We start from the raw sequence: 288358 nt of genomic DNA on the forward strand, positions 1-288358 counted from the left end.
AAACTAAAGAAATCATAAAAATAACAAGCTTAAGGGCTGCCTAATGTGACCCGACTTAGGCTGGGGACCAACGAAACTGAGGTGCCTCTGGCTTGGGGTATAGGGAGAGTGGACCCAGTGCATCCTGGGAGCTGAAAGCTTTAACTGCTTGGTGCCTGGATTTAGTTCCATAACCTACACCCAAAGGTCTCCCAGTGGAGGCTATGGACCATGAAGAAGAAAGAACATCTATTCTAGTTAAGCCTCTCCTTAGGGGGACATTTTCTAAAATGTGTTATTTATTCCTCCTTCTCAATACTTTCAGAGAGCCTGCTGAGGAGAAAAGTAGAAGAAATTTTCATTGCATCATTTCTGGAACATAAAACCTTTGTACAGTGTTTCTGGATGGACTGTATTCTTCAGCCCAAGGCTCAGCATCCTGAATAATATTCCTAGAAAACCAATACAGGCCATTAAAGGATATATATGCTATGTAAGGGCTGATGAGGGTAACATCACAGACAAGTTTAGATCAGTATATGCGGCCTGATCATTCTGAATGGTGGGTCCTTTGGTTCTCTGTGATGCTGAATGGTCAGCTGGCTGAGAGTCAGGAGAATTTAGACAATGGCCCTCATTCAGAGCCGTACGCTCTGAGCAGAGCGCACGCTCTGAATGAGGGCCGGCCTCCATGAAAATGGAGCGTCCTTCTGGACGCTCGTATAGCTGTGGGTCACCACCCACAGGCTATACGAGCGTGCATTTTGATGGCCGCGATGGTCTCGACCATCGCGACCATCGAAATTGCGAGCCGGAGCCTGCGGTTGAGGTTTTCAACCGCAAGCTCCGGAGTGATTTTGGCTCTAACAGAGCCAAAATCACTCCCACTGACATCACTAGTGATGTCAGTGGGCCGGCTTCTGACGGGAGGCGTTCCCGTGGGAACGCACCCGTCAGGGAGGCACGCCTACCAAAGGGGGCATGCTGTCAATCAACATCGACAGCACGCCCCCTTTGATCAGACACAACGAGCGAAGGACTTTCCTTCGCTCGTCGCGTCTGGCGCATGCGCACGACGGAGCTCCCTCCGTCGTGCGCATGCTCAGTCCAGAACATCGACCCACTTGCGAGCGGACAGCCGCTCGCGAGTGGGTCTGAATCAGGCCCAATATCCCTTATGCTTTAACCATGACAATGTGGGTGTCCACCTCAAGCATATAAATAAAGCAATTGGACTGATGAAACACACCAACTCCTTCCTCTCTCCAAGATTCACTTCGGAAATCAGTGCAATAACTAAAATAAAAAAATAATAGCCCATGTCTGCTTAAAATTATTGACATCATGGGGGCGATTCAATAATCTAATCGGGTGCCTTAACTATGGGCGCCAGATGGAGCAATTCAATTGTTGCTCCGTTCGGGTGCCCATGCAGTGAGTGCATGCACGACAGCAGATTTTGCACCGCAAGGAGGCTAATCCAGTCTATAATACGGCTTTGGGAGCACAAACTCCCATTTGGGTGGCCAAAGTGCTAACTTTACACAAACTGCAGCGGCATAAAAGCATTTTTATGATCTTTGGTGATATAAAAGTTATAAATTGATTCATATCGCCATATTTTGATCGTTTTTATGTTTTGTTTTTTTTGAGCGTTTAATAAATTGTGGTACTATTTTATATATGGCATATCGGAATTATTAGGAATTTAGTACAATACCACTAAAACAATCTATTCAAGTTTTATTGAAATAAGTACTTTCTCCTGTTCCTGCTGCCCACAGAGGCACTGGCTTCTATTCAATACTTTCTGGTAGAAACACCACTTTTTCCCCACAACATTCTTAAATTGTAGCTGTTCAATCAATTTGTTCATGCAATGCATTTCTACATGTAGTAACGAGTTTGTGAAATCAATTCTTAGCGTTCCCGCTAAGCTGTTTTAACGGGGCGCTGCGCCCTGCCCTCCTTCTGGAGGGCAAAAAGCACCCTGCCCTCCAGAAGGAGGGCAAAAAGCGCCCTGCCCTCACAGGCCGCAGGTGGAAAATTGTGCGGTGACCCGGTCACCGCCGGAGAATAGACGCCGGGTGCATGCGCCCGGCATCTATTCTCACTGTCTGCAACGTTTGGGGGCTTGCCGGCGTGTCCGTAAGTGCCAGGCACGCCCCCAAGTATGACGAAAAGGGGAGGCGTCTTATAGACACGCCCCTTTTTTTATGGACACGCCGGAGCTAGAGTGAACACTAAATTCTTCATACAATAGACTTCCTTATGGTGATCGCAAATACGCGCTATAGCACGTATTTTACCCGGTATTGCAGACCAGGGACTCACAGGGACACACTGTGCTGTGGACAATCCCTGACAGGCTGTTGGGAATTGGCTGCGGCACAGCTCATCCCCGAAGACCCGGCACAGCCGCCTTGTAGGGAAACAAAACAAAAAAAAAAACAACCAGCGCTGTCAATCAAATAAGCACCGGTCATGAGCCAATCAGGGCTCCCGGACCGGCAAGCCAATCAGCAGCGTCTGCCAGTCCGCGAGATCAGATTGGCTCGCGCTCGGCATAAGCTTTGAATGATGGCGGTAGTATCTTGAAGTGGTACGAGGCTATCCCCGGCTTCCATGTACATCAGCGGCAAGAGGAATTCTCCTGGCTCCAGGTGCCCCTTACCATCGGCCAATGCCAGATTAAGGGGGAGGGGAAAAAGTACCCCCAGGGCCCCCTATCTAGTGGGACCCCCGGCCAAAGCTATTCCGCTCCAGTCAGTAAAGCCCACCGCATTGTCTCATCCACGGCTCCCCTTCACCTCAGTTCTCTCTTCTGTCACATGATGTGCCCAGGATTCCGCTATTGGTACTTGCTGGGCGGGTGGCGCTGGAGGTGTGGGAATGAGACGTTATGATGTCTAAACATCATGACGTCTCATCCCAAAAAGATGAACTGCAGGGGAGCAGGCAGCAATAAAAAACAAAAGAGCCCAGCAACCACCCTGGCTCAGCCCCAGTAAGGTATTGTAAGTAAAAAGTGATTAGGGGGAGATGACAATTTCATATAAAATATATAAGGGAAGGGGTTGGGGGGACAAAATGATCAAACATATAAGGGAAGGGTTTGTAGCGCATTACCTAATGTGTGTGTGTATAATTGTATATATTACACGCACAGGCATTCTAGGGGTATGTGTGGTAGCATGCAGGAATCGCAAAACACGCGCTATAGTGCATTTTTACACGTTACAGGAACTTCGGAGTCCAGTTTTTTTAAACTGTGCGGGTCCTGTAGGACATGCTGTTTGTCCTGTGTAATGCTGCAGCATCCAATCACCGCCGGCGGCTTCTCAACCAATCGCCACCGGCACATTCTCCTCACTACAGCTCCCCGAATCCCTGTTGTTTGCGGCTCCTCATCCCTCAGAGTCCGCATTCTGCAGCATGCTGTGCCGCTCGCTCCTCTCAGAGTCTCAGTTAGACAGCTTGTCACTCTTCCTCCTATCCCCCCCGTGCTCCCAGCCACACTCCGGTCCCTCTCCCACACACCGCCGCCACTCTACTTTCACTATGCCTCAGTGGGGACCTCGGACCCGAGGAAGGGGGAGGGGTGTCTGTGGGGATGTCGGACCCAAGCGGGGAAATTGTTGGCTGCAGGCGGGAGAGGTATCGGCAGTGGTGCAGAACACTTCAGACCTGTTGGTGAAGCAGAAACAAGTGAATACGGTGCTTGTGAGAGGAGCAACCTGAATAGGTGAGGACCCCTGTCCCAGTGTTACTTACTCACTGGCCGGCTGTGTAGCCCTTCCCCTAGTATTATTACTGGACGGCTGTGAGCCCCCCTCCCCACCCCCACTAATCCTGACTATGTAACTATGCACGCCTTCACTATCCCCAACTGTGTAGCTGTATTTCCCATTTATCCTGACTGCTACTTCTTGATGCCACCCGGATGGAAAAAATTTCTGGGGAGAACACTGTATATATTTTGAAAATGTAAATAGTGTGGTCACGTACCAAAGGCACCGCAGATGCTTGAGTGCCGTGGATTGAAGCCAATAGCTTTTATAAATATTTTGTGGTCACTCTTTCTATTGCACCCCAATTTTCCATATGGAAGTCAAATTGTCAACTTATTCCCCAGGTGCTCATTAACTGATATGCTTGGGTATGGTTCTGTCTCTTTAAGCCAGTACCTGAATCTGAATATAATAACTGGAGCCAAACGAGGCAGAGCAATGTTCATATTTTTGAGTGTCAGTGTAGGGACTAACCAGAAGGGAAGACCGTGACATGGTTGGACAGCTTGACAAATTGTTGCAATATTTTGGAACTAACATTCCCTGACTTTAAATAGATTACAGTATGGTATATAAGCAGGTGAGTGTCAAGTTTTTTTATTTTTATTTAGATATCTATCTTTCTATCTAGAGATCATTTTCGCAGAAATATCCAACTATAGATTAAGCACTAATTAGGCAGCTTATCTTGACTCATGAAGTTGCAATATACTGTACATGTCAATCCAGTAGATGGTGCACCAAGACAAATACTACATATCAGAGTCGCTGTTCATGTTACTTGCAACCTTTCAGTGTTAATGTAGGTTAAGTAGCAACAGATTTGTGATCTACAAGATAAGATTTGTTTTACACGGGCAGCTTTACGTGGCTTGCTCACGAGTTAGTAGCCCCAAGCATTTTTTTGTGTTGCTGCTGGCAAATGCTAGCATACTACACAATGAACTGCCCTTATCTACTAGCTCACAATACAGATTCAATATTTATTTAGATCACATATTAATAAGCATGGATGTTCTATACTGTGCTTGCTAGTATTAGGCAGTGTTGGCATACTGTGGTTAAATTGTTGTTTGGCATGCTGACAATTTTGTGCAAATTTTCACCATTCATAAAGAAATTAAAGTTCACATATAACTGAAATAATAAAAATGTGTACTTCTGTAGCTCAATGAAGCTGGGGTCTCCACCTATACAGTGGTCCACAAAACAGTACATCTTTACTCTGCAGATTGTCTCCAATAAGGCATAAGGGGCCCGATTCTGAGGTGGGAGTAAGAAAAAAAAAAAATGTTGCACATGCAAAAAAAAAAAAAAAAAGTGTTTGTACCCATTGCTTGCAACATGGTTTGTCCAAGTAGACAGTTACTTCTTTTTTTGCTTTACTCCCACCTCAGAATAAGCACAAGAAGTTTCCAAAGGTTGTACTTTTTATAGTGATGTTTTCACATCATAGAGTTTAAAAAAACTGCACAGCTTAGGTGGAAAAAAGTAAGAATGAAGAAGAGCAGTGTGTGTTACATAGAGGGTCACATCTCCCTTGCCCCGTAAGGGGGCCACATGACCGCCGGGAACCAAGAAGCCACTGCCGTGTGGTGAGGTCAATGGCTGGGGAGGCACACATCGAGATGGGCTGAGTGATGGAGCCTGTCTCATACCCCCATTTCACTAAGCTTTAGTGTCCATTGATTCTCCTACCTGCATCACTGTGTCTTCTCTTGCTTCTGCTGACTGAGCTCCAATCTCTAAACACTGCAGTGCACTTCCTGGTCACACGACACATCCAAGGTGTCCATCAGTGCTCAAGGCACGCCCCCCCATACTCAGAGGCATGCCTCTATTAGCTCTCTTTCTGTGCAGCTTACTGCCCGTGGTGTGGCCCCGCCCCAGCTCTTAAAGCAGTGTCTGTCTATACAGAAGTGAGGCTAAACTGTTGCTGCCTCATCTTTGGTCCACAAAGCTGGTGAGTGTGAACTATAAAAATTACTACAATAAACAAAGATGATGTTTATAAGTTATAAATAACTTCTTTGTATTATTCTAATAATTTTTATATAAAATCTAAGGAGTAGGACAGGGGAGGCTCTGCCACCCCTGCCTGCACATCGCTGACATATACCACACCCTAGCAGATTACAGAATAGATTCCGGGCTTGACAGCTTATCAAATGGAAGAGGGTAAAAGCTGGAAATCATAGTAAATGCATTGAAAAAGCCGGAAATCCATATTAAGTGTATTAGAAAAGCTGGAAATCATATTACATGTATTAGAAAAGCCGGAAATCCATAGTGAGTGTAATAGAAAAGCCGGAAATCATAGTAAATGTATTAGAAAAGCTGGAAATCCATAGTAAGTGTATTAGAATAGCCGGAAATCCATACATTTACTATGTTTCCAGCTTTTTCAATAAACTTAATATGGATTTCCGGCTTTTTCAATACATTTACTATGATTTCCGGCTTTTCCAATACACTTTAAATTTTTTCCGGATTTTTCAATACAGTTACTATGTTTCCGGCTTTTACCCACACCCATCAGAAATCACTGTAGGAAGTCATGGTCTTGCCAACTTGAAACACTTGTTCAGATACACAAAGCTATCTTTGAATGACCTCCAAATAAGTTATACATCTGGACGAGATCACTTTTCCCTCATCCAGCGAAACGTTGTTTTAACAGTTGGATATGCACAGTATCAGGGCACTCTCATTGTCCCTGCTAATGTGGAGAGAAAAGGAAAGACAAAGTGAGGGTAAAACCATGTGTCTGGTAATGGTGGACATAATGCTGACTAACAGATGTACAGAGTAGTCATGGACCTAGTAGGCATACAGATGTGCATTATAATTGTTGCTACTTAGTATCAAGATGTGAACAGGAGGTAAGAGCATATAAAATGTACAGTGACATACTCCCACATGTATAACACAATAAAACCAGGTGTACAGAATCGACAGGCATGGGGTGGAGGGCAGATATTAGGACTGGGAAGATTATGTATATATATTTGGCAGGTAACTGTTCATTAGTTTGCAGGGATGTCCAGCAAAACATGGGCACAGGTCATCTTAATAGAGTATAAGACACTCTTGCAGAAAGCAGTACAGGGCTCACGGACCAATCAGAACCTCAAACAAGTGAAAATTAGCAATATAGTTACAATAATGTACTATTTCATTATAATATACTTTTTTTTCAGTTTTAAATAGTACCCTCCAGTAAATATTATCCACGTATGTCATAAAACTAAATAGTAAAAACCGCATCTCACATGCATAGAAATAGGCATTTTATGCTGTAACTGGTCCATCACCAGAAACAGGCACATCTCCATGACACACCCTTTGAAACCTGGGGCTGTAATAAAAACAAATATATCATAAAATACTTACTGTACACTACGGTCACACCCGCAACCAGGAAACCTAATTACTGCAGCAGATCACTGCACGGCCTCCCGGGTGATACTACGTGTCGGTATCACTGAGGTGAAAGTTGCAGCAGGGCCGCCGCGCACCTCGTTCTCTGCCTCGGCACCTGGCACGTCACACGCAGCCGCCCGCGCGGTGACGTCATGGATGCAGCAAGGCTGTTGCTGGGACTGAGTCGAAGACGGAGTATCTAGTAGTAACACATAGGGAAGGCCATAGGACAGGTGGTCTTGCCATTGATGGTTATCATCGATGGCTATTTAGCAAGTGGTCACCGATGGTGCCCATCTATGCAGTGGATGGCCATCGATGGTTTCACCAACCGATGGTCATCCCTATTTAACTGACTGGCCCATGGACCAATCAGAACCTGAAAAGCGGGGCTTCATGGGTGCCAGGGCTGGAGCTATGCTCCGTGTCTCAGCACATTCACTGCAAATAAAAAAAAAAAAACATTTGGATTTGCTTTACCAGCAGGGGCATTTTAAGAGAGGAGGGGGCCGTGTGCAGCCTCCGTTTGAGCCCCCTCCTCTCTGTCAGGGCACTGAGTGCAGTAGATTCTGGCTTCATGCCAGAATCTACTGTGCATGTGCAGGTCTCTAGAAAAATTGCGCCGGCGCCTTTTTCCAGGGGACATCTTTTCTGCGCAGATCGGGAAAATAACCGCCGCCATTTCCCTAGTTATTGTTTGCTGCTTGGCAGCGCCGGTTCAGTGCTGCTGAGCAGCACACCGGAATCAGCGGAAAGGTGAGTATTATTAACTAGCGAGCGACCCAGCATTTCCATAATTGCCTACTCTCGCGATTTTTCGGGTAACCCTCCGCACCCCCGAAAGAGTAGGCAAATCTCCCACATCCTGGGGGTGTCTTGTAAAGGGGGTGGAGCCTAATGTGGAGGTATAAATGATGTGAGACAGGTATGTGGAGGTGTAAATGATGTGGGACAGGTATGTGCAGGTGTAAATGATGTGAGACAGGTATGTGGAGGTGTAAATGATATAGGACAGGTATGTGGAGGTGTAAATGATGTGGGACAGGTATGTGCAGGTATAAATTATGTGGGACAGGTATGTGGAGGTGTAAATGATGTGGGAAAGGTATGAGGAGGTGTATATGATGTGGGACAGGGATGTGGAGGTGTATATGATGCGGGACAGAGATGTGGAGGTGTAAATGATGCGAGACAGGTATGTGGAGGTGTAAATGATGCGAGACAGGTATGTGGAGGTGTAAATGATGCGGGACAGGTATGTGGAGGTGTAAATGATGCGGGACAGGTATGTGGAGGTGTAAATGATGCGGTACAGGTATGTGGAGGTGTAAATGATGCGGGACAGGTATGTGGAGGTGTAAATGATGCGGGACAGGTATGTGGAGGTGTAAATGATGTTAGACAGGTATGTGGAGTTGTAAATTATGTGGGACAGTTATGTGGAGGTGTAAATGATTCGGGACAGGTATGTGGAGGTGTAAATGATGTAGGACAGGTATGGGGAGGTGTAAATGATGCAGGACAGGTATGTGGAGGTGTTGTGTTGATAGTAGAGAACACAAATCAGCCATTTGATACCTTTTAAAAGCCTCCAGTACCTTCCTTATGGCCACTATGAGCCTTCTATATGGTCTTGCTATCTACATTTTTTGGGGTACAGGAAGGTTTCCCCACTTATTCATGCACTTCTCCCAGATTGCGTTTTGTAGAAAAATTACATACCCTTGCCGTGAGTACCACAAATTGGCACTTCTAATTGGATCTCGGATTTCTCTGGTGCGCATTCGTGCGATGTCTGCGAGTTTCATTAAACAAACTCGCATTTGCAAACTAGCATAGGATTGAGCCCACTGTGTTTGCTCTATGGCTGATTGGGAATGGGATTAAAATGCCGGTTCAAACCCCGACAGCAGCTGACCGAAAGGAGGAAATCCCGACAGCGGCACGTAAGTAACCTAACCCTACCCTCTCCCCCCCCGTAACCCTAACCCTCCCTTAGGGGTGCCTAAACCTAACCCTCCCACGGGGGTGCCTAACCCTAACCTCCCCCCAAGGGCGCCTAACCCCCCCTTTCCCCTAGCCTAACCCTAAGTCCCCCCGGGGTACCCTAAACCTAACCCTCCCCCCCTCGCGGCTAAGAGGACTGGCGCCCCAGACTTACCTCATTCGGGCTCGCGTCATCCTGGATTCTGGTGCTGGGATTATGATAGGCGTCGGTATCTCGACACCTATCATGAATCCCTATCCGGCATTCTGCTGTCCATACCACTGATTGTGTGACGCTGATTGCTGCAGAGAGGGGAGTGTGGGGGGTATATAGGTGTAAGACTCTGGTCATGGACTGCACTGTGCACTGTAATATGGCCTGCCCATGCTGCAGTATTACCAAGCACGTCTGCACTTTACTGGGGTTTAAATTAGGGGTGGGGAGCGGTTATTTAATTTGTATGGAAAAATAATTTTTGCAGAGACAAGTTGAAGTGGAGGGGCCCACAAAATAGAATCTCGCCTAGGGCCTCATGCGGTCTTAATCCAGCTCTAATGCAGGGATAGACATAACACACATGTTTTATTATTAGACTGCCTTTCATTGATTTGTCCAGTTTAATAAAGTTAGGAAAGCAGCCGACTTCGCGTTGCATGATGGTCTCTGTAGTCCTAGAGCGAAGCTCAGTACACAGTAGCAATAAGCTCCTAAACCTACGCCAAACTACAACTCCCGCCAGCACGCTGGCAACAATCTCCTCTCCCAGCGCTGGTTGGGTAACTTGTCTGTACAGGGATGTACTATTGGATGGATGTGTTCCTGAAGCAGCATGGTAGCACTGTGCCAGTGTTGTGTCTGTGGGTGAGGAGACTGGGAGAGAGCAGCGATGTCCGCATACAGAGGCCAAAATCAGGAAAGGAAGGAGTCCTGTGGGCTATTGATCTCTGTCATCAGGTAGATGGTGTATTTATATTTTGACCCCCCAACCTAGAAATGTTTGGGCGTGCCTGACTGCAATCATCATAAATGACAGTAGGTGGGAAGTCCAGGAGCAGAGCATTTTGTACCTGACGGAAGGGGTCATGTTAGAGGCTCTGTTACAAATAGCTGGGGAATTGCATCAAGGGCAGCGGGAGACAAGAGTAGCCCAAGAGTGGGGTTGAACCAGGGGTCACCTCTGAGTACATGTTTTCCATATAGTTTTACTGGAGGAAACATTTTAAAGGATCGTTTTTATCTGATTTGTGATTCTATTGGAGAAAACATGCACTGTTAGGGTTGGATTAGAGCACAGGTTCTCAAACTCGGTCCTCAGGACCCCAAACAGTGCATGTGTTGCAGGTCTCCTCACATAATTACTAGTGAAATAGTTAGCTGCACCTGTAGATCTTTTAAAATGTGTCAGTGAGTAATGAATACACCTGTGCACCTGCTGGGTGACCTGCAAAAAGTGAACTGTGTGGGGTCCTGAGGACCGAGTTTGAGAACCACTGGATTAGAGAAACACTGCACTGGAGACAGTGCATCAGGAAGGACCGCCCCTACTGCACTGACAGTTACAGTACAACCTACCTCAGCTTTGTGAATGACGAGATCGGGACCCACAAGCGTTGAAGGTGCATGCGCCCGAAAAGGGGGCATGGCCTCGCTGCGAAGGGGGCTTGACTTCACGGCACCTCTCCCTTTTTATCACTCCGGGGGCAAGCCCATCATCCTCGGAGATGCTGGGCTGCCCCCAGGCTCTCCCCGCACGGTGAAGAGATGCCATACATTGATTTCTCCTGCGGGTGGGACGGCGGGACAGTACTTGAATAGCACGACTGCCTAGCCAGAAGCGGGACAGTTGGGAGGCATGCATCAGGCACATGCAGCCATGTCATTCTACAATTAACCCTATAGGCACTTGAGATCAGATATCAGTAGGCCAAAATTCATGCCATGTCTGCCTATGGGGGAACTCAGTTAGTCGCAGGGTGTACACCACAGCTATTTGATCTCGCTGCCCGATGCAGATTCGTCATTTTAATGTGCGGGGAAACCCATTGATTCCGCATATTACATGGAATCAATGGGTTAGTGCCCATTAACCCTGGCTAGTTAATTGAATAGTAATTTTGCTGCAGGTATATCCCACTGCTAAATGAATTACCCCCTTGATGGCAGTCCAAAATTCAAATAGGGGAGCCACTCCAACATCCCCTCCAAATACTGCCAAACATCGCAGGACGGAACTCACTGGCAGTTGGTGTGATATCTGGAGCTGCCACTGGTTGGGAGGTATGGCATAACCCCGTCTTGCTGTCTGGTAATAATGGTGTTACCTGACAATTCCAGCACTGTATTGATCAGGGCTGGCACAATACAGTCCACGTGGCCTGCATTGCAGGGGGGTGCAAGGCTGGAGAGGAGCCCTCCCCGCTGATTGCTTTCTGAGCACCTTTGTACAGTGGTGAACCCTTTAGAATGTTCTATATTTCTGCTGAAATTTGGCCTGAAACTACATCAGATTTTCACACAAGTCCCAGCCGCAAAAAGTTTCACTACAGTCTTCAGGTATAGGTGTCAGTCCTTTCCTCCACTAGGCCAACGCTGTATTGGAACTTTTTGTGGTTGGGAAAGTTTACTGGTGACTTTTCCTTTATTCCATCTGCCCTGGACCTAAGCTCCTATGGTAGGGTCCCCCTTTTTTGCCATTATTGTTTAATTTTGATTACAATGGGCCTGATTCACTATGGAATGCAACTGCGAATGCAATAGCGATTACCAGCGCCGTAGCTAGATGGCAGTGCGCCCTGTGCAGCACTGCTGCCCCTCTCACTACCTCTCCTCACCCCTCCACCCCCCCTTGAGCGCTTACCCTTACTTTCGAAGGTAGGAGGGAGGGCGGGATCCTGCACCGACATTCACTGTACGGCGCGCATCACAGCCGGAGGTCTCTTCCTGCAGACCTCCGGCGCAGAGAAGTGTGTGGCCGGTGCCGCTGGAGGATTCCGCCCTGTGCGGAGGCACCGGCCACACCACCCTCCCTAAGGCCCTGGCGATTACACACGCAGATCAACTGTGATAGCATGCTAATCCATTGCGATCGTTATGCCTTTACAGCACTACATAAGCACTTTACCTTACACATATCTGTAATGTTTAGCAAGACTGCGAACCATTGGTACAATCGAGTACCATCGCAGCCTCACACACACTTGCACAAGCCCTGACCTTACTCGGAAATTGGTAATAACCACGCACGCTATGAGGCATCAGGCTGCGTAGGCCATCGCAGTGGATAATTTATGCACGTCCCTGCAACGGCGTTGAAACGCACTTGCACGCCTGCATTCACCCGACCACCCTCCGTCACCACTCACAAATGGCACTTCCTGTCAATCACTCTGCAATGGGACTGCGTAGTCGTTGCGATCGCATTCCCGATCACAATGGCTAGTTAGCGCACGCGCACTGCGATGCATATGCATGCGCAGTACGCAACAATAGGCTGATTTTGTGCGTAATCGCAGTTGCGTACGACAGTGAATCAGGCCCAATGACCATTATTTGATCCTAAAATTGGAATTATTTTAATTGGTTGTAGTAAAAAGCTATTTTCCTGTCTATATAGAAATTATTTGATTACAGTATTTTAAACAACCTCATAGCCTTCAGAGGTAATTAATAGCTGTTTTTTATTGAACATGTGGAAGTGAAATCCAATGTTACCAAAGGGAAGTCTATGGCCCTCATTCAGACCCGGACGCAAGTGGCCGTTCGTACGTTCGGCGTACGTAAAAAAATATGTAATTTCAAGCACTCGCTCGTATTTTCGAACGCAGCCAAACATCCTCCCCAAACTCAACCGACCCCTCCTCTAACTAACGAGCGTGCCAAATAGCGAGCGTACATCCCCGAAATGGCTTGAAGGGAACGTACGCACAAGTACAAACCGGAAGTGTGACTGTCAGATTTCAATTAACTGCTCGTTTATTCTGCCTACCTCCCTCAATCGTATCATGCCAATCAATATATCAATTAGCTTAATTGTTTTTTTTTTTTTTTTTTTTCACAATGCAATAAACTTTAATCTTGTCCGTGTTTGTGTTTACCCGCAGAATACGTACGGCTTAAACATTCGCTTTTATTTGTCAAAATACATGTTAGACCCAATTAAACAATTGTTTTATTTGTTTTTATCCCCGCATATTTCCCGGGGTTCATTTCTTTATTTAAATTTGCTTACGCATGTCACTGCATCAAGCATACCATAACTCTCAAGAGATTTCTGGCCCTGTCGAACACATGACTCATACACTAACCAATAGAATTGGTCCTGTTAATTACCCAAATACATTAGCCAATCAAAATTATTTTCAGGTCTTTATTAAAAATGATTTTTAACAAATACACCATTGCCATCATGAGAGCCTCGGCATTCACCAGGCGCGAGCTGCTGGTGTTAACCGAGGTGATGGATAGGCGGATCACCAGCCAGCCTCCACCCATCACAAATCGCGAGAAGCGTTCCGCATATGCGGAGGTACGTGGCCGCCTGCATTCCTTCGGCTCACGCCGCCAGATCGGCCAGCTGGAGCGCAGGTGGTCGGACCTGCAATGGCGGACGCCCCGCTTGCTGGCATGCTTTCGCATGCAGATCGCTGAAAGTAAGTTTTTGGGACTGTGGTTTTCATGTTTCTCTTTGTGGCCCTAACTGCGTGTGCATGTTTTCATGTCTGTCCTATTTATTCATTGTACTCATCTGCATGGCCATGTTTTCATGTCTGTCCTATTTATTCATTGTACTCATATCTGCATGGCCATGTTTTCATGTCTGTCCTATTTATTCATTGTACTCATATCTGCATGGCCATGTTTTCATGTCTGTCCTATTCATTGTACTCATATCTGCATGGCCATGTTTTCATGTCTGTCCTATTTATTCATTGTACTCATATCTGCATGGCCATGTTTTCAGATTTTTGTTGTCATCAATTAGTGTTTTACTTGGTTTTGGTTGAAACTAACCACAATTTTTTTCTCATCTTTTAGGGGCACAGCGAAGACTACGGCGCTCTCGCCCACTCTCCCCAACCCGAAGCCAACCCTCCACAAACCCAAATTCCCCTATTTCCCCCTCCTCCCCAGCCTGCCCAGACCCTGTGGAGGATATTTCGGGGCTCCTTCCCCTCCATCCCAATTCCCCCTCTCCTCCAACCACCCCTCTTCTAACTACCCCCTCCCCGGAATCCCAAATCACCCCGTCAAGATCTTTGGGGAATGGAGGCACCTCTGAGGAGGACGAGGGAGTGGCTTCAGGAGCGGCCGTTATTTTGAACGGTATGTTTTTTTTTTCTGCAAAAACTGTTTGGATGTAATTATGTGTCGTTCCCTTTTTTTGTGTTTTTTTTACGACTTTTGGGGAGTTTTCAGGTTGTCTTTACCTGTTACTGCTGATTTCCCCATACACATATCACACCTGTCTGAATCTGATTTTTGGACTTGTAATTTTGGGGTAGACCATTTTGGGGGGCTTGGTTTTTTCGGGGTAATTCTGCTTTGGGCCACAATATTTTCATTTTTGGTTAGCTTGGTTTGGCTTGTTTTTTAATGTGGTTTCATTATTGATGTATTAATCCCCACACTTTTCTAACCCACAGAGGAACAGAGGCGTATGGCTGAATTAGCCGGCTGAGTGGGCCGTATGCGGGAACACGTCATCGGGCTGCTGGTGGTCCTTGACCATATGTCGGTCCTCCTTAGGAACCAGTTTTAGTTTTTTTTTCGTCAAAATATAAATAAATTAAAATTTTAAACTTAACGTTCTGTCTCATTCCTTGTTTCAAAATCAGAGATTGTTTACACTGACATAAGTAGACTCTTCCAGCAAGGATTTGCAATTATTGTCACTAAGATTGTGTGTTGTATTTTTTAGGAAAACAGGCACAAGAAACACCTAACAGTAACAAACTGATTTCCCTTTTTTGGTGTTGGCCAAATTATATATTACTACATTTTACATGTTATTATTTGGGGGGGCAAGCTGCTTAGGCCGATATTACGAAGCCAACTGATTGTACAGGATTCCTTTGGGTGTTGGTTTGGACCCAGAAAACATCTTACATTTTAGCTCAACTTGCGTCATTACAGGATTACCCCTTAGGCAAATGTAACGTGTGTGAACCTGGTTACACTTGCTTGTAATGGGCAAAAAAAGGGACAAAATTACACTCTCAAGACATTTATTCTCCACATAACTAAAGTAAAAAAAGTGGTCACTCACAAACAAAACACACAGTGATAATCATAAATACAACACATACAAAAAACTTAAAAAAATCACACAAAAAATCAAGAACTGGTGGACGAAGGACAAAGCCAACATGATTCCACAAATGTGGCGTTGCAATATGGGTTCCATAATATATTCCCAAAGTTTCAACATGAAGGTTTTTTAAGGGTAGCAGGAAGTAGTCATCGTTGGAGTCCCAAAGATTATGAAAACAAACAGAAGATGGAGAAAAAAAAACAAAATAATTAGATGTTCTCAAAAAAAAGGTAACACATTGGGTCTAAACACTGTTGTTTTGACAATAATTACCTAAAATATCTGGCCACCACATCATCGCATATGGCCCCCCCACATACTGACCTCCGACCAACCTCGGGGGGGCCATCCTCAGGTAAGGCATCCTCTGGCTGCATTGGGACACCACTCCTTATGGCGATGTTGTGAAATATCCCACACAGGACCACAATTTTCGAAACCATATCCGGCAAATACATGAGCTCGCCACCAGAGCGGTGGAGGCATCTGAATCGGCCTTTTAAAAGGCCGATACAGCGCTCCACCACTTGCCTGGTGGCTGTAAGTGCGGCATTAAAATTACTTTGTGGCCCTGGTGTGGGAGCCAAATAAGGAGTGAGCAGCCAGGGCGTGCAAGGGTAGCCACTGTCTCCTGTGAAAAAGAAGTGACAACATCAGGATCACTGTGTATCAAGCTTAACATTGTTATGTACTAAAGGTCTCCACTTACCCAGAAGCCACGCATCACCAGCTTGTAGGTTGGTTAATTTGTGCCATATCCCTGATTGCCGGATGACGAATGATTCGTGCACTTCCTGGTAATTTTGCATTCAGGGACAGGATCTGGAGGGAGGCATCACATACCACCATTACATTCAGGGAGTGATAGTGTTTCCGGTTGCGAAATATGGCCTCCAGCCGTGCTGGAGGCTGAAGTGGTATGTGAGTACCATCCACAACCCCTATGATGTGTGGGAAGCCAGTTATTTGGTAAAAATTGGCCTTGGCCACACTAAGGGCACCCATATCCAAAGGCATTTGAATAAAATGATGGAGGTGCTTGAAAAGTGCCTCCATCACTGCCCTCAGGATCCGGGAAAAGGAGGATTGTGAGATGCCCGCCACTATTGCCACCGTTGTTTGAAAGGATCCTGAGGCACAGAAATGTAACACCGCCATAAATTGCGTAAGTGGTGGTATTGCTGTAGGACTGTCAATTTGCCGCTCAAGATCACTCTCTATTAATGAGAGAGTGTCTATGATGATTTTGGGAGGAAGACGGTAGCGTCTTAAAACCTCATCATAGGGCATTCCAAAAAGGGTGACACATGTTCGAAATATCTGGGGCCTTGCACGCCTACGATGCCTACGCCTGGGACGAGATTGAGGTTGGTCGGCTTCCGGGAGCATGGCCAGAACAATCCGACTCAGATCAACCTGAAATGGCAAGATTTGAATGTAAGGCTTTTTAACTGCCCAAATAAATAGATTTATACTTAGCTTGATGATACCATCCATTGATGCTTACATGCCGGGGTATTGTCATGATACGTGCAAACTGTAAAGAATCACAATATAAAAATACAACAATTTATGCTGGGCATTTCTGTTTCAAAATTGGGTGCAAGACAAAACATAAAAGGGGAGAAACACACATTTGGCCAAAGAGCAAAACGACATTGCGCAGACTACCTCAAATTGGGGCCAAATGTAATCAACAAATGCTAAAGGGAAAACACGAACAATTTAACGGGTCTGAATAAGCAGTTTAAAATGCGCTAATTAGTTCGCAAATACCAGTCACAATAGAAACAGATAAAAATGCGCTAATTAGTTCGCAAATACCAGTCACAATAGAAACAGATAAAAATGCGCTAATTAGTTCGCAAATACCAGTCACAATAGAAACAGATAAAAATGCGCTAATTAGTTCGCAAATACCAGTCACAATAGAAACAGATAAAAACGCGCTAATTAGTTCGCAAATACCAGTCACAATAGAAACAGATAAAAATGCGCTAATTAGTTCGCAAATACAAGTTCAAAAATACGCAGCTAGAAAAACACAACATTTTAGAAACATTTCTGACTAAGAAAAACAAAGGTTACAAGTGTAAGGTCCAACAAAGTTGCGTAAATACAAACATGAACATTTACTAACCAAGTGAAAAAATTAACTTACCAATAGATAATATATAAGTTTCCGGATCAAAAGGTCTTTGGGGCAGAGCCAAGAAAAAACCTAACAAAGATGAAATTAGGAAAAAATAACGTTAAAAAATTCAGGAAAAGAAGGAGACACAAATTGAACAAAAGTTAGACTGCCAAAAACTTACCAAATAAAGAAACGCCAAAAACAAAACCACCAGAAAAAATGCGAACGGAAAAAAAAAATATATATTTAGCAAACAAAAACAACTCCCACCAACGCCAACTCCAAAACCCGCCAACAATCAACTCCGACCAACGTAACCTCCAACAATCAACAAACGCCACCTCGACTCGAGACGACCCAAGCCATAAATAGTGTTTAGTTTCCCGCACAAATTAAGGAGGGATCATAGGAACGCACAATCAATGATGCGGCCTAAAAATAAGGACGCATGTATAAATACGTCATGAGCCAAACCAAAAATTCTGGTGTATTTCTTGTTTTGAGCTAAGACATGGCTACAGACCAGGGAAACAATGGGCAACAGTCTGGCGGTAAGTATTTCATGCATTTGGAAACAATGATTAATTTGAAACATAATATAGTGCAAGTTGTGAAGTTTACAATTCTCAACATTTAAACCAATAGGTGAGGAGGATGACATGGAAGAGGCTGCTGGGCCCAGTATTCCGGCCAAAGCTGGCAAAAAGAAAAGGCAGCCACAATTCACAAGAAAGGAGATGGAGGTTTTGGTTCAGAAGTGTGTGGACATCCTGCCACAGGCAGACTGGATTATGAGTGCAAGCCAGAAGTGGAGAATGTGGGAGGAGGTAGCCGTTGCTGTCAATAGGGTGGGTGATTATGTCCGTCTAGCCCGGGATGTCAAACGGCGGTAAGTAAACACTTGACCCCCCCTAAAACCAAACCCCATTTAAAACAAAAGGATAATGGTTCCAATTTCACCCACAGATGGGCCGACTTCAAATATCGCCTGAAGCAAAAACTGGCGGACAGGGCTAGGCATGCAAGGGGGACAGGTGGGGGTCCCACCCCTGTGTCATTGTAGTTGAATGATTTAGAAGAGCTGGCACAGGGGTGTGTGCAGGCTGTGGAAGTGTTTGGCGTGTCCAACATGGATACGGACATGCCAGACTTTGCGGCTCCTCATGTTGTCCAAGGTAAATATTGTGATGTCACCAACTCTGAAATGTTATTGTGCCAATATGTAGATTCTAATGTGACTCTTTTCTCATTTTTCCAACAGAGACAAAGGCGGATGAGTCTGCTCCAGAGGGGAGCCTTGGCCGCAGAATTTCTGCAGGGGAGGAACCAGTACATCCGGCTGAGGACCCTGCAGAAGCCAGTCCAGGGCAATCCCCCTCGCAGGCAGTGTCCCTCCTCACAGAACTCAATTTTAAATCAGATTTCCATACGGAGATTCTGCAGAGGATGGACGCCAGTCTGGTACGGGTGGCTGAGGCCCTGGAGCAAAATGCTGCGGCCAACGTGACCATTGGTCAGGCCCTGGCGGAAAATACCAGGGCCAACATCCGCATCGCCAATGCCCTGGAGCAGCTCGTTCACCAGCACATGGTGGAGCTGACCTCCCTTCCTGCCGGAACATCAGGATCCTCCACCTCTGGCACAACATCAGCCAATCCTCCAAATGTGCCTAGCCCTGTGCCTAGTCCAGAGGCCACAACATCTGCCTCTGGACAGGCCAGCCCGATGACATCCCGGACCCGGTCTGGCGCCCTCCCTCCCCCAGCCAAACGGGGGAAAAAACGTTGACAGCACTGGCTACTTTTCCCACACTCCTTCTGTGCTTGCCCCATATTCCTTTCTGGCCAAAACTTCCCTCTTCTTTCTTGTGAATTGTTTTTAATTTTTAGCTTTACGTTTCCAAACACTTTTATGTTTGCACAATTATTAAATTTTTTGGAATGAACACTGCAAAAAATGTTTGTGTAAAATATGTGCATGAAATAGTTTTTTTATAGCAATAAATTTGCCAAAAATGTACGACTTTGTATTCTGACATTATTGTAAAAATGGTTTACATTTAATCCTGGCCCACAAGGCAAAAACGTGCAACACCAACATTTAACATGAGAAAAAAAAAGGGCTCTTTAAGGAACGTTTTAAAATTTACATAAGGATGCAAAATCACCAGGCAAAAGCAAAATGGCCAAAAAAACACAAACATGATGACATTATTGTTACAATAGGCCAAAAACCAAAAATTAACCCCAAAATAAACCCCCACAAATGTACGCAAATTGATTGTGTAATCCAGACATTAGCAGCTATGATTTCCACCTGCGTACGGTTTTGTGCTAACCCAAAAAACTGATTTCAAAACACATACCAAGCCGGTTTTCAATCCAACACTAATTGATTTTCTGACAAGCCGTGATTAATCTATGCTACATCGTGGAGTGCCGGGATGGAGGAGAAGGCCATCGCCAATGTGGTCGAGTAATCCAGACCCTAAGCTGTGCGAGCATTTTGAAGGGAAAGAGGATCATCCAGTGACGTATGAGTTGGTACGAACACATTTGACGTTCGCATCTGATAATGTATGTACGCCCCAAAAACGCCTCGCCACGCCTGCGTTTTTCCATCTCCACCCCCGTCGACGCCCAAAAACGCCCTGTTCTGTCAATCACATTTGACATGTCACTTCCTGTACGCTATTTGACGAACGAGACAAAAAAAGCTTGCAATCTGCCGTACGCACATGCGCAGTGTTACACCGACGCATGCGCGGTTAGTCAACATCGGAACGCAACGAGCGTACTGCTGTTAACGAACGGCTCTGAATCAGGGCCTATGTCTTTTATATATTGTTTATTAATTTATGTTTAAATAGCGGCAGGTGCTCGCAAAATAGCGAATGCCTGCTAATTTGAGTGACAGAATGAGGCATTTGTGGGTGGTAACAGGGGAAGGTGCTTGAAAACGGGGAGTGGAGATCCGAACGCAGGCGTGCCAAACGGTCAAAACGGGCGTTTAATGGGAGTGCATAATTAACAAAGCAGCGTCATTGACCACGTCACTTGGTTGTTTCTTAGCCTGAACTGTTCGCATGATTGCGGTAGGAAAATCCAACCACAAGCATTGCGAGCAGTTCAGACGCCTTTCGATGTACTCGATTAATCAAATAAATAGCGGAGATGACGTAGGATGCGAGCGGCCAGGGGGCGTTTTTACCAAAATAGTGAGCGCATGTTTCGTTCGTTCGTTCAGACATAGAGGCTTCAACAGACCGCAAAGAGCAAGCGCTTAATTTAAATAGCCAGCCCCTTTTTATGAACGAGCGTCCGCAAATAGCGTCCGGCTCTGAATCAGGTCCACTGCTCCCATTATAGATACTGTACTCCACTGGGTAGCGCTATATCTTTTAAGACACTCATTTTACAATGGTTTTCATCCTAAATAAACCCCTTAGTTAAAATGGTATGCAGTCGGGAAGCCGGCGGACCTAATCCCGACAGCCGGCTTCCCGACTGCTTAATCCTGGCGAGGGTTAAATGACAGGTGTCTACATCTAGACGCCTGTCATTTTAACCGACGCCGGGACACCAGTGCTCGGCTTCCCGATCGCAGTGATGCCAGGCGCCGAGCGTGGACAGCCGAGGGGGGGGTGTTAGGTGTAGGGCTCCCGGGGGGACTTAGGGTTAGGCACCCCCCCTGGGAGGTTAGTGTTAGGCTAGTGGGAGGGTTAGGGTTAGGCACCCCCGGGGGGGACTTAGGGTTACGCAACCCCCCGGGGGAGTTAGGAACAGGCAGCGGGGAGGGGGGGGGGTTAGGTTTAGGCACTTAGAGGGGGGGGATTAAGCACTGGGGGGGAAGGTTAGGGTTAAGCACCCCTAAGGGAGGGTTAGGGGGTAGAATTAGGTTAGTGAATACTTACCTAGAGACGATCGGGATTTTCATCCTTGTTGGGCTACCGCTGTCGGGATTTGAAACGCCGGCCAGGGTCCAGCGGTAAATCATACCGATTCCATTTAAATTCCATCTGAACAAGTTCCATTGCTGTATAAAAAATACTGTTCCCATCTGCAAAACTGACAACATCCCCTAAATGCATCTCTTTCATCTCTGCCTGTTATTTTAAGTATCTCTATCTTTCCAAACCTAGGTACATTCCCATATCCATTCCACCTCAACCCATCAGCTAAAACAAACCATTAAAAATCTGCTGCTGCCATTTTGAGCCGCACAATCCGTTTTGATATCCATAAAATCAGCAAACACGCTGAAGAGTAGCCACATGATGTCACAAAAGAGCGTTTGCGCTACGGACATACACGGACGTAAATGAGCTCTAATGACTAAAATGATAATCAAGCACTTTTTTAAATGTATTTTTAAATAATTTAAAATGGAACATTTAAGAGTTTGAAATATATATATATATATATATATATATATATATATATATATATATATATATTTATTTAAACTCTACTCTTTCCAGGGAAGAGGGGGCAAGTGTTCAATTTCACTGGAATTTCTTACCAAGCACTCCCCCAACATGTTCTTCCCACATAGAAAAACATTTTCACTGCTGGTGCTAATAAGTACTGGGAGTACTGGGCAAGATCAGCAGAATAATAGTGATGACTCCACAATCACCAGCATCTGCAGACTAAAGTATATGTCACTAATATGTGATTGTAATTCAGCACTATCAGAGAAGAATCTAGCATTATTATTATTATGTAGATATGTCTATTTATTTAAATCACTGATGTGTAACTAGTACTTCTTTTTGTCTGACTGGTAATTATCCAGGAGATATAAGGGTAATGAATAATTGTACTTTTATGAACTATTCCACACTGTTTACTAACAAAATTCTAAGGTTGGCCATACACGGTAAGATTTTTTTATACGATGTGTACGATTTCGATTGATAGTACCGATCGATCGTAAACATCGTATGTTGCTTTGGTGTCCATACGATGGCGATGCGCTTCTCTGCAGTCGTATAATTGGATCGACTCTTGTACTGGAAAACCGTACGAGGGTGACTTATCTTACCACGATGTGACACACAATGTATCACTTTTGGCAGGTAATCCGATTCGATGTCTGATTACTAGGTGTATAAAAATCCCTAGCCACTCCCGTCCTCCATTTTGTCATGAGAGACGGCGTTCTGAACAGCAGCATCGCAGCGTGTGTGTGTGTTGAAGTGAGTAAACATCATGGCACTCAGTTCATTTGTCCCCCTCAGACCCTGCCATTGTTTATATACCACTATGCCACCAATGCATATGCCCCCTAGCCCTGCCATTGTATATATACCACTATGCCACCAATGCATATGTCCCCTGGCCCTACCATCGTTTATATACTGTAATTGTGAAACGAAGCATCGGATCATATGATCGTATGAAAAATCGTACACCTTTTGAACACATCGTATGTCAAATTTCAAAGGAAAATCTCAAGGGAAATCTTATAAGACCTATTGTATGTCTTTTTATCGTACCGTGTATGGCCTGCTTAAGAATTTAATAATATAGTATATGTTCGTTTCAATAGTTGTACTTAAATAAGCAATTAACTTCATACCATAATTCTACAGGAAATCATACACCCGTTGGTGACTTAGAAACTAATACTAGCGTTATTGGTCTTGATTTGGATTTGTATGCAAACCCTATGGTTTACGTATAAACCATATGCAAACAACAGAGGCACAGCACCAGAGAAAACAGCTTATGTAGACACCAAATATAATAATACTAATAAAAATAATGTAACTGTACTGTAGACATTGTCATCTAGTCAGAATGTTGACATGGGCAGAAGGTTGACAAGAAAAATGTTGACATTCACAAAGGTTAACATGGAAATGTCAGCATTTAACATGTTAACAACAGAATTTATTCTCACATACAAAGTACAGGTTGAGTCTCCCATATCCAAATATTCCGAAATACGGAATATTCCGAATTACGGAATAATTTTGGCATGACTGAGATAATAAAACCTTTGATTTTTACATGGTTCAATGTACACAAACTTTGTCTAAGGCACAAATTATTAAAAATATGGTATAAAATTAACTTCAGGCTGTGTGTATAGGGTGTAAATGAAACATAAATTTATTTCATGTATGTACACAAACTTTGCTTGAGCCACAAAATTATTGAAAATATTGTATAAAATGAGCTGCAGGCTATGTGTATAAGGTGCATATAACACATATATGCATTCTGTGTGTATATTGGGGTCCCATTCTCAAGATATTTCATTATGATATGCAATTATTCCAAAATACGGAATATTCCGTTATCCAAAATACCCCTGGTCCCAAGCATTTTGGATATGGGAGACTCAACCTGTATTCCTTTTTCTTCCCGCTGAAGTGCCAGCAATCAGGCCTATTATTTTAGATGGACATAGGGCCTGATTCAGAGCCGGACGCAATTAGCGCTCGCTCGTCCTGAAAATAGGGGTGGCTATTCAAATGAACCGTTCGCTGTTTGCGGTCTGTTCACGCCTCTAGGTCTGAACGAACGAACAAAACTTGCGGTCGTTTTTTGGGAAACTACGCCCCCTGGCTGCTCACTTCCTACGTCATGTCCGCTATTTATTAGATTAATCGAGTACATCGACCAGGGTATGAGCTGCTCGCTATTCTTGTGGTTGGTTTTTGCTACCACAATTTTGCGAGCAGTTCAGGCTATAAAATAACCCAGTGACGTGGTCAATGACGCTGCTGTTTTAATTATGCACACCCATAAAACGCCCGTTTTGACCTTTAAGCACGCCTGCGATTGGATCTCCACTCCCCGTTTTCAAGCACCTTCCCCTGTTACCACCCACATACGCCTCATCCTGTCACTCAAATTAGCAGGCATTCGCTATTTTGCGAGCACATGAATTTCGGCCGCACTGACTGGTTCGCGCATGCGTATAACGATCCGTACGCATGCGCAGTTGGGCAAACATCGCTCGGAGCGAACGAGCTGCCGCTTACGAGTGGCTCTGAATCAGGCCCATAGTTTGTTTCTTCAAGGTACATTTTACATAGGAATACTCCTTTGTAATATAGCACCTAATAATATTATTTAAACATTAAAATGTATCTGATACGGTTTTGCCCCAATGCTACAGACCTTTACTCCTTCTTTAATCAGGGGCGGCTCTTGGGGCGTTCAACCAGTGCAGTCGAACAGGGGCGCCACCTATAGAGTGCGCAGTCCTCACAACCATCCCAATTTCAGCGGGACAGTCCTGTGTTTCGGGCACTGTCCCGCTGTTCCACCCGTGGGCCGAAGTGTCCCGCGAGCGGTAGGGAGGTTGGGGTCACTCAGGCACCACCGCAGCGCTGCAGGTGAAGCTGAATAGATGCCGCACACATGCGCAAAACGTCCATTCAGTGCAGGGAGACGGCTGGGGGCAGCCCAGCTGCCGACGGAGTGATGGACTTGCCCCCAGCCTGATGTTAAATGTGAGGCGTGCGATACGGCCACGCCCCCCAAATATCGACATATAGGGGCGTGGTCTATGGAAATTAGGCCACGTCCCCTTTATTGGGCGCAGGGGATAAGGGTCACAGAGCAGATGGTGCCACAGGGCGCTACGCCACCTGGAGCCAGCCCTTCTTTACTGACTAGCCAGTGGTTTTGTTTCACTGTTACTTTACTTTCGCTGGATATACAAATGAGTGAGGAGAACTGGCTGATCTTCACAGTTCTCCAGTAGAGCTCTGAACTTCAGTCAGACCAGCAGGAGTTATACAGTAACTCCTTAAAAGTCAGCCCAGGCAACTCATTCTTCAAGATAACTGAGTTTGAGAGACAGAGACCTGGTTTCAAAGCAGAAACTGTTATCCAGCCTCCGGGAAGGGGTTGTATGTTCTAACTTCCCAATTGGAAGCTCTTATCTACCAGTAAAGGATCCTAAACCCCACTAGTTCTCTCACTGGTAGCTCATATCTCCTGGGGTGAGTCAGCTTCCCCTTTCCCGTGGCACGCCTTGCCAGCAACGGTTCTACAGTTCTGGTGTCAACAATACAGGCTAGTGGTGGCAGTGTAAAAGCATGAATGTATTCTCTAAGTAGACATAGGGTTCCTTGATGCAAATCTATATAATAATTTGCTAACATCTGTCCCGTCTCCAACACGCATGTGCAGTGGGAGCTGGGGTGCGTTTCTCCCCTCCAACAGCTCCCACTGCAGCGAGTGTCTGCATAGACCTGGATTTAGTATCACTATGCACCGCAAAAGAGTAAGTATATACAGCGGGGAGGGGGAGGGACAGAGCAGGGGTCTGCAACAGCAGGCAGACCAAGGTGACCGGCTTATGCCGGGTGCAATATTTGAATGCAGCCTTATATGTAAGCATTAATGCTGAACACTTGCATCTCTTTCATGGTGGTAGCACATCTATGTCACGTCTGAAACTGGAGAAGAGGACGTGGTGGGCCTAAGTTGAGGAAAGAAGTGGAGACGAGGGGCCTGGATGTACGTTCTCCTCATCCACAGGTCTTGAGTGTTGGCGAGACCTGGGCAAAGGTGCGGAGTCTAACCCCTAGGATGGTGTTCGCCAGTGACCCCCCCAATTGGGATATGGGCTTAGCTGCACCCAGTGAGCAGGTCGCGGTCCTTTGACCAGGTACCCAAGCCCTGCAGGGATAGAGACACTACACCCGTGGCCCAGCGAGGATATGCCTGTTTAGGCACAAAACAGTCCCTTAAAATACTGTATAGAAAACACCTTGACACGAGGATCAAAACGTCAATAAGGATTTCAAGTGGGAAGCGACTCACGGTTACTTGAGACGTCACCAGAGATAGAAGGCACACGGGTAGAGGCGGTATACGTTGTAGCACAGATGTTCACTGGAGACGTGAGGCACACAGGTGGGGATGGTAACACTGCTGCACGGGTATTCACCAGAGACGTATAGGCACACAGGTAAAGGTGGGTACACTGCTGCACGGGTATTCACCAGAGACGTAAAGGCACACAGGTAAAGGTGGTAACACTGCTGCACGGGTATTCACCAGAGATGTTTAGGCACACAGATAAAGGTGGTAACACTGCTGCTGTACGGATGAATAGGAACCTGGAGTGGGAACACACTAAGGCACGCTAGGAGACAACCATTGTTCAGGCAATTTCCCATAACCTGTGGAACAGTTTTACACCCAGGGGAACCCTTAGACAGGTGCACAGCATCAGCTGGAAACGAGCCTATCAGGGAGAAGGATCCAGTCACATGGGCCGACTGTCATGGCGGCGCCCATGTCCGGATTTGCGATGCCGGACACCAGCCCTCCAGGAAGCCACAGCAAGCGGGGAGAATACTCAGCTTCTCCCCCGCTGTCGCGCAGGCCGACCGACCACCCAGGATGAAAGGGGAAGCCGGCGGTAAGCGGGCGCCGATCCCCGGCTGAGCCCTGACAGTACCCCCTCCTTTAAGGGTGGGCACTGAACACCCAACAGGCTTATCTGGAAATCGCCTATGAAAACTCTGGATTAGTCGCGGAGCGTGTACATCAGAGGCTCTGATCCAGGCCCTTTCCTCGGGGCCATAGCCCTTCCAATCGATGAGATATTGAAGGGTGTGGAATCTGTGCCGGGAATCCAAGATCTTTTCCACCTCAAATTCAGTGCTTTGTAATGTCTTGACTTGAGGCAATTTAGGGGAACACTTCTGAAAACGATTGAGCACCAGGGGCCGTAAGAGAGAAACGTGAAAAGTATTTGAAATCTTCATTTGAGGAGGAAGTTCCAATTAATAAGTTACTGGACTGATTATCTTAATGATACGATATGGACCAATAAAACGCGGAGCGAGTTTCATGGACGGGACTCTTAAGCGAATATTTTTGGAAGATAACCAGGCCCTGTCCCCGACTCTCAACAGAGGAACCGCCAAACGTTTCCTGTCCGCAAATTTCTTGTAATTCCTAGAAGATTGCTTTAGAGATAAGTGAATTTTATTCCATAAAACTGAAAAGGATTGAATCTCTTGATTCACAGCTGGAACATCTATAGATGGAAGCTTCTGGAAATCTGGAACTCGTGGATGTCTACCAAAAACCATAAAAAAGGAGTGGATTTAGCGGAAGAATGGAATTTAAAGTTATGAGAAAACTCTGCCCATGGCAGGAGGTCCACCCAATCATCCTGGGAAGATGACACAAAGAGCCTAATGAAGGTCTCTAGCTCTTGATTGACCCTTTCCGTTTGACCATTCGACTGTGGGTGGTAGGCTGAGGAAAAGTTCAGTTTGATTCCACAGGTACTACACAGGGCTCTTCAGAATTTGGCTGTAAACTGAACACCTCGATCAGAGACTATTTCCCTGGGGAGACCGTGTAATCTGAAGATGTCTCGAATAAAAATTTTTGCTAATTGAGGAGCAGAAGGAAGGCCAATGAGCGGGATAAAATGTGCCATTTTAGAAAAGCGATCCACGACCACCCATACCGTGTTATGTCCCTTGCACCGAGGTAATTCAGAAATAAAATCCATTGAGATGTGGGTCCATGGAGCAGTTGGGATAGACAAGGGATGAAGAGGACCAACCATCTGTCTACGCGGAGTTTTATGTTGGGCGCATTTGATACAGGAGCGGACAAACTCTGTGACATCCTTCTTCATGGTCGGCCACCAGTACGATCGAAGTAAGAACTGGTAGGTCTTGGTGATTCCAGTGTGACCTGCGAACAAGGATGCATGAGCCCAAACCAGCAATTTTTTACGTATATTAGGAGGTACAAAAATTTTCCCAGGTGGCAAGGACACTACTTGAGTAGAAGCAAATACAATTGGGTCAAAAATGGAACGAACTTGAGAACACTCCTCCACCTCCAAGTTAGTCATGAAGGAGCGAGATAATGCATCGGCCTTCTTGTTCAACACACCAGGACGAAACTGGAGTTTTAAATCAAACCTAGGAAAAAAAAGTGACCATCGTGCCTGCCTGGCATTCAACCGGTGTGCAGTTTGCAGATAGATCAGATTCTTATGGTCTGTAATAATCGTGACAGGAAATTTGGCCCCTTCCAGAAGATACCGCCATTCCTCTAAGGCTAGGCGCATGGCTAGAAGCTCTTGGTCGCCTATAATATAATTTCTCTCAGCAGGGGAAAATTTACGGGAGAAAAATCCACAAGGATGCATCTTCCCATCTTCAGCAGACTGAGATAATACAGCGCCTACTCCAACGGAGGATGCGTCCACCTCCACAATGAATGGTTTGTCTATTTGAGGCTGACAAAGAATGGGAGCTCGAGAAAAGGCACCTTTTAGGTTTTGAAAGGCTTGTACTGCTGGAACAGACCATTTAGAAGGATTGGCTCCTTTCCTTGTGAGGGAGGTAATGGGTGCTACCAGTGTAGAAAAGTGTGGAATAAACCTCCTGTAATAGTTTGCGAATCCTAGAAAACGCTGAGTACCTTTTAACGAAGTAGGCAGGGGCCATTCAGAGATTGCTTTTAGTTTATCAGGATCCATCTGGAGACTCCCCCCGGAGATAATATGGCCTAAAAAAGGTACTGAAGTTTGGTGAAACATACATTTGGAAAGTTTCCCAAAGAGGTGATGAGTGCGAAGGCGGAACAATACCTCCCGTACATGAAGACGATGGCTCTGTAAATCTCTGGAAAAGATTAAAATATCATCGAGATAAATCACAACAAATTTATGAAGAATATCCCGGAAGATCTCGTTGACGTAACCTTGAAAAATAGCTGGTGCATTACTAAGACCGAAGGGCATTACGAGGTACTCAAAGTGTCCGTCTCTGGTATTGAACGCGGTCTTCCACTCATCCCCGGTTTTAATTCGAATCAGATTATACGCACCACGTAGATCCAGCTTTGTGAAAACCTGAGCCCCTTGAACCTTGTCAAACAGTTCTGAAATTAAAGGTAGAGGGTACCGATTCTTTATGGTGATTTGATTTAATCCTCGATAATCTATACAGGGGCGGAGTCCACCATCCTTTTTCCCTACAAAAAAGAAACCTGCCCCTGCAGGAGAAGAAGAAGGCCGAATGAATCCTTTAGCAAGGTTTTCCGTCATGTATTCCTCCATGGCCGCGGTCTCAGGCACGGACAAAGGGTAAACACGGCCACGTGGAGGACTTTTCCCAGGAAGCAAATCGATGGCACAATCCCAAGGTTGATGCGGAGGAAGTTTATCTGTGGCTTGTTCACAAAATACGTCAGCAAAGTCTTGATAAGCCTCGGGCAAGCCCGGCTGGGGGGAATGTTTAGAAGACTCTGGTCGAAGGGACTTCTTAGTCGGGTTGGAAACCGTCGCTTGGTTACATACTGGAACGACCTTGGTCAAACAATCTTGGAAACACTGTGAACCCCAGGATAGGATTTGCATAGCATCCCAGTCGAAGACAGGATTGTGTTTTCTCAACCAGGGCAGCCCTAATACCAGCTCATAGGAGGATTCGGGTAACACAAAAAATTCCAGCATTTCATGATGTAGGCACCCAATTTGGACAGACACAGGATGAGAGAGTGAAGAAATGGGTAACCCCACCAGAGTTTTACCATCTAGACCAGACAGTAACAATTTATTAGGTAGGGAAACGACTGGAACACCCAAGGTGTGAATCAATCTCTCTGCAATAAAATTACCAGCGGCTCCAGAATCAATTAAAGCGTGAACCTTTCTTGTCCTGGATTTATGGGAAAGCGACACTACTAAAAGACTCTCGGATAATTGGGATGGCTTGAGAATAACCCCCAACTGAATGCTCCCTACTTCAGTCAGGGTTTCGCATTTCCCGCAAGTAAAGGACAATTCCTCAGAATGTGGTTAGGTGCAGCGCAATAGATACACAATTTATTTTGGAAGCGTCTATTGCGCTCTGCCGGGGTGAGTTTGGCTCTGTTGACCTGCATCGGTTCCTCTTCACTAGCTAGGGTGGGTATAGGCGGACTAACAGCAGAAGAGTGGACTGGTAGACGTTCACCTCTTCCCCTACTAGCCCATCTTTCCCGATGGCGAAGGTCAATTTTGATACAGAGAGAGATAACGTCAGCGAAGGATTCTGGCAAATCTCTGGAGGCAAGCTCATCCTTCATCCTCTCAGAGAGTCCATGAAGGAAGGACGCTTTAAGAGCTTCCTCGTTCCATTTTAATTCAGATGCCAGGGTCTGAAATTGGACTACATACTGCCCCACGGACCGTGTGCCCTGTCGCACTCGGGGGAGGTCAGAGGATGCAGATGCAGAACGGCCTGGCTCGTCAAAAATTCTCTTAAATGTGGAAACGAATTCCTCATAGGTAGATACGATGGGGTCGGCCTGTTCCCATAAAGGGGAGACCCAGTCTAACGCTGCTCCTGTTAATAATGAAATCACATATGCTACTTTGGCCCGAGACATGGGAAAGTTCTGGGGAAGACATTCGAATTGGATTTCACATTGGTTGATGAACCCGCGGCACCGCCTGGGGTCGCCATCAAACCTTTCTGGAGTGGCAAGCTGTAGTCGGGGTTTGGGAGTAGAAACCACTGGTGGAGGACCTGATGGAGAAGGTACAGGAACCGCAGGTGGGGGAACCGGGAGAATAGAAGCCAACGTGGTTTGGATCGAAACCAGTTGCCTCGAGAGCTCCTGTAAATACTGAGCCACTTGTTGTTGTTGCGCCTCCTGGTTGTCCATCCGAGAGGTCAACTCTTGCAGAGACCCAGTACCTTGGGATCCTGCAGCCTCCATTGGGCCTGAACAAACTGTCACGTCTGAAACTGGAGAAGAGGACGTGGTGGGCCTAAGTTGGGGAAAGAAGCGGAGACGAGGGGCCTGGATGTACGTTCTCCTCATCCACAGGTCTTGAGTGTTGGCGAGACTGGGCAAAGGTGCGGAGTCTAACCCACAGGATGGTGTTCCCCAGTGACCCCCCCAATTGGGATATGGGCTTAGCTGCACCCCGTGAGCAGGTCACGATCCTTTGACCAGGTACCCAAGCCCTGCAGGGATAGAGACACTACACCCGTGGCCCAGCGAGGATATGCCTGTTTAGGCACAAAACAGTCCCTTAAAATACTGTATAGAAAACACCTTGACACGAGGATCAAAACGTCAATAAGGATTTCAAGTGGGAAGCGACTCACGGTTACTTGAGACGTCACCAGAGATAGAAGGCACACGGGTAGAGGCGGTATACGTTGTAGCACGGATGTTCACTGGAGACGTGAGGCACAAAGGTGGGGATGGTAACACTGCTGCACGGGTATTCACCAGAGACGTATAGGCACACAGGTAAAGGTGGGTACACTGCTGCACGGGTATTCACCAGAGACGTAAAGGCACACAGGTAAAGGTGGTAACACTGCTGCACGGGTATTCACCAGAGATGTTTAGGCACACAGATAAAGGTGGTAACACTGCTGCTGTACGGATGAATAGGAACCTGGACCGGGAACTCACTAAGGCACGCTAGGAGACAACCGTTGTTCAGGCAATTTCCCATAACCTGTGGAACAGTTTTATACCCAGGGGAACCCTTAGACAGGTGCACAGCATCAGCTGGAAATGAGCCTATCAGGGAGAAGGATCCAGTCACATGGGCCGACTGTCATGGCGGCGCCCATGTCCGGATTTGCGATGCCAGACACCAGCCCTCCAGGAAGCCACAGCAAGCGGTGAGAATACTCAGCTTCTCCCCCGCCGTCGCGCAGGCCGACCAACCACCCAGGATGAAAGGGGAAGCCGGCGGTGCGGTAAGCGGGCGCCGATCCCCGGCTGAGCCCTGACAATCTAACTGTGAAAGGGCCTTTACATAACAACATAATGCTACATGTCTACAGTACTGTAATGGTTCCTGAAACTAGATGGAATGGACTACAGATCTATACTGTAATAAACTTACCTGTCCAGTATCTTTATATCAGCATCCATGTCTGTTTCCGGCTTATGGTATGTGGCAACCCGTGTGTTATAGTGGGAGTGTCTGCACATGCTGCAAAGTGTCAGAATATATATAATAAGTATAGGCCTGGCATACTTCTGGCCCCCATTATGTGCCTGATGCTGAGTGGGATGCAGTGGCGATGTCGGACGAACAGAGTCGAGTTGCGTTTGAAGCGCACGAGAGACACACGGTCTCAGAAATGTTTTGGGTGTTCCTGGGTGATGACAAGAAGGTGGCTTAGCGGATGTAATGAGATGGTCTTATAGGCGTGTTATGTGAGGGTTACAGGCGTGTCGCTGATAGTGGTTACATATAGAGACACAGAATCGCTCACATAGGCCATACTCAGATGGAGAACATGCACCTGCCATAGGGTTCTGGTGGTGTGACCAATGTTGCGTTTAAAGATGCACCAAGTGGCATTTCAGAGTCTACGGATTGCTGACAGAGGGCATCTCAGCTATTGCACATTTATACGCATGGCTGTACATCAGGGACGGGCTTTGTAGTGGCATTTGCATAAAGTCAGAGACGTATTTTCACTTTTGTACGTAAGCGTTGGATGTCAGATGCGGCCTCAGGAGGTGGGCGTCTCAGTGCACAAGATGGCGGCTGTATTTTCGGAAATCCACTGCGTACGGAATCAAAGTTGCGATGGCATTTGCATGCATCTCTGAATCAGATTTAAAGTTTGATTATTCTGTGTGCCTGACAATTATTCTTGCAAAAAATGTCAAAGTGAATCTTGCATCTAACCTAAAATGCAACCTGCTAGTGTTCACTCTATGTCCAGCACAGGGCAGGGCGCCGGATCTAGAAAGGGCACATATCACTCGCACCGAGGACGCACACACGTCTGAAAAGGGGCATGGCAATGAGAAAAGGGGACGTGTCTTCAAGACACACACCCTTTTCATTACTCTCATTACAGACATAACGGGCTGCGCCCAAGCTTTCCATTCTATGTGAATAAATACCGTGTGAACAGGGGCGTTTTAAGAGAGGAGGGGGGCACGTGCTTTTCTGGCAGTGGACCGAGCACAGTAGATTCTGGCTTTATGTGAGAATCTACTGCGCATGCACGGGTCTCCGGGAAAATGGCGTTTGCGCCTTATTCCCAGGGACATCTTTTCAGCGCATGCGCAAGTCATAGGGAAAATGGCTCGTTGCCATTTCCTCTGTGATTTTTGCTGCTACGCAGTGCCGGCACGGCACTGCAGAGCAGCACTCTGAAAACTGCAGAAAAGTAAGTATAAACTAAATATGGGTGTGGGCCCCCCTGGACTCAAGGGGCCCGTGTGCACCGCGCACCCATTATAAATACGCCCCTGCGTGCGCATGCGAACGGCATTCATTCTCTAGTGATGATTGCTGCACCGCTATTTTTCCCACCCTTCGGTTGGGGACGGCACCAACCATGTTGTTTTAGCGGGGCCTGCCAAAAGGAGGGGCACATTCTGCCTTTTTTAAATCAGACAGGATGCAGCTCCGTGCTAAAACAGCCTAACGGGAACGCTAACTGTTAGCTCATATTTACAATTCCAGGCAATGATTTAGATATAATCTATACCCTAACATAACATGTTAATTTACAAAAAAAAAGTGTGCACAGTAATGTAGCTCACTTCCAGTAAAAAGAAAGCTAATAATAATTAGTATTCACAAAGCAACATTCCAAGAACATATTTTGTCAAGACTGGAAGCCAGAAGGTATTTACACTCATTTAATTTAAAGCACATCACTGTCTCTCCTCCATGACAAGTCCCACCTGTTGGAGCCACATAAGTACACTGCTTGCTCTGCCCCCTCACTATTCATCACAACTATGACAGAAAAGAGATCTCGCAGCTCTTCCCGGGAGCCTCCTCAGAAACAGAGGGACTCCTCTGGTCAGGGGTCTAAGAGGGAAAAGAAAGGGAATCAAGGCTCTGGGAGATCCAGGAGCGGGAGGCTAAGGGAGCCCTGCAAGAACGATGTCAAAATCTCTGCTGTGGTTGATGTGGACGGTGTGGTGACTTCAGATGATGAGACAGAAATTATGGCACTTCTGGAGAATGAACAGAAGAACGAAGGTGAGGAGCTGACTACATTGTTATCTGGCTCCTTTTTCTGAACTCTATAGAGAACATCTGGTTTTTGCCTTTCTTTAATGGCTAAATCACAGAAAACTTACTGACTATTGCATTTGGGATGCTGATTTCTCCCCTAAGTGCACTAGAGGTTAAAACCAATCCATTGCAATTATCTGTGTGTTTCATACACTAGCTAAGGTACCAGGTATTCCTGGCATTATATCCCGGCAGTCGGGATGCCTGCTGTCAAAATGCTGACAGTGGCATCCCGATGCTCGGAATCCCGACAGAGGTCGGGTACGTATACTAACCACCCCATCTCTTCCTAACCTTCCCTTCTTGCACCCTAACCCTCCCCACCCCTCACCCTCCCCGTTAGTGCCTAACCCTCCTCCCTTGGTGCCTAAACCTAACTGTAACCCCTCAGGGGCCTAACCCTAATCCCACCCCAGTGGTGCCTAACCCCCCAAAGTCTAACCCTAACCCCCCGTGGTGCCTAATGCTAACCCTCCTCCCCCGCGGCTAAGGGCGCCCCACTTACCTTCAATCGGGATGCCGTTTGTCGGGATTCCGGTGTCAGTGTGTAGGCTGGCTTCGGGATTTAGCCGATTATGTTTAGTCCCAGGTCGGGATTCCGACAGGATTTCAAAATACGGCATCCCGGACGTCTGAATTTTAACTACATCCCATTCCAAAGTTGTGGTAATGGCTCATAGAGAATGCTGAGAGATGCAAAATACATTGTAAGAGGAACAGCAGACATCACTGTACTTAGGGCCTGATTCAGCTATGGATGCAAATCCCATTGTGAATGCGATTCTGTACGCAGCGGACTTGTGAAAATATACTTATGACTTAGCTGATGTCTTGTGCACTGAGACGCCCACCTCCGGCATCTCACACCTGCTGCTTATGTACAAAAGTGAAAAATATCAATCGCATATCGAACCTCTGAGTAAGTCTATGCTGTCTCAGACAGAGCGGCTCTCCTAAGATGCAGGTCCTCTCCAGCTGCGCATAAATTGGCAGAGGATCACTAGGGCATGGCCAGAAAACGGTCCTGACACTACTGCATTTTTCTAATCACCCCCATTACCTCCCCCAAACGCTGACTACCTGTCACTCACTTTTGCAAATATATGTTCTATGCAACCTGTGTACACAGTACAGCTTTGGCACATGCTTAGAGGCAAAAAATTGCTACACTGCCTCTTTAACTATGTAACAGAGCATGTATTGCATCAAAGCACTTTAAAAAATATATCTCCCTTGTGCAACAGTTATGCCTTTGTGTCATATCATATTTGTGTTCTCAGTTGTGAAGTCTGCAGGTCTCAGGGTGTGCGAGGTTCTGCTCATTTCCTGCTGTCTGCTGGTGGTCATCCTTACCTTCCCACTCTCCATCTGGTTCTGCATCAAGGTGACAATTTCTCTCTATTGGTTATTACATTAAGGGAGGCTTTTATAGATTAGTGGGACAAGGATAAGTATTACTGTAATGATCCCTATTCTCATTTGCAAGACATAATAGTAAACATGTATCATAAAATCATCTTTACAAATTATACTGTAAAGGCATCTTACATTCTTACAAATTTGGCCAGTGAACATTTGAGCTTTTCATAGCCTGAGCTGCATTTATTATTATTACTATTTTCATTATTCTGAGCATTTATTTATAAGTAACAAAATAACATATATACAGTACATAATTCCATGTGTAGGCATGGTTAGATTTCTAGTTATAGGTAACGTTTAGGGTAGCTTCAGGTTTATCCCAAAGGCTATTTCGCTAGTTTTTTAATTTGTACCCCCACTTTAAATTTTTTCGCCCATATTTTCAAAGTGCTTTTTTGGGGTGTCCTTTGTGTTTTTTATGCGTTTTTTGACGCAGTTTGCGTCAAGGGGGGTGTACAAAGGGTGCAGAGTGGTTTCCGCACTTCTGCACCCCAAAACCCCAATTCTGTACTTTTTTCCGCCGGGTATTCGTAGGCGAAACTTTTTTGCCTATTACATTGCATTGCGTTTTCGCACCGGCGAAAAAAATGCTACAATTGAATACAGGGATAAGTGAAATCGGCTATAATGACGTCACCAGCCAAGAGCAGCTTTTCGCTCCAAACTGAATACGGCCCTAAATGTCACACTCAGGTTTAGTTATGTGGTGGTTGACAGGGCTGTGCTTCTATTTGTCCTCATATTTTATGACTGGCAGCCATTAGGCCTGGTTTTGCCTATCACACTGACTAAAAATATTTTTTTGGGTACTGGACCACCAACCTGAGGCACCCCAGGGAACCACTGATATAAAGTATAATTAAATACAAACATTTGTTGTTTTCATCCTATGCTGCAGTATTAAAAAAGGAAATATCAGTAATGTGAATAGACTGCTGTGGCTTCATACAATATAAAGCAGCCACGTGAATGAATTAAGGGCCTGATTCAGAGACGGACGCTAATGTGATCGCAGGTGCGATTTCATACGCAATGCAGCAGCGGAGATATGCTAATGTTTGCAAAGATCACCTGAGCATAAAGATGCCCACTGCTGTCTTCTTACCTGCATGCGACAACACATACCTACGTAAATATCAGTAAGATCGGCGGCCATCTTGGTCATAGCCTTGGGAACTCTTTAGACACGCAGAGCTGTATACTTGTATACTGTGCACCCCACAACCATGCAGATTCAGGAGTGACCATAACATAATACAAAATGGTTTTAGGAAGATGCACTTTCATTGTTATTTCAAACTGTTTGTTTGACATTTCAGATTGTTCGCGAATATGAGCGCGCTGTTATATTTCGTCTGGGACGTCTTCTGCCAGGACGGGCCAGAGGACCTGGTAATAAAGACCGGTTATCTCTATGGTATAAAATAGAGCACTGATGTTTAACTTTCCTTAAGCTGGCCACACATCGAAAGATTATCTTTCCAACTTAAATCCACTCTTGTAATGTATATGAGCTAACAGAGCACTACAATGGGAGCTGGGAGGAAGGGGGGGGGGTGTAAGGGGACATGGACAATAAAAGGCATAGGGGTAGAAGACAATGTAAGACATAAGGGGGGCACAATAAAAGACATAGGGGGCAGGAGACAATACAAGATATGTGGGAGGAATCTAAAACTTAGGGGTGGGGGGAGGCACAATATAGAAATCAGAAAAGGGGGAGTGCTCACTACAGGACATACAGATTGGAGGGGGATGTAGTGCATAATATAGATCACATAGGTTGAACAGTACAATGTAGGACATATGGATAGGGGGAAGCACAATGCAGGATATACAGATGTGGGGGACAGTACAATACAACCATATGGGGCAAAGTAGTTATACTGTATAGTGGGGCATTTGACACAACACAGCAAAGAGGAAATATGTACCTGTCTATACAGTGAATATAAAATGGATTATCTTTAAGCCAGTGCTAGTGATATATAAAAATGAATGACACAAGAGCCCAAGGCACACAGACAGAATTTCAAATTGTTTAATCATATCATTGAATATACAGTATTATCTGCAACTGTGCATTAAGGGCTATCAGTTTAGTGAGTCGCGTGTAACCATTTTGCTGGTTAATGTCATATGTCAGACAGACATCGAGCAAAGTAATAAAAATAGTCACACACACACAATTTCCTCTGTAATGAACACCGTCTCTATGAGACATTGCCTATCAAGAGTAATATTTTGCCATAGATTTGGCCAAACTTCACTAATATTGAAGAAATAAGTCAAAGTTTATTTTATTAATAAGTGTCCAGCTAAAGGGTTAGGAGGCTAGTCTTTAATCTGACATTTACACACTCGGGGGCTGATTCTGAGGCTCACACAGGGGGAGTGTTTGCATACAGGGCATGCTCAGATGTGAATTTACGCATGTATGTGATAGACTAATGGATATATATATATATATATATATATCTGATAAAGTAATACCAAACTTACCCCACAGTATGGATGGTCATATCATTATCTGTTCCCAGGGCTCTTCTTTTACCTCCCCTGTTTGGATAAATGTCACAAAGTGGATTTCCGCATAAAGACATTTGAGGTTCCTTATCACCAGGTAAGTACACTTTTCACTGATATGTATCATACAAAGTGTAATGGGTGGCAACATTCTCATTAATGGTAATTTATACACGTGACATGATTAGTCATGATATCAGTCTATGCTGGATACAATGATTGGCCCAATGATATGTACTGTACGCCACGCATCCATGTAGCCTCACCTTTATCTGATGGACCATTACCTGTGTTATACCTCCTCTCCTTTCTTTTGCTAGATTGTGACCAAAGACCTGGTTACCCTGGAGGTTGATGCGGTTTGTTACTATCGCCTAGAAAATGCCTGTCTGTTTCTGACCAGCGTGAGCAATATAGCCAGTGCCCTGCAGCTGTTGGTCCAGAGTACAACAAAGCGCATTCTGGCCCACAGGGCGTTCTTAGACATATTGCTGGAGAGAAAGAGCATCGGGGAAGAAGTGAAGGTCAGGATTACAATAAGGAATGGCAGAGAACATTTATCATATTGTATATCACAGCCTTGGGTTTTAGATCAGTGTGTGTGAATTCCATCGAACAAGAGAGTATTTATGGTGACTATAAGGGGTGTGGCAGCTATGGGGGCCAGAGCAGAGGGGGCCTGGCAATGCTGGATCGTGTCTATCTCCGAGGACATTGATCTGCTCATTCTAAACTGATAAAGAGCAGGGCCGAGGCCTCTTCTGAGTATGCTCCAATCCGGCTGGGTAGTCTCAGGAGAGCCCCTATCTTTGACTTATGATAGCAAACAGGAGGGCCGTAGAGGTGAGAATATCATTAGGCCAAATCTAAATTTTGCCCTGGGGATCGGCCTGCCCCTGGTTATAGTTTTAGGCTTGGACTAGTACCTATGGCCTTTTATAGTAATAGAAGAACAAACATAAGTCATTTTTTAACATCTGGTGAACGTTGGTGATGAATGTACCTGTGATGCACCTTGTCGGTTACCTCCTCACAGGTGGCCCTAGATGCTGCGACTTGTCACTGGGGGATCAAAGTGGAAAGAACAGAAATGTAGGTATGAAAACCAAGTGACACTCCACAGGATGAAATAATCTCTTCTTTACATAGCTGAACTCTGACTGAATACTAAGTTGAATGTTCATGTTTAACTATTTTTTGATCCTGTTCCCACCATCTTTTCAGACATGTCCATTTGTTTATTGGAGGTAATTAAATAATCATGTCACTTGCAGTTACCCATGTCCCTGCTGACATTACCCACCAATCAGATTGCTGGGGACCCAGAGGCAGCTCTCATTATTGCTATTGGTTCTTGGTACCACAATCACTGCTGTATAGAGTCTACTAAAATGTTCTGCACTTGGATAAACCCTGACTGTCATGTCACCAGCATCTTCCTACAAAAGTGAGATAGACCTGTAGTTGGCTGTAATTAGTGTAACTCCCCGGCCTCCCCAATATTTTAAGGTGCCCAACCACTAGACGATTTTATTGAGTGATTGAACGATAACGTTATAGTTCATAAATCATTTGCAAAAATGTCTGAAACGACTGATCGTTTAGACATCTATCTTCGGGCAAACATGCTGGACAACCTGATGATAACGTCAGGTTCAGCATGTTTGCAGATGATTGATGTGCCTGCACAGTAAGAATGCTTTCAAAAACAGAAGTGTTAATAGTTTATTTTTATCAATTAACAAAATGCAAAGTGAATGAAGAGGGGAGACTGCTGCATTAAATCAAATCGATATTTGGTGTGACCACACTTTGCCTTCAAAACAGCATCAATTCTTCTAGGTACACTTGCACACAGTTTTTGAATTAACTCAGCAGGGAGGTTGTTCCAAATATCTTGAAGTATTAACCACAGATCTTCTCTGCATGTAAGCTTGCTCAAATCCTTCTGTCTCTACATGTAGTCCCAGACAGACTCGATGATGTTGAGATTAGCACTCTGTGGGGGCCATATCATAATTTCCAGGACTCCTTGTTTTTCTTAAAGCTGAAGATAGTTCTTAATGAATTGGCTGTATGTCTGGGGTCGTTGTCCTGCTGCAGAATACATTTGGAGCCACCATTTGGACACCTCCCTGATGGTATTGCATGATGGATAATTACCTGCCTGTATTTCTCAGCATTGAGGACACCATTAAATCTGAGCAAATACCAACTCAATATTATTATAAATAGAGCTAATTCCTAATATGAGTCCAGATGTCTGGTATAGTAGCTCTTATATCACACAGAATGTAATAAATCACTTGTACCATAAAATATGCATCAAGATGTGCAACAATGAAAATAAAGAACCTATTTATAATCAATAACAGTCCTGAGCAGAAATAAAGTCACTTGTATAGCCAATTGGGTTGTCCATATAATTGAGTGAGAAATCTAGCAGACGGAAATATAGATGAAAAAAGTCTTGTAACTCTGCTAGTAATTGTATCAAAGATAAATGTGGCTATATGTAGCTTGAAATACAGTATCCACATGGAGTTCACATACGCATATTCACCTCCTTGGATGGGGAGATCTACCAACACCGGACATGAAATAAAGTATCCCCCGGCAGCACAGTGGGATCGCCGTTCCTACCAGTTGGATTCTGGATTCAGTGGTGTAATCCATCCACTACTGAAGCAAGTAGCTATGCCGCACTTGTGGGAGCCGATCCCCAGCTGCCAGTGGTGAGCATGGAATGAAGATGAAATCCAGAGGCACAAGTGTCGCGGCCAGACACGCTGGACAAAGCATGTGCAGAGAGGAGAAGGGCGCCGAACATACGCAGTCTCCACAGGGCGGCGGGTAGTAGCTCCAGGGGTGTGTGTGTGCAGAGTGGAACGTCAAATGATTAAATGAGTGGTAATATTCCCAGGTGGTAAGCAGCAGCCTACACCACTTATATTTTACACCTGATTAGTGCATGTTTGGCGCCTGGTAATTTCATTTTCTATTGCTTGCTCCCACTGGTTTTTGCCAGTTCTGAGCTGATGGCACTGCTGGACATCTTCCAGTTTCGAAGGGAAGTAAGGATGATGTGTCTTTCATCTCATGCACTAAGTTTCCTTTGGCTGACCACTGCGTCCACGGTCCTCAACGTTGCAAGTTTTTTTGTGCTTCTTCAAAAGAGCTTGAACAACACATCTTGAACCCCCAGTTGGCTTTGAAATCTTTGCCTGGGAGAGACTTTGCTGATGCAGTATAACTACCTTGTGTCTTGTTGCTGTGCTCAGTCTTGCCATGGTGTATGACCTGTGACACGGACCCGTCTTCCACAACCTCATCTTTGGAGCAGCCTCCTACACAGCTGTTTTCTGTTTCAGTTAATAACTGTGTTTCAACCTGCATATGACAATGATGATTATTATCACTTGTTTGGTATGATTAGTTAATCATACGGAATCAGTATGTTTTACCGTCAGCGACCGCCGGCTTCCTGACTGCATCCCAATCATACACCTGACTATAATCCTACTAAATCCCTGACTTTGTGCAAGTGTACCTAGAAGAACTGCTGCTGTTTTAAAGGCAAAAGGTTGTCACACGAAATATTGATTTGCTTTAGATTTCTCCTCTGTTCATTCACTTTGCATATTGTGAATTGATAAAAATAAACTATTAATACTTCTATTTTTGAAAGTATTCTTACTTTGCTGCATTTTTTCCACACCTGCCTAAAACTTAATGATGTAGTTTGAATACTAAAATAACAAGTATCTTTGCTGTCACCTGCAGTAAGGATGTCAAACTTCCAGAGGACGTTACGCAGTCAATGGCTGTAGAGGCAGAAGCACAAAGACTTTGCAAAGTTAAGGTAAGGGCAATGAAAGGTAATGAAGAACCAGTGATGTGCGGTCAGGCAGGTTAGCAGAGCCTTTTCCGTCACACTTATGGTGCGTACAAACGGTACTATTAAACAGGATGATATGAACAATAACGATATCGATCATATCCTTATCGTTCATATCGTCCTGTTTTTGGGCCCTTCCAAATCCCATACGACGGCCGATGCACGGGAACGGATGGTCGATATCGAGCAGGTTAACCTGGTTACTATAGGGACCCGCGATCATTGGTCGCGGGTCGTTATAGTCGTTTGGGGGTGGGTGCATGCGCTGGATGTTTGATATCGAACATCCAGCACATACAGGACGATCAGACAACGATATCATTATCTATCTGATCGCTCCGTGTATTCGGAGCTTTCGGTATCATCCAAAGTTTTTACTATAAATATTTTAAGAAAAATTTAAAGAAAATATTATAAGTATCTTCTTTTTATTATTCTAATCATTTTTATAGTCAAAACTCTGGAGTAAAAAATGTATGGCAGGTGAGGCACTGCCTCCCCTGTTTACCTTTACCACACATCCCTGATCAAAACGCACCAAATTATATATTATATAACGCTGCACCTTTGTATAATGCCCACATGAACCCTTAGGTTCATGTATGTACCTGTAAATCTTGCTCTGATACTAGCCAGTGCCTCCCGAGCCATTTACCTCAACACAAGTCCCTATTAAGAACATTACTTACTTACTTTTTCTTAATAATCTAATATCTCTGATAACTTTTTGGGACAGATACTTGCAGCCGAATGTGAGAAAACTGTGTCAGAATCACTGAAACTGGCAGCCGAAACTTTATCCGGATCGCCCACTGCAGTCCAACTTCGTTATCTTCACACGTTGCAATGCATGACTTCTGAAAAACCAGCCACTTTCCTACTGCCTTTACCCTTTGACCTAATGAACCTTAATACTTTGCCAAAAGTGCAAGTCTCTAATGCAAACTCAGCTAAATCTGAACCTGGAACAGATCGAGACATTAAGAAGGATTCCCCAATGTTGTAAATCAAACGACTAATTGTACTGACAACACAGTTTTCATCAAACTTGTACTATATGTGGTTAATATCACAATGTTAGTTTTGCTCCAGGACTTTGAATAAAATCAATGACATTACATTCCCATTTTTATAAAACGATGTACTGTAGTTCTGATTCATTTTACCTTATTATATTAACAATATTTTTTCTAGCCTTGTGCAAAACGTAAGTCATGCAAATGTACATATTGTAGGTGCAGTTGCTGTACATTTAGAAGCTGTCTTTGTAGCGTACAGCTGCAGGGTTAATCAGGAAAGAGTGTGAGGCTAACTGGTAACCATAATACAGTAGCTGTGTATGGGAGTGATGATTATGACTCAGTCTATACAGTCACCAGGAGATAGGACACCTGTATACAAAACAAACCAGTCTCTCTTCTTTTTTGTACATACAGTGAATCTATGCGAGAAATTAAATAAACTCAATTCTGTTATGACTTTTATTTGTTACAAAAATATATTTTGAGCATACAGTACGTTGATTGTTTAATGTCATTGTTACAGTACGTTGGACTTGAGTCTGAGCAATTGTTAGCAGTCTTTCTCTCCTTTACACATAGGAGTTCCTAATTGTGAAGTTGATAAGGATAGAACAAAACCCTATCCCATAGGTTACCAATCTCTGTCCTCAAGGCACCCTAAGGGGTATATTTACTAAAGTGAGAGTTTTTAAAAGTGGATATGTTGCCCATAGCAACCAATCAGAATCTAGGGGCCAAATGTAATAGGGTGAGAGATTAGAACATGTAAGAGTTTAGCAGTAAACTCTCACATTGGTCAAGTTTTATCTTCAAAATGGGAAAACATCTGGATGAGAGTTTAAATCACAACAACAGCAAAGAAGAAAAAAGTATTCCTTACACGGTGCACTCACAGGATTTCATTAAATCCCTAATGATCATCTATTTACTAATCATGATCTGGTGAACATGAATAAAGGCATCTGCCCATAAAGTAAAATATAACTTTTATTTGATAGGTCTTAAAAATATAAGCAAGCGAACTATAGAACACACATTTAAAATTTGTGATTTAATTGTATAGCAAAGAGCTTATATACAATGTCCCCAATATGTTGTTTTATGTTGTCATCATACACATATTTGCCATATCTTATATCAACACAAATTGGGTGAAAAAAAAAGGAGGGAAAGTTCTATTCTTAAATGATTGTCCAATACTTAATGTGTTGATGATCTGATAGATGATCGAAGTACGATATAAAATGTGTAGCAATCTGCAATCTGATATGTCAGTCCGGGGTACATTGCAGCAGTATTTAGATATCTATGTAATACATGATTGTATCTATTCATACCACTGAACATAACTGCCGTAGCAGTAATATCAGACTGCTACATATTATATGAACATGTGATTCAGGGAATTACAATGTTGCTACTAGAACATGCATGACTATGACCCCATAGGGAGAAGTGTGAAATAACTAATTAGTATTTCTTGGATGTGAAGAGACGTGGCTAATTCCAATTATTACAGTAGCAACATATGATACACCAAGTGATAAGGAAATAATTTTTCTAATAGGTGTTATTAAATTAAGAATCATACATATCATTTATGACCCCATAGGGATAAGTGTGAAAGAACCTATTAGTATCTCTTGGATGTGAAGAGACGTAGATAATTCCAATTATTACAGTAGCAATATATGATACACCAAGTGATAACACCAATTTTTCTCATAGGTGTTATTGAATTAAGAATCATACATATCATTTAGCTACAACAGTTTAGTATGTGTAATATGGATATGCACTCATTAATATTGTCCTAATTTTATAATGGGATTTTGATATTTTTTATTATTCAAGATAACAGATATTTATATCGATATTTCTCTGTGGAGTAAAACTCTATATATCGTACTTCGATCATCTATCAGATCATCAACACTTTAAGTATTGGACTATCATATAAGAATATAACTTTCTCTCCTTTTTTTTCTACACCCAATTTATGTGGATATAAGAAATGGAAAAAATGTGTATGATGACAACATAAAACAACATATTGGGGACATTGTATATCAGCTCTTTACTATACAAGTTAAGACATATCAAATAAAAGTTATATTGTACTTTATGGGCAGATGCCTTTATTCGTGGTCACCCGATCATGATTAGTAAATAGATGATCATTAGGGATTTAATGAAATCGTGTGAGTGCACCATGTAAGGAATACTTTTTTCTTCTTTGCTGTTGTTGTGATTTAAACTAATTTCTGGGTGCACCCCCTCACCACAAGGAGGAGGAATAGAAAACCTAAAGAGGTATGAGGGAAGGATTTTCAATACATCCCTGAGTTACAGTATTATAGGTCTGTGCGGATATGTTGTTCTTTTTGACTGTGAGAGTTTAAATTGTCAGAGTTTTTTTAATCTAAAAACATGCGAGTTTGCATGTTCTCAGACTCTATTACAGTTTAAAAAGTGTCAGAGTTTACTGCTAAACTCTCACATTTTCTAAACTCGCACCCTATTACATTTGGCCCTAGCTATTATCTTCAAGAAGGTGTTAGTTCACTGTTAAGTAGAATCCGATTGGTTGCTATGAGCAACATCTCTATTTATAAAAACCCGCACTTTTACTCACAGCAGCACAAAGTATTCTAGGAGGTCTTATGGAGACAAGTCTACACCTGTGATTGTGTAAGTGATGGCTAGTGATGGTATTTTGATGTATGCGGACAAGCAAGCAGCCAGAAGATGAGTTAGATAAAGAAAGGAGCAGCACCATCAGAGCAGTGATGTGAGGTTCCTGTACAACCAATGCTGAATGACTGTGGTACAGTATCATACACTCATCCAGCTTGTATTATAATGTCAGAATCCAATTTCATGGCTTCAGGTTTGCACAAAGGGTCTGATTCAGAGCCGCTCGTAAGCGGCCGCTCGTTCGTTCCGAGCGATGTTCGCACATCTGCGCATGCGTATGGGTTTTAGTACGCATGCGCGAACCAGTCAGTGCGGTCAGAAATCGTGTGCTCGCAAAATAGCGAATGCCTGCTAATTTGAGTGACAGGATGAGGCGTTTGTGGGTGGTAACAGGGGAAGGTGCTTGAAAACAGGGAGTGGAGATCCGAACGCAGGCGTGCCGAACGGCCAAAACGGGCGTTTAAGGGTGTGCATAATTAACAAAACAGCGTCATCGACCACGTCACTTGGTTGTCTTTTAGCCTGAACTGCTCGCATGATTGCAGTAGGAAAATGCTACCACAAGAATAGCGAGCAGTTCATACGCCGTTCGATGTACTCGATTAATCTAATAAATAGCGGAGATGACGTATGATGCGAGCGGCCAGGGGGCGTTTTTTTCAAAGTATCGAGCGCATGTTTTGTTCGCTCGTTCAGACATAGAGGCGTCAACAGACCGCAAAGAGCGAGCGCTTAATTTAAATATCCAGCCCCTTTTTCAGAACGACCGTCCGCAAATAGCGTTCGGCTCTGAATCAGACCCAAAGTCTTTAGAAATAAGAAGTATCATCACAAGCGAATGTACAGTCCTAAATATATGTTGAGAATGTCATGAAATTTTAACAACATCAACATCATAACTGTTAGCATTATGGTGCTGAAATTGTCACTGTTGACCTTTTGACTACATGCCAAAAATATAACCATACAGATTTCGCACATCTATGGTTATGAAAATAACACAAAGTTATTATACAGTTGTATGCAGCAGTCTGGGCTTCCCCTTTAATGTTACAGTGATCTCTACGTAAAAAGAAATGAACACTAACTCTGCTGGGTGCAAAGTCATCATTACGGGCCTTATTCCGATTTGGTCGCAAGTCCAAAGTCAGACATATCTAAAGTTTCTCCTTTAGCAATTTGTGCAACTGCCGCAACATACATATTCATGCATACGCACTTTGACCAATGCTCAGTGCGCAGACAGTTCTCTGTTAGGAGGTGGGTATCTGGGTATCAACTGGGTGGATACTTTGCAAATGCATGCAAGAGATCTGTTATGTGCTCTAATGTCCCATGCACCGAGCATGGGGTAGGTGCTAATGTTGACGGTTGCAGACGGAAAAACAATGGACGTGGCTGACTTGTGTGCAATTCTGTAGGCAGGTCTAAATCTGCGTACACACGCGACGACTGGACAACGATCAGATAACGATCGTTATCTGTTCGTTCTGCATGTGTTGGATGATCGTTATCGAACATCCAACACATGCATTAACCTATAACGACCCGCAATTAACGATCGTGGGTCCCTATAGGAAACCGGCTAACATGGTCGATATCGACCATGTATGACAGTTTTTCCGGACGACAGTCGATGGTCGATAATGACCATTCGTGCACGCGCATAGACCATCGTTTGGTCATTGCAGTGAACGATTTGAACGATAATGATAAGATCCTTATCGTTAGCATTTAAATCGTTCACTTTATCTGAACGTGTGTACACAGCATTAGGCGAATATATGCAAATGCTGCATTCGCAATGCCGTCACATGGCTAACATACACACACCCTTTGCCTGCGCTCACATAACACCGCCCAAACCAAGCCAAACATCGGACACATCGATGGACATCGAACCCACACCCAGCATTGCGGCATGTCAGATCTTACTCACAAATTGCTAACTTTCCAGGTCACGTGGAAAGCACAGGCTAATTTATGCACGCCCATACAAATGCACAGGCACGCCTGCGTTTCCCCGACCACCCCCCCACCCCGTCACCACCCCCAAACACTCTCTGCCTGTCAATCAATCTGCCAATGCCCTGCGTGGAGTCTGTGCATTTACAATGGAGAGTTTGCGCATGCGCACTGCGATGCATACGCACGTGCAGTGCGCAACAATCGACCGACTGCTTACACATTAGCAACTGCGATCCAAGTTGAATCAGGCCCTCAGTCTGTTAAATTCGGCAAATAAATAGTTATTGTCCATTGCAATGTGAATAAGTAATGTTTACTTCGCACCCATTAACTTGTTACTTGTTACCAGCGTCTTGTACTTTATGTGAAAGAAAAAGCTTTTTTGAGCTCAAATTGTATCCTTGAGCACATAGTGATAAATGTTGTCGAGAATTAGTGACACAGAGATTTGTAGTCTTGTGTCACCATCTAGACTGTCAGTGACTCCAGTTCCGTCTCATTCTCTGCCCTGATCACTGGCATTCTCTCTGGATTGGCCATGACACAGTCACACTTGTTGGCGCTGTGACAACTGTGTTGTTACAGAAGAGGGAGACACATAATAAAATTAGTACATTTATTTGTTTTTATTTAGAGAGTATAGACAATGGTAATGGAGAGTCTTGTAACATACTAAGAAAACGGTCAGCCGGTCTACACACTGCAACGCACCTCTTGTTGTATGTATTCTCTGTAGAATGTGTCAAATATTTGATTACTGAATTGATCTTTCACCTGTGCTGGTAACCAGGGGCATAGCCACAACTTTGTGGGCCCCATAGCAATAGTTTAAAGGACTCCTAAACCCAATGCTTCTAGAGAGACACCTCTGAAACAGGTGCTCATTTTCTGCCTATATTCATGCCATAGTTAATTTTATGCCCCATAGTAGTGCCCTTCATATTATACCACATTTTAGTGCCTTCAATACACATTATTTCACAGTGTCCTCAGTTCACATTATCCCAATAACAATCCCACATGAGATGTAGTCGGCATCCCGATGTCCCCAATTCATATTATTCCACTTTACAGTGCCCCAGTTCATATTATGCCACACTATAGTGCTTCCAGTTCATACTGTGCCACATTATCATGCCCCAGGTCATATTATGTCACATTACAGTGCCCCCGGTATTTTTTTTCTGCTACACCTCACGGGATGCAGTTTATAGAGCGGCGGACTAAATGCCGCCGGTCTATATCCCGACAGGAAAAGTCCGACGGAGGACTTAAGTTAGGCATCGATATACCAACGCCTATCTCAACCCCGACGCCAGAATGGCGAAAGATGACAGCCCGAACAAGGTAAGTCCAGGGCATCCTTAGCGTTAGCCGCGAAGGGAGAGGGTTAGGTTTAGGGAGTGTAGCGGGGTTAGGGTTAGGTTTTTTTGGGGGGAGGTTAGGGTTAGGCACCATTAGGGAGGAGGGTTAGGGTTAGGCACCCCCAGGGGTAGGTTAGGAACCCCACCGGGAGGGTTAGGTTTAGGGTGCGGGAAGGGGGAGTTAGGTTTAGCACCATCCTGAACAGCCACCGATATTTCATACCGATCCCCACCCCACTTACAATTATAACATACACTATACTCACCACTCACTAAAAAGGGATGGATCATATCAAGAGATGCATCATATCAGTGTGGAGCTTTATGGAGAAGGAGAGACAGAAACTGCCACCTATAAGAGCAATAACTAGTCTCCCTTTTCAGGCCAGGCAATAGTCTGAACCCAATTACTTAGTGTGCAATCCAGGGAACTTGGTAGACAACTATGTGATCTAGATCCAGAGCCCTATAAGCCCCTGGGCCCCATAGCAACAACACCTGGTGCACACACTATAGCTACGCGGCCCATGACAGCAACAATTTATTTTCATGTACTTGCTTAAACTTGCTATCTGGGGGTAGGTATAGGGTTTGGGATTATGTGGGAGGGTTGGGTACAGGTTCCCGGCAGTCGGGATGCTGGCGGTCAGAATACAGACAGCAGCATCCCGACAGAATCCCGACACAGGTAGGTAAGTGTCCAAACCCTCTCCCTAATCCACCTCTCCTGCAGCATAACCCTCACCCTCCTTCCCTGCAGCCTAAGCCTAGTGCCTAACCCTAAACCTAACCCTCCCCCTGACCCTAATACTTACCGTCGGGATGTCAGCAGTCAGGATTCTGGAACCAGGATTCCAACTGCTGCCGGGATTCCTGCGCCGGTAATCTGATCAGCAGGATGCCGACTACATCCTGTGTGGGATTGTTATTGTCTCTATGCATACCTTATAACTAAACTTGATATATAAAAGAATAAAAAGAAAATTGACAGCCAGCATGAAGATTATTACAACACGTTGGATTCAAATTAAGTAACTGGATTAAATAGAAAAAAGTAAGCTAAATACTTAAAAACATGATGGGCAAACTTTACTAAGCGGCAGTTTGACGTCGGTTTCTATTCTATTCTAAACCCCGGCGGTTTGGTAGCGGTTTCTATTCTATTCTAAACCCCGGGGGTTTGGTGGCGGTTTTGCAGCGGTTTCTAAATGACAGCCCTGTTCTATTTAGGGATGAGCGGGTTCGGATTTACTCGGTTTTACTCAGTTCTCAGCATGGCATTTTATTGGCTATCGGCTATCACGTGTTTTGGATAGCCAATAAAATAAACCCGAACTAATCCGAACTTGCGGTAAAGTGGCGATAAGAACCGAGTGAATCCGATCCCGCTCACCCCTAGTTCTATTGTATTCTAAAATGTGTTTTGATGGCAGTTTTGCAGAGGTTTTGGAATTAGTAAATCTGCAGATAGCAAAACCGCCGCCAAACCACAGTCAAAACTCATTTTAGAATAGAATAGAACAGGGCTGTCATTTAGAAACCACTGCAAAACCGCCACCAAACCCCCGGGGTTTAGAATAGAATAGAAACCGCCACCAAACCGCCGGGGTTTAGAATAGAATACAAACCGCCGTCAAACCACCGCTTAGTAAATTTTGCCCGATATCTCATTATACAATATGATCTTTAGTATTATTATTATTATATATTTACACTCAATTACAGCTGTCCAATAAACTTTACATTTAAACTACTGCTCTTCTAGGATACCTGCACCCAGGGGCGTAGAGAGCCATGCCGGGCCCCGGTAAAGAGGGGGCATGGCGTAGTCGCGGGTGGCGTGGCCACGCCCCCTTTTAAAAAACAACAACATTGTTTTGCAGCGCCACGCGCCAGGGAGGGGGCGCTGTGAGCCCCTCAGCTCGGCGCAAAGCCAGAGGAGGGCACGATCAGTGTGATCGCTCCCCCTTCAGGCATAGGAGATTGCTGTGGCTGCTACTTAGCAGCCGCAAGCAATCTCCCACTGCAGCCCAGCACACGCTGTGTGCTGGGCTGCTGCAGAGGGAGGGAGGAAGTGAGGGAGGGGGCGGCGCCAGACCCGGGTACCCGCTGGACCCCTCTGGAAGCCCGGGGCTGGGTAAATTGTACCTGCTACCCCCCCTCTCTGCGCCCCTGCCTGCACCAGACACATGTAAAGATTATTATATAAATCAGTTATTACACACAAGGCACATATGAGATGAGTAATACTTGTACAGTATTATTTGGGCTGTTTGGGTTTACTTGACTTGGGTCTCTTCTTGGGTGGGACTGGCAGGCTGATTTCTTCATTTGTAGTTTCTATATGAATTGGAGTTTCTGGGGAGAAATGAGCATAAGTTTTAATCATAGCTGAGCTTATAAACAGCTTTTATAAAATAATAAAGAAAGCAAAGGCATCCCAAGTCCAACACAACCTATTGTTATAGCCCATGTGCAGTCCTATTTGATACATTTATTACATTAAATAAAGAGATTCAATAAAGGTCGAGCAAAAAAACTGCCCTTCATTCATTGTACAGCTTATTTCAGTATTTTCCAGTCATGTGACCTGTAATCAGGGCCACTGCCAGAGGATCATAGATTGTACTTAACTCGGTGGAGGTCCTGATTGACAGGTATGTTTAAACAGCTTAATTATTGACTAGTGCATCATATTTAAAATATTATTATTATTATTATTATTATTAAAGAAATACATCTATGATACATTTCCCACAGGTAACACCACCTTGCATTTCCAAACCACCATATTCCTCCCATTCCACTAGGGGCTCTAATCTATCCTACTGCTCCTTCCAGCTCTCTGGTGTACCAGTCACCTATATACAAAATGTTTAAATGTGGTCAAGACTTGTAATATATCATGAGAACATGGGAGTATTGTGATTCTGCAATAGCCTGGAGTGGGATCTTTAGGACATTTATCCTGGGAAGACATTACATTCAACAAAGTGTAGGTTGAGTTGATTGGTCATCTTTACCCTCCTCTTTCATTTTGCTTTCCTCTAATTGAGACTTTAGTTCCAGTTCCCGTATTTGTTGCAATGCTGCTTTCAGTTGCTCATCCAGATTCTCCGCTCTTTCTTCAGCTTTCTGAGCTCTCACCTCTGAATGTCTGCAGGGAAAAATGAGAGGGCTTGTCCAGCTATACTAATATAAAAAGAACGTTCCGTCTGTCTGTTTGTTTCAAGTTGGCGTAAAAATTCCTGAATAGATTTGCATACATCATTTTGTAGTGGAAACTCCTAGAAATAACCTGCACTTTATTTCATCTCAATCCGTCAAGTTGAAGCTGAGCAATAACAAAAAATCTTTTTATTGACATAGGTGTATACAATGTGTATACAAGAGATAGGTGTAGTACAGCATTTTTCAACCACTGTGCCGTGGCACACTAGTGTGCCACGAGCGGTTGTCGAGTGTGCCGCGGTGGTCAGTTCAGGGCACTTATACTGTAGTGTGTTTTATTCCTGAGGAGGCCAATGTAGTGTGTTTTATTACTGAGGAGGCCAATGTAGTGTGTTTTATTCCTGAGGAGGCCAATGTAGTGTGTTTTATTCCTGAGGAGGCCAATGTAGTGTGTTTTATTCCTGAGGAGGCCAATGTAGTGTGTTTTATTCCTGAGGAGGCCAATGTAGTGTGTTTTATTCCTGAGGAGGCCAATGTAGTGTGTTTTATTCCTGTGGAGAAATAAAGAATTCAAGTGCTGCGCGCAACCTATTCCCTATTTAGAGATATTACGTATCTATGATATTTGCACACGAATACCAATACATTTACTATACAGTTATGAGTGAAGAGAGTAACTGCTCTTCCAAATTTTAAATTTTATTATTATGCGGCGCAGATGGCACATATACGGTTATGGCTTCAAGATGACTCCCCTAATGCCCTGCACGTTTTGTTGGTTTCTCAGATTTTCCCTAACTTTACACCATTGCAGGCCTTGCTTGCGGGTAGAATTATACAGAAAGGCCCTCCCCTGTTGATGCAAGCTATTAAGATATGGAAATTGGTATCTAGTATTCTACAGTTTACGGGATTAGATCCAGACACTTCTCTATGTAGTTATCGTATATTACCTGAACTGGCCTCTTTACAGCTTGAGGTGACATGGGGTTCTAACGGTGTAACTACATTGGGTCATTTATATGACACTTCAATTCTTAAATCATTTGCACAACTCCAAGAAGCTCATCATCTCCCTCAATCATATTTCTATAGATATTTACAATTACGGCATGCTCTCTCGGCTCAATTTTCAGATGGCCCTCCTCTAATTCAAATATCCCCATTGAAGTCATCCCTTTTATCTTTAGGTCCCCGGAAGACGCTTTCTTACTTATACTCCTATATATTGTCTTCTTATCATAAGGATAGTTTACCACATCTTAGATCAAAGTGGGAGAGAGATATTGGCCTTATAAGTGATGCGGAATGGGATAATGCTCTAGAAGCTCCTCGTATTTCCACAACTTCTATAAGATTTCAACAGATTCAACTGTTTATTTTACACCGTACCTATTTAACTCCTGTTCGTTTGCTGAGATTTGGGGGGAGAGCATCTGACATATGCCCTAAGTGTAAAATTAGTAGCGGTACTTTCTGGCACCTTCTATGGGATTGTCCGGTGGTTAGCACTTTTTGGAATAAGGTTCTGAGAGTTTTGTCCAATACAGGTATTGCTCCCACTTTAGCTACGCCATTGACGTGCTGTTTAGGCTCTATGGACGATGAGGTAGTGGACAGATATCTTAAACAATACATTGTCAATATGTGTACACTAGCTAAGGTATGTGTGGCTCGGTCGTGGATGGCTCCTACAGGACCAGATTATAATGCTTGGCTGTCCTTGGTCCGTACCACTGTTGAACATGAAAAACATGTGTTTATTTGTCGCAAAGCTGAGAAGAAGTATGAACGTATCTGGAGCAGTTGGCTTAAATCCTGTTATGCCCGTGCATTGCTTAATGATTGACCGGTATAGTATTGTTAGGATAATTAGGTAGATTATTACTTTGTTGGAGGTAATGTGCTGTGTGATAAGTTGAGAATTTGTTGGGATCTAGTTGATTTTGCCAATTTTTCAAGTGTTATTTTTGACAATATTCCAATATTTGTATAGTGTGGTATATATATATTTTTTTTCAAAAATGTTTTTATTGAAGTCAACAAATACACTCTGGTACACAAGTAAATATGACAAGAAACAATGACATAATTACAATTTATAGCATACAGTTCACTTGTGGTTTGAGGTAATAGACTTGCCACAATTTTCTCTTTTTACCGATCAATTGAAAATTAAACAGTAATATATTATAATGACTTCAACCATAATAGAAGAAATGAAGGGGGAAGAAAGTAGATGGGTGATGGGGGGGTGGGGGGGTGGATAAGTATAAGAAGAGAGAGATGAAAAAAGAAAAAAAAAAAAGGGAGAAAATAAATAAATAAAAAAAAAAAAAAAAAAAAACAGAGAAGAAGAGGAAATAAAGTGGGATGGGGGTTATGAGCCATGCACTCCCAGGGTCAATCCCCTACTACTCTTCTTTTATTTATGTAGGTTTTTTTTTTTTTTTCTCTTAAGGGTAAGTTATTGGGGGGTCTTGTAGCAGTATTCTAGTTTCATACCATTGTGTTGATTTGAAACACTGTTGTATTTGTCTTTTAATCTCAGGATTTAAAGCCTCAATAAAGCTTTCCCAAATTAAGAAGAATTGTTCTGCTTTCTTTTCCTTGTTGATAGAAGAGTTGACCCAATCCATTTTGAAAATATAAAATAATTTCTCTTTGAACATGGTTAATGAAGGAGGGGTAGGAGCAATCCATTGTTGCAGGATACATTTTTTAGCTACAGCCGAAATAATTAATAATAATTTTTTACAACCCTTGGAAACTCTAGTTATTCCTGGAATATAACCCAATATTGCCCATTCTGGTGTTAATGGAAGATAATTGATTAGGTCAGCTAGCACATATTGTTTCACTTCCATCCAAAATTTTTTGATGACCCTACAGTCCCATAGGCAGTGGTATAAAGATGCCTCTAAATGGGCGCATTTTGGACACGCAGAGGAGGTTGCAATACCAATCAAGTGACAACGTTTGGGAGAAAGATAGCTCCTATAGAATAATCTGTAGAACATTTCTCTGTAAGTTGTAGCTGTCAATGTTTGGAGGGAATACTGTAGCGTGCGCAAAATATTAGTTTCTGTTAGATTTGGAAAGCAAGTCTGCCACTTAGTGATACCAGTGGAGAATGTTCCCGTAAAGTAAGGAATTCTTAGTAGGTGGTAAAACAGGGATATAGCCCTATATGGATAGCCAGCCGACAAGAAGGCAGTGTGGTATATTTTTTTTTTATTTTTTTTTTACATATATATGTTTTATGTGTATGTGTATATATATTTTGTTTGGTTATTTGTTAATGTATTTCTATAAACCAATAAAAATTTACTCAAATTAAAAAAAAAAAAAAAAAAAAAAAGAGAGTAACTGCTGACTTATGACATAGGATCAGTTATAGCATAAAGATGTAGTGTAGATTTTAGCAGTGCTTGTATGCTCCTGCTGGGACCAGATGTATAACGTGAACAATGAAAGGTAAAGGAAAGAAAAGGCTTTAATTATAATAGATATATATAACCAGAAGCTGCGCACAACCTTTATACTACTTGTACACAGTGTACTAATGATTAAGGAGTGTTGATAGACACAAAATATATGGATAAGAATATTTACTTATACTCTAGAAAAACATACATCAATATACATCAATAAAGGTATTTAAAATAATCATTATCAGCTGTATACCAGCACGTCCCCTTCACAAAAAGATACATTTTCTGGGGACAGTCCCAAAGATTGTGGAGTGGCCATGCATCTTCCGAGGAACTGTGAAGCGGTTCCCCGAGGCCCGCCGACAGGCTCCATTTGCCGGGTGCCCACTGAGATTTTGTTACCAGCGGGCACCCGGCCGGCTCTATCCCTGAGCCAGCGGCATCTGGAGGCTGGCGCTCACTCCTGAGGTCTGACTTTCGGCTCCCGCAGGTTGTAGTGCACTATGGGAGACATGTCATGGGAGCACTGCATAAGGGGCATTACCACTACTGGGGGCATTGCATAAGGGGCACCACTACTGGGGTTATTGCATAAGGGGCACCGCAACAGTGGGCATTGCATAAGGGGCACTATTGCTGTGGGCATTATGTGTAAAAGGCACTACTGCTGTGGGCATTGTATAAGGGGCACTACTGCTGTGGGCATTATGTGTATTAGGGGCACTACTAACTGGGCATTGTGTATAAGGGGCACAAATGTGTGCATTGTGTAAAAGGGGCACTGCTGTGTGTCATACATGAAAAAGGGACACTACTATGTGGTGTAATGTGAATCAGGTGAATCAAGATTGTGCTACTCAGGCTTCATTGAATTTTTTAATGTGGACCACACTGTCTTAAAGGTTGAAGACCCCTTGCTCTAGATGGACACCTTATTATCAACCACTATATATTTTATTATATTATTTTAGCTTAATTTGTGTTTAATTAATCATGAGAGTGAGAGGCTATACACTGAGACTATATTTACTATGTGTAACTTTTTGTACACTTGTGTACATTTGAAGATTTTTATTAAATTGCAACTAGAAGAGTTCTCCAATCATTCTGGTGCTATAACAGAACAAAAAATGCTCTCTCCCACACTGTAACTAAATGTATCCTCTCCAGCAGTTTATCTCACGTAAATAGTCTTGTCCTACAAAAAGTTGGTGTTTGCAGTTGTCACTGTTTCTAACCTACAGACAATTCAGAGCTATAGTTAAAATAAATCACTAAAAAAGTACATAAAAACATTGGCAAACATCCTACCCAGAGACAACTTTTGATGCCTGGAGAAGTTGTCTTTTAAAATCTATTCTTTGCAGAAACAGTCATTGCCTGAAGAGTCCTATATACAGTAGTTGATCCTCCACCTTTGCATGTTTTTGTTGCTAACCTGGTGCACCTAGGAGCCTAGAAAACTATTTATTTCAAACTGAAGCAGTAAACCTGAATGAGCAGGACTTATATTTGTTCTGGTAGGTAAAGAGTGCAAGAACGTCCTGATTATTCTCTTATTGTATTTTGTTTTGATTTTAGCAGCACGCCAGGATGATAATTTCTTCTTACTACTCTAGGGGGCACAGGGAGGGCGATGTGTATAGTCTTGAGAGGAGAGTCTGGGCACTAAACAGTTTATTTAATAACCCAGCAGCCCTGGGCTTCCTATCCCCATACCCCGCTCCCAGGCCACAGCCTGACAGTTTCCAGCTTGGTGCTGGGAGGAGCGGGCACCGTTTGCAGGCAGGACTGCTCGTAAGTGGTAGCACCAGCAACTGGGTTGGTTACTTCCGTCGTGGTCTCCAGAGATGATTGCAATCACCTTCCGCAGCTGCAGTTGGACACAAGGGGGCAGGTAAGTGCGGCTTCCTGCTTGCATACTCGCGGCTTTACACCGCCGCTGTGGAGACCACTGGCAGTGCTGGTAGTGTTAGTTCGGGGATCCCTGCTCTGTACACTAGGCCACCAGGGAATTTAGAATGGGAACACTGCTTTAGGCTGTGGCGGCCATTGCCCTGGAGTCCATACCAGAGGGGGAAGCAGGCTTCTATTAGCCCCTCCCTGACACCTGAGCACACTCCCACAGTGCAGACAGCCTTGCTCAGGTGTTCACTTTTCCTCTCTCCACCTCCAAATTAAAGCTAGGCGGACAGTTTAATTGCACTCCCTGCCTCAGCACATGCAGGGAGAGAAACTTGGGCTCCTGTCTCCACTTATACCTTGCTCTTAGTAGCCTGGTTATATTGTTAAGCTCCTTCCTGCTGTTGCTGGATTGTATTTGTCCACTATTGGCATTGAGTGATCCTGTGTGCTTGTGAGAGTGAAGTGCTTTGGGTTAGTGTATGCACTGCTGCTGCATACCGGTCACACTGAGACACCCCAAAGGTCATTCTCTTATTTGTGAAGCCCATTTATGTGTGTATATACAGTATATAATATATAGCTGCCCAAGGATAGTGAGGGCTCAAGAAGTGAGATAGTTGCCCTGGATTGCTTTCATTGTGGCTTCCGGAAAGAAAGTTCTCAAAGAGGTGGATGCTCCTGTACCATGCACTGGTTGGACCTGTGTTAACTTTCTCCCCAGGACCCAGATAAAGATGGCCTTTGTGTCCATTGCTTTGCAGATGATGGCAGGAAGACTCCTTCAGCCGTGGTGTCTAGTCAGGAACCGGCTTAGGCTTCAGTACAGGTAAGTCTCAATTAGTTGATAAGCTTGCTGCACCTGGGACACCTCCTCCTGTTAATCTAGCTACAGGTTAGACGACAGGGAATGTTCACCAAAGCGCAAGCCTTCTAGAAGGGGAGGTTCTCCGCCCTTATCTGAAGGTGATTCTGTGTTGTCCTCGGAGCATGAGGCTAGTATCTTAGTTGATTTTGAAGGGGAAACTTCCTCAGTGTCTGAGGAATCTGTGTCTAGAGTTGTTGTTGTGGCTTTGATCAAGGCAATTAGATTGGTACTCCAGGTGGAAGATTCTGAACTCCTAGGTCCAAAGCCCCAGTTTTGAAACATCTGAAGAAGGCGACCATTGAGTTCTCTTCTTTGTGGCAGTTGGAGGACCTCCTTACAGAAACATGGTCTCATCCTAAGAGGCGCTTCCAGTTGTCAAAGTGCATTACATCCTACCCGCTACCAGTTGCAGAGCAGGCTAGGTGGGAGTCGTTTCCAGTTGATACCCACATCGCTGGCCTTGTTTGAAATTCCATTCTTCCTACTCCTAATATGGCTTCCCTTAGGGATCCTACGGATAAAATGCTGGAGACTTTCCTTAAGACAGCCTATATCAATGTGGGGGCTATTGCACGCACCGCATTGGTTCAACTTGGGTGGCCAAGGCTTCTGTCAGCTGGGCAAAGGCATTGGAAGCTGGCCTCAGTTCCAATACCAGCATATAGAAATTATTGCCTCTTGTGAGGCACATCAAGTAGACATGTTCTTACCTGGGTGAGGCGGCATTGACATGGGGGTCATGACATCTAGGGTGTTGCTATCTACTGTTGCAGCCAGGAGAACCCTCTGGCTACATTCCTGGTGAGCTGATACTGATTCAAAAACAGTGTTAGAGGCGCTCCCATATTCTGGTGACATCTTCTTTGGTCATGAGTTGAACAGGACTGTTGCTACAGTGGCGGCGTTCAGGATGGAATTCCTGCTCTTGGTGGCACCTACAGGTGCCTGAACATCTACCTTTTGCTCCTTTCACCAACAGGGAACGGCCAGAGGTTAGGTGTCACATAGATTCAAGAGTTCCCCCTCCAAGGGATCTAAGCCACATTGTAGGCAGCCTTGGAACTGCAGGAATCCAGCTACCAGGCCTACTGATCAGCCTGCTGCATGGCGGGGTGCGCCTCCACCTGGGGGTCCCCAGTGTGGGAGGCTGGCTTTTTTTTTTTGCCGAAGTTTGGATGGGAACCACGACAGATGCTTGGGTCAGGGGTGTAGTCTCTCAGAGGTATGTACAGACTTTTCAGAAGTGTCCTCCGGTGCGGTTCTATTCCACAGGATTTCCAACAGATCCAGCAAAAGCAACAGCTCTCAGGGATTTAGTTCAAGCACTCATGTCTTCCAGGGTCATCATACCTGTTCCCCCATCTCAAAGAGGTACAGGTTTCTACACCAACCTCTTCCTGGTCCAGAAACCAGATGGATCATTTCAACCCTTCCTCAATTTGAAGGCCCTGAACAGGTATCTGCGGATTCCCAGGTTCAGCATGGAGTCTCTTCACTCCATCATTTTAGCTATGGAACCGGGGGATTTTCATGGCATCTTTTTACATCCAGGACACCATTTGCACATCCCTATCCGAGTTAGCCACCTTCAGGTGTGTGGTGCGACCAGTTTCAGGCATTATTATTTTGACTGTCCACAGCTCCTCGTGTATTCAGGAAGGTCATGGCAGACATGACAGCACATCTTTGTCGAAGGAGCATCAGAATCTTGCCTTATCTAGACGACCTTCTTCTCCTAGCCCAGTCACACTGGTGGATGATCAATTGGTGAAAGTCTACATGACACCTTCTCAGGAGATGCTGCATATGGGAGTTCGGCTGGAATCCAGGGTTCAGCATCTTTCTTCTGACAGACAAGATTCAGGCAATAACTGTTTGGTGCTGAGACTCTACTCTCCAGAACCATCATCCTCCCTGTGCCTCCTATGGTGTCGCAGAAAAGGATTTAACAAGGTAAGATCATAAATCCTCATATATTCTTATGTGGGGAACACACTTGAATGACAAATGCTTAGATCGGCCGACCGATGTAACGATTTGGCAAGGTTACGCACAAATGACCTTTTGCATGATTCCTCAGACATCATCGGGTGTCAATCTACTCCTGCATGCAGATGCTGGGTTCCTTGGTCTCCACATTCGACATGGTAAAGCATGTCCAGTTTCACTCCCGTCCTGGAAGGTTCTGGCCAGGTGGGACAAATGCCATCTACACCTCAGGGCACAGCTGACCATTCTGTCGCAGGAGGTTCATCACACCCTCCTGATCAGGGGCCACCCCTTTTGGATCCAGGACTGGGTCTTGCTCACCACAGACGCAAGTCTTTGGGGGTGGGGGTGGTGTATTGTCAGCAGATGTTTCAGGGACAGTGGAGAGTTATCCATACTATGCTTAATGCCTGGGAGCCTTCTCCAGCAAATATTTATCACCGCACTTGGCAGACCTACTTTGGGTGGTGTTGGTCAGAGATTTCAATCCTCTGTCCTTCCAACTCTCTAGAGTCCTCTCTTTTCTGCAGGCAGGTCTGGATTCTGGCCTCCAGCTCTCTATGAGAGTACATATCTCCACCCTGTCTGTACTGTGGCAGATTGAGCTCTTTATGAATGTACGGACATTTTTCAGGGCGTCTTCCATGTGTAGCCACCTTAATTTCCTCCAGTGGCTCAATTCTTCAGGCCCTCCAATTGGCACATTTAGAGCCGTTGGATATGGCGGACATTCGTTGGCTTACATGGAAGACTGCCTTCTTATTTGCCATTGCATTGGCACAGTGACAGTAAAACTTGAGCGCCTTGTCTTGTTGCTTACCCTTTCTAATCTACTATTCGGATTGGGCTGTCTTGGAAACTCGCTTGGGTTACGTACCCAAGATTGTATCTCCGTTCTATATTAACTAGGAGATTGTGGTACCAGCATTAAGTGTTCCAGTTGCTTCACTGGAGGAGGCCTCTCTGGATGTAGTGAGGACTCTCTGGTTTTAATTAGACAGAGCCAGAGTTCTCAACAGATCTGATTCTCTGTGGAGCTGGCCAGCTTCTTAACAGACTTTGACCATGTGGCTCCGCTTGATTATCCACCACACCTACTCTGGTGGACCTTCCTGTCCCTTCCGTGGTAACTGCTCATTCCACTAGGTCAGTGGCATCCTCATGGTGGTGCTTCTGCAGAGCAGCTTTTTAAGGCTGCCACTTGGTCCTGTCCATACTATAATTTGTTTCTATCCTTTTGATACCTTCGCCTCTGCAGATGTGACCTTTGGATAATGAGTTCTTAGCGCGGCTCAGGAGCGCCAACTCCCATTGGGGGACAGCTTTAGGATGTCCCAGCATCCTCCCTGTGCCCATTAGTGGAGGAAGAAGAAAAAAGGATTTATGGCTTACCTTGTTAAATATTTTTCTTCAACTCCATAGGGGGTACAGGGCGCCCACCTTGACGCACCTGGCTTGCGAGGATTAGTCTCTGTGATACCAGTTTTCTACGCACCTTGCTTATGTGTATGTTTCTGTGTGTGTGCTGGTCATTCTTCTGCCTCGCTCCTTGCCGTGGGCTTGCTAACTTAACTGGCTGGTCGTGGTATGGGGGCGAGGTATAGAGGGAAGAAAGCCCTAGGCTGCTGGGTAATTAAAATAGCTGTTTGGTGCCAAGACTCTACTCTCCAGACCCATCGTCTTCCCTGTGCCTTCTATGGAGTCGAAGAAAAGGATTTAACAAGGTAAGATCATAAATCCTCTTATATATTCTTATGTGGGGAACACACTTGAATGACAATTGCGTAGATCGGCCGACCAATGTAACAAATTGGCAGAGTTACGCACACATGACCTTTTGCATACATACTTACAAATTGGCAGCTCAATATAGCTGGCCAGGAGAAGCAGCAGCTGTGCTGTAATTATCGCTGGTTCCTGTGGTCAGCATATGGGTCAGTCTTTCTGTCTGTCATGAGCTTTAGGACAACTTACTGCAATGAACTTCAGGCTCCTGACTGTAAAATGACTTTCCTTATTAAAAACTAATTCCAAACTTCTCACTAACCACTTCAACCCCCAACAGATTACTAATTAATTAGCCCACCTCCTTTCAGCTTCCATTAACACACACTGACTAACCTTTGTCTTCGTGATCACTTATTAGTAAATGATCTCAGCTCTTCATGTCTTCTTACAAACTATTTCCTAGTGTGCTTGAGTCACTCTGTAATATTCCTTTTTCATGACCCCCACTACTACTGACTCTCAACATTACTTTGGCATCTCAAATGATGATGATGAGACCCTGGGCAGCTCATCCATTTCTACTCTGTGTCATGAAAATATACAGCTTCAAGAAATTGACTTACATGCATATTTTATCATTTCTAAATATAAAAAATATATAGATTTTCATATTATCCTATTTAGTGTATTGTACTAAGGAATATACTGGAGTATATTTAATTGTGTGCAGTATAATGTGTTTTTCATAAACTATACAGTATATACAAATTAGAGGGCAATTCAAATATCTGCGGTAATTTAACCCATGCTAATTGATCCCCTGAGGCTCTACAATTAGTCCTGAAGGCAGCTGGCAGGCTACACTTACCGGAGATTTTTTTTCGGGGTCTGAACAGACCCTAAAATAAATTCCAGATAACTAGCCAACAGGTGAAACGAGGCAGTTAACGCATAGATCTGTGAACTTATCACAGATGTAATTGCGGTTAACAAGCCACTCAAGTGAAAAAGGGACTCTAACTGAATAGCCCAAGACTATCACCCTTTTTCATCCCTGTTAACGTAATGGGGCTAAATGAAATCAGCCCTAAACTAATTTGACAAAAAAGTGCACATACTCATCACTTCGGTATTCTATATTTAGCAAGGTAGGTCAAATAAACATACTCCGTCTGTATAGATATTTAACAATAAACAGAAAGTGATCAGATATACTCACAGGAGGCGCTTCTCCAATTGTTGCAAAGATGTCAAGGACTCAAACGCTTGTATGGATCGCGGGGTATTGGGCCTGCTAGCTTTTAGAACACCCTGCAAAAATGATGATAAATACTAATAGACCATCATTCGTGGAGAAGTGACATACAATTGTATATAGAAGACCACCAAGATGCTCTAACCTCAGTAGAAATAAGAATTTCCTCTTCCTTCAAGGACTTATTACAAATGTTTCCATCATAGCCAATGATTCTCATTGCATCCTGTGTAGAAGCTGTTTTATTCTGAAGTTTATCTATCTTGGCTTGTGTGTTAACCTGGAATTAAGGAGTTTTAAACAAGTTGAATGTGTAAATTTAATTTTGTGCAGGGGTATGTTAGACATAACAGTGGGAAAATGTCATCTAGAGGCTGCAAAGGGCGGACTAAGCACTTTAAATCTCTGAAAAGTATCTGTGCTCCCTCCCATTAAAACTCCATGCCTTGCAGAAGCTGACTTACTGTACTGTACCACAACACAGATTTTAAGTAAAAAAGAAAAAAATAACCAAAAAATGTAATTAACTAAGAACCTCTCACGTCACTGGCAGCAGTGGATGAGTAGGAGCATTGGCTGGAGGTTCAATAGCCGTGCTCACGCAGAAGGGCACTGACTCCGCAGAACAGGGTCAATGCCGGGAAGGCAGTGATCAGCCTCTTGTCCAGCAGATTGCCGCTGCACCACTATCGTGCACTGAGGGGGTGGCTTGTCGGATAGGTAAAATCTCTCTCACGTACTAGGATTGGCCTGTTATCCTTACTTCTATGCGGGATGTAGTCAGGACGCATTTGGCACCGGCAGAATCCCGACACTGAAAGCCCGGCATGGGACTAAAGTTAGGCATCAAAATACAGACGCCTATCATTAGCCCCACTTCCAAATCCCCACGCCCGGCATACCGAACATAGGTTAGCCGGGTGTCACGACATGTTAGCCATGGGGGGGGGGGGGTGCACCACCGGGGGTTGGTTAGGGTTAGGCACCCCCCCGGGAGGGTTAGGTTTAGGGTGCGGGGAAGGGGAGTTAGGGTTAGGCATCACGGGGGAACTTAGGGTTAGGCACCACTCCCCAAGTCTTAGAGTTAGGCACCCCAAAGGGAGGGTTAGGGTAGGGGGGGAGAGGGGAGGGTTAAAGATACTTACGAGCCGGCTTCGGGATTTTCATCTGTCGGGCTTCTCTCATCGGGATTTGAACCGGCGGCTTGTAAGCCATCGCTATTTCATACCCAACCCTTCTATACATCTTTGTTTGTTTCTCTAAAGTAGTGTTTCCCAAACTCATTCCGCAGGGAGCACTAACCATGCATGTTTCCATTTTTCCTAGTTGGTGCACATGTGGAACTAATTATTTTATTTGTGACTCTGTGAGGAGGAGACCTGAAAAACATGCACTGTCAGTGCTCCCTGTTTTGGGAAACACTGCTCTAAAGAATCTTCTTAGTTACACATACTGGGCCTGACACACTTCTGCGGACGCATTACCATACGGCTGCGGCAGGCTACTCACTTCCTAATGCTAATGCGGGGAATCCGCCCATGCATACTAAAAATCTTTGTGTCTGCATGTGGAAGCCCATCCCGCTGTTTGTATGTCCGCAGCCACAACCGTAATCATTAATATCTGGACTTGCACCCACCAGGGCCAGATTAAGGGCCACATTAAAAATGATCAAGGGCCTATACTAAGGAACGGATGAGCTGTGACCAGTGCTGTGTGGGTCGGGTCAATGCCACGTGGGTGTGTACACCATCTAATCATCCCCAATAATGCCCTAAATAACTGAAAATAGAAAAATTGCATAAATTCATGATACACCTAGAAATATAATTTTAATACTTATGATTATGGGCCTATTTTTATCTGAGGCCTGGAGCTGGAGCTCCATCCACCCCATTGTTAATCTGGCCCTGACACCCACCCCATACTGGGTGTAAAAGATACTTCTGAAACAGGTGTCAAATTTCCATCGTCACTATATAATCAACCACAAAAGGCGGCATAATCCTCCCTGTTACAGAACAGGTCTGTGTATTCACATGTTCGTCACCCAGATACCGGCCAGAAATGCTCACTTTACGAATAGTGTTGTTCTTCGATGGGTGGATCAATCAGTACGCACTAGTAAACTCCATCCGTGTGTGTATACGCAGATGCGTATTTCTTTCTTTGGTGCATGTTCAGTAAGCTGAGATCCGCAAGATCTGTCCGTCTCAGAATCAGGCTTATTGTATAAATTACTTCCATGCAATATTTGTATAGTAAAATGCTTCATAACTACCTTGTTTCCACTGATGTGCGGATCCTGTGGTCTGATCTCAGATGGAACAGCATCATGTGTGACTTTTGAGAGAAGCAATTTGCATGTTTCAATCCATTCATTACATGAACTCTAAAGAAATAATAGAGAATAAAACCTTACATTATTGGTTTTGAGGTTTGCATAGGCCTATGCATAGAGATGCCCGATTTCCAACACCAGGTCCAGTTTTAAAGAGGTGACTATGCTTTTAGTCTAGTAGGGAAGCACCAGTCACATGACGAGTCAGTCACATGACCAGTGTATCGTTATGTTATATTAATAAACCTAGATAAATTTAATATGCAATAATGTTTTTACTTATTTTCAATGAATAGTTTTATTTTCTATATAAATTCACCTAAAAAGTAGCTTATAATGAGTTTTGTTAAAATAAATATGTTCTAAAAATTAAGAAAAGGCCTGCCACCTAACTCATTTTGAATGTATTCTATGACACTCATAGAATACCTTCAAAATGAGTCAGTGAAAGAAAACAGATCTTGATGTGAGGATCACCTTATAACAGCAACTTTGTTTTATAATTTTTTTATTCATTGGCAATGTCTAGGCAGTAACATATAAGAATAACATTGCTAGCTATCCCTCACCTTTATTGCCTGTAATTGTCTCAACTCATAGCCAGAATCTTCATCCAGATGATTATTCTCCAGCATATCCTGACAAGACCTGTCATGTGATAGGGATCTTTAGTTTAAATCTTCCAATCTGTTGCTGCACAATATCTTCATCATTGTCAAAATGTCCCCGATTTGAAGAAGACCTTGTCCATGAAAATGACCCTGGCTTTAAAAGCAGCAATCCCATGAAAAATGTTAATAATTCTATATAGTATCATGGACTGCCCACGGCAACCACATGCACATGGTACATGATGTAGTAGCAGAGAGGCTTTGGAATGCCCCTCCGAGATCTATATGCACTGTGACATCCTCCCCCTCTTTAAGTTCCCTCTTAAATCCCATGACATGCTGGGAATTTTCATTTGTTTATCAGAATGACTGTGTGTGGCAGCCATAGTTGCTTACTCTCCAGAGAGATTTTGAAAAAGAAATGCAAAATGCATGCTTTAAAAGGTACTTTTATGGTATGCAGTCACTTTGTTGACATTTAGAATGTTCTCAGCATAATGTTGACACATACAGAAAATCGACATTGAACATGTTGACATTCGCAATGTCAAACTGACATAAAGTCGATATTGTCAACTGCTGCAATGTTGACTCCAGATTTTAGGGTTAGGGTTAGAGTTATGTCTAGGCTGCAAAGGCTAGGGTAAGATCAGGGTTAGGTTTAGGGTTAGATTCGATGGGAAATCCCATTGTCGACATGCCAACTGTCAACATTCATAATGTTGTCAGTGTCAATATTTGTGAATGCCAATGTTTGACATGTCGACATTCAGAACCTGTTGATATGATGCTGTCGACATTCTGATCATCGACAATATATACCATCGACAATATATACCACGCCCACTTAATTTGCTATTTATTGAAAACAAAAACCATTGCTGATTTAATATACGGTTACTGCAACCGCTGTCCTTGCGAGTTCCCCTTTGTGCATAGCAGGGATATTTTCATGAAAAATTAAAATATTCCCTGTGATACTTAACAATCGCGGCAGTTCCGCTATTATTAGTGCATAGACCCCCAGGAATAGTATATTTGATAAATGAGAAGACTAACCTAGTAATGTAACAGGAGAAACAGTTTAATTTTTCGGATAAGGCGAGAGCTTCTTCTTCCATTATCTGCACAGGAACTGTGGCAGCAAGTGCTTCCTTATCAAACATAACAACAGCTTTTGGATCTGAGGGATCAGAAGAGTGGTCTGGTGACAAGAGTATCAGAAAATCCACCATGTATTGGACCATAGCTATATGGAGGTTTGTTATCTGGGGAAATGACAGAGAAGCATTCAGAATATTAATATATTATGGGATGTAGTCAGGAAGCCGGCGGTATAACATACCGATTCCAATATTACATGTCATTTGTGTTAGGGTATATTATATTACAGCATGCTGAGTTAAAGGATATTTCTATCTTGAAATACAACGTGTAACAAAGCCAATACATGCCTAAGAAATATATATTTTTTTTTAATATAACTCCAGAAATATCTTTTTTTGATTTTGGAAGATGTCTGTTACCCAGGAGCAACAAAACTGAGGGTCTGATTCAGAGGCGCATGCTATTTGCGTGCGCTCGCTCTGAATCAGGGCGTTCCTTTTTTTAAAAATTCCGGCCTCCAGGCCTCTCGCACAGCTGTGGGTAACCACACACAGCTTGTGCGAGCAACCTGACGATAGTCGCGATTATTGCGACCATCAGCATTGCGAGGAGACCTTTGTGGTAGGGTCTCAGCACTCGCAATGCCAAGTGGACTTCCTGCTCTAATAGAGCAGGAAGTTCACTACTGACATCACGAGTGATGTCAGTAGGGCCACCCACAAACGGCAGGCGTTCCTTCGGGAACGCCTCCGTTTGTACAGCCACCCCCCTCCCCACCTACAAAACGGGGCGAGCTGTCGATCAACCGCCCCGTTTTGTTGTAAGCCCCGGAGTGAGTGATTTCTCACTCCCTACGGGGCTTTCACATGCTGCGCGTGCGCATTGGCCCACCATCAACCCGCTTGCGAGCGCAGTGCGCTCGCGAGTGAGTCTGAATCAGGCCCTGAGTTTAAGTAAATGTTTGGGATTTTTTTCCTCTTACACAAGATGAGGAATTGCTTCTGACGTATTAGAGAAGTATTTCAAGTTTTATTGATGCCTAATAACGGATTTGTAGTTATAAATATGCACATAATTGTATGTGACATGTGGAAACAATGGGCCTGATTCAGAGGCGGTCGGAGGATGCAAGCGGTCGCTCAGAAACTGGGCGGCCGCTTGCATCCTGACCGCCCGCCTCTGTTTCGGTCGTTAGGCTGTGGGTTTACACCCACAGCTCTAACGACCGCTCCGGTGATGGTCGCGATGGTCAGAGACCATCGTGACCATCGGGGCTTACGACGAGACCCTAGGGTAGGGTCTCACTTGTCGTAAGCCCCGGAGAGCTTCTGGCTCTGTCAGAGCCGGAAGCTCTCCACTGACATCACTAGTGATGTCAGTGGGGCCTCCCCCAAACGGTAGGCGTTCCCATGGGAACGCCTCCGTTTGGGCTGCCACCCCCCCGGCCCGCCTTCCAAACGGGGCGAGCTGTCAATCAACATCGACAGCTCGCCCCCTTTGGAAAGAGACCCGCTACGACCAGCGCTGTCGGTCGTAGCGGGTCTCACGCATGCGCACGAGGGAGCCGGCTCCCTCGTGCGCATGCGCACTGGCCAAACATCGAGGCGGCCGTGCGGTCGTAGACCGTACGGCCGCCTCTGAATGAAGGCCTATGTGCTTATGCTACTGGTGCCGACCTATGCTTACCTTGGGATACTTGCAACTTTGTATATTAGTGGAATGGATGCTTTGTTAGTGAATACATTTTACGCCTGTATTTTGGGGCGCAATTTATGCCAACTCTGTATTAGCTACACAGTGCACACAATTAAGGAGATGATGGGGTCTTATGTGATAGAATGCGATCTGCAGCCGCTGCGGGAACTCCTGCGAGTCTTCTTGTATTTTTAAAGCGGCAATCATTTTATAGGCAAAACCAGCTTGCATATTTTCAAATATCCTCTGCGTACACAGTTGCAGCTGCGGTGGCTACAACTCTAAATCAGGCCAATAGTACAATAATACAACTGTGGCTTTGTGTCTGGCCAGCCAACTGCTCTGTATATTTCCCCACATCCGCTTACTACAAAGATTACACACCTCCTGGGTGAGCTGCACATTGTCCCTCTCTGTTCCGCTGGTGATGGTCAGAACCCAGCGCTGCAGCATCTGAAAGACCTCTTCTGTTTCCACTCTAATGAGATAATACAAGTTACTGTACTTATTAGGAAAGATAATTAGCAAAATACTTTTTCTATCAATATATATATAGTTATTACATTGGTATGCTGATGATTGATTTTTATCTACCAATGCCTAAGTTATTGGGGCTCATATTAAAAAGGTAAACTGTACAATCAGTTTCTGGTTGCACTTTGTGGGAATGATGCAGAGTTGCACATAGGCTGGATGTAATTTAAGCTCACTTAAAAACACCTCGGAAATACATTCCAACCTACCGCAAATTGGGACAAATGTAATGAACATGGGACGGCGTGACAGTCCCCTGAAATCGGGACACTGCAGACAAAATCGGAGATGTTGCTGTACATTTTGTTCTCAAATGGTGATAAACAACACAGAGGAGACAAAGTAGCTACTTGTCATTTGTGTGATTGACAAGTCTATTTTCTTTCGATTGCATTACTTTTTCTGTGTGCACCTTGAATAATCCCACTAAACAAGGTGAATGTATATGGACTATGTATACACATATACAGGATTTAGTCAAGAGACTCTGGACCTTATTCAGAGGCGGCCGTACGGTCTACGACCGCACGGCCGCCTCGATGTTTTGCCAGTGCGCATGCGCACGAGGGAGCCGGCTCCCTCGTGCGCATGCGTGAGACCCGCCACGACCGACAGCGCTGGTCGTAGCGGGTCTCTTTCCAAAGGGGGCGAGCTGTCGATGTTGATTGACAGCTTGCCCCGTTTGGAAGGCGGGCCGGGGGGGGTGGCAGCCCAAACGGATGTGTTCTTATGGGAACGCCTGCCGTTTGGGGGAGGCCCCACTGACATCACTAGTGATGTCAGTGGAGAGCTTCCGGCTCAGACAGAGCCAGAAGCTCTCCGGGGCTTACAAGTGAGACCCTACCCTAGGGTCTCGTCGTAAGCCCCGATGGTCGCGATGGTCAAGAACCATCGCGACCATCACCCGAGCGGTCGTTAGAGCTGTGGGTGTTAACCCACAGCCTAACGACCGCAACAGAGGCGCGCGGTCAGGATGCAAGTGGCCGCCCAGTTTCTGAGCGACCGCTTGCATCCTCCGACCGCCTCTGAATGAGGCCCTCTATGCCGATGCTGAAATCCCGACAAGGAAGTTAAGATCGGAGTCAAAATACTGATGCCCATCTTAATCCCGACGCCGGAATCCAGGAGGACGCGTGCCCGAAAGAGGTAAGTGCAGGGCGCCTGTCCCGTTAGCCGCGCGGGGGGGTGGGAGGGTTAGGTTTCGGGCAGTTAGTGGGGTTAGCGTTAGGTTGTGAGGGGGTTAGGGTTAGGCACCCATATGGAGGAGGGTTAGGGTTAGGCACCACTGGGGGCAGGGGGGGGTGTTTAGGTTTAAGCACTAAGAGGGGAGGGTTGAGTTTAGGCATGAAGGAGGGGGACTTAGGTTCAGGAACTAACGGGGAGGATTAGGGTTAGCGTGCAGGGTGGGGAGGGTTACGTTACAAGAAGGGAGGGTTAGGGGGGAGGGGGGGATGGTAAGTATACTTGCCTGACCCCTGTCAGGATACCAACCATCAGGATGCCGCTATCGGTATTGTGACAGGAGGCATCCCGATAGCCGGCATTACATACCCATTCCCACATATTCATATTTTATTGTACATACTTTTTGTCTGTAAAGTAGCATTTCCTATTAACATTTTTTGCAGCATTACGGGGCACAGTGCTGTGATTATTATCAGTCTGTATCGCAACAGGCTTTTTTATGTTTAATTAAAATATCCCAGCTATGGGCTAAGGACCTGATTACAAGATTTACACTAATGCAATCGTAACTGCATTCTCTCACGTAATGCAGTTGCTAAACTATGCTAACGCCTTCCAAAGCATAGCCGAGCATAGGGATGCCCACTGCTGTCTTCTCATATCTGTCCGATGACGTGCAACAACGTAAACATCGGTAACATACACACATCGGGCAGTCATGCAGCATGGAAGTAGTCTGGCCAACCGCAAACACTGCAGCTCTCCTGACACACGGAGAGCTCTCATGCTGTGAAGGAGAACGCAATGGCTAATTTATGCACGACCATGAAACGGCTTTTAAAAGGTCTGACATGTCTGCGTTTTTCTAACCACCCCCCCCATTACCACCCCTTGACGCTAACTGCCTGTCACACTTCGTGAATGGTCCCTCTGTATGAGCGTATTCACAATGCAATCGCTGCGTGTGCGCAGGGTGGCTTTCACCCACTTGCAAACAATTGCTCGATCTGCGTAAATATTGCTTTTGCGAAAATCTCTGTATCAGGCCCCTTATGTAACTCGCAGGGACAGCAGTTGCAATACATCCCGGCCACTGTACATCAGAAGAGCCTTTCATATTTTTGAAAGACTCCTCCTGGGAATCTGATACCCCCCCTCAGCTCTGGGCCCCATAGCAGCTGCACCCAATGCAACTACGGTTGTTACACTCATGGCCCTACATCCAAGCTTTCACCTGCGGCCCCAACTCTTGCCTTCTTTATTTCCCATCGTCCTTTCCTTAGTGCTCCATCCCATTCATTTGTCGGCTTTGTTTGTTATAGCATGTAATATTTTTTTATCTGATACTAAAATCCCTTCTTTAGTGTTACATAGTGGTATCTGCAATGATTAACTGTATAGTATTAACTTATTGCTTATATGTAAGTAAATATACATAACACTTCTAAAAAACTGATTTCTTTGAGCAGTCAAATTTAGATTTTAATGTATCGTTCATACTTTTTGGTGGAATCCAGGCTGGGTTTTTCTTCTGAGTCAGCACTCCCAATTAGGCCAAATATTTGCTCGGCTTGGGCTATCCATTCTGGAAGAAGGTGGAATAAGTTTGCCCAATCAGATTCTTTTGTTTCCTTGGGTGCAGATTTATGTGAATGAAGTGGCAATGACCAGTGCTCCAGACTGTTTGACAATGATGTGAGTCCTCTGGGTACTCCTGTGTATGTGAGAGGAGATAGCATAGACCTCAGCGTTTTTGCTGAATGATACTCACATATTACATTAATGTTAAAGCTTTGCTGCCGAAGCTACATCTATTGTAAAAACATCTTGCCTATTAGTATATTCACATGTCTTTATATTTTGAAAGCTAAACATTATTATCGGAAATTAATAAAATTGATAGAGACCATTTCAGATCATGTAAAACATAATAAATGAACTCCACAATAACATATAGATGTGTCCTTACACATCTTTTCTGTAGTCACGCTAAAAAGCCCCTCTCGGTGCGCCAGTTCCCGTGAGACTCCGCTGACGCCAGGCGTCTTGTCTTTTTTTGCCGAACATGCGTCTAATTTGCAATGCGATGTGATTAGATAGACCCCGATTAATTTGATATGCAACACTATTATATCTGTGTGCGACTGAGTCTCTGAATCTGTATACGAAGTGCTACAATATAGCGGCCAAAGCTTTTTTCATTCCAAGTTCCGTTGTGCTTCATATGCTTCATGTGCACACAGATATACAAGTGTCGCCTATCAAATGAATCAGTGCCATCTGCTGGTGTGTCCTAGTCACATCACATTGCTACTTAGATGCATTTTCTGCAATGAAAGACGCCCCACATTAGCACGGTAGCACAGGACCTGGCGGCTCACTCACACCAGGCAAGTCGCACTGCGTGGCATATTGAGGCTAGATGTATGAGCATACATTTGTATAATATATATATTATTCATTTAAACATCTATTTGTAATAAATTATTTTTACCAATAACATACACAAACAAAACATACACATAGACATCCAACACACCTATATTAACATGTTAAGAATTATTTATAAGACTCGATGTCCTCTGTATTTGGAGCCCAAATCCCTATCACTGATGGGGATTTGTAGGGGATGTAGTCAGCATGCCTCCACACAGCATGCCGACAGACTATATCCCGGGTCCAGAATACCGACCGCCGGCATGCCGAAGGTAAGTATCGGGGGGGGTGTTAGGTTTTGGGTTAGGCACTAGGGGAAGTGTTAGGGTTAGGCGCTAAGGGGGGAGGGTTAGGGTTAGGTGCTAAGGGGGAGGGTTAGGGTTAGGCAACGGGGAGGGGGAGGTTAGGTTCAGGCACTAAGGGGGGAGGTTAGGGTTAGGCACCAAAGAGGGAGGGTTAGGGTAGGGTGAGGGATAGCATACCGACCAACAAGTGTCGGTATGCTAATCCTGTCAGGATCCCGGCGTTGGGATTCTGACCGATGGGATCCTGACTGTCGGCATTACATACCCAACCCATTTGTAGTGAAAGTGTAAAGACCAGGCGTATAGTCAGGGCTGGCTCCGTATGGAATAGCGCCCTGTGAGATAATTATTTGTCGAACCCCCCCCTCTCCTAGCAGAGGGCTGTAGGGACTCGGGAGGGTGAAGGGCTGCGGGGACTGGAAGGGAGAAGGTGCAGCAGAGGAGGGCAGTGGAGGGCTGTGGGGACTCGGGAAAGAGACCATGACCCCCGGCCCAGCCCGCCCCTGACAGTGGGTACTCTGGAGCAAGAAGGTGGGTGGAGAAAAGCTTTGGGGGTAGAAGACGGCGGGCTGAGAGAAGAGCTGTGGGCACGCCTGGCCAGCTTATCGCTTCCCGATCCAGCTGGCTGAGTCTAACTGTCACTCAGTGTAGTGGGTGTGTCTATGTGTACTCTACATTACATCTAGGAAGTGGGGCGGGCTGCAGGGGTAGGCACTGAGCAGCGGGAAAAACGGCAGCTAGCTAGCAGTTAGCTTAGGAAATCTGTGCACCCATATAGGGTGGTACCCTTGTGCGGCCGCACTGGTGGAACGTGCCTTGAGCCGGCCCTGTGTATAGTACTGTCAGCCTGTGTGGGTTGAGTGGAGCTTGCTACAGTGTAATAGGTAACTTTGAGGTTAATGCTTAACAAATTTGAAAAGTCTGATAGAGGGGCTTTCCTTATGTGCTGTTATAATGATAATGAGTGACTGCCACATAAATGTTTTTATTAGAAAAATATACAGTAAAAATGATCAACAAAGTAATCACTCACCATTTTCCCCCTGCACTCTTCTTCTATACTGCTCGCATAGAAGCTCTGCAATACTGTTCAAATCTTCCATGGCTTTGTGCTCTGGAGCTGGGCTCCCGTCCAGGCCTTCGTGTCTCTTGAGAACTTTCTCCCCAATTTGAGACCACTGCTTCTGAATGTCAGCGGCAGCTTTTAGAGACTCTTGATTATTTATAACCTTATTGCCTTCAAACTGTTGCTGTTCTTCACTCAGCATCTGCAGGCATACACACAGCAGTGTGAACAGGACATTTGCACTTAATTATATTTAACCTCCTGTTACAAAGCAGACGATATAATACTGTGGTTAATTTTGCTGACACCTGGCCTGATTACTGTAAAGAACATCCAGGATGATTTACGAGTCTTCAAAAAGGCTCACTGCCAGGGGCGTAACTAGACCCAGGGGGGCCCCATAGCAACATTTTCACAGGCGCCCCTCAGTCCCCAGCCCATGACCCCCCTCCGATGCACTCCCCATTTCTGGATGTTTTACTTGGTTAGCCGGTGTTATACAGAGAGAACAGGGCTCTACAAGTACAGGGCCAGATTAAGGGCCACATGTTCCTTGGGTTGAAAATGTTCAAGGCCTATACCGAGAAGGGAACGAACGGTGATCAGTGCTATGTGAGTGTGGCTAGAGCTCCACTGTCTTCCCCAAATACATAAAAATAGAAACATTTCATAATATTGTGAGAAAAGTAGAAAAACTATTTTAAAACTTATGATTTATGACTTACTGTGTGCCAGATAGGCAGTTTGTCATCACCATGCCTCCACAATGATGGGCCTATTTTTATGTGGAGGCCTGGAGCTGTAATCCATCCACCCCATCATTAATCTGTCCCTGCATACGGGCTCTTTTTTTCTGAGTGCACATGAGTTGTTAGTAATGGGAAGTTGTGATATACTTTTAGTTGGATATTTTATTGTTTTCAGCTTAAGAGCATATTCAATTAGCCGCGATAAGCTGTTTTCGGCAAAAAAACATAATTTCGCCAGGCAAAACCTTATCCCCATATTCAATTCCAAAGACTTTTCGCCTACGTGGAAAGTCAATGTATTGGTATAGGCTAAAAAGATTTGCCTATGAAACCAGGCGGAAAAAAGTGCAGAATTGCGGTTTTGGGGTGCAAAGGTGGGGAAACCACCCTACACCCTTTGGACAGGTCCCCAAAGGTTACCTGCATCAAAAAAAAATATTTGAAGAACACCCCAAAAAATTACATTGAAAAAGGGGGTGAAAAAATACAAAGTTAGGCTACAAACTTAAAAACTATCAAAATAAACTTTTGGGGGGGTCTGCAAGTATGGGGGAGTTGTTTTTTTGATTACAGGTGCTTAGTGAAGGTGTGTTTTTTAAAACTTTACTTTTGCGTTTTTTAACCATGCTTGTACCCATCTTCATGTACCCCAAATTTGCTGGGAGTAGTTATTTTCTCCAAAAAAACCTGCTAAATGCTATTCTTCACCACTTGTGCAAAGATGCTAATTAGCAGCTATTGAGAGTATTTAAGCACCCCAAATAGCTTCAGTAGGGCTATTCGGGGGCAACTACATTGATCCCCAATGTCAGTGCATCTTTTGGGGGGTGTCAGGCTGATTTCCCCAAATCTGACAGCACTTTTCGCCTGTTTGAGTTTCGCCGGGTTCCGTTTTCGCGCCCTTTGGAATTGAATAGATCGAATATCGGGGCAGCACAAGAAACGTTTTCGCCTCTGAAACACGCAAAGTTGGCGAAAAGTATGGCCAGCGAAACCTTTCTGACTTTTCGAGTCTAATTGAATATGCCTTTAGTGTATTTAGAAGCACATAAATACCAATGTCATCAAATATTTCAAGCACACAAAAACATCTGTAATAAAGAGCGCTCAGATGTCAGCTCATTACTATAACTAATTTAAGACATAAATGAGACTGGTAGTAATAGTCAGAACTTGGATGTGATATTTTAACTTTTTCCACTTTGCACAATTCCAGTTGGAAGCAGATGGAGATGGGTTTCACTGGTGCACAGGGCCGCCATAAGGGGGGGACTGCGGGGACTCCAGTCCCGAGCCCGGAGAGAGAGGGGGCCCGGGTAACAGAGGTGTGGAACAGAGTGACGTGCAGTACCGCACGTCACTTATGGAATGCAGTGTGCACCGGCAGCGAAAGAAGAGGAGAAGAAGAGTCTCGGTAGCATTTAAAACACTGAGCCGACCATGAGCCAATCACAGCTCGTGGAACGACAGCCAGCCAATCAGCAGCAGCCGCTGCTGATTGGCTGCAGTTCCGCGAGCCAATCCGCGGCCGTTCCGCGAGCTGTGATTGGCTCACGGCCGGCTCAGTGTTTTAAATGCTACCAAGACTCTTCTCCTCCTTTCTGGCTGCCGGTGCACACTGCATTCCACAAGTGACTAGCAGTACCGCACATAACTCTGCGCTGGCGGCTGTCCTCTGGGCTCCGAACAACAGGTGAAGGACAGGTGATGTCTGCTGCGCTCAGCAGAGTTTGGGATCTGTTGTAGGGAGGGGCTGCCTAATTTACGTATAATTGTGTGTTTATATATTGTGGCAGTATCACCAGAGGTGGCACTGGTGAGCAGCAGATTCTGTGTGGGGCAGGGGAGATCCGCCCACACAGACTAGAAAGGCATTGTGGGAAGATGCCTAATGGCTGCCGAGGGAACTCAGTCCAGGGAGGACTGAGGCAGACCAGTCAGACAGAGCTCACTGTGCTAGCAAGCCAGTGAGGGCCAGGAGGCCTGAGCCTAGACCTGTGAGATACAGGGAAGGCTATCCAACTCTGGGACTGAGCTATGGTAGCTGCAAGGAAGCAGGCTAGACCGTGAGAGGCGGCAGCCAACCAGCTAAGGAAGCTATACCATGCCAAGAGGCCATTGTCCAGTCCTGCATGTGGCAGGAAGGACCACCAATCTCAGAGACTGTGACTTTCATGCAGAGTAGCTGCTTCTGTAGAGAGGGTTCAAGAAGTGAGCTAGTGCCCTAAACAAGGGCTAGGTTTGTTTATTATTTTTCTGTTTCTTGATTTCACATGCTGGAAGTAAAGCAGCACATATGTTTATTTAACTGGAATGCTACGTGTGGAATCTAATTCAGCACCTACTCACTGCACAACTGACCCCAATCTACAGAGCTAATTAACCCCAAGTATCACAATATTATATATATATATATATATATATATATATATACACACACACACACAGTATAATCACACACATACATATGGGTAGGTGATGTTATATTACTTGCTGTGCTGACACTTACATTTGTATGGTTTTACTTTAATATAGCTAAGCAACAGGCTTCTTTTTGTGTATGATATATATATATATATATATATATATATATAGTTGTATACAAAACATCTTGTGCTTAGGTATATTAAATGAAAAACATGCAAATAGAAATGTCCGCACAGCAAGTAATAGAACAGCACTTACGAACAAATAATCTGTGCCCCCAATAGGTCCAGCCCACCCTATGTAGCTCCACTCACATCCACAGCTCCGCCCACCTCTTCCCCATACCCGGGTGGGGGGGCTCTGTCTATTTTGTCAGTACCGGGCCCCACAATTTCTGATGGCAGCCCTGCTGGTGCAAACTGATTTTGCAGGCACAGGCTGATAAGAGCAAATGTAATTATCACATAATTTCCCTTTAAGCTAGTAGTTCTTCTTAAAAAAAAGAAAAAGAAAAATCTTTATGATTTAAATTAAGCATTTCTTTTTCCATTTTAAAATATATTAAAAATTTTTTTCTATTTTTACATTTATTTTACATTTTTAATATTATTTATTTTTCTCCTATTTCAACCTCACTTATTTCATTTATCTCTTCTCACCTTATTTATTACTGTTATCAGCACTTGATTTTATTATATACATTATTTATTATTCATCTTTATTGTTGTATTTTTTATGACATACAATCTTTTTATTTTTGTATGTAGCCTGTTTATCCCTGTGTGCTTCTTTTTTGTTTATTAAGTACTGTTATACATTTTTGATCGTGGACAAAGTTGTGCTGTTGGTTGGTTTAGAAGAGTCTGTATTTTCATCATGAGATGGTATGTGATGAATAAGTATGGGAAATAACAGAAGTGTTCAGAGACTGCAGAAGTGTGTTATGCCAGAAGTGACATCACTGACACTGGTGGGAGGGGTCAGAGTTCAAACCAACTGTCATGTGATGACATCATTTTTATCACTTTTCAGATATATATATATTATATATATATATATATATATATATATATAGAGATTTGCACAACGGTATGTAAGTATGTTTCATTGTCAAACCTTCATACATTTTTCCAGTTCTGGAGATCTTGTAGTAGTCTTATGGCCACATCTTCTGGTACTGCCTTATAGTGCCAGTCCACACTGGTATGATAAGAGTAAGAATATGAACAAAATTAGAAAAATAAATTACCTGTGTCACACTAATGCTGGTTCAGTTATAACAATCAAGCTTAGCCTACTGCGGGATCACTATGCAGCACTATGTAAGCAACTTCAAAAAATAAAAAAATTCTATATATATATATATTATATATATATAAATATATATAATATATTTATTTATTTATTTTTTCTTTATTGAAGCATCAAGAAAATACAATAAATAAGTTAAAATGTGAATAGCATAAAAAAGAACAAATCAGAATCCATAACAATGTCGTAGTATTAGAATAAAAGCAATAACAAATTCACTGTACAAAAAGATGCAGAGTGTGGAGGGAGCCTGGAACCAGGCCAAACAGCATTTTTCTATTAAAAGGATATTGGGGGATCTTGAAGAAGAATACGAGTTTAAGTATCAGCAACTTTTACAACTTTGGGGATTACAACCGTTCTAATAATGTTTTTATCTAGTATTGTGCATAAAATATAATTTCTGAAACAAGAGTATATTTTATTCCCACCAACTTTTTTTACCTTGACTGGAGAGTCCCGCTATTCAGGTACTGTACCTTCATGACACCCACAGGCCGCAATGTTCGACAAAATGGGGAAGTTAGGGGAGAGCACGCTCACAACTTCTCTGCATTGTGCACGGAGAGTCTGGGGGCAGCCCAGCATCTCTAGGAGTGCTGGTATCACCCCCAGAGTGATGAAAATGGGTACGCGTGCCCCTTCACCTTTTTGGGCGCAAAGGGGTCCCGATAGTGTCAGTAAGACTGTTGGGAGATACAGGGGCGCCGAGAGGGGGGGGAGCGGGTACAGATTACCGGGGCCCGGGCTTCCTGAGGGGCCCGGCGGGGGCCCGGGTCCGGCGCCGCTCCCCCTCCCTCACAGCAGCAGCCACAGCAGTCTCCTATGCCTGTGGGAGGGAGCGATCACACTGATCGCGCCCCCCCTGGCTTTGAGCAGGGCTTGGGGGGCCCAGAGCGCCCCCCTCCCCAGCGCCGCTTTGTGGCGCTGCAAATCTTTTTTTTGGGGGGAAGGGGCGTGGCCCCGCCTCCCAATATTAGGCCACGCCCCCTATTACCCAGGCCCACCGCGGCTCTCAGATATAGAAACTATAACAAATGGATATAAGTCTCTTGTCCCCACTGAAGCTGTCCTAGTAAGGATTGTGGCATTAGCACCTGATTCCGAGATTTACTCTAATGCAATCGCAACTGCAATCTCTTGTGGATCGCAGTTCCTAAAATATGCTAATGCCTTCCAAAGCTTAGCCAAGCATAAGGACACCCACTGCTGCCGAATCGGGCAGCCAAGCAGTTTGTGAGTCAAGTGTGACCTACCTCAAACACTGCGGCTCTCCTGACATGCAGAGAGCTCTTATGCTGCAAATGCTGCAATAGCTAATTTGTTCACAGCTATGAAGCAGAGTTTAAAAGGTCCAGACACACCTGCGTTTGCCAAGCCACCCCACATTACTTCCCCCAAATGCTGACTACTTGTCACTCACTTTGCGAGTGAATCCTCTATGATCGCAATAAAATTGTTGCACATTCGCAATGCGAAATTCACACATGCGCAATGGCAAACAATCGCTCATGCTGCGTAAATATCGGTATTGTGTAAATCTCGGAATCAGGCCCTTAGTACAGAATTATTGAGTACAGTTAGATCTGGTATATTCTGTGTTACCACACTAAGGGCTCTATTTACTACAATCCGCATATTGAATGCGGATTGTAGTGTGAATTCAGGCAATATCACAGGGATTTACTATAAATCCCTTGCAGGGACAGAGCTCGCGATAAAGCTCTGTCCCTGCGGATCCCATCCGCACTCTAGTCGCTGTATTTTCGGAAAAAATACCGCGACTAAGAGCCCGCGCATGTGCCGACCCACCGTCACTGCTACCCCCCACCGACGCTAAGCCCCGCCCCCGCGACCCCCCCTCCCCCCCGCGACCTCCCCCTCCCTTCATTACACTTACCTGCATCCTCCTGGCCTCCGGTGATCTTCTCCGGGCTTCCCGATCAGGTGATCTCCCATACTGCACTGGGACCCGATCACCTGATGACCGGGCAGCAGGGCACTATGGGAGACCAGCTGACCGGAGAGGAGCCATCACCAGAGGCCCGATCACCGGTCCCTGGATTCAGGTAAGTAAAAATAAAAAAATGTTTTTTTTCTTTTTTTTACAGCAATCAGCTTGCGGTCTGTTTAGACCACATAGCTGATTACTGGTAACGGCTCCCGCATCTGCTCTCCCCATTAGAGCAGAGTGGGAGCCCGGTAACCGGGGGAGACCCTGGATAACACCACCTCCAGGTGGCGTTATTATCACAGGGCTTCCCCCGGTATTTTTTTACAATTTATTTTTAGTAACTTAGGTCGGATCACATTTCCCATTACAATTATGGGAAATGCGATCTGCTTTACTAAAAATAAAGTGATACTAGGGGTTGGAGTAGAATTTTACTAATTCTACTCCAATTGCCCTGTAATAATTACAGGTGAAACTAAAATAATGTGAAAAGGGTGTGAAACACCCTTTTTCACTTTATTTTAGTAAAAGTAATGTTAATAAATAGAGCCCTAAGGGGTAGATTTACTAAAGTGAGAGTTTTTAGAAGTGGAGGTGTTGCCCACAGCAACCGATCAGATTCTACTTAACATATAACTAGCACCTTCTAGAACAGCGTTTTTCAACCACTGTGCTGTGACACACTAGTGTGACGTGAGCAGTTGCCAAGTGTGCCGCGGTGGTCAGCTCAGCACACTTGTACTGTAGTGTGTTTTATTCCTGAGGAGGCCAAAGTAGTGTGTTTTATTCCTGTGGAGGCCAATGTAGTGTGTTTTATTCCTGTGGAGGCCAATGTAGTGTGTTTTATTCCTGTGGAGCCAATGTAGTGTTTTTTATTCCTGTGGAGGACAATGTAGTGTGTTTTATTCCTGTGGAGGACAATGTAGTGTGTTTTATTCTTGTGGAGGCCAATGTAGTGTGTTTTATTCCTTTGGAGGCCAATGTAGTGTGTTTTATCCCTGTGGAGGCCAATGTAGTGTGTTTTATTCCTGTGGAGCCAATGTAGTGTGTTTTAATCCTGTGGAGGCCAATATAGTGTGTTTTATTCCTGTGGAGGCCAAAGTAGTGTGTTTTATTCCTGTGGAGGCCAATGTAGTGTGTTTTATTCCTGTGGAGGCCAATGTAGTGTGTTTTATTCCTGTGGAGCCAATGTAGTGTTTTTTATTCCTGTGGAGGACAATGTAGTGTGTTTTATTCCTGTGGAGGACAATGTAGTGTGTTTTATTCTTGTGGAGGCCAATGTAGTGTGTTTTATTCCTTTGGAGGCCAATGTAGTGTGTTTTATTCCTGTGGAGGCCAACGTAGTGTGTATTATTCCTGTGGAGGCCAATGTAGTGTGTTTTATTCCTGTGGAGGCCAACGTAGTGTGTTTTATTCCTGTGGAGGCCAATGTAGTGTGTTTTATTCCTGTGGAGGCCAATCTAGTGTGTTTTATTCCTGTGGAGCCAATGTAGTGTGTTTTATTCCTGTGGAGCCAATGTAGTGTGTTTTATTCCTGAGTAGGCCAATGTAACTTGTTTTATTCATGTGAAAGCCAATGTGTGTGTATATTTTTTGTGGGAACCAATGTGTATGTTTTTTCATTAATCACGCACATCGCATAGCAGTTTAGTGTGCCTTGGCGATATTAAAATCTTGTGTAGTATGCCTCGAGCTGAAAAGGTTGAAAATCACTGTTCTAGAAGATAATAGCTAGAATCTGATTGAGCAACATCTTCATTTCTATAAACGCTCACTTTAGTAAACATACACCTAAGTTTCTGCATAAAGCATTTTATAATGTTAAAGGACTCGTGCAAACACCTACTTCTGTATGGTGTTGTGTACTAAAAAAAACCCCACTTGAATATACACAATTTATCGAATAGAAAACAGAATATGGAACTGCAGGAAGAAAAAAAGTTATATTTAACATACAAAACTTTCTCTTGAAAATGCAGCAGCCACTTCTTCAGGTCTGTACAGATCGTCAGTATCTTCTCCCTGCTTGACTCCTCATTGCGCTGTACCTCTAGCTCAAAGTGTGCCATGTGCTCTCTCCATTTCTCTGTGGTCTGTTGGATCTCAGAAAGGTCTCGTGTGTCCTATGCAGACATCATAAGCAGTAAATAGGACATATGATGAGGTGCTAGAGTACAGTGTACAAATTGTCCCTAGTTTGGTTAGTTATCCTCCTGCTATCCTCTATGTATTCTGTAAACGGGTTGTAGTTACAATTCTGACAGTCGAGATGCCGGCACTTAGAATGCCGGCATAGGCGTGCTTTATAGCAATAGGCTGCACAGTCCCTGCACTGCAAAGAGAAGGAGGTGTAATGTGCGGTGTTTAAGTTAGAAGACTGCACATTACACCTCCTCCTCCATGCGGTGCAGGGGCTCTGCAGCCTATTGCTATAAAGCAAAAGAGCACATAGGGAGTACAATTAAAGATAAATTATATACTATAAAATGTATCTTTAATTGCACTCCCTATGTGCTTTTGTTTTGTTTTTTTACTTGTCTTTAATTTTCCAGAATACGTATTCGGAGCTGCAATGTAAGAACGATTAGTACCTGTGATTTTTTCACATTCTTTATATTTATTATTGCACCTGATTTTTTATATTGCATTTTATATCTGGTGATTAGTAGTGCTATAAAGCACATCTCCTGTCCTGGCCTGCGTTGATCTGGTCCTTCAGCTACAGAGGGCACGGGGCCGAACATGATGTAAGTGAGGACGGAAGGGGTTGAGGAGCGGAGGGCAGGATTAGGGTTAGGCACTAGGAGGAGGTTAGGGTTGGGCTGCGGGGAGGGTTAGTGGTAGGGTTGGGATACTTATCAACAGGTGTCAGTATCCTAACCCTGTCGGGATGCCGGCGTCGGGATTCTGAGCTCCGGGATCCCGAGCACCAGCATCCCGTACACAACCCCTGTAAACAATCCATACTCACCTGTATCACATGACTCATTCTGAAACCATTCTATACTGAAATATATATATATATTAACAACAGAGAACAAAATGCATAGTGAAGACAACGTAACTGTTTAGTTAGTACTGTAGCCTACATTTGATGCAAGGAGCACAATGAAATGCCTGACAATGTTCGTCCAGGTCTTCTCACTTATGTACAGCCTGCGAGACAGTTGTAGTTGATTCTCTTCTATCACCTAAAGAAAATGACATTATTATTATTGAGAGCTTTACAGATGACATTTAATCATTCCTTTCATTCCCTGTCACATGGAGCTTACAGTCTACGTTCTCTATCACACAAACACAGTCGCTGGAGCACCTGCAGCTATATAAGGCAGCATTGCTAACCAGTGTGCCACCTATAGTGATCATCATTAAAGAACAGGCCACCCAAAACCTGAAATCCACCAAACGTTTACAAAGTTAATATAACATCTAGATTCTTATTTACCAGTGATGCGCCGTTTGCCTGATCATGTGATCTGTCACCTTGGACAGTTTGCACACTGCTCACCTATGTATTACCACTGCTTCCCTGATGCACACAGGAAATGGCCAAAGCCCCTATTCAAGGGATAAAGTGTTATTTTTTCTATTTAATACAAACCCTATCCTCTATACTCTATAGCATAAATGAAGATGCTAGAAGTGACTGGGTAATATGGAAACCTATGTAGTATAGACAGCAGATAACCGTACACACAGGTATCTGCTAACTGTACCTTAGGCTGTATCCAATGATTAAACTTATTTTTGTTTAAAAATATATGAGGGTTGTTCAAAAAGTAATGTCTAAATGCTCATAACTCTGAAATAATACGCAACATTTATTTGAAACTTTGTCAGTTTGTACTTTAATATGTTTCCTAACTATATATGTAGTTTTGTTTAGTTAGTCCAAGAAATACCATGGAATCCAAGATGAAACAAAGAGCCGTCATTGAATTTCTGGAAAAAGAAGGCTGCAGTGCTACAGAAATCCACAGAAGACTGAAAAAAAGTGTATGGCGAGCGTACAATTGACTATAGCAATGTCAGAAGGTGGATGAAGCGTTTTCAATCGGGAGAATCGTCCGTGTGCGACAAACCTCGTGGTGGCAGACCATCAATTGCAGTGACAGCAGAGAACCGACACAAAGTCGATGCCATGATTCAGAAAGACCATTGTGTGACCATCAGAGATATCAGTGATGAACTGGAATGGAGTCATGGCACTGTAGATACACTAATCAATGATTTGGGATATCGTAAAGTGTGTGCTAAATGGGTTCCAAAGCAATTAACCAGGGATCATAAGGCCCAGAGGGTGGAAGAGTGCAATGACCTTTTGACCAACTTTGAAGCCAACCCTGAGATGTTTTTGAAAATGTCATTACAGGAGATGAGACCTGGTGTCAGTACTGCGACTATTTCAGTACGTAAAGATAGATTACTTTTTCCAAAGTTCCTTTGTGGTCGTTGGAGGAGCTATCCTGCTTGCTGGCGTTCTTCACATACAGGGAATAGAGAGTTAAAGTGATCATCTTTTTCCAAGGTGTTGTCAGGTTGTGGGATTCCTAGATTGCTCATTATTTCAAACCTGATTCTATTTGGGTCACATGTTCTGAACTTCCTATGGATCACAGACCTCTAGTATAAAGCCTGTTACTAACTGTGTCTCAGTGTCTGTGCAATGTTACTTTCAGGTCTTTCTTGGACTCCTGCCATATCCCTGCTGTGCCTGTGGGTTGTTGTGGACTGCTATATCTCTGCTCATGTTCCAGCTTAACTTCTGATGCCAGTTACCAGCCGCAGTACAGAGCTCAGCATAGCCATAGCCTAAGTATTGCTTTTTGCTCCACTGCTGTGGTTTCACCTTTTGTTGCACTATTTACTTTCCCTGTTGCCTCTTACTCCTGTGGACATCGAACACATCTTCATTACAGTTGTCAACTGCACCACTACAGTTATCATCACCGCATCGCAGGGCTCAACCCCGTTCCAGATTCTACTCACACCGCAGGGCTCAACCCTGTTCCGGAACCACACCGCTTCACAGGGCTCAACCCTGCTTCAACCTTCATTGCATCACGGGGCTCAACCCCGCTCCGACATCTAGTTACACCGCAGGGCTCAACCCTGTTCCGGAACCACACCGCTTCACAGGGCTCAACCCTGCTTCAACCTTCATTGCATCGCGGGGCTCAACCCCGCTCCGGATTCTAGTTACACCGCAGGGCTCAACCCTGTTCCAGAACTACGCCGCTTCACAGGGCTCAACCTTGCTTCAACCTCATCGCATCACAGAGCTCAACCCTGCTCCGACCTCATCGCATCACAGGGCTTAACCCTGCTCCAAACTCACCGCATCACAGGGCTCGCTCTGCTCCGGATCTCCATCACTACAGGGTTCCACCCAGGTGAAGCTCCTCTATACCATCTTGAGGTGTTAGCCTCATACTGGACTCGGGGTTCCCTACCATATTAACTTTTCTGTGTTAAAGACTATATGGGGTTTTTTCTTCTATACTCGTCATTGCTTATGTGAACCTCAGTGTTGTTGAGACGTTGCTATTATATTTCTTCTGTGAATAAATTCTATTTACTTTTATTCCGTGCTATCGAGACTTCATGAAAAGGTCATTCCTAAAGCCACCCCAGTTTATTGTGCCTAGTAGGCCTGCCTCCTTCCAGGAGTCTCAAGTGTCGGCAGCCGTGACACCTGGGTATTCCTTTATGACCCAGAAACAAAGGTCCAATCAAAGCAATGGAAACACCCAAGTTCACCCAAGCCAAAAAAGTTTAAATCACAGCAATCCATAAACAAAGTCATGGCCACATTCTTCTGGGATTGCCGAGGTGTTATTCTCATCGGTTACTTGGAACAAAACCAATCAACCAACAGTGATCAATGCATTATTACACTTAAGCTGAAAGAAGCCATCCTCAAAAAAAGGTCAACAATTCGACTGTCAAATGTCATCTTACACCACGACAATGTCAGACCTCACACTTCGATGGCAATATATGCAGCCATTGCCAAAATGGGGTGAGCAATAATGCCACATCCACCATACATTCCTGATTTGGCCCCTTCTGACTTTCATCTGTTTGGCCCTCTCAAATACTGTCTCCCTGGTCAACAGATTGAAGACATAAAGGTTGTTAAAAACGCCATATGTTCCTGGGTCAAACATCAACCACTGGAATTTTTCCAAAGTGGATTCACAGCTTGGGCTGAGAGGTGGAGAAAATGTTTGAGGGCAGATGGTGAATTTTTTGAGTAGACTCATTCTGTTACTAAGACTTCAAAGTATTTTACTGCAAATTTTCAAATCTCTATCTATAATAAAATTTGAGTTGTGAGCATTTAGGCATTACTTTTTGAACAACCCTCGTATTTTAACCATTGTGCTTTTTTTTAGGGCCACAGTTGCACTAGTTTCAGATCAATATGCAAATATCACTGCATCAGTAGCTAGGCTATGAGCATTTACAGTGAGCATAAACATCTACACACATTTAGGAGGTAAATGTTTTTTATGAGATGTAGTTATGAGACCAGCGGCCGCAATTCCGCAGGTCTCAATACCGACAGGGGAATCCCGACATACCAACGCCTATCTTAATCCTGATGCCGGAACGCCAAGCCGAATGAGGTAAGTCCGGCGGAGCCTTTAGTGTTAGCCGCAGGGGGAGGGTTAGGTTTAGGGAGCGTAGCAGGGTTAGGGTTAGGTTTTGGGGGGAAGATTAGGGTTAGGCATGCCTAGGGGGGAGGGTTAAGCACCACTGGGAGGGTTATGGTAAGGCACTAATGGGGGAGGGTTAGGTTTAGGCAGAAAGGGGAGAGACTTACATTTAGGCACTAAAGGGGAGGGTTAGGCTACATTAAGTGAGGGTTAGCGGGAGAAGGGGGGAGGGTAAGTATACTTACCTGACCCTTGTCGGGATACCAACCATCGGGATGACGCTGTCGGTATTCTGACAGGAGGCATCCCAACAGCCGGCATTACATACCCATTCCATTTTTTCTATAACAGAGTTATACACTGAAGCTCATTTAACACTAGCAAGTGATGTTCTTCATAATGCAGGTTACTTCATTAAATGACTTCATACTGGGACCTTAGTACAGTATGTATTCCACATTTCTCTCTAAACTGCGTTGCTCAGAGAACAGAGCATGCACTAATAAATGGATACGTGCTAGTAGGACAGATTCCAAATAACCCCAAATGCAGTTCACCAGGCTAATATATTTTTACTATGTGAATACTGTGAGATCAAAGAAGGAAGCTTTACAGCTCTTAGGAATATATATATTTACTAAGGTGCAGGTTTTTAGAAGTGGAGATGTTGCCCATAGCAACCAATCAGATTCTGGCTGTTATCTTGCATTACATTTATTAGATAAATGTTAAGTATAATCTGATTGGTTGCTCTGGGCAATATCTCTACTTCTAAAAACATGCACTTTAGTAAAAATACCCCTTATCATATTACCAGACTTTCCTGTCTGCTTTCTCTCTAAAAACTGATTTGTCATGCCTACATCTGCTAGGACCCATGAGATGATTAAAACCAAAGAGCTGGGCTCTGCTCTGTTTACCCAAAAATCCCAGTGTACGACCCATTATACCAAGGGTACAAAAAAAGTAGACAACAAAAAGACAATCTTCGCTAATCACAAGCGGCCAGCACAGGAAGGCGTGTGTGATTGACTGTTGAAGGAGACTTCTGCCCTGCTGGTTGTAATTATTTGCACTGATTGACGGTATTATGGGGGTAGGGTGTATATGTTTTTTTTTGTTCTACAGAGGAAGAAGAAGTACTGTACATTTTTGATATTTTGAAAAATTGGAAACTGAGCGTTTTGGGATTTTTTTCTTTAAAGTTTATTTGAAAAGTGTGTATATGATTTTATTTTTATCTACTTTTTTAGTATAATGAACTTAGGTCATAAGGAATACTATCCAATGGGCTGGCAAAGTTACCACTCCTTGTGTGCCAAACTTGTTAATTACCCTGGTACACTTAGGTTCACATTTTTCTTTTAAAACCATAGTTGATTTAGTGTTATTTATGGCTTATATTGAAGACAGCCCACACATGCCCACATTCTCATCTTTATTACAGCCAGGAGATGGAGATGCAAAATAGGTCCAATTAAGCATCCCTATCAGTGGAAATGAAAAGTCGTCACCCTGCCCAGTGTTCCCTCAGTAGAACCTGACAAGCAGCTCCAAGCAGTCATTTATTCTGGGGCTAGTTAGTCTCACAACCTTGGGTGAGAGGGGTGTAGCTGGGTTTCTCCAATAACCACAATATTTGGGAACGCAGATTCTTATTGGTTCTCTGGCCAGTCTACAACCATTATTAAGTGCTAAGTCCAAAAGATTTGTGAAGCCCCATATTTTAGAAATGGAGAAACCTTGGTAAATTAGAGATTTGGCCAGTGATGTATACAGTGGATTTTGAATCAATTTCAGTCAATTAAAATCGGCATAAAAATCAACCCAAAAGTCGACCTTTGGTAAATATACCCCATGTATCTTAACTTTTTATGGTATGAAAATAATTGGCTATGTATATGTAAAATAATAACCTCCCTAATGGAGTATTTGTTTCGTGCTGCACTTCAAATTAAAATCTTTAAAAACACAACCAACATAACTTAACAATTAAAACTAAAAACACAAACACAGTGCTGGCATTTTGTATTTTTTTGTACATTTTTTTCTTTGACAAATAATGAATCTGAGATTTTAAATTTTACTTTAAACGTTTAAATGGAGGCACTAAAGAACGGACAGGGCAGCCAACATGCACACATAAACCAAAAATTGGTGATCAACTCTCAAGTTACCACAACCCACCCCTACAGCTTAAGTAGCATACAGGAGAGTAGCATGTGAACTGTTGGAGTCTGGTTTAATGAAAGTGATGAATCAGGTGAAGAACACAGCAGAGGAAAGTAAGACACCATAAAGTAAATCAATAGAGGTGTCCACAAAAGTGTGTGAGGACGGCCCACAGTGTGTATCGGGCTGTGTGAAGTCAGTAGTCACCTTTCTGGCCAGCCTGTATGTAGCAGAACTCCAGAGATCCCTTTCTTCAGTAAGGTGAGCTAACTGCTTCTCCAGGCGGCTCCTCTGTAATTCGTACAGCTCACGATATTCTTCTAAAAGACTGAACAAGCCAGCAAACAGTTTACACAACACAATACAGTATGAATGGATTCATTAGGTTAATGGCATCATGCCCTTACTTGGCATTCTTTTTTGCATTTCTCAAGGCTTTAGCCAGTTCAGTCTGTGTTTGTTTTGCCTCTTTGCTCACACGTAGGTCATGTTCTCTCACTTGATACAACTCACTGGAGAGTGAACAAAAATAAATGAATTTAAGTTTCCGAAAAATTGTTTTTTTTACCTTTTTTCAGACTACTGTCACGTACAAGGTTAAAAGTTACGTGTAAAAAGAAAGAAGAAAAAGGACTTGTAGAACTCAAACCCATACAGTAATCCATCTATTTGTAGTAAAATTACATGATTTATTAAAAAAAGACAATATTGGCATATAATTAAGGTTGGACTAAAATGAGTATCAAGTACTTATATCAGCATGATTGCAAATCCCAATCCTGCAGAGTTAACTATGAATGATAGCTAAATATTTAAATCATAGTAATAGAAGTATAATAAATCACATACTATTAATAGTCAATAGAAATGCAATATTTGTAATGCACAATGTCTAATAGAGAGACATGAAAAAATAACATACAGGAGTCTATTTAATAAGCCTTGGATGGAGATAAAGTGACTGTAGATAAAGTACCAACCAACCAGCTCCTGACTGTCAACTTGACCCAAGCACCATATCGTTGGCCCCCTATATGGCCTCTTACACTTGTGGCTAAATTGGAAAATAAATCTCTTGCTTGCCATTTGCTTTTCTAGAGCAGGGCTTTCCTTGCCATACGTAAACTTTTGTATGGTAATTAATTTAATATCTGGCCCACGGTTATGTGTTTATTGGCTCTGTTCATGTAAATTCTGATCGAGAACATACAGTCAGGTGCAGAAATATTGGGACATTGACAAAATTTTCATATTTTGGCCTCTATTCACCACCACAATGGCTTTGAAATGAAACAAACAAGATGTGCTTTAACTGCAGACTTTCAGATTTAATTTGAGGGTAATTACATCCAAATCAGGTGAACGGTGTAGGAATTACAACGGTTTCTATATGTGCCTCCCACTTTTTAAGGGCCCAAAAGTAATGGGACAAACTAAACAATCCTAAATCTAACTTTCACTTTTTAATACTTTGTTGCAAATCCTTTGCAGGCAATTACAGCCTGAAGTCTGGAACGCAAAGACATCACCGGACGCTGGGTTTCATCCATGGTGATGCTCTGCCAGGCCTCTACTGCAAATGTCTTCAGTTCCTGCTTGTTCTTGGGGCATTTTTCCTTCAGTTTTGTCTTCATCAAGTGAAATGCATGCTCAATCAGATTCAGGTCAGGGGATTGACTTGGCCATTGCATAACATTCCACTTTTTAGCCTTAACAAACTCTTTGGTTGCTTTTGCAGTATGCTTCGGGTCATTGTCCATCTGCACTGTGAAGCGCCGTCCAATGAGTTCTGAAGCATTTGACTGAATATGAGCATATAATATTGCCCGAAACCCTTCTGCTGCTTTTGTCAGCAGTCACATCATCAATAAATACAAGTGAACCAGTTCCATTGGCAGCCATACATGCCCACGCCATGACACTACCACCACCATGCTTCACTAATAAGGTGGTATGTTTTGGATCATGAGCACTTCCTTTCCTTCTCCATACTCTTCTCTTCCCATCACTCTGGTACAAGTTGATCTTTGTCCCATCTGTCCATAGGATGTTGTTCCAGAACTGTAATGGTTTTTTTAGAAGTTGTTTGGCATACTCTGATCTGGTCTTCCTGTTTTTGAGGCTCACCAATGGTTTACATCTTGTGGTGAACCCTCTATATTCACTCTTGTGAAGTCTTCTCTTGATTGTTGACTTTGACACATATACTCCTACCTCCTGGAGAGTGTTCTTGATTTGGCCAACTGTTGTGAAGGGGTTTTTGTGCACCAGGGAATTAATTCTTCTGTCATCTACCACAGTTGTTTTCCGTAGTCTTCTGGGTCTTTTGGTGTTGCTGAGCTCTCTGGTGCATTCTTTCTTTTTAAGAATGTTCCAAACAGTTGATTTGGCCACACCTAATGTTTTTGCAATCTCTCTGATGTGTTTGTTTTGATTTTTCAGCCTAATGATGGCTTGCGTCACTGATAGTGACAGCTCTTTGGATCTCATATTGAGAGTCGACAGCAACTGATTCCAAATGCAAATGTCACACCTAGAATCAACTCCAGACCTTTTACCTGCTTAATTGATAATTAAATAATGAGGGAATAGCCCACACCTGTCCATGAAATAGCTTTTGAGTTGATAGTCCCATTACTTTTGGCCCCTTAAAAAGTGTGAGGCACATATAGAAACCGTTGTAATTCCTACACCGTTCACCTAATTTGGATGTAATTACCCTCAAATTACATCTGATAGTCTGCAGTTAAAGCACATCTTGTTTGTTTCATTTCAAAGCCATTGTGGTGGTGAATAGAGGTCAAAATATGAAAATTCTGTCAATGTCCCAATATTTATGCACCTGACTGTATGTTAAAGCAAAACATACTGGGTGCAATTCATTTCAGAACAATGTGCCAGGTATTTAGGTTGGTGTTGACATTTTGCTGGGGCCAGAGTGCTCTTCGTGCAATCTTTCAATTCCAAACTATAGGTTAAGTTTTAAAATAGCAATCTTTCCCTTGCACCCCCCTTAGCATGGAAAAAGGTAGGGTAAATGCCCGGACAGAGTGTAGAACCTCCTTTACACCTCTGACCAGGGGAGTAACTAGGTATTTAAAGGCCCCATAGCAAAAGTGTGTAAGGACCCCTATGTACCACCCAATGGTGAAAAATGTATATAACACATGTAACTTTTACAAGGCTCCCCTCAGATGGCTCCTCTCAGTTCTGGCCCCCATAGCAGCTGCAGCCCATGCACCAAGGCCACTGACAATGAATAATCAGACACTTGGAGATATTTAAATAGCACAAAATGTCCAATACCGACATGTCAGTTTTCAGGTGAATTTCTGTAAAAGCTGAAATATGGAGTAAGTTGTGAGATACAGGTATGTGGGGGGGTTTTCATTTATGGGAAAGTGCTGTTGAACTTGTAGGTGTGAGTTAAAGTTTTTTTTCCCAACATGTTGCAAACTTGTCTTAAAACACTGAAAAATGACATTAAATATATGATACCATAGAGACTAAATTTGCTGAAAAACACTAGCTGCTCACCATTTTACCACAATTACTAAAACTTATACAAGTTAACCATTTAACAACTTTTAAGCACTTCCAATACTTTGCTTACAGCCACTAACCACCTTATAATACTGATCTGTTATGTCATTTGGCACTTTTTGGGGTTTCAGAGTGATTTCCCCACTTTTATGCACTTCTCTCTGGCGCACATTGTAAAGTTAATACACAATATTGCTGCAATTGACAGGAATGGCCATTTACGATTGAATTGTTAGAGTGCGCTTCATTAAAATTAGTTGCGATGTGTGTGATATTTGTCACAAATTTGCACTCCCAAACTCCAGCTGAATCGAATCGCCCCCATTAACTACTTGCGGCTTTATTGAACTTTTGTACAACTTTAGTAACTTGCTACTAATCTAAGACTACTCAGTTTAGAACTCACTCAGTGAGTTCCCCAATGGAGTTCTTGAAATAAATGATCTCCTGTGTGAGACTTCTGTCCAGTGCTCGTTGAGCCAACAGGTCATTGTACAGACTGAGCACCTGGTGCGGGATCTTGTTCAGTAACATTACATACCGCTCTCTGCAAAAACAAATAATGAAGAGTTAGACTTCATCATCAAAAGTGTAGAAGTGAAGGTAACGAAAGGAAGTCACACCACTTTTTTCTCCTATTCTATTTTTCTTTATAATACAGGTAATGGATGAAAAAAATTTAAACACTGATAAATGAGGCATGCCAAGCGTACTGAAAACTATGGCTTCTACACATGTATGACTACATTAAGGTATCCCAGAATAATAATTAGCAATGTCTCCTGCCCTGAGAAAGATAACATGAGCTGATTTAAAACGACTGTATTATATTTATATATCTATGTGTCAGTAACATGAAGTTAAGGCTAATTATTTGTATAATAAAGGAACATACTTTTGATTAATTCTGTTTCCGAAAATAAACCATGTATATGATTATACTTACTTACTATTTAATAGGTATGAAACTAAAATCCAGATTATAATAAATACAAGTCATTATTCTATAACAGGGTATTGTATATATATTTAAAAAGGCTTGGGTATGAGGTCCTGGTGTCGGGATGCTGCAGGTCAGAATACCAACAGCGACATCTCGAAAGCAAGAATCCTGACACCCATAGGAAAAAACAGTGAGTATTTTTGTAACCCCTACCATAACCCTAACCCACCCTCCCCGATGCCTAACCCTAACCTCCCCCCCTAGTGTCTAAACCTAACCTCCCCCTCCCAGCATATTACTTAGAGGTCATAGAGTGATCTAACTTATTAGCAAGGTCATTAGAACAATTGATCCTTGTGTAGCTTGTCAAGTGCCAGTGATTAGCTGCTTCACACAATTAGTAATAGAATAAAGAATCGAGAAATATAGCACTGAAAGCTAATTATTAATCTAGAAGATATAAAATGTCAGTAAAACCTGACAACATTCCAACACAGTTAAACATGATAAGAATGCTTTGGGCTTTGCAGCCTGATGGTAAAGCAGAGGCAGTGTAACAGAACACAATAAATATATTTTGTTAGTAATATCAATTGACTAGGTACTAATGACAATACTACCACATGAATATTGTTTCCGCCAACAACATGGCTACCTCCACTATGGGTAAATAACATGTACACTTTAACAAAAGGAAAAAAATATTTAGTACAAATGAATGCCCCTATTTATTAATTGCTTATGTCTTATATGGGTAGATGTACTAAGCCTTGGAGAGAGATAAAGTACCAAGCAATCAGCTCCTAGCTGTCATTTTTTAAACACAGCCTTTAAAGTGACAGTTAGGAGCCAATTGGTGTGTAATTTATTTCTCTCCAACGCTTAGGGTGCATACACACCTATATCGGCCCGATTTAGCCAAATCGGGCATATTGTGCAGTGTGTATGCCCAATTTGCGCGTACCCACGGTCGCATGCAATATCGTGCGATTGGCTGTGCTGCACAGTCAATCATACGATATCGCATGTGAGCCTGTACAAGTTAATGAAGGACGGAACAGTGATTGTTCTGTCTTTCATTACATCTTTCAAGTGTGTACCGGCAATCATGCGATGCCCAGGGTGAAGATAAATCGCCCTGAACATCGGCACGATTGCCGGTCGTTTAGCTGTGTACCCAGCCTTACTCTGGGTACACACTGGAGCGATGTCATTCAGATTTGGCCACTCGGAATGACAAATCGAGCATATCGTGCATTGTGTATGCACGGTACCGAAGTTGCAAGCAACGTCATTAGGTTTGATGGGCTGCATATCAAATATGACGATATCACATGCGACACCATGCACTGTAATGAAGGATGGAACGAGTGATCATTCCATCGTTGCATACATCATTCTGATGTGCACCCAGGATCCGATATATTGGCTCAGTGGGGTACACATCGCTCAGTGAGTACCCAGCTTTAGTACATCTCCGTCATAGCCTGTATCACTTTTCCTCTCCTCATTCTGCCCTAAAATGAGGTATAGGTGAGGAATATAATAGATTTATGGGTGTTAATGTCATTTCATGTTAATACTGACCTGAGCTTAGCTAGCAGTACCCCTCTCTCCACACACTCCGTGCTGACCTGACGGATTAACTCATGAAAGACAATGTTGTAGATATTCTGCTCCGTCTTTATCAGTTCCAGCAGATTATGTATCTAAATAAGCAATTAATTACATGCAGTATTTGAATGAAATGAACATTTTGTTAAAAACACATTAAACAATAATATACATAGCTATTAATTATATACTTTTCCTATCAGTAGGATATTAATCTGGTTTGAAGACATCTGGATAATACATTTGGATAGAGATAAATCCTATTGTTCTGTCACTATTTTATTGTGCCCTGAAAGGTTCAAGTCAAGCAAATAAGCTACTGACCAACATTCAGGAATCAAAGGGGAAGAGAATTTGGTAATATAAATCTCAGATAACAAATGACAATCATTCCATCTGCAAATACAGATCTGCATAGAAATATACAGGTCAGTTAAAAGTAAAGTATCCCTACTTACAGCACTCTAGCGTGAGTTCTAAGGCTTGTAATGAAGATAAATTTGAACAATAGCTAATAGCTATGATGCACTAGCCATTTGTTGAAAAAAAAATCATTAGTTACAAATTTTGGCCCTCATTCAGACCCACTCGCGAGCGGCTGTCCGATACAACTACAATTATTCAATGTGTCCCCCACTGTGGTCATCAACAGTTTCCATTCAACGAGCAGCATTCTCTATAGCAGCATGTAACATGTCAGGTAGAATAGTCAGAACTTAACATAAAATGCTGGGGGGGGGGACTCTAGATGGAAACCAGTGTACCCAGAGGAAACCCATGCACAGAAAGAACATATAAACTTCACACAGTTAGGGTCATGGTGGGAATTGAACCCATGACCTCAGTGCAGTGAAGCAGTAATGCTAACCATCTCTACAATGAGAAATACATTGTATTGTGGTGATGCACAAAAAATACAAACTTTGATTCAATATATTAATAAGATACTTTGATAAATAACAAACCAGTGAAATAGTTAAAAGTAAAGATTTGAAGATAAATGTTCAAAAAGATTTGAAAAACTGTGAATAAAACAAGGTGCTATGCTCTGCTCATATGCCTTATTCAAGGTTGCTCTTTAATTAGTTGGGTATAATAATGTTTTAAATATAGATATCATTTATATACCCTATATGTGGGGGTTAAGGTGGTTTTTAAACCTGCAAGGAGATCACTAGGAACATTGGGCCTGATTCAGAGCCGTTCGCTATTTGCGGTCGTTCGTTCAAAAACAAGGGGTGGCTATTCAAATGATCCGTTCGCAAATTGTAGTCTGTTCACGCCTCTAAGTCTGAACGAGCGAGCAAAACATACGCTCGTTTATTTGTTAAAAACGCCCCCTGGCCGCTCGCATCCTACGTCATGTCCGCTATTTATTAGATTAATCGAGTACATCGACCAGCGTATGAACTGCTCGCTATTCTTGTGGTTGGTGTTTGCTACCACAAATTTGCGAGCAGTTCTGGCTATAAAATAACCCAGTGACGTGGTCAATGACGCTGCTGTATTAATTATGCACACCCATAATACGCCCGTTTTGACCTTTAAGCACGCCTGCGTTCGGATCTCCACTCCCCATTTTCAAGCACCTTCCCCTGTTACCACCCACATACGCCTCATTCTGTCACTCAAAATAGCAGGCACTCGCTATATTGCGTACAAATGATTTTCGGCCGCACTGACTGGTTCGCGCATGCGTACTAAAAACCGTACGCATGCGCAGATGTGCAAACATCGCTCGGAACGAGCGTACTGCCGCTAACGAGCGGCTCTGAATGAGGGCCATTGTTAACTCCCACTAAGCTGCAAGGATTTCATAAAGATGTCTGATAATTCCCCATATATGGACGGGTAGACAATTAAATATAAGCACAATTGCATATACACTGTAGTAATATCTGAATTTGTTATACAAAGACTACATGTATCCATGTGGCAATTCACATAGCCAAGTACCTAATAATACCTCAATGTATCTAATAAAATGGGTAGGTACATGTTTATTAATGTCTTGTTGCACTTGTATAGGTGAGGGGTTCATGTGGCAATTGTCATATTAACCACATATTCTCAGGGCCTCATTCAGAGGCGGTCGGAGGATGCAAGCGGTCGCTCAGAAACTGGGCGGCCGCTTGCATCCTGACCGGCCGCGTCTGTTTCGGTCGTTAGGCTGTGGGTTAACACCCACAGCTCTAACGACCGCTAGGGTGATGGTCGCGATGGTCAGAGACCATCGCGACCATCGGGGCTTACGACGAGACCCTAGGGTAGGGTCTCACTTGTCGTAAGCCCCGGAGAGCTTCTGGCTCTGTCACTAGTGATGTCAGTGGGGCCTCCCCCAAACGGCAGGCGTTCCCATGGGAACGCCTCCGTTTGGGCTGCCACCCCCCCGGCCCGCCTTCCGAACGGGGCGAGCTGTCAATCAACATCGACAGCTCGCCCCCTTTGGAAAGAGACCCGCTACGACCAGTGCTGTCGGTCGTAGCGGGTCTCACGCATGTGCACGAAGGAGCCGGCTCCCTCAAGCGCATGCGCACTAGACAAACATCGAGGCGGCCGTACGGTCGTAGACCGTACGGCTGCCTCTGAATACAGCCCTCAGTCCCTTATTATTATCCTTTATTTATATTGCACCACAAGTGTTCCGCAGCGCCTTACATTGTACAAAAAAACTAATAAGTGAACAAGAAACAAGTAATTTACAGTAGATTACAGTGCAGGACAAGGACAGTATTTATATACATTGCTGCAATAGCGATTAAAGCACTCACAATAAGCAGCAGGGAGTTGGCAGTCACGTGTTAGGGGCCCTTATGGGGAGTAAAGAGTAGAAGAAAATGTAAAGAGAAGCACATGAGGGAAGAGGTCCCTGCTCATGAGAGCTTACATTCTAAAGGATATGCTTGTAAATTTTGCACCCCCGAATATCAAACAATTTAGGGGAATATTATCCCGGTATAAATGACTCCAATAGCATGTTCACATAAACAGCAATTGTAAATTTATGTAAGGTGCTGCGTTCTCAGATGAGGTGCAGATTCAATAGACATTTCTATGAAATGTAACATTATACTCACATGCTCACTACAAACTACTAATCCCTTGCAGGCTAAGCCCACCTTCTGGCTACCACTAAAGGTGCCTACACACATGGCGATATTTTACCCGTTCTGGCCAATTCCGACGCATCAGAACGACAGATCGTGTAAAATATGCCCAAATCGTGAGTCCCCACTCACGATCACGATGCGATGCGCGCCCCCGCAGATTGCACATCGCATCTTCAGATCTGCTGTGCTGTAGGACAGATCTGACAATCTCAAGTCATGTTGCACTGGATAGTTGAGGAGGCACGATAGATCGCAACTTTTTCAGACCAAATCGTGCCCACGACTGCTGGGGAGCTACCGGGGAGAGTTCAGGGGGAAATCGTACACATGGTGGGATTGTGAGCACATCGCTATGTGTATAGGCACCTTTAGAGGCATAGAGCTGTCACGGGCAAGAACGCTGACACGCGTTTGGCTGTTGACTGCTTTCAAATGACAACCTGAATGTCCATTGAATACAGCTTTTATTTCCAGTGTTTCAAAAGTCACCAATCAGGAAGCGCCACAGATCATACCCTGTTGTCCAATCAGGTTATTGCGTCCAGTACACACCTCTTTCATTTGACTGAAGGGGGGGTGGGCATGGGGGGCGGGCATGTTGAACTTGTGTGTGCTCTTAATTCAAAAAGTACATGTAAACGAGGTCTAAAAAGAAACACACAAATATACAAGGGACCAACTTCTGGTACCGAAAACCAAAGAGGAAAGAGCATTTCACCGATGGAATGCAACCAAAATGCCTAGTTCTCTTTTCTGTTAAGATTATTTGGTATCTTGTGTTTTTTTAATGCACATGTATAGCACTTTGAGCCCTATTGTGAGAAAGGTGCTTTATATAACATTATTATTATTATTATATGTTATTATTTAAAACTAGGGGTGTGCATTGGCCACTTTTCGTGTTTTGGTTTTGGATCTGGATCTTTCTTCGTGTTTTGGATCTGGATTGGTTTTGCCAAAACCACCCTTCCGTGTTTTGGGTTCTGGGTTTTGTGTTTTGGATCTCTATTTTTTGGAAAAACAGCATAAAAACAGCTAAAATCACAGAATTTGTGGGTTTTTCTGTTCCTATGCTATTATTAACCTCAATAACATTAGTTTCCACTCATTTCCAGTCTATTCTGAACACCTCATAATATTGTTTTTAGGCCAAAAGGTTGCACCGAGGTAGCTGGATGACTATGCTAAGCGACACAAGTGGGCGGCACAAACACGTGGCCCATCTAGGAGTGGCACTGCAGTGGCAGACAGGATGGCAGTTTGAAAACTAGGCCCCAAACAGTACATAATGCAAAGAAAAAACAGAGGTGCAAGATGGAATTGTCCTTGGGCCCTCGCACCCACCCTTATGTTGTATAAACAGGACATGCACACTTTAACAAACCAATCATTTCAGCGCCAGGGTCTGCCACACGACTGTGGCTGAAATGATTGGTTCGTTTGGGCCCCCAAAAAACAAGCTGGAAATTAATCTGTCCCTGCACAAACTGGCTCTACGGAGGCAAGATGTCGTCCTCATCCTCCTCATCCACCGATTCCTCAGCCTCTTAGTGTTGTGTACATCCTCATCCTCACAGAGTATTAATTCGTCCCCGCTGGAATCCACCACCACAGGTCCCTCTGTACTTTCTGGAGGTTGGTTTTCTTGGAAGAATTGATAATTCATTTTGATGAACATCATCTTCTCCACATTTTGTGGAAGCAACCTCCTATGCCTTTCGCTGACAAGGTTCCCGGCTGCACTAAAAACTCTTTCAGAGTACACACTGGAGGGGGGGCAACTTAGGTAAAATAGAGCCAGTTTGTACAGGGGCCTCCAAATTGCTTCTTTTTCCTGCCAGTACAGGTACGGACTATCTGACATGCCTACTTGGATGCTGTCACCGATGTAATCCTCCACAATTCTGTCAGTGGTGACAGTATCATATGCAGTGACAGTAGACTGTCAGAAATTGTTTGCAGGTCCTTCAGTCCGGACCAGATGTCCAAACTTGTTCCTGTCTGCCCTGCATCCTCCATTTATGTGATATACGTGCGGCTAAGGCGCACACAAACACAGAAAAATATATATTTTGTTTTCAGGCACTTTGGGGGTTACATCACCCTTCAACAGACGAGCCAGCCAGCCCTTTACTTATGACACAGGCGCATGCTTTTCACTACTTTGTTGATGCACGTGCAGCTACAGCGCACACAAACAGAGAAAAAATATGAGATATGGTAAGAACTTACCCTTGTTATCTCTATTTCTACGAAGTCCATAGGGTTCCACAGGATACCTTGGGGTATAGGTGTGACGTCAGTCGCAGGGCACCAAAGAGTTAAGCTTTCAGCCTCCCAGGATGCACTAGGTCCCCCTCCTATACCCCGCCCCCGGGCCAAGGCACCTCAGTTAGTTACCAAGCCATAGGCCGGAGGAGGAGAAGGAAGAGAGAGAACAAAGATCTGGACACATACAAGAATCACATTCTCACCAGAGGGAGACGGAAAACCGGTGACCAGAGCAAAGCCCATCTGCAGCACAGGTGCGACAGGGCGGGAGTCCTGTGGAACCCTATGGACTTCGTAGAAATAGAGATAACAAGGGTAAGTTCTTACCATATCTCATATTTTCTACTTCAGGGTCCATAGGGTATCCACAGGATACCTTGGGGATGTCCCAAAGCAGTATCCTTTAAGGGTGGGGACGCTCCTGTGCAGAAAGGAGAATCCGCTGCCCGAAGGAAGCATCCTGAGAGGCGAAGGTGTCAAACCTGTAGTACCTCACGAAGGTATGGACAGAAGACCACGTAGCAGCTTTGCAGATCTGAACTGCCGAGGCACCACGTCGAGCTGCCCACGAAGGACCCACAGACCTAGTGGAATGAGCCTTCAGAGAAGGAGGGACCGGTAGGCCTTCATGAAGATAAGCTTCAGAAATAGCCATACGGATCCAGGCTGCCAAAGTTTGCTCTGAAGCAGGCCAACCCTTTTTACGGAAGCCATAGAGGACAAACAAAGCGTCCGACTTCCTAAACGAAGAAGTGCGGTCAACATAAGTCCTTAAGGCCCGCACAACATCCAAAGAGGCCTCACCCACGGAAAGACCCGGTGAGTTAAAGGCCGGAACAACTATTTCCTCGTTAACATGAAACTGGGAAACAACTTTGGGAAGAAACTCGGGCCGAGTGCGGAGTACTGCCCTGTTCCCATAAAAAACCAAGAAAGGGGGTCTACAAGAAAGAGCCCCTAACTCAGAAACACGTCTGGCCGAAGCAATGGCCAGAAGGAAAATAGTCTTAGCTGTTAGCCATTTAAGATCCACTGAGCCCAGTGGTTCAAACGGCGGTCCTTGGAGAGCCCTCAGGACCACAGCCAAATCCCAAGGCGCCACAGGTGGAACAAAGGGCGGCTGAATGCGGAGAACACCCTGCATAAAGGTGCGCACATCCGGGATTGTAGCAATCCTACGGTGAAACCAGACAGATAGGGCCGAAACCTGTACCTTCAAAGAAGCAAGGCGAAGCCCATGATCTAGTCCCGCTTGCAGGAAGGCGAGAATCCGAGACAGACGAAACCCATGCGGTGCATAACCTCTCGGTCGACACCACTGGAAGAACGTATGCTACACGCGATGGTATATCCTCGCGGAAGACGGTTTCCGAGCTCGTAACATGGTATGCACCACAGAGCTGGAAAACCCCCGGGACCTCAGCATGGCCGTCTCAACAGCCACGCCGTCAAAGACGGCCGACTCAGGTCCGGGTGAAGGCAAGGACCATGAGACAGAAGGTCCGGTCGTAGCGGCAACCGCAGAGGACTGTCCATGGACAGACCCTGAAGGTCTGAGAACCAGTGCCGTCTGGGCCACGCGGGAGCTATCAACAGGAGCGTCCCTCCTTCCTGTTTGAATTTCCGGATTACCCGTGGAAGAAGGGAGACCGGAGGGAACAGGTATGCGAACCGGAACGTCCACCGGACGGACAGAGCATCCACCAGAGACGCCCCTTCGTCTCTTGTGCGAGACCCGTACACCGGCAACTTGTTGTTGTGCCGGGACGCCATGAGGTCGATTTCTGGAAGACCCCACCTGTCCACCAGTAGTTGAAAAACGTCCGGGTGCAGGGACCATTCCCCCGGATGAACGTCCTGGCGACTTAGAAAGTCCGCCTCCCAATTTAGCACTCCCGGGATGAAGACCGCTGATATGGCCGGAAGATTGCGCTCCGCCCAAACCAGGATCCGAGAGACCTCTACGAGAGCCGCCCGACTGCGAGTTCCTCCTTGCCTGTTTATGTAGGCCACGGTGGTAGCGTTGTCCGACTGGACCTGCACCGGGCGACCCTGGAGAAACCGCTGTGCCTGCTGGAGAGCATTGAAGACCGCACGGAGTTCCAAGATATTTATTGGAAGCTCCGCTTCTGTCGGCGTCCACCTGCCCTGGAACAAGTGTGGACCCGAAACTGCTCCCCAGCCCCGAAGACTGGCGTCCGTTGTCAACAGGACCCAATTTGGAACCCAGAACGGACGTCCCTTGTTGAGGTGGGTCGTCTGTAACCACCACGTAAGGGACAGGCGAACCTCCTGGGTGAGCACAATCGTCTGGGACTTCAGAGACTGAGTCAGCCCGTTCCACTTGGACAGGATCAGGTGCTGCAGAGGTCTGGAGTGAAACTGGGCATATTCCACCATGTCGAACACCGACACCATGGAGCCCAGTAACCTCATCGCCGAGTGTAAGGACACCCGGCGGCTGTGCAGGCAACTGCGCACCCTTGACTGTAAAGCAGAGATCTTGTCCTCCGTCACGAAGATCCTTTGCTGTCCCGAGTCCAATAAGGCTCCAAGATGCAGAATCCTCCGAGACGGGATTAGAGTGGACTTCTGCCAGTTGATTAGCCAGCCGTGCCGTTGCAGCAGTGCAATGGTCAGGTCCAAGTGGCGTAACAGGAGCTCTGGAGATCCTGCCACCAATAACAGGTCGTCCAAATACGGTAACATGCGGACTCCCTGCAGCCGCAGAGAAGCCGCCATGACCGCCATCACCTTGGTGAAAACACGTGGTGCTGTTGCCAGGCCAAAAGGTAACGCCCGAAACTGGAAGTGGTCGCTGCGGATTGCAAACCTGAGGAACTGTGGATGGCGCAAAAGAATAGGGACATGCAGGTAAGCGTCCTGTATGTCCAATGACACCAAGTAGTCCCCAGGTTCCAGCGCCAGAATGATGGACCGTAGGGTCTCCATCCGAAACTTCGGGACCCGCAAAGACTTGTTGAGTGCTTTGAGGTTGAGAATCGGACGATATGACCCATTGGGTTTCTGTACCAAAAATAGATTTGAATAGAAACCCTGGCCCCTCTGGGAGAATGGAACAGGCACTATAACTCCAGCCTGGAGCATAGTGTGCAATACCTTCCGCAGCTCCGTAGCCTTGTTCCGGTCTGATGGGAGACCCGTGGTGAAGAAGCGAGCCGGGGGTCTGTGCCGGAAGGAGAGGGCGTATCCGTGGGAAACCACCTCCAGAACCCAAGTGTCTGTCGTAGTGGTCGACCAACACTGGGCGAACTGTAGCAGGCGGCCTCCCACCCTGGGATCCCCCAAAGGGAGGCCCGGACAGTCAGGCCGCAGGCTTGTCATCTGGCTTGGGGGCCGGACGTCTGGTACTCCATGCCTGCTTCCGGGGCTTGACCGATTTCTCAGGGCCAGCCTGTCGAGGAAACGACTGTGGTTTGGGCCTGCCCTGGGCCCTAGATGACCGAAAGGACGATGGTCCCGAACCAGAAGGAGCAGCGGCCGACGGGAGACAAGCAGATTTGGCTGCCGCCAGCGTGGCCACAATCTTATCCAGATCCGGACCGAAGAGAACTTCTCCGGTAAACGGCAACGCTTCCAGACCTTTCTTGGAATCTGCGTCCGCCTTCCAGGATCGCAGCCACAAGGTGCGACGAGCAGCTACCGCTGCTGAAGAAATTCTAGACACCAGAGTACTAATGTCTAGAGCCGCCTCGTTGATGTAGGTGGCCGAATCACGGAGATTGCCAATCAACTCCGCCTGTTCAGCCGGACAGTCGGATTCAAAAGAAGCCTCTAATGAATCCGCCCAGCGCTCCATCGCTCTGGCAACCCAGCAAATGGCCATAGCCGGCCGTGCTGCCCCCCTGCAAGGGAATAAGCGGACTTCAGGGAGATTTCTACCTTGCGGTCCGTAGCATCCTTAAGGGAGGACATGGATGGCATCGGCAATGTGGCACTACGGACAAGACGGGTCACGTGAGAATCCACCTGTGGAGGGGATTCCCACTTAGCAAAATAATTATCCGCGAACGGATAAGCCACCGCCAGGCGTCTCTGCGGCTGGTATCTTTTGCCAGGTTGTTTCCACGCCTCCTCTAAATGGTCCACCAACTGACCCGAAAGAGGAAAGACTGTGGCATCGCCCTTCACATCTTTGAAAAAGGCATACTTAGATTTAGCCGCTGGGGGAACTTCGTCCTCAATCACCAAGGCTGTGCGGACCGCCCGAATAAGTCCAGGAATATATACTTTGGACTTAGCATCAGCGTCCTTAGTATGGAGAGGTTCCTGATCGTAAGGATCCAGAATCTCCCCATCATCAGACGTCCCTTCGTCATCCTCATAAGGAGCGGACAGAGACGCCACCGGCCTTTTATGAGGCCGCATCACAGACTCCCCTTGCAACACATCCGACAAGTGCTGTACAGAACTCGTCAGGGAGTTAACCCACGCTGGCTCCTGAGAACCCGGGAGCGGGGAAATAGGGAGACTGTGGGGTACCACCAATTGTCGTGGGAACCCCTGCATGGGTGACGACACCACAGACTGCTGGGACAAACCCATCGGAGTAAACGCGGGCTGCGGAGCTAACTGGCCCACTAAAGCTGTTAACGCCTGAGCGAAACAAGCCCAGGGCGGCTCCTGTACCGGTGCTGTAACCGTAATAGGCCGCGCCATGGACAAACACTGCCGGCAAAGGCCCTCCGCGCTACCCTCCCCCTCCGCTAACGGTACACTGTAGCCGGAGGGGAAAATCACTTTCAGACATGATGGCACCACGTATGTGACCTCTCTCACCAATTAAGTATTAAATAGGCGAGAGACCACCCTGCAGCACCGCACCGCAAGGGCTTTAGCAGAAGAACAGGGACAGTAATAAAGCTGACAGTTTAGAGAAGAAAAGTTACAGGCAGCGCTAGCACAGTCACATACAATGCAGAGAAATAACAATTCCTGCACTAACAGCGCTGATTACTCAACTACACAGACACAGGGCCTGGTAGGACACAGCGCTGCATACACAGACCTGAGCCACAGCGGAGGAGAGGTATGCGGGGGGACCCAGACCACGATGCTTCCGTCCAGCGCTTCCAGCAGCGTTCACCATGCGTTCTGGAGAAGATGGCCGCCGAGGAGCAGAGAGGAGGCTGGCCTGGGGGAGGAGCGCTGCCACAGGACCAGTCGGCAGCATGCAGAGAGGGCTGTGTGCAGCGGGGGAGGCGCCGGCTGTGAGACAGGGAAGGCGCGCTCCCCTGGCATGCATTTAACCCCTGGGACGCCGCAGCGCTACCGCTCTGCTGCGGTCCGCTGTCCCAGGGGGTAGTGGAAGCGCAGGTTGGTCGCCTGGCTCCACGCTGCAGCCAGTCCCCAGGGAGCCCCCTGCCTGGGGACTTAGGACCATGTGATCAGCGGGGACCCACCGCGGGACCCCGCTGCTTACCTCTGTCCCCCTTGAATCCGGCCATGGTCCGGAGCATCTGGGGTCACCGCTAGCTGTGACCCCAGACGCCCACCAGCATCCCCGGATCAGTACCGGCGTTCTGGTACCGGCGGGGTGTAGGGAAGACAGCATGGACGTCAGGACTGACTGTCCATGCTGTTCATCCAGATGTGCAGCCACAGCTGCATGAAGAAAAAGCTTCAGGGGCTCTTCTAGCCCCCACTCCAACAGGTGCACCCGACTCCGGCCGGGCACCAAACTAAACTGAGGTGCCTTGGCCCGGGGGCGGGGTATAGGAGGGGGACCTAGTGCATCCTGGGAGGCTGAAAGCTTAACTCTTTGGTGCCCTGCGACTGACGTCACACCTATACCCCAAGGTATCCTGTGGAACCCTATGGACCCTGAAGTAGAAAAGAATTGTTTTTTTTGCACTTGGGGGCAGCACCCCTGATGGACAGATCACCCCCTGGAGAACACTACAGTACCCCTTTAGGACTACAGCCTTTCTGGGACACTGCACAACACAGCCCAGCCAGCCCCTATGGACTTTGGAGTGGACACAGCCCCTATGGACAACTGACTGCACAACACAGCCCAGCCAACCCCTATGGACAACAGCAGCACAACACAGCCCAGCCAGAACCTATGGACAACAGCAGCACAACACAGCCCAGCCAGCCCCTGTGGACAACAGCAGCACAACACAGCCCAACCAGCCCCTATGGACTCTGGAGTGGACACAGCCCCTATGGACAACAGCAGCCCAGCCAGCCCTAACTTCCACCCTCCCTCTTCACTGTCCACAGCCCTAGTGAAAAATGGCGCTGACGTGGGGACCTTTTATAAAATCCAAAACCCGCGAGATCCGACAGCGGGATGATGACGTTTTGCCTCGATTTCAGATCCGAGTCAGGTGGGAAAACCCGAGCTGGACTTGGTTCCCGGCTCGGATCGTGGGGGCTCAGGGGGGTTCGGATTTCATAAATTTCATAAATCCGAACCCGCTCATCCCTGTTTATAACTAATAATTGTATTCAATAAATTACTAACGCATCCTCGGAAGTACCTGTTGTCCATATTTCTCTTCATTACGGCCTTCAAACTTGCTCAAGGGTGCTTTAAGTAGGTAAACTTTTATTTTAACATCTTTTACATAGATTGAAATAGTTAGCTCTAGACTTTCTTAATAAACACTGCCTTCGATTAAAAGATATTATACCAATATTTTTGTATTACAATATCAAATAAAGATCCATGCTTCATAATATAATTAGTTCCACCTCAATGCCAGGAATAAAGGAACACTATCATAACACTAATATAAAATAATCTATGTTCTATATATAGAGTGCTGCTATTAATGTTACAAAACAGTAAAATGTTATTCTCTGTAGTTCTTATTTGGAATCACTGTGTGTGTACGTTCACAGTGTTTCTGCAAGAGACTTTGCAGCAGTCAATGCTAACTTTATGATATTTAGAAACCCATTCCTCCATATAGACAACACTGTTACTTAATTAGAATTACATACCCAATGTTTGTAAGGAATGGGATTGAAATGCAGGCGGCTGGCTCAAATACTGACAGCGGATGCCAGACAGGATCAAGATCCCGACAGGGGCAGTTAAGTACCCTAACCTCCCCTGTCCCCCCAAGCCCTAACCCTCCCTTAGTGGTGGGTATCCCTAACCTCTCCCCTAGTGTCTAACCCTAACCTGCCCCCGGGGGTGCCTAACCCTAACCCCCCCTTACCTAAACCTAACCCTTCCGGGGGGGTGCCTAATCCTAACCTCTCCCTGGGGGTGCCTAACCCTAACCCTCCCCCCTAGGGGTGCCTAATCCTAACCTTCCCGCCCGCGGCTAATGCTAAGGGTGACCTGGACTTACCTTTCGTTCAGGATGGCGTCCTCGGTGTTCCAGCATCGGGATTATGATAGGCGTTGATATTTCGATGCCTATCATAAATCCCTAGCCGGCATTCCACTGTCGGGATTGTAACACATGACTACATCCCTGTTTGTAATATCGGAGGAGATGTATCAAACCTTGGAGAGAGATAAAGTACCAACCAGTTTCTAATTGTCATTTTTCAAACTGTTGAACCTATTTCCCCTTCAGCTTAAAGAACTGGAATTACGGTTCCATGCCCTGACAGAGCTGTTAGTTTGTCTCAACTGACTTATCTGGCCACCAATGGTAGAAATTTGTACCCTCGCAGGTTCACTTTGCTTGCCACGCTTGGGGCATGGTGGCTTGCTTCACTCAGCACAGGTTACTATTCCCACTCTTTGTCCACGTGAGGGTCCGTTCGGTGTAGGGCATCTAGCTGCAACCTTTTTCAAACACAGCCTGTAAAATTACAGAAGCTGATTGGTTGGTAGTTTATCTCTCTCCCTTGCTTGATACATTTGCAACATAGTGAGAGGTGTCATAACTGACAAAAAGTACAGTAGTAAAGAAAAGCTTTAGCTACAATACTAAAAACAGCTGCTATCATTTTATTGACTGTATTAGATAAATTAATCTGATTGGTTGCTTAATATGACAACCTCCTGTAGAGAAGTGAAAAGAGCATGATGTATACTATACATGTACATTATTATTTATTTTTATTTATTACCAGTTTATTTATATAGCGCACACATATTCCGCAGCGCTTTACAGAGAATTGTCACAATTAAATGTGACAATATTTAAAAAACAATAGTGATGGGAAGATGGAACCCTTCGTGTTACCTGAGTTGGACCATCTAACTTCAGGTCTTCCTCATCCACACCTGCTGTCTTCAACATGTTGTCCATCACCTTCATCAGCTGCAGAACCTCTGCTCTCCCACTAGGTTTCCTATTAAGAAATAGCATGAGATCTGATTCCATGCAAGCTCATTTTCATCAATATATTTGGACAATGACCAGAGTAGAGTCTAAACTTACATAGATGGGAACAAGCGGAGCTTCTTCTCATCATCTTCAAGTAGGGTGGTGTACTTACTAGAGGTAAATAAAGGAAATGAAGAAATATGAAGTAGATGCTCTCAATAACTGAATAACAAGTCTAACAGCATAAACCCAAGTTTGTATTGGTGCTTTACCTATGAAGTGGGTAAGGATTTGTGCTCGGCTGCTAATCACCATCTGATTTAGGGCTTATTTCCGAGTCGCACACAATGCCAAAGGTCACGGAGTTGAGCAATGTTTTGCTACTGCGTGTAAGTGAAGATCCCTAAAAGCAGTGCAGCAGTTGCACAGTGCAGTGGTGTCACAAGAGGGGTGCGGGCCGCACCTGGGTGTCACCCGCCGATGGGTGACACCAAAGTGCAGACTCCCCCTCTGGTGACAGGAGCCGGGTGCTGCACTGTAGAATTACGTGCAGCACTCGGCTCCTGTCACAGCGAGGGAGCCAGCAGGACAAGCACACTGGTCCCCGGGGGCAGCCCGCACCTCCTGGACCCCCCGGAGACACTAAAACCGGGGTTCGGGTGCATGCTCCCCCACACACGTGGCCACGCCCACTTGTCACGAGCCCCGCCCCTTTCCCCAGCGTGTGCGGCTGCGCTCATTCTTGTACACCCACATCGGGTGCAACCAAAGGTAAGGACACCACTGGCACAGTGTGTACGCACAAAGGCGCTGTTGCGGTACGATTGATATGCAAGGTATCAGAAATGTCTTGGAAAAGTGCTGGGTGTTCCTGATCAGTGACACGGAGATGGTTACACAGATGCATGGAAATGGTCCATTTTATAGGCGCGTTATGGGAGTGTCGCAAGCATCTTGCTGATGTGTTTGCATACACAGTCGCTCAAATGTTTCCATTGCAGGCTATACTTGGATGCAAAATCTGCAACTATTGTAGGGCTGGTGCATGGGGTTGGGTGCGGGATGCTGGCGCTCAGGATCCCAGTGGTCAAAATCCCAACACTGGCATCCTGACAGAGTTAGGATACCGACACCTGTCGGTCGGTATCCTAACCCTCCCTCTTTCCCTAACCCTCCTCCCCGCTGCCTAAACCTAACCTCCACCCTAGTGCCTAAACCTAATCTCCCCCTCCTCGCACCCTAAATATAACCCTCCCCCCTTAGTGCCTAACCATAACCCATCCCCTAATGCCTAACCCTAGACCCGCTACTTATCTTTGGGATGCCGGTGCTGGGATTCTGACAGGTATCGGGATTCTGGCGCCAGTATTCTAAGTGCCGTCATCGGGATATTGACCGCATCCCGATACATGACAATAATGGCAACTAAAGATGCCCCAGGCGGTATTACAGCAGCCACAGGTGGTCAAAATGGGAGTGTCAGTCCTTGCACATTTATACGCTCATATGTGCACCAAGGAAGGACTTTGTAGGAGCATTTGCATAAAGTCACAGACGGGGGACTGCTAAAGTATTGCGACAGCACCCGGGTCCACCTCTGAATCAGGCCCTTAGTCTTATGTGTACATTTGGCTGGAAGCCGTTGTCCCAGTGGAAGCATGTGGCACACCATATAATAACACATACCAGGATATGAAGCATAATAGACCTTGGTGTGGAAAAAAGCAGCAGCTGCTGCATCATAACACTTTGTATACAGATTCAGACTCAGTTGCACACAGATATAAGTGTGACATATCAAATTAATCAGCGCAGGCTCAGGAACCAGTTTGTCGCATCTGTTTGCAACTAAGACATTTTTGGGCAAAACAGACACGTAAAAGATGCTCGGCACAAGTAGAGTCAGACGGGACCCGGGGCTGTTTGGTACAACTGCAGCAATAGTGTATGTGGACACATCTGTATTTACATCTCAATTAATGACACCATTAAAAAATTTGCTTAAAATATTACGTAAAAATGTAAGATTCATTTGTGTTGTAATTTGTGGATTTAAGCGGCTCATTATATAAACAATAACCACATAAACTATTTTAATACTTGATGATCATTCTTGTAGCACATCTGTTCTACTCCAGTGTACAGTAGCAGTGGCGGAAATTTGGTCCAGGAGCCTGGAGGCAAGGTCACCTAGGCCCCTCTCCTGTGAAAGACCAAGCTTTATTGCTCGTTGAAGTGGCCGTGCACGGTCTATATGCTACAGGTCATGTGTGGCTCAGGACTAATGATGCTAGCCTTCCCACCTCTCGGCGTTCCGTTGGCACTGTCCTATAGCTGGCACCTGGTTGCCTCTTGAAGTGGATGGTTAATGTACTGTATGTGCCAACTAAGCAACTGAGTTGTGTTGCTATAGAAAACTGGCATACATAATAGCAGGGTTGGCTACGTGATCCTGGCACTGATAATGCCGGCAGTTAGAAATAACCTGGCAGCAAATTTCTGACTGTAGAAATCCTAACGCATGCATGTAAGTATTCAAACCCTTCCCCTAACCCTAACCCACCTCTCCCGCAGCCTAACCGCAACCCTCCGCTTCTGCAGCCTAACTCTATACCTAATCCGCCCGCAGCCTAATCCTAACCCTACCCCAGTGCCTAACCCTAACACTCACCTTCGGGATCGCAACAGTTGGAATTCCGGCACTGGGATTCTGACCTCCTGCATTGTCTATGGTGGGATGGTGACTATCCCATTAAGCATTAATTTGTATGCGTATTACATGGTTTTTTATTAATGTTTATAAAACTTTTATATTGTGAAACAAAGACAAAAGCGAGTGTGTAGCAGTTTGGAAAGTTTGCCTGTAAAATGTCTGTTAGCTTGTTTGAATCGTGATCTGACAACCACACAGAGAGATCCCCAGGTGATCACATCAAACGCCTGGATCTGTCCAACGTGGCTAAATTGCAAACAGATCCTGTTACGGCATCAAATTAGTATTGTGGTCTGCAACAAGAGGAACTGAATGTTACCCAAGAAGCTGATTCAAGTGTACAAAGTCATATTATTAAATCTATTTTTTTTTTAAGTTTAAGGATGAGGAGCACACGCACCTACTGTGTTTTAAAGGCGAGATTAATTATATAATGAAAATTAAGATAGATCTATAGTCTCACTCAGGTTTGAAATGGCACCACTGACCGCACCGTAAAACACAAACCTTACTAATTGATAATATAGTAAAACATACTGTATATTCATATACATACACAACAATAAAAACAAGATTTCTAAAAAATAAAATACCCACTCTTCATAATACTCAAGCCCCAAAACGCCTTTGTTCTTCACAATGTAAAACTCTTTTGGTATAAGACTTTCTTCAATGCCTCCTTCCTTTGGAAAAAAGATTGTCAGTAATTCAAACAGTTGTACTGTACATTGTGTTGGTATTTCATTACTTTAATTAATATAATTGCTACTTTATATGGCATCAATGCATTCCACAGAGCTGTACAGAGAGTACATTACCAACATAGCCACATATACCATAAACGTTCTAATTGAATTTAAGGAGACCGTAACAGGTTGCTATTAAATTAGGTCTCAATAAAATTAAGAGGTAATGCTCTATGACCTGTAAAGGACCAGGTGGCCATAACTCCTGTTTAGGTAGGGCTTCGGTGTTACTTACAAAAGATACCTCTAAGGTAAAATGTTGCAATTATACAGTAAGTGTTATGGCTATTATACATTTTTTATACAAGGTAAGAAATGTAGGTAAACCCAAAACCTGAAATGATTGGTCATAGCACATAAGGGGCTTTGAGTGAAATTTAGTTCCATAAGATCAGCCTGTTTGTCTAATGGACAGAAAGAGTCACAACATTTTAGTTAAAGAATGATAAAAGATAGTTACTGTATGTACTGGAAAATTGCTGTAAGGCTGTCTTCTGGTTTCTCTGGTATAGTCTCCTATGCCTGTGGGGGGAGCGATCAAGCTGATCGGGCCCCCCACTGGTTATGCGCTGAACTGAGGGGGCTCACTGCGCCCCCCTCGCCAGCACGTGCAAAACTGTGTTTTTTTAAAGCTAAGGGGGCGAGGCCACTCCGGCTGCGATTAGGCCATGCCCCTTTTACCGGGGCCCGGCGCGGCTCTTGACGGGCCTGGGTATACTTCAACAACCAGGTTGCATGTAAAGAGCACTTATTTTTTGATAGTGTTGTAATGGATGCTTTCTATCAAGGCTATCAAAGCTTCTTCTCTATAGTTGCTTCTTGCCTAGTCGGGTGTACCTGAGAGGTTGAGTGCATTTAACTGTAATTTAATGGTGTATTAAAAGTATATATGCTAGTGTGGTGACTTGCAGAGATTGGGGGGCCCTTGATGACTTGCAACAAGCTTAACTGTTTTGATCACAATACAAACAAACAGATAAACACATATTTGCAGTACTATTTGATAGCGTTGGCAACAAATATGTTTCTATTTTTTTTAAAGAGCATCTGTTACCTACATACAGTCATTTGGTGGATGCCATTAAGTCAGTTGGGGGGAAGCTTTACATACTGTTTATGTGCCAAGTTTACAATAAGCCATCATCAGTGTATACTCTAGCCTGCCCTGTAGCATGTGCAAAAGACACACCTCCTTTCAGGCCTGTATGTGCATCATTTGTCATCTACATAAGCCACATTTGCATGAACACACCCTTACCAAACGTTTTCCACCTCCCTAGTCGTAAGGTTGATACATGCAATATGCGTTAGCTTTCTGAGCAAGCTCACAGCAAAACCCCATAAGATACACTACACAAACTGGCGCAGCTCCTGCTCTGCATCAGCCTGAAACTGCCTACAGGTCCCAGTGATGTAAACTCAGTTAGGGGTTTATTTACTAAGCAGTGTTAGGAGACAGAGTGAAAAGTGATAAGGTGCCAGCCAATCAGCTCCTAACTGGCATTTTTCAAACACAGCCTGTGAGATGGCAGTTGGGAGCTGATTGGCTGGCACCTTATCACTTTTCACTCTGTCTCCTAACACTGCTTAGTAAATAGGCCCCTTAATGTGTTATGAACAACACAGCCAGTAACTTACCGTTGCTCCTGGTGACATATCGCTTCGGTTTATTGGCTTTAGAGGTATAATTGCTGTGTTCTTCTTTTCCTTAAGTAAAACATCACAGAGGAACGAAATATCCCTAAAATAAATAGCAAGGGACAAAGTCAGTAGCAAATGAAGGATTTCTAGTGGGGGGTATCCAAATGCTTGATTTTAAGAGTGTGGCCAGTCCATGAAGAGGGCATAATTGGCACTTATCCAGCTTTAATATACATCATACAAAGTGTTGTGAACTTTTGAATGTCATAATTCCTGCGTATACAGGACCAGTGATCACACTAAGCCATTAGATGTGGCAGTAGGGCCATCCTGCCTGAGCTTAATGGGAACAGGGCTGGGAAAACTGGCTGTACTCAGGGGGGGGCACAGGGCTGGGAAGGCTGGTTGGATTAGGGGGCACAGGGCAGGGCAGGCTGGCTGGCTGAACTAGAAGGGGAACAGGACTAGCAAGGATGGCTGGACTGGGAGAGGTGCGCAGGGAAGGCATGCTGGATGGATTGGTGGGGGAGGCAGGAAAGGCTGGATTGCTGTACTGCGGGAGAAGTGCAGAGAAGGCTAGCTGGACTAAAAAGGGGGTTCAGGGAAGGGTCAGTATACTTACTTGTCACTGGCAGCCAATCAGGCATGCAGCAAACTGGGCCTGTATGTCAGTGTTGTGGATTAATCATTATACTGGTAGCAGCCAGGGAGAAGAAACAGCGCCGGCAGCATTTTAAATATGGCGTCGGCAGCTCGATCACGATCACAGCTCGCAGACCAGCAGCCAATCAGGAGCGGCCGCTGCCGACTGGCTGCTCGCGGACCTGCAACCAATCAGGAGCGGCCGCTCCTGATTGGATGCCGTTCCGCAAGCTCTAATTGTCTCGCGGCCAGCAACTTATTTGGAACGCTGTTAAATGCATGGTGAATCCAACTACCGGCGCTGCAATGGTGAGGTAGAGAACAATAAATCAGGAGGTTTCATTATTCTACTTTCCTTTTGATGTGGTTGACTCGGTCATAAACTCTCCCATGATGGCATAGTGTGCAAGCAGAGGGATCCCAATTCCACTCTGCGTGTCTAACTGGCATCAATCAAAATAGTCCATGTATTTCAATGTAGCAGCAATCAGTAGGTCCAATGCATTTTGAGCTGAAGAGCAAGGAGCTTGAAATGCATTGGACGTACTGATTGTTGCAAGACTGGTTCCTTCCTAATCACTGTATTCCACTACTACTCAGCCCGGAGGCTGCATCAACAATTAACTATCAACTATCAATTCTTTAGCAAGTGGCTGCACCAATTATCAAATATCAACTCTTCTTACTTCAGCCAGTGGCTGCACCAATTATCAAGTATCAACTCTTTTTACGTCAGCCAGTGTCTGCGCCAACTATCAATTCTCCAGCCAGTGGCTACGCAAACTATCAACTATCAATTCTTCAATCCTCAAGGGGTACCCCAACCATAATCTTTGCACAGTCCTCAACTCTATTAATCACTCAGTTTTGAGCCAGCTAGCTGGATGCAACCTTTTGGCCCTTAACTAGATGAAAAAAAAAAACAATATTGTGAGCTGTGAGGTGGTCAAAATTGACTGAAAACGAGTAGAAATAAATGTTATTGAGGTTAATAATACTGTAGGAACAAAAACAGGTAAATTTTATGTGATTTTAGCTGTTTTTATGACTTACTAAGAGAAAATCCAGATCCAAAATCAAAACCGAAAAACAAAACATGGGGGTGAGGTTTTGCCAAAACCAATCCAAATCCAAAACCAGGGGAGATCCAGATCCAAACCCAAAACCAAAACATGAGGGTCGGTGCACATCTCTACTTTTATGTAACCAGCCAGCCCTCCTGTGTCTCCATCCAGCCCCAGCCTGCGTGTCACCAGCCAACCCCTGCCTGCATGGCTCCATCCAGCCCCAGCCTGCGTGTCACCAGCCAACCCCTGCCTGCATGGCTCCATCCAGGACCAACCTGCATGTCTCCTTCCAACCCAAGCCTGAGTGTCTTCATCCGACCCCAGCCTGCATGTCTCCATCCAGCCCCAGCCTGCACTCCTTCGGCTAGCCCCAGTCTGCGTGCCTCCAGCCAGCCCCAGCATGAATCACTTAACTTACTCTGCCTTCCGGCTGCAAGAGCTGCTACTTTACATCCCGCTGGTGAGGCTGCGGCTCCTCTCAGCAGCGCGGTGTAACGTCATGACATCACTCGCGCCATATAAAAAAACAAACAAAAAAACTTTGATCTGTCAAGCTCCGGTCACCGGGCATCTAGAATCGGCACGGCACGTGGGATCTAGCGGCTGTGAGCCTGGCACGCAATAAAGGGGAGCTCTGGGAACTGTCTCGAGCTCCCCATGGTCTTGGTTGGTAAGAGCCAGCGGCAGGCCCCTTTCTGTCTGGGCCCGGGACTCCAGTCCCGGCAGTCTCCCCCTGATGGCGACCCAGAATGTAAGGTAAGCTTTTTTTAACTTACATTTTATATGAAATGATAGATAGATAGATAGATAGATAGATAGATAGATAGATAGATAGATCTTAGTAGGCAGTGTTAGGTAAGCTTATATTATCAGTGGTTCTCAAACTATGTCCTCAGGACCCCACACAGTTCACATTTTTCAGGTCACCCAGCAGGTTCACAGGTGTATTCATTACTCACTGACACAGATTAAAAGATCCACAGGTGGAACTAATTATTTCATTTGTGAGGAGACCTGGAAAACATCCACTCTTTGGGGACCTGAGGACCGAGGTTGAGAACCTGTGAGATAGATAGATAGATAGGTCATACTTGCTGACAATCAGCTCCAGCCTTCCGGGAGGGAGCTGATTGTCGGCTAATAGCGGGGGCGGGGCCGGCCGTTGGGGACGGAGCGGCCATTTTGGGTCACACTGGGGGCGGAGCCGGGGGCAGAGCCGCACGATCGCGTCATCGTGACTCCGCCCCCTCTTCACAATGCCGTTATTTTTTAGCATTGTGAAGCAGGGGGCGGGGCCACGATGACGCGATTCTGCGCGAATCGCGTCACTGGGCCCCCCGCTGCGGGGATTTCTGTTTTTTTCAGGGGGTAGGGTGTGAGACTTCCGGGAGGCTTGCCTGCCTTTCCGGGGGGCCGGGAGCGGCACCCGAAAATCGGGAGGCTCCCGGCCAAATCGGGAGGGTAGGCAAGCCTGAGATAGATAGATAGATAGATAGATAGATAGATAGATAGATAGATGGATAGATAGATCACAGTTATAAAATGTATGGAGGTTTAGTTTTGTCACATCAGTAGGCTGATCATTTGACTGGCTAACATCATAACAGCCTTTGTGATGTCACTTATCTTTGGAACAGTCCCTGCTTGGTATAGAATCGTCAGATATCAGCTGTATCTGCTGACAGGTCATCTCACAGTGTAAGGTAAGCTTAGTTTAGCCTAAATTTTATATGAAAATAATAGATAGATAGATATCAGTTGTGAAAATCATGCAGGTTCAGTTTTATCACCTCAATAGGCAGTGTAAGGTAAGCTTTTTTTTAGCCTAAATGTTATAGGAGAGGGAGATATCAGTAGGCTGATCATGTGAATGGCTAACATCATAAACAGCCTTTGTGATGTCACTCATCTTTGGAACAGTCACTGCTTGGTATAGTACTGTACTGTCAGATCAGGGCTGCCATCAGAAATTCTGGGGCCTGGCACTGACAAAGTAGCCAGGGCCCCCCTCCCTGGGGGATGGGGCAGAGGTAGGCGGAGCTGTGCATAATATGGGTGGAGCTACATCAGTGGTGGGGCATCAATTGGTGCGTAAACAAGTTTAAACATTCTCAAGGTTTGGGCTGTTTGGGTGGTTATTATAACATAACAATCTATAATAATATATGACACTATACAAATAAAGCAATGTTGGAGAGTAAACAAATTTTATTTGAAGATAGATAGATAGATTTCAGTTATAAAATGTATAGAATTGTCGGATATCAGCTGTATCTGCTGATATGACATCTCACAGTGTAAGGTAAACTTAGTTTAGCCTACGTTTTATATGAAAATGTTAGATAGATAGATAGATAGATAGATAGATAGATAGATAGATAGATAGATAGATATAGGATGTGAAAATCATGCAGGTTTAGTTTTATCACCTCAGTAGGCAGTGTAAGGTAAGCTTATTGTAGCTTACATTTTATATGAAAATGATAGTAAGATAGATACTGTAGATAAAGATAGGTAACAGTTATGAATTGTATGCAGGTTTAGTTTTATCACCTCAGTAGATCATGTGACTAGTTAACATCATATCTTTGTGATGTCACTCATCTTTGGAACAGTCACTGCTTGGTATAGAATGGTCAGATATCAGCTGTATCTGCTGACATGACATCTCACAGTGTAAGGTAAGTTTAGTTTCACCTAAATTTTATATAAAATTGATAGATAGATAGATAGATAGATAGATATATAGCTATACAGATCAGGGCCGCAACTAGGGTAGTGTGACTAGTGGCACAGGGCACCGCAGGGCAGGGGACGCTGTTTGGGCCTGTCAATTTTCCCGTTTATTATCATTCTCACTTGTAGCTTCCTCTTTTATCCTCAGCATCTCTTGGCCTCCCCTAACCCTTCCCTGGCCTTTCCCCGGGTGCAGCATCTTATGTCCCTATTTAAAATATAAGGGGTGGGGCAGCACCAATGCTCTCTCTGGCATAGGGCACTAAAAAGTCTAGTTACGGCTCTGAGATAGATAGATCGTTGGTTCCCAAACTCGCTCTTCAGGGCCCCACACACGTCACATTTTCCAGGTCACCCAGCATGTGCACAGGTATAGTCATTACTCACTGACACAGATTAAAAGATCCACAGGTGGAACGAATTATATGACTTGTGATTCTGTGAGGAGACCTGGAAAACATCCACTGTTTGAGGACCTGAGGACCGAGTTTGAGAACCTGTGAGATAGATAGATAGATAGATAGATAGATAGATAGATAGATAGATAGATAGGTAGATAGATAGGTAGATAGATAGATAGATAGATAGATAGATAGATAGATAGATAGATAGATAGATAGATAGATAGATAGATAGATAGATAGATAGATAGATAGGTAACAGTTATAAAAATGAATGCAGGTTTAGTTTTATCACCTCAATAGGCAATGTAAGGTAAGCTTATTTTAGCTTACATTTGATATGAAAATCATAGTTAGATAGATAGATGACAGTTATGAAATGTTTGCAGGTTTAGTTTTACCACCTCAGTAGGCTGATCATGTGACTGGCTATCATCATAAACAGCCTTTGTGATGTCACTCATCTTTGGAACAGTCACTGCTTGGTATAGAATTGTCAGATATCAGTTGTATCTGCTGATATGACATCTCACAGTGTAAGGTAAGCTTAGTTTAGCCTAAATTTTATATGAAAATAATAGATAGATAGATAGATAGATATCAGTTGTGAAAATCATGCAGGTTCAGTTTTATCACCTCAATAGGCAGTGTAAGGTAAGCTTTTTTTTAGCCTAAATTTTATAGGAGAGGGAGATATCAGTAGGCTGATCATGTGAATGGCTAACATCATAAACAGCCTTTGTGATGTCACTCATCTTTGGAACAGTCACTGCTTGGTATAGTACTGTACTGTCAGATCAGGGCTGCCATCAGAAATTCTGGGGCCTGGCACTGACAAAGTAGCCAGGGCCCCCCTCCCTGGGGGATGGGGCAGAGGTAGGCGGAGCTGTGCATAATATGGGTGGAGCTACATCAGTGGTGGGGCATCAATTGGTGCGTAAACAAGTTTAAACATTCTCAAGGTTTGGGCTGTTTGGGTGGTTATTATAACATAACAATCTATAATAATATATGACACTATACAAATAAAGCAATGTTGGAGAGTAAACTGCTGTAAATTCATACACACATAAAACTAGAATCTGTACTAAATATATAGGGAAAGTAACGTCAAATCATATATTATATTTAGAGCCAGAACCACATAAAATATATTGAAATACCTGGATCCACATGTAGTACATTGAAATACAAAGATCCACATAAAAAGCTTGAAGGAAGGGATAGTACAGGACAGGGAGAGGTGGACCTGGACATGGTAGGGAAGGGGTGGCACAGGGCAGGGAATGTTGGATGTTAATGGGGGGCACAGGGCAGGGAAGGCTGGGCATAGGGGGGCACAGGGCTGGGAAGATTGGCTGTACTCGGGGTGCACAGGGCTGGGAAGGCTAGCTGGACTAGGGAGGGCACAGGACTAGGACAGTTGGATGAACTGGGGGTGGGGGTATAGGGCTTGGAAGGCTGGCTAGACTGGGGGGCAAAGGGCAGGGAAGGCTGGCTGGCGGGGAGAAAGGACAACTAAGGATGGCTGGGCTGGAAGGGATGCACAGGGAAGGCGTTCTGCTGGATTGGGTGGGGAGGCAGGAAAAGCTGGCTTGCTGAACTGGGGGAGAAGTGCAGAGAAGGCTGGCTGGACTAGAAAGAGGGTGCAGGGAAGGGTCAGTATACTTACTTGTCACTGGCAGCCAATTATTCATGGCGAAAACTGAGCCCATATGTCAGAATTGTGGATTAATCATTATACCGGCAGCAGCCAGGGAGAAGAAACAGCACCGGCAGCAGTTTGAATATGGCGTTGGCCACGAGCTAATCACAGCTTGCGGACTGGCAGTCAAACAGGAGCGGCCACTGCTGGTTGGTTGCTCGCGGACCTGCAGCCAGTCAGCAGCGGACGCTTCTGATTGGCTGCCGTTCCCCGAGCTCTATTTGTCTCGCAGCCAGCAACTTATTTGGAATGCTGCCTGCGCTGTTTCTTCTCCCTGGCTGCCAGTATAATGATTAATTCACACTGCTGAAATCCGGGCCCCCTCTCTCTCCGGGCCGGGACTACAGGCCCGGCTGTCCCCCCGTATTGGCGGCTCTGTGAGCGGGTACTACCGCTCCACCACATAACTGAACCTATACATAATCTTATAATTTTAATCACTGCTGCAAATCATTTCAATAGAGCACTTTTATTCTAGGGGTGCAATGAAAAAAATTCCAAGCCTCTAGAGCGCTGTTATTCAGGAAAGTTTGGAAACCACTGTCTCAAGACTTATACAAGCATTCTGCACTTATTTGTACACATGTGGAAGTAAATGTTACTTGGGGCTCTATTTATTAACATTATTTTTACTAAAATAAAGTGAAAAAGGGTGTTTTCACACCCTTTTCACATTATTCTAGTATCACCTACAGTTACTAAAGGGCAATTGGAGTAGAATTCGTAAAATTCTACTCCAACCCCTAAGTATCACAGTTTTAGTAAGCAGATCGCATTTCCCATAATTGTAATGGGAAATGTGATCTGACCAAAGTTACTAAACATAAAATGTGAAAAAATACCACCTGGAGGTGGCGTTATCCTGGGTCTCCCCCGGTTACCGGACTCCTGCTCCGCTCTAACGTGCAGAGCAGAGCCAGCCCCAGTAATCAGCTGTGTGGTCTAAACAGACCACATGCTGATTCACTGTAAAAAAAAAGTAAAAAAAAAAAAAATTGTAAAAAAACAAAAACTTACCTGAGTCCAGGGACCCGAGTTCGGGGCTCCGGTGATGTCCTCCCTCTGGTCAGCTGGTCTCCCAGTGCAGTATGGGATGTCAGCTGACCGGAGCGAAAGAGGACATCCCGGAGGCCCGATAACTGCAGGTAAGTGTAATTAAGGGAGGGAGGGGTCGCTGGGGGAGATGGGGGGGGGGGGGGGGGCACGGCTTAGCAATGAGGGCGGGGCTTGGCGACAGGGGGGGTAGCAGCGGCAGCCGGATGACGCATGCGCGGGGCACTTGTCACTGTATTTTTTGCAGAAATACCGTGATAAGGCTCCGGAGGGGATTCGCAGGGACAGAGCTTTCTCGCAAGCTGTGTCCCTGCAAGGGATTTGTAGTAAATCCCTGTGATATTGCCTGAATTCGCAATGCAAATTCAGTCGGTAATATCACACTACAATCTGCATTACAAATGCGGATTGTAGTAAATAGAGCCCTTAGGCCCTCATTCAGAGCCGTACGCTCTGAGCAGAGCGCACGCTCTGAATGAGGGCCGGGCTCCATTTTCATGGAGCGTCCTCCTGGACGCTCGTATAGCTGTGGGTCACCACCCACAGGCTATACGAGCGTGCTTTGTGATGGCCGCGATGGTCGAGACCATCGCGACCATCGAAATTGCGAGCCGGAGCCTGCGGTTGAGGTTTTCAACCGCAAGCTCCGGAGTGATTTTGGCTCTATCAGAGCCAAAATCACTCCCACTGACATCACTAGTGATGTCAGTGGGCCGGCTTCTGACGGAAGGCGTTCCCGTGGGAACGCCCCCGTCAGGGAGGCACGCCCCGGCACGCCCACCAAAGGGGGCGTGCTGTCAATCAACATTGACAGCACGCCCCCTTTGATCGGACACAACGAGCGAAGGACTTTCCTTCGCTCGTCGCGTCTGGCGCATGCGCACGACGGAGCTCCCTCCGTCGTGCGCATGCTCAGTGCATAACATCGACCCACTTGCGAGCGGACAGCCGCTCGCGAGTGGGTCTGAATCAGGCCCTTAGAGCTTAAGTGGGTTATATCAGACAAATGAAAGGTATACTGTACAACTTTATTTTACACTCTGCTAAACTGTTTATTAAAATGAGTAATTTATCAACAGTACATGTAGAAAGTTGAATGAGGATGAGACACTTTGTGACCTGCATCTTACCTCCCTGCTCCTGTCAGACAAATAGGATGGTCAGTCAGGTGTTTAAACTTGCTCCTGCGAAAAGGGTGGTGCCAGACCTGGTCGGTGCTACGTACAAAAACCTTAGACAAAAACAAATACCTTTAATTACTAAAAACAGACATTATGTTACCATGCCTGCCAACATGTTAGATAGACAGAATTGGACACTATGGGGGTCATTTACAAAATGGAAAAGGTGTGGACCTGCAGACAATTTCATTGTACACTAATGCCCATAAACACCCACCTAGCAAATATATAAGTGCTCATGTACAGTCCATTGTTTGGAAATGTCCCCTGTAAACATCCTTTGCTACTACTGTTGCAGAATTCCAGGCCCACATGGATAACCTCATACTAGAAAAAATGTCACTTCGAGGTACAGGATACTACAGCTTTGTGTCTCTTTTAAAATACTACCTATGTGTGCACCTTGGCAGCGAGGGTATATGAGGGCTAGATTACATTTGTCACTATTGTACATTTCAATGCTGTTATCACACTGGTAGAATTGTAGGGGCAAGCACAGAGGTTTCGATGGGTGTTCCAACTTTGTTTTTCTCTAAAATATGAATAATCTCTCTCAAACCTCTATGCAGTGGCTGTGTGAAAAATATGCAAATGCTGCAGCCGCCAGGATTTGTATTGAGACCCATCAGCGGCTTTGCAAATCCATTTGACTGCTTACGAAGCATCGATTGCCATTTATTAGATTAGCAGAGTTCTGAGCAAAGCCAGCCCTAGGCAAAGGCAATTTAGGCAAATGCCTAGGGGCATTCCAAGATACTATGGCCGGCAGATGTTTGGGGCACCTGGAATGCAGCTCTCTGGCTTCTGCGATTGGGCAGTGACAGGCCGGCCCTAGGGTTGGCAGCAGTTTGGGGCACCTGGACGGGAGGACAGTTGCTCTGGCTTCCTCGATCGGAGCTCAGCTCCAACTGGGCAACTCAGCGTGCAGCCGACAGCGGGAGTGGGGAGGAGAAAGTGTGGGCAGCTACTAAAATGGCCACTGGAGGAGGGCTGCTGTGCATGCCCAGCCGCAGCAGAAACTCCTCTCTTGGGCCTTTGCAGAGTCCAGCAGGCTGAGCCTGCACTGACTGCTTGCAGCCTGCCAGCCACCCCCACCAAGCACATAAAGGAGCTGCAAAACTACTGCAGGGTTGGATGCACAGCAGCTCAGCTTCATAGACACTCAGACAGCTTTAAAATTAAGTTTTGTAAAAAAAATTTGATTAACCACTTAACTGACGAATTTTTTTTCCAAAAAGCGCTCAGAAATTGTCGTTTTTTTTTATGACTGAATTAGGTGAAGAAAAATTTTTTAAGACGTAACCAACACAATTTTCTCAAAAACACCGTATACCATATGGAGGCGCCACTGTACTACTTTGAAAAGCATTGAGATACAATTGAACATCTTTATATGCAGCTAGATGGCTTTGTTTCTATTTTGAAATAAATGTACAGATTTTTTTGTTACAAGGCTGTTGTGCTGGTTTACTTTAACTGTTCCTATGGATGCAGTGAAGTGTTTTTGTGTGTGCGTATATATATATATATATATATATATATATATACATACATATACATACACACACAGTGATCGCGGTGAGCGACAAAATTTCAATTGATATATGTGAAGAGTTCATAAGGCACAGGTTCATGAACCCAATGCGTTTCGTCCTCTCATCTGGACTTCATCAAGAGGACGAAACACGTTGGGACCCTGAACCTGTGCCTTATGAACTCTTCACATATATCAATTGAAAACGCTAAGCCAGAATCCGATTTTTTTAAAAATATATTCTTATTTTTTAAATAAGAAATCGCTATTTATTGTCACCTATTACCTTTTTATCTATCCTGTGTAATATCTATGTATTTTATATTGTTGTGTTTTATGAGATGTCTTAATTAATTAAATAACTTTTTTCATGCACAATACTCAGTAATTTATGAAATCGTAGCATATACCTGTATAGGTTTTTTTATATACATATATTTATTTATGTACCCAGGTTCTTATAGATATAATTATTGCACTATAGTCACTTTACTTACTGTCCCAATCAGGGACCAGCATATTTTGCACAAGTTGCACGATTTTGCACAAGTTATTTTGTTCACTTCATATAAGCACTAGTAGGCGCTTGTGGTCAATTACATTGTCTGATCATTTCTTGTACCAAGGTGGCTGAGTCACGGCCACCATTTTATTGACCAAGCAGACACTTTATATTTAAAAAGGGAGTGCTACATATACAATTAGTATATGTATACATACACTTAATTAAGTATTTAATATACACTGGTGAAAGATATTTTACATTGAACAGAGTGGGATAAGTTTGGCGCTGTTTTCTTCTACTGTTTTATACTGATATATATATATATATATATATTCTGACAGTATAACCTATCATTATAATTATTAATTAATATATTGCCACATTTCACTCGCCAACATTATTATTTACAGAATATAGCTATCTATGGATTTATTTATTTAGGCCAGGGGTGGGGAACCTTTTTTCTGTCGAGAGCCATTTTCATATATATAACATTATATGCAGGCCGGTGACGTCACACGGGAGCGGGCCACAATCGCTGGTGATTACAGCAATGCCCGGAACATCCTGAAGATGCTCCGGGGAGCTGTAAGAGCAGCAGTGTGACCATCTGCAACCTCCTAAGGACGCTCTAGGCAGCACTGCTGCATAGATTCTGGCTGCAAAGTGCCATTCTAAGGCGCCCTGCTAGCCATATGAGGCTAGCAGAAAAAAGCTCAGAGGGCCAGACCAAATGATTCCGCGGGCCTTATACGGCCCCCGGGCCTGAGGTTCCCCATCCCTGATTTAGGCCAACAGGATCCTATGCAGGTTTTTTTTCTTTTTCCGAAAATGATAGAGGTCAATATAGGTATAATAAACAATAATGAGAAAAAGGCAACAATAATACCCTTTTTACACCAGAGCAAAAACCTGGGTTTTTGCTGGGTCTACCTGGTAGCAGCTCAGTGTAAAAGGCTCCCTGAAAAATAACCAGAGTCAAGTGACCCGGCAATCCAACCCAGGTAGCTACCAGGGTCGGACCCAGGATGGACCTGGGTAATGGGGCAGTGTAAAGGGCGCAACCTGGGTTATCCGACCTGGGTCATGCCTAAAATTAGCTGATTGGTGGTTGTGGAGCAGTCACCTCCCACTTTTTATGACCTCACAAGTTTAGCAGGGCAGACCCAGGTTGGAATAACCCAGATCGATGGTGCTGTGTAAACGATGTCTGACCTGGGTTAGAACAATGTCTGAAAACCCAGGTCGGACCCGAGTTTTTGGTGGAAAAGAAGTATAAATAAAGAGACAATTAATTTTTTTTTTTCTTTCTTTGGAATTTGCATTCTTGGAATACCAGGCTATAGTGTTTGCTGGATCTAATGCAACTAGTACAATATTATAAAATTGCAATGTAATGGCAATAGGCCCCTATTACAATAATAGCGTTCCCGCTAGGCTGTTTTAGCGGGGCGCCCTGCCCTCCTTCTGGAGGGCAAAAAGCACCCTGCCCTCCAGAAGGAGGGCAAAAAGCGCCCTGCCCTCACAGCCTACGGGTGCCGTCTTCACCCGCGGGACGCAGTGTCCCACGGGTGGAGAAATGTGCGGTGACCCGGTCAACGCCGGAGAATAGACTCCGGGCGCATGCGCCCGGCATCTATTCTCCCTATCTGCAGCGCTTGGGGGCTGCCCGGCGTGTCCGTAAGTGCCGGGCACGCCCCCAAGTATGACGAAAAGGAGACACATCTTATAGACACGCCCCCTTTTCATGACCATGCCCCCTTTTTAGGCGCGCGCGCGCCTTCGCCACGCGCATAAGGTTGCCCTCTCTAGCTCCGGCGCCCTGCCTACCGCCGGAGCTAGAGTGAACACTACAATAAGGTATTTGGAGCATCAACATTTACAGACTCTATAGCCGTAAATCCCATGTTTAAAAAGTCTTATTGGGAAAAGGTAAAGAGGGTGATGTACTAGGCCTTGGGGAGAGATAAAGTGGAGAGAAAAAAAGTATCATCCAAGTAGCTCCTAACTGTCAATTTACAGGCTTTGTTTGAAGTGTTTGAAAAATGGCTGGGAGGAGCTGATTAGTTGGTACATTATCTCTCTCCAAGACTTAGTACATCTCCCCCAAAGTTTGCAAAATAGACCCTTTACCAAACATTTCACCAGAAGTAGGCAACAAAGGTGGAGTTATAATTTACATTTCACTATTCCAGCTATTATATGGCTAAAACGCACCTTTGCATCTTTTACAGTTTTAGTTTTGTTCAGAGGACCCAGTCCAGGATTTTCTGCTGCTGCTTTTGCAGTTGAAGTTAGGACTTGAAGAATTTCATCTGGGATAAATTCACTCTGCTCATATGTTGAAATGGACTGTGATAGTTCCAAGGCATTAGATCTGTCTTCAATATTTGCTAAATCTGTGGCACAACACATTAAACCCACAAGAATTAAGAACAAACACAAAAATAGAATATAGATTGGATGTGGCAAATTAGTAAATGAAAATGGATAATAGGTTGTTGAACTTGACTGTTGCTTTAGTTTGCAGTTTTCTTCAACTCTGTCAGATTGCACTAGTTGGCAATATTGAGAGATTTAGCACAAGAACAAGGCGAGAAACTATGAGTTACTAAAGGTCACTTTTTTTTTTATTGAGGTGATGCCTATAAATCCTTGCCTCCTGTTTGCTTTGCCTGTACACACTCCCCTCCATCTGATCTGTTCAAGAGCAAAATGCCATACCTATGGTGACTGAAAAAGCCATACACATAAATATTTGGGACAATGAAGGGAAAAAAAAGTGGCTAGTAAATACAGATACAGCCCCTTTCTGTTAGATCAATGTTGAGTTTGAGACCAGTTGCCTGTATGTACATGACACTGTGCACCTCCATCCATGCCATACTTCCATAATGTAACTATGGAATGGATAAGCCTAACATGGTTTATTTGTTGTATGGGAGGCACTGTATAATGCTTCTTCAGAGTACATTTACTTTTTTTCGTGTTTATTTTGTGTATTGTGTCTTTTTTTGTTTTGTGTTTTGGGTGTGATACTTCAGGGCCCATATGCCAGATTATCCTTCCTTATGGGGGGTTTAAAACATCAAGTTCCCGAGGGAAGCTACTGTATGGCCGACCTCTGGGAGAAATGGGCCCTTATGGTGGATGTGGCCCTGAAGGCCCTTGTCTGCTAAGTGGCCATTAGGTTACTGTTTCAGGGATGTCAAGGGCCCCATTTTTCTTTGCTGATGGGAGTATGAAGACCCTTATCCCTTTTAAAGTGCCTCATGGCTATGGGGGGGGGGGGGGGGTATGTAAAAATTGTGTCCATTCCCTTATGGAACACAAAATTAGTCACACAATTACCTGCTTCCCATTCACAAAATGTCAGATACATCTGTATCATATTTCTGTGGGTGATGCTCCCCAGAATATAACATATGAATTAGAGAAAGGAGAAAAAGTATTCTGTATCAAGAGACATTTAAAAAATGTTAATATATATAAATATACTGATGGTGAGAAGTTTTATAGCTTTTATTTCAATGTCCTATTTTGCAATTTCTATGTAAATTTCCTGATCTTGGCATAGTAAAATAGTTACAATTCGATTTTTTGTTTTGTTAATGCAAACAATTATTGTGCTAATCAAATGGGAATGGTCCATAGAACATTGCACTCAGTGATAAGGAGCGCACACCAGGGCTTAAATACAAAAAAAAAAAAAAGAAATAGAAAATGTGCTTCATCTGTAGATGCTAAAATATAGTTTGAACTACAGCATACAGTATGTCTGCACCTTACTGCATTCTCCCTGCATTGCCTCAGATGCTCTTTATATGTCATTGGCCCCTCATAGGGGAGAATGAGCCCCATTTAAAGCCTACTCTGAAATATTTTATTCTGCTTTCAATGCTAATCGAATAGAACTCTGAAAATGTTGAAGCATTATGCTGCTCACTACAGAACCTATATTCCAAACACACTGACTCACATAACAAATCAGCACATCTAGCTGAGAGAGAGAGGAGAGGGAGAGGGAGAGAAAGAGAGAGAGAGAGAGAGAGAGAGAGAGAGGAGAGGGAGAGAGAGAGAGAGAGAGAGAGAGAGAGAGAGAGAGAGAGAGAGAGAGGAGCAAGTGAGATACATTTTTATAACATTTTCATCACCCTATACTGTGTTTTAAATAAATAAGAGTAACAAGCCCTCCTCAGTATACTGACTCAGTGCTGAGGATTCCTTATACTAATATACTACTCCTAGTGACTATTGCCGCACTTCTTCGCAGCATCACACTGTTATGATACATATTACACAGTAACATTAAGTGCAAATGGCTGCTCATACCTGAACTTTGTCCTCCAATTGACAGCAGGTCGCTGGCCCCTCTCCGTCCTATGGGCCTGGGCCCCACAGCTGGTGAGCCGAGCTCAGCCTCTGACATGTTGTGTACTTGTTTATGCAGCACTCAGCAATGGTCCACACTGATCCTCTCACACACACTGCTCTGTGCCGGGCACTCATGGGTCACATCCTCTGTGTGCACCGACTACAGAGCACAGAGACCCGGGGATAACTCCTCTGTGTCTCTCCTCCTAGATTCCTGAACACCTCTATTCTCGGCTAGGACGCCATGGCCGTCTCCATGACAGCGCCCCTCCCTGTTGCCATTGTACCTCACACTCACCCACACTGCGGCCCAGGATTTCACTTTTGTTTAACTAAAGAAAGTGTAGGAAGTAATCCCAATATTAGTACAAACATTTCACGATAAGACGCCAGGAGAAGTGTCACAACAACGTACATATCAGAAACACCAACTGTCCTTTATCAGCTCTCAGTTTGGTGACTAGCCCAGGTGTGTATGTACAGTATAAGGAAATGGAGTACAGCAGAGGTTCCTTAGCTCGGGAGTGTGTACAGTATGAAGTAAATGCACTTCAGTATATTCTTTGTATCAAAGTGCAGTTATTGAATTAAGATTCCTTGCAATATATGACCCTGGCAGCCTCTTCTCGGCTGCTAGGGACCTTCTGTATCCCAATTGTTGTGTAACTACAAGTCCCAGTATGTCCTACCAGCTCTGCAGCTGATGTAGAATCACACCTTCTACATGCATTACTTTTCCGAGCTGTGTCCATAGACGTAGCATCGGAACATCTGCGTTATCCTCTCCCATCTGAGTGACCGTGGGGCATACTTGCTGACATTCCTGGGCAGCTTTCCGGGAGCAGCAGGAGGGGACCTGCTCTCCTCTTTGGAGGACGGGACCAGGCGATAGACGTCATTAGTCCCCACATGCTTTACAGACACCCCCCGCGATTTGCGGTTCTGTGAGGAAGGGGCGGGGCCAAATGACACGATTTGCACCATTTAGCCCCGCCCCTTCCCTAAGGACCCGAAAATTCCAGGTGAAATCTCCCCATCCTGACCACGTCACTAGGAAATGGGCGCGATACGGGAGATACGCCTACTACTACTACCGGGGGTGCGGGGGGTTACCCGAAAAATCGGGAGCCTCCCGCAGTTCCTGGGAGAGTAGGCATGTATGCCATGGGGTCACTGAAGTCGGCGAACACAGTTGCTCAAAAGAGGCCAGGAAATCTCCATCAGCCGATGAAGATCCTGGGCTCTTCCCTCCCTGCCAACTGCAGCGACACGGCCTCGTTTTGGGAAACGGAGGCCGTCGTCACCTCCTCCCTGACCAGAAATAACAGCATACTGTCAATAATTGACAGTCTGCTGCTGGTCTGCATGCGGTTACGCAGGACTAGTATTGCACATGTACGGGACTTGCGCTGGCGCAGAATGGCACAATCGGAGATTTGCGCTAACCATTGGTTTAGCACACATCTCTGAAATAGCCCCTATATCACTGCACTACCTCATTACATCCCTGAGGCAAAGGGCCAAAAAATATCCATAGTCAAATTAAAGAGCCGATATCACGTGCGTGCATGTAAAAATGGGGAGTGGCCTAGCTGTCACAAGGCCATGCCCCATTTTTTGCGCACGACTTTGGTATAAGGTGGACCCGTACCAAATATAAATTAAATATGGCTTATCTGAATATTCAGAATAAATCCACAGATGTCCTCAGTGACCAGAAATTAGTCTTTTATTTATGGTTTCACATAACATAAAATATGAAAAACAAACAAAAGCATATAGGACCTCACTCAGAGTCGGTCGTTGAGGCCGCTCGGTCATACGCCACCGATGTTCGCTAAACTGCACATGCGTAAAATTCGCAATGCGCGTGCGCAAACTAGATATTACGATCAGAAATTGCTCTCTCCTTGAAGACAGCCAGGTCGTTAGTTTGAGTGACAGGATGAGGCGTTTGTGGGTGGTAACGGGAAGGTGCTTGTGAACGGGGGAGTGGAGATCCGAACGACGCAGGCGTGCCTGACTATGCGATTGGCGTTTTATGGGAGTGCATAATTAACTAAGTAGTGTCATGGCACTTGTGACATGGGAGGTTTTTACACTGACTTGATCGTAGTGCTTAAGAGAGGGTATGGTCAACCTTAAGGTCTACGACCAGCTCCGATGGTTCCCGATGGTCTCGATTTATCCTTATATGCCCGGAGATGACGTGTAATGGGAACGAGAAGGGGGCATATTTTTAGTCTTACGGCCTCATCCTCCCCTCGCTCGTCCAGCTAACGATCCCATCTTAACGACGCAACTTGCGAGCGCTTCATTTGCATATCTGGCCCCTTTTACCTTACGACCGACTCTGAATGAAGTCCATAGTGCAGTGGTTCCCAAACTGTGTGCTGTGGCACCCTGGGGTGCCTTGGGACACTTGCAGGAGTGCCTCAGGTTGGTGGTCCATCACCAAATCAAATTATTTATGGTCAATGTAATGTAAATATGTGAACAAACAGAAGTGCAAACCAATCCACCACCACATAACTGAACCTAAGGATGACAGGTAAGCACAATTTACTTCTCTTTACTATTTTACTACATGTTTTCTGAATTTCTCGATAAACTTAAACATAGGGGTGCCGTGAAAAAAGTGCACGGTGCACTTTTCATTTGTGACTGAAGGTGTTTCTTGGATGCTGTTTTAAACATGCACAATATATAAATCATTTGGCAAATTTGAATTAGAGTGCTGTTTTTTCTTGTTATACTGGACTTTAATATTTCTACATCAGGGTCCATAGGGTATCCACAGGATACCTTGGGGTATAGGTGATGACGTCAGGCATCGGGCACCATAGAGTTAAGTTTTCAGCCTCCCAGGATGCACTAAGGTCCCCCTCCTATACCCCGCCCCCGAGCCAAGGCATCTCAGTTTTGTTTGGTGCCCGGCCGGAGTCGGATGCACCTGTTTAGAGGGGGCTAAGGATAGCCCCTGAAGTTTTCTTCAAAGCAGCTGTGGCTGCTCATCTGGGAGTACAGCATGGACAGTCAGTACTGACGTCCATGCTGTCTTCCCTACACCCCCGCCGGTACCAGAACGCTGGTACTGATCCGGGGATGCTGGTAAGCATCTGGGGTCACAGCTAGCGATGACCCCAGATGTTTGGGACCATGGCCGGATTCAAGGGGGCAGCAGGTAAGCAGCAGGGTCCCGCGGTGGGTCCCTGCTGAAACATGGTCCAGAGTTCCCAGGCAGGGGGCTCCCTGGGGACTGGCTGCAGCGTGGAGCCAGGTAACTAACCTGCGCTTCCACTACCCCCCTGGGACAGCGGACCGTGGCTGAGCGGTAGCGCTGCGGTGTCCCAGGGGCTAATTGCATGCCAGGGGAGCGCGCCTTCCCCGTACACAGCCGGCGCCTCCCCCGCTGCACACAGCCCTCTCTGCTCTAGCTGACTGGTCCTTTGGCAGCGCTCCTCCCCCAGGCCGGCCTCCTCTCTGCTCCTCGGTGGCCATCTTTTGCTGGAAGCATGGTGAGCGCTGCTGGAAGCTGAAGATCGGTGGCATCGCGGTCTTGGTCCCCCAGCATACCTCTCCTCTGTTGGTTCAGGTCTGTGTATGCAGCACTGTGTCCTACCAGGCTCTGTGTCTGTGTAGTTGAGGAACAGCGCTGATAGTGCAGGAATTGATTTCTTTGCATTGCATGTGACTTCTGCTAGCGTCTGCTGCCTGTACTTTCACTTTCTACTGTCAGCCATTTCACTGTCCCTGATCTTTTTCTGCTAAAGCCCTTGCGGTGCGGTGATTGCAGGGTGGTCTCACACTATACTAACAAGTATCAGTGAGAGGGGTCACATACTTACCATCATGTCTGAGAGTGACTTTCCTCTCCAGCTTATGTGTCATACGTGTAAGGTACCAATAGCGGAGGTGGAGGGTAACGCGGAGGGGCTATGTCGGCAGTGTTATTTATTGGCGCGGCCAATTACTGTCACGGCTCTGGTACAGGAGCCGCCCTGGGCTTGTTTTGCCAAAGCGCTTACAACCCTCGTGGGCCAGTCAGCTCCACAGCCTGCGTTCTCGCAGATGGGATTGTCCCAGCAGTCAGTGGTGTCGTCACCCATGCAAGGTTTCTCGAGACAATTGATGGTACCCCACAGTCTTCCTATTTCCCCTCCCCAAGTCTCTCAGGAGCCTGCGTGGGTTAATTCACTGACAAGTTCTGTACAACACTTGTCGAACGTGTTACAAGGGGAGTCTGTGTTGAGGCCACATAAGCGGCCGGTGGCGTCTCTGTCCGCTCCTTATGAGGATGACGACTTGACGTCTGATGATGGGGAGATTATGGATCTTTCTGACCAGGAACCTCTCCGTTCTAAAGAGTTGGACGCTAAGTCCAAGGTTTATATTCCTGGACTTATTCGGGCGGTCCGCACAGCTTTAGTGATTGAGGATGAAGTGCCTCTGGTGTCCAAATCTAAATATGCCTTTTTTAAGGATATTAAGGGTGATGCCACAGTGTTTCCTCTTTCGGGTCACTTAGTAGACCATTTAGAGGAGGCGTGGAAACATCCTGGCAAACGGTATCAGCCTCAGAGACGCTTGGCGGTGGCTTATCCGTTTGCGGATAATTATTTTTCTAAGTGGGAATCCCCTCCACAGGTGGATTCTCATGTGACACGCCTAGTCCGAAGTGCCACATTGCACATACCCTCCATGTCTTCCTTGAAGGATGCTACGGACCGTAAGGTGGAGATCTGCCTAAAGTCCGTTTATTCCCTTGCGGGGGGGGCAACCAGGCCGGCTATGGCCATTTGTTGGGTAGCCAGAGCTATGGAGCGCTGGGCTGATAGTTTGGAGGCGTCTTTCGATTCCGACTGTTCGGCTGAACAGACCGAATTGATAGGCAATCTCCGGGATTCGGCCACTTATATCAATGAAGCGGCCTTGGATATCAGTACCCTGGCTTCTCGGATTTCTTCGGCAGCTGTTGCTGCTCGTCGCACCTTATAGTTGCGATCTTGGAAGGCGAACGCTGATTCCAAGAAGGGCTTGGAAGCTCTGCCTTTTAATGGAGAAGTCCTATTTGGTCCGGATCTGGACAAAATCGTAGCCACGCTGGCAGCTGCCAAATCGGCATGTCTCCCGTCTGCTGCGGTTCCTTCCAGTTCAGGTACGTCATCCTTTCGGCCTTACAGGGCCCAGGGTAGGACTAAGACACAGTCTTTTCCCCGACAGGCTGGCCCCAAAAAATCGGCCTAGCCCCGGAAACAGGCCTGGAGTACCAGACGTCCGGCCCCTAAGCCAGATGACAAGCCTGCGGCCTGACGGTCCGGGCCTCCCTTTGGGGGATCCCAAAGTGAGAGGCCGCCTGCTGCAGTTTGCCCAGCGTTGGTCGGTTACCACGACAGACACTTGGGTTCACGAGGTGGTTTCTCACGGGTACGCCCTCTCCTTTCAGCACAGGCCCCCGTCCTGATTCTTCACCACGGGTCTTCCATCAGACCGGAACAAAGCCATGGAACTGCGGAAAGTTTTGCACACTATGCTCCAGGCTGGAGTTATAGTGCCTGTTCCATCCTCCCAGAGGGGCCAGGGTTTCTATTCCAATCTCTTTTTGGTGCAGAAACCCAATGGGTCGCACCGTCCGATCCTCAACCTCAAAGCACTCAACAAGTCTTTGCGGGTGCCGAGGTTTTCGGATGGAGACCCTACGGTCCATCATTCTGGCGCTGGAACCTGGGGATTACATGGTGTCGTTGGACATACAGGATGCTTACCTGCATGTCCCTATTCTTTTACGCCATCAACAGTTCCTCAGGTTTGCAATCCGCAACGATCACTTCCAGTTCCGGGCGTTACCTTTTGGTCTGGCGACAGCACCACGTGTATTCACCAAGGTGATGGGAGTTATGCCGGCTTCCCTGCGGCTGCAGGGAGTACGCATGTTACCATACCTGGACGACCTTCTGTTGGTGGCAGGATCTCCAGAGCTCCTTCTACGCCACTTGGACCTGACCATTGCGGTACTGCAACGGCACGGCTGGTTGATAAACTGGCAGAAGTCCACCCTGATCCCGTCTCAGAGGATTCTGCACCTCGGAGCCTTATTGGACTCCGGACAGCAAAGGATCTTTGTGACGGGGGAAAAGATCTCTGCCTTACAGTTGAGGGTGCGCAGTTGTCTGCAGAGTCGCCATGTGTCTCTCCACTCAGCGATGAGGTTACTGGGCTCCATGGTGTCAGTATTCGACATGGTGGAATATGCCCAGTTTCACTCCAGACCTCTGCAGCAATTGATCCTGTCCAAATGGAATGGACAGCCTCAGTGTCTAAAATCCCAGAAGATGGTGCTTACTCCGGAGGTTCGCCTGTCCCTAGCCTGGTGGTTGCAGATGACCCATCTCAACAAGGGTCGTCCATTCTGGGTGGCGAATTGGGTCCTGTTGACAACGGATGCCAGTCTTCGGGGCTGGGGAGCAGTCACGGGTCCACACTTGTTCCAGGGCAGGTGGACTCGGGTGGAAACAGAGCTTCCAATAAACATCTTGGAGCTCCACGCGGTTTCCAATGCTCTCCAGCAGGCACATCGGGATCTCCACGGTCACCCCGTGCAGGTCCAGTCGGACAACGCCACCACCGTGGCCTACATAAATCGGCAAGGAGGAACCCGAAGTCGGGCGGCTCTCGTAGAGGTGTCCTGAATCCTGGTTTGGGTGGAGCGCAATCTCCCGGCCATATCAGCAGTATTCATCCCGGGAGTCCTGAAGCGGACTTTCTCAGTCGCCAGGACGTTCATCCGGGGGAATGGTCTCTGCACCAAGACGTCTTTCAACTTCTGGTGGACAGGTGGGGTCTTCCAGAGATCGACCTCATGGCGTCACGGCACAACAACAAGTTGCCGGTGTACGGGTCTCGCACAAGAGACGAAAAGGCATCTCTGGTGGATGCTCTGTCCGTCCAGTGGACGTTCCGGTTTGCTTATCTATTTCCTCCGTTTTCCCTTCTTCCACGGGTAATCCGGAAATTCAAACAGGAAGGAGGGACGCTCCTGTTGATAGCTCCCGCGTGGCCCCGGAGGCACTGGTTCTCAGACCTCCAGGGACTGTCCGGAGACATTCCTCTGTGGTTGCCATTACAACCGGACCTCCTGTCACAGAGTCCTTGTCTTCACCCGGACCTGACTCGGCTGTCTTTGACGGCGTGGCTGTTGAGACGGCCATGTTAAGGTCCAGGGGGTTTTCCAGCTCTGTAGTGCAAACAATGCTAAGGGCTCGGAAACCATCCTCTGCAAGGATATACCATCGTGTGTGGCATACGTTCTTCCAGTGGTGTCGGCCGAGAGGTTATGCTCCTCGGGAGTTCCGTCTGTCTAGAGTGTTAGCTTTCCTACAGGCGGGACTGGACCATGGGCTTCGCCTTGCGTCTCTGAAGGTGCAGGTGTCTGCCCTGTCCGTCTGGTTCCATCGTAGGATTGCTGCAATCCCTGATGTGCGCACCTTTATGCAAGGTGTTTTCAGAATTCAGCCACCTTTTGTTCCACCGGTGGCGCCTTGGGATTTAGCTGTGGTCCTGAGGGCTCTCCAGGGACCACCGTTTGAACCACTGGGCTCAGTGGACCTCAAATGGCTGACAGCTAAAACAGTTTTCCTTCTGGCCATTGCTTCGGCCAGACGTGTTTCTGACTTAGGGGCTCTCTCCTGTAGACCCCCTTTTTTGATTTTTCATAGGAACAGGGCGGTGCTGCGCACTCGTCCTGGTTTCCTTCCTAAAGTTGTTTCAACTTTTCACATCAACAAGGAAATCGTTGTGCCGGCTTTTAACTCACCTGATCTTTCAGTGGGTGAGGCCACTTTGGACGTTGTGCGGGCCTTAAGGATTTATGTTGACCGCGCTTCTTCGTTTAGGAAGTCGGACGCCTTGTTTGTCCTCTATGGCTTCCGTAAAAAGGGTTGGCCTGCTTCAAAGCAGACTTTGGCAGGCTGGATTCGTATGGCCATTTCAGAAGCTTATCTTCATGAAGGCCTTCCGGTTCCTTCCTCTGTGAGGGCTCATTCCCCTAGGTCTGTGGGTCCTTCGTGGGCTGCTCGATGTGGTGCCTCTGCAGTCCAGATCTGCAAGGTTGCCACATGGTCCTCGGTCCATACCTTTGTGAGGTATTACGCGTTTGACACCTTTGCCTCTCAGGATGCTTCCTTCGGGCGGCGGATTCTCCTTTCAGCACAGGAGCGTCCCCACCCTTAAAGGATACTGCTTTGGGACATCCCCAAGGTATCCTGTGGATACCCTATGGACCCTGATGTAGAAAATATGAGATATGGTAAGAACTTACCTTTGTTATCTCTATTTCTACGAAGTCCATAGGGTTCCACAGGACTCCCGCCCTGTCGCACCTGTGCTGCAGATGGTCTTTACTCTGGTCACCGGTTTTTCCGTCTCCCTCTGGTGCGAATGTGATTCTTGTGTGTGTCCAGATCTTTTTTCTCTCTCTTCCTTCTCCTCCTCCGGCCTATGGCTTGGTACGTAACTGAGATGCCTTGGCTCGGGGGCGGGGTATAGGAGGGGGACCCTAGTGCATCCTGGGAGACTGAAAACTTAACTCTATGGTGCCCGATGCCTGACGTCATCACCTATACCCCAAGGTATCCTGTGGAACCCTATGGACTTCGTAGAAATAGAGATAACAAAGGTAAGTTCTTACCATATCTCATATTTTATTATTATGACTAAGCACTCATTATATTATGAATTCTTATATAGAGTGTGCATTACTTGCCTTTACATATAAACATATGTCATATTGCTATAACTTGGGGTAATTTAGCTCAGTAGTGGGTCAGTGGTGCAATGCCTAGGTGCATAATATGGGTCCACATGCAGCTTTTCAGGATTAAATAAAAATAAATGGAGCTTTGCTGTCAGCACAAAGGAACAAAAATAACAAACACCTAGCCCCCATTCAGGGCACTACCTCACTTCTTGAACCCTGACTATTATGGGCAGCTAGTCTGCAAATGTAACACAGTTTCTCAAAAGTCTCAGTCCTGTCTCTCACAGGTATAAACACGCCCCCCTGGCCTGACTTCCACAAAGTCACGCAGTGTCTTTAGTGGCCCTCCCTGCCTCCTTCAAGTATATATCCGGCCTGCAGCTTGGCGGCTACAACTTCACACATACAGTGTTAGAGATTTGTGGTACTCCCTGTCTCATGCAGGTCTGGACACTGACCTCCTGGCCCCAACTGGCCTTCAGACACACTGGGCTCTGTAGCTGCCACAGTCCCACCTGGACTGTCTCTTTTGGCAGCCTGACTGGTCTGCCATGTTAGCCTCACCTGAGCTCTGTACACAAGTCAGCCTCTAGGCATGGTCACACTTAGGTTTTCTTCCCTATGTGGGTGGATCCCTCCAGCCCCACACAGAATCCATGGCTCACTATTGCCACCTAGCTTGGTATTGCCACATATCCCCATCCCCAGCTCACAACCCCTGGGTTGAGCGACATGGGACGAGGCCAGGGGCGTATCTATAATGGGTGCGGGAAACACAGGCTTCTGGGTCCAGGGGAGCCCTGCACCGCACTCTGCACCCATAGAATTACTTACCTCGCCAGAGTCCCAAGCCGGTGCAGGGGTCTGGCGCTGTAAAAACGACTGGAAAATGGCTGCCGTGGCCATTTTCCCGTTGTTTGCACATGCGCAGTACAGGGAAAAAGACCGCTGTGGCCATTTTCCCGGTGACCAGTGCATACTCTATAGACTCTGGGTGCACTCTAGTGGCCAGAGTCTATAACTCCGGCACTGGCCGCGCACAGCTCAGTGCGCTGCCGGCCGCAGTCGGAGACTGCAGACGGGCCCCCTCCTCTCTAGAAACGCCCCTGGATGAGGCATTCTCACGGTGAAGTCCCTCTTAATTTTTCTCATGAGGGCCAGCCACCGCATTCAAGATAATCCAGACTCTTTGATTTCCTTTTTTTCTCACTTTATGGTACCACTTGAACTCCTCTATAACTTTCAGCATTGAAGCACTGTATTAGCTACTGGAATGCTTCACTGGTAACTCTTCTTCTTTCAAAGAGCAACTATAACCTTCAGACCTTGGCTTTATTTCAGAGGACGTACTGCACAGCCACTTGCAGATTCTAAACTCTCTTGTCCACGTGACATATTTCAAATGTTTATTGATCCACAAACTTCATCTCATGGATTTGATGGCTATCTGCCACTTCAACAATGCTCATATCTCTCAATCTTTTGGGCATCTGTTTGTTGGGCACTGAAAATATGATGAACAACTTCAACATGTTCCATCAGCACAGATTCACCCTCCATAGAGGTCTTTAATTTCAGCTTCTGTTTAGCTGGTTTACTTGCTTCACGCCTTGTAGTGTGAGACAACTTCACTTCCTCTCAGACAAATTCAGCTGGATTGCAGGTTCTATTCTGGTAGCATAACAATACTGTTGCACATACAGGAGCAGTACTCTTTTCCAGACTGTCAATATGAACTTCCTGCAAGACTTTGCCATCTACTGCAAAATTGTGGGACATGGTCACAATCACATCACTCTGATTACATGGCGACACCACAGTCTCCTCCTTGGGAGCTATTAGGTTTTTGTATATCTTGTACCTTTTCCTCAAGGGACAAAAGATCATTATCTGCATTTGTCAGCTTCACAGCATGAGTTTACAATAGTAACTTCTTGAGTTTCTGTATTTCTGTCCCTCTAGGTTCAGTAAAGATATTGCATGCCATTTTTCGACCAGAATCGCAATTTAAGTGTGTTATCCAACTCCTTTTCCTCTTCTGAATTTTCCCATTTCCAATGGCCATTTTTCTATAGTTGCAGAGAGCTGCTCTTCCAGCTGGGTAATTTTTCCCAAAGCGCTTTCCAATTTGTTCTGTAGAAGATTGCTCTCCATATCTTCAAATTCAGCTATTTCATATTCTGCCATGTTTAATTTACACTGAAACTCCAGTTCTCTGGCATACATTTCCATTTGGAGATTTAGCAACTGGTTTTGTGTACTTAGACATTTCTCAAGATTCTTATTCTCACCTTTTCAGTCTCAGCACATGCAATGTACAGATCTCTTCCCAAAAATTTGTTTTGCTGATTCATGCAGAGTTTCTTCAAACTTGCTTGAAGACGGCCAATCTCCATGTCCTTTTGGGCTATTTCACATTTGCGGTTTTTAGCCGGGTGTGAAATCTAGTAAATGCAGGGAATCAGCGGGTCCTTTCAGACGGCACGGTCGCCGTCCAACAGCCGGAAATATCTACTGTGCAGGACGGTGCCGTGCCGTGGCTGTGCCGTCCCTGCATGCCAGTAGTGTGAAGGAAACAATGTTTCCTTTCACACACACTGGCTTCTGCCGGCCGGGCTTGTGCAGCAGCGCTGCTGCTACGCATGCCCGATTGGTTGCCAAAATAAAAACGTAAAAAGCGTCTCAAAGCCCGGTTCTTGCCTGCCCGGAAAAAACGGCAAATGTGAAACTGGCCTTTGCTGATTCACAGTTGCTAATGATATTTTTATATATATACTGTTGCACATTATTGCATGTATTTTCAGAGTTTAAGTAAAACATAATATCTATATTTATTGTGTCTAGCATCACTTCCTAAATAATCTACACATTTTGTATGAATATCATAATGGCTAGGTAGAGCTTTTGGCTACATTTACATTTACATTTATTATATCTTTAGCCCTCCCAGTTTCCAAATAGATATAGGTTGTGCGCAGCACTCGAACCCTCTAATTCTGTACCCACAATGGATGAAGTCAGACATCCATAAGTGCAGCAGCACACAAATTAGTAGCCCTTACCATTTACACTGAGTGTGCAGGTCCACTGCAAAAAACTATTATTTGCGTACTTAGCTGTTTGGGGAAGAAATTCCTCTATGCTGTTTCACTTTCTGTTATCTTCTTATTCCACTAGAGAGGTAAGGAGGATTAGTCCAGGCAGTTTGTGTAATAAAAGTCACATATACAGCTTCACACAATTCATACATTCAAACAATAGAAATTCACATAAATCAATTAATACACCCTATGGCAGTTTATTTAGCAGGAACTCCAAAGTAGGCTGAAAGGTAAATTGAGTTACATTCACAGTTCATAAGAAAATTCAAGAACTGTCGCATTCAGAATAAAGTTTTGTTTGCCATCAATTTTATATGTTATGCTAACAACAAAGTAACTATTCATTTCAGTATACATTCACATAAATAATTCCTTTTTAAGATTCTAATGAAAACACAATAATTTTCCCAGAAGAAATGTACCCTTTTGGCCAGATACCCTTGCGTTGGTGCACATATGTGGTTAATGGTTTGCTGGTGTATTGGTGAATGAACAGGACTGTGGGAAGGTTCCTGCTGCTCAATATGTTGCTGTAATGGGCGCTTGCACGGTGCAAACCCGGGCTTGTTAACTTGGCCGCAGTGAAGGAAGCTGTTACCTGATCCTTGTCGGCAGAAGTATGCAGTTCAGCGCCACCAGAGGCTGGTACAGTGCTCTCTCCTCAGTGCAGAGCCTCAGCTGTCACTCAACTGGAAAGGGGAGGCTTCAGGGGCAGCACCAGAGCTGTCTTCTAACAGCGCTCACTGACAGACCTCTCCTGCAGCACAATAGAGGTCTCCTGCAGCACAATATAGGCCTCCTGCAGCAGGCAAACCTCGGTGCTGACTCTCTCACTGACACTGTCCAGAAGCAGCTGCCTCCATTAGCCACAGCTGACAGTGCTCAGCCAGCGCAGCTACAACCACCCAGCAAGTTACCTCAGGAGTCTGCCCAACTGTCCCCAACATCCAACTGTCCCAGGCCCAACCACCTGACCCCGGTCATGTGATCTTCTCATGACCTCTTTAGCAGTTGCAGAGGTTGCTGGAAATTGTCTCTGTGTAATGGCACAATGTCTGACATAATGCCTCACATAGCAGGGTATTACACGTGCTGCACTCTTTTTTGTAAAAAGTACCTCATTCTCATGCTCTCAGAATTTAAAGCTTCAGTCCAAGGCCTTTAGACAGAAATGTTAAGAGCTTAAAAAAGGGGTCTATTTACTAAGCAGTGTTAGGAGAGGTGAAGAGTGAAAAGCGATAAGGTGCCAGCCAATCAGCTCCTAACTGCCATCTCACAGGCTGTGTTTGAAAAATGACAGTTGGGAGCTGATTGGCTGGCCCCTTATCACTTTTCACTCTTCACTTCACCTAACACTGCTTAGTAAATAGACCCCCAAGTATTTTTTCTTCCTCCTGCTCAAATGCTATTTTCAAAGAGGATAATTTACTCTAATGTCTTTTCAATTTGCACATACAAAAGCTTCTCTTTCATAGACTTTTTTCCTCTACGTCACTTATCTGGTAATAGTGTTTAATGCCAAACTTCACACAGAGAGTCAAATTTTTCCATGCTAATATATTCCTCTCTTGGTGGACCTTGCACCATACACCACTCACACACGCTTTTATCTTTACTCTGCTTTGGTAATTTAAATGTCTCTTTCTTTGGAGCAATACTTTGAACCCCAGCATTTTGAAAACAGTTACCACAGAGGATTTCAAACAACTTTAAATCACTTCCTTGCAACACATTTGCTTTACTTTCAGACTGTACACTCCAGTCCTGGACTTGCATCTCTCCAGCTTCAACCCTCTTAGGCAACCTGCTATTTCTGAGAGCTTGCTTCTTTTTACCAATATTTATTAGTACTAGGGGTGAGCGGGTTCGGATTTCTGAAATCCGAACCCCCCCGAGCCCCCCCGATCCGAGTCCGATCCGAGTCAGGCTCGACTTTTCCCGCCTGACTCGGATCTGACATCGAGGCAAAACGTCATCATCCCGCCTTCCGAGTCTCGCGGGTTTTGGATCCTATATAAGGTACCCGCGTCGGCGCCATTTTCTCACTCGGCTGTGGACAGTGAAGAGGGAGGGTGGGAGTTAGTGCTGTGTAGTGTAGTGTAGTGAAGTGCTGCTGTTGTCCACTACTTCAAAGTCCATAGGGGCTGGCTGTGTTGTGCTGTGCTGCTGTTGTTAATAGGGGCTGTGTCCACTACTTCAAAGTCCATAGGGGCTGGCTGGACTGTGTTGTGCAGTCAGTTCTCCATAGGGGCTGTGTCCACTCCAAAGTCCTGTGCAGTGTCCCAGTCCTAAAGGGGTGCTGTAGTGTTGTCCAGGGGGTGCTCTGTCCATCAGGGGTGCTCCCCCCAAGTGCTAAAAAAATAATATATTTTCTGTGTTTGTGAATTGTGTGCGCAGTAGCCGCACGTGCATCAACAAAGTAGTGCCAAGCGTGCGCCTGTGTCATAAGTAAAGGGCCGGCTGGCTTGACCGTTAAAGGGTGCTGTAACCCCCGAAAGTACACTCCAGTCCAAACCAAAAAAAAATTATTTTCTGTGTTTGTGAATTGTGTGCGCAGTAGCCGCACGTGCATCAACAAAGTAGTGCCAAGCGTGCGCCTGTGTCATAAGTAAAGGGCCGGCTGGCTTGATCGTTAAGGGTGCTGTAACCCCCGAAAGTACACTCCAGTCCAAACCAAAAAAAAAATTATTTTCTGTGTTTGTGAATTGTGTGCGCAGTAGCCGCACGTGCATCAACAAAGTAGTGCCAAACGTGCGCCTGTGTCATAAGTAAAGGGCCGGCTGGCTTGACCGTTAAGGGTGCTGTAACCCCCGAAAGTACACTCCAGTCCAAACCAAAAAAAAAATTATTTTCTGTGTTTGTGAATTGTGTGCGCAGTAGCCGCACGTGCATCAACAAAGTAGTGCCAAACGTGCGCCTGTGTCATAAGTAAAGGGCCGGCTGGCTTGACCGTTAAGGGTGCTGTAACCCCCGAAAGTACACTCCAGTCCAAACCCAAAAAAAAATTATTTTCTGTGTTTGTGAATTGTGTGCGCAGTAGCCGCACGTGCATCAACAAAGTAGTGCCAAGCGTGCGCCTGTGTCATAAGTAAAGGGCCGGCTGGCTTGACCGTTAAGGGTGCTGTAACCCCCGAAAGTACACTCCAGTCCAAACCAAAAAAAAAATTATTTTCTGTGTTTGTGAATTGTGTGCGCAGTAGCCGCACGTGCATCAACAAAGTAGTGCCAAGCGTGCGCCTGTGTCATAAGTAAAGGGCCGGCTGGCTTGACCGTTAAGGGTGCTGTAACCCCCGAAAGTACACTCCAGTCCAAACCTAAAAAAAAATTATTTTCTGTGTTTGTGAATTGTGTGCGCAGTAGCCGCATGTGCATCAACAAAGTAGTGCCAAGCGTGCGCCTGTGTCATAAGTAAAGGGCCAGCTGGCTTGACCGTTAAAGGGTGCTGTAACCCCCGAAAGTACACTCCAGTCCAAACCAAAAAAAAATTATTTTCTGTGTTTGTGAATTGTGTGCGCAGTAGCCGCACGTGCATCAACAAAGTAGTGCCAAGCGTGCGCCTGTGTCATAAGTAAAGGGCCGGCTGGCTTGACCGTTAAGGGTGCTGTAACCCCTGAAAGTACACTCCAGTCCAAACCTAAAAAAAAATTATTTTCTGTGTTTGTGAATTGTGTGCGCAGTAGCCGCACGTGCATCAACAAAGTAGTGCCAAGCGTGCGCCTGTGTCATAAGTAAAGGGCCGGCTGGCTTGACCGTTAAAGGGTGCTGTAACCCCCGAAAGTACACTCCAGTCCAAACCAAAAAAAAATTATTTTCTGTGTTTGTGAATTGTGTGCGCAGTAGCCGCACGTGCATCAACAAAGTAGTGCCAAGCGTGCGCCTGTGTCATAAGTAAAGGGCCGGCTGGCTTGACCGTTAAAGGGTGCTGTAACCCCCAAAGTACACTCCAGTCCAAACCAAAAAAAAATTATTTTCTGTGTTTGTGAATTGTGTGCGCAGTAGCCGCACGTGCATCAACAAAGTAGTGCCAAGCGTGCGCCTGTGTCATAAGTAAAGGGCCGGCTGGCTTGACCGTTAAAGGGTGCTGTAACCCCCGAAAGTACACTCCAGTCCAAACCAAAAAAAAATTATTTTCTGTGTTTGTGAATTGTGTGCGCAGTAGCCGCACGTGCATCAACAAAGTAGTGCCAAGCGTGCGCCTGTGTCATAAGTAAAGGGCCGGCTGGCTTGACCGTTAAAGGGTGCTGTAACCCCCAAAGTACACTCCAGTCCAAACCAAAAAAAAATTATTTTCTGTGTTTGTGAATTGTGTGCGCAGTAGCCGCACGTGCATCAACAAAGTAGTGCCAAGAGTGCGCCTGTGTCATAAGTAAAGGGCCGGCTGGCTTGACCGTTAAAGGGTGCTGTAACCCACAAAGTACACTCCAGTCCAAACCAAAAAAAAAATTATTTTCTGTGTTTAGCCGCACGTATATATCAAATCGATATAACATAAATGGAGGACCAAACTTTCTCCGATAAAAATAAAATAGAGAAAGATCAAGAACCACTTCCTCCTAGTGCTGAAGCTGCTGCCACTAGTCATGACATAGACGATAACATGCCATCAACGTCGTCTGCCAAGGCCGATGCCCAATGTCATAGTAGAGGGCACATACAATCCCAAATGGCAAAGTTCAGGAAAATGACCTTGAAAAAGACATTTAAATCAGCTGAAGAGAAACGTAAACTTGCCAATATGCCATTTACGACACGGAGTGGCAAGGAACGGCTAAGGTCGATCCCTAGTATGTTCATGACTAGTGGTTCAGCTTCACATGACGATGGAAGCACTCCTCCCACTAAAAAAATCAAAAGAGTTAAGCTGGCAAAAGCACAGCGAAGAACTGTGCTTTCTAAGAAGATATCACAAATCCCCAAGGAGAGTCCAAGTGTGGTGGTGGTTGCGATGCCTGACCTTCCCAGCACTGGACGGGAAGAGGTGGCTCTTTCCACCATTTGCACGCCCCCTGCAAGTGCTGAAAGGAGCACCCACAGTCCACTTGCTGATATGCAAATTGAAGATGTCACTGTTGAAGTACAACAGGATGAGGATACTGGTGTAGCTGGCGCTGAGGAGGAAGTTGGCGAGGAGGATTCTGATGGTGATGTGGTTTGTTTAAATCAGGCTCCGGGGGAGACAGTTGTTGTCCGTGGGATGAAAAAGCCCATCACGGTCATGCCTGGGCAGAAGACCAAACATTCCACCTCTTTGGTCTGGCAATATTTCTATCCAAATCCGGACAACAACTGTCTTGCCATATGTACCATATGTAAAGGTGAAATAAGTAGGGGTAGGGACGTCAACCACCTAGGAACATCCTCCCTTATACGGCACCTGCAGCGCGTTCATAAAAAGTTACTGTCAAGTTCAGAAACTTTGGCTCAGACCGTAAGCAGTCCAGGGACACCTAAATCCCGTTGTCCTGTTGTATCCAAGCGCCTGCAAACCACACCGTCAACTCCCTCCTCGTCAATTTCCTCCTTAGTCAGGATCGGAAGTAGTCCTGCAGGCCATATCACTGGCATGACTGACTCTCCTATCCGGGATTCCTCCGGAGGATCCTGCATTGCTACGCCTACTGCTGCCGCTGCTGCTGTTGCTGCTGCTGCTGGGAGTCGTTCATCATCCCAGAGAGGAAGTAGGAACACCACTACTTTTACTAAACAATTGACCCTCCAACAGTCCTTAGCGAGGAGGATGAAGTACGACAGCAGTCATCCTGAAGCAAAACGTATAACTGAGGCCTTGACTGCTATGTTGGTGTTAGACGTGCGTCCGGTATCCGCCATTAGTGCAGTGGGATTTAGACAATTGATGGAGGTAGTGTGTCCCCGGTTCCAAATCCCGTCTAGATTCCACTTCACTAGGCAGGCGATACCGAGACTGTACAGAAACGTCAGAAAAAGTGTCCTCAGTGTCCTGAAAAATGCCGTTGTACACAATGTCCACTTAACCACGGACATGTGGACAAGTGGAACAGGGCAGACTAAGGACTATATGACTGTGACAGCCCACTGGGTAGATGTATCACCTTACGCAGCAACAGCAGCAGCGTCACCAGTAGCAGCATCTCAGAAACGCCAGCTCGTTACAAGGCAGGCTACGCTGTGTATCACCGGTTTCAGTAAGAGGCACACCGCCGACAACCTCTTAGAGAAACTGAGGGAAATCATCGCCCAGTGGCTTACCCCACTTAGACTCTCCTGGGGATTTGTGATATCTGACAACGCCACCAATATTGTGCGGGCATTACATCTGGGCAAATTCCAGCACGTCCCATGTTTTGCTCACACAATAAACTTGGTGGTGCAGAATTTTCTGAAAAGCGACAGGGGCGTGCAGGAGACGCTTTGGGTGGCCCGAAAAATTTCTGGCCACTTTCGCCATTCAGCGACTGCGTGCCGAAGACTGGAGCGCCAGCAAACACTCTTGAACCTGCCCCGCCATCACCTGAAGCAAGAGGTTGTGACGCGGTGGAACTCAACCCTCTATATGCTTCAGAGGATGGAGGAGCAGCAAAAGGCCATACAAGCCTATACATCCACCTATGACATAGGCAAAGGAGGGGGTATGCACCTGACTCAAGCGCAGTGGAGAATGATTTCCGTGTTGTGCAAGGTTCTTCAGCCCTTCGAACTTGCCACACGTGAAGTCAGTTCAGACACTGCCAGCTTGAGTCAGGTCATTCCCCTCATCAGGCTTTTGCAGAAGCAGCTGGAGAAAGTGAAGGAGGAGCTAAGACGGAGCGATTCCGCTCGGCATGTGGGACTTGTGGATGAAGCCCTTCATTCGCTTTGCCAGGATTCCAGGGTGGTCAATCTGTTGAAATCAGACCACTACATTTTGGCCACCGTGCTCGATCCTAGGTTTAAAGCCTATGTGGTGTCTCTCTTTCCGGCCGACACAAGCCTGCAGAGGTGCAAAGACCTGCTGGTGAACACACTGTCAGCTGAAGCGGAACGTGACACGTCAACGGCTCCTTCTTCATTTTCTCCCGCAACTGGGGCTGCCAGGAAAAAACTTAGGTATCCTAAGCAACCCGCTGGCGGTGATGCAGGGCAGGCAGGACCAAGTTTGGACATCTGGTCCGGACTGAAGGACCTGGCAACAATTTCTGACATGTCTACTGTCACTGCATATGATACTGTCACCATTGACAGAATGGTGGAGGATTACATCGGTGACAGCATCCAAGTAGGCATGTCAGACAGTCCATACCTGTACTGGCAGGAAAAAGAGGCAATTTGGAGGCCCCTGTACAAACTGGCTCTATTTTACCTGAGTTGCCCCCCCTCCAGTGTGTACTCCGAAAGAGTGTTTAGTGCAGCCGGGAACCTTGTCAGCGAAAGGCGTAGGAGGTTGCTTCCACAGAATGTGGAGAAGATGATGTTCATCAAAATGAATTATCAGCTCTTCCAGGGAGACCAGCCTCCAGAACGTACAGAGGGACCTGTGGTGGTGGATTCAAGTGGGGACGAGTTAATACTTTGTGAGGATGAGGATGTACACACTGAAGAGGGTGAGGAATCGGTGGATGAGGAGGATGAGGATGACATCTTGCCTCCGTAGAGCCAGTTTGTGCAGGGACACATTAATTGCCAGCTTGTTTTGTGGGGGCCCAAACGAACCAATCATTTCAGCCACAGTTGTGTGGCAGACCCTGGCGCTGAAATGATTGATTTGTTAAAGTGTGCATGTCCTGTTTATACAACATAAGGGTGGGTGGGAGGGCCCAAGGACAATTCCATCTTGCACCTCTTTTTTTCTTTGCATTATGTACAGTTTGGGGCCTAGTTTTTCTAACTGCCATCCTGTCTGCCACTGCAGTGTCACTCCTAGATGGGTCACGTGTTTGTGCCGCCCACTCGTGTCGCTTAGCATAGTCATCCAGCTACCTCGGTGCAACCTTTTGGACATAAAAACACTATTGTGAGGTGTGAGGTGTTCAGAATAGACTGGAAATGAGTGGAAATTAAGGTTATTGAGGTTAATAATAGCATAGGAGCAGAAAAACCTACAAATTCTGTGATTTTAGCTGTTTTTATGCTTTTTTTCAAAAAAATACAGATCCAAAACACAAAACCCAGAACCCAAAACACGGAAGGGTGGTTTTGGCAAAACCAATCCAGATCCAAAACACGAAGAAAGATCCAGATCCAAAACCAAAACACAAAACACGAAAAGTGGCCGGTGCACACCCCTAATTAGTACACAGCATAAACACTGGACAAGCTTTTGTTTTCACTATATTACACTTTGCCTTCAAAATTATTCTCAGCACAGCAAAACATTTTACTTGATATGGCACTACAATTACCAGCATGTATCAAGCACTGTCCCTTTAACAGAATTTTTTAAAGGGATCTCTCTGTTTTGTCAGTACCACACTCTACTTTAACGAGACAGAGAAAACTACACTTTCAGCAAGATAAACGCATATTTTGCTTTTAACACTTTCTTTGCTGAACACTTTAGCAGCTTTGCAATCTACCCTTGATCCTAACACTCTCTTCAACTACCGACCCATGTCTCTCCTCCATTTTGTCTCCAAGCTACTTGAGCATGTTGTTTACAACCACCTTACCTCCTTTCTTTCCTCTCATTCCCTCCTTGACCCTATCGGGTCTGGCATCCGTTCTCTCCACTCCACTGAAACTGCTCTCACAAAAGTCAGCAATGACCGTCCTGCTGCCAATCCAAGGACAACTACTCTCTACTCATTCTCCTTGACCTCTCTGCTGCTTTGACACTGTGGACCACCCTCTACTCCTGCAAATCCTTCACTCCCTTCACTCCCTTGGCCTACGTGACACTGCCCTCTCCTGGCTGTCCTTCTACCTCTCTGATTGTTCCTTCATTTTCTCTCACTCCTACTGCAGAGACAGCCATGACACCTTGAGGAAAAACCTGAGGGGTTCGAAACGCGTTGGTGGTAAGGGATTCTTAATTCGGTGGGCCACAGAAGGCCCAACTGTATGGATTGGACTATTTTTTATGCTGTTTTTTATGCTGTTGTGTTTGGAGAATTAAAATATTTTTTTTAACCAAGAAATTTGAACACCTGCACTTTATGAAGCGACGCTGTATGTACAAGTGAAGACTTAGACGTTTTACTTGAATATGTTTGTATGGTATTGCTGATTGGATTTCTGGAGGGGTAAACCCTTTGAGACGACTATACTGGGATATATAAAGATACCTTTTGTGGAAAATCCAAACCTGAATTCAGGTGAGTTCGTTTCCTCAAGGGGGATACCTGTATGTAACATCCTTAAATTTAGATTAAGGAAGAAACATTAAAGATACCTTTTGATGAATGCATCTCACCTAGGATAGGTGAGTTATTCACTAGTTCTTCTTGGTTACACCTACAATATATTGGATTTACACACAGACTGTGTTTTTGTTTCTCTTCTTTTTATTGAGAGGAAGATTCCGTATTACATCTGGAACCTAGAGATAAAGACAGTGCCCATTGGACCATTCATTTCTGTTGTTTATATGTAGCCATGACATATGTTCAGCGGGATGGGTATGGGATGCTGGCGCTCGGGGTCCCGGGGGTCATATTCTTGACGCTGGCATCCCGACCAGGTTACAATCCTGACGCCTCCATGTCATACATGCCTACCCTCCCGGTTTTCGCGGGAGGCTCCCGATTTTTTGGGTAACCCCCGCACCCCTGGAAGGGTAGGCATTTCTCCCGTATTCTGCCCACTTCCTAGTGAAGTGGGCAGAATGAGGAGAATACCCGCGGCGATCGCGGGTCTCCGTGAAGGGGGCGGGGCTTAAGATGTGATTCTGCATGAATCACAGCATTTGGCCCCGCCCCCTATATAAATTTTACCCAAACGCACAGTTTTGCCGCGAGGGGCGGGGCTTAATTACGAGAATCGTTAGGCACCGCCTCCATCGGCCCCCTGCTTTTTCTCTTACCTGGGCTTCTCCAGCCTCAATCTAACCCTCCCTCTATTTCCTAACCCTAACCTTCCCCCTAACCCCAGTACTTACCTTTGGGATCCCAGCCTTCAGACTGTCGATGCCGAAATCCCAACACTTATCAGAATACCAACTCCAGGAGGGGAGGGTTAGGTTTGGCTGCGGGGGGAGCTTTAGGGTTAGGCTGCGGGGAAGGTTGGTTTGGGTTAGGGGAGGGCTAGTGTGAGGAATACTTACTTAATTCTGTTGGGATTCTGACTGTCATTATCCTGACTGCCAAGTTCCTATACCCAACCCCATAAGTCTCCCAATCACAACATAGGGGCTGAACTTTGATTTCTGCCCTAGGAAGTAGATGTGATGGATACAGTCACCTCAGTGCCTCAAGACATTATATTGTAAAATGATTAGAACAAGATTCTCCTCTGTTATAATAGCATGTGACATATAAATCAGACACAATTCTCACCCATTGTTAGGACACTATGGTCTGAGTTTTGGATTTACTCTGATTCTATGAGGGGTATTCAATATGAAACGTAAACTTCGCTGTCGAAGTTTACGCTGCATATCGGAGATTTTCCTGGGATAAAGTATCGGGCGCGCGCCCGCTTTATCCCCGCATTCAATATGAAAACTACGAAAACGGGACCCGGCGAAGTAGGATCAGCGAAAAAAAATGAAATTTACCTGGAATAAATTGTAGGACCCCCCTAAAGCTGTAAAAACATGGGGGATCACTATGGGTACCCCCGTTTTTGCCTGCAAATGAAAGTCGGGGATTTAAATAGCTGCTGCAGGTGTTTTTTTCCCGACATTGAAGAAGTGATGCAGAAGAGCACTTAGGTTATTTTTTTTGTTTTTTTTTAAGTGGTCCCATCAAATTTGGGGTACATGAAAAAATAAAATTCTGCAACTATGCAACTGCTGCTAATAATATATTCTAGAATACACCTGCCGCATATTTGCAGAATAGCCCTGAACCTATTTCCCTAGTTTTAAACAATTTTTTCCCATTTTTTTTTTCACCCCAATTTTTTTATTAATTTTTGGGGTTCCCCTATTTTTTTTTTTACTTTTTTTGACACATTTATTTTTAAAATGTCATTCCCAGGGGTGCAGGCTATTTTTTTTAAGCCTGCACCTCTAAACCCCAATTCTGCACTTTTTTTGCCACCTATTCAGTGGTGAAAAGTTATCCCCGTTTTTTTTCAAAGACTTTTCGAACCTGCGAAAAGTCTTTGAAATTGAATACAGTGTAAAACCAAAACCTGCGATAATGACGTCATCAGTGCGAAAACATCGCAAAAACGGAGTTTTCGCTCCATATTGAATACCCCTATATGTGTGTTTTGGATTTTCTTCATACCAGTAAATACTGTTCCTGTTCGTCCAGATCCTGGCTGTTACCACCATTATTCAAGCTCACATTTTGTCTGCATCTTCCTGCATCTAATTCCAGCATCCATCTGTGTCAGTTAAACCTCTGATTGTAAGTGCTCATCTCCTGTAAGTAGTCAGCTATTTTGGGTACTTTCAGAGACCATGCAAATCATGTCATACTGGGATTGTGCTTAGAGACATATATTTTTCTTGCTCTAGTGTACAGTAGGGTTATTTCTTGCACTCTAACTGTATTCTGGACCAAACTCTATAGTTGTTTTTGCTGTGCTTCACCTGAAGACTGAGGGCTCTGCTATTCCTCACCATTGTGTATTTTCATTGAAATAAAACATCACATTCTTCACTTTCCTGACTCCGTGAATCAATACAAACACCCAGTTACCATAACACCGATGCTGATTATCACCCAGATAGTTATAGATTTGAGTCCAAAATGTACAACTCAAATGTTTTGTTTCTATTAAACAGAATAATCTTTGACTACTGCACCCATTAGTGTAAAGGACTACACATTAAAGAAAAAAATTATTATAAAAAATGTTGGGAGGGGACATCTTTAAAACTCTTAAATAAATGACATAATAATAAAACAACAAGAACAGCGTTCCAAAGTTACATTCCCTTTATCGGATTTAAATAAATAAAAAAAACAAATAGCCATGCAATTAGGTGCTGCTTGGGCTTAATTATTAGTATTACATTGGCTAATACTATGTGATCTCTGTGGACTAATGATACTTAGCAGCTAGAGAACTGAATGATGGGGCTGGTTCAGGTTGGAACAGAATAGCAAAGCTGCACGCAGGCTATAGATATATGCTGTATGCACGCAGGCAGCTTTGCAATTCTGTCATTGTAAATATGCAAATGCAGCAGGAGATGTATGACACAAGTGTACAGGGAGCTCAGGTTTTTCATTCTTATCGGTTCTCTTTTTTGGGGAGTTCTGTGGGCACCGCTCATTGATTGTTCACCGCGGCACTCCACACACAGCCAGCAGCAGCGTTCTCACAGCATTCCCCCCTACATTCTCTCCTATATCGCTCTTTCTGACACTCTCATTACTGTTACCCCCTGTGCACTGCTCTGCGCTGATTTCATCAGACCAGACCCTGGGGTGACTTTAACAGCAGATATAATTTTATTCCTTCATCCCACCAGGTATTATGATTGGATCCGCTCACATTTCATCCAATGTCTTAGACCACAGGTTTTCAAACTCGGTCCTCAGGACCCCACACAGTACATGTTTTCCAGGTCTCTTCACAGAATCAAAAGTGAAATAATTAGCTCCACCTGTGGATCTTTTAAAATGTGTCAGTGAGTAATGAATACACCTGTGCACCTGCTGGGTGACCTGGAAAACGTGACCTGTGTGGTGTCCTGAGGACCGAGTTTGAGAACCACTGTCTTAGAGACATGATATGTAGCAGCCATCTATTTCCTGTACAACATTGAAGGGATCTGTTCTCATTATTACTTTTTCTTTTCAATCCATCTATCCAATGTCACCAGATTGTATTTGATAATTTTGCTTATTGAGGCTGGTATACATCATTTTCCTTTTGAATGGATGGGTGATTGCAGCTCATATAATTGAAACATCCACATTGAATGATTTGCTCAGCTGTATACAGGGGGTTCCTAGAAGGAATTTCCCTTATATCACTTGCTAATTACTAAACCACATGTGTTATTAAAAATGTTAATATATTTTTTTCACTTTTTTCATTTATTAAATATGACCAGATTGTATATGATCAAGTTGCTCATTTATGCTGATATATAAAAGTTCTTATAAGAATGGATAGGACATTGTAGCTCCTACATTGAAATATCCAGATGTTATGATTTGTTGTACTTAGGAGGTCCCTGGAAGGAATATCCTTTATATCATTTGTTTATTACTCATACCCCTTTTTCCACCAAAATTCCGGGTCTGACCCGGAGTTGGAACAGGGTTCCTATCCAGATCAGACCCGGAATTGTGCCGGCTCCGACTCGGGATATTCCTGAGTTGGCGCCGCACACACCGGAGTCGGGTCTGCATAGACCCGGCTTTTCCAGCGTGTAAGTGGTCTCTTGGAGATGATGTCATCTCCAAGCGCCAGGTCATCGTGACCCGAAGTGCGCTGTTCTCACAGCAGGGTTTCACTGGCTACGCCCGTGTTAAGCCCTGCTATTTACCTGGGTTGGATTGCCGGGTCACTCGACCCTTCAATAACCCGGGTTTTAGCTCCGGTGTAAAAGGGGTATAAGCTGCATCAGAATCTTTTGCGTGCGCTGGGTATGCTATTTCTCGGAGTATCCCCAGTTAAATTATGTTATTGTGTATATACATTTTCGCTTTGGGCTATTGTAATACTGTTACGTTATGATAATATTGCTCATTGAGCATACCAGATTACCCTATATATTGCAATTGTGCTTCCTCAATTAACTGATGTATTGAATTATAGTACATAGTTCTTTTCCTTTTATACACAATTATTCCAAAAATCAGGAATTGTATTATTTCAGTTGAGTAAATTAGGACATTTTAATATTGTTCAATGTTTTGTATGTCATGTTCAGTTTCTGTTTAACTGACTTTTTAAAGCAAACCTATAAACGTTAAGTTTTAATATTTTTTGGTAGGAAGTGTGCCCCAACAAAGAGAGTACCTTCTTCTCTTCTTCCTTCATTACTACACATTTACTCTCACCTCCATCTCCTTACAGTATCTGTACATACCCACTTAGGGTCTTATTTCTTACCTGAGTATTTGGGATATACCTACCGCTCACCTATATATTTTGTTGCTTTGCCAGTGCTTCAGGTTTCCCCTCTCCCTTCCTTTGGATAAACAGTTTAAGTATCATGTCACATGATCATGGAAAATATATATTTAGATGCTGCTGTGTAGGCTGCAGTTAGCAATAGATTGTGCTCATATTTTATTTCCAGAACACAAAGCTTTAAAGCAAACTGTGATATTCATATAAGATTCTCACTATATCCTACAATTTATTTATTTTTATTTTTTTTAAATTTTAGAAATGGCTGGCATTACTGCTTTTCTCTAAAGGTCATCACAGTTTTCCACAGCATATTTACCAACTGTCTCAGTGGCCAACGCAGGATTTCGAGAGGGGGGTTTCCATATGCTTGATTTTAAAGCAAGTGTGGCTAGTCCATGAAGAGGGCACAATTAGCACTTAACCAGCTTTAATATGCGTCATACAATGTGTATTGTGTGTCATATTTCCAGCATATACAGGACCAGCGATCACAGTAAGCCATTAGATATGGCAGTAGGGCAATCCTGCCAGAGCTGAATGTTTTTATCTCAGATGTGAGCACCATTCCAGGGCATTGGAGTAATTCCGGGAGTCTGGGGGAGCAGCAGAAGAACCTAGCACTGCCCTGGACACATATGTACATATTGGGCTCCTTAATGCACTGGATAGTGTATTAGTATGCAATATTAATAAATAACCCTACTGATGATCTATAGCAGATCTCCTAGGTGGTGCACATGTGTTTTTATTACTAACTGACTCATGTTAAAGATCCACATGTGGTGCTAATTATTTAATTTATGATACTGAGACGAACATGTAGCACTAGTAAAATTTAATTATATTACTATTTCTATTGTGGTCATGGTGTGGGCTGGGGAGGGGGGTTTCCATGCAAACGGAACCCCCCCCTGCGTTTGCCTTTGTGTGTCCATCCAGCTATTGCTCATGTCCCATTGTCTACTAAAGTTTTTGAAAGAATATAATCACACATACTTTTGTTAGTTTGCAATGAATTTATTAGGTAATCATGTCAGTAATAGAAGAGTGAACATAGCTTTTTATGATATTGTTATACAGAGTGTTAGTAAAAGTGAATTTCATTGAAATTTAAGAAAATAGTAATTGGTAATTGTTGATTTAATTAGAGGCTGAAGATTTTCATTGTTGATAAAGTCAGGAGAACCTGTAAAAGATCAAATTGGTATTAAACATAGTACACACAAGACAACACTCATATCAAGTGGCTGTGGGAGCTTTGTAAGCTACTGTGATCTACAGAAGTAAATTGGTCCTGTTGTCACAAAACGGGCCGCTTCTATAACCAGATTTCTGACATTGTTGAAAGGTTAGAATTACAGATTTGTCTCTGTGTCTTTCATTCTTTATAAAGGAAAGCAAGTCGAATGAAGGAAAGCAAGTCGGATCTATGAACTAGTCTATGGGGTAAATTTACTAAGGTGAGAGTTTTTAGAAGTGAGTTTTAGAAGTGATGTTGCCCATAGCAACCGATCAGATTCTAGCTACTATCTTCTAGAAGGTGCTAGTTAAATGTTAAGTAGAATCTGATTGGTTGCTATGGGCAACATCACTTCTAAAACTTACTTATAAAAACTCTCACTTTAGTAAATTTACCCCCTATGAATCATAGAGACTTGCAAAATTGAAAGTTTTTAAGTCTGTACCTTATCAGATGGCTAACATAGTGCATTGCTTTATTTGAAATCTATTAATAATCAAATCTAAAACAGGGCACATTGGAGCGATAACCAACTGCAACAAATCAGATATCAACTATTATTATTCAGACTACAGTATGTAATAGGAATTGGTATGTTATGCTGTTTAGCCGCTGGATCAACTACTGACAGTGGCAACCCGGCGGTTCGAAATCCCGACAAGAGAAGGTAAGTACCCTAACCCTCCCCTCTCCCCGCCCTAACCCTCCCTTAGGGGTGCCTAACCCTAACCTCCCCCTCTAGTGAATAACCCTAACCTCCTCACGTTAGTGCCAAAACCTAACCTCCCTTCCCGCACCCTAAACCTAACCCTCCCAGGGGTGTGCCTAACCCTAAGTCCCCTAGTGGTGCCTAACCCTAGCCCTCCTCCCCCCAGCGACTACACGCTAAGACACCCTGCTTACCTTCGTCCGTTATGCCGGGTGTTGGTATTCCATAGTGGGGCTAATGATAGGTGTTGAGATTTCGACGCCTATCTTTAGTCCCATGTCAGGATGTCAATGTCGGGATATCGACAGATGGGATAGCGCCCGCCGGTATCCTGACTACATCCCTATATAATATGGTATTTATCTTGGTAATTTCAAATTACGAGTCTGCGTTATACAAGTCTGGTACAACAAATCTTTTAATTTGCCATATGAGTCATATATTTCACTAAAACTTTATTATTAAAGATCCTGCCATTACATTTGTTTAATAATGTTGATGGTTCATAAGCAACATTATAAACTAAATGCTCATTATATTATTTTGTACTACAATAAAAAGACACACTCACACTCTGCAGTCATTTAGTGGTCATTTAGTATCTAATTATTTGCATAAGATACTGAATTTGCTTTTGATTTGCACCTGCACATACACCTATTAGGAGATACAATATATGCCTTGTGGGTGCAGGATTGCTAGTGCCATTATATGAAATTTGGTTAATGTTTTCCAGCAAAACTAGCCAGCTGCTTCTTGTTGCCTGTTTGTGTTATTAGCCACTCCTTCTAATACCGCTTTTATACCTAAATTCTGGGTCTGACATGGAGGTATGGAACAGGGTTCCAAACCGGGTCAGACCCGAAATCTAGCCGTTGCCAACCCAGAATACTCCCGAGACGGTGCCGTGGACACTTGGAGATGACGTAATCTCCCAGCGCTACTGAAGCCGGCCAATCGGCAGGCATGCGGAGTGCTCCAGATCATCGTGACCCTGATCGCGCCATTTACACTGCAAGGTTTCACGAGTCATTCCCGTGTTAAACCCTGCAAGTTACCTGGGTTGGATTGCCGGGTTGGATTCCAACCGTGTGCCCTTTTACATCAAGGAGCTACCCGGGTTAACGCTGCAATAACCCGGGTTTTAGCTCTGGTGTAAAAGGGGTATAATAGTACTTCATTCATTAATGCATTGTGTGAAATTGCCTATTCGCACAGGGTACAGTCGATATCCCGGCAAAGGAACCCTGCGCTATTGATACGGTCAATATCCCGGCAAAAGGGATGCCGGCACTTAGAATACCGGCGATGGAATCCCAACACCTGTCAGAATCCTGGCAACCGCATCCTGTAAGTAAGTAGCAGCGTAAGGGGTAGGGTTAGCATTAGGGGTTACGGTTAGGCACTAGGGGGAGGGTTAGACACTAAGGGCGGAGGGTTAGGTTTAGGGTGCGGGGAGTGGGAGGTTTTGGTACTAGGAGAGAGGTTAGGTTTAGGCAACCAGGAGGGAGGTTTAGGGGTAGGGAGAGGCTTAGGATACCTACTAACAGGTGTGAGTATGCAAACCCTGTCGGGATACCTGCATCAGGATTTTGACCGTCTGAATCCCAAATGTTGGGATTCCGTACCCTACCCATTCTCACTATTTACTTGACTTTCCATTTGGACTCATGCAGGAAAGATGTTTCCCATTTATTTTTTAAAGGGAGGAACTATGCTACAGTATATCAAATCTATCATGGGGTGTTAAGTACATCTGCTGTACACATGGCTGGAAGCATCTTGAAATGCATATACAGATTTTATTTATACTAGGTATGTTAAGAGTACAATTGAGTCCACCTCTAAGTAAACCTTTTAAAGTGTAGTGAATTTTAGCTACATAAAATAGTAAAAGAGTGAGAGAGAGAGAGAGAGAGAGAGAGAGAGAAAGAGAGAGAGAGAGAAAAGAAACAGGGATGGGGAGGTGAGTGAGAGTAACATACACACACACACCTAATGCCGGGTATACACCAGAACGATGGATCAGTTGGCCGTCCAATGGGTCAACCGATCTGGCGATTTGGTAAGTGTTCTGCACATTTACCAATCCGTTGCCAGACATATCTGGCTAAAACGATGGTAACATAATTGTCGGCGGTTCCTGCGGCTGGCATATTGGTCAGTCGGCAGGTTGCCAGTGCGCACAGACAGTTGTACCGATATATTTGCAAGATGTATAGGCATCTACCATGCTGCACAGCCAAAGCGATATGGCTGTGAACTACGTCAGTCACAGACATATCGATAGTACACTGGAGCCGATGCACTTAGTGATACATTTGTCGGCTGTACAAACAATATATCGCATAGTGTGTACCCAGCTTAACTGTAACCACGGATAGATCCCAGCAACCAACCAGATTCTGTCTGTCATTTTCTAGAATGCAAAAGAAAAATGATAGCTAAAATGTGATTGGTTGCCATGGGAAACACCTACACTTTTAATTTTTCGAAGCTTTATAAAATCTACCCCTTAGAAAAGTGTACATTTCCATGATTCCATTATTAGTATTATTTATTTATTTATTTGCACAGGGAATTTCTACTCCATATGGTGCCACGAGAAAGGGTTGTCCATAAAAAATGTCCGCTTGTAATGCCAGTTCATCAGAAAATCACATTTGGTCCTTAAGGAGGTAAAGCAAGATTAGACATGTGCTTAGTTTTGCTACCAAACGTAAAAATGTTACATTTTGGGAAACCTTTTTTCTTTTTGCTTTAAAACCTGGAACTTACATGATTTGTATTTTTCTTCATTTCAATGACCAAGACCAAGACCAAGACCTAGACCCTTCTTTTTACCACTTTTGTCTCCACCGAGAATGTTATTAGTAATGCATTTAACAGTTTCATCCAAATCTTTTAACTGGTTGAGAAGGAAGAAAATTAAATGTATTATTATTATTATTATTATTATTATTATTATTATTATTATTATTATTATTATTATTAATAATAACAACTGCCATAATATTTTTAGTCTGGAATTAATTGATATTTCAAAAACAAGCAGCAAACTACTTATTAAAACAAAAGTAAAAAAGTTGTTAATTATATATGGGGCTCTTGGTTTCATAAAACCTTTGCTTACTCACTAAACTAGTTCATTAACTTGTTCTTTCAAACTCCCTTAAGTATCCATTTAGTTTCCATACAGTAGCTCCATTAATTAAGGGAAACTACCTTAATAAAGATGTTTGCTATATTACTTTATTGTATTGTTTATTCTGTAACCAAAATAATTGTATGCACTTAAAATACATTTTACAGTTACCTACATATTCGTAACGGAAGGAAAATTAAATCTATACAGATAAAATGTTTCTATGAGCAGTATAATCAACAATGCATATACACATGACCGCGCACCCTGCACCCATAATACCTAAAACTTACCTCTCCGAGGTACCGCATTGGGTCTCCCAGCGCTGCTCAAACGCTGGAAAATGGCCACCGTTGGGCATTTTTCCGGCGTTTTAAGCATGTGCTGTGAGGAAATCGCTGGGAAAATGGCGGTCACATCATTTCCCTGGTGATTTGTGCATGTGCAGTAGACTCTTGGCACACTCTAGTGCCCAGAGTCTATTGATCCTGTGGTGGCCGGCCAGCCGCCGGGATGAGAGGAGGGGGCCCATGACACAGGACCCCTCCTGTCTAAAGACGCCCCTGAGTGAAACAATATACTCCATTGTGAATCCCACTTACAGTATTGCACAACCAACAGAGGAACATATTCTGTGTAACAGGAATCTACAATCCACTGGATTCTGAACTCATCCAACTAAGAGGGGTATTCAATATGAAACGTTAACTTCACTGTCGAAGTTAACGTTTCATATCGGAGTTTTTACCTGCGTTAAAGTATCGGGCGCGCTCTCGCTTATACCCGTATTCAATATAAAATTAACGAAAACGGGAAACTCCGAAGTTGGATTTGCGTAAAGTTACAAATTTTTCCTTAAAAAAATTGTAAGACCCGCCTAAAGTAGTAAAAACATGGGGGAACACTATGGGTACCCCCGTATTAGCCTTTAATTGAAAGTCGGGGATTTAAATAGCCGCAGCAGGTGTTTTTTTCCGACATTGAAGAAGTGATGCAGAAGAGCACTTAGGTTATTTTTTTCGTTTTTTTAAGTGGTCCCATCAAATTTGGGGTACATGAAAATGGGTCCTAGCATATTTTGATGTCCCTAAAGTAAGTTTTCAAAAATTCTGCATTTGTGCACCTGCCGCTATAATTCTATTCTAGAAAACATCTGCTGCATACTTGCAGAATAGCCCTGAACCTATTTCCCTATTGTTAAACAATTTTTTCCCATTTTTTTTTTTCACCCCAATTTTTTTATTTATTTTTTGGGGTGTCCCTATTTTTTTAAAAACTTTTTTTGAATGTCATTCCCAGGGGTGCAGGCTATTTTTTTTAAGCCTGCACCCCTAAACCCCAATTCTGCACTTTTTTTCGACACCTATTTAATGGTGAAAAGTTATCCCCGTTTTTTATCAAAGACTTTTCAAAACTGCGATAAGTCTTTGAAATTGAATATGGTGTAAAAGTAAAACCTGCGATAATGACGTCATACCTCCGATATTAACGCAAAAACGATGTTATCGCACCCATATTGAATACCCCTGTAGGAGTACACTGTATGGACAGATTCAGTGGAAAATGCAGGATTTCTAAAGGGGGGTTTCCAAATGCTTTATTTTAGAGTGAGTGTGGCCAGTCCATGAAGAGGGCATAATTACCACTTATCCTGCTTTAATATGTGTCATACAAAGTGTATTGTGTGTCATAATTCCAGCATATACAGGACCAGAGATCACAGTAAGCCATTAAATGCGGCAGTAGGTCCATCCTGTCTGAGCTGAATGTTTTTATTTTAGATGTGAGCACCATTCCAGGGCATGGGAGCAAGTCCGGGAGTCTGGGGGAGCAGCAGAAGAACCTAGCACTGCCCTGGACATATATGTAAATATTGGACTCTTTAGCACTGCATACCTAATAGTGCATGTTTTCCAAATCCCCTAATTGGTGCACAGGTGTATTTATTACTGGCCCATACATGTTAAAAGATCCACAGGTGGTGCTATTTATTTCATTTATGATACTGAGAAGAACAAGCAGCGCTAGTAAAATTCCATTATATTACTATTTCTATTGTGGTCATGGTGTGGGCTGGGGAGGCGGGTTTCCAGGCAGATGGAAACCCCCCTGCGTTTGCCTATGAGATTTATCGAAGCATGAAAAGTTATTTTGCCCGCAGATGTTTACATTGGTGGTAGAGCTTTCTTTTTGCTACGCACTGTAGAGAAAATGGTCTCTGCTGGTGAAAACCCTCGCCGATGGTACGTTTGCTGACTTTTGCAAGCAATATTTATTCTACCACCACAATGCTTGTTATATTACCTGCATTTCAGGATAGCGAAGGCAAATCAAAATTATTTTAAAAAATGCTGTTAAAACAGCATTTTTTCAATGGTTGATGGTTTTTATATAAATATTTTTTATCTATATTTTTAATATTAATTCAGTTAAAAGCTCAAATCTGGGCAAGCCATCTCATGTGTCTACAGAGACTGGCTCAGTGAAGTGGTAAGCTAACCCTTACCACTCTGGTCTAGTATCACTTGGGCAGACGAACAATGCCCAGCGATATTCTTTTAATTTCAAATGGGTTCCCTGTGCCCATGATCTAATTTGAGATTGATACTGTTGATACTATACATCTATTGTTTTGCCAATGAGTACAGCCTACATCTCTGATAATAAGTTAGATTTGGATCTGAGAAAGATTGTTTTGGAAATATGACAGGGTGCTGTTGGCACTATTTAAATAACATGTGGCAACATTTAAGGAAAAGTAGGGCAATACAGTTTACCCTCTGCTACACTATTATTATTATTATCTTTTATTTATATGGTACCACAAGTGTTCTGCAGCGTCTTTACAAAGTACATAAAAGAATAAGTGAACAAGAAACCAGTGACTTACAGTGGAATAAAATACAGGACAAGGACATGGTTTGTGCACATTGCTGCATTAGCAATCGTAACACTCAAAATAACCAGCAGGGAGTCAGCAACAACGTGTTAGATGGCCTTTTAGGGAGTAAGGAGTAAAAGAAAGTATAAGGAGAAGCACATGAGGGAAGAGGGACCTGCTCGTGAGAGCTTACATTCTAAAGAGGAGGGGTACACAAACAGGTGTGACACAGATGGGGTAGAAAGAGAGGAAAGAACATGTAGTAGTGGGTTAGGATGAGAGCTGATAGGCCTTGATGAAGTAGTGGGTTTTGAGAGCCCGTTTGAAGATTTGTAGATAGGTGGAAAGTCTGATAGGGAGAAGGTTCCAAAGGTGTGGAGCAGCGCGGGCAAAATCTAGGAGGTGGGAGTGGGAGGAAGTAATCAGTTGGCAGGAGAGACGGCATGCATTTGTTGAATGAAGTGAACGGGCATGAGTGTGTAGGGAGATGAGGTCAGATATGTAAATGGGAGAGGATTGGGTGAGTGCTTTGTAGAGGTGAGTATAAGAACCTTGAATTGGGTTCTGAAGGGGAAGGGCAGCCAGTGTAGGCTTGAAGGAGAGGGGAGGCAGATGTAGGACGTTTGGAGAGGAAGATGAGCCAAGCAGCAGCACTGAAGACAGATTGGAGTGGAGAGAGGTGAGAGTCTGGGATTCCAGATAGACGGAGGTTACAGTAGTCCAAACTGGAGATGAGCAGTGAGTGGATGAGGGTTAGTAGCATCCAAGGTGAGAAAAGGTCTAATCCTGGAAATATTTTTAAGATGGAGACAGTAGGTCTGCGAGAGGTGCTGAATGTGTGGTTTGAAGGAGAGGGAGAGTCTATGATAAATCCAAGACAGCACACTTTGGGGCTAGAGGAGATAGTTTTTTTGACATCAATTGATAATGAAATTGGGAGAAGTGAGGTTATGCGGGAGGGTTGGAAGATGATCATGCTCAGCATTAGGGGTCTATGTACTAATAATTGTGGACCAGCCGTGATTATTATATACTTAACTCGCCTGGGGTATTTTCATTTTTAATAAAAATATCCCAGCTATGTACTATGGGCAACTCGCAGGCGTACAATGTCAGCTTCCAGGGTCAAAAGATCTCTCTCCTGCCCCTGGAGCCCCCATAGGCTTACAGTAGTTTACACCATCTAAAAACTATTGGGGCTAAACTCCAAAAAGCTTCACTTTTTGGAGGTTAGTACATAGTACATAGGGGTCAGATCGTAGTCCCCATTGATGATAATGGGGACTGCGATCTGCAGCACTAATTAGCACATTGACAGAGATTTCTGTGAACATAGGTTCACTACATAAAATTATGCTGAAACGGCAGTTTCTGCATAATTTTATGTAAAACACGGCTTCATACATAGGCCCCTTAGACATGACATGCTTCTGAGGAAGGACCAGTAGGTCAGAAACGCTTTAAGCTGTGGCTTCCATTGTATGACCTCCCAGAAAGTGTACCCCTGCCAGTGGTGTGGACTTTGATGTGGACTTGGTATCCAGAGCAAGTCATCCCAAATTACATCTGGGCAGGGGCGGAACTAGTGGCGGTGCAGCCGGTGCTTTGCACCGGGGCCCGCTGTGGTGCAGGGGCCCATGGCCGCCTGCATCCGACAGCGTCGCTGCCCGTCGACCCGGTCTCCATTACTTAAATGGTTGGAGCCGGAGTGGGCCCGCTTCGGCCGCTCCGGCTCCACCAACATAGCCACCCGCCGTGGCCCGGCCCCTTGTTATGACACGGCGCAAGTGACGTCATGTGCACCGTGTCATAACAAGGGGCCAGGCTGCCAGAAGGAGAGGATCGAGAGGAGCCGCGGAGAAGAACTAGCCAAGGTAAGTGGCGGCTGCACTGGTATGGGATGGGGAGTAGGCAAGGCTGAGACACGCACTGGGGCAGGGGGGGAAGGCTGAGACACGCACTGGGGCGGGGGGGGAAGGCTGAGACACGCACTGGGGCAGGGGAGAAGGCTGAGACATGCACTGGGGCTGAGGGGGGCAAAGCTGAGACATGCACTGGGGCTGGGGGGTGAGGCTGAGACATGCACTGGGGCTGGGGGGGAAGGCAAGGCTGAGACACATGGCTGGGGGGAAAGGCAAGGCTGAGACACACTCTGGGGGGGCATGGCTGAGACACGCCCTGGGCTGGGGGGGAAAGGCAAGTCTGAGGCATGCACTGGGGGGGCAAGGCTGAGACACACACTGGGGCTGGGGGGGGAAGGCAAGGCTGAGGCACACTCTGGGGCTGGGGGGCGAAGGCAAGGCTGAGACACACTCTGGGGCTGGGGGGGCGAAGGCAAGGCTGAGACACTCTGGGGTTGGGGGGAAGGCAAGGCAGAGACACACTCTGGGGCTGGGGGGGAAGGCAAGGGCTGAGACACACTCTGGGGCTGGGGGTGAAGCTAAGGCTGAGACACACTCTGGGGCTGGGGGGGGAGACATGGCTGAGACACACACTGGGGCTGGGGGGGAGGCAAGGCTGAGACACACACTGGGGCTGGGGGGGGAGGAAAGGCTGAGACTCACACTGGGGCTGGGGGGAAGGCAAGGCTGAGGCATGCAGTGGGGCTGGGGGGGAAGGTAAGGCTGAGGCATGCAGTGGGGCTGGGGGGGCAAGGCTGAGACACGCACTTGGGCTGGGGGGGCAAGGCTGAGAAACACTGGGCTGGGGAGGGAAGGCAAGGCTGAGACACACTCTGGGGCTGGGGGGAGAAAGAGGCTGACATGCTGGGGGTGGGGGGAAAGAGGCTGGCACACTGGGGCTGGGAAACATGCTGGAGGAGAGAATGATGCTGACACACCCTGGGGCTGGGGGGAGAATGAGACTGACACAGCGGGGGAATGGTGCCGAGAGATACACTGGGTTTAAGGGAATGGGGTTGAGACACACACTAGGTCTGTGGGAATGGGGTTGAGACACACACTAGGTCTGTGGGAATGAGGCTGAGACACTCACTAGGTCTGGGGAAATGGGGCTGTGACATACTGGAGCTGGGAGAATGAGGCTGAGAGCTACATGTGGGGCTGGGGATGTAGAGACGCAGGAGGGCCTGGAGAGACATATGGAGCCCAGGAGAGAGATACAGGGAGCCTGGAGAACCACAGGGGGGCATGAGAATGGAGAGAGGTAAGACGGTCTGGAGTAACACGGGGGCCTGGAGAGACACAGAAATTATTTGATCAGGGAAATTCACATTTTGCCCTGTACAAAAACTTCTGTTACTACTATAAATTATCTGGTTATGATGATGACATTGGTTATATTTTCTACATAAATAGGCATCTTCCAGACAGTGTGATCTACATGAATAGTGTATACCAGCTGAAGACGCTGCTCAGTGAGGCTTAAATTCTCCATGGCAGAGAAACCACCATATAGGTAAGATAAGACTTCCAAACTGACTGGCCTGTACCTAGTGCAGAGGGATGGACGGTGAATCATTCACAAAATTTCTGTTGCCGACCCTGCTCCCCTAAGTGGCTTGCAAAAGCACTTCCAGGCCCAAAAAGGAGGGAGTATACTGCCCTCCTCAACAGACCCACCCCCTCAATAGACCTGCCCCCTGCTTCTAGAATTCTCCATCCCAATCTGCCCTTGGCGGGGGGAGGGGATTGCGGTGTAAAGTGTGATAAAAGGGTTGGGCAGCAGGCGGGGGGATGATGCGGTGTGAAGAGGTGGTGAAAAAAAGGCTGTGCAGGGGGGAGTGTTGCGGTGTGAGGTGGTGAAAAAACAAAAATGGGCAGCAGAAGTCAGGACAGCCTGGATTTAATGACTGGGGAGGGGAGTGAGGGTGGTGAAAAAATGTTGGGGTGCCAGAAATGGGCGGGGGGGCACAAAGCATATTCTTGAACCTGGGCCCACCACTCTATAGTTCCGCCACTGCATCTGGGACATCGAGAATCACCCTGTCTGATGCTGTGTGCCACTGGGGAGTTGTTTATACACGCCCTTATACCTTCTTAAAGATTTTAAGTGCAATGTACTATTAAAAAAAATGTTTTAAAGACATTATTTGCACTATATATTTTCTTTTTTTTTCATGTGCTTTCCCTGTTGTATGATGCTGCAAAGTGTACAAGGAAAAGGTCTACACCCTTTTAAATGCATTGTGGAGTGCAGTGAAGGAGGAGTGGATCTGAATTGGGACCTACTGATAACAACAAGAGGGGAGACTTTACTCCTTTTGGGATATTTATATATTTCTAAAGGATTTTTTATTCATCTATGGTGATTACCCCATCTTGTATTTGTGAGAAAACAGGGGTGAATATCTATATGTATACATATTATCTAGATAGCACTGTGTACTGGTGAATTGATTACTTTATATGCAAAATTTTATTGCAAAAATGTATTATATGTAATTAGTAATGTTGGAGTTGTGCACTTGTAATTTTTGTCTGCAACATTAGTCTCAACAGGTAGCACCTCCCATTATCTATATTCAGGGTGTGCAGCCTAGGGCCCTTCTCCATATACATGTTAAGTTTAAGAAAGCGCTGGGACATCCAGGAAGAGATAGCAGTGAGACAGTTAGAGATGCAGTGAGACAGTTAGAGATGTGACTGAGGAGGGGAAGCAATCTGGAAGCCGACTGCCTAAATACCGGCAGCCGGCTTCCCGACTGTCATATCCCGGCAAGGGTGAAATGCCAGGAATCTAGATGTAGACGCCCACATTTCCCCGACGCCTGGAGACCGGCGCCCAGCATCCCGATCGTAGTGATGCCGGGCGCTGCGAGCGGACAGCCGCGGAGGGGAGGGTTAGGTTTAGGGCTCCCGGGGGGGACTTAGGGTTAGGCACCCCCCGGGAGGGTTAGGGTTAGGCTAGGGGGAGGGAGGGTTAGGGTTAGGCACCCCAGGGGGGGACTTAGGGTTAGGCACCCCCCCGGGGGACTTAGGTTTAGGCAGCGGGGAAGGGGGTGGTTAGGGTTAGGCACTTAGAGGGGGGATGCGGCCGGCGGTGTTTCATACCCATTCCTTGAGGAGAGAGGGGGAGAGGTCAGGGGAGGAAAGGTAGATCTGAGTATCATCAGCATAGAGATGATATTGGAGGTCAAAATAGTTGATGAGTTCACCTAAAGAGGACGTATATAGGGAGAATAGGAGAGGTCCAAGAACAGAACCTTAGTGAAAGTGGGGTGAAGAGGATCCATGAGAGGTGACAGAGAAGGAATGGTCAGATAGAGAGGGAGAGGGCAGTGTCACGTAGACCAAAGGAGTGAAGGATTTGCAAGGGGAGAGAGTGGTCGACATTCACTTATTTATTTTTTTACTAGTTCAGTTAGAACAACATATTTACTTATTCTATTTATTAGTTCACTTAGTACAAAATATTCCCTTTTTTATTAGTCCAGTTAGTACTACAAATTTACTAACTGTATTTTTTTTTTTTTCACTTACTACAACATATTTACTTTTTTTTAATTAGTTCAGTTTATCTCTTAAGCCAGAGGTTCCCAAACGCGGTCCTCAAGGCTCCCCAACAGTTCAGGTTTTAGAGATGTCAATGGTTGAGCACAGGTGGTTAAATCAAACTGACTGAGGTACTAATTAAGTCATCTGTACTCAACCAAGGATATCTCTAAAACCTGAACTGTTGGGGCGCCTTGAGGACCGCATTTGGGAATCTCTGTTTTAAGCCTCTATGTGTGTTTTTTGTGTGGCAGCTTCCAAAAATGTAAAACTGGAAACATGAAAGTCCACGTTTTTTTCTTTACTTACCAATTCACATCCAAGGTCGCCCAAAACTTTAATGATTTGATTTTCACTCTGTAATTAAAACAATAGCAAGAAGATTTTATTTAAACACTATTGCAAATAACTTTTGTACTGTATAAGAATGATTTAACATTTTGATCCGTACACTTTAAAACTGCTATGGAAGGGTGGCATCAGAGCCGTAACTAAGGTTGTGCACAGATCGCAGTGCCTTCTGGGAGGCACCGCTGCTCACCCACGGCCCCTGCATCGGTCTAGCAGGGTACCCTGAATTGCACCCTGCAGCCAGAATCGCTGCTTCAGTGCCACCAGAGCGTCAGATGCTCTAGGCAGACACCCTGCTGCTCTTACAGCTCCCTGGAGTATCCTGGGGATGCTCTGGTCAGAGCTGTAATTACCGGTGCTGCCAGCCTTGCCCCCTCTGCATGATCTCATGCTTTCAGGGGGCATGGCCAACACAGGGGGCAAAAAAGCCCTGGCTGGCATTGTCAGATAGCATTTCAATCTCAATCATATCAGTCGCAATCAATAGCATCTAATTATAAACATCAACACGTTGGGGGAGAGGTGGAGCTATGACACAAATACAGAATAAACAGTACCTAAAATATGGACAGACACTTAATGGATCCATTATAAACTGCTTCTGCCCATCGATAAATTATAAATTATTCTAGGGGTACAGTGTCTATTATAAAAATGGAGGGCAAGTCTTTGAATATTAATGTTTGGTATGTTTTCGTTATAAAAAAACGAGATAAGCAAAATTACATTTATGCAAATTAACAAAATGATGATTCCTGCTCAGATTAACATTCCCAATGAAAGGCAAACGGTAAGTTCTAAGAACTTATACTCTAGTAACTCTAAGCAACTTTTTTTTTTACATTTTAGTCACACAATTTCTCACCCATTTACAGTATATTCCCAGCACCTGATGTCAAAACGTGTAACCTTCAGGCTAAAATTCTTGTCATGCATCAGTGGTGTTTCAAGGACTACAGTATAGCAGTAAAAATTGTCACTTTATAATTTTGTGAATAAAAATAAAAAGTGCCATTAAACTTAGTAAAACATGGCTGACTAATCACAATTGTGTCTCCTCTTTATTAGCTTATAAAGTAATATTAAAAACTATTATTAACTCATTCATAACTGTGCTATATATACTTATATACCTAGAACTTTATGTGTTAGCAGAACAAACGCGTTGAATGGTACAGCAGCATCCTTGAAACACTTTTACTTATCACTGTATTCATTGTCAATGACTGGATGGTTAATCAGGTGAGACAGGGGTAAGTACTCTGGGAGCTATGGGGAAGCCATGATTATGGGAGTCAGTGTAAGTGGAGTTGTTTATAACTTATCTGACCTGTTGATTACAATCATAGTGAAGAAAAAATGAATGACCAAAATATTCATAGGAAATAATTACCAAAATGTTTTCAACCAACTTGTTCACTAGCTTCTGTATGACATTTTCAAGTATGTTATCCTGGAAAATATCATTATGTTAGCTACATTCTTAATTATACATTATGGATACAATGTTCAGGCTTAACATGAAAACAATTGAAATAGTTATAATATAGATATAGTTGTAAATTATACAAACAGACATTGGGCCTTATTTATATATGTACGTAAATGGTTTACGTACATATCCGATAGTTCTGAGTCTGCATAGGGACGGGACCCATTCTGCGCATGTGCAGAACGGACTCGGCATGATTGCTCGAAGATCCCCCTTAGCCATAGCATGACTGACATGCTGCGACTAAGGACCGTTCTTTAAGATAGGAACGTGTCTCCCCTGTTTTGTAGGAGCTCCAAGCCAAGGGCCTGCATCAGAGGATCCAGACTTCGTGGACCCAGAGAGGGGTTCTGATGCCAGACTGAGAGAGCTTCAGCTTACGCAGACAGGCCGATGGGCAGCGACCATCGTGACAAATGGTCGCGATGATGATCCGAAGCAGTGCCTACGGACGCTGCACTTGGATCGCAGATGCATTCAGTGGGTGTCTATTCCTACAGACACCACTTGCTGCCTTTGCATTTTACTTGTACGGTATTGCACAGCGGCTTCCCTGCATTTGTGCAATACCGTACATATCTAAATCAGGCCCATTGTGTGTTGCTGAGAGTTAACAGAATCCAATCATGTGACCCCTTGAACTCTATAACTGACTTTGTTTTATGTGGAAGTACTCCTATCACTCACAAATATATATGACATAGTTTCAGGCTATTAGAACTGGAATGTAGTCACCATCCCAGCAGTCAGGATGCCGGCGCTCAGGAAACCGGTGCTGGAATCCTGACAGCAGTCGGAATCCTGGCTCCAGAATCCCAACTGCCAGCATCCATATGGTAAGTATTAGGGTTAGGGGGAGGGTTAGGTTTATGGTTAGGTACAAGAGGGAGGGTGAAGGTTAGGCTGCGGGAGGAGGGTGAGGATTAGGGTTAGACTGCAGGAGGAAGGTTAGGTTTATGTTTAGGGGTTAGAGGTAGGCACTAGAGCAGCGTTTTTCAACCACTGTGCCATGGCACACTAGTGTGCCGTGAGTGGTTGTCAAGTGTGCCGTGGCAGTCAGCTCAGTGCACTTGTGTGTTTTATTCCTGTGGAGGCCAATGTAGTGTGTTTTATTCCTGTGGAGGCCAATGTAGTGTGTTTTATTCCTGTGGAGACCAATGTAGTGTGTTTTATTCCTGTGGAGGCCAATGTAGTGTGTTTTATTCCTGTGGAGGCCAATTTAATGTGTTTTATTCCTGTGGAGGCCAATGTAGTGTGTTTTTTTCCTGTGGAGGCCAATGTAGTGTGTTTTTTTCCTGTGGAGGCCAATGTAGTGTGTTTTATTCCTGTGGAGACCAATGTAGTGTGTTTTATTCCTGAGGAGGCCAATGTAATTTGTTTTATTCCTGTGGAGGCCAATGTAGTGTGTTTTATTCCTGTGGAGGCCAATGTAGTGTGTTTTATTCCTGTGGAGGCCAATGTAATTTGTTTTATTCCTGTGGAGGCCAATGTAGTGTCTTTTATTCCTGTGGAGGCCAATGTAGTTTGTTTTATTCCTGTGGAGGCCAATGTAGTGTGTTTTTTTCCTGTGGAGGCCAATGTAGTGTGTTTTATTCCTGTGGAGACCAATATAGTGTGTTTTATTCCTGTGGAGACCAATGTAGTGTGTATATTTTTTATGTGGGACCCAATGTGTATGTTTTTTCATTGGTCACGCACACAGCATAGCTGACTAGGGTGCCTCGGGTTGAAATATTTGAAAATCACTGCACTAGAGGGAGGGTTAGGGTTAGGCTGTGGGTGGGGGAGTGTTAGGGGTAGGCTGCAGGGGGAGGGTTAAGCTGCAGGAAAGGTGGGTTTAGGGTTAGGAAGAGGGATAGGGATTAAGGTTAGGACACATACCTGTTTGTGTTGAGATTTTGACTGTCGGTATGCCGCTATCGGTATTCCGACCGCTGGCATCCTGACCGCCGGGATCCCGTACCCAACCCTTAGAACTATACATAATTGAGATATGGTTTCAATGAACATGTCCGAATATCTGCAAGAAACCTTTTGGTGACTAATAGTATTGATTAGAGAGGGCAATATTGTGTAGTATAATAATGTAAATAGTTACAAACATGTCAAATAATGGCATGAAACCTTTTACATAATATATTTATGAAGGTAACAAGGTCGCTTTTCATTTTTATATTGGATTTGGCTTAGTTGCTCTATGGAGGATTTGTCCACATTCAGATGATTTTATTCCTACAGTGAATAAAAATAATTTTGCAGCTCATACTAAATATATTGCTTTATCTTTATGGTTTGTATCTGTGCTATTTAGCTTTACTTATATTTTCAGATTTATTTGTTATCGTTTTGTTTTGTTGCTTTATTTTATAGAATAGCACTTCTCTGCTGTCTACATGTGATATACTTGTAGCCCGATAATAGTGTTGTGTCTTAAAGCCAAGCAAACAAAATTAAACAACTCTGCTACCTGATACAAATACTTGGCAATTAAACACAGCAATATATTACAAGAATACACAATATTTCATAAGAATTGCAGGGAGTTATATAGTATCTACTGCACAAGCAAGATACATTAAAGTCACCAGTTACCAGTCAATGTGTAAGATCTGTTTTTCTAAAACAAAATATTTAAGTTTTTTTAAGTAATCCAACAGTCATACAAATACAGTATCTTACCAATGGTCCATGTGGAAGCATGTCAAGTAGAGTGCAGGTGGCAACATTCTTGAAAAGAAAGGATAAAAAAAAAAAAAAATTTGCATAAACTTTTTTGTTTTCAGTTTTAAATATTTTATAGTGAATAATATGATTATGATGATAATGATGGAAACAGGTGAGAACGCTCGCCTAACGCTGATTCCTTGTTTCTCCATTGCTTGTACATAGCATATGCTTTTGAGAGAGTGTTTACAACAAAATAAAAAAATAAAATAGCTTAGAGTGCACAAGATGGGTAGTTGTCTCTGCTGTATTAGAAATGTTTTTATCCTATTACCAAATGCGTTTGTTGCAGGTAAAGGATAATACTTGTATCATTGGCGCAATTGGGTTGTAAGTGTTATGTGTTCCTAGCATAAAGTGGGGCATAAACTTGCTGTTTTAAATCTCAGTGCTTCACAATTGTAGCTAAAACTCTGCATATGAGTGGAAATACGCTCATTTGCTTGCACTTTGTTTTAGGTGTAATGTACTACAATTTTGCAACCTACTTTGCATCAGCCTCATAATCTGTGGACTAAAATAGAATCCAGTGTTGTAACTATACAGTATGTGTAGTTTCCATTACAGACAAGCCTTTTGTTATTGAAAGCAATTTTAGTTTCCGTGTGCAAGTTATACTTCACTGCAACACCAAAACATGAACTGTAGGTAAAAATGAAATCTTACCAGAGCTTTTTGAATCTTAGCCACATCCAGATGATTCGAATTATACTGTGTAACACAATAAGTAAATATTACAATCCGAATATAAAATCACTATCCTTCAAAGTTAAATTTTCCATTAAACACTGTGTAGTATTAGTAGATATGAATTTCTTTTGGTTCAAAGTATTTTAGTAATTTAACAACAAATGTCAAATCTGTATGTAAACAGAATAATCAGTTTTAAAAGGGGAAATTCAGTATTGAGCAATGGCAGCAAAGTAATTACACAATGGTTGGGATACGGCACTAAGACCACTCTCAGATATAAATTCCCGGCTTCAACCCAGCTCAGACCCATGACACCGAGCACGGGTTTCAGCCGGGCTACCCCTTTTACACTTAGGAGGACGACACCCTTCACACAGGACCTGGGTCTTGCAGTGACCCGGGTCTTCCGGCATTCAATGGGCGCTTAGAGATGATCTCATTTCCAAGTGCTACTGTCTCCGGCCAAACAATTTGTTTGAGCCGTGACCCTGGTCTAACACTTTTCACACTGGAGCTGGGTCCTCAACCTGAGTTGCAAGTCCCAGGAAAAACCCTGCTAGCAAGCAGGGTCGCAGACCTGGGATTGTCAACCTGGGTCTTACCTTTCAGATATACTCCAGACCTGGGTTGATGCACAAAAAAACAGGTTTTAGGTTGAAGTCTAAAAGGGGTATAAGACAAGTGGCCAGTAACATTGCTAATTCTCCTTGGCACCCCATAGAGGCACTCTGGGAAATAAACAATGTTACTGTACCGTATTGTACTGCGATGTGCGGAGCTGGACATTGTGATGGCACATGGAGAAATGAATATGTCTGATAGACAGAGAAAGCTATAAATGATCTGCTATCCCAGCCACTAATGTCTTTAATTGTGAATGACATTTAATTAACCAGTTTGGTAACATATGGAAAAAAATATTGTAAAAAGTTACTGTTCCTTACGTCACATGCAAGTCTCCTTAGGCTGCCCACTAGATTCTGTTTTAAATGAAGATATAAAACAATGAGAAAAAAAAGTTATAATTTAAATGAATGGAACACCTCAGAGAAGTAATTAAACATAGTATGTAAAGAATAAAATCTTAAAATACTATTCAAGCTTTTATATGCATAGGTGTCACTATTAACTGATTGAGGCATGTTTTTAAAGCCCTGTGAACATGTTTTAATGCTAATCGTCCAGTAAAGAATGCAAGAGACAGTAGTAATAATATCTGCTCAATCAGACATACAGACTGTCTATGCCTCTCACTGTAACTTGCAGTGTAATTAAGGGCCTGATTGAGAATTGGGCGCACTGTACATGCGTCAAATTTCATTACCATTGTTGCTCAGTGAGGATTTATTTGCAAGGTGATCGAAAGCTAGGGACTGTTTGTGGGCATCAATGGGTAGGGGGGGGGGTCTGGTGGTGGTAACTGAAACGCAGGCGTGTCATGACCATTATTGGGGTATGTCTCAGACTGTGACTGCGATCCCAGATGCACTGAAAATGGCTCTGTCTCAGTTCCGGCACCCATTGGGTAACCAGTATTAACTGCTGTGTCTTTATATGCAATTTCTTGCATATGCAAAGATTATACTGATCAATTTGATGTGCAACATTTGTACATAAGTGCGGGACTGAGTCTGAATTTGTATATGAAGTGTTATGATGCAGCAGCTATGGCGTTTCCTCACGCAAAGTTCAGTTCTGCTTCATCTGTGACTTTGTATGTATTTAAAACAAATCCTGTGCAGTTAAAGTCGCAGCCCGGATTCTTTGTAGGAGCAGTGGGCCTGATTCAGAGGCGCTCGCAAAAAGCGAGCGCTCGCTCTGAATCAGGGCGGGCGCTGTTTTTTTTAGTTGCGGCCTCTTGGCCGCTCGCATAGCTGTGGGCCACCACCCACAGCTTATGTGAGCAGCCAGGTGATGGTCGTGATGGTCAAGACCATCGCGACCATCGGGCTTGTGACGAGACCCTTGCGGTAGGGTCTCATTGCCGCAAGCCCCAGTGGACTCCCTGCACTAATAGAGCAGGAAGTCCACCTACTGACATCACGAGTGATGTCAGTAGGGCCGCCCACAAACGGCAGGCGTTCCTGCAGGAACGTCTCCGTTTGCTCAACCACCGACAGCCGCCCCTTTTGGATGCGAGCGCCGGAGTGAGTGCTTTGTGCGCTCGCTCCAGGGCTCGTGCATGCGTAGTGCGCACACCGTGCATGCGCACTGCCAAACAATTGACCCGCTTGCGAGCGCATAGCGCTTGCGAGCGGGTCTGAATCAGGCCCAGTGTGTGTAGTGGAGCAGGTAGCTAGAACAGGGGAAGGGAGGCAGACTGGGCATGTGCCCTGGATGACAAATGTGTATGTGTGCATGGATCTGTGCATGTGTGTATGTGCACACCCCGGCCGGCAGGGAGCTGTATAGGTGAGGACTTTTAAAATTAAGTGGTGCCGCGAGCCGCGGCTGTGACTGCTGACTCTTCTTTACAGCACAGCCACAGGCTCAATATGTCTGTGTTGACACACTGGCCACAGCACACACAATATGAAAGAAGATAGTAGGTGGGGCCATATCTAGGGCCTGATTTAGAGATCGTTCATCCGATGGTGAGCGTACATATCCGATAGTTAGGGGTCTATGCCTGCACAGGAACCGTTCTGTGCATGTACAGAATGGGTCCTGTGATTACGCTTGGAGACACACCCAAGCCACAGCATGATCGACATGCTGCATCGATTGGGGGGGGCGGAGGGTGGAGAGAGGGACATGACTGGTCACCATTCCCAAAAATGGGGGCGTGTTTCCCACATTTTCCATGAGGGATGAAGCCAGGGTCTGCTCCGGCGGACGCAGATTCCTGTCCTCTGAAGTGAGGAGCACCCGGATAGGCTGCGAGAAGCTTCAGCTCCTGCAGCCTGATAAAAGGAGCAATCCTCACAACCATCGGTCGCAATGATTGTGATGGTGCCCGCAAATGACACCTCCCCCTGCATTTGCATTTAGATGGACAGAATTGCTAAGCTGCTTATGAGCGGCTCTGCAGTTCCATCCATCTCTGAATCAGACCCCTAGTGTGATGTTTACTCAGGCAGATTCTTCTAATGAGGAGCCAAGCTGGAGACAGCGCTGAGTGTCCTATGAGAGAGACCACCGTCTGTCTGCATTATACGGTGATCACTATAATGCTGACTGTGATGCTTGTACGTATTGTATGGTGGCCACTGTTATGTTCTATGCATTATATGGCAGTCATGTAGTTAGAGGGTGACTACTATCTGTCTACTGGCGGGAGGAGAGGGGAGGGGAGCCAAGCTGAGCCATTGCCACAGGTGACAGAAAGCCTACAGCTTAGTTGAATATGCAGCAATTTGGGATGTAGTCATTAGGTCGATATTTATGATGTCACCACCAAAATGACATGACATTCATAATGTCAGCACCATAATGTCGACAGTTATTATATCGACATATTAAAATGTTGACAGGCAATGTATCAAAATGTGAAATGTCTACATTGCCAGAATGTAGACATCAGTGCTAGGCTGTGGCCGGTAGGGTTAGGCTGTAGGGTTAGGGTTAGGTTGGTAGGGTTAGGTTTAGGCTGGTAGAGGTAGGTTTAGGCTGGTAGGGTCAGGGTTAGGCTGTTAGGGTTAATCACTAGAGGGAGAATTAAGGGTAATGAATAAGGTTATGGATAGGGGAGAAATACTCACTGGAACACCGGAAGATCAGAGGTCTGACCCTGAAGTGACGGTCATATCTCCTCTGGGACCCAGAAGCCGCACTGGAGCTGCTACAGCCGTCAGTAACAGGTAAGTGACCGCTGGGCCACCAGTGACGATATGTCATTTTTAAATATCAATATGGTCAATTCTCATGTCGACATATCATACCAGACACCTCTTTTGGAAGGGGACTGAATAGGCCATGTTCAAACCTGTATTATATCGATTAAGCTCAAGGATAAGCACTGTCTTTCTGAATGCCTCTATATTATGAGCATGGTATTTTTAGGGCAACTAAATCTCTCTAACTCAAAGTGATGAAACATTTGAGGCTGAATATGCTGAATCACTTATGCTTGGTGAATAAACATAATAGAAACATGTATGAATATTTACATTTTCGCTGGTCACGCCGGAAAGTGCTTTCTAAAAGCAAATTAATAAAACGTGATTAAATTCAGACGTTCATAGTTACTACACACATTCATGTCATAGTTACTATACACATTCATGTCATAGTTACTACACACATTTATCTCCTAGTTACTACACACATTTATGTCCTAGTTACTACACACATTTATGTCATAGCTACTGCACACATTTATGTCCTAGTTACTACACACATTTATGTCCTAGTTACTACACACATTTATGTCCTAGTTACTACACACATTTATGTCCTAGTTACTACACACATTTATGTCATAGCTACAACACACATTTATGTCCTAGTTACTACACACAATTACAGTATGTCATAGTTACTACATACATTTATGTCATAATTACTACACACATTTACGTGAAATGAAAGTAAACCGTAATTTGAAGCTAGAACTATAATATCAGAATGTTTATATAGATGGAGCACAGTTAATTATAACATAAAATCATTGTGATCTAACAGTGTGACATCAACACATTTCCATGTATAGTATGCTGTAGGTTAGGGGGCAGACACCGTGTCAGTATGGCACAACTAGCATAGAGTATTTTCTTCATGCTATTATGTACCAAATGACAGCATTAGTTTTTTAAGCTAGTTTGTTCCACTTGTACATGCAGAAAACTGACAATTAAGTGTTGCCTATGTCCTAGGTACTGAGATTATTATCGTGATAAGACAAGATCCAGCATGAGACTAAGCAAAGGATACATTTATACTGGAACCATTGTGAAACTTTGACTCATCTACAGTAAATCTAATTCCCAAAACCCTGGTATTGCGCCTAGGCCACAAATGCTTAATTAATAACTGGTGGGAGCTGCATCCTTTACTCGTTTGGCTAGTCAAGTACCACACTCACAGTGTAAAACTGACATAGGAGTAGACAACAACAATAGTATCACCAGCATCAATGTCATATATATATATATATATATATATATATATATATAATATATATATATTATAAACACACTTACGTACATATGTATAAGCAGGTAAAAATCCCATTGACCTCAGGGGATATTAACAGCGGTGTGTTAACACCTAACACCAATCGGTATCTTCATATAGTCAACATTTCATTTTATTTCAAAATTTTGTTCCAAATGAAACGTTGACTATATGAAGCTACCGCTTGGTGTTAGGTGTGACATACCGCTGTTACTATGATTACAAGTCCTGTGAGTGCCTTGAAATTTTTTCTGCTTGTATTTGATCTGTTCCGGATGCACCCAGACAAGATGGACTGTATATATAATTGAGTGCCGGCCTGCTCTGGTTGTTACATATATGTCTGTGTGTATATATATATATATATATATACATATATACAGGTTGAGTCTCCCATATCTAAATATTCAGAAATACAGAATATTCCGAAATACGGAATATTTTTAGCATGACTGAGATTGTGAAAACTTTGATTTTTGATGGTTCAATGCACACAAGCTTTGTTTAAGGCACAAAATTATTAAACAAAGTATAAAATGACCTATAGGCTGTGTGTATAAGGTGTATATGACACATAAATTAATTTCATGTATGTACACAAACTTTGTTTGAGCCACAAAATTATTGAAAATATTGTGTAAAATTACCTTCAGGCTGTGTGTATAAGGTGTATATAATACATAAATACATTCTGGGTTTAGATTTGGGCCCTATTCCTAAGGCATTTCAATATGGTATGCAATTATTCCAAAATACGGAATATTCCGTTATCCAAAATACCCCTAGTCCCAAGCATTTTTTATATGGGAGACTCAACCTGTATATATATATATATATATATATATAATGTGTATATATACTGTATATCTGTGTATATATATATATATATATATATATATATATATATATCTGTAATACTGTGTATATATATATAAAATATATATATATATATATATATATATATATATATAGATAGATATACAGTCCACAAATCTGGCACTCCCTGTTAATCAAAGTAACTATACCCCGTTGCCAGCATGAGCATGACGACATGCTATAATAAACAAGCAAAGTAGATGCGGCACTCAGGGGTTTCAATAAGACTCGTAACACCAAATTTCCCGAACCCAGGAAATTTGGTGTTACGAGTCTTATTGAAACCCCTGAGTGCCGAGTTTACTTTGCTTGTTATATATATATATATATATATATATATATATAAATTATATATAATCAAATAACAGAGAAGTCCGGCACTCATGCAAACTCAAAAGGTATAGAGGCCTTGGTGCCCTCCCAAAGGTAGTACACCGCAATGGAGAGACGGGAGGTGCTTAGTAATAAACGGGACTCTGGAAACAGTTTCAGAGCATAAACTACTTTAGATTATTTGGTGCCAGAAACAGCGAATATTTCAAGTCTGCTCTGGACCCTTTTATCCAGCTTATTAAGTCCCTGCTGTGCATGAGTCTGAATGTGCAAGGGCTGGGGCACCCATTTTTTGCGTCTTTAAGTGCGACAGCCCCACTTGGTGCACCAGTCCCATGCTAGATGCAGAATCTCCATTAGAATGCATGCTAGATGCAGAATCTCCATTTGTTAAAATGACACTGCAAATGACACCACACAATCTCAATACAAGCATGAAAACAAGGACAAACGCGTTCACTCATGAGTACAATAGTCATGCCGCCCACTTCCTTATAATACACTGGACCAATGAGAGAGACTTAATTTATAATGGTGATTACGTCCTTAAATAACTAGTAACACTGCAGAATAACAGCACGTATGTGCCAGCAGTTTCATTGTATGTAGACTGCAGAATCAGGCTCCAATGTGGAGGTCTAACAAGGAGAATTGCTATAGTGACCCATCACCACTGAGAAGCCAACAATGTATTATACCTCATATAGCAAATATATAGACATGTGAAATATGTGGGAAAGCTTAGAACCTGTTTTCACTGTGACATTTCTGTGACCTTGTTTGTGTACTGCACAGAGGATGGGTCATACTCCCTATGTCACACTGTAATACACATTTTACACCGACCTAAAAATCCCAGGTTGGTGTGCATCAACCCAGGATTTTTGTCTGTGTAAATGGATCCACCCGGGTTCAGGGTCCCAGGGATCCAACTCGGGTACTTTGCAGGGTTGGCCATGGGTCGTTCCCATGGCACCCTGCAGTGTAAACAGTGGGATCCGGGTCACAATGACCCAGATCGTGCTGCATGCTGCCCGATTGGACGGCTTCATTGGCGCTTAGAGATGGCATAAACTCCAAGCATCCACTGCAACGCCGGAAGAGGCGGGGTCACTGAAGACCCGATTCTGGTGTGAGCGGCACTGACTTGGGAATATCCTGGGTCAGTATGAAAGGGGTAAGTTCCGGGTCTGATCCGGATTGGAACCCTGTTCCAACCCCCGAGTCAGACCCGGAACTGTGGTATAACTGTGCAGTATTTACTGCTGCACAATCAATTAGATAAACAAGTTCATTGTACAGATCAAGGATTATATTTACTAATGAGTAGTTTATCAAATCTGCTGATGATCTGCAATTTTGACCAATGTATTTAAAATGACAATTGTAATAAAGGCTAAGCCTGATTTAGTATTTATTACAGTTGGAGTTTTACAGGAAATCTATCAGTCAGGCTTTGTGTACCCGAGACATAGTAAATCTACCCTGGGGAGTTCAGAATTGCCTGCAAACAAAATTGAAAAACAAAATAATAATATAGCTTTATATGAGTGAAGTTGGGTTCAAAGTACTTCGGCGTTGCGTTGTGTGAATAAGGAAGCGGCTCTCTTGTGTGCATGTGTGGCACATCGATATTACAAATTATTGATGGTTTCCCTCTGATGATTGTCTGTAATTGATGTGCAGGTGCCGATACTGCATCAGTGAATAATATCGGTGCAAACCCTCCAATTGTGCAACCCTACACTGACATGGAACAGCTTCCAGCAACTTATGGTGTGTCTAGGTAACAAGCGTACCACTCTACTAAGGGTGGTCATCTTACTATAGAAAAGCTTTGCATACCGTGATGTTCTCCGAGCATATTTTATGTAAAGGATCTTTTGCCTGTAAAATATCATGCATAATTAGTTAGCATACATTCAAAAAGGAGGAATTATATATAGTAAAAATTATTAAAATATTTGTAATAAAGTAACAGTTACAGAGAAACACAATACATGTGGTATCTATCTTGGATATTTGCTATTTATTGCTAGATATGTTTTGTCACAACAACCATTTGCACAAGAATGGGGGCACATGATTAATTTTGGACATTTTCCATGATCTGTAACAGCCGGCAAAGTCATAACACACTGGAGGATCGCTTAATGCAAATAACATGTACAGTCATACAAAAAAAAGTTGTATGTTTGAGAATTAACCCCAGTGCAGTCGGCAGCATCAATGAACATAATTTTTTGTACAAAAAAATAAAGTTATTTAAAAAGCAGTACATAATTATATTCTTACCAAGTTACATACAGTAGTTTTGACATCATTAAGAAGTCCCATATTCCCCTAGAAAATAATGAAAAATTATTTATTTATTGAATAATTTTAGTAGAAAAAGACAGGATCATCAAGAGCAGTTCTGGGCCCCAGAGGTGGGCATTGCCACTTTTGGGAGTGTTCCTATGCCACATGGGGGCCACAATGTAGAAGCAGCACACTGAAGGGGGGGTGTCTACACATCTTGTGGACATGGTTATGCCTCCTGTGCATTCACAGGACCCCAGAGAAGTCTTTGCATGGGTACTTTAAAGGCACCCTTTCTGTTACCATGTGAAGAACTATGGGAGCCTGTATCCAGGGGCGCCGAGAGGGGGGAAGGGGGGGATGGGGTGGGGGGAAGTTAGATCAGAATACAGTGCACCGGCAGCTGGCTTATAAAAATATCACAAGTTTACCAACTGGCCGGGCTGCAGGGGGGCGAGTTGGTGGGCCCCTACAAGCTTTGAGCCCTTGGGCAACTGCCCAACAAGCCCAATGGAAGAGATGGCCCTGCATCCATAACTAGGGCACAATACACTAATTGACAGATGAAAGAGGTTAAAGAAAACTCAGATCCAACGGACTATATAGATTAACACATTTGCCTGGGCAGTCTCATCATATGTGTAGTACAGAACTTTCTGCAGAATATCTACCATGTCCACAAACAATCTGCCATGTTATCAGAAAACAGTTTGTCCATTAGAGGTGTGAATGCTAAAAAAGATAGTTAAAAAATCAGAGCTTTCAAATTCAAGTAAAAACTGTTTGTTATGTGTATATTTATATACAATGTGTTAATTTCACCATAGCCCCAGGGCTAAATGTAAAAGCCTGCGAACTTCAGATGCTACGGGGATTTATGAGAGTCTCCTCATTTTTTTAAAGTGCCAATCAATTTAAAGTTAGGTTACAATACTTGGAGTTAGGGTTAGGCTTCGGTAGGGGAGAGTTAGGGTTAGGCTGCGAGAAAGGTGGGTTAGGGTTAAGGGTTAGGGTAGAGGTACTTAACTGCAGGCATCGGTATTCTGGCTGTCTGGATACCGCTGTCTATATTCTTACCACCGATATCCCAACCGCGCTGGGATCCCATACCCAACCCCTTGCCAGCAATCTTATTAATCTAAAAAGCACTAATGCCTTATTAACATTAGTCTACAAATTAAAATAGTATAAAAATAACTCACAAAAATTTTCTCCAAATACTCATAAAGTATTTTTGCAATTTCCTCATGATTTACTCCATCTGTCTAGAAAAAAAACATTCATAGCAGTTACTGAATATGTAACTTTCGTTTCATTTCTCAATACAAATCTGCTATATTTTGTTCAGTGCTCTAGATATAAAGTGTAAGGTCAGATAGTGGTATATAGATAAAATACAAGCAGCTGCATTAAGGGCTGCTGAAAATGAGTGCAGTAAATGACATACAGTATAGCCTAAGAAAAATAGTAGTACTGTACTTACATGCATTTCCAACGTTGTACACACCACATGTACAGACCGATTTAAGAAACATACATATTGGACACCTTTAATCGATTACACTAGTTCTTTCATATTTAATTGTTCCATCAACCAAAGCCCACATGGATAAACACTTATATATACTATAATGTTTTGACTTTTAATTACATTTATTTCCTATCTGGTAAACATACAGTACAGGGGTACATCATCAGCCAGACAAGCTGGAATCTTTTGGATGACTACAAGTTGCAAGCTATTACAATTACCCCATAGAATTTTTAAGTTAATCTTCTCTTAATGCACATCCACATTCTTTTACAAGTTAAATATATAATATGTATGGTTACATATTTACTTGATGAGAATTCTAAAAAAAACAAAACAAAAAAAGGCTCAAAATATTTTAATTCCCTTTACTTAGAACGGACTAGGTAGAGGCATGAAAAAGGAGGATTGAGTTATTTTTTTTTTGTGAGGGGATAAACACATTTGGCAATTTTAAACAGAACATAAACGTTTGTCAAGAAGTACCTTACTTATGTACATACACACACATTGGTCAAAGAACTACAGTACAGACCTGTTTAATGTATACATATAGATGGTTAGACTTAGACTACTTAGTTAATGCTAACTACTTTCATTATTATAGCAAAAACAGTAACAAGATAAATACACTATGCCCTTCTGCAACTTTTACCAAATACATTGTTTTCATTTTCTGGAAACTCTACTTTTCAGTCTTGTATCTGTATAATTCAATAGCTTCTTCACCTTTGGGTATGTACAACTCTTCCATGCTCTGTGGGCTGGATACAATTCTAGCATTGTTTTATATCCACGTACAACTAAGGAAAGACACTTTCCCTGATTATATATTTACATGACTGAAATGCAAGCAGAGAAGCCAGAAAGATACATATAAGCCGATACTTTCATATAATCTGAGGGGACATCTCTTTTAATGAAATACCTTTTACCTGTACTGTTTTAAAACTTGATACACTTTAACCTTCTGTAAATGGCTCCCATTGTATTTCATACAGGCTTAGTAAATACCCTTCCCTATTTCTCTGTGCTTACCTATATCAATCTAAAGCCACCCAAAGTACATATCCCATCCCTTTCTATAACATTACGTCATCCTTCCTCCACTTCATACCATATCATTTACATCACATTTCCATTTTAGTCCAGTGTTTTTATGGGCAGCCTGATAAAAAATTGCAGATATTTGTCTAAAGTGAGACACACACCTTGACCCATTCTTATGTACCCAAACAGTAAGTTTAGGTGTCTTTGGTAAACCTTTAGAATACAGTACCTTCCCTGAGCCCATTAGGAATACTTTTAAAGCTATTGTGTTACCCCTAATTAGTTTCCATCCATGATCAAAAAACAACTGCCAATTACTAGTATATTTATAAACTTACCAATTCAAGTCCAGTAACTATCTTTAGGTTACAATCGGGTGATTCCTGTTGAGTATCAGAAATCAAATGACATGATTATGTTTATATTAAATAATCATGTTGTGAGATTACAGCATTTTAGATGGTTGGTCTTAGAGCAGTCAAGCCTTGAATGTGAAGCTTAGAGCACATGGACATTCATCAATTTTGAGATAAAGGTGCACAGTATATTTTACCCAGACTACCTTCAGCCTTATATAAGGAATACATATGATATGTCGACAATGACATTCTCGACAACAATAAGATACTACTTAAAACATTTTAAACTTATACTGTTGACATCAACCTTGTCGGTATCATGATGCCGGCACACTGTTGCCGACAGTGACATTGTCGTGAATGTTATTGTCAACATAATGACTGCATCCCTTATATAAAATTACAGCGATCACAGCTATGTACGGAATGCACAAAGCAGGAAATATTTGATCAAAACACTTTCTTTGTTCAGCTATGCTTACTAATTACAGTAAACAAGGCTATTACAGGACTGAAAACCTAACTTATATCTAAAATGCAAATTACATAATACAGTATAAAGTTCCTTTTAAAGACATTCACAAAGATATATTTAAAGAAAGATGGCCGCACATAGTGTTATACTGTTGTACAGAATGACTGCAAAACAATCTGTGAAGAATTTGGACCACATATATGTATGGATGAACAAAGACGAACAATTGGCTCTGTCAGTCAATGTCTGTATGCATATAACACTTAAGCTTAAGCTCAAGATAGTCCAATTAGATTCTGACTAGAGATCTGCGCCGACACCTGTGTTTTGCTCTTGGATCCGGATTCAACTTCGTGGTTTGGTTTTGCAAAACCACCCTCACATGTGTTTTGATTTTGGATCTGTATTTTTAAAAAAAAATTACATAAAGAAACTGCTAAAATCATGTCATTTGGACATGTTTAGACATGTTTACAGGCAATCCGAAACCCAAATTTGTTTTTTAAATCCGAGTTCTGAATTGACTGCATAATCGAACTCGATTCGACGAAGAACCCTTAAATTCTGTTGTGGTCGGTTGTCTGGGAACCGGACCCGCACATTTAATTCTGACTGATGGTTAGAGATTGATACCCCAATTAAGGAATTTGATGTTTGCAGTCCAATTGAATCTAAAACAGCCAAACTGTACAAATCTTTTTTAACTTTAGTGGCTTTAAATTAAAATCTCTACACAATGACAGATTTTAAATTATGTGAGTGCTTACTGATGCTTTGTCATAAGCTCTTGAAACATTTGCATACAGTCAGGTGCATAAATATTGGGACATTGACAGAATTTTCTTATTTGGGCCTCTATTCACCACCACAATGGCTTTGAAATGAAACAAACAGGATGTGCTTTAACTGCAGACTTTCATATTTAATTTGAGGGTAATTACATCCAAATCAGGTGAACGGTGTAGGAATTACAACGGTTTCTATATGTGCCTCCCACTTTTTAAGGGGCCAAAAGTAATGGGACTATCAACTCAAAAGCTATTTCATGGACAGGTGTGGGCTATTCCCTCGTTATTTCATTATCATTTAAGCAGGTAAAAGGTCTGGGGTTGATTCTTGGTGTGACATTTGCATTTGGAATCAGTTGCTGTCGACTCTCAATATGAGATCCAAAGAGCTGTCACTATCAGTGAAGCAAGCCATCATTAGGCTGAAAAATCAAAACAAACCCATCAGAGAGATAGCAAAAACATTAGGTGTGGCCAAATCAACTGTTTGGAGTATTCTTAAAAAGAAAGAACGCACCGGAGAGCTCAGCAACACCAAAAGACCCGGAAGACCACGGAAAACAACTGTGGTGAATGACAGAAGAATTACTTCCCTGGTGAAGAAAAACCACTTCACAACAGTTGGCCAAATCAAGAACACTCTCCAGGAGGTAGGTGTACATGTGTCAAAGTCAACAATCAAGAGAAGACTTCACAAGAGTGAATATAGAGGGTTCACCACAAGATGTAAACCATTGGTGAGCCACAAAAACAGACCAGATTAGAGTTTGCCAAACAACATCTAAAAAAGCCATTACAGTTCTGGAACAACATAATATGGACAGATTGATGGGAAGAGAAGAGTATGGAGAAGGAAAGGAACTGCTCATGATCCAACACATACCACCTCATCAGTGAAGCATGGTGGTGGTAGTGTCATGGCGTGGGCATGTATGGCTGCCAGTGGACTGGTTCCCTTGTATTTATTGATGATGTGACTGCTGACAAAAGCAGCAGAATGAATTCAGAAGTGTTTCGGGCAATATTACATGCTCATATTCAGTCAAATGCTTCAGAACTCATTGGACGGTGCTTCACAGTGCAGATGGACAATGACCCAAAGCATACTGCAAAAGCAACCAAAGAATTTTTTAAGGCTAAAAAGTGGAATGTTATGCAATGGCCAAGTCAATCCCCTGACCTGAATCCGATTGAGCATGCATTTCACTTGATGAAGACAAAACTGAAGGGAAAATGCCCCAATAACAAGCAGGAACTGAAGACATTTGCAGTAGAGGCCTGGCAGAGCATCACCAGGGATGAAACCCAGCGTCTGGTGATGTCTATGCATTCCAGACTTCAGGCTGTAATTGCCTGCAAAGGATTTGCAACAAAGTATTAAAAAGTGAAAGTTAGATTTAGGATTGTTTAGTTTGTCCCATTACTTTTGGCCCCTTAAAAAGTGGGAGGCACATATAGAAACTGTTTTAATTCCTACACTGTTCACTTGATTTGGATGTAATTACCCTCAAATTAAATCTGAAAGTCTGCAGTTAAAGTCCATCTTGTTTGTTTCATTTCAAAGCCATTATGGTGGTGAATAGAGGCCAAAATATGAAATTTCTGTCAATGTCCCAATATTTATGCACCTGACTGTATATGTCTGTGAATGTTACTAGTTATTATTTTTGTATAGGGAACATTTTATTTTAAGTTAAGCTGTTTTTAAGCATGTCCTTGCTAATTGCTGATATAATTTCAAATAAAAGGGGCAGTAACATTTCTGTGCTTTCCCAGCTGTGCAGGCAGGGCAAGAACACTCCTTGTCTGGAAATGTTCCTAAAATATACATTCTGTCCTAATATGTCAAACAGGGCATTCTGCAGCAGCATCTCACTGATGCAATGTATTAAATTACTTTTGATAGAACACCTAAATGGTTTCTGATTGCTCATGTTTGTAAAATTGCCTACCAATGTATAGATTTCAGTAAAAAGGGGCCAATTTATTGATAATTGCATTTGTAATGCGATCTAGGCGTGAATGTGCCTGAATGTACCAAATTGCACCCCCAGGTACAGAAGCTCCGATAGCAGCCCGTCTCTGTGATGTGCTCTAAGTGAAGTGACCGCAACAGTGTTCTCTTCACACCTATGTTGGGGATCCTGCACATGTGTGGTCTATTGACCACACTTGCGTGGCGGCCGTTGCCAGGGAAGGTTCCTATGGAACCCTCTCCTGGTAATTTTTGCAATGTGTATCCCACAGAATACAATGGCTTAAAAGCTGCATGGACCAAGTTCCGGAGTGCTTTCCAGTCTGGAACTTGATAAATATGACAGCATGGTATCCCCCTATGGGGGTTACATTAACTCATAAAGTAAAAAACACTTTGTAAAAGATTCTAAACAAGGTATTATGTTGAGTAAGGCAGCAAGTGACGTGATAACCATCGCATTGCAAATTAACAGACACCGTGTATATTCAGTCAACGCAATCCACCAAAACATATATTTATCAGCAATGCAGGGATCACTAAATTACACGATTGTAAAAAAAGGGCATTCATTTCGCTGACCCCATAAAATGCATTGTATTTGTCTGCTGTCCCCTTTTGTCTGATTAGGTACATCGCTCTAAATATATTTTATTAAAATAAGCTTTTGCCTTGAAGAAACATTGATTTACACCAAGCTCATAAAGTTATCCTAAAGAAAACTAAATATTTAAATAATAATTTTAGAAAGTAAACAAAACTTACTATTATAACTCTTATTTCTGTAATCATATCATGTTTGTTTATTGCTCCCTGTAGAGTGAAAGGAAAACGAAAATCTATTAATAGAGTAAACATTGTTAGTTTGACAATACCTTAATAAAGGTTAAGCATGCTGTTCAAAATGTATGTTATATACTAATTGCCCAGGAATACATCATAATTAAAATATGTACATTAAATAGTTTATTTAATAAAATATGCATGCCACCAACAACTCAATGGAGGTGGATGATTCATGGACTGTTAAACACATATGCAGTATATATAGTATATATATATATATATATATATATATATATATCAACCTGCTTTTGCTTTAGTAAACATTATTGCTTTAAATTTGACTTCTAACTTGCTGAAATCTGCACTCTAAGAAATTTCATACCTATTACATACGAGTATCGCCCTTGAGTTAATGTTCCTCTTGTGAAGATTTTAGTCGGTAAGAGTATTTTAATATTTTTAGCAACTCTTCCAGGCATTGGGGTAGATGTATGATAGCGGCACTTAACGTGCCGCTATACCGCTTCCTGCTTCGCCTCTTTACCGAGGCGAAGCAGGAAGCACTACCGATGAGATGTAAGAACATCTCATCGGCCGGAGAGGGGGAGCGTTAACTCCGACGCTACCCGTTAGAGACAGCAGCGCATCAGCCTAGTGCTGATGCGCTGTGTCTCTGTCCCAGCCGGCTCCACTGAGCATGCGTGGGATCTCGCAAGTATCGCGAGATCCCCGCGTGGAGCCCTGGAGCCGGCAGCCGCCGCAGCAGGGACAGCACTGTCCCTGCTGTGGGGATAGGCTAGCACCAGGCTGTAGCTGTCGATAACGACAGCTACAGCCAGACGAACGGTCAGACGATCTGACCGTTCATACATAGCCAAGGCTATCGGCGCTGCTATCTTGTGGATAGCAGCGCGGATAATGACAGGGGCGCATAGCGCCTCTGTCATTTACCGCCCACACCCCCGATCATACATCGGGGAGAAGCGGTATCAGCGCACATAACGTGCGCTGATACCGTTTCTGGGCTTCATACATCTTCCCCATTGCCTATTCCACCCAGTGTAACCTATGTAGTGCGCCCCAAGATGGCTCCTTTGCTTGGTATCTTTGCAGGTACCAGGATGCTTGGTAAGCTTCCCTGCAATGTCTCAGGGACTACCTAGAAACCCCAATGGACAGCAGAAGCGCGCCTACCTATTTCTGTCAGGAGCCTGTGTCTGTCACACTCTCATTTATCTCCAATGCACCTTGCAAACGATAAACAGTAGAAGCGACAGGACAGTTTGCACACCTGACACTATTACCTTGTATATTTACCTTCAGCACTGCATAATAGTATTATATATATATATAAGTCCAGTATAGCCCGCACCCACTGCAGCCAATGTCTGCCCAAAGGGGTGCACCTCAATGTAACCACATGGAGCATCCAGGGTCCATACATTTGTAGGAGGGCACTCACCATAATTAAGCAAAATGAAGTCCAGTTTATTCACATACCACCAGTGTCATATAGCTGTAAAGTCCGACGTTTCGGTCCCCATATGAGACCTTTGTCAAGGTGCATCCATATCACAATGTTATTCAAGCCAGCACCAGCACAACCAGCTGAAGAAACCACTAACCGAGGTACTACATAGACCCTGACAATGCCCTGTGCTCCCCCGGGGTCCAGCCAGCCAGCCCTCCCTGCCCTTTCCCACCCTGTTCCAGCCAGCCTTCCCGCCCCCCCCATTTCAGTCAGCCTTCCCTACCCTGTATCCCCTCATTCCATCTAGCCTTCCCTGTCCTGTCCACCTTGTTCCAGCCAGCCTTCCCTGCCCCATCTCCTCCCCCATTCCAGCCAGCCTTCCCTGCCCAGTGCCTCCCGCACAAGTTCAGTCAGCCTTCCCATTCTCCCCCCAGTCAAGGCAGCCTTCCCTGCCCTGCTCTGCCTCCCCCAGTCCAGCCTGCCTTCCCTGTCTCCCCCTAGTTACCTTCCTTCTGGCTTTTAATGTGGATCCTGCTTTCTTGATGTATTTTATGTGCTTCTGGCTTTATATGTATATGTGTGTGTGTAGATTCGACGTTGCTTTCCCTATATATTTAATATAGATTCTGGTTTTATGTGTGAATTTATAGCTGTTTTCTCTCGTATAGTTTCATATATAATATAATAGACTAACATGTTATATTAATGACCACATCTGAAACTTTGAGAATGTGTAAACTGGTTTATGCACCAATTGATGTCCCACCCCCGGTGTAGCTCCACCCACCTCTGCCCCATCCCCAGGGACAGTACCGTGCCCCACAATTTCTGATGGCAGCCCTATGTATATATATATATATATATATATATATGTAATGTGATTCACTGATCCTGCTAAAGGCGTAAAAAATTAAAACCTTTCAATCAATTAGGTTTCTTTTGAGTGCAATTAGTGGTTGTATAGAGTAGGTCAGCTCTTCTATCCCTGACTTAATGGACACAATTATAGACAACTGATAAATTAAGGGATATTTCTAAATTCGCTGTTTCTGTTTAGGTATTGGCTGACAATTATCTAATAGCTATTTTTTTATATATTTTAATATATTTCAATTTTAGACTATATTACCATTTTATTCACATAATACAAAAAAAATCTTAGGGGCATTATATATTAAAAGTTGTTTTAAATATTAAAAATAATATAAAACTTCAAGGGTGCCCCAGAAAAATAATTTATTGCACTTTACTTAATTCTGGGAACACCGCCAACTACGGGCTGTATATATATATTGAAGAATAATAGCTGGTACATTATTTTATATATATATATGTTTCACCATTGTGAGATTTGAGTTTTGTTCGGGTTAAATTTTTATATGGTAAATAACCTTTGTGGGTAGGATAAGTAATCCTTGGAATTTAGTATCCAAAATGACTGCATCAACCCTTTATTATGTTCATGGGCTTTTGTATTTCCTGTAAAGCTAAACATCTGTATTGAGTTCATGATCTCTGTCCAGCGCCTTGAGGCCTTCTGGAGAAAAGTGATATATAAAATTATTATTATTATTAATTACTATTGCAATATTTTTTCCTTTTTGCTCTAAGTTTGATTTCCTGCAGTGTAAATGTAAGACATATGTATCTGGAGATTTTTAGTAGACCTTGTTGTAAGGGAGACAGCAGTTTAATTTATACATGTAATTCACTTTTTTCACTGAGGCAAGACCTTGGAAAAAACTTGTGTTGTGTGCTAGTGTGCAAGGGTCAACCATAACCACTCCCCTGGTAATGACTTGGGATTTTCCAAAGTCTGTCCTAGACTGGCTTCAGAAATATTGGGAGGATCTGCTTCACTGTACACGTGTTATGACCAGGGAATCTCAGTGGTTAATCAGAGGCGCCGGATAACTTTCCAATAACATAACAACAGGGCAGACAAACTGTATGTGTAGTGTGAAAGAGGTGAAGATCCTGAATTTTCTCGGAAACCAAAGTGCAGTGTGTGAGAAATGAGGGTTAGCGGTTACTGCTGTCCCTGTGAGTTATGTCCCCGGCATTTATGAGGTCTTTCACAGAAGTGACAGGCTTCCCCGAGGGAAGCTGACACTGCGCATGTATCAACTTCAGGAACTGGCCAGGAGCTGCGGGGGAGAGATCGAAAGATCTCTCTCCTGGCCCCTGGAGCCCCCATAGGCAAACAGTAGTTTACACCATCTGAAGATGGCGTAAACTACTGGTGCTAGACTTTGAAAATCTTTGCTTATAGGAGTTTAGTACATAGGGGTCAGATCGTAGTCCCCATTGATAATAATGGGGATTTTGATTTGCAGCACTAATCAGCACTTTGCCTGAGATTTCTGTGAAATCTCCTGCATTGTGCTATGAGTACATAGGAACAATACACACAATTTTGCAGAAACTGCAGTTTCTGCATAATATTATGTAAAAAAAAATGGCTTGATACATAGCCCCCTAGCATGCTAAATATGTGGATATCAAATAAAAATATAATTATTTTCTCACATATTTATTGGGCTAGACTAGAGGTATACTAGCTAACAACATGCTATGGCTAGTTACCTCTTCATATACACACACCTATAAGATGGAATCAGTATGATTTACCGCCGGCCTCATGGCGGTTCTAATCCCGACAGCGGCAGCCCGACAGAGGAGGAAATCCTGATAATCTAAAGAGGTAAGTATAACTAATCTAATTCCCCCCTAACCCTAACCCCCCCCAGTGCCTAACCCTAATCCCCCCCAGGAGTGCCTCTAACCCTAACCCTCCCTCCCCTAGCCTAAACCTAACCCTCCCAGGGGGGTGCCTAACCCTAACCTCCCCCCGGGAGTACCCCTAACCCTAACCTCCCCTAGCCTAAACCTAACCCACCCGGGGGGTGCCTAACCCTAAGTCCCCCCCCCTGGGAGCCCTGAACCTAACCCTCCCCCCTGCCGCTGTCCGCTCCCGGCGCCCGGCTTACCTTCAATCGGGATGCTGGGCTCCCGACTTAGGTAAAATGACAAAATTTAACCCTTGCCGGGCTCCCGGCTTAGGTAAAATGACAAAATGTAACCCTTGCCGGGATTAGACAGTCGGGAAGCCGGCTGTCGGGATTCCCTCCGCTGGCTTCCCAACTGCTTCCCTATAAGATACCTAGTTGCTAAATATATAAATATTTTGAATGCTTTCTGCCCCATCTTTTAAGTATCATTCCACTTTTGTTCCATTTCATACATACCTACATCTTTCATTTCTAATATATATGAACTATCCAAAGCAACACATATAGTTACCTCCACATTAAATCCACAGAAGATGTGCAGCACTTTGAGCAAGACTGTAAGTGGGCTCTTCTATTGAAAAAAATAATATATAATTAAATGCTATAATATTATTTATGAAATATGTGATATTGCAAAACACGTGTTTTCTACAATGAATTGAATCACAAACACACCCAACCTCACAGCATGTGTATAATATAAAATGTGCATACATGTCATTAGCATGTGATACAAACCCACCTCAACTACCATGGTACTTGCCCTCTATATATAGAATTAAGACAGCCATTTTATTGGCTGACAAAATATTCATGAGAATAGAACCTATCAATTCACTTTAAACACGTTACATCGTTTAGCCTTTATTATGTGAGTATACTGTAAAAACCGTGGACATGGCATTTCAGTATAACAATGTTTCACAAAATATATATTGTAAAATAAAAAATAATTACTAAAATAGTGCCACGAACAATGAAGTGATGTGACTGATAGCAATAAACCAGCTATGAGCTTTAACCAATCTATTGTACTTAGACTAATGAAAGCTGGTATCTCTTTGGTTACTATGGATTTAGAACAGCAATGCTCTTTGCACCCTGTTATTAAATTGTTCCCTATATCCATTCAGATTTCTTTACTTTAAGTGATATTTGTGATTTAGAATGTAATCTTATAGTTTAGCATTTTTCACAAAATTAGGTTTAAATTCACGATTTTAATTAGCTATATGATCCTTTTGCTGCTATATCTGTGTATCTTCATTGGGGTCAGTTTGGAAACCTTTGAGGCTGAATCAGAATTGGACAAACCATGTTGCAATGCAAGGGGCGCAAATACATTTTATTTTTATTATTTGCATGCAGGGTAAATACTGGCTTCTTTACTTGTAGCATATACAGTAAATACTGGACAGCTTTGTTTTTGGTGTGAAGTTAGTACGTCTGCATTTACACTGTATACAGTCATTATGTCAACACTGGAATGTTGAATTTTGTCATGTCGACATGGATAAAATATTGACATATGACATGTTTATTAAACATTGTTTATAAAACATGTTTATAAACATTGTTTATAAAACATTGACAATACAAATGTTAGCAATAGGGATAGGTGTCAATTCAAACTCTCAACATGTTCCAAGTTGACATTGTGCATGTCGACTTCATGGATTTGCTCTAGACAACATTATGACTGTCGACAATATGGAAGTTGACAAGTCATACTGAACTCCTTTATTTCTATACTACAAATTACAGTTCAGCTAGATCAACCCCCCCCCCCCAATTCTATGTCTCTGCACATTTTACTTCTGCCCCACTTGAGTTGCAAGATGACTTTGCTAAGGTGCAAATATATTCTTTATATGTTTTTATTTGTCCTTATTATGTTCTTTGCTCTTTTTTTTGCTTGCAACTCTGAATCAGCTCCTACATGTATAAATGAAATGTGTTAACATCCTCCAATTTTCTATGTACAATTATATGATATAAAACAAAAATAGTACCTTCATTGCGTTTACCATACAAGGATGTGGTACTACGTTCCCCTCGTGAAGATGGCTGTGTCCTGAAGGTATACAATTTTAGAAAACATTATACATTTATTCCAGACATAGACCGATAGTTACATACATTATTTATTTTTTAGTTTGTGACCCGTATTATTACGATATGCCTTCATTCATATGGCAGCAAAGGGTGTAAAATCTAAGACTTTAGGCATTAATTAATTAATGTTAGGTGTTGGGGAGGGAATTGATTCTGCACAAGACCCTTTTTTCAAAAATTGTCTCATATAGCAACATATGTAAAACAAACATCCAATATTTTTTTTGGTTTAGATATATAATATCATTGTGTTGGAGGAGCACCCTAAGGTAGTAGCTGAATATATAGTCAGAGGGTTCCTCCCAGAGAGGCGGGAGGGAAAGAAGAAACCTTTTTTGGGGCACTCTTTAAAAAAAATATGAGTAAATGTGATAAAATATAACTTTTATTTAACATGCATTAAGAAGGATCAGTAGCTCCCTACTAGACCCATGTGTGTCCTTTGGGAAAAAAATATATGCGTAGTAATCTACGAGGTGAAAATATGAATTTATATATGTATGTTGGTTTATAATTGTGAAAAACGTTATCATTGCTTTGGGTGTGTCTATCTAAGACACAAGCAATTTAGCAAAAGTGTTAAATCCATATTTTCGCCTCATAGATTACTATGCATATACATTTTTTTTCCCAAAGGACAAACATGGGTCTAGTAGGGAGCTACTGACCCCTTCTTAATGCATGTTTAATAAAAGTTATGTTTTATCACATTTACTTTAAAGAGTGCCCCAAAAAAAGGTTCCTTCTTTCCCTCCCGCGTCTTTGGGAGGAACCCTCTGACTATGCATTAATTAATGTGCAAAATCTTATTTGAAACATATGCGCACAGAAAATAATCATTATACAATTATTTGCTTGCAAATATACAGATGTAATTGACCATCTCAATATGGCCTCTAAAATCTTATCTACGTGTTTATTTTACACTTTATACAAGTACTCAGGGGCGTAACTAGGTATTTGAGGGCCCCATAGCAAGACTTTGTAAGGGACCCTATGTACAACACAATGGTGAAAAATGTATATAACACATGTAACTTTGAGAAGGAAGATGGGCCCCCAATGCTCTGATCCCCATAGCAGCTGCTCCCCTTGCACCTAGGGTAGTTACGCCCATGCAAGTACTGTATATCTTGAAGCTAGGAATGGCCAAACTGTTGTCCTGTATCAATATCCTGGACTGATACGGAATCGCCGTATGTAAAATGATACATAATACTTTCAGAATAATATTGATATTCCTAAATATGGATATTTGGGGCTGCTAGTAAGCAACTACTGTCTACATCAGATCCAAGGAGTATGGCAGCTGATATAGAATTTTCTAAGAGCTTGAGCGAGCCTATAAGAAGACACCAAGAAGTTATTGTGTCTTCTGACAGGCTCTCTCAGCCTCTCAGATAATCTAAGGACAGACTAAAACAATGCAGGAGAGAGCTGGGATGAGAAAGATATAGCAGTAGTATTGATCTGCATGATATATTGAGTGCAACATATCGGATAAAGTATAGTGATACACCGGACAGAAATATTGATATTTCTACAATTTCGGATATATATGTCCAGATATAACTTGATACGACCAACATTGGCTCTGAATCATTACTACTGCACTTCAAAGTATTGCAGAGAAATATTGATTACACATAATGCAACAACTATTGACAAGAACCAATAAGTTACTTACCTTCATTGAGAAGGCTGAGACCAACCAGCATAAAGAAAACGATGCTCTTCATTTTGCAGATTGTTGGGTTCACCTCAATCTATGGACAATATCTGGGAACAGCTTCTGTTTTATACTGTTAGAGGATGCTGCCATTGCACAGGATCAAAGACTCTTAGAGGTGCCAAAATCAGAGTCATCTTTAAAATAAATAATTGAATTAGATAAGAAAACAGTACACAGGTGCCACCTCCGTAATACACTGTACTCAAATTATTGGTAAGATACCTCTTTGTTTTTGCTCACTGATCCATTTCTTAAGGTGCAATGCCAAATAATATATTTCCAATGCAGGTGTTTGCTACTGCACGTTCATCTCATTGAAGAACGATCCCACATGTGTTTCAATTTAAGGTACAGTATTTAAATATTTACACCAACTGGGGGGATTTATTTGTTTAAACCATTTTTCTTCCATCCTATTGCCACTAATCATGGCGATTGAAAGTATTTGGGACAGTGGCAATACTGCCTAAGCATCGCATCTACAATGTGGTACATCCCGCACTCATCGCGTACATACCAAGCTTGATTACCACGGTATGTACCTACAATATCGCAAAGGACAGCTCTTCCAATAAGAGCTGTCCTTTGCGATGCCTCCGGAATGAGCAAATTCTGGGTTTAACACCCAGAAGTCCCTTTGGCGTCCTTCTGCGCATGTGTAGAAGGCCGGGGGCTGAGGGAGGTGATGGGAGGGATCCGATTGGATCTCTCTCAGGGGGAGATCCCGTAAAGAAGCTCATAGGCTTCTATTGGGTAATGCCACCTGAAGATGGTGTTACCCATCAGGATGGCTTAGTATGGGGTATGCAGTAAAATCCCCACATTTTTGCATTTAGTACATCCTAACAGCTAATGCTGTTGTCCTTCATATATATTTGTTAATTACCTTCCCCATGTATAGCATGTTATTGCAGGAGGTTCCTTTGATGGCCTTCGCAATATGACAATTTACTCCAGGAGAACTGTCCCCGGCTTATCTCCAGAATTAAACAAGATCTGGCTGTTTGAAAGGGATATATTATTTCATGGCTGGGGAGGATCATTGCTATTAAGATGAATCTGATTCCCAAACTCCTCTACTTGTTCCAAACCCTCCCTTTTAAAATACCTGTCGACATGGCCGCTGCAAGGTTTCTCAGCACCATAGGCAAAACTTCAACCTACAGCCTCCAACTACCACCTATACACACTTCCTAGCCCCACAGGTGATAGTGCATCTTATAAGTTCTCACCTGCATTAAGTACAACAAAGATGTCTCTTTCAGAGACATTCTTAATTTTGTGGTAGGCATGCTCAGTTGTCGCCATCCAGATCCCTGCACCCTAGGCAGCTGCCTAACGATGCCTAATGGTAGAACCGGCCAAGCATGTGGGGTCTTTAAAGATCTACAATCTTCCTTCTTAAAGTGGGTACACACTTGCCAACCGCCTTATGTGACGGTTGATGGTGCAGATGAATGTTATATCGGGTGGTCGATTCACACTGCATGATCCAGTGACTGACCGCCTGATATGTCATTCACCAGCACCATTGACCTTGCTGGCATCAGCAGCTTGGTCACTCCTTCATCCATGCATGCACAGACGATGGAATGTCCCCAGTGTCGGTCAGCAGAGGTGCGCATAGTGGATACACACTAGAAGATGTGCGAGATATGTTGGCACAATCCGCAGGATCGGACAACATATTGTATTGTGTGTACCTTCTGAGGAAACCACCACCATAGTAGGCGGAGAAATGCATTAAGTACATTATAGGGACACTTACTGGACCAGTCCTGACCCCTTACAAGCCCGTGGAATTTTGTTTGGAGGCATGTGAACCGGATGTGATTCCCTCTATACACGCTAAAGACCTGCACCGGAGCCAGCTAGAGGAACTTTGCATAAAGATTGTGAGTACGCCCACTGAAACATTCAATATATATTACAAGCGCGGCACTTAACATTTGACTGCTTACAAGTCTTGACTCCGCTGCTTTTAAGCTACGGCGGGTGCACCATTATAGCGATGACGACTGGTGTCGGAGTGGAGAGTGGGACACAGACATCGGGAGCTTGATTACAACTGAGCGGCTGCTCAAATATTCATACCGGAGCTTACTATTTATTCTTCAAAGTTTTTACAGGGAAAGGGCAAGGTAATCCCTTGCTACAGTATAAGAAGGATTCTGTACCTACCTCAAACAAGTGACTCGAGGTCACTAAGTTCATTTCATATGCACAGGACACACAAATAATTCTAACTGCTGTAATTCGATATCACTTTGAATGGGACTGATAAGACCATATAAATAATTGTTTTTTTACACTGGTCTTCTGATACATATACATGTCCTGTGCCTCCTTGTATTAGTGAAGTAGGGTTATTTCAAGACTATGAGGAATTAGATCCTTTATATTAATCATACGTATGTATCATTGTTATAATTATGTGCTGTATGCTTTTTATAAGCTTAAATGCAAGCTAAGTATTTTATTTTATATGGTAATAAATACTGATTGTTTATATATCTGTGTCTCAGTTAATCTATAATATCGCCCACCCTCAAGTGGAGTAGTAATTTTCCTCCCTTCTTGTATATTTATTCCTGATAAGGCTTTAAAATTTGTTTGGAAGGATGAAAACTTCCAGAATGTGTCTGAGTGTTCTTAAGCAACCTAGGCTTAGGGAAACAGGTTCCCAGACAATAAGTTCTACTATCTGAAAAGCCATTTGAGCCAAGTGACAGTACTTTCGCCTCCCATGATACCATACCTTGGGTGGACCTAGGGCCTGTTATATTGGTGTTAACTTGCTGGCATCTCTTTGGGGTCTATCTACTCTTAATAGACCAGCTTCACTTCATTCCTTCCCCTCCCTTAAAGTCTGTATGACAATATATTGGACTATTGTTGAACTCGGTATGAACTATCCTCCCCCATCTCCCCCCTGGTTCCGTTGCGGAACAATGCAAATTTTCTCTCTGGGGTCTCCTCTCCCCACTTTAAACTTGATTCAAATGGGGATTAGATAGTTCTATGACCTTAATATCCAGAACACAAGGGCGTCTATGGCTGATATTTAGCAAAATTCCCCTCTCTACATCCCCTTTTTTCAAATTCTTTCAAGTCCATAATTTTCTCATGTCGCTCCCCCTGGCTGATACTCTCTGAGCCCTCACTTTTTTTCAAAAATTTTCCTGATTTCTCCACTTTGTAAGAATATGATCTCTTATCTCTACAATGTATTGATTGATGCTACCTGTGACTCTCAGGGCCGCCATGAGCAGGAGTGGGAAAGGGATATAGGTCTACCTCCAGATGAGTCCTGTTGGGAAGCGGTGAGAGAAGGAATTGTCATGAGTTCCATTTTAACACAAATTAAGTAAACCGTATATACAATTTATTATTGGTGGTATTATACACTAGTTGGACCCTCTAAAATGTTCCCTACTTCCACTCAAAGCTGTTGGCGGAACTGTGGTCATAGAGGAACCTTTATTCACATCTGATAGACTGGTCCCCATATTGTCCCAATTTGGAATAAGGTTCTTTCCATTATTAACTCTCTCTCTGAACAATCTAGACCACTCTTCCTTCCTCCTATCTGATCCATTTCCAGATGTGAGTCCTCAAACAAATAAACTGTTCTCTCATATTCTTGCCGCAGGAAAATCTTTAATTGCTAGAAGTTGTAAGACCCCTACTCCCCTAGTATAAACTATGTCTGGTATATCGCAAGCATGTAAAGTATTACTATCTACACAATACACCTCATAAGTTTGACTATGTATAGGCCCCCTGGTATCATAGCGAGAGCAGTCGTTGCTTACCCCCAACCGGACCAGCCTCAGTTTTGTGATTATGTGGTCTTTTTACTGGTCATGCTAACTTCCACCTTTGGATCCTCCCCGCCGGGCTCCACATCTTTTGATTATGTAAGAATTAATATGTTCTTTATGTCTCTCTTGCCATTGACTCTATTTATGTTTTTCATTTTATTTATTTTTCTCCCAGATTACAGACATCTGTTTGGTATTACATATCCACCCCCTTTCTCCTTTTTCCCCCTCTCTCGCTATTGTTTAAAACTATGAAATATAAAGAAAATGATTCTGTTTGTATACAGTTGATATAATTTATTAGTGATGGCTTTTTATTTTACAAGAGTTAAAAAGGAGAGTGTTCTGTTAGTTATTATAACTCTATGCTATAGTTTAAGGTGATTTAAAGTAGGTTATCTGTAAATGGTGTACTCTGTGCAGTAGCAAGGCAAGTGCAGCCCCCTTAAGTCTAAAGGTAGGAGCCACCATTAATAAACAGTCTAGCTATTTAATTTATATTATTCACCTTAGTAACTCACAACCTCTGATTAATGCTCTTTAAGGTGAAGCATTTATGATACCAAAGTGGAAACTTACATTACATTGTATTTTAGACAAGTACAGTATTGATGTGAACTTTCCCTGATTCACTTTGCATGAAATAAAGTTTTGAAATGGCGGTTAACCATTGACATTATAGGTTTTGCACACAGTGTAAAAAAGGTGAAACTATGGGGTATATTTACTAAGGTGCAGATCCTAGCTATTATCTTCTAGAAGTGCTAGATAAATGTTAGGTAGACTCTGATTGGTTGCTATGGACAACATCTCCACTTCTAAAAACCCGCACTTTAGTAAATATACTCCAATGTCAAAATTGCACAAATATCAACCAAATTTGTCCCGCCCCCGAAAAGCCCCAAAATTGTATTGCATAGCTTGTGGCACTTAAAGTGATCCTGTCACTTACGCACAGTGCAAGTGGCCATTTTGTTTGCTGAAATAATATTAAGGAGAATGTAACCTACCAATTTACTAGGAATTGTACCAAATGAAGGCAAGTAGGTTTTGTGAATATTGGACAATGTCTATGTGATTTAGCTGGTTGCTCACATATTTTTTTAATTTGTCAGTCTGTATTTTGGTACCTCAATAAAATGAATGCCATAATTTTGTGTGTGTGCATGTGCGTGTGTGTGTGTGAGACATGACAGAAATCTGGGCCTGATTCAGAGCCGCTCGTAAGCGGCCGCTCGTTCGTTCCGAGCGATGTTCGCACAACTGCGCATGCATACGGCTTGTAATACGCATGCGCGAACCAGTCAGTGCGGTCGAAATTCATGTGCTCGCAAAATAGCGAATGCCTGCTAATTTGAGTGACAGGATAAGGCGTTTGTGGGTGGTAACAGGGGAAGGTGCTTGAAAACTGGGAGTGGTGATCCGAAAAGGTCAAAACGGGCGTTTAATGGGAGTGCATAATTAACAAAGCAGCTTCATTGACCACGACACTTGGTTGTCTTTTAGCCAGAACTGCGAGCAGTTCAGACGCCGTTCGATGTACTCGATTAATCTAATAAATACCGGAGATGACGTATGATGCGAGCGGCCAGGGGGCGTTTTTATCAAAATAGCGGCCGCAGGTTTTGTTCGCTCGTTCAGACTTAGAGGCGTCAACAGACCGCAAAGAGCGAGCACTTCATTTAAATAGCCAGCCCCTTTTTCAGAACGACCGTCCGCAAATAGCGTACGGCTCTGAATCAGGCCCTCTGTCTTCTAGACTGGATTCAAAAACTAATCCTGACAATAGTTTTACATGCTGATTGCCTGAAGGCATTTAGCACTGTTGATCTGACCTTTTCACAGTGTAAACATTTGTGATAAAACATCTTGTCATATTTATTGAAGAAATTACATGTTCATCACATCAATTGGTTAATGTCCTTATGACAAAAGGTTAATACCATTGTAATAAAAAAATCTGAAAAAAATGAGTAAATTGTTATCAATGTTTGTAGGGCAAGTAGATAATCCATGCATATGAAAAGCTCAGTATGAAAAGACTCATTTATCAAACTCATAGTTCATTTTCCTCTTAATAAAAGCTAGAGATGTGCGCTGGGCAATTTTTGCAGGTTTTAGTTTTGGTTTTGGATCTGTATCTCCTTCATGTTTTGGATCTGGATTTGGTTTTACAAAACCACGCTTGCATGTTTTGGTTTTGGATCTGTATTTTTATCAAAAAATCATAAAAACAGCTAAAATCACATAGTTTGTGACTGTTTTTGTTCCTACGGTATTATTAACCTTAACAACAATAATTTCCAGGCATTTCCAGTCAATTTTGAACACTTTACAGCTCACAATATTGATTTCATCCTGTTTAGGCCAAAAGGTTGCATCGAGCTAGCTGGCTGATTAAGCTAAGCGACAGGAGTGAGCGTCACAAACATGTAGCAGTACAGTTTCCAACATGGCACAGCTAGGAAACAGATTGGCACTGCAGTGGCAGACAGGATAGCAGTTTAATAAACTATACGACCTCAGAGGAAGTTAAAACCAAATATAATCAAGAACTAGGTCAGAGGCCCGAGGGAGTTGGAGTATGTTTATTGAGTAGTTGAAGACAGGGGAAAAAATTGAAGGATTGATTATTTTGTACATTTATTTATTTACATTTTTTGATTCTGAAGAAAATTTATGAGGTAGGATCAATGTAGGATCAAGTTCATAAATTCCTGAAAGACATCTTTGATCTGGAGGAGGTTCGGTATTTGCATGTGGATAGTTTGTTAGAAGATATTATACAGTGTCTGCACCATTGCACAGAGATTCTTGGGGCGTATATGGGAGCAGGTTCACTGAAGTCAACTTGTGTCCAAACCTATGTGAACCAACCACCTAAAACCTGATCACATGAGTGACACCTGCGGAGCACCTGTCGCTAACACACAGTTAGGGCAGCCATTTTGTGTCCCCCCTTGCTTGAATATTGATTCAGCACATATACACTGTATATTTTTTACATCTAATCTAAATGCAGTGGCTTTGCTTCAGGAGGTGCTGCTAAATAGTACACACTGTAAACAGACACAACCAAAATGTATATGGTGGTGCTTAATTGACACAGAACCATGTAGTAATATAATATCCTATTTTAATCACAATGTCACAATAAATAAAATACAACCTAAAAATAGTAATTGGTCATGGACATGTAAAAAAAGGAGAAAAAAAGTATACAATTTACTTCATAAATAACCACAATACAATGTTGCTATAGTGCTATTACACGGATGATGTTTAGAGTTCCAGTAAAGTAGGCTTAAAAATGTGTATGTGATATGTGCTGTATATCAATTGAATTCCATATACACACAGTCCTGGGAAAAGGAGAAAAATATATAATAGGGGGCACCTTCTTATAGCTGATGTTGAAAGAGTGAGTGTGCTACTGTATCCATGCAGTCTGTTGGACAAACACTCTTGTAGCTGTTAGGTATCAGATCCGAAGCACTCCAGCAGTGTGCCAAGCCATTAGCACTGTGGGCTCAGCGCTAGGTCTGTGCTATGAAGCCTGGTTAGCTCCAGCAGTATGCCAGCGTCTGTGGTAAATGTCGATGGTAAAGTCCGGGGCAGAGCTTGCTCACAGTAGCATGTGGGACAAAAGCACAGTGGCTGGCACGGGCCATCTCTGTCTCCACTCTTAGCCGGAGGGCCGCACCACCTCCAATGCAGCTGTGCACAGCAGACAGAATCCAGGTGGAAGACGGCATGAGCTAAGAAAGTCCCCACTGGGGCAGCGACTCCACGTCCTCTGGGGTAAATACCCAGCGTGTAGCACAGAGCGAGTGAATTCCCAGGTTTGTGGAGTAACTTATTAACAAGCTCCTTCTGTATCCTTCAACACGTTTTTCCTCACTAGGAGGCTTTTTCAAAAAGGCAGACACTTACTTTGTGCTCAGGGAGGTTGTTGGGGATGATGGGACCAAGACTTGCTGTTTACATCAGAGGAAAGCAGCCTGTAGCTCTCCAGCTGAATTAGAACTCCCAGCATCTGTGATGTTTGCCGGGCCTACTGGAAGTTATTTGTCAACAACGGGTGGCGTGCAGGGCCATCTCTTCCATTGGGCTTGTTGGGCAATTGCCCAAGGGCCCGAAACGTGTAGGGGCCCACAAACCCGCCCTCTATAGCCGTGAGTACCCACCTCAGTCCCACTTCATCCGACTTCAGACCAGTTAGAGTCTCTCTGCATGTGTGGGAGGTCTGATGGGCATATAGGAGGGTTTAATTTTATTGACCATTTAATTTTTTTTCCCGTGAATGGGTGGGTAGGGACCCCAGTGCATTGATTTGCCCTGGGCCCACACTGCTAAGACAACCCTGGTGGCATGCCTCAGGTTACCTTAGCCTGGTTTATGCATTGTATGTAACATGTAAATATGTATGTAATGTGACCAAAATACACAACTAATATTTGTATTAAATGTATTTGCACTTTATTGCACACATAATGACAGGAAGATGCTCTGTGCTGCTGCTCATATTTCTGGTCTCTCGCATGACACCCACCATCTACATTACCCAGTTATTCTGCTTAGAGTCACCTACATACAAAAGAGGCAGTTGTTTATTGAGCTGAACCATTATTTATAATAGCCTATCAATTCACCAGGGTCCTGGGGCAACCCGTTGCCTGTTTGGGGGGTGCAATTAAAAAAACTGGGTACATTTTTCAATCTACCATGTTTTGCCCACCCCATCAAGTTGGTGGAACAGAATTTAAAAAAAAAATGAAAGGGGCATACAGGAGATGCTGTCTGTGGCCATAACAATTTCTGGACATTCTTGGGATGCGTCAACCGCATGTAGAGATTTCAACAGCTGTGGCAGTGCGACTTCCAACATGGCACATCAGGAAACAAATGTTTTCATTAATCAAGAGGCCTGAGGGAGATGGAGTATGTATGTAGTTGAAGGCAGGGAAAAGAAGGGTTGATTCATAGTAAATTTAAATTACATTTTGGATTCTGAAGCAAATTTATGAGGGGAATCATTTACAAAGAACATTGACTCATTCACATCATTCCTTTTCCCAGATGAGCTCTTTGGTGGTTCTACATTTTCTTTGAGAAATGAAAGGGGCATGCAGGAGATGCTGTCCATGGCAGCATACAAAATGGAAGCTCTGAACAGGAAGGGGACAGAGGCATTTTAAACTCTGGTACTAAACATATCATTGTGCTTCTGGGATTATGTTTGGGAAGCCTTGGAGGGGGGGGGGGATAACTCCAGATACCATCACAAAATAGCCTTTCCATTTGGTGCTTGAGTTGCATCTCACCAAACATGACTGTTATGATCAAGGAAAGCCAAGCCCACCAGGTTGGTATCTACAAATCAAGGTTAAAAAATGGCATAAGAGTATTTTGCAAGTATACATATTTTTAATTTTAGTTGAAATAAATACAGTATGAAACAAAAAAAAGTAAGTATCAGAGCAGCGGCACAAAAGTATGGCAGTTTAAAATAATATAGGACATCTATGAAACATTTGCTATACAGCAGTGGTAGACAGGATGGCAGTTTAATAAACTATAAAATTAAAAATGTCAGGCAGCAATGCCCCAAACAGCACATAATGCAAATAACACCCACCCTTATGTTGTATATACTAAACAGGACATGCGCAGTTTAATGAACCAATCACTTCAGCAACAGGTACTGCCAATTTTGGCTGAAGCAATTGGTTTGTTTGGGCCCCCCCAAAACAAGCTACCAATGGGCAGCTGACATTGCTGGCAATGATCTCTATGTACACAAACTGGCTTTACAGAGGCAAGATGTTGTTACCATCATCATCTGATTCCTCTCCCTCATCAGTGTGTACATCATCTTTACACAATATTAATTTGTCCCCGTTGGAATCTACCATTACAGGTGCCTCTGTAATTTTTGGACGTAATTTGCGTAAAGGTCTTCCTCATGGAATTTGTAGTTCATTTTGATGAACATCATCTTTTCCACATTTTGAGGAAGTACTGTAGACTCATACGCCGATCGCTGACAAGGTTCCCGGTGCTGAAAACTCTTTCAAGGTGGGCAGCTCAAGTAAAGCAAAGGCAGTTTGTGCAAGGGCCTCCAAATTGCCTATTTTTCCTGCCAGTAGTCAAACGGACTGTCTGACATGCCTATTGTACGCTATCATTAAAATAGTCCTCAATCATTCTTTGAATGGTGACCATATCAGATGTAGCCACGGGAAAGGTCTCATTAATTGTGGGCAATTTTTTTAGACTCAAACAGATGTCAAAACTTGGTAGTGTTGACTAATCTGCATCACCAGTGGGTCTTTTGGGAAAGCTTAGCTTTTCTTGGCAGCCGCCATTACTGGAGAAACTGAACATGGAGCCATCGCTGCATCACATGCTGCTTGAGCTGACAATTTGCTTACCAACAGCTCTTTGCATCTATTCAGATCTGTGTCCATAGCGAAGAAAGACATGATGTATGACTAAAGCTGCATACACACACGACGATTTTGTTACCAACGATTTTATGAACGATTTTCTAAATGATTTTCTGTCAGATTATCTGTCAGATTTTTTAAAGTGTAATGAATGATTTTTTTGAACTACAAACGATTTTTGCATATTCCCTTAATGAAAATCGTTCAGTTAACAAGTCTGACTGAACTACAAACTACAAACGTGAACGTGCAAGAACGATAATCGTTCATCGTTTGCCTCAGAAAGTGAATGATTTTTTTCAAATGATTATCGTTACACGATATCATTTAACGATAATCATTCAAAAAATCGTTGTGTGTGTATGCAGCTTAAAACCTAGCATCGAGTGGGGTCGCCAAAATGTATTGATCTGATTAGAAGATCCTGACAACCCTTGGATCCTGGCAAAGCGAATAAAGGACTTGATCTACAAGCGCTTCGTTTCAGCTCCTCCTTCAGTTTTTCAAGCTGCTTTTTCAACAGTTTAATTAGGGGAATTACCTGACTCAAGCTGATAGTGTCTGAACTCACTTCACAGATGACTAATTCGAAGGTTTTCAGCACTTTGCACAACCGATGATACACAAAGTAGCCTGCCTCTGAATGGGCTTCTGTTTCTTGGATGCTGCTGCTGTTGGTGCCACTAAAGGCAATACACCCACCCAGTGGGTTGTTACAGTCATGTAATCTTGAGTTTGACCTGTTCAGTTTGTCCATGTATCTGTGGTTAAGTGGACAGTGGGTACATTTGCAGTTTGGAGGACACTAATTACGTTTTATTTTAACGTCCCAGTACATGCTGGGAATTGCTTTCCTGGTTAAGTTGAATCTAGATGGGATTTGTTAGTGGGGACACAGGACCTTAATTAACTGTCTCAAACCAGCTGCATTAATGGTGGATATTGGACGTACATCTAATACCAGCATAGATGTTATGGCATCAGTGATACGCTGTGCAACTGGGTGACCGCTGTCATACTTGCTCCTCCTTGCAAAGGATTAAGAGTCAATTGTTTTTTTAAACTACAGTACTACTAGTAGTCTTCCTGGTCCCCTTCTGGGATGAAGGTCCACTCCCAGGAGCATCAGCAACAAGCACAGTGCTCAAGGATTCTTCTGAGGGATTCTGGATAGGGGAGGACTGAGTTAGCCTTATCAAATTGGATGCAGTACTACTTCTGATCATGATTGAGGATATTTCTGATGAAGGTGTTGGTGGTGAAGATGGCAGGTGCTTGGATCTAGTAGAGAGAAGGGAGCTAGCTGACCCTGGACTGCTTGTTGTTACTTTTTTTAGCCAAAGTTTCTGAATTTTGCAAAATCTTTTATTGGATGCACTGCAGATGACATAACAGAGAGAAGGTTCCTAAATGGTTAAGTCCCTACCTCTACTTATGCTGGCTTTAGAAAGGGTACAGATGGCTTGACAATTGTTGTCTGGATTTGGGTAGAAATAATTCCACACATATAAAGTGGATTTATTTGTCTTATGCCCAGGCATGACAATGGGCTTTTCCTTATCATGGGAAACAACTGTTTCCACTGATGCATGATTTACACAAACAACTTCCTCATCATCAGCATCCTCATCATCAACATCCTCATCATTAACATCCTTATTAGCATCAGCTACACAAATACCCTCCTCATCCTGGTGCACTTTCACAGCAGCATCCTCGATTTCTATGTTGCTTGTTGACTTTTGCTACTCATCGACACATTTGCAGAGGACACACAAATTGTGGAATGAGGCTCCTCTTCGAGTACAGTATTGAAAAGGTTAGGCTCACACATGGCACCCTCCGACACACTTAGACTCTCTTCAGGGATTTGTGACATTTCTGAGCATACAGAGGAGCAAACAGTGGTGGAGTGGGGATTCATTGTTTTTTGTTGTTGTCTGTGTATATGTAAGGGGCACTACATAATGGGGACCACTACTGGGGGACTGTATAAGGGACACTGCACAATGGGGACCACTACTGGGGGCACTGCATAATAGGTACCGCTACTGGGGGCAGTGCATAGGGGGACCATTACTGGGGGCACTGGATAAGGGGCCCTAAATAAGGTGCATTACTGGGGGCACTGCATAGAGGGGACCACTACTGGGGCATCTTGCCCTGGGCTCCAAATACTCTAGTTACACCACTGGCAGTAAGAAACACTTTTTTGCACCAACGCACTAGGCATTGACCAAAACGCTGCTAGCTACCATTAAAGTTATTAATGTCACAATACTTACAAATAAGACATTTTCTGCTAGTTCAAAATAGGGTAGCATGACTATCAAGTCTACTCCCCAGAAAACTGTTTCAAAAACATTAATGTATGTTGAAATGGGAATTACAATTAATAAAGGACATTTCTGTTAAAAGCTGAGTATGAAATCTGGAAAAATGTGATTCATAGATGCCTATGCATGTCAATTTAACCTGCATTATCAGACTGCAGCCTCAGTCCCATCCGGAGGATTATTAAACCTTAACTAAAAGAAATTCATGGTCCACGGATGGTAGCGTGGAACAGGTGGAAAGGTAGATCCCAATCTTTCACCAACACAGTTTGGACAATCCTCCTTTGACTTTGACAAAAGTGGACTATTTGAATCACATTGGTGTAAGATTGGGATCTTTCTTTCCACCCATGCCATGCTACCATCAGAGGACACTAAATTTCTACCCCCCATTCTCAGGCTTTAAGAGCGGAGGATTTGTGTTATACTCTCTCTGTGTGATTCCAGCAGGAACATGCAAAGCTGTAATTTTAATATATGTGCCTTGAATCTGTGCAATCTGTTATATTACATGTGGGGATGTATTGCACACAAACAAATGTGTTTAGGGGTAATGCACTATATTAGTGCACTTTTTTTTCTTTTGAGTGGAATTTCCAGCCCAGCTTGATCTAAAGGGACAAATTAAAGAAATATTTCAAGGACTGTTTCTCAGTAAAGAGGTGAGTGAAACTTTGAAGCCATATTGTTTATGTACATGCACGGGTATTGTGGAAAACGACATCTCCCGTATGTGATGGTCTCCCTCTCCAATTTGGGTCCAACCATCTCAGGGAACATACAGACCTTTTTTGGCCCACCGATTGATTGTATATAAGACATGACTATATAATCAGAAGAATATTCTTAAAATACTGCACCACTGGTATCTCGGACCTTAACTCCAGTGTACACTTTTGTAATGCTGGAGGTATCTGCTGATTCACTCAGTTTTTCTTATTTCCTGTCAATGCTCCTTGTTTTAGATTCTCAGGTTACAGTTGATAATATGTATATGATCTATAACTGATGTAAGAATTATTTACACATATCCTAAGCTTCTCTTGTAGCTACTGTACCAGTCTTGCAGGTTCCTAAAACCATTTGAAAATTCAAATCTTCACAGTTATAAAATGTGTAATGTTGGCTAGAAGAAAACAAATGACTCAAACCTCATACATGATTTGCTACCCAAGATTAAGAATATCTGTTTGATGGAGCATTTTGTATCTTGTCTAAGTAACTCAGTGGAAAAGTTCAAGCAAACAATGTTACTTTGGGATATTTTGTCTAACCGCAGCAGTTACCTAAATCAGTGTTGTGGAGCTCATTTAATAATTAAACCATAATCGGACAGATTATGGAGCCATCCTTTCTTTTAATCTTATCAACTCCCCTTTCATCTCCCTTTCCTCCTCAATTAGTCACTCTACTCAGGTATTCACTCTAATGGCCCGTACACACAGGACGATTAGACAGCGATAACGATATCGCTGGCTGATCGTTCTGCACTTGCCTGGAGTGCTGGATGATCGATATCGATCATCCAGCACACCACCAACTGCCCAACAACTATATCGAGCAGATTGGCCAGCATGCATGGCCGATACCGCTATCGTCCATACATGCCCGCGCATCGCTGGTCGTTGGTGGGTTGGTGGGGGCCTAAAAATTAATGATATGAACGATATCGTTATTGTTCAAATAGTTCATTTAAAACACTGCATGTGTGCGCAGCTTAACTCAGACAAAAGAAGAACTAATATAATGATTTTATATGCCATGTATGATAAAGTACCTGCACATATCACAATCTGAGTAAATTAATAGATTTAGTTTGAATTAGAGATGTGCGCTGACCCATGTGTTTTGGTTTGGGATTTATCTTTGTTTTTTGGTTTGCAAAACCACCCTCAAGTGTTTTGTTTTTGGTTTTGGTCTGGATTTTTTAAAAAATAAAAATGATAAAAAAAATTTAAAAACAGCTAAGCACATGTAATTTTTGCAATCCAAAACCCGAAATCCGGATTTAAAATCCGAATTCCGAACTGCTGGAATCTCAGAACCACAACTCAGATTTATCCCGATCTCTTCAGGAGATTAGATCCATGACTCGATCTGTCCGGATTCATGAAATTCTGGTGGAATCAAATTTCTGGAGAACTGAACTGCACCTCATTAGTTTGAATTGTACAGAAATTGTAACATGCATACTAGTTCAATTCAATACAATTAAACCAGATATACAGTATAAAACTAGATAATATGAACGTGTGGTGAGAGTCTGTAAATTTTGCTCCAGATACAATTGCATTATAACATGAGTGCCATAATTGTAAACAACTACACGATTCTTCAGTAAAGTCAGTAGATCTGTAACGTCTTAATGTGTGATGTTATCTTACGAACTTTATGTAAATGTGTAGCAGTGCTTTACAGCAAATATTTAGTCATTGACAACGTTATGGTTAATATTTTGTTGGGAGTCAATTAACCTACCTGTATATTTTTGAAAAGTGGGAGAAAACCAGAGTACAGTACCTGGAGGAAACCCACACAAACATGGGGAGAATATACAAGCTCCACACAGTTAGAGGGCCATAGTGGAAATCCAAACCAAGACCTCTAACAATTACACCATTCGTGCAGCCCATGCTGTTTATGGTGACCTCCTAAGACAATAAATACTAAATAAATGATACAAATAACCTGATCAAAAACAAATAGTGTATGATGTGCAACATTACAACTCGTTTATTGTTACGTTATTGTCAAATTTACAAATTAAAATGAAAATTAAAAATTATTAAAATACTGAAAATAGCTTAAGACAATAAAACTAGGTGTATTGTTTTCTCCCCTTTCCTATGTAAATAATGAATGCAAACATAATTGTCCAATATGTTAGTTAGAATGAATAAAAGATACAAATCTATTAGTTTACAAGATGAAATATAAATACATAAAAGATGGGGCTGGTTTAGAGGTGCATTGATAGTGTCCGCATCTGTGATTTACACAGCGCGACCAAGGTGAAGATACAGGATATAGTTAGTATGCAGGCGGATGGTATGCCGTCCATCGAAATCTCAGCATTGGAAACTCGACCCGGGACTAAACATAGGCGTCGAAATCCCGATGGCAGTCTAGACCCTGATGCCGGAATCTCGACAGCCGCCATTCCAAACAAAGGTACACCAGGGGCGTCTTAGCTGTTAGCCGTGTTGGGTAGGGTTAGGTTTAGGCACCACGGGGGGTTATGGCTAGGCTTTTGGGGAGGAGGTTATGGTTAGGTACCACTGGGGGGTTAGGGTTAGGCACCACTTGGGGGAGTTAGGGTTAGGCACTAAGGGGGGATGGTTAGGTTTAGGCAAACGGGGATGGATAGGGAGCGGGGTGGGGAGGGTTAGGTTTAGGATGCGAGAAGGGAGGGTTAGAGTAAGAAGGGGGAGGGTTAGTATACTTACATGACCCCTGTCGGGATACCGAGCATCGGGATGCCGTTGTCATCTTTTTGACAGCAGGCATCCCGACCCAACCGGAAGATATGCATCACTGCAGATCTGCAGGCTATTCAGAAGTGTGTGCAACTGAGCTGCATCTCCACTTGCGAATAAATGATTGTAACTGTGTGGCAATGGGGTGTTTACATGTAGGAGTAAGTGTTGAGCAGTGGAGGCTCCAGAGGTGGGGCTGCAGCACCGTCCAAAACTCAAATAGGGGAGCCATACCAACTACCACCAATTGTTGCCAAACATTGCAGAGCCGTGACTTACTGGCAGTTGGTGTGGTTCCCCTAATGAATTTTGGACTTAGCTGCAGCCCCACCTCTGGAGCAGCCACTTTTGGTGACCGTACACAGAGATCGGGCTTAATTCAGAAGGATTTGCACCAAGGTTAGAGCTGGTGCAAATGTGTACTGATAATGATTGTGGCCAGGGCCGGATTAAGGACTGTGGGAGCCCCTGGGCAACAAACGTGTGGGAGCCCCTATTGTTAAAAGTTGTATGTACATTATATATATATATATATATATACATACATATAAACTCTTACATACATACACACATGCATATATATACACACACACAGACAGATACACACACACATACTGTATATACATTACTGCTGTTTACTTCAGTAGCAGCAGGCCAGCAGCAGAAGGGGGCGGAGCCAAATGCATGGGGCAGGGCTTAATCGCGAGCCGCGGCTCCGTTAAAAGATTAAAAAATAAACAGTTCATCTTGGGGATGGTTCCGGGGACAGAGTGGGGGGCCCCCCTATGTGCCGGGGACCAGGAATGACCGCCCGTTGCCCTCCGTATAACCCGGCCCTGATTGTGGCTGCTCTCACAAACGGCCGTGGCCGACTGAATACAGGCGTAGATCAGCTTTTTCAAGCATGCAATGTAGCCCCATTCAGCTGAATTGCATAAGACTCTAAATTAGTTTTCGGATATTTCATACCCAACCCGAAGATATGCATCACTGCAAATCTGATAGGAACTAACTTGCATTTTATATAAATCCACTGTATCTATGTTAATTTCTTACCTAATACTGAACTTACGTGTAAATATTAGCAGTTACTGTAACTATACTCATGTTACTCACACCTAGAAAATTATAAAATTTGTGTTTAATGTTAATGGATCCACAGTGGATAAGATTTGTGAGGTTTATCTATATATTTACTGTTTAATGTAGTTCTTAAAAGGTATAAAATTTACAAAAGAAAATATTAAAAGCCTACATTAAAATTTTATTGTGGAAAAAAATGTTGAAGCATAATGTGATCATGGTAAAAAAAACATATATATTCTAAGGTTTATAAAGTATAACTTTGTTCCTGAATATAGATTTGTAATAAAAAAAAAACCTATTTCGAAATGCATCAGAAAAAACTTTTGATTATAAATAATGATAAAAAAACTTTATGCAACCTTTAATAATGTAAATACCATAATATACTAGAACTCTTCATACTGATAAGATAATAAAATCTTGTTTAATGACATTTACCAGTAGTCAATTGTTTTGTTCACAGCAAATGAAGTGCATAAGTTCCTCTGCTGGCACATTGAGTATTATAATATACTAAGGATGTATTAAAACAATACACATATTTCCAAAGATAACATTGAGGGAGATTAAAAATTACTTTGTTAAAATGTCTAAATAACAAAAATCTCAGCTGGAAATGTATAAAAAAATAAATTGTATGGCTATTTTAATACTGCCGCAAACTGTTGGAGATTTTGCCCTCCAAGATTTTGGATTAACTATCCAGTACTTTGGAGGCTGAAAAGTGAAGTTGCCATCCATTTGCATTGGTTTCACAACCTGTAAATCACAGAGGAAATTGACATTACTAATATTTATATTAGTTGTCAAATAACTGTGTCCCTTTTGTATTAGTTTATACCCCAAGAACGCACCCTTACTATACTTTCATTGCAACTGGAGCAGATTCCTGATACCTCTGCTGCACCGCAATCAGGAGCCATCCATTACCTAGGGGTTTTATTTTAAGGGACCTATTTATTAATCAATATTTGCAATATATCACCTGAAAACACCTGCTGCGATCGCCCTTGTTTGCTTGCAAAGGCAGCCATAATAAGTGTCTATGGAGATTGTAGCGTGTTTTATTGCAGAATTTAGAAAGCTCTGCAATGTGTTACCATTCCAGCCAGTGGGATTTATTGTGGTTGCATAACAATTGGTGATCACTTACAATCACACACTCAGGTGATTTTTGGCGATTTAAATAATCAACATTACTTTTAATATATATAATTTATTTTTTTATTTATTTTAATGCTTCCTATTAAAACATTGGTGGAGTTACAATACTAATGGATGAACAGTGTACATTTGAGCTCTAAGATTATCTTTTGAGAGACAGCACTAGTGTTTAAAACTAACTTTCTGTTTATGCTATCTTTTGAGGGGTGGTGCTCATCTGTTTTTGTCTAAGCTGCGCTCATTTTTGACAGCAAAGTTATTGAGTCCTCTTGTGTTGTTTTATTCCTTAGTTGTGAAGGACGAGTGAGAAATCCCTCTCAGCATAGAACTTAAGACAGTGGAGGACGAGCCATACTAGTCCTCCACAGCCTCAGGGGCGTAATAATAATAATTTCACACCACTGTATACACTTCAGTTTCCTGTTTGTGAAGTATGTGGTATTTGCCAAACTCCATTCGGATTGTACAAATTGTCGTAATATGTATATAAAGGCTAATAATAATACCGTCTGAGTAACAGTATGTCGCATCACTCTCTGGGGAAATGTATTTTTCATTTTGTGTCAATATTCTTTTTGTGTTGAATGTGATTAAGTTGCCTTTTTTTATATAATATCATTTACATATATTTCAATGATCATACATGGCAGTTTAGACTGCGTACTGCAGAAAAAAGAAAGGCAGGTATGAAGTGACTGCAATCTTATTGTATCTTAAATATTCATATACACAGATTCCTAATATCCACAACACAAAGATTACTTACTAATATTGTACTTTTATGAGGTACATAGATGACCTCTTTTTGATATGGCGATGCACCAAGCAGGAATTCATTGTCAGTTGTCTATTATCAACACTCTGGATGAGACAATCAAATTTATGGTTCAAATTAGTGATGCATCTATATATTATATAGATTTCCAGATTCTCAGGTGGATAACATGTTGCATACTATGCCAAAAACAGATACAGTATCTGTGGATTACCTTACTTGCAATTCCTGTGTGCACTCAGAATCCCTGATGACATCAGAGCAAATCGATACCATGAGCAAGCAGTTTCAGTTTAGAGGCTATAATTAAGGTGATCTGGTTAAGGTCAAGGAAAAGGTACTCTCTATACCAAGGGAGTATGCTCTTCGAACCACCAGAAGTTTGGAGGACATCCAGGAGAAACTCTCTTTTTTCAGCAATATTAAACTTCCAGTTCCTTTAATACCACAAAGGCCAAAGAACTGTGGCCCTTAGTGGTGTTGGATCCCAACTTTAATGCCTTAACGAAAACCACTATTTTGCTGAGTTATTCACGGAATAGAAATCTGAAGGACTGGCTTGTGCGCAATGTAATTTCTAAATTTCAATTATCCGCTACTAGTACTTTTCTAACTAGGAAGCTGGGGCATTACAAATGCATCAGCTGCATTACATGTGGATACTGTACATGTAAAGTTGTCATTTTTTCCCACCCAGGTTCCAGTACCTGTATCCAAATACAGCCTGTATTGACCTGTACTAGTAAATATGTGGTCCTTGCGTTGATTTGTATGTGGGGAACCAAAAGGCAGTTTAATGAAAGACTGGCTCTTCACAAGTCAGCCATCAGGTTGGCCTTGGGGTGTATGGAGAAGGACCAGCCTGTGGCCAGGCATTTCATATTAATATGGTGGCTCTCTATTATAAGATCATAGATCAGGTCCCTAGTGCAATCAGGGGGATATGCCATGCCAATAAATTGCTCCAGCTTGAGGCCCGTTGGATTCATAGTTTGGCCTGAATGAGGCTTTCAGTCTCAATTGCTTTTTGTAAAATATAGGTCGCCCTTTTTCTCATTCTTTGTCTGGAATTGTTGTTCTGTATGGTTATGGGAATAATATTCCCCTGCACATTGTATATGATGCCTTTGTGAAGTCTGGCTTAAGATGGCTTTAACAATTGTACTGTAGTTATCTTTGAAAATACTTTTAGATTTCAGTATGGGTCTATTTTCACAAGTTATATAAGGCAGTGTCTTTTTATTAATATTTTTGCACTCTAGAAAGGCTAGTATCATCATTGATGTTTTCAGAGTTAGACTTATTCTGACAAATGTATTTCTTTCTGTTTTCTGCTGTCCTCTAGTCTCCATTTTTTGTGTGTGGTATTTATTTTTTAAATTTTTTCTTTGGTAAAAAGGTTTGACTATGTTGCCTATTAACTGCCAGGCATGCTGGGAGCGCCAGAGAGCGCACATCGCTTAGCAGTGATGTCATGCATGTCCCAATGGGCGGCACTCTGGTGGAAGGCTCACTGCACTAGTGTGACTTCTTGTAGAACGGTAAGACATAGATAAATGTGTAGATTGGTGCTACTAAGCTGCTGGTCACATTAGGGGTATCCCCACCCCTCCATTACAAATTTCTAAATAAAATGTGTGTCCAAGCGCTCCAGAGTATTGGGAATAGTATTAATTAGCATTAGTATTTGTGTGTCCATATGTTTGAACGTACAGTTGTTTCAATAGTGCTTTAGCCCAGTGAATGTTACATAACTTAACAGAAAATTCAGTCCCAAAAGAATCTGTAGGAAGGGTGTTCTTAGATATATATATAATATATATATATATATATATATATATATACATACACTAACACTGGATGCAATATCTGTAGGCTGGGTGTTCATCCGAATATGGATTGTCTTGAATCTTGCTGCTGTATTGCTGGTCCACCGGTGTCCCGTGCTGCGTCCAATCAGATTGGGGACCCCTCATCCATGAGCTGCAGGACTGCACAGAAAGCTATCCTTATCCTGTTAGGTTATGTAACATTCACTGGGCAAAAGCACTATTGAAACAACTGTACGTTCAAACATATGGACACACAAATACTAGTGCTAATTAATACGATTCCCAATATTCTGGAGCACTTGGACACACATTTTATTTAGAAATTTATAACGGTAAGTCTTTCTATTTGATTGTCCTGATGAAAGTTTATAATTAAGCTGAAACATTGACCTAGAGTGTCACAGTTTATTTCTACACTATCTACAAGACCTGAGATTGCTGCTGCTCATTGCATAATATACTCATCTAAACAAAAAAAAATACCTACATTCCGCGCTCAGAAGATAAGCAGCACTACAGGAGGAACCTCTGTTAGAAGGAACCAAAATAACATAAACACATAAATATTGGGTTTACCAGTTATGGTTCCATTGACCAGTTGTGTGAAGATTCCCTCCCAATTTTGCTCACACCTGTTTAAAGGTGAGGGTGGGTAAAAAAAAAAAATGTCCTCTACACTGGCCTTGGCTCACTGATTTACTGGATCTATGTTATGAATCTTACTTTGAATATGTGAACCAGAACTTTTAAATGTTGAACCTATGTTTTTATCAAAAGTAAACATTTGGTATCTTTCGATCTCTGTTGGGTGATTTTCTGGTGGAAGGTCTACCCACAGGATCCCTCATGGTCTAATGTCAAACAGTTCAAAAGGAGAAGACCTTATTTAAATGTTTAGAGGATGAACTTTCACATTTAAGCAACCTGCTAACTCAAACTGTCTTAATTTGATTGCATATATATATATATTAGTATGACATCTAGTGCACATGCCATTTATTTTTGTTAGTTATTAAGGACAGTTAATTTGTGCATGTGCAAAATAAATTATAGATGTTTGAGTTGTTGCTTGTGTGGTATATTTTCAGTTCAGAGAGGTTTTGGCAACAGGACATTGTAGAGGAGACAGTATTTTGGATATTCCATGTGCTGTAGCATTTATTATGCATAATTTATAATTAGACAAAGGAAGTGCACCACAATTTGCTCAATTATCATTTACCAAGAGGAAAAATTAAAAATGGTAAGTATAATATTCATTTTTATAGAAGAACAAATATTTTCAAGCTTTAACATTATTATTGAGACATGATTCTTTTTTAGCACGTCCCAGCATCGGCATCATGAACAGAGTCTTAGCAGCATGTCCTAAAAAAAATGCATAAAAGATTATTCATAGTAATTATTAACTTAGTATTTTCCTATTTCTATTAGAGCATTAAATTAGCAATTACATAACCATACATAAAAATAGAATTGAAAAAAGTTTGCTTGAAGGTAAAAGCACTGTGTTCTTTTATTATTATTATTATTATCATCATTATCATTTATTTATATGGTGCCACAAGTGGTCAGCAGCACCTTACAAAGTACATAAACAAATAGGTTGACCAGTGACTTACAGTACAATACAGGACATGGATAATATACATTGCTACATTAGTGACCATAACACCCAGATAAGCAACAGAACAAACCAACCTAGTGTTAGGTGCCCTAGTGGGGAGTAAGAAGTAGATGAAAGTAGAGTAAGGAGAAGCACAAGAGGGTAGAGGGCCCTGCTCATAACAGTGTTAGGGCATGTGCGTGACTCTTTGGAGTATAGTCCAGCTACAGCTTGAGGGCTGGAATTCTTGGCTGGATTCGGACGTATAACAGCTTTGTGAGCTGCAGGAAGACTTGGCTTGTTGGGCCTAAAGGACGTAGATGAAGCGACCTCTAGGCCGTGCCGCAGCCTTGAGGACTGGAATAACTTGGCTGAATGTAGCCAGTGGGCTATAGAATATGAAGTGACCTTTAGGTCATGCAGCAGCCTTGGTGGCTGGTATAACTTGGCTGGTTGCACCCTGTGGGCTGGAGAATATGAAGCAGCCACTGCCTTGAGGGCCAGAGCAACCTGGCTAGATGAGGCAGAAGCCAGAAACAGAAGCAAAATCACTGGTGTAGGAGCACGGGACTGCGCACTGATGTTACTGGAGACCCTAACAGTACCCCCCCCTTGACGAGGGGTTAAGGAACCCCTAGACCCTGGTTTGTCCGGAAAGTCCTGGAAGAACCTTCTCTTCAGGGTAGGAGCATGCAAAGAGCTTTCCAGAACCCAGGAACGCTCCTCCGGACCATACCCCTTCCAGTGGACAAGAAATTGAAGAGATCCACAAGATATTCTGGAGTCCAGGATTTTCTCCACAACAAACTCCTGGCGCCCCTGGACGAGTACTGGTGGAGGCCAGACTGAATGCCTAGATGTAACCCTGGAGGAGAGGAACATTGGCTTCAGGAGGGAACAATGAAAGGTACTGTTGATCCTCAGAGTACTTGGTAACTTCAGCTGAAAGGCTACGGGAGTAACTTGGGCAATGATGCAAAATGGGCAAATGAATTTGGGCCCCAACTTGTGACCTCTGGTGCAGATTAATATTTGTGGAGGACAGCCACACTAGGTCTCCAATTCTGAATTTACAGGGCCTGCGGTGCTTGTCAGCCCACACCTTGGACCGCCCAGATGCTTGATGAAGAGCATGATGCACCTTCCTCCAGATTGCCCGTAGCCTAGAAACGGATGATGAAGACGAGGTACTGGTAGTAGGGGATTCAAATGAATTACTCCTAGGATGCGTCCCAGACTTGCAATGAAAAGGAGAGACGGAGGAAACAGAATGGCAAGAGTTATTATATGCGAATTCTGCAAAGGTCAGAAGTGGAACCCAATTGTCCTAGCACTTAGAGATGAAACAACAGAGGTAATGTTCCAAGGACTGATTGGCCCACTCTGTCTTACCATTGGACTGTAAATGGTAGCCCGAGGATAAGCTCACATTGATGCCCAGCTCTGCACAGAAACATCTCCAAAATCGGGCCACGAATTGTGTTCAATGATCTGAGACGATATCTACGGGAAGACCATGAAGCCTGAAGACATGTTGTAGAAGGAGTGCTGACAGTTCCTTCGCAAAAGTTAATTTGGCAAGAGAAACAAAATGTACCATCTTGGAGAAGCGATCCACAATGGTCCAGGTGACAGAACGGGCAGAGACTGGAAGATCTACAGCAAAGTCCATAGCAATATAACAGGCATAGGCAGAGGACACAGAAGCCCTTGAGGAGTGATTTGGAGGGTCTTATTTCTAGAATAGACATCGCATGCCTGGACAAATTCACGAGTGTCTCGAGACATGGACTGCCACCAGACTGAACAAGACAAAAGTTCTAAAGTTCTAGCAATGCCTGGATGATCTACTGCATTGGAACAATGGAAGTCCTTCAAACACATCCTTACAAAGGTTCTCAGGAACAAAGAGCACACCTGACGGTTTCTCCAGACGAGCTTCAGACTGACGAGCCCTGAGAGAATCTGCCAGAGTCCTGGTGATGGCAAAGTGGATCCTTGAGATTGGAATGATGGTCTCTTCTGAGGCTCTGGGAGGAAGACTGATAGAGAAACTTTGGGAAAGAGCATCCACCCTGGTCATAATTGACATAATTGAACCAAGTAAAAAATATGGCCCAACAAGCCTGCCTCACATTCAACCTCTTCACTGTTTCAATATAGGCCAGATTCTTGTGGTCTGTGAGCACGGTCACCACATGGTTAGCCCCCTCTAACCAGTGCCTCCAATCTTCAAAGGCCCGCTTAACTGTCAAAAATTCCCGGTTGCTGATGTCATAATTCCTCTCTGCCGAGTCAAATTTCCTGGAAAAGAACGCACTTGGATGAAGCTTGACATCACTACCATCCTTCTGCGAAAGGATAGCGCCCACACCAGAATGCATCCACTTCAGATGCATCCACTTCGACAATAAATGGAGACTCTGGATTGGGATGCTGGATAACAGGAGCAGACACAAAAGCCGCCTTAAGTGTGTTAAATGCTTGACTGGCCCCAGGTGACCAACGGGTGACCTCAGCTCCCTTCTTGGTAAGTTCTACAATGGGTGAAACTATAGAGGAGAACGATTTCACAAACCTGTGATAATAGGGCCTGATTCAGAGCCGCTCGCTCTGACAGAGCGCTCGCTCTGAATGAGGGCCGGTCTTTTTTTTTACAACGGTCTCCTGGCCGCTTTCGCATAGCTGTGGGTGACCACCCACAGCTATAGCAAGCAGCCATGATGATGGTCGCAATGGTCAGGACCATCGCGACCATCGGGCTTGCAACGAGACCCTTGTGGTAGGCTCTCGTGGCCGCAAGCCCCAGAGAGTTTTTCGGCTCTAACAGAGCCGGAATCTCTCCACTGACATCACTTGTGATGTCATGGGAATGCCTCCATTTTGGCAGCCACCCCCCGGCCCACCCGCCAAAGGGGGCGTGCTGTCACTCAACATCGACAGCACACCCTCTTTGGTGTGAGACCCAGAGCGACAGATTCCCTGTTGCTATGCGGATCTCGCGCATGCGCACGGCAGAGCCGGCTCCGTTGTGCGCATGCGCTCTAGGCCACCATCGACCTGGTTGCAAGCGCACAGTGCTTGCGACTGGGTCTGAAACAGGCCCATAGTTCGCAAAACCCAGGAACCACTGGATGGCCTTCAGGGTAACAGGTTTTTCCCAAACCAGGATGGCCTTCACCTTGCCGGGATCCATAGAGAGATCTTGCGAGGAAATAATGTAACCCAGGAATGATACCTCGTTTACATCAAACTCTCTCTAATTTGGCATACAAGTTGTTCTTCAGTAGCCTTTGTAAGACCTGCCTCACATGTCTCCGATGTTCATCCGTGGACTTCAAGTAGATGAGGATGTTGTGCAGATAGACCACTGCAAAGACTCCCAAGTAATCCCTTAACACCTCATTGATGAAATCTTGAAAGACGGCTGGGGTATTGGAGAGGCCAAAGGGCATTACAAGATATTCAGTGTCTTGAATGGGTGTTAAATGTCATTTTCCACTCGTCTCCTTCTCTGATGTGGATGAGGTTGTAAGCACCTCTAAGATCAAGAGGTGAAAGAGCACAGAGATGAGTGGCAAGGGATAAGCGTTCTTGACTGTGATCTTGTTCAGTCCGCGGAAGTCAATGCAGGGTTGGTCAGATCCATCCTTCTTCTGGACAAAGAAAAACCCCGCTCCCACTAGGGAGTTAGAAGAACGAATGAATCCCTTATTCAGAGCCTCTTTAATTTATTCCTGCATGGCCTTATTTTCAGGAATAGATAATGCATATAGTCTGCCCTTGGGAAACCTGGCACTGGGCAATAAATCAATGGCGCAGTCAAAAGAATGGTGAGGCGGCAGAACGTCAGCCTTTTTTTGGAAAAAAATTCGTCCAGATCATGGTAAGGAGCAGGAATGGATGAGGACTCGGCTGAGACAGTTGCAACAAGACGAACAGGACGGGACAGACATCCGGAGAAGCAAGTCGATCCCCACTCCAGAATTTCCCCAGTTTGCCACTGTATCCGTGGTTGTGTCTCTTCAGCCAGGGTAACCTCAGGACAACTGGAGCCAGTGGACACTGAAGGAGTAGGAATGACAGTACCTCCCAATGCAGAGCTCCCATGGCAAATTGCAATGAAGGGGTCTGGCAAACAAATGGAAGCTTCGATAGACTTGACCGTTCAGACCAATAACCCACACAGGTGTGGATAAGGGTTCAGGTTCCAGACCCAAAGTCTTGAAAAAGTTTATGTCCATGAAATTCTCAGCAGCTCCGCTATCAATGAACGCAGGAACGGAGACTTAGTCGTGAGGGAGAGAGATAACTGCAGAAATAAGGACAGAATTTTCCGGGGAGATAGATGCAAGGCCTAGATGTACCTCCCCTAGCTCACCTAGACCTTGCCTTTTCCTGACTTCAGCGGGCAATGCTGAGCCATATGTCCTTCACCACCGCAGTACAGGCACAGACCCAACGCACGTCTCCTCCATTTCTCTTTGGCCGAAAGACAAAATGCTCCAAGTTGCATTGGTTCCTTGGACTCGGGCGGTGCTAACCATAACCGAGAACGTGGAGGCAGGGATGGCAATTTCTTCACACGACGTTCAAGGAGCCGTCGGTCGATGCAAATAACCAGGCTCATGAGGTCATCTAGAGAACTAGGGCAGGATACTGGACTAAAATGTCCTTAATCTCATCAGACAGCCCACAACGAAACTGGCTTCGCAAAGCTGGGTCATTCCAGCCGGAGTCGACTGCCCACATCCGGAATTCTAATATCGTGGGGTAAATACCACAGAGCAGTGTTTACTGTGGACAATAACAGAATACGATTGCATATAAACACAACTACATAAAATAGTGGCAATCACAACAGTAAATATATTGCAAGATGGTATAACAATAAACTCAAGTAAACATGCAGATGGCAGTATGGAATTGCAGCATAACATAAAATGCAGAATGGAATAGCAATATATTACCCAGCATGTGATTTGCAGAGTATAATAGCAGCAATAGATATTTACATAGATGGATTAGCAACAGTACACAACATGGATGGCTTGCAGCACAATGAATGTTCCAGGTATACTTGCAACAACATTGGCCAGTCCTCTTATTGGATGCAGATTTGCGATCACATCTTAAAACCACTGTTTCTATGAGTTGGAGACGAGCTAAAAACTTAGGGGACCTCCTAACCCACAGTCACTTTGAACAACTTCCAAAAAGAAAACCTAGATTGGAGGGTACTTACCCATGCTGGAATTGTAGAGCATGTGGATACATTAAAACTACTCTTAAGATCCAAGATAAATATGGTAAGGATCTGTATATAAGAGATTGCTGTAACTGCAACACGACTGGAGTTGTATATTGCCTACAGTGTGAATGGGACTGTAAATATATAGGAATGATGACACAAGCCTTTAAATCTCGTCTATTGGAACATGTGAGCAACATCAGGAACGCACACTCTGATATGAGCAAAATGAAGAAAATCACCTCAGTAGTCAGACACTTCGTACAGCAACATAATAGTGATCCGAGATTCCTTAAAGCATTCTGTCTAGAGAAAGTGAAGATGGGGATTCGAGGAAGGGATATAAGTACAACCCTTCTTCAGAAAGAGACTGAAAGGATATCTAGACTTGGAACCTTAACACCTTGTGGGCTGAATGAATATAATAGTTATACTCCATTTTTGTGAACGAAGTTGTTGATATAGGTAAATTTTACACCTCTATGTCCCTTACTGGTTAAGCCCCTTTTTTTGTAGCCGATATTGGTTATGGGCTACTTTAAGATCTTCATGTACTTGGATATTAATCTATACTATATTCTTCCATAAATTATTTCTCTTTTTTTTTTTTTTTTCATGTTTATAAAATGTTTTAATTGCTGGTTCTACTATATAGATTCACATATGTATCACCTTATGTATAATTGAGATGAATTATTAAAATATATCTCTGATTTAGGTTTTAAAGTAGTTAATATAAAATATATATATTTATATTAATAATTTTAATTTTTTTCACATTTTTCAATTATTAAAATTTCTCACACATTTTTATTATATATTTATTTTTTTCACCTCCTTTTTCTTCACATTTATATATATATTTTTTCACTTTTTCAATCATTATTGTATTATGATTGTCCTCAACATACACTAAGGGATTTTGGGCCTGATTCAGAGCCGGACGCTCTGACCAGAGCGCTCCCTCTGAATCAGGGCCCTCCTCCATGAAAATGGAGCGTCCTACTGGACGCTCGTATAGCTGTGGGTGACCACCCACAGCTTTAGCAAGCGTCCATGATGATGGTCGCGATGGTCAAAGACCATCACAACCATCGGGCTTGCGACGAGACCCTGCGGTAGGGTCTCGCTTCTGCAAGCCCAGGAGTGATTTTGGCTCTATCAGGGCCAAAATCACTCCCACTGACATCACTAGTGATGTCAGTGGGGCCGGCTTCAGATGGTAGGCGTTCCCATGGGAACGCCTCCGTCTGGCAGCCACGCCCCCGGCACGTCCACCAAAGGGGACGTGCTGTCAATCAACATCGACAGCACGCCCCCTTTGGTGCGAGACCCGGAGCGACAGCTTGGCTGTCACAGTCCGGGTCTCGCGCATGCGCACGACGGAGCTCCCTCTGTCGTGCGCATGCGCAGTGGGGCAACATCGACCCGTCTGCGAGCGTCCTTTGCTCGCGAACGGGTCTGAATGACCCCCCTTATTCACTATAATACACTCATCAAATACCACTTTTTCACTAATACAAATAATCTGTTTTTTCACCCATATACCCATAACCTAGTTAATCTGCACTTTTCAACAATTTAATAATTGAATTATACTTAATTAAAATTTTTATATAGTAGTATATATCATTAATTATATATACTAATAGCATATTAATTTTTTTATTAGACTAATTGAATAGGATATGATTGGTTGAATTTACTAATGTAGGTTGTAATAGTATGAAACTATTGACATCCGGGAATTAAATTTATATCATACTTCAAGTACAGGGCAGTAACCATAAAAATGGGCTGTTTAATATAAGTGTACACCATGTGGATAAGATTAGATATATACTGGTATCCGTGTAAGAAGATATGTATGTATGCATGCACAGGAGGAGGGATCCAGGTATAGGTAGTATTATCTAGAAATAGATATGGGCATAATATGCATATTAATTAATATATAATAACAATATAGTGGTTATTTCCCCTCCAATGTATTTTACATACATTTATATATACTTTGGTCAGGTGTAGTATCCCCCTGAATATTCGTAAGAATTTGGGTTCTCAAATGGCATTGTTGGACGAATTAATGTTACTATTAACTTATTCTTCCTTCTCCTTTCTTCCTTTTTTGTTTGAGATACATATAGTTACTCTATTTATATAATAAAGTTACATTTCTGTACCATAATGATCAATGTGCAAGAAGGGCTTATGCATGCCCATCTCAGTTTAGTCCTAACAACTTAAATGCAATGATAGGTCAATCTTTAATAATTAGTCAGAGATTGGCTGAATCTAAACACAGCACTATATTATGCAGTGATGCCATCCCACGTGACTTCTCCCGTGAATAAGCTTCTGAGGCGAAACGCACGTTGGGAGGCAAGATTGGATGCCGTAGGACACGCTACATGCACACCCCATAGCGGGATTGATTTCAGGATGGGCGGATGCCCGAGGAAGCATGATCCGGGGCTCCCCTTCGAATAGTTTGTATCCCACAGTGGGACTTACTTTTCTCATATGGATGTGGCCAACTAAGATAGTAGCCCATTATTTGACATTAGAGACCGTTTAATGTGTATATATGATAGTTACTGTCTTACGTTTAAATAAACCCTATTAGCGGCAGGTATTTAAGCAACACATTTTTATTGATATAGTGCAACAGTTTCAAAAGAGGAAATGTGTTTAAATGTGTCTTTTCTCTTTCCTTCTGCTGGAATGACCGTGTCTATGACGTCCTTTGTAATGAGAAGGAGTCAATTTGGAGACTTTGATCTGTAATGCTGATAACTACAGATAATTGCTAAATGTTGTTAGATGTATTAGCAAAACACAATTTTTTACTCTTTTGGTTATGATTACATTATATTCTTATAACAATAGAGATGTTACAATTGGGAATTGTGTTAGACATATATTGGATTTTTTTCTGCTATATGCTATAGTGTTTCTAATTGAAAGTGTTTCTGATTGTATGTTCCACTAGCTCACACACTCTTGTTTGAGACAAGAGGTGTAGTAGCCATACTAGCCAATCTGGAGACTTTGACATGAGATGCTAATTAATGCAGGCAATAATTTGTTTAAATTTTGCTATATGTATGTATTTTGCTATGATTAAACTGTATTCTCAGAATAAATAGGAATGTCACAACAATTACGAATTGAGTTAGAGATGTATTGGATTTTTCTACATGTTATAGAGTTTCTAACTGTGAGTGTTTCCATTTGAAATTAAGCCTATTAGAATTCATGGTTTTATTTAAACAGCATCAGCTACAGAACAAAACTTTGACACTCTTCTGCATCTATGTGCTTTCTTCACTGTTTGATGTGATTAAATGCAATATTGTGAGGAATACATTTGCATTATTAATCCCGATGTTCTATTAACACACATACCCCTGGTTGAGACCAGAGAGAGTTTGTTTCTCTTAACGAAATACTTTCTCATTTTGATGATATATTCTATAGGATTAATAAACTTACCTCTTTCTATATCTCTATTAACTGCAGGTGATCTCATTTGAGTAGTTCTCTCATTGGGTGTCCAGTGCTATAAGTATGACACTCAACAGTAAAAATTAAATTTGAGTAAAGCCTCTTTTAAACTGTTGTTTCTAAGGGTAAACCACTTTCCAGTAATCTCTCACTCCTCACAAATAGCATTTTGCATAGGTGAGGAGCAGTAGAATGAGGAATAGTGGATCTATACCCTGACTTTCCTTATTTCTATATATGGTGTTTGATTATGAGATCTCATTATATGTAGGATATTGCTAATGTATTCATTGATACCTTCTGTTCACAGGGTTTATGTGTTGAATTAATTAGAAACATCGATTTCTGTAAACATCCATATGGTATTTTTGAATATTTCACCTTATGAGAGATAATTCAATTGAAAATTGTATTTTAATAATTTTCTCAGGGACTGATTAAAATTCTTTCTGGGATTGATCAACATCTAACATTCTGAGAAATTAAGAGATATAGTGTTGTCTTGTATGTTTGTTTCATTATTAATTTTTCTTTTCCAATACTTATTTTGGTGATAATTGTCTGTGTGATATATGTAGTATTCTCCTGTCTTATTGTGCATCAATTGTTGACATCTTATGTCTGACTACTAATTTGAGGCAGACTATTGCAGAGACTGAAGCATATATATTTTATAATTTATGTGGGTGTTTATTGGATGACATATAAAGTAGGGATGTGCAGGCTCGGATAGGTTCGAGTTTGCACGCCGAGTCCGTATTTTTCCCTCCAAAAAATGGGACTCAGAAAGAGGCAAAACGTCATCTTGCATGGACAAACATCATCATTCCTGGACTTTTGTCCAGGAATTATGTTTGTCCATGCAAGATGACGTTTTGCCTCTTTCTGGGTCCCGTTCTTTGGAGGGAAAAATCTGAACTCGGCGTGCAAACTCGAACTTATACAAGCCTGCACATCCCTAATATTAAGTCCAACTGATTTTAGATTCTATCTAATAAAAGTTAATTTTTAGATTTTTTTCTGAATAAGGAGTGCTCGCCTCAGAGTTTCTTTTTTCTGTTTTTTATACTTGCAACAGGCACAGGTAATGCATGGTAGAGCCAAGACAGGAACCAGCAATACCAAATAGCAGATACAGGAACAGGGACCAGGTGGCATGACTTCCAAAAGAAACTATCTCTGGCAAGGCAGGAATGGCCTGGCTGCCCTATAACAAGTCAGAGCCAATCCTATGTGAGCAGGTTTTGGTTCTAATTCATCATTGTGTTTAGGTTTTGGATTCCTTAAAAATCTATGAAAATTGATAAAAAAATATTGAAAAAAACTGTAAAACAATGTAATTTGGACCCGTGTACATGCAATCCAAAACCCGAGTTCAGTTTTTAAAACAGAGTTCTGAACTGACTGCAGAACCTAATCGGGACTAGGTTGGACTCAGGACCCCAAACTGATTCCGAACTTTGACTCGATTGGACTTGTAACCCAATTCAGGTGTGTTTGTATTTCAGTAAAAAAACTAACTGCACTTCGCTATTAAATACCAGATCCCTCATAGGCTTTGTACAGAAAAAAAGACCATGCAGTAAGTACAAGTTATTAATAGATATTAACAAAAAGCAGAATACAAATCAATCATGTTGTCCCTTCACACAGACAATTGAAGAGCAGTCTAATTGTACAGAACCCTAAGCAAACATCATACAATACCAACTTGCATGGGGTGGCCTGGCACTACCAGGGCCATAGAGAGCTGGCCTGGTCCCCATTACAACTGGGGGGTGGCCACGCCCTCTTAGAAAAAATAATACCACTATTTGCTTAGCGGTACTGCGTGCTTGGGAGGGGGCGCTGTGAGCCTTCAGCCCAGCGCAAATCCAGGGGGAGTGTGATCACTCCCCTCCCCGCAGGCAGAGAAGAGGAGATTGCTAATGCTGCTCAGCAGCAGTCTGTGCTGAAATGCTGACAAGTAAAGCTGGCCATACACCAGACCAATTTTCCTCCAACCATCCAACTAGTTGGTTGGTTGGAATGAAAATCCGGTAATATATGGGAACAAATAACAATCATCAATTTGCTCCCAGACACCAGAAAACACAAATAGGTCATTCAGGCAAGTTGGTATAATCTGTTTGATTTAAAAAGACTTGTCTGAACAACAGCCATTTGCTCCCAAGCACTGCAAAATGGATGAAAGCTGATTGTCATTTGCTCCCATGCATTACCGGATTTTCATTCCAACCAACCAACTAGTTGGATGATTGGAGGAAAGTTGGTCTCGTGTATGGCCAGCTTAAGAGGGAGTGAGGTGGGGTCGGACCAGGGCCCCTCCAACAAGCCCAGGCCCAGCTAATTAGTACTCGCTCTCCCCCCTCTTGGTGCCTCTTCTTGTGTTACTATTGTTCTTGCTTGGCAAGCTGGTATTGTATGCTGTATAATTGTTCCTCTGTACAACTCTTCAGTCCACTGTGTGGAGGGACAACTTGAATTGTGTATATGCCTGCTTTTTATAGATATCTGGTATACATATCTAGGTATTTTGGGTTGCAAAATAACATATGTCCTCTCCACCAGTAGCTTAACTGTATCCTCATTATTTAAAGAATCAAATAAAACTTCTCTCACTCACCTACAAATAACTCAACCACTCTTCCACTTCAGGGGAGATTTATCAAAGCTTGGAGAGAAATAAAGTACCAACTAATCAGCTCCTCTCATTTTTTAAACACAGCCTGTAAAATGACAGGTGCTAATTGGTTAGTACTTTAATCTCCCCTTTATCTCTCTCCATGCTTTGATAAATATTCCTCTACATCTCTAGCTTTATTTCCACTCACACGCCCACCAGTCTACTCTGCTTTGCCAATGACCACCCACCGTGTCTCCTTATCCCTGATCACCACTTGCTATACCCACTTGCACGTGAACCCACATGAAGCTTGATTGCCTAATAATGCTATTCCTTGTGCAGGCTACTAGTAGTAGCAGAAGACTGATGCTGCTGAATGGGTAGGACAGATATTGAGGCTAGGTGCAGGATAGCCTGTGGCTGTAGCAGTAAGTAGGATATCTTGGAGCAGACTGCAATTACACTGGAACTGGGTGTCAGGGGCACAACTTAAGTAGAATGCAGGAAACACTTGAACTGAGTGCTGGAAGATGGGGCGCCGAGAGGGGGGGGGAGCGGGTACAGATGACTGGGACCCAGGCTTCCTGATGGGCCCGGCGGGGCCCAGGTCCGGCGCCGCTCCCCCTCCCTCAAAGCAGCCCAGCACACAGCGTGTGCTGAGCTGCAGTGGAGACTGCTCGTGGCTGCTGAGCACCAGCCACAGCAGTCTCCTATGCCTGTGGGGGGGAGCGATCACACTGATCGCGCCCCCCTGGCTTTGAGCAGGGCTGAGGGGGCCCAGAGCGCCCCCCTCTCCCCAGTGTTCACGGCGCTGCAAAACTTTTTTTTGGGAAGGGGGCGTGGCCACGCCTCCCGCGATTAGGCCACGACCCCTATTACCCGTGCCCGCCGCTGCTCTCAGCGAGCCTGGCTGGAAGCACAACTGAAGCAGGCTACAGGAACACTGGAACAGAGATCTGGAGCATGACTGAAGCAGACAGCAGGATTCACTTGAACTGAGTGCTGGAACACTAAAGGTGCAGGCTGCATTGATATATGCTGTGAAGCAATACTGGAGCAGGTTTTCTGGATTACACTGCAGTAAATGCTGTGAAACAATTAATGGAGCAGGCATGCTGGAACACACTGAGGAAGAATGCTGTAAAGCAAATACTAAGGCAGGTTTTCTGGATTACACTGGAGCAAAATGCTGTGAAGCAATTATGGGAGCACATGTACTAGAGCACACTGAGGCAGCATGCTGAGAAGCAAATACTGAAGTGGGTTTACTGGAACACACCGAGGCAGAATGCTGAGAAGCAAAATTGTGCTGTCAGCAGGTCCTGGTTTAAATAAGGCGCTCTAGGCTCTGATAGGCTGGGTGGAATGTGTGACTGAAGTTGCTGGAAGCTGGTAGGCAGAGTGGGTCATGTGATGGCGGCGCCCATGGTTCAGAATGGTGGGAACCGCTGGGAGGAGAACACTAGATACAATAACAAATAAGTGCTTAAACACTTTGGGGGTGCCGGAGGCAGTCAGTGGGGACATGAAGGGCTACAAAGTGATAGAGCCGGACCTGGTAACGTGGTCCTGGACTCCGGCGTGTGAGAGTTAGTATATCATTTTTTACATTTTGTTGTATACTTACTTCAGAACACTTGTAGCACCAAATAAATAAAATATAATAATAGCACTTCTAACTTATTTCATACATGGACTTTGATTACAGAAATACTCACTCAATTGATTGCTGGACACAGTCAGAGAGATAACTGTGTAGTGCGTATGCAACAACTGGTAGTACAGTGCCAACTTGTTTCTGCTGTGAGAGAAAGATAAAGGATTGGTACAGTATAAATAATATTTAAATCAAAAACAGATAAAACAGAAAGACCTCTATACCTATAATATTAATTTGATTTAAAAGACCTTGTTATAGGCTATTACTGCCCACATCATTTCCACCATAGCCGGATAAAGGTTTGTGAGGGACCCAGGGAATAAACTGTTGTGAGCCCCTACCAACATAATTGTCAGCGACATATGCTGGTGTTGTTATTACAAGGTATAATGTGTAACTACTCCCAGCACCACAAATGTAATTAACACACTGTAGTGTCCCCAGTTCACATTATGCCACACAGGAACCCCAGTATACATATGCCACAGTGCCGCCACATTGGGACGTAGTTCCCAGTCATCCTGGTTGCCCTGTTGTTAATTCGGCTCTGGTTTTCACTAAAGCCTTTATGTTACTTACTTCTGGCACTGACTATTGGTTAAGTAGCTGAATAGTTTATCAAGACTTGGAAACAGATTGGAGAAATAGGCAGCATATTGTGGGTGTTATTGGGCATTTTGTTGGGTTTTGTTTAATCTGCATTAGCAGATTCCCAATACATTACAGGACACCCTTTACATGGCTGTTCCTGACTAAGGGCATGATTCAGCAGTGAACGCATGATTATTGGGAATCTGTGCGTGCGCAGGACCCATTCTGCGAGCGTGCAGAATGGGTCCTGCGTAGACAGGGCCGGTGCAAGGTTTCTCGGCACCCTAGGCAAAGCTTCAGCCTTCCCAACCCCACCACCATTAAATATAAATATTATCTACAAGACAAAATGATTGCAAAATAAGCATATCTTCAAAAATAAATATAAAACAGGTGGATTTGGAACAGAAAACCCGTGTGTGTGTGTGTGTGTATATAATATATGTGACGTAATGCACAGTGTATATATACACAGAGCCGTACAATGGCACAATGCACCCTGTGCATTACAACACTCAGAGGGAGCGTGACTGGCAGCTCCAATGAGTGCAGCGCTGACCGTGCGTCCACAGGACGCCGGATCGGCTGCATATACTGTAAAGGGTGCCAATCTGGAGCGTCCACTGGACGTTCCGAGGGTGCTGCAGCAACAATCTTGGCTGCAGGGTGCCAGGAGCAAGGGCCAAGGAGTGACTACAATGCAGCCCATAGTGCCTCTACTAGTTATGGTCCTGTCTGTGTATATTGTGAGGACATGGGATGTGTGTTACAAATTTACTGGCAGCATCTCAGTCATTGCAGAGATCAATTTACTTTTTAGTCCTTTTGTGTCCCCCATCCGTCTCCTAGTGTATGTGTGATCATTCTCAGGACACACATTTTCATTAGCATGTCTATTATGTACTGTAATAATGTAAGTTATTGAAATGTTTAATACTGGATAAGCCTTGATGTTAGCCTGGTCCATATGTCTGTGTTAGAGCAAGGTGACACCTCCCAAAACAAAAGACCCTCTAAGTTAATTCCCACCTCCCCAGGGGACGCTCAGGATTTACTCCTCCTTCCATTTGCCTGTTTTGTGCTTCACGTGAACCTGGTAGACTGAACGGAACCATCCCAGCAGGTGTTCGTCAGGGAAGTAATACCCAGAGGAGGTAGGAGAAAGTGACAGCATAAGGGACCCGCACCAATGAGGAAACGGTGCAACCCCCCCTGGGAGGTCACAATATCGTGGGAAATTGGAAGATTTTAAAACAGGTCACTGAAGGTAACTCCACATGTTAGGCGCTGACTTTGGCTAAGAGGCCTCGCTCTGCCAAGGTGCTAGTGGAACGCATCACCAGTTCTGTGGATTTATACTTGGAAATTCTGCAAGGACCTATACGCTATTCATTGCTGTGTGTTCTGTGATTAGCTTCTACTGCATGGGGTCCTGGAAATGCTTGATTGTACCCAGGGACTATCACTGCTGTGTGATCTCTGATAGTTTCTACGTGTGGGGTCCTGGAAGTGATTGAGTGGACATACACTATGCACTGCTGCGTGATCAGTGATAGTTTCTACTGTGGGGACTGAGGGTCTCTAGCTATTTCGTGGAATTGTTCTGAGACATTATACTCTACTGGGACTGCCTCTGTCTGGACTGCTACCTGTTTATTGCCCGTTCACTGGATTTACTGCTTGTCCTGACATATTATCTATTTCTGTGTGCTGTGGAAAAATAAACCATCACGTTGGTTTCATCTGCTCGGTGTCTGGGTGATTGAGTGAACCCCGTATCCTCACATTTGGCGGCAGCGACAGTGGGATCATTCAGACACCAGCTTTCAAGCATAAAGTCATAAAATACAGCAGGGAATGGATCCAGAACCACTATGCTACCGATACCTCAAGAAGGGCCCCCTGCAGGATCTCTGCCGAATAAAACAGATTGAGTTTTATGCGGAGGACACCAGGAAAAAATTAATGGCAAAACTAGCCCAGTGGGACCAAGATCATCCAGCGGAGGAGGACGATGAGGACGATGTACCGGAGCAGACCGAGGGTCAGGGAACCACGGCGACAACGGTTTCCGGGGCAATGCCTACCATGGGAGGGGTAGATCAATTGTGGGAGTTGCTGGCAGCGTTAGGACAAGGAGCAGCGGTACTGGGGGCCGCACTGGGAGCACAGACCTACACCCCTGTCCCACCAGTATCAGTAAGTCAGCCAGCCAGGCTGCGATATCGGGACATACCGCCTTTTGATGAGGCCAGCTCGGACATTGATAACCATTTGCAGACGTTTGAATCAATGATGTCTCTGCATAAAATTGAGGCAGCAGAATGGCCTCTATATTTGTTACCCAGTCTGAGAGGACGGGCGCTGGAAGCGTGCCAGGCTTTGAGTCCAGAACAGACATTGTCCTATGAGGAGGTCCGGGGGGTGCTGCTTGCCAGATATGCGGTGACTGCTGAATCATACCGCGCCAAGTCCCGGTCAATGTCATGGAAAGGGGATACCTCATTTACAGAGTTTAAGAACCTGTTGCGGCGGAACTGTGACAGATGGTTGGCCGGAAAGCAGGCACGCACTGTAGTGGAGGTGGGACTTTTGGGTGGGTTACCCACCCATGTTATCCTGGGAAATGATCTGGGCAGTGGTTTGGCTAGTTATTTTGTGGGAGCTATCACCCGGAGCCAAGCGCAGTTGTTGGCGACAGCACCCGAGGACCCTCTCGGGCCAGCATCGGGGGTCTTGGTGGGATCAATGGCCACAACCCCTGACCTGTCACCGGTGAGTAACACTGAACCAGACTTGTTTGACTGTAATGGGAATCTGGGGGAGCTAGACAGGACGGCATTTAGGGAAGCCCAACGGACAGACCCTTCCCTAGCTAGCCTCCGCAGTGCGGCAGAACGGGCAGATTGGGGACCTCAGGGGGATCGCATCCAGTGGGAGGAGGGGAGACTGTACAGGGTGCCTGCAAAAGCAGACCCCTTAGAGCCTGAAGTCCTAAGGAAACAGTTGATTGTTCCCCAGCAGTACGGTACCCGGTTGCTAGCACTTGCCCATGACACTCCCTTAGCAGGCCACTTAGGGGTTCGTAAAACCCGTGCCCGGCTATTACGGCACTTCTTCTGGCCTGGAATAAGCCAAGCAGTAAAACAGTATAGGGAATCCTGTGAGGTATGTCAACGCCTCGGGGGGCCCCCACGTCGAGCTCCCCTACAACCCATGCCTGTCATAAGCGAGCCATTTAAGAGAGTGGCCATGGACATTGTTGGGCCTTTTAAGAAGCCGAGCCGAACAGGGAAGAAATACATACTGACCGTAGTTGACTATGCGACTAGATACCCTGAGGCAGTGGCCCTGGCATCCATAGATGCTGAGCATATTGCCCAGGCTCTCATGGACATCTTTAGCCGTGTAGGATTTCCCCAAGAAGTAGTTACCGATCAGGGTACACAATTTCAAGGGGACTTGCTGCAAACAGTATGGGACAAATTTGGGGTCCATCCCTTCCGCACGACAGCCTACCATCCCCAGACGAATGGGCTCTGCGAGAGGTTTAATGGGACCCTAAAGCAGTTGCTGCGGGCATATGCTGAATCGGAGGGGGGGATTGGGAGAAGTCGTTGCAGCAGCTATTATTCGCGTACCGCGAAGTGCCGCAAGATTCCACTGGATTCTCCCCTTTTGAGTTATTATATGCACGAAGGGTACGAGGGCCTCTAGACCTAGTCCGGGAAAGCTGGGAAGGGACATTCCAGGAACCTGAGGTTCCTGTCCTGGAGTATGTAGTCCAAATGAGGGAGAGATTGCAGCGTTTGATGCAGCTTGCGCATGACCACATGCTGGGGGCACAGGAACGGCAGAGCCAGTACTACAACCAGCGAGCACATGAAAGGGAGCTAGATGTTGGGCAGAAAGTGATGGTTCTAGTACCTGCCCGAAAGCACAAGTTACAGGCAACCTGGGCAGGGCCTATACCATCATGGGTCGTCAGGGCCAGGTAGATTATATTGTTGCCCTAGGTCCAACAGGGAAGCGGGTGGGTACCTACCACATAAATCGGTTAAAGGAGTATGTCACTAGAGAAATAGGGGCTGTGGCAATCTGCTGCCCACCTATGGATGACCCAGAGACTGACCCTATCCCTGACATTTTAGCAGCAACCAAAAAGGATCTAGGGGTAGAGGCAGTGCCCATAGGCTCACAGTTAACAGCAACCCAGGCCAGAAAGATGAGGGAGGTGTTGGAGGTAGAGAGACCTCAATTCACAAGCAAACCAGGGCACACCCATGTAGTGGCCCATCATGTCGACACCGGGGCGGCTCGGCCCATTAGGCAACCCGCATATCGGGTGAGTCCTGAGGTGCTGGACATGATCAAAAAAGAGGTTGATGAAATGCTGGCACTTGGGGTCATTGTACCATCCACTAGTCCCTGGGCAGCCAGTGTAGTCTTAGTGCCTAAGAAGGATGGGAGCACTTGCTTCTGTGTGGACTATAGGAAGCTGAATGAGGTGACTGTGATGGATGCATACCCCATGCCCCGGGTAGATGAGTTGCTAGACAGGTTGGGGGCGGCTCGCTATGTATCCACTGTGGACCTTAGTAAGGGGTACTGGCAGATACCCCTTACCAGGGAGGCACAGGAGAGGTCTGCATTCAGCACCCCATTTGGGCTATTTGAATTTGCAGCCATGCCCTTTGGTATGAAGAATGCCCCAGCCACCTTTCAGCGTACAGTAGATCGCGTGCTGACAGGGTGTCAGGAGTTCGCCCAGGCATACCTGGACGACATAGCAATTTTTAGTGAGACCTGGGAGGAACATCTGCAGCATGTTGCCCAGGTGCTAGCCCGGATTAGCCAGGCGGGGTTGACTATCAGACCAGACAAATGTCAGATGGGGATGGCAGAGGTGTTGTATCTCGGGCACAGGGTTGGTGGAGGCCAAATTCGTCCAGAGCCGGCAAAAATTGAGGCCATCTTGAAGTGGCCTCAACCCACTAACCAAAAACAGGTACATGCCTTCCTTGGAACGGCAGGGTACTATCGGAAGTTTGTGCCCCATTACAGCACCATTGCCAAGCCATTAACTGACCTGACGACCAAAAAGTACACCCGAGAAATACACTGGACCCCTGAGTGTGAACGGGCTTTTTCCCAGCTTAAGGAAATTTTGTCCCAATCCCCAGTATTAGCAGCCCCCGACTTTCGCAAGCGGTTCATTGTGCAAACCGATGCCTCAGGTTATGGAATAGGAGCTGTGTTGAGCCAGGTAGGGGAAGATGGATGTGAACACCCAGTGGCTTTTCTCTCGCGGAAGCTTGTCGACCGTGAGGTAGCCTACGCCACTATTGAAAAGGAGTGTCTGGCTATAGTCTGGGCCCTTAAGAAGCTGCAGCCATACGTGTATGGGCGCGAGTTCTCGGTGGTCACAGATCATAACCCCCTTAGTTGGCTACAACGTACCGCAGGAGACAATGGACGCTTGCTAAGATGGAGTTTGGCCCTGCAACTGTACAACTTCTCTATTTCCCACAAACAGGGTAGAGATCACGGAAACGCGGATGGCTTGTCCCGTCAGCAGGAACCAGACCCAGTTCTACGCAACACAGGAAGACCTAGCACCGCCTCGCCCAGTCAGTAATGTGTCCTTATCACCCCTGGGAACAAGGCCTAAAAAGTGGGAGAGGAATGTGAGGACATGGGATGTGTGTTACAAATTTACTGGCAGCATCTCAGTCATTGCAGAGATCAATTTACTTTTTAGTCCTTTTGTGTCCCCCATCCGTCTCCTAGTGTATGTGTGATCATTCTCAGGACACACATTTTCATTAGCATGTCTATTATGTACTGTAATAATGTAAGTTATTGAAATGTTTAATACTGGATAAGCCTTGATGTTAGCCTGGTCCATATGTCTGTGTTAGAGCAAGGTGACACCTCCCAAAACAAAAGACCCTCCAAGTTAATTCCCACCTCCCCAGGGGACGCTCAGGATTTACTCCTCCTTCCATTTGCCTGTTTTGTGCTTCACGTGAACCTGGTAGACTGAACGGAACCATCCCAGCAGGTGTTCGTCAGGGAAGTAATACCCAGAGGAGGTAGGAGAAAGTGACAGCATAAGGGACCCGCACCAATGAGGAAACGGTGCAACCCCCCCTGGGAGGTCACAATATCGTGGGAAATTGGAAGATTTTAAAACAGGTCACTGAAGGTAACTCCACATGTTAGTCGCTGACTTTGGCTAAGAGGCCTCGCTCTGCCAAGGTGCTAGTGGAACGCATCACCAGTTCTGTGGATTTATACTTGGAAATTCTGCAAGGACCTATACGCTATTCATTGCTGTGTGTTCTGTGATTAGCTTCTACTGCATGGGGTCCTGGAAATGCTTGATTGTACCCAGGGACTATCACTGCTGTGTGATCTCTGATAGTTTCTACGTGTGGGGTCCTGGAAGTGATTGAGTGGACATACGCTATGCACTGCTGCGTGATCAGTGATAGTTTCTACTGTGGGGACTGAGGGTCTCTAGCTATTTCGTGGAATTGTTCTGGGACATTATACTCTACTGGGACTGCCTCTGTCTGGACTGCTACCTGTTTATTGCCCGTTCACTGGATTTACTGCTTGTCCTGACATATTATCTATTTCTGTGTGCTGTGGAAAAATAAACCATCACGTTGGTTTCATCTGCTCGGTGTCTGGGTGATTGAGTGAACCCCGTATCCTCACATTTGGCGGCAGCGACAGTGGGATCATTCAGACACCAGCTTTCAAGCATAAAGTCATAAAATACAGCAGGGAATGGATCCAGAACCACTATGCTACCGATACCTCAAGAAGGGCCCCCTGCAGGATCTCTGCCGAATAAAACAGATTGAGTTTTATGCGGAGGACACCAGGAAAAAATTAATGGCAAAACTAGCCCAGTGGGACCAAGATCATCCAGCGGAGGAGGACGATGAGGACGATGTACCGGAGCAGACCGAGGGTCAGGGAACCACGGCGACAACGGTTTCCGGGGCAATGCCTACCATGGGAGGGGTAGATCAATTGTGGGAGTTGCTGGCAGCGTTAGGACAAGGAGCAGCGGTACTGGGGGCCGCACTGGGAGCACAGACCTACACCCCTGTCCCACCAGTATCAGTAAGTCAGCCAGCCAGGCTGCGATATCGGGACATACCGCCTTTTGATGAGGCCAGCTCGGACATTGATAACCATTTGCAGACGTTTGAATCAATGATGTCTCTGCATAAAATTGAGGCAGCAGAATGGCCTCTATATTTGTTACCCAGTCTGAGAGGACGGGCGCTGGAAGCGTGCCAGGCTTTGAGTCCAGAACAGACATTGTCCTATGAGGAGGTCCGGGGGGTGCTGCTTGCCAGATATGCGGTGACTGCTGAATCATACCGCGCCAAGTCCCGGTCAATGTCATGGAAAGGGGATACCTCATTTACAGAGTTTAAGAACCTGTTGCGGCGGAACTGTGACAGATGGTTGGCCGGAAAGCAGGCACGCACTGTAGTGGAGGTGGGACTTTTGGGTGGGTTACCCACCCATGTTATCCTGGGAAATGATCTGGGCAGTGGTTTGGCTAGTTATTTTGTGGGAGCTATCACCCGGAGCCAAGCGCAGTTGTTGGCGACAGCACCCGAGGACCCTCTCAGGCCAGCATCGGGGGTCTTGGTGGGATCAATGGCCACAACCCCTGACCTGTCACCGGTGAGTAACACTGAACCAGACTTGTTTGACTGTAATGGGAATCTGGGGGAGCTAGACAGGACGGCATTTAGGGAAGCCCAACGGACAGACCCTTCCCTAGCTAGCCTCCGCAGTGCGGCAGAACGGGCAGATTGGGGACCTCAGGGGGATCGCATCCAGTGGGAGGAGGGGAGACTGTACAGGGTGCCTGCAAAAGCAGACCCCTTAGAGCCTGAAGTCCTAAGGAAACAGTTGATTGTTCCCCAGCAGTACGGTACCCGGTTGCTAGCACTTGCCCATGACACTCCCTTAGCAGGCCACTTAGGGGTTCGTAAAACCCGTGCCCGGCTATTACGGCACTTCTTCTGGCCTGGAATAAGCCAAGCAGTAAAACAGTATAGGGAATCCTGTGAGGTATGTCAACGCCTCGGGGGGCCCCCACGTCGAGCTCCCCTACAACCCATGCCTGTCATAAGCGAGCCATTTAAGAGAGTGGCCATGGACATTGTTGGGCCTTTTAAGAAGCCGAGCCGAACAGGGAAGAAATACATACTGACCGTAGTTGACTATGCGACTAGATACCCTGAGGCAGTGGCCCTGGCATCCATAGATGCTGAGCATATTGCCCAGGCTCTCATGGACATCTTTAGCCGTGTAGGATTTCCCCAAGAAGTAGTTACCGATCAGGGTACACAATTTCAAGGGGACTTGCTGCAAACAGTATGGGACAAATTTGGGGTCCATCCCTTCCGCACGACAGCCTACCATCCCCAGACGAATGGGCTCTGCGAGAGGTTTAATGGGACCCTAAAGCAGTTGCTGCGGGCATATGCTGAATCGGAGGGGGGGGATTGGGAGAAGTCGTTGCAGCAGCTATTATTCGCGTACCGCGAAGTGCCGCAAGATTCCACTGGATTCTCCCCTTTTGAGTTATTATATGCACGAAGGGTACGAGGGCCTCTAGACCTAGTCCGGGAAAGCTGGGAAGGGACATTCCAGGAACCTGAGGTTCCTGTCCTGGAGTATGTAGTCCAAATGAGGGAGAGATTGCAGCGTTTGATGCAGCTTGCGCATGACCACATGCTGGGGGCACAGGAACGGCAGAGCCAGTACTACAACCAGCGAGCACATGAAAGGGAGCTAGATGTTGGGCAGAAAGTGATGGTTCTAGTACCTGCCCGAAAGCACAAGTTACAGGCAACCTGGGCAGGGCCTATACCATCATGGGTCGTCAGGGCCAGGTAGATTATATTGTTGCCCTAGGTCCAACAGGGAAGCGGGTGGGTACCTACCACATAAATCGGTTAAAGGAGTATGTCACTAGAGAAATAGGGGCTGTGGCAATCTGCTGCCCACCTATGGATGACCCAGAGACTGACCCTATCCCTGACATTTTAGCAGCAACCAAAAAGGATCTAGGGGTAGAGGCAGTGCCCATAGGCTCACAGTTAACAGCAACCCAGGCCAGAAAGATGAGGGAGGTGTTGGAGGTAGAGACACCTCAATTCACAAGCAAACCAGGGCACACCCATGTAGTGGCCCATCATGTCGACACCGGGGCGGCTCGGCCCATTAGGCAACCCGCATATCGGGTGAGTCCTGAGGTGCTGGACATGATCAAAAAAGAGGTTGATGAAATGCTGGCACTTGGGGTCATTGTACCATCCACTAGTCCCTGGGCAGCCAGTGTAGTCTTAGTGCCTAAGAAGGATGGGAGCACTTGCTTCTGTGTGGACTATAGGAAGCTGAATGAGGTGACTGTGATGGATGCATACCCCATGCCCCGGGTAGATGAGTTGCTAGACAGGTTGGGGGCGGCTCGCTATGTATCCACTGTGGACCTTAGTAAGGGGTACTGGCAGATACCCCTTACCAGGGAGGCACAGGAGAGGTCTGCATTCAGCACCCCATTTGGGCTATTTGAATTTGCAGCCATGCCCTTTGGTATGAAGAATGCCCCAGCCACCTTTCAGCGTACAGTAGATCGCGTGCTGACAGGGTGTCAGGAGTTCGCCCAGGCATACCTGGACGACATAGCAATTTTTAGTGAGACCTGGGAGGAACATCTGCAGCATGTTGCCCAGGTGCTAGCCCGGATTAGCCAGGCGGGGTTGACTATCAGACCAGACAAATGTCAGATGGGGATGGCAGAGGTGTTGTATCTCGGGCACAGGGTTGGTGGAGGCCAAATTCGTCCAGAGCCGGCAAAAATTGAGGCCATCTTGAAGTGGCCTCAACCCACTAACCAAAAACAGGTACGTGCCTTCCTTGGAACGGCAGGGTACTATCGGAAGTTTGTGCCCCAGTACAGCACCATTGCCAAGCCATTAACTGACCTGACGACCAAAAAGTACACCCGAGAAATACACTGGACCCCTGAGTGTGAACGGGCTTTTTCCCAGCTTAAGGAAATTTTGTCCCAATCCCCAGTATTAGCAGCCCCCGACTTTCGCAAGCGGTTCATTGTGCAAACCGATGCCTCAGGTTATGGAATAGGAGCTGTGTTGAGCCAGGTAGGGGAAGATGGATGTGAACACCCAGTGGCTTTTCTCTCGCGGAAGCTTGTCGACCGTGAGGTAGCCTACGCCACTATTGAAAAGGAGTGTCTGGCTATAGTCTGGGCCCTTAAGAAGCTGCAGCCATACGTGTATGGGTGCGAGTTCTCGGTGGTCACAGATCATAACCCCCTTAGTTGGCTACAACATACCGCAGGAGACAATGGACGCTTGCTAAGATGGAGTTTGGCCCTGCAACTGTACAACTTCTCTATTTCCCACAAACAGGGTAGAGATCACGGAAACGCGGATGGCTTGTCCCGTCAGCAGGAACCAGACCCAGTTCTACGCAACACTGGAAGACCTAGCACCGCCTCGCCCAGTCAGTAATGTGTCCTTATCACCCCTGGGAACAAGGCCTAAAAAGTGGGAGAGGAATGTGAGGACATGGGATGTGTGTTACAAATTTACTGGCAGCATCTCAGTCATTGCAGAGATCAATTTACTTTTTAGTCCTTTTGTGTCCCCCATCCGTCTCCTAGTGTATGTGTGATCATTCTCAGGACACACATTTTCATTAGCATGTCTATTATGTACTGTAATAATGTAAGTTATTGAAATGTTTAATACTGGATAAGCCTTGATGTTAGCCTGGTCCATATGTCTGTGTTAGAGCAAGGTGACACCTCCCAAAACAAAAGACCCTCTAAGTTAATTCCCACCTCCCCAGGGGACGCTCAGGATTTACTCCTCCTTCCATTTGCCTGTTTTGTGCTTCACGTGAACCTGGTAGACTGAACAGAACCATCCCAGCAGGTGTTCGTCAGGGAAGTAATACCCAGAGGAGGTAGGAGAAAGTGACAGCATAAGGGACCCGCACCAATGAGGAAACGGTGCAACCCCCCCTGGGAGGTCACAATATCGTGGGAAATTGGAAGATTTTAAAACAGGTCACTGAAGGTAACTCCACATGTTAGTCGCTGACTTTGGCTAAGAGGCCTCGCTCTGCCAAGGTGCTAGTGGAACGCATCACCAGTTCTGTGGATTTATACTTGGAAATTCTGCAAGGACCTATACGCTATTCATTGCTGTGTGTTCTGTGATTAGCTTCTACTGTATGGGGTCCTGGAAATGCTTGATTGTACCCAGGGACTATCACTGCTGTGTGATCTCTGATAGTTTCTACGTGTGGGGTCCTGGAAGTGATTGAGTGGACATACGCTATGCACTGCTGCGTGATCAGTGATAGTTTCTACTGTGGGGACTGAGGGTCTCTAGCTATTTCGTGGAATTGTTCTGGGACATTATACTCTACTGGGACTGCCTCTGTCTGGACTGCTACCTGTTTATTGCCCGTTCACTGGATTTACTGCTTGTCCTGACATATTATCTATTTCTGTGTGCTGTGGAAAAATAAACCATCACGTTGGTTTCATCTGCTCGGTGTCTGGGTGATTGAGTGAACCCCGTATCCTCACATATATATATATATATATATATATATATATATATATATCCACACACATATACATACTGTGTAATATATATGCATACAAATACTGGATGTTTACATATATATATATACACACACACACACACACACACACTCACACACACACACAGTCAGTACCTGGTGATAAGCAGCGCAGTACAGCAGCCAGCATCACATGTTGCTGGCAATCTGACAAGTTTCCAGTGCTCTGTGGCCCCGATCAGCAGCAGCCAGCAGACTGTTTAAATGTCTGGCACCTCAGTGCACAGTTCGGCAAGCGGGCAGGAGCAGCCCTGGAACTGAAGGAGAAGGAGGGCCGGGTGATCTTCATTGTTGGCGCTGACCGGTTGGGTTACACACATGACACATCGTGACGTCATGTGGCACTGACAAAAGATGTGTATGCAGTGCAGGGATGGCTAGTGAAGCCCTCCTCTGAGCCGCAGTTTTTCATTATGCCGGCCCAATGTTTGATCCACCACATGGGAGGGGGGAGGTGAAGTTGTGGTCTGCGGTTGGAGGGGAGGCGGCCTCAGACATAAAAGAGTGGGTATAGCAGCGGCTGCATCTAAGGCCAGACCGCAGCCATCAGTAGGGTCTCTTAATATTTCTCCCAGCTTCAGAAAGCCGCCCCTCAGGGCCCGGCGCCCATAGGCAGCTGCCTAAAGCTGCCTAATGGAAGTGCCGGCCCTGTGCGTAGACGCACGCAGACCCTTGACTGCCTCTGCCTGATTGACAGGCAGAGGCATTTAAGGGGTGGGGCGGGGGTGGCCGGCAGTCCCGGAAACTGGGAGTGGCCCGTTTTCTGGGAGTGGCCAGCCCAGGATCTGCATTGATCAACGCAGTGTCCTGGGCTCACAAACCAGCCTGTCTGAGTAAGCTTAGGCCCGGCGCCATCCTCCATAACGACCATCGACCACTGGCTCCGTCGCAGCGCTGAGATCACAAATGCAAATGTCATACACCTCCTGCTGCATTTGCATTATTGCAAGGAATGCAATTGCAAATCTGCCTGCATGCATATATCATATATCTATAGCCTGCATGCAGCTTGTAATTGCGATCCTTGCTTAATCAGGCCCTAAATTGCAGGACATTTTACTGGGAAAACTGCTGGACACATTACAGTGCATATTACTAAGCATCATGCTATATACTCATCACTGGAAGCATCAGCATGAGCACTTTACTGTATATCATAGATTCTTAAACTCAGTCCTCAGGAACCCAAACAGGACATGTTTTCCAGGTCTCCTCACAGAATCACAAGTGAAATAATTAGCTTTTCCTGTCGATCTTTTAAAATGTGTCAGTGAGTAATGAATACACCTGTGCACCTGCTGGGTGACCTGGAAAACATGAACTGCTTAGGGACCTGAGGACTGAGTTTGAGAACCACAGCTGTATATAAAAGAGACAATGAACAATGAAGGAATGTCATTGGATTAAAACAGTGGTTCGCAAACTCGGTCCTCAGGACCCCACACAGGTCACATTTTCCATGTCACCCAGCAGGTGCACAGGTGTATTCATTACTCACTGACACAGTTTAAAAGATTCACAGGTGGAGCTAATTATTTCACTTGTGATTCTGTGTGTAGAACTGGAAAACATGCGCTATTTGGGGTCCTGAGGACCGAGATTGAGAACCTATGGATTAAAAGATGGAAGAATTCCAATTAATTATGGACGTATAATAAAGTGATGGATTGTGGGTATCAGGGGTGCTTTATTTAATTCAACTTTATTTTTAAATGTTTTATTTTTTCTGAATGTGTGTGTCTTACTTTTTTTATACTTAACTTGAATATTTTCCATAGAGACCCTTCAACATTATTTTTAAAAATAATTTATAGCTCTCCACTAGTGTATAGTGACTTTTCAGGTGCCGGGAAGAGGTGCCATGTATTGGGCAGCCGTGTCGATACACTCCAGGTACATAGTTAAAGCCCTAAGTGGGGTAAATATATTGTGGGCAATGGAGGAGGTGCCCCTTCAGTGCTGGAGCCCGGTGGCAGGCGCTTCCATTGTCTCCCAAAGTTCTGCCTCTGGCTGGTGGTATTTGGGAGTGGTGGGGTACTTATGGCATGTGTATAAAGGAATAGGAGGACTCATAATTTTTAAATAACAATTGTTACTTCCTTATTACATGCCCCATGCAGAGGTTATGTTTGCTCACTCAAATGACAGATCCAGGGGCGTCTTAAGAGAGGAGGGGGTACGTGTGCACTCCCTGTGCGGGGCCCCCTCCTCTCTCCCTGGTGGCCGGCAGCCGACTAACGCGGCTAGCCAGCCACCGGAGCCTTAGACTCCGGGCACTAGAGTGTGCCCGGAGTCTACTGCGCATGCGCAGAAAGCCGGAAAGTGGCCGTGGTGGCCATTTTTCCGGCGTTCTGTGCATGCGCAGTAGAGTGCGGGCACACTCTAGTGCCCGGAGTGTACTGCGCATGCCTAGAACACATCGGGAAAATGGCCGCAGCGGCCATTTTCCGGTGTTCTGAGCAGCGCAGACACTCGACGTGGGACCACGGACAGGTAAGTCTAAAATAATATGGGTGCAGTGTGTCCCCCGCAAACACTGCACCCATTATAGATACGCCACTGGACGGATCCAATTCCCTAAAAGCAGAAATATTCCCATCATTTTATTGATAATCCCTTTCATAGCCTAGAACATAAGGTATATAGGTAGGGTTGCCATATCATCCCTTTATTTCGGTACACATATGGATTACACAGATTATGTGGTTGGCTGATTTCATCTCCATTTCATCTGGTTTTAAATGAATCAGCCACATAACCTGTGTAATTCACATGTGTCCAGAATTAAATGGATGATGTGGCAAGCCTATATATAGCATACCTCCCAACATGACCCATTCCATGAGGGACAGAATGCTCTGTTCCTGAATTTCCCTCATAATTTATGATCGCAGCCACCTGTGCTGAACTAGTTAACTGATAAGAAAGGTGTTTCAACACAGATGATGGCAATCATAACTTCATAGGGAACTCCAGGAACAGAGCATTCTGTCCCTCATGGAATGGTGCATGATGGGAGGTATTATATAGGTCTCAAACTTGGAATTTTAAAATGTGAACTACATACAGTACTACATTGGTGTTACAGCTGCTGTGCAGAGAATCACATGCACATCTCCAGCCAAATGTTGTCATACTTGTCCTGGTTTGTTTTAATAAATTTATTTAAAAAAAACAAATCTCGGGATTTACCTCCAGATTTACATAGTTGCTGTTACTATTATAGGAAACCAATTCCAATAAGGAAACAAATATACTTGTCGACACGAGGATAATTTCATAAATTATGTAAACCACACAAATATCCGGGCTTTAACACATAATATTTAGGGATGTAGTTGGCATTGCGGCGTGCGGGATGCCGACGGTCCAAATACCAGCGCCGAAATCCCGACTGGTCGGGATCCCGGTACCAGTATTCCAACTATCTGGCATTCGGAATGGTAAGTATCAGGGTGTTATGGGGAGGTTATGGTTAGGTAGCGAGGTTAGAGTTAGGCATTAGGGGGAGGGTTAGGCATCAGAGAGGGAGTGTTAGGATTAGGGTGTGGGGAGGCGGAGGTAAGGTTTAGGCGCTGGAGGGGTTAGGTTTAGACATCGGGGAGGGGGTGTTAGGTTTAGGGTGCGGGGAGGGGAAGGTTAGGCTTAGGCACTAGGCAGGCCCGCCAAGAGCCGTGGCGGGCCCCGGTAATAGGGGGCGTGGCCTAATCATGGGAGGCGTGGCCACGCCCCCTTGCCGAAAAAAAAAAAGATTTGCTGCGCGCTGGGGAGAGGGGGCGCTCTGAACCCCCTCAGCCCGGTGCAAAGCCAGGGGGGGCGCGGTCAGTGTGATCGCTCCCCCACACAACTGCGGCTCAGCACACGCTGTGTGCTGGGCTGCTGTGACGGGGGGGGAGTGGCGCAGGAAGCCCGGGTTACTGCGCTCTCTCGTGAGTTAGTTAAGCCTTCCTCCCTGAAGAAGGCTTAACTAAAGCCGATACGCGTTGGAAGACAGCTCTCCCACCTCACCCACAGGAATACCAGCCTCCCTCCCCTCTCCCAGTCTTCTCGTGGCGCCGAGTCGAGCCACCGTGCGACACTGCTGAGCCCGGCACACTGTGCGATCTCGCGAGAGCGCAGTAACCCGGAAGTCTCGCAGACATGCTGGTGAGGACACCGCTCCCCAGCCAGCACGTGGAGCCTCGCGTACTGGCAATCAGAGGGAAGCAGAAGAACCGCGACGGGGACCGCAAAGAAGACACCATCCACCCGGAGGTGAACAAGCACCAGACGCTGAGGGTAAGTATGTGCACCTGTGCGATACGGGACGCCGCCCCACTAGACACATACTAAACTACCCAGTGTACCGTGACTTGCACCGGCTGAACCTTTGAATCATTCACTGGCAATACAGTTTTAACTTAACATCATCACTGTGTGCAGGACAAAGACTATAACTATCCCCCATACCCCAAAACTGAACGGTCCACATTGGACACACACCCCCCACATCTAAATACTGTGCAGTTCATATCAGAATGCCCACTGGGTCCCTGCACACTAGGACACCTGAATTTTTATATTGTGGCACACACATTGGCCTTAAAGGCTGGGTGCCTCGACATCAATAAAAACCGTTTATTCTCACATATGTGCAGTTCCATTCAAGTGTGTAGCGCTGACCTCCCTCCATTATAATTTATATCTACTATTGGGCTGGGTACCCATTTGGGGGCTAGCAGCAAGCACCATAACCTTCACATAACCCATATTGGAAGCGCAGGTCTCCTATCTCTCTTAAAATGTTAATGAGAGAGGTCAGGGGAGAATGGGCAGTTGATTGGAAGATGAAAGTAAATTAAATAACTATGCATTACAAAAGTGGTATGCAAAAGAACATCTCTGAATGTTGGGGACATTGAACCTTGATATGGAGGGGCTACAGCAGCAGAAGACCACAGTGGGTTCCAGTAAACAGAGGATGCACTGCGCACAGATTCAAAGAAACTGCACAATTGAAGGTTGAAAAAAATGTAACCTGGTCTCTTGCAGTAGCAGATTTGACCTACAGGCTGCAGCCCCACAAGTACAATCTGCCACCCTTAGGGACTGCGGTAACAGAAAGTGCTTCCTATGGGACTCCACTCTCCTACTATAACGGCAGCCCTATCTATTCTAGGCATTGCAGCTGATGCAGTCCCAAGAAGCTGGCCACTTTGTTAATTTGTGGGCATGTACAGTACCGCAATCCTGTGCATGTGCACAATTACAGACCCCCGGCCAGCCAAGGCAGGAGCCTGGGTCATTATCATGCATCAATGATTCCATTCTAGCCTGAGTCAATGGTTCTGGTTGGTGGTGATGTAATGGTGTATGAAATTATTCCTTGCCACACATTAGGCACCTTAATAATAAGCTTTGTTTAAGTGTCTTATGTTAGAAAACACAATCCCGCACCAGTGTTACAGTATCAATAATATTATTCTCATGATCCTATCCTCCCATATTCTGATAATGCCTCAGATTCATGAAACATATGAGGTGCTAATTTTGCTCAGAACGACGAGTTATCACAATTATAACTACATTCACATTTCATATTCCTCTATTACCACTAGATGTCACTCTCTTACTCTCTTACCATATCTGTGAGCTATCTTTTACTTCATGCAGTGCCAGATTAACTAATGACTGTTATCATTTCATAATACAGATATATCATAGGGTATTTCTTGTCAGTTATATATTTCGTGGTTGAGGTATATCTCAGATTATACCGTTCCAGATACTGGTGGACCCCTAGTTGCGCAGACTCTGTTGTTTTTAATCTGTGTCCTTCCAGTTAAATTGTGGTTTCCATTATAAACCTGTTTCTGTTGTGAATTATATGTCATTCTATATTCACCAAGACAATATACTGTATATACTAACATATACTAACTGATATTAGTGTATTATACTCCATTACTGTAAGTGTTCACAGTATTTAATATCAGAATTCCATAGACATACTGTATTCTTAATCATGCAGTGCTAGCTTTCCAACTTTGTAAATGTTAGCTCTTAGTGGCTATTCTACTATACATGCACTGCCTTTTTGTTACCAGCAAAGCTCCTGGTTAGAACCCCAGTGTTCCTTATATCAAACGGGGGTTAGCGCCAAAAATGTGCACATTTATTAAATATATTTATTCTGCCACCCTCACCATGCTGATCGCTCAGTGCGCTGCTTCCCACATAGCGCGGTACCAGCTAATCTGACAGGCATCGGTGCTTCTGCATTAATTAGTATATTCCTCGTTCTGCTGACGATGTGCTCTATCTACAATACTCGGTTATGACTAGTTTAACAGATAAAATACAAAGTGTGCATGTTTCATAATCCCAGTTTATTAAACGGGATTCATACTGAGTTCATAAACCTTATTTAGAACAAATACATCACCCACAGCTTAGCCGATGGCCATTTCATCCAAGGCTTTTTCAAGGCATCAACCCAATGCCTCGTTTCCACTTTCATTTATCTGCTGTCCACTCCACTGATTGGCCAAAACATTTAACAGTTTTTTATGATGTCATAGGTATCTGAGCCGTTACTTTCAGTATTGCATCATTAAATCAATTATAATAAATCTAGCTTAATCCGCTAGATAAAATGTGGCATATGGTGGAATGAGATATTTACAGCCTGAATGTGCAGTCGATAAATCTGAAGTAACTGCATGATGCTATCATGTCAACACAGACCCGAACCTATAAGGAATGTTTCCATTTACCTTGTAGAATCCATGCCATGAAGAATTCAGACTGTTCTGGGGCAAAGGGAGGTCCTAGCAAGTACTAGAAACTTGTACCAGATGAAATGGCCACTGAGTATAGATGTCAAAGTACAGTTTATTCTTACCTACATCCACATTTTTGTGTTTTATCTATTTTCAGTTTAATTCAATGTTGAATTTCAGTTTAATAGGTGCTTTCATAATTTCAGATAGCTGTAGCCAGATATAAATAACTAAGTGAATTTGTACAAGTATGTGTAAGGGAATCGGTATGATATCCCGGCTGCCGCATGGCCGGGAGTTCGAATCCCAGCAGCGGCAGCCCAACAAACCAGCAGAGCCCGGCAGCCGAAGCCCGACAGCGCTGGAAATCCCGATCGTCCTAAGGTAAGTATATACTAACCTAACCCTAACCCTCCTTAGGTGTGCCTAACCCTAACCTCCCCCCCTGTGCCTAACCCTAATCCCCACTCTAAGTGCCTAACCCCCCTCTTCTTCGCTGCCTAAACCTAAGTCCCCCGGGGGGGTGCCTAACCCTAAGTCCCCCCCAGGGTTGCCTAACCCTAACCCTCCCTCCTCCTAGCCTAACCTCCCAGGGGGGTGCCTAACCTTAAGTCCCCCCCGGGTGCCCTAAACCTAACCCTCCCCCCCCGCGGCTGTCCGGTCGTGGTGCCCGGCATCCCTTCGATCGGGATGCCGGGCGCCTGTCTCCCAGCGTCGGGGAAATGACAGGCGTCTAGATATGGATGCCCGGCATTTCACCCTCGCCGGGATATGACAGTCGGGAAGCCGGATGCCGATATTAAGGCAGCCGCCTTCCCGATTGTATACTTGTGTAAGGATATAAACTTACCAATATAGCAATGAGCGTTTCATAGTCACAATGAAGATCTTCCTGTTAAGTGAAAATAAATAAAATTACAGGATGTACTGTAAAATACTAACACGATTTTTTTTTTTACTCAATTTTGTTTGAGGTCTCTTTTATTTACCCCTTGCAGGCAAAAGGTATAACTCTTTAATGATTAGATCCCACGTCTCAGACAAAAAAAAAATAAATGTATATAATGGTAGTGGGTGGACAATTAATGCGAGAGACTTCTGCTGCTTCGCTGACAAGTGTTATGGGGAGGACAAACATGGCCACTGCCAGGCCCCTTCAATAAGTCTGGGCTTGGATAATAAGTACCAGCTTCCCCCCCCTCCTCCCCACCTCCCGCCTCTTCTGTGCCTGAGGAAAACGCCAGCTCTGTAACCAGCACATGACAAAAATACTAACATATGCCTGTCACAAAGCTACAAAGTACCTAAGTTATTAAATAATTAAAAATACCACTTTAATTTTGCAAATAATTAGCGAAACATTCAATGCAATTACTTTTTTTGTCAAATATTGTTTATTGGTTTTCAAGGCAAAGAAAAAGAAAAATTACAAACAGGTTGTCTAGCAAAGATTAGAATTATGTTTAGATGAATCGTAATTACAAATTAAGTAATGAATCAATCTGAACAGTATACATCTTCCTGCAATATTGAACATTTGCATATAGACAAACACAATGAATATGTAGGAATACAAATCCTTGTTTCAATTATATAATGCAAGTATCAATAGTTATGAACAACCAAACTGTATTATGAGTCATTACTCAAAATGAGAACCAAAGAAAAAGGGACAAATAAAGAATAAAGGAATAAAAGACAAAGGTAAGCACATTAGGAGCGGGTGGGGAAGGGAAATTACCTACAACGGGGATATCATTATATTCAGGTCTAGTATGTTCAAGAAGTCTGAAAGGCAATATCAGAAGTAAAGTCTGCGATATAATTTATATAAATGATGAAGAAAAGCAATATATCTCACAGACCTTGAAGAGATCTCACATATAATAGGGAATGATAGTAGTAAGAATTTACTTTGAAAAGGAAGGAGTGAAGACACTTCACATATTCAGGGACAATTGGCGAGTCAAATACCAATCTGTGGATTCTAATATTTTTGATATTTAGTTTTGTGTGTTTTCATCAAGGTAATTGATGTATTGTTCCTATTTTTTATAAAAATATTCCACATTTTTATTCACATCTGATAGAGTAGCCCGTCTATCGAAGTATATCAATTGTAGGATCTTCAACTTAACTTCATTAAGAGAGGGTGATGATCGTGAGGTTCAGTGTATGAGTATGATCTTTTTCGCAATAGTGACAGTTATGGTAATAATAGGCATTATAGCTTTCTTGTTCCGGCTTAGATCCCAGTTATCAAAATTAACACAGACATGCGAGAATATCAGGTTTTAGGAGACAAAACACATTATTAATAAAACCAACCACTTTACTCCAAAACTTTTTAACCTTCCCACATTCCCACATAAAATGTATAAATTTAGCTGAAGTGATATGACATTTTGTACAAGATCCGGTTTCATGTGGTACCATCAAATACGTTGAGCGGGGGAAATATATGCCCTATTTATAGTACAAATATGTACCTCTTGCAGATATGCCAATTGTAATATCTTTAAGGTACCACCATAGTGTGTAAATATATTGACGTGTAAAAGCAGAGACGGAATGTCTGCTTTCCATGCATTTACAAGACCTACCCAATGGGATTGTACCCGAGTATCTTGCAAAAGAGAGTAAAGATATTTGATGTGATACGAAACAGATGCAATAAGTCTTAGCAATGAGCATAAAGGATCCTGAGACAAAGGATCGCACATGTCTGTGTCTAGTGATGAGACATAGTGTCGTATTTGTAGGAACATTAAAAATAGTTGTCTAGGAATTTGGTATAGCTGCTGTAGATCAATAAAGGACAGAATGTTGCCTCCAGGATCAAATACCTTAGATGTTAGATTGTCCTTTATCCCTCCAAGAAAGAAATGTACAGTTGGTTAGAGAAGGTGGGAAGGATGGATTACCCCAAAATGGAATACATGGAGAACTATACTGATTTCTGTGTAGATTCTTATTAATACATGTCCACGTATAATAGGTATCCCTAAAAATAATATTGTTAATTATCTCCATGGAATATCAGAAATTTTGGAGTGTAAGAAGGCGCCAGGTGAGAACGGGGCGAATAATGCTAGATCCAGGTCTTTGTCTGTATATGAGCTTTTGTTCAAAAGCCAATCACTAATGTACCTGAAAAAATGGATAAAGCATAATTCTGCATATCTGGGGCACCCATACCACCCTTGTCACGTGAAGATTGTAATTTGATCAATACAATCCTAGGTTTCTTGTTTTGCCATAAAAAGCGAGACATAGCCTTAATAAAATTGTGAATATCAGAAGAAGACAGACCAATGGGAAGCATCTGCATCACGTAAAATAGCTTTGGAAAAAAATGCTCTTCACCACTGCCAGATGACCCAACAACGAGAGTGGTAGAGTTTTACAAGTGTCCATTAAGAATAAAATTTTTGAGAGCACCATAGAAAGGTTTGCATGATATACTTTAGTAAGATCAGAAGTAATGTATATTCCTAGATATTTAATCTTGTCGGGAGCGAAACAAAAAGAAGCTAAGTGTTGGATGTTCTGATACAAGACTGATGGACCGCTTATAGGGAGAATTTCGGATTTGGCAACATTAATCTTAGAACTAGATTGAGAGCCGAATGAAGTAATGATATCCATAGCAGCTGGAATCGAATTTGCTGGATCTGACATGAATAGGAGCATGTTGTTGGCAAATAATGCAACTTTTAGAGTCACATTGCCAATCTGAATACCCTTCACTGAAGTAGATGAACGTATTGCTATCACCACGGGTTCAATAGATAGGTCAAATAGGAGTGGGGAAAGGGGGCATCCTTGTCTAGTACCTCTAACTATTGGAAACGGGAGGGATAGGAACACATTACAGGCAACCTGCGATGTGGGATTGATTGGCAATGACATCCATAAATTTCTGAGGGAATCCAAATTGTTGTAGGGTATTAAAAAGATGTGCCCAGGTAATCAGGTCAAAGGCCTTTTCTGCTTCCAAGGATAAAATGGCACTAGGAATAGGATTACTGGTAGAATTCAAAAATTGGTTACCTGAAAGAATTCTTCTAACATTAACAACTGAATGGCGTCTTGCAATGAAACCTGTTTGGTCTTTGTGCATAATATAAGGTAAAATTATTTTTAAGCGATCTGCTAGAATCTTTATCAATAATTTATAATCTAGGTTCAGCAATGAAATAGGTCTGTATGACCCAGGTTAAGATAAGTCTCTTCCAGGTTTTGGAAGGACTTTTATGATCGTTGAGTTGAAGTAAAGAGGGATTGATTTATTTGTTATAATGTAATTTAGTACTGAGACAAACAAGTGTTTCCAATCCCAGTCAGGACCAGAGGCTTTTAAATTTTTTAAATGCAGTATAGATTTAGTAACTTCCTCTAGAGTGATTGGACCAGATAAGATAGAGAGCATTTCAGCAGGTACCTGTGGGTAAGAAGGTACATCCCATATAGAGGGACCAGGCAAGTCAGTGGAAACTGAGGGTAAAGGTGTAATGGTCTGTGGTGGGGAAGTGTTAGGAGAGCTAAAGGAATTAGGAGTAGCTACAGGTGTAGGCTCCGCTGGGGAGTAGAGAGATTCATAAAAGGTTTTCATGACATGTCATTTGTTTATTTATACATGTAAGGGAGCCATCTGATTGTCTATGGGGGTGTACAACCATTGGAGATCAATTTGTTCCCAAATTTTTGGAATCAATAATTAGTCAAGAATAGATATTGATCTCCCAAGGATTGTAGGAATTCATCAAAGTGTGTCTTTGCCAAACAATAGGAGTGTTTATTGGAAGGATCTGGGTGCAATTTATAAGTTTGATAAGCTTCTGTTAGGGATTGTTGGAGATCTTGGTAGGAGGACACCGATTGTTTCTTGATGTTGGCGACATAGGAAATAATGGCTCCTCTCATCACCGCTTTGGCCATCTGCCAGAAAAGAAGAGGATCATTCTCTGCGTGCGTGATATTATTAGTGTGATATTCTTCCCATGTGGAGTGTAATAGGTTGCATCATTTCACAGATTGGGAAAGATGTCATGAACGATATATTCCTTTTTCCATGGAATTCTGCAAACCAAACCAGACCAAAGCATGGTCTGAAATTGCTATTGCCTCTATATGTGCCTCTGTAACTCTAGAAAATAAACTATGAGAAATTAGTGCATAGTCAATTCTGGAAAGGGTGGTATGGGCGGTCAACAAGCAGGTATACTCTTTGTCAGGTTTAATGAGCAGTATGCACCATATGATAGTGCTAAGTAGTTAGTAATGAAGGACTTCTGGTGAAAAAGTAACTTAGACATTATAAAACACATAGGCAAGGAACAATACCTCTGACTACAAAACCAGCTAAAATAATAACATGTCTACGGCGCTCTACTCGCCTTAATATTTGAATATAATAACCTTAGAATAGTAGCTAAGTAATTAAAGGAGATATGGGATTCATATTATTATCGTATTTATGGAACATTGATGAGAGATCTTTGATTAAGAGCATAAAAAAACCAAAAAACGGAAACTGTAGAAGAGTTACATGAATGTAGGGTTGAAAGGCTTGCGAATCCCAAAACTACACTTGAGTAAAGAATGCGGAACCATCATTTAGCCTTAAAGTTCAGGAAGGTCCACAAAGGGAATCTGAGGTATCATGTGCCGCCTCCTCTCTTTCTTCCTGAAGATACACCTCAGCATCACGAGGGTTGGTGAAATCTTTAAGTAAAGCCATCAAAGGCAAAATCTTGCTTGATAGATTAAAGCAAATTTATGATTGTCCAGAATAAGCTTTATACATATGGGGGAAGGCTTTGTGTGCTCTTGACAATTCTACCGTAAAGTCTTGGAAGATGTGATGTTTTGATCCTTACCAAATAAGTGATGGTATTTTCCTTGAAGCATTCCAAAAAGCCAATTTGTGCAAGTAATGCTGCCCATTCACTGGGTGTTTAAACCTAGTGATGGAGCGATAACGACAGTTGTTGTCGCTCCATTGCTTGGAAATCGCCTGCAAATCGGGCAGTAAAAGGTTAAAAATGACCAGCGAAGCGCACGCCCGCTGGTCGTTTTTAACATCTATCATCGCCAGAAAATGACGGTCAATCTGATGACTGCCATCAGGTTGCCATGTTCGGGGATGAACCCGCCACCATAAAGCAGAGTGCCAAGAGAGGGAGCGCTGTCACTCACCTGTCTAGAGGGACATGCTGCCATGGAATGTTCGCTGCTGGGAGCTGCTGAAGAGGGGGTCCTGCAGCCTGCCGTAGACCAGTGCCCTGCTGACTCTTCCCGTCACCACCAAGGACTGCTGCCCGTCACCGCCGAGGACTGCTGCCTGTCACCCACGAGGACTGCTGCCCGTCACCGCCGAGGACCCGTGAGGAAGACCTCTCTAGACTTCACCCCGCGGGAGACGACGGCATCATAATCGTGTCGTCGCCCCTGCATCGCCTAGTGGATGGGCACCTTAATGTCACTCTAGGACGTGACGTAAGCGTGGTGGGAGTTTTACCCACTCTATGCACCCTTTCTATAACTAGGTCTTGACATTCAGATTCAATTCCTAATAATGTGGGTAGCGTGTTTCTCACAAAAAGAGCAAGAGCAGGACCTTTTACAGATTCAGGGACACCAATCAGCCTTATCTTATTCCTGCGGGAACGATTTTACTATATCGTCAAGTTTGTCCATAATTGATAGTTTTCCTTTTGAAGCTTGTGAGTAGTAAGTTTTAATTAGGTTACATCCTGAAATATATCCCCAAGTGTATGTTCAACCTCTGAGATGCGCGGAGAGAGAGAATGAAGCTGCTGTGTGATGTCTGAAACTGCCTGCGTCAGCAGAGGTGTCATAGTGCTTTTGATGGCTTTCACCACATCTTCATATGTAATAGAGGTGTCGGAGGCTCTGCGTACCTGTGATGGGTTAGTCTGTGACTTCGCAGCTGCTTTCTTTGCAGCCAGAGTGATCACGGCTGACTCGGCGTCCGGCGCCATGTTGGGATCAGCCTTCCTCTTCTCCTGTCTCTGGGGCTGCGGCTGTGAGGGTGTCTTCGGCGGCGACGATGGAGAGAAATATTTCTCCATAATCTGCCAGGCAGGTAAGTGGGGAGGAGAGCGCCGTATGGGAGGCTCTGAGAAGCCTTTAAAAGGTTTAATTTCCGGTAAAGTAGTGGAGTTTGAGCACGGAGCTGATCACTCCATGAAGCCGGACCCGGAAGCCCAATGCAATTACTTTAAAAAATATATATATATTTAAAGGCAAGGCCTTTTGTACCTGGTAATCCATAATAAAGGTGTACATGATACAAAAAGAAATACTGTACAAGAAAACTACAGTTTCAAAATAGCTACAACAAAACATTAATTGCTCTAAATTTTAATTCATCAATTATTTGTTTTATGAAAGTACGAAAGTGCAATGCATATGCCATTTTGTAATGTCATGCACCTATTTTACTAAAGTGCATCCAGTCGTACAGGAGACACTTGGATTTGCAGGTCAAGCGAGTGCAGCCAACTTGTATTCAATGCTATATTGTTCCCAAGATCTCTTTTTGCAAAGGTTATTTATGTGATATTAAGGGGTTTATAGAAGAGGGATAAGGCTGAAAACTCAATGATTTCTCTCTTTCTGATCAGACTTTATTGCATCCCCATAGTATGTTATGAGGACACTGATATGGAACCAATTTTCAGAGTTAAAATTACACCATGTCATACTGATAAAAAGTGTACAAAGGAGCCAATGGAGATAGAGAGATGGATAATTGTTCCCTCCCCCGGCAGAATGATGCAGAAGCTCCTCCCATCTCCTTGGTTTGTGCTAGCGATCCATATTGGTACAGTAAGTAATAAAACACTTTGCATTTGTCTTTTATATGTATAGGAGCAGTGCTGCTGCCCTTGTATCAATGTAATGTGGTTTAACACTTAAAACTGTTATAGCAAAATCATTTTGTACAGTATAAAGGTTGGAAACAGCTAAGTCTATAATGATAGACAAACAGTTGTAAGCAGTGGCATAGCAAGGCGAATGTGTCCTGTGCCGGCCCCCTTCCCCTGAACATGCGGCATCAAGATTTAAAAATGAGGTGGTGAGGTTACCAGGACCAAGGAGAACACAAGCACCCAGAGGATGCTCTGGGCAACTCAGTGGTGACTTACCACCAGGACCAGAGAGAAGAGGAGCACACTAAGAATGCTCCGTACAGCCAGCTGGGGTATTGCCACCAAGACCAGGGTGATGTAGGAATGGCTATCGGTGTGGTTACCATCGATGGTCACCATCGATGGCAATAGAGCAAGTGGCCGTTGATGGTAATCAACTATGAAATGGATGACCATCGATGGTTTCACCAACTGATGGTCATCCCTATTCTTGAACTGACTGGCCCATGTGCCAATCAGAACCGAGGGGCGGGGCTACATGGGTGTTGGGGGCAGAGCTAAGCTCCATGTCCCAACACCTTGTAAAAAAAACAAAAAAGAAACACATTAAGTTGTGCTGTTGCATCGGTGGAGGGAAACCATCGATGGTCAATGGCCATAGGGTGAAGCTGACAGTTTCAGTGTCCTAAGGATGCTCTGTCTACTCAGTGGCGACTTACCACCAGAACCAGAGAGAAGAGGAGTGCTCTAAGGGGTTTATTTACCAAGCAGTGATAAACTTAGTGAAGCAGACTAGTGGAGAAGTTGCCAATTGCAACCAATCTGGTTTGAAATAACATTTATTAAGTACAGTCTATAAAATAAGAGGAGCTGATTGGTTGCCATGGGCAACTTCTCCACTTCACTAAGTTTTTCACTGCTTGATAACTAAACCTCTCAGAACACTCCGTACAGCCCGTTGGCGAAATGCCGCTGGGACCAGGATGAAGCTGACAGCTGTAGTGTCCTTATGATGCTACAGGGGGCAGATTTCTAGGCTGCAGGGTGCTGTTAATTATGGCTTTACTTTCCAAACTCTCTACAACTAATCATAACTATTTCTACATTGAATCAAAATATAACTAAAAATTACTTCCACACCATGTATGCCTACTGTATTTTTATTTTAGTAACAATATAAAACAAAAGGTCCTACCATTGCTTGCTTCACATCACTCAGAAATGATTGAACTGAAATCTGTAATGAAACAAAAAAAGAATAATTAAGCAAACTGAATGTAATTGTTTGAAGAGGGCTGACTGGGTTAGAGGAGTCCAATCACAGTCCAGACTACTATTATTGTAAAATATGAAGGCTGAAAATTGTAATTTATGATGAATAATGCTTTAATTAGATTTAAATAAGATATTTTGTAATTTACTGTATTCTCTTAATTACAGCGTAGTAGACTCTGGCTTTGTGCCAGAGTCTACTGCACATGTGCAGGTCTCCAGGAACAAGGCATCTGTGCTATGTTCCTGGAGACACCTCTAGTGTGCATGCGCAAATCAGCGTGGCGTGGTGGCCATTTTCCCAGTAATTTCAGTCTTAAGAACTGGCTGACGCGGGACACCAGAGAGCTAACGATGTTGCCTGTCGGACCTGTGGCAACACGCGGGAGCGCGCATCATCATCGCCTGGCAGGTACACACTAGACGATGTACCGGATGTTTTGTCCGTTCCGGACGGATTGGACAAAATATCGTCTAGTGTGTACCCGGCCACATAGATCTGCTGGCTATGTGAGGACAGGTCATACTATATGTGGGGGGGGGGGCGTGCAGGGGGGGCGTAGTGACAGGTCACAGTGGGATCAGATGGAAAGCAGTAGCTGTGGCTAATTAGTCCCATGGCAGCCGCCTGTGCCAACAAAGAAAGAGACATCCATCATTTTTTAGTTTGGTGGACTCAACAGTGCCCTTCAGAGACTGGTGCCCCAGGCAGCTGGGTGTTGGAGAAACAACACACTTTGTAGAGCTACTGTAATTAAGCCTAATATTTTGTGCATATTTGTTCCCTAAAGGAAGTTTTCCCCATAGATTTTATTTTTTTCACAATAAAGTTTTCTTTGTATTGTGTTAAGGGTATTATACGACTTATTTATGCATGTGCTGCATACTCAGAGATAAATTTTATTTTTACATGTTACAAAATAAACTTGTTTGTGGTTTGCAGTAATATTATGCCAAATAATCTCATCTCAAATTGCTGACAATGTGTGATACATGACATAAAATCATTATATGAATAAGTGGTTTTATAGTTGTTATGGTTGTTTGCTTAACAAAGTACAAAAAAATGAGGTATTGCATAGCAGCCTATGGAATTTTTACTTTCATTGTACTTTTAGCAAATAACTAAAATTTTAAGGAAAGATCAGAAACTGTTCAGTGCATGCTGCCATATTATTCTGTCAATATATCACAAATCACTGAATTAATCAATCAATTAAAACCCTATATATATACACAGTATAATGCTCTATTTTTGCATGTTTATTTTTCAAAAGACTCCAAAAGTGTAGTGCTGATGGATATGTCCCTGTGTGGCACTAGATATATTTACTTTGGTTAGAGCAGGATACACCCCCTTTGGCTAGTGTGCTATTTTGGTGTTACCCACTTAGATGGTGTCACTGGGTGCAGCCCGTGCCCCCTAGTGACGCCACTGGAGGGCCCTCTAGTGTGCTGAAGTGATACATTCCTTGTTGGAATATAATGGTGCCTTCTGGGTATGGAAGTCAAGTGGTGTCAAACTAGTGAGGAAATCACATGTGCAGCCAAGCCTGCATAGAAAGTTATAGTGATGACATTCTGTGGGTGCAGTCATTTGATATAATCCGGCCTCAGTAGGGTGGAAGCGCAGGACAGGTGTGCAGTATTTCTTTGGCAACTTCAGGAGAGCCAGATGTCATTCGATGTGAGTGACAGGAAAATAATAAAGTAAGTGCATGGTATTAATATGAAATGCAAATTTAACATTGTATTTAATTAATTTGTGGTACATTTTATGTGTACCACCATCCCATGCATGTTATAAATCAGTGGTGCACATACTGTATACAATCAATGTAACTAAAATGTCATAAATATGCATTGCACATACTGTAGACAAACTAGCTGCTATATCTGTGCTGCATGTACAATACTGTAAAGGGAAATATGCTTTGGTTCATTGTGCAAAAAGCATAAATGCTAGTTACACAGAGTGCTGCTCTTTGTTTTTTTCAAGGCGATAACAGCATTTGTAAAATGCCTCACACTCACTGATAATCTTCTTTTACCCTAGTGTGAGCGTAGGGGAATGGCATAGAAAAATAATTTTGACATGGCCAATCAGTATCCTGTTTTGCTTGCTAATGTTATAGTGGCTGACCCTCACAGACACACACATTAAAGTTGCCTTATTTTCCACCTTATCCAGTGCTCCTACCCACTCCATCCATCTACAACTCTCTCAAACGGCCCCTATTGCAGCACAGCTACAGTGCAGCCAACAACGTTCTCCATGCACGCTCATCTATAAGATGGCACCCGAATCATGCGGGAGGGACTTATGTGCAATCCAAAACATGCGAGAGCCGACATTTCTAGTAAAATGACTTTTTCCCTCATTTTAAGAAACAAATTTGGTAGGAGGAACTGAGCCATGACTACTGTATACTAAAATTCAGTTCTGTCTGATTTCTCTGAATCCGTTCAGCTCATCTCCAGTTCTAAGCTCTGTATTCAGCTGCATATTGGGACAGCTAGCGTGAGAGAAAAAAGCTGCCTCTCACTTTGCTGCAAGGTTTGGGGATTCTGTAGGATTCTGTAGGTTCACAGAACCTGCCCTATGTGGCTATACCCTCTATACAGATAACAAAACCATCATATGTGCTTACCGGAAAGTATTGATACTTTGATAACAGAGCCTTAATCTTCTTAACAGAATCTTCACTCTAGAGAAAATATAATCAGAATTTTAATGTAAAAGTATTAAAAAAATGACAATATGAGGAAACATTGTTATGATGATTATTTTGTGACAATATTTTCTACAACCAATAGTATGGGTATTCAGGGTGATGTAGACACGAAGAAAGGGTTTGTAATCTGTATGATGGTTGGTGAGGAAGAGGAGGGGACAGTGGCGATGAATGGCATAAGTTGTTAGGACGCACAGATGGTAATTACAAGATAAACAGTGTAAGTGAATTGGGAAGAAGAAAGAGAAGAAGAAAAGATAATTTATAGTATTGAGGGCCTTTGCATGTATCACTTTTGCATTTAGAGGTTGTAAGTGTGTCTACTCCTATAAGATTTAAATTGATGTTACTGTTCTCCATTGTTTTACATTTTCAACTGCATTTTGTGTGAGTTTGTTTCCCTACTGTGTAATTATTCATTTGTTCTAACGTTCTTCTGTTTAGGTGTCTCTATCTGTACAACCTACATATTGTAGGTTGCATTTACAGTTTATTTGTTAGCTATTATTGTTTTTCAGATGTTACTAGATTGTTGTTGCATATTTTGGATTTGTTGTCTTTGCATGTTTTGTACTTGTCATCTTTTCGGAAACTATGGGCTTATATATATTAATGACTTTAAGGGGTAAATTTACTAAAGTGAGAGTTTTTAATAGTGAGTTTTAAAAGTGATGATGGAGTGGCTAATAACACAAACAGGCAACAAGAAGCAGCTGGCTAGTTTTGCTGAAAAACATTAACCAAATTTCATATAATGGCACTAGCAATCCCGCACCCACAAGGCATATATTGTATCTCCTAATAGGTGTATGTGCAGGTGCAAATCAAAAGCATATTCAGTATCTTATACAAATAATAACATACACTCACCACTAAATGACTGCAGAGTGTGAGTGTGTCTTTTTATTGTAGTACAAAATAATATAATGAGCATTTAGTTTATAATGTTGCTTATGAACCATCAACATTATTAAACAAATGTAATGGCAGGATCTTTAATAATAAAGTTTTATTGAAATATTTGACTCATATGGCAAATTAAAAGATTTGTTATACCAGACTTGTACATCCAGTAACGCACCCAGGGGGGGTTTCTGAGTACTTAGAAACCCTCCGTCAGACCAAAAAAAAGTTCAGAGATGGAGACAGCCTTGTCTCCGTCTCTGCACTAGCCGCATGCCACCCACCACGATCGGAGCAGTTTGGGCACTGCCTTAAGGTGCCGACACACATACCGACTTTCATCCAATTTGGCCGATTTTGACGAATCGTGATGACAGATCATGTAAAAGATGTCCAAATCGTGAGTTTCTTCTCTTGATCATGATGCCGATGCGTGTCCCCGCTCGTCGTACCTCGCATCTTCAGATCTGCCATGCTGTAGGGCAGATTTGCCAATCTGGGATACAATGCACTGGCTGGACGATAGATCTTAAGTCAGATTGGACATTTTTAACTCCAAATTGTGACCACGACTGCCTGGGGAAAATTCAGGGAGAGTTCAGGGGAAATCGTGTACATCGGCTGATTGGGAGCAAGTCAGTATGTGTGTGGGCACCTTTACAGTCCTCCAAAAGCAGGGAGTGTGGGAGGAGGATCACCCAGCAGCCCGGCAGTAACACAGGCAGCCTGCATTCCACTCACCCTTCACTTCTCCAGAGTCCCGTTCAGCCCGGCAAGCTGACGCGTGAATGATTAACTCCATGGATGAAGGATTTAGGTATTGGTACAGAGAGGTGTGTGCTGCGTGCTGTGTGTGTGTGTGTGCTGCTGCTGACACTGTGTGTGCTGCTGGCCTGCTGCTGTGTGTGACAGGGTATGTGTGCTGCTGTATATGACAGTGTGTGTGTGCTGTTGCTGTGTGTGACAGGTTTTGTGTGCTTCTGTATGTGGCGGGAAGGAACGAATGGGGAATGTAATTGCTTAGTTGTTTTATGTGCTGACCTGGTCGGAGTCCGAGATAGCCACTATCTCTGTTTATGTGCTGCTGGGGTTAAAATATGACCTGGGTACCAGCATGCAGCCTGGAGTCTCCAATTCCTATACACATAACATTATCTCCTTCTCCCTGTCCAAAAAAACCAATCTGCTTATATGAGAGAGAGAGAGATTTGCCCCTGACATCGCACCCTCAAATTACTAAGATAAATACCATATTATATAGGGATGTAGTCAGGATACCGGCAGGCGGGATAGCCCGCCGATATCCCGACACTGACATCCTGACATGGGACTAAAGATAGGCGTCGAAATCCCAAGGCCTATCATTACGGAATCCCGACACCCGGCATACCGAGCGAAGGTAAGCCGGGTGTCTAAGCGTGTAGCCGCGGGGGGGTGGGTTAGGGACCCCCGGGGGGACTTAGGGTTAGGCACCCCCCAGGAGGGTTAGGGTAGGGGAAGGGGGGATTAGGGTTAGGTACCACTAGGGGGTTAGGGTTAGGCACACCCCTTGGATGGTTAGGTTTAGGGTGCGGGAAGGGGTGTTAGGTTTCGGTACTAACGTGAGGAGATTAGGGTTAGGCACCTCTAAGGGAGGGTTATGGGGGGGGGGCAAAATGGGAGGGTTAGGTTACTTACCTTCTCTTGTCGGGATTCCGAACCGCCGGGCTGCCACTGTCAGTAGTTGATGTGGCGGCTAAACAGCATAACATACCGATTTCTATTATATACTGTAGTCTGAATAATAATAGTTGATATCTGATTTGTTGCTGTTGGTTATCGCTCCAATGTGCCCTGTTTTAGATTTGATTATTAATATATTTCAAATAAAGCAATGCACTATGTTAGTCGTCTGATAAGGTAAAGACTTAAAAACTTTCAATTTTGCAAGTCTCTATGATTCATAGGGGTAAATTTACTAAAGTGAGAGGGCCTGATTCAGAGCCGGACGCTATTTGCGGACGGTCATTCTGAAAAGGGGCTGGCTATTTAAATTAAGCGCTCGCTCTTTGCGGTCTGTTGACGCCTCTATGTCTGAACGAGCGAACGAAACATGCGCTCGCTATTTTGAAAAAACGCCCCCTGGCCGCTCGCATCATACGTCATCTCCGCTATTTATTAGATTAATCGAGTACATTGAACGGCGTATGAACTGCTCGCTATTCTTGTGGTAGCATTTTCCTACCGCAATCATGCGAACAGTTCAGGCTAAAAGACAACCAAGTGACGTGGTCGATGACGCTGCTTTGTTAATTATGCACACCCATTAAACGCCCGTTTTGACCGTTTGGCACGCCTGCGTTCGGATCTCCACTCCCCGTTTTCAAGCACCTTCCCCTGTTACCACCCACAAACGCCTCATCCTGTCACTGAAATTAGCAGGCATTCGCTATTTTGCATATATAATTATTGTATATATAATATAGCTGTAGTTCTACATGTAACAAATAGGAGAATAAACAGTGCACGGTAAGAACATATAAGTCTCTGGGGTAGAGGAGACTTAACACAGCCTGTCAGCAACTCATGCACAGATAACGGAGTAGTATGTCATATGGAAAAAGGCAGCTAAGCATGGGACAGCCTTAAAGCAGTGGTTCATGGTTTTCTCGGAAACAACAGAGCTGAGAATTACAAAGAGTTTATTTCAGCTATGCTTGATAACTTGGGGCCTGATTCAGACCCGCTCGCGAGCGCTCGCAATCGGGTCAATGTTGCCCAAGTGCACATGCGCACGACGGAGGCGGCTCCGTAATGCGCATGCGCGAGACCCGAATAACGACGGCCACGCCGTCGTTATGGGTCTCGCACCAAAGGGGGCGTGCTGTCGATGGTGATTGACAGCACGCCCCCTTTGGTGGACGTGCCAGGGGCGTGGCTGCCCAGACGGAGGCGTTCCCATGGGAACGCCTACTGTCTGGGGCCGGCCCCACTGACATCACTGATGTCAGTGGGAGTGCTTTTGGCTCTGGTAGAGCGAAAAGCACTCCAGGGCTTGCGGCAGCGAGACCCTACCGCAGGGTCTCGTCGCAAGCCCGATGGTCTTGACCATTGCGACCATCATTTTGGCCGCTCGCTATAGCTGTGGGTGGTAACCCACAGCTATGCGAGCGGCCAGGAGGCCGCTCCAAAAAGGAGGAGGGATGGCCCTGATTCAGAGCGAGCGCTCTGTCAGAGCGTCCGGCTCTGAATCAGGGCCTTTAAACTCATGAGTTGCAGAATGTCCCTTAAAGTGCATATGTTACATGCTTACTTGGACCAATTTAAAGATAACATGGGTGCCTATTCGGAAGAGCAAGGTGAACGTTTTCATCAAGATGTGATGGACTTTGAACGTCGTTATCAGGGGCAATACAATGAGAATATGATGGGGGATTATATTTGGGGGCTAATACGAGAAAGTCCATACAATCACAGAACAAAATACGAAAAATATTAATTTGTAAACTTTTTTATATATTCTGTTACAGTAGTTTTTTTTTTTTTTTTAATGTAAATAAAAGTAATTCAAATTCATAGCAAAAGTTTGTTTGATTTTTACATACAATAAAGGCATGAAAATAGGGATATTTTCTTAAAATCCGTAATTTCATTCTGATAGCTACAAAAGCAAACTTTTTCGGGTAAAACTATTTTTTCTTTAATTAGTAATATGGAAGAAATAAAAATCAAATATGCAGAACCCAGACTCAAAATTCGTGTTGACCGGTGTACTGTATGTTTTGATGTTTTGCTGCTGTAATACACAAAAGATATAATATTGGTACAGGACAAAACAAAGTAAATGCCTACAGTAAAAACCACCAATATTGTGTGAGATTAAATCAATTGAATTTGCAATAATATCACACAAACATATGGTATTGGTGCAACACTAGAGTCAAAATAGCAATGTACACAACTAAACAGCAGAAGCTTTAAACATAAAGTATAGTACAGTATATGGGGAACTCAATTGTAAGCTAAAGTATATGAATGCTTAAATCCAGGACATTTCTTCAACAAAATACATATAATATCTCAATAGCAGCAATAGAACAGTGGGCTTGATTCAGAGCCGCTGGCAAAAAGCGAGCGCTCGCTCTGAATCAGGGCGGCTGCATGTTTTTTTTTTTTTTTTGCCTCCTGGCCGCTCGCTAAGCTGTGGGTGACCATTGTGATGAGACCCTTTTGGTAGGGTCTCGTCTGTCGCAAGCCCCAGTGAGCTTCCGGCTCTAATAGAGCTGGAAGCTCACCACTGACATCACTCGTGATGTCAGTGGGGCCGCCCCCAAACGGCAGGCGTTCCTTCGGGAACGCCTCCGTTTGGCCAGCCACCCCCCCGACACACCTACCAAATGGGGAGAGCTGTCGATCAACATCGACAGCCGCCCCTTTTGGATGCGAGCGCCGGAGCGAGTGAATTCTCGCTCGCTCAGGGGCTCGCGCACGCGAAGTGAGCATGCCGCGCGTGCGCACTGCCCGACCATCAACCCGCTTGCGAGTGCATAGCGCTTGCGAGCGGGTCTGAATCAGGCCCAGAATACATACAATATCTCAATGGCAGCAATAAGTTAAATTAAGACTTAACTTTTAGTGGACAAAATTAAAATAGAAACATTTTCCCATGTGTTCACAATGAATGAATTAATTAATTAATCAAGATACAAATAATGAAATACATAAAAAAATATATTTAAAAAAAAATGTCAGTCATAAATAAATACTGAAATAAAAATAAGTAAATAACATTTCATGTGAAGCTGTTAGTTTTTTATAATAATACAATACCATCAATGCTTTGACCAAACATGTATCATCATTACTAATATATTTAGTGTCGGCATAACCTAGAACACATACAAAAAATATCATTAGAAAACATATGCACAACACAAATATTTCATGATCTTAAATTCTTATGCTTTAGATTCTTATGAATACTTAGATTAATAAAAGTATATTAGTTACTTACTTATCTTGGTTACAGCAAGTAAAAAACTGAAAGTAACCAAGAGAACAATAATGTGACTCCTCATAGTGGAATACACTGTTGAATGCAGCAGTGGTTTGTACTGTATAACAGCTACATCTCACGATTTATAAGGTTCAGAAGCGACTGACATCATCAAACAGGTGAAATGGTTCCAGAGTTATTGGAATATGACCAAATCACTGGCACGAAGAAAACAATTTACATCTGCCAACATTTTCCCATGACGGATTATATGCAAATAGTAATTATTAATGACATAACTTTATTGCAAATTTGTACCTGCCAATTTAACTTTTATGAGTATTTCCTTAAAAAAATGTTCTTGGAAAAGAACATCAAGGTACCGCACACACACACAAATACGTACATAAATGAAACAATGATGGCAATCCAAACCTTCTTTTTCTGTTTCATACTAGATCATTGAGCAGTCCTTGCTTGTAACTTTAGTCAGTTCCTTTGGTAGGTATTAGACTAGTGATGGGCAATCGCATATACTCCATAGGTAGGCCACATGTGCGGGCCTCCAATCTACAGAAGTGCTGCACATCATCCTTAAATTCAAGAATGGAAATACAGACCCAAAACAATCATGGCACTCATCCAATAATTAGCTTACATGCCCCTCACTTGCCAAAAAAAGCCTTCACATGCACTGAGACCCACACCTGCCACAACATGCCTTCATATGCACTGAGACTCAAACCTGCCACAACATGCCTTCATATGCACTGAGACTCAAACCTGCCACAACATGCCTTCAAATGCACTGAGACGCACATGTGCCACAACATGCCTTCCTAAGCACTGAGACTCACACCTGCCACAACATGCCTTCAAATGCACTGAGACTCACACGTGCAACAACATGTCTTCATATGCACTGAGACTCACACCTGCCACAACATGCCTTCATATGCACTGAGACTCAAACCTGCCACAACATGCCTTCAAATGCACTGAGACTCACATGTGCCACAACATGCCTTCATATGCGCTGAGGCTCACACCTGCCACAATATGTCTTCATATGCACTGAGACTCACACCTGCCACAACATGCCTTCATATGCACTGAGACTCACACCTGCCACAACATGCCTTCATATGCACTGAGACCCACACCTGCCACAACATGCCTTCATATGCACGGAGACTCACACCTGCCACAACATGCCTTCATATGCACTGAGACTCACACCTGCCACAACATGCCTTCATATGCACGGAGACTCACACCTGCCACAACATGCCTTTATATGCACTGAGACTCACACGTGCAACAACATGTCTTCAAATACACTGAGACTCACATGTGTCACAACATGCCTTCATATGCACTAAGTCACACCTGCCACAACATGCCTTCAAATGCACTGAGGGCCTGATTCACTACGGATTGCTATTGCGATCGCAGCTGTGATTACGCACGCAGGTCTGCTGTGATAATATGCTAATGACTGCAATCGCAAAGCTAGTATAGAGATGCCCAAAGCCAGCATGGAGCCAAATAGGCACGCCTGCGTTTCTCCTACCACTCTCCTGTCACCACCCCCAAATGCTGACCTGATGTCACTCACTCTGCGATGGCTTTGTATCGGCGTAGGTGATCGCCGAGCAATCACAATGCTAACTCCCACACGCACAGTGCGGTGAATACGCATGCGCAGAACACACCATCGACCGATCCGCGTACGCGGTTGCAATTGCGATCCATGATGAATCAGGCCCTGAGACCCACACTTTCCACAAAATGAAAATATAAAACAACTGTAGTAAAATTAAGCATGGACACAATACTACACAATAAATAAAGTAATTTTTCATATAACTTCAGGAAGTAGTGTTGTTTAATTATTCATCAATTTATTATGTTACACTATAATCTACCACAGGATAATCATGGTGAGGCTCATTTACAGTTGGACATCTGCTTTCACAATCAATAAGATTTCCAAAATGCACAAGCACACCATAAATGTGCACACATAGGCTATATAGCCCATTTGTACCATTTTTAACTTGCTTCTCCTAACATTTGAAAAGGAGGTGAGGAAGATGGGATATTACACGCACGTGTAGACCGTGTCCAGTATTGTGACACAAGGAGACAGGAATGCACCTCTTATTTGGTGTATCTTTTGCCAATACTGGAGAGCTGGTACAACAATCCGCTAGTAATCACGATAATGATAATCACAGCTTCTGATTGGCTGTTTGCATATTGACCCCTCTTGGTAGAACTTAATTCATTGCAGCTATATTATATAAAATTGAAGGTGACAATTGACATTTCTAGTTGGGCTATTACAGGATAGAATATTCCTGTTGCTTTTTTAAAAGGGAAATCATTTGTACAGTATTTCATTTAATTTCTTTATATATGTTTTTATCTATAGTAATTACATTTTTTTTGTGTAAGCAAACATGCCAACATAGTTTAAAAGCACTATATTCTCTCTCCTTTACATGTAATTTCTTTGTATTATTTTATTGAATACAATGTGACTTTAGCATTTACTACTAACATTGAATCCGCATCTCTACATTTTCTCTACATTATTGTGGGGCGTATACGTGTATACACTGGTATGCATGGCCTGACATCTACTTAGCACAAGTGTTTGAGCAGGACACATCCTCCTGAAATTGATATGTGTACATAAATATTGTAGAATTTTCATACATACATTCTCTCAAAACATTCCAAATGAAAACATAGCTGTACAGTATTTCTGTATCAGATACACAAAGGTTTATACTTCTGCTGAATGATATTATAGAGATGTGGCTTGACAGTGTGAGTCACTCCTGAACTCCGCCTTCTGGCTTCCGCAGTGTGTGTAGGGAGAGACATCATGACATCTCTCCCATAGTACCAAGCGTGAGGAGCTGTCAGACGGCGACAGGAGCAGGGCTTCAGGTAAGTACACTACTACTTTGGGCATTGCATAAGGGACACTACTACAGTGGACATTATGTGTAAGGGGCACTACTACCATGGGCATTACATATATAAGGGGCATTACCGAAGGTATTGTGTATAAGGGGCAGTACTGTGGGCATTGTGTAAAAGGGGCACTACTGTGTGTTGTAATGTGAATCAGGGGCACTAGGTAAAGTTTAATATGAATAACATTGTGCCACTGTGTGGCCTAATTTGAATTGTGGGTACTATTGTGTGACCAAGACCTAGCACCAGCCCTGGCAGAGAGCCACATTTTAGACCTGCATGAATATTTTGTCAGTTATTATTGTAACCAGGATCTAACTTCCTATTGTTAGGGACTGTGGACCTCATTCAGAGTCGGTCCTAAGCGGCCGCTCGGTCGTACGCCTAACGACCGAGAAACTGAAAAAGGAAGCAATCGCACGGCCGGTCGTTCTCAACCAAAGTGACGCCCATACATGAACAATGCACCTCCTCTAGCTAGCGAGTGATAGCAGCTAGCGATCGAGTCAATCGTTGCCAGTTGCTGTATGTTAATTTTCTTCTGATGGTTGCGGCCGCTTGTGTTGTGTTGAAAAGACTGGTGCAGGCTAAATAATGCTAATTACACAAACAATTAACAAAACAACGCATAGAATAAGCCATCTCCATGAAATTTATTTATTCTTATTATTCGCTAATGCAAACACAGCTGAATCAATTACAAGCCAATTAGCAGTGTTATTAGCTTCAACAAACGATTATTAGCTGCTTGCATTGCATCAATCCTAACATCAGTAACATTCGATAGTATCGATTGTACTCTGGGACTTGCGAGAGCACGAACCCAACCTCAAGCTGTACGATCAGCCAGGCCTCGAACCTGCTCGCAGAGTGACGTTTTACTACTTCCGGCCTTCTATGTTGGTCGTAGCAGATAATTTATGTACGCCCCTAAAACGCCCTCAAAACGCTGAGGCACGCCTGCGTTTTCAGACCACCACCCCCGTCAACACCCACAAACGGCCTTTCATGTCAATCAACTCACGGAAGCCACTTCCTGCCCCGTAAGCTGTACGATCTACAGTATTTTGGATCGCAAAGCCTTGTACGCACATGCGCACAACTAACCGTACGCATGCGTGGTTTGGAAACATCGGATGCGTACGACCGAGCAGCCGCTTGTGACCGACTCTGAATGAGGTCCTGTGTTTTTTGTGGACCCAGGGTGGAAACAGGAGCAGACACTGGAACAGGTTTAAACTGAATGATGGGTTGTTTAATGTGAATGTTCGTAGACATGAATAATAAGATAAACTAAAGTCCAGTAATAAACAAACTGATATATGTGGCTGAAGGGAACTGTAGTGAGTGGGAGTAAACGAATGTCCGGATCAGTGACAGGGGTGAAACCCAATAGACTGTGAGAGTGAAGTGGAAATCCTGGTTTGCTGAATAGTGGCTGAAGGGGATATCCGGAAATGCTGTGATGATGACTACGCAGGAATGGGTTAACTAAAGAGACAGATTCAGGCAGGAGTGGGTCTGGTGGAAGGCAGGGGGATCTAGATTGTTTTATGACTCCTCCTCTTTCCTGTACTGGCACCTCCCCTTTCTGGTCCCAACGCCTCCCCTTTACAGTTTTTTTTTTGTGGCCACATTAATTATTACAAAGTATATGTTTATGTATTCACTATGTGTGAATACACAGTTTTAGCACCAGCAGCCATCTCCCTGCTCCCCCCCAAACCCAGGGGTATTCGGCAGGGACAGGAGAAGATAGATTAATATAGTCAGACGTGGTAGAAGAGGAGGCGGGACCTCCCGGCGAGGGGGCGGGATCTCAGCCAGGGACAGGAAGGAGCCCGAGGGAAGGCACAGACACAGAGAGGAAGGTAGTGTAAGTAAGTGTACCAGTGTATGTACAGCCCCTGCAGCGGAGCGGTCACGGAAGGAGCACTGCTCAGTGTGCAGCCACAAGCTGCATAGATGTGACAGGCAGCCGGGTAACAGGTAAAGAATGCTGCCTAGCTCCTCTGCTCCGGCTATAGTCGAAGCTACTGAGAGCACTTTCTGCCGGTTACCCGGCCGTCAGTCCTGCATGTGTAGCAGGCAGTGGCGGTTCTAGGTGCAGGCTAACAGGGCCGTCGCCTAGAGCACCATCCCCTAGAGGGTGCCACTGAGTTCCAGGAGAGAGCCAAAAAAAACCCAGCGCCGCTTTCCACCCCGCTAGCCGCTGCAGGGAAGCTACATTTGCCGGGTGCCCGCTGATATTTGTTATCAGCAGGCGCCCGGCTCCCTCCCTGCAGTGGCAGCTGAAAGCCAGAGCTCACTCCTGAGCTCCGGCACTATGGGAGGGACGTCATGACATCTCTCCCATAGATGCGTGGTGGAGCCGCGGTCAGACCAGACAGCAGCGGACGCAGGAGCGGGTATTAAGGTAAGTATTGTGTTTGTATTTTATAATTTTTTTTTTCAGAAGCACCAGCACTGGGGGCATGGCTACAGGGGGCATGGCTATAGGGGGGCATTACTACTGGGGGCATGGCTATAGGGGCATTACTACTGGGGGCATGGCTATAGGAGAGCATTACTACTGGGGGCAATGCTATAGGGGGGCATTACTAATGGGGGCAATGCTATAAGGGGCATTACTACTGGGGCAATGCTATAAGGGGGCATTACTACTGGGGGCAATGCTATAAGGGGGCATTACTACTGGGGGCAATGCTATAAGGGGGCATTACTACTGGGGGCAATGCTATAGGGGGGCATTACTACTGGGGGCATTACTACTGAGGGAAATGGCTATAGGGGGCATTACTACTGGAGGCATGGCTATAGGGGGGCATTACTACTGGGGGCATAGCTATAGGGGGGCATTACTACTGGAGGCACATCTATAGGGGGGCACTACTACTGGAGGCACATCTATAGGGGGACACTACTATAGGGGACATTACCAATGGGGGCATTACCACTGCGGGCACTACTAATGAGGGCACTGCATGGGGGGCACCACTACTGGGGTCATTGTGTAAGGGGCACTACTACTGTGGCATTGTCTTAGGGGCACTACTACTGTGGGCCTTGTGTATAAGGGGCACTAATTTGGGGATTGTGTAAAAGTGGCACCACTATGTCATAAAATGAATAAGGGACTTCTGTGTGGCGCAATTTGAATTGGGGACAATGTATTATAAAGTGAGTTACTGTGTGTGGCACAATGTATTATACAGGACATTACTGCATGTGGCATAATGTGTTATACAGGTTATTACTGCGTGTGGCATAAAGTGTTATACAGGGCATTACTGCGTGTGGCATAAAGTGTTATACAGGGCATTACTGCATGTGGCATAATGTGTTATAAAGGCCATTACTGTGTGTGGCATAATGTGTTATACAGGGCATTACTAATGTGGCATAATGTGTTATAAAGGCCATTACTGTGTAAGACATACTGTGTAAGGTGCATTACTGCACATGGCAATTATTCGCCATGAGAGGAGAGCTTGGGGGAAGCCCAGCACCTTCGCAAGTGCTGGGCATGCCCCACAGTGTGATGAACTGGGGGTGTTCCGCAAGGACACGCCCCCTTTCCAGAAGCGCTTGTGCTTTCAGCACACGCAGAGGAACGCCATATAAAAAAAGTGTTTTTTTTTTTTGGGGGGGGGGGGGCGCGCAACTGGAATGTCTAGAACCTGCCCTGGTGGCAGGGTGCGGGGAGCCGGCTGTGTTCTCTTCCTCCTCGATGACAGCCTGTCACTGACACCCCCCCCAGACGAGGAGTGCATTACACAGGCTCCGATCCTAGCACAGGCTGAGCACAGCCTGCTCAGCTCAGTGCATGACGCAGACTGTGCTAGGGGGGGCGATCGCTCCAATCGCCCCCCCTGGATCCACCACTGGTGGAAGTTGCAGGGCTGAGTGCAAGGCAGAGCGGTGCAGGCTATGCAGGGAGCCAGAGGCCGACAAAGAACTAGGACAAGCACTGGAGCACAAGTCTAGGGTTCAGTAGCGCAGAGAACTCTCTCTCATAGCTACACTGTGAAAACATTGCAATGGCAACTACAGGGAGCTCCAAACACCCTTAAGTACCCAGTAATAGGCCAGAGAGAGCAGGTGACCTATTGACGATTGGCCTGCTATGTCTCATGACCAAAGACAACATGGTGGTGCCCAGACACCTGTGATGCAGAGACACTACTAGACTTACCCTTGCCAGGATGGCCCAGAGCTGGCAGACCTCTGTGTACAGCCAATGCCAGTCTCCATACGCCAGGTCCCCTGGGTATTAAGATAATTGGTAATAATATCACTTTATTCTTCTCTTCTAGTGCCACCACCCAAGCATTACAGGAATCACTTCTGCTGCGGTGGCCTTGGGGACACACCGCAAGGTAAGACTACAGCAACATACACAATTTACCTGAATTCCTTATACTTGAAATACTTTTCTCATGTACTCGTACATAAATGATCCACACCTGTGTTGATAATGGAAAAGTTTAAGTATTGTTCTGGACAATACTTGAACCTGAAACAGGGTACTGTCACATTAAATAACAAGGTACAGTATAATACAATTACATTAAATTTGTTCAGTCTCCAACCTTAGCATACAACTGGCATAGTTTTATACAAAGAAATATTTCACTACCTAAAATAACCCTAGGGGGGAGGGTTAGGGTTAGACACCCCCAGGGAGAGATTAGAGTTAGGCACCCCCCTGGGAGGGTTAGGTTCAGGGAGCGGTAGGAGGGGGAAAGGGTTAGGTAACCCCAGGGGGTGGTTGGGGTTAAGCACTAGGGGGGGGGTTGGGGTTAGGCACCACTAAAAGAGGTTTAGGGTTTGGGGGGGACAGGGGAGAGTTAGGCCCCAGTCGGGATCTTCATCCTGTCGGGCATCCTCTGTTGGGAATTGAAACGGCGGCTAAACAGCCGTCGGTATTTCAAACTCATTCCATAGAAAAGGGGTAGTCAAACCCTTAAAAATACAAAAGAACAAGAAATATAGCACTATGATGGATAATTGTACACAAATACTCAATTGGAAATATGATGAATAAAATACATATGGGTTTTAATATAAAAGAGAGCAGTTTGAAACAAAAAGCAATTGCATAAAAACCTACATAGACTAGCATGTGCCTCACCCTAGTGATTACCTGTTCCTATATATACTTCCAGATACAATAAGGATGATTGTAAATTGCAATAAACACCACTCTCATATTGAAAAAAGGGGATTGTCCAGTGGGTATATAATTACCAGGTGCTTTCACCGAATATTCCTATTAGCATAAATTCCATATGCGGCACTTGGAGTCCTCAAAAGTTCACGGTGTACATGTCCAGGATAAGAGACAGGTGGAGAGTCCAAGATGGTGTATATTTTTTAGGTGAATCCGGTAAGTTGGTCCAGGCTGTTGTAGGAGACAAGCGGCAAGTCACAGGATCACTTGATGGGTAGAGGCTAGGTCAACTGAAGCGTTTTGTGTCCAGAAGTGACTGCTTTTCAAAGGTGTGTCCTGGAGAGTCTTTAAATACGCCTCTGATTACCATTGCTCATTTGCATCTGGGTAGAATTATCCATCTTATTAATTTATGTTTTAATAAAAACAATCTAAAAATACTCTGGAGGTAGACCTATAAGTATGATCAATTATATTTATTCGTTAGAAAAACATTTTTAGTAAACACTTTGTTTAATCATATAAATATTATTACTTTCCCTTCCGTTTTGCTGCTCTAATCCCAGTCATGTGATGTACACATAGTGTCACATGACTCCGGGACAGAGTTCATCTCAGAATATGCGTCTCCCTGTTGCTAAGGAGATTATACTTTTGTTTGCTCATTGGCCCGCATAATCACGTATTCTCAGTCATGTGACCGCATCCACCGTCATCTGTTCTGTGTGCTCCGTTTACTTGGGAGACACTTATTCGGGTCATGTGGAATCATCCATATGATCGTGCTTTTAGATGTAGTTGACAGGGATATTGAACAATTTACATTATTTATTTTATACATATATATGTATAGCGATTAATTCAGGTCTAAAAGATACTTTACATATGATCATTACTCTTAATCATAATATGTATTTGTATATTATTTACAGATTTTTTTAAATAGACAATCGATGTTTTTCCTCAGATATACGACAATTTCTTATTTTTTGGTTGTTATAGTATTAAACATAATAGAACTTTATAAGAAGCATTAGGATGAAAGAATTGGGATAGTACTGTATATTTAGTTAATATTTTCTCCAATAATATGGTCAATTCCATTAAGTATTTTTCCAGATGTAATAATCTATTACATACATTATATAGCATGCATCTCTACAATTATACATGGGTCGAATATAGATAATGATATACTTTATTCTATAGAATAAACTTTTATTTATATATGGTATAGCCTATTGTATATGTATAATTATATAAAATAAAATAAAAATAGGGAAAAGTAGAGGGAAATGAAAGAAAACATCGGATAGAACACCATTTTCTTTTTCATATCTATTACTACTATTGTATCTTTAGATAATCGACTGTTTAATATGTCTATATCACCATTTTAAGTTCCAACGCTTCATTTAATCCTTCTGGATAGATGGAATTCATTTGGAACACCCAGAACACCTATTGTATGCATAAATTCCTGAACATGTTCCCTCCCCTTTTTGTCAATGGAATATGCTGTATATTCAATTCCCACTAATATTAGACAACTAGGGTCCCCATTGTGATAGTCACAAAACTGTCTAGACACACTATGTGACTGTACTCTCCTAATGATGTTTCTGCGGTGCTCTAGAAATCTAGTATTAAGAATTATTGTTGTTCTGCCAATATATTTGAAGTTACAGTCACATAGAAACATATACAGTATATGACAAAGCTTGTATTACAATTCCTAAAAGTTCTGATTTCCTAGGTTTTATTTTCAGAGTTAGTCATGATAGAGATTGTTTTATTCATTACATGGTTGCATGTTAAACATCATGGTTGGAGGGCCTGGTGGGGGCCCAGGTCTGATGCCGCAACTCCCCCTCCCTTTTACTTGCCAGCAGCCCAGCACATGCTAATTATGGGTGCCCATTAAATGCCATTTTGATGCCCAGACACGCCTGCGTTTGCAGCACCACTCCCCCGTTCAAAAACACCTTCCCCTGTTACCACTCACAAACGGCACTATCTGTCACTCAAAGTAGCGTCCTGCCTGTGTACTACGAGCACACAATTCCCGAGCGCAATGAGTGACTCAAGCATGTGCATATTGATGCATATGCATGCGCAGGTGGGTGACAATCGCAAATAGCGTGTGTCCGCAGCTTAGCGAGCGAGTCTGAATCGGGCCCACAGTTTACTACAATGATAATTAGCGACCAGAGGATTGCCCCACTAATTATCAGTAAACCATTTGTGGGGGATCCCGGTAGCTGCTATTATACCGCTCCTTTCCTGTGGACCTACAAGCATATAACAGCCAGCGGGTTGTGCCATTGTGGACTAGTCATTGATTGCTTAAAAAACAGCATTAGCCGTAGCTGTTAGCCTTCTGCCTTGAAATCCAATGGCCAGTACTTGAAAGGAATACATGCACTTTTCTGACAATGATAAAAGTGTATACAGTATATACCTTTACAATGCATAGCTTTGTCTAAAAGGCTCATCATAATAAAATCATGCCAGCCATCCATAATCTCTGTATGCCTTCCAAAGTAGTAGAATGATACATATTCTTGTAGGTTCATCCATAATCTCTGTATGCCTTCCAAAGTAGTAGAATGATACATATTCTTGTAGGTTCTTCTCTCCATTAATACTTGTCACAATGCCTGCAACCAGTTCCCAAAAATCCTGGGTACCTGATTTGTTAGCCATTTGACCTGTTTATTATCATTCTTCCTAAGTTCTTTTGTAACAAAGTAATTGGCAGCAGTATGACTAAATCTATGTATTCTCCTTTCATATACATTCCCCTGCACGTTCAGGGCCAGCAACAGAAATCATGGGGCCTGGTACACCCATTTTTTAGGGACCTCTTGCCCAGTCGCTTAAGAGTCTGCCTTACCTATATATGGTTTCTCTGGGGAGCCTCTGAGCCCCCACAGTGTCCCTCCATGCCTCCACAGTGTCCCTCCATGCCTCCACAGTGTCCCTCCATGCCCTCACAGTGCCCCTCCATGCCCCCACAGTGTCATTCCATGCCCCACACTTACGTTATTCTATGTCTGCCTGCTGGCTATTGCTGTTCCTCTGCTTGGGTCTCTTTCTGTGGTGCGGTGCTCGTGATACAGCTGCACCCTGCCGGATAGACCCCGAACACTCCAGGGACCCCTAGGACCTCGAGGCCTGGTACAGTTGTACCCAGTGGCGGCTCCAGGGGTGGGGCTGCAGTACAGTCCAAAATTCAAATAGAGGAGCCACACCAACTGCCAGTGAGTCCCAGCCATCTATGTTTGTCAGCGTATGAAATGGCAGTCGGGGTGGTTCCCCTATTTGAATTTTGGACTGCGCTGCAGCCCCACCTCTGGAGCCTCCACTGGTTTTACCCCTAGATGTCCCCCTGTCGCTGGGCCTGTGCACTTTACTCATAAGCTTCCTTGTAGCATCTCTGGATATGTACCCCTCTCACCAGTACCTACCTAATTACAGCATTACTACTCCCACCCCTGATCATGCTGCTGTAGCCGGGATCCTGGAGAGCATAAGCATAGGACTTCCTCTTTCTGTACCACATTTCCAGTGCAAAACTTACTGTCCTTAATTTATGGAGCCTGCACATCCTGTTCTGGTATGACATTCCATGCTCACAAAAACTGCTCTCCTAACCATGCATCATTGTATTTCATCCATTTAAATCTTGGCCAATTATTGTAACATCACTCCTCAATAATACAATGGTTCTTACACTACCAATCAGTGAGTCCACACCTCTTATTCAGCATCATCCTAAATTTGTTGGATTTGTAGTAAATGAACCCTGCGGCTGTGCAATACCGTACAAATGGGAATCAGCCCAATAAAGGTTCCTCAAACTGCTATTAGCTAATTATAAGTTTTGATCCCCAGACCACAGAATTTGACTTTGGTTTTTTTACCAGACCAATTTTTACTGTTTTATAAATAGGGGTGGACAGTGCTGTCCTTCCAGCTATTTCCATTATCTGAGCTCCCCAATAGCTCGTTTGTTCCAGGATCTCAATCTGGTGTCCACAGCACCTAACAAGTACTAATTGGCTCCTCCTATATAATATCACAAGAGTGTTTCATGAGAATTATAAATAATATATAGGGCTCACCCTGCCTCTCCCACTGCTGATAGCCTTTCTAACTGCGGTGGCAGACAGTGCTCCTGCTGAACCCGTTATGTATGTGTCTCAAATATATGACCTCACAATGACAAAGTCTGTCTGCTGCCTACTTGTATCCACCCTGTTTCATCAATAGAATACTGGTTTCTCGTCCGTTTCTACCAGTCATGTCTGGTACTTACCCGAGGGCTGCAAACTCCGTAGCATAGCAGCAAAGTCCATGTACCCTTGTGGGGGTCACTGGTGAACACCTGCGCTGTGTTATACTCTGCGCCCTCAGGATAAGTTGTGCCAAATCGGACTGATGACATCACCAAACCTATGACCAGGTTATTGTTTCTAAACATTATAACCTCCCCCCTCTGGGCCAAGCACCATGGAATCAGGATATGCTATTCCTGCAGATTTTGTGTCAGATCAAGCTTAAGTACTCATGAACTAGTTAAAAAATGTCATAGGAATGTTAGCAGAGGAGCTACAGTAGCTTCTCAGTCTGCTTCATTAGCTGTCACTCTGTCAGTTGAACCTATATCAAACCTGCCACATATGTTCTCTGGTGATAGGAGGCTGTTCTACAATTTTCAGAAAGCTGCATATTAAAAATGTAAGTAAAATTCCTCTGGAGCTGAGAAACAGCAGGTTGCAATTATTATTTCCCTTTTTCAAGGTGACCCTCAGACTGCAGTTTTTGGGCTGGATTATAGTCATACCACTGTGTTCTGTAGATGCCTTGACAAAGCAGGGTATGCAGTCGGGATGCCGACGGTCTAAATCCCGACCGTCGGCATCCCAACTGTCTAATCCCGGAAAGGGTCTAATGACAGGCGTCAAAATCCCGACGCCTGTCATTTTACTTACTCTGGGAGCCCGGCGCCCGGCATCCAGATCGAAGGTAGCACGGACAGCCGTGGGGGGTGGGGTGGGTTAGGTTAGGGGCTCACAGGGGGGTGACTTAGGGCTAGGCAGCCCCCCAGGAGGGCTAGGGTTAGGCTAGGGGAAGGGGGGGTTAGGGTTAGGCACTTGGGAGGGGGGAGGTTACGCACCCCTAGTGGAGGGTTAGGGTTAGGGGGGTTAGGTTAGTTTATACTTACCTTTAGCACAGTCAGGATCTTCACCTCTGCCAGGCTTCCGTTGTCGGGATTTGAACCATACTGGTAAATCGGTAAATCATACCGATCCCCTCTGCAGAAGCTAAGCTCCACTATAGTACTGAACTCTGCACGTGGGTCAAAGGTTGCAAATGGAAGCCAGTTAAGGCACAGTTTATCAAAGCTAATAAAGGATGCATTAGTTCAGTACCCCTCACAATATTCTTTGGAAGGACTCATGCAATTGGCCATCTGTAAAGAAAGATAGAGGTAAGGGAGAGATAATGGAAAAAGAGTAATTATACTATAAACTCTCCTGCATCCATATCTATAGCACTTTGAATAAGTTTTCACTGATCCTCTCCTCTGAGGAACTATATAGACAAAGACTCAATGGTCTATATTTCTACTGTTGGAAACATGGTCATGAGGTCTGTACATTTTCTAATAAGAAAAGGGTAACAGTTGCTTACTCACAGAATTCTGCAGCAAGCTCCCTGCAGTTACTAGTCAGACTTTTCATATGGACATATTAAGTTGGCAGCTCTTATTGGCAGTGCTGTTGCGGGCCACTTTTCATCCATCAGGAAATTGTGTCTAAACGTCATTTAACCAGCACACCAGTGGAGACCACTATTTCCATTATCTGTCTGTACAATAATCTGCTCTTCAGGGGGCCAATTAGATTTAAGACTACTCATTTTACTCTGTCAGTTGGATGTTTACATGCAGAGTCCATCTCATTCTATGTTATTCACTTTCCCAGTAACCATGTGAGTCTAGGTTTCCCTTGGTTTTCCTCACATAATCCTTCAATTGATTGGTCTACTGCCAATATAACACAATGGAAAGATAATTTTGCTGAAGATAGCCTCACGATGCCAATCAAAATGATCTTTTGAGTCTAGAAGGGGGCTTCCAAAGGCTTTTCAGGACTTTGTTGAAGCATTCAGTAAACAGTCAGCAGACTCTCTATCCATTCTGTTGGTCCAAAGCAGCCTCACAGGCTTTTGTAGCAATCAAGAAAGCATTCTGTTCTGCTCCAGTTGTTTGCCATCCAAATCTGGACCAGCCTTTTATTGTTGAGGTAGGCGCTTCGGATGTAAGGGTTGGAGCTGTTCAATCCCAGGAAAACCCATGCACTCCAGTACAAATTGCACTCCAGTACAAATTGCACTCCAGTACATATTGCACTCCAGTACATATTGCACTCCAGTACATATTGCACTCCAGTACATATTACACCCCAGTACATATTTGTCACAGATCTTCTCACCTCCAGAGAACGTCAGTAATAAGGAACTGTTTGCCATAAAATGGGTTTTTGGAAAGAGGAAACATTGGTTGGAAAGGGTTAGATATTGCATCACACTTATTACGGATCACAAGAATCTGATCTACAGTATAACTTAGCCAGGAGACTAAGTATGAGGAAAGCCTGGTGGTCTTTATTTTTTCCAGGTTTGACTTCATGTTAACCTCCTGGCAAAATTATTTGTTTCAATCTACTATTCTTTCTGATTTCTAAGGAACTACTGTGGGCTGTGCTAATAGAAACATGAAGTCAAAACTTCTGGTCACTCAGGAATCTCCTCTGCTGTTCTGTGTGGTACCTTACTAAAGAGTTTGTAATAGGTTGTCAAGTCTGTGCATATAACAAGTCTGTCAGAGGACTATACTGTATATAGGTCTGTTAATGTCACTGCCTTTCTTGAATTCATGGTCCTATATTTCTATGGATTCATTTGTAGAAGTGCCTGTGTCAAAATAATTTAGCATTATTTGGGTGGTGGCTGACTATTATAGAGAGGGTGAGCCAAAGTCTGAAGCACTACTGAAGGTGTTGTGTCACATCTTTATAATGACTGTACCGCTGCTATTCCTTGGGGACAGGTTGCATATACATTGTCGAAGCTGAATAATTGGCTGAGACAAGTTCAGTTTAAAATTTAATCGCAGCGACGCCATCTTGAGACTGGCCGCAAGACGCCATTTTGCGAAATGGCCGCCTAAGCGCCATTTTAGATAAACTCACATTTCAGTACATGTGGCGATAATACCATTAGCATCATGCGAATGCATCTGTGACCATTCTCATAGGTTGCAGCGATTCACTAAAAGCTTATTTCATTACTTTACGTATTATAAGGGATATATTCCAGAAATGGCTTTTACAGTATTGCATTAAGCAAGTGGCCAGGTGACAACTGGCTTGTGTAGATAAGCTTCCTGCATAGTGTTTGCCCAGAACGAGTGGTCTGGCTAGAATAAATAAGCAGGCTTCCTGCAATGACATGATTTCGGGGGCTGGAGTGACACCTTGGGTCTGTCTCTTGTAGTTGGGATATTTTTCACACAAGAGACCGACAGAGGTGTCTTTCCTTTTGTACACAGGAAAGGTGGGAGGGTCTGTTGACAGGACATGTAGAACTATCTTCCCCAGCATGCTAAAATGTTAGAGACAAATGCACTCATCTTCATACACACATTAAATATGTCTTTATACCAAACCCTGAATACCCACACATTTCATATTCACACATAAGGTTCCATAAGCCTCAAAATGTATGATCTAAATTGGTTAAGTTAGTTTAAATACTGAGAAATAAAGTTTTTTTTATAACTAAGGTATTATACATGATAAGCAAGTTGTGTTTGGTCTTGTTCTGATGCATACGCTTTTTACAGTATTCCGGTGGAGAGATCGCATCATGCAAACTCAAGTTATGGATCGCAGAACCTACAAGCAACAAAATGTTTAAACTGTTGGAATGTACAGAAGGCGTTACTAGAAAGATTCCCCCGCTGTTAGAGGCAGGGAGAGTCAATTTGAACCAGCCTGTTAAATGTACTGTAACATATGCTTCTCCTCTGGGAACCAATGATATCAGCAAGAAACTTTCCCTTTGTCCTGTATTAGTCTGAGGGGGATAAATATGTGTGCTTGTATACTGGTTTTTTAGTCCATGCTGAAGGTTGTATGAACTGAAGGTCTCTTACTACTGCCAATCTCCGGGCCCAGGGGCGCAGTGTATGTATACTGTACTTGGGGTCTGTATAATTTCCTTTTGTGCCTAAAGTGTGTCTCTCTCTCTCTTTGTCTCTCTCTCTCTTTGTCTCTCTCTCTCCTTGTCTCTCTCTCTCTCTGTCTGTCTCTGTCTCTCTCATTGTATTTATTTGCGCTTATTATACACAGATCATAGCGTGTAACTGACTGTACTTTTACCTGAATAATACTTGTGCGTTGGAACCACAGATTCCACTCCTGTCTTTATTTACGGTCAGACTGCGTACGCAAATTAGCGTTATTCTTAGAGGTTTATAGGAAAGATTTAAGAAGGTATAGGCAGGGGTATGTAAAGGTTCTGATCCAGTTTCGTTAGTTGGGGGCTCGTAAAGAAGTCACTTACCTGCTCACACGGTACATACGGTCATCGATATTTCAGCAAAGGGTGGAGTGGCCACATGCAGGGTTTGCCTGCAACCGCTTTGTGCTGAAAGATCGCTATCCGTCTCGTGTGAATTAAGGAAGCTGACTAGAATCCAGGGACAAGAGAGGAAAAAGTTTGTTTTCCTCTGTTGAACCTTGCGTTTAGAGGGGTGCCGCAGTATTGCG

General features: G+C 44.0%; 2 protein-coding genes across 4 annotated transcripts; one reads left to right on the top strand and one right to left on the bottom strand.

The window, feature by feature from the left end:
• The first annotated feature begins 9849 nt into the window (after positions 1–9849).
• Positions 9850–43932, top strand: NPHS2 (NPHS2 stomatin family member, podocin). 2 transcript variants are annotated; one of them, XM_088464328.1, is made up of 8 exons: positions 34364–34610; positions 35927–36030; positions 37388–37460; positions 38609–38691; positions 38915–39118; positions 39631–39686; positions 42378–42456; positions 43229–43932. In XM_088464328.1, exons 1-8 carry the CDS (start codon positions 34364–34366, stop codon positions 43496–43498), a joined length of 1116 nt encoding a protein of 371 aa, XP_088320454.1. In that variant the 3' UTR covers positions 43499–43932. The 2 variants fall into 2 exon arrangements, with proteins under 2 accessions (XP_088320455.1, XP_088320454.1); XM_088464329.1 differs by lacking the exons at positions 34364–34610; positions 35927–36030 and adding an exon at positions 9850–10134.
• Positions 43933–51163: 7231 nt separating this feature from the next.
• On the bottom strand, positions 51164–130686 carry AXDND1 (axonemal dynein light chain domain containing 1). 2 transcript variants are annotated; one of them, XM_088464330.1, is made up of 24 exons: positions 130450–130686; positions 128335–128516; positions 124028–124128; positions 115291–115393; positions 113504–113589; positions 110308–110364; positions 110110–110218; positions 96522–96643; positions 94398–94538; positions 90856–90960; positions 90656–90776; positions 84701–84802; positions 83568–83734; positions 79471–79546; positions 75138–75372; positions 72864–73077; positions 70029–70122; positions 67902–68110; positions 66801–66879; positions 66172–66282; positions 64036–64170; positions 63855–63946; positions 52567–52700; positions 51164–51901 (listed from the first exon to the last, which is right to left on the bottom strand). In XM_088464330.1, the coding sequence occupies exons 1-24, from the start codon at positions 130544–130546 to the stop codon at positions 51804–51806; spliced, it is 2970 nt and encodes a 989-aa protein (XP_088320456.1). In that variant the 5' UTR covers positions 130547–130686; the 3' UTR covers positions 51164–51803. The 2 variants fall into 2 exon arrangements, with proteins under 2 accessions (XP_088320456.1, XP_088320457.1); XM_088464331.1 differs by lacking the exon at positions 52567–52700.
• Between the last annotated feature and the right edge of the window lie 157672 nt (positions 130687–288358).

This window comes from Taudactylus pleione, unplaced genomic scaffold, assembly GCF_031769625.1.
Source record: "Taudactylus pleione unplaced genomic scaffold, aTauple2 ptg001648l, whole genome shotgun sequence".
NCBI classification, from domain to species: Eukaryota; Metazoa; Chordata; class Amphibia; order Anura; family Myobatrachidae; genus Taudactylus; species Taudactylus pleione.

Bases quoted from the DNA above. Each gene is read 5' to 3' on its own strand.
- NPHS2 (XM_088464328.1), top strand. From the start codon at position 34,364: ATGACAGAAAAGAGATCTCGCAGCTCTTCCCGGGAGCCTCCTCAGAAA. The intron at 37,461-38,608 runs GTAATAAAGACC...ATCTGTTCCCAG, and splicing joins AGGACGGGCCAGAGGACCTG to GGCTCTTCTTTTACCTCCCC. The intron at 39,687-42,377 runs GTAGGTATGAAA...TGTCACCTGCAG, and splicing joins AAAGTGGAAAGAACAGAAAT to TAAGGATGTCAAACTTCCAG.
- AXDND1 (XM_088464330.1), bottom strand. From the start codon at position 130,546: ATGTCAGAGGCTGAGCTCGGCTCACCAGCTGTGGGGCCCAGGCCCATA. The intron at 75,373-79,470 runs GTATGAAGGTTT...GTATGCCTGCAG, and splicing joins ATCTCCAGAACTGGAAAAAT to ATGCTGAGTGAAGAACAGCA. The intron at 73,078-75,137 runs GTGAGTGATTAC...TCACATACACAG, and splicing joins AAGAGTGCAGGGGGAAAATG to GAGTACCCAGAGGACTCACA.